Source organism: Engystomops pustulosus, chromosome 5 (genome assembly GCF_040894005.1).
Source record: "Engystomops pustulosus chromosome 5, aEngPut4.maternal, whole genome shotgun sequence".
Taxonomy (NCBI): Eukaryota; Metazoa; Chordata; class Amphibia; order Anura; family Leptodactylidae; genus Engystomops; species Engystomops pustulosus.
Window position 1 is genome coordinate 168282184 of NC_092415.1, and position 288358 is coordinate 168570541.

Here is a 288358-nt window from a genome sequence, read left to right on the forward strand (position 1 = left end):
TCAAGATTGTCTATACACATGTAAGAAAAGAAAGCAGATAAAACAATGTCTAAGGCTGCATTCAGGCGGTCGTTGACGGACGTTGTTGGATTTATGTCCCCCATACGTGCGGCACCGTTCCGTACCTGGGAGAAAGATAGGACATATCCATTGGACATTTGTGGATATTGTCATATTTACACTATGCAAACTCAGCAATTCTTTATTTTACAGCAAGGGTTAACTTGCATTAATCAATAGTGTTTTATTATATACATTATACTGTATCTTTATATACTAGTAGAAACGGTCAATGTAAATTGACATGGTACTCATTGTTCTGCAGAAGAAAAACAGACCTGTTTACCAGACAGCTTGACCTTTAGAATGACAGGTGCTGTCTGGAAAGTTGTTTACACTTTTGAATCTTGCTGCCATAGAATATTATGGGGACTCAAAGTCAAAGTCTATGGGAAACAATTTGTCATTGTTTTTGTGCTATACATTGTTTTTGTGGATACAGAGATACTCTACCATAGACCCTGGGCTCCTAGCCTGTGACCAGGGTACCAGCCTTCTGAGAAAGAGAGGGACAAATAGCCCAGGCCTTTCCTCTTCCCAACCCTTCTTCTCCCAGGGAGGAGATTGGAGAAGTTAGCCCTTTGATTTGCTTGTGTTGCTTTGCACCTGAATTTCTTCAGTAAAGACGGTAGCAGTTCACTGCAGACCCTAATTCTCTGGACTGGGCTGCACCACGACTTACCTTGCATTCGAGAGCAGCAACATACGGTGACACCCCGATAGTGCCTGGCGGATACAGAATAGCGTTGGGGCTACCCCTAACCTGGGCCCTGCATGAATTACATTAGTTTGGGATTTGCCAATCTTATCTAAGGGAGCATAAGATTCACTCCTCATTTGTGGCAGGTCGGTATTGAAGTATTTATGGTTTTATATTTATCTATGAGCTCAAAACAGCTTGATGACTACTTATATGGTAGGGGGTTCAGTATTATATCAAAGATCATAATGAATAACTAACATAACGATTATCCAACCCTGAGCTGCAGCCCTGAGAGACACACACAAGTAATCTTCAAAATCTAACTTGGAGAACAACACCGCTCCCATGAGTGGAGAGATACTAAAGATTAATGGTTGGCTTTGACTTTCTGGTTGTGTCTTTGAATTTCCTAATCCAACATATGTTTTGGAGGACATAGAGCAACAGGATTTTTCCTTTCTAATTAATTTCTGAAAGTTTTGCTTGGTTGGGCATACCATCCCCATCTGAGATCCCCATCTGACTGATACAGACTGCTAATTGGGAATGCAACATGGAAGAAAGCACAACTCACTTGTCAAATAACCAGAAAGTCTGTCACAATTCCTACAGTCCTGTCCCATCTGTCACAGAATACAAGTTCACAAACAGTGACTTTGATGATTCCCAACAGTCATAAGTTAAAACAAGCAAATGTGTAGGTAGAAATGTGAGTATCCTCAACCAGCGTAACACTGAAGTCAATGGGAAATGTGTCTGATCTATTACAGGGAAATATCTCAAATGACCATTTTGGTAGATATACTTTCATATGAAAGACAAAATGCACTAGGAGTACATAATAAAATAATATGGCCCTTAGAATGTCTCAAAATTAGTTAAATAAAAATTAAATAAATACTAAAAAATACAGTTTCATAGCCCTCTGGTGCACGGGTGCGTGAGATCTCTCCAATGTGCTGCTGCACAACCCCTGTCCTTAGCTGCAGCAGCCAGGGGCGTAACTACAGGGGTAGCAGCCGTAGCAGCTGCTATGGTGTCCACAGTGTCAGGGGGCCCAGGCATCTGGGGTATTGGATGGGAATATGCTGCATGTGTGTATTTGTGATGTATATATGCTCTAAATGTGTATGAATATGTATATGGTGTGTATATACAGTATGTATATTTTTTAAGGGGTAATTGGGGCCCCATTCCAAAGTCCGCTATGGGGCCCTGCCTCTCCTAGTTACGCGACTAGTAGCAGCTTCTGTTGTAATACTGCAGCAGTTACGTAGTGGGGAGGGACTGTGCAGGCACATAATGTAGTTTTTTTTAATAAAGTTTTTATTGAGTTTTTAAAAAAACAATACATCCATATGCGAATGAAATTATTCCATTGAATTTGTTATCCAATACATGTATATATAGTGTTTTGTTTCCAATAAACATTGCTTTATTTTCTTGAGGGTTTAAAGAGGAAATGCTTTCCCCAATTACACCAGGCCACATTCAGACAGCCGTGTGCTCCAGCCGGGAGGAGAAAACATGTCCGATATTTTGCATTGTGTCCCCCGTCTCAGTCACAGTGTGGTTAGACACTGGGGCACATTTACTAAGGGTCTATGTACCACGATTCTGTTGGGTTTTCCCGAATATTTCTGTTTAGCGACGAATTGCCCAGGGTTTTTGGCGCACACGATTGGATTGTGGCGCACCGGCGCCAGCTTGCACGCGACATAAATCAACCCTGATGGATTCGGACAAACCCGCGGAATTTAAAAAACGAAATGTGTCGCAAGATCAGCACTCACATGCACCAGGAAGAAGCAGGTGAACTCCGGCGGACCTCGCAGCAGCAGCGACACATGCAGGAAATTGGACGCACGACCTTAGTTAATCACGGCAGCTCTGAATCCTTGTCGGACAACGCACCGCGGGATCGCAACAGGACCAGGTAAGTAAATCTGCCCCACTGTGTGCTTACCGCACTATGATCCAGTACCACTATAGACCCCAATGGGGACTGTGAACGTGATCTGGCCCATTACAGTCGTGTCAATCAGCCCTTAGGGTGCTGTTTCCAGAAAGAGGTATCCAAAACCCAAGTTGTGTGTGATCCAATAGCTTTCTGTGTCCTGCTGTGATCTCAAAGAGTGTTTTATACACACATATATGACATTCAATGTTATTCCAGGTATCCCTATGGCCACATACACTCACCGGCCACTTTATTAGGTACACCTGTCCAACTGCTCGTTAACACTTAATTTCTAATCAGCCAATCACATGGCGGCAACTCAGTGCATTTAGGCATGTAGACATGGTCAAGACAATCTCCTGCAGTTCAAAACGAACATCAGTATGGGGAAGAAAGGGGATTTGAGTGCCTTTGAACGTGGCATGGTTGCTGGTGCCAGAAGGGCTGGTCTGAGTATTTCAGAAACTGCTGATCTACTGGGATTTTCACGCACAACCATCTCTAGGGTTTACAGAGAATGGTCCGAAAAAGAAAAAACATGAATTGAGCGGCAGTTCTGTGGGCGGAAATGCCTTGTTGATGCCAGAGGTCAGAGGAGAATGGGCAGATTGGTTCGAGCTGATAGAAAGGCAACAGTGACTCAAATCGCCACCCGTTACAACCAAGGTAGGCAGAAGAGCATCTTTGAATGCACAGTACGTCGAACTTTGAGGCAGATGTGTTACAGCAGCAGAAGACCACACTGGGTGCCACTCCTTTCAGCTAAGAACAGGAAACTGAGGCTACAATTTGCACAAGCTCATCGAAATTGGACAGTAGAAGATTGGAAAAACGTTGCCTGGTCTGATGAGTCTCGATTTCTGCTGCGACATTCGGATGGTAGGGTCAGAATTTGGCGTCAACAATATGAAAGCATGGATCCATCCTGCCTTGTATCAACGGTTCAGGCTGGTGGTGGTGGTGTCATGGTGTGGGGAATATTTTCTTGGCACTCTTTGGGCCCCTTGGTACCAATTGAGCATCGTTGCAACGCCACAGCCTACCTGAGTATTGTTGCTGACCATGTCCATCCCTTTATGACCACAATGTACCAAACATCTGATGGCTACTTTCAGCAGGATTATGCGCCATGTCATAAAGCTGGAATCATCTCAGACTAGTTTCTTGAACATGACAATGAGTTCACTGTACTCAAATGGCCTCCACAGTCACCAGATCTCAATCCAATAGAGCATCTTTGGGATGTGGTGGAACGGGAGATTCGCATCATGGATGTGCAGCCGACAAATCTGCGGCAACTGTGTGATGCCATCATGTCAATATGGACCAAAATCTCTGAGGAATGCTTCCAGCACCTTGTTGAATCTATGCCACGAAGAATTGAGGCAGTTCTGAAGGCAAAAGGGGGTCCAACCCGTTACTAGCATGGTGTACCTAATAAAGTGGCCGGTGAGTGTATATGGGTGTAGCTTGCTTTAAGGGCACCCAAGTTTGCAGAACAGTGGAAACCCCTTCCCCTTAGAGAGTGACCCTCATTTTTTAATCTTAACCCCTCAAAGATTTTATCAAAGGGTAAAGGGGAGAATTTTAATTTACAGATGTAGCAATTATTTATTTTCCAGATGTAGAAAATGTATAGAGGTCTTTTTATCATGCTTTACAAATTTTTCCAAATTAAAACTTGCGCTGGGAAATATCACATGTTTTTTACCATCTTCTCGGAGTCCTAACATTTTTATTTATTCTATGGATCTATGTGTTGGGATTTTTCGGCGGGGTGAGTTGTACTTTATATTGGTGCAATTTCAGAGTTGATATGACGTTTTTATCACTTTTTATTCCATTTTATTGTGTGGGCTTTTGGGACATTTTTATGAATTTTCTTATATATATATATTTTAAGTTTTTCTTTTAGTCTTTCTATTGCTAATGTACTGCAATACTTAAGTATAAATGGCCTAACACGCAGGATCTAGCAGTCATTCAGCAGTCATGGCTGTCCCCCTGTAAAGAGGGTACTCCATCTGTGGGGTGCTAGCAGAATTACACTTTCCTCTGTAGCTTTACTATTTTAGATGCCGCGGTCACTTTGACAACAGCATCTAAAGAGTAAATTGCTGGAATAGTATCAAAGTATGAGAGTTGGGTTAGGGAGCTGGGTATGAGAAAATTCACCCAGGACTGGAAAAGGAAAAACAGAGACACAGCATACAATAAAATAAAGGGGTTGGTCACTTTACCTGGGTGTAGCTTATTAGGTAATTTACCAATATACATCTATCAAAGGTTCTGCACTGAATTTATTTTTTTTTAAATATAAAATAATGCCCCATCAGCCAGACATTCCTGTCCATAAAATATCAGCAGATAGAGGATCATGTGATCTCTAAATGTCCATAACCAATCTCCCTTCCAGGACCTTATGATGGTATTCATGAGTACAAGCTTAAAGAGGACCTGCCACCCTTAAAAACGGCACTAGGAGCTGCTTACTAAAGTAAGCACTGCTTACTGCTACAACAGTCCCAGCAACGTTACACTACTAACGTTATTAGAAACCTTCGATAACACTAACAAACACTGCTGTGCTGTACACTACAAATGCCGGACCGCTCTCAAAGCTTCAATAAGCAGCTCCTAGTGCAGTGATGGGCAACCTTTTGAGCTTGTTGTGTCAAAATTCACCAGAAAACCGAGCATAACTCGGGTGGTGTGTCACCATGAGAAAAAAAACATAATTTTGTTTAAATAACAAACATGTATAATTATTTAACTTCTAGGGTACTTTAACACTAGGTTGTCTAATTGATCCTACCATGTACAGTACTGCCATACTACAGTATGGCAGTATATGGGGATTTTCCACATCATCTATTACTATGTGCAAATCGCACATTGTAATAGATTGGTTACAATCAGACACATGTGAAAATGCTTAGTAACCTGCAAACTTTGTCATGAAAGTTCACAGGTTATAGCGAGGGCGCAGGTGCCGCTGTCCACATCTCCTTCATGAGGAGCAAAATAATCGCAATGTCTGGCGGTTTGCAAGGCGTTGTGATTATTTCAGGGCTTGTACGTCACAAAACTGACACACAAGCCCAGATGTCTTCTATCATACAGTACACTGACATTACTCACTGTATGATGTCTTGTATGTATGATGAGAGTGGTTGTCCTCCCTCATGCCTGCTGTGGAGATGGTCAGTGTAGAGGCGACCTACTACAACAACTCCCCCCAGCACAACTATCAGGAGCTGCAGAGGAGTTTCGGGAGTTGATGGCCGGGTCACCTCTCCTGGTGCTAAGCCCCGGGATGATACCTGTGCTGACTGGAGGGGCCGGACCGGTGGAGGAAGAGGAGGAGGAAGTGCTGTGAGCTCAGTGCATGACAATCTCTCAGCCTCCCGGCTACTTCACCTGGCCGTGTAGGAGCCGAGGATGAAACTTAACTCTCCGGCGGCCGCGTGTCACTGAAAATGGCTAGGCGTGTCAGCACTGACACGCGTGTCATAGGTTAGCCATCACTGTCCTAGTGCCATTTTTAAGGGTGAAAGTCCTCTTTAAGGTCCTGGAAGGTAAATTGCTCATGGACAGTGAGAATTATACTAACCGCCGTCTCCTGCCATTTGATGGACAGGATTGGCAGCAGATGAGTTAAAAGGAATTGCTCAACTGGTGTGGAATATTTAATAGATGAATATTGGTAAATGAATATCCTGCCTCCCACATGTTGCAGAAAGATACACTTCTAGCACTACGGTGCAACACAAAATAAAGACTAACTTACACGCTACATGACACAAATGCTACTGTAACATTCCTGCATACATCCATTAAAACATGTCAAACAATAAGGCATTTCAGACATGTGATGTGGGCAGAAGGGAATAGGGATCTCTGGGGCACAGATTCTTTGGGGGAGATTTATCTTGCGCAGTGCAAGAATTTGTGACTACAATAGCGACTACCCAACCTTCACGCCAACCTTCAGGCCTTTAAAAAAAAAAAACAGCAAAGTTTCATTCACTTGTTTTTACGCAGAACTACACCAGGTCGGACCTAAGAGGCCTAAGCCTCTTGATGTATCCAGTGTGACAAGGGGGGGTGGCTCCAATTATATGCCGGTGCAGGAGCATGATAAATCTCCCTCTTTGAATTCGTGTTCAAGGGCATCCAACACACCCTTTGCAAATTGGCACCTCCAAAACAAGTGCAAAGAAGTTTCCTCCTTGTAAGGGCATCTCGGGCAGAACAGGTTTTTCACAAATGAGGAGTAGAGAGGTAAGTGGATAAGTAAGTGGTTTTTGGGATCTACTAGGCGAGATTCAAGCTGATTACCATTACAGTTGCAGGGGGTTTGCCAGCTTTCCTATAGTACAGAACATTGCTGAGAAAGGTAGGAGACAACCTCTGTAATAGTAGTAAAGTGGTCATAAAAATGTGCACGACCCAACTCAACAACATATAAGTTCTGCATTGTCATATAATGTATGATCTCTCTTTTTGTTACATAATGAATACATTAGTCATGAATATGTTAATTATAGTCGTACACATTCATATTCTGTAGATGGGGAATAGATTAAAACTAATAGAAGAGAAACATCTTAAAGTGCAAATAATAAGTCATTCGCAAACAAGCTTTTATGGGGGAATTATGGGAAATTTGGAGGAAGCATTTAGATAATTAATAAATTCTTTCCTGACAAGTAAGAAGTGAGCCTGCAGTCTATGCGGCCTGCCTCATTATATGTGCGTGCAGAGGCTTTTCATTATTTACTTGACACATCAATTTCTTTATGTTCTAAATAATTAACTTACCATCAGACTCTGCATTAGTTTAGTGCCATAAAAAGCTAAAATATTAAGGAATACTTTTAGAAAAGGTTCAAATTGGTATTATTCAAGCTTGTACTCCATGTAAATCCTTCCTATTTAGATCCTGCTAAACCAAAGCTTTCCCATATTATGATGCTGCCACATTCTCTCCCCATAAGCCACACTTCCCCCGCATAAGCCACACTGCCCCCGCATAAGCCACACTGTCCCCTCCAATAAGTTACATTGTTCCCCACAAGCCACACTGTCCACCTCCGTAGTCACACTGTCCCCCAATAAGCCACACTATCCACCCCCGTAGCCACATCGTCCCTCCATAAGCCACCTTGTCCCCCCATAAGCCACGCTGTCCCAACATTAAGCCACACTCTCCCCCCATAAGCCACAGTCCATCCCAATAGCCACATTGACCTGAGTGAAGTTGGCGTCAAACGTTTGTGACGCTATTATTTTTTTTTTTTAAAAGTGTTTATTTATTGGGTTTTTTTTTTTTTGGAACATTTATAAGAACAATAGCAGTCCAACATAAATACAGAAACACACTATCAGACATACATTGCGGCATCAATATTTTGACAAGAGTGGCGTGTCTTGGCCTTTTAAACATAATTAGACACAAGTATTGCTGCTAGATATGATACAATATAAATGTAATGCAACCGCGTCCCATGCTACCTACATACTCATACAACACACATACTACAACAACAACACCATACATTCACTTCCTCCCCCACCCCCCTCAACACAACAAGTGGGATTAAAAGTATTAGAAATAAGAGTCAATACCCTTACACAGCAGTAAGCGGGGTGTTACACCACCTTGCCCAAATCAGCTCAAATTTTTGTGGACAACCTCTGTGTTGATACACTGTACGGTAGTGGGGTACAAACTTATTTATTAGCAGGATCCACCGCTTCAAGGCGGGGGTGTCCTGATCTTTCCATGACATTACAACTACCTTACGTGCATAATAAAGGGCAAATCTACAGAAGATCTTATCATAATGTCCATAAACTAACTCATTAATTATACCCAGGAGGCAAACTTTGGGTGACAGGACTCGGGGCATGTCAAAGTTTGAATGCAGAAATTCCATAACTGCGGCCCAGAACGGCTGGACCCTGCTGCAGGACCACACACAGTGGAGAAAGGACCCCCTTGCAGCCTGACATCGGAAGCATGTGTCCTCCTCTATAACGCCTATACGATGTAGTTTTTCAGGGGTATAGTATATGCGATGAAGGAACTTTGTTTGGACCAGAGAGTCCCTAGCGCTTACAATGTTTTCAAAGAAGGATGATTCAACTTCTTTCCATTCCTCATCCAAAAGTTCTGGGATATCTTCCCTCCAGCGCAGAAGGTACCTTATCGAAGGGTCTTCTGCGCGTGGACTGAAGAAGAGTGTAAGATTGGGTGAGTGGTCTAGACAGCTCCGGGGCACTCAGTAGTTTTTCTAGGGAAGTAAACTCTACAGCCAGGTTAAGGGAGCCGAACTGTGCTTGGAATGCATGACGCAGCTGAAGGTAGTGAAAAGAAGCTATGGCCGGTAGGTTAAATTGCTCACTCAACTCGGTATAGGAGAGAAATTCAGAGGTTGTAGACAAGAGCTGACCAAGGAATTTGAGTCCTACACAGCCCCACATGGTCCAGCCAGGGAGGGAGACAAAGTGGACCAACCACGGGTTTCGCCAAAGAGGAGTTCTAGGGGACCGAGGAGCAGGGGTAGCAGTCTGAACCAACCACTGAGCCCGTTGCCAATTCACTGCAACTGCTCTCAACGGAGTAAGAACAGATGCAGATGACTTGCACCTGTATAATAAGCTAGTGAGGGCTTCGTACGATCCCAGGAGGGCCCCAGCCAGCGCAGTGGCCGCGTTTGATCTATCTATATCAATCCACCATCTAGCGTACACTAATTGAGAGGCTAAGTAGTAAAGGTACATGTCTGGGGCTGCCATACCCCCCCTCTCTTTCGGGGCCTGCAACAGTTCCAAACTAAAACGAGGGGAACCCCCCTGCCAGTAGTACGCACGCAACATGCTTTCAATGCGTCTAAATAACCTCCTTGGGAGCAGAACCGGGCATACATGAAAAAGATATAAGAATTTGGGGAGGTATATCATTTTAAAAAGATTGATACGACCCAGCAAGGAGAGCGGTAGAGAAGACCAACTACGCAGGCGGGATTCTGTATCTGCCATTAAAGGCTCAAGGTTAAGTTCTGGGTAGGCACGAATATTCCTAGAGACCCACACACCCAAGTACTTAAAACGAGAGACGACCTGCAGGGAAACTGGGAGAGACATGGATGAGACATTTATTTCTGATAGTGGGAACAACACAGACTTGCTCCAGTTGACCCTAAGACCCGAAAATGAGCCAAATCTATCAATTAGGGATAAAAGGGATAGTAGGGAGGGTCCTACTGACGCTATCATTTTTAAGATATTAATTAAAAGTTTCCATAGGTAATCAGAGGTCAACCAGCCTCCACATTACCCAAATCAAACCCAATCAATTCTGTTACATTTGTACTGCTCAAATTTTTGAATGTGATGCTTTGTTTTGAAGATATTAACTAATTCGTAAAGTTCAAAAGGTCAACCAGACCCCCCACATTAACCGAATCAAACAAAAGTCGCATCAAACGATTGTGCTACGTTTGTGCTGGTTTGTGCAGCAAAAATTTTCGTTTGTGCTGCTATCGTTTATAAGGTATGTTTAGATGTCTATGTAAGTTAAGGTGTTTAGGATGAACTGCTAAAAAAAACAAACCTAGTGACACTTCGCTGGTTTGATCACCAGTGGGAGCTAGCAAACACATTGGGGCTCATTTACTAAGGATCCGCACAAACGGCGGATATTCAGATTTAAAAGGGTATTGTCGCGCACCTGATCAGATTTTGGCACAAGCAGGCTTGTTTTCATGCAACACAAATTGGGGGCGTGCCGTCGGATGATCTGACGGATTCGGACTGAGTGCGGGATTTAACATTTAAATTGTGTCGCAATATCAAGCACTTACATGCACCAGGAAGAAGAAGGTGAAGTCTGGCGGACCTGAGCAGAGAAGCGACACATGCAGAATATCGGGCACACGATCGTAGTGAATCGCGACGGAATCCATGATTGTCGGGGAACGCACAGCGGGGATCACGACAGGAACGGGTAAGTAAATGTGCCCCATTGTACTTTGGAAGGAATGAACTCTGATGACCTCTGCAAAAAATGATCAATACATTAAAAACGATAGTAGCACAAACGAAAATTTCTGCTGCACAAACGTAGCACAAACGTTCAACACCAATTTTTTTAGATTTGAACAAGGTGGGGGGGGGGTCAGATCATAAGCCACACTGCCTCCCCCATAAGCCACACCTCCCCTCATAAGCCTCATTGTCCCCCCATAAGCCACACTGTCCACCCCCGTAGCCATACTGTCTACCCCGTAGCCACAATGGTGACAGTGGTACAATTGATCCGAGGGCCGAAATTTTTTTCGATATCCAAGCACACTTGCCCGGATAAACCGGGTACTGGCTCTGGGCCTGTCTACCCATATATTAGTTTTGGGCTTAATTGTAGTTTAAAGAGGACCTGTCATGTTTTCTGCTAGCACAATGGTAAAGTCACCTCTCCTCGTCCCCCGAGTATAAATTTTGTTTTTAACCAAATGCTTAAAAATCATACAGTTCAATTTGTTGTCTTAATGTCCCACATCCCCCTGACAGGTTCCCTTTAAAATTAAGGAAAGTTTAAGGGCTTTGAATGCTTTTGCAACCCAAATGTACCTGCAGTGGTCGATTTGTGAACAACTTGGTGGGCATGTGGCTAAATAATGGAACAAGCATATGCCTGATATAGTTGTTATATAAGAAAAATAATTTCTGTGGGATGTAGCAATGCAGACTGATTGCACAAGTTCTACTATAGACCATTGTGTTCCACGATAAAAATAGAAAACATACTTGTTCCAGATGACCTAAACGTCATGCTGAAAGGAGCAGAGTAGCTCATATTCATCATATTCAAGGATCTCAAGTCAGCAAAATGAAGAAAACTAGAGCTAGAATTGTGCCTTTGATGGTTGAAGCTCCCGGTACCCATAAAAAGGTTTCTTAGAGGACCTTTAAGAGATCTGAGGTCATCATAATGCTTGAGATGTGAAGAACATCTCACTTATGGCAATTACACACCTTCTTAGAGTATGAGTAGTATGAAGTATGAAGCTATGGCCCTATCTCCCATGTGGGGACACAGCGGACCCATATGCCACCTGCAGAGAGCAGAGACATGTAATGATAATATTAATAATGTGGCAATTATAAACCAAAGAAATATTTTCTTTAAAGGGTTATTTCCATATTTGGAATCTTTGGCAAACCCACAAGACATGTCCTTGATGTCTAATAAGTCCCAAGGGTAATTATTTTCTTTTCAAAAGAATTTATGTTATTTTACAAGTTTACGTTCAGTATTTTTATATTAAAAGATTCTGACAGAAATATAAAAAAGTAGAAAAGAAAAAAAAAGAGGATTTCACGTAAGAGAGAGACAAAAACTACAGAAACAATTCAATACAAATGAAATAGTCTTCTCAGACACCAGCTATTGTCTGCTGACATTTCCGTGGGATGACATTGATCCCTCCCAGCGGGAATGTGTTCTGATATTCTCGGTTCCGCCGTTATGCTTCTGTCTTCTCACCATTAAGACACAGGACCCCACTGAGGTCTTATTAAAACTGATCTTTTGTAACATGTGCTGTCTATGCAAAATGACACTTATCTGATGGAACTCTGTGGAGGGTGACAAAGGATCTGATGGAACATTGCAAAGGGTGACAGGGAATGCTGTACAGTCCTTACATGTCACAACACATGGAAGACTCATGAAAGAGGCAATGAATGATCACTCCAGGATCTTGCATTCATTTTTCTGAGTGAAGGCAAATGACTCCTTGCCTATATGAATAGCGTACAATGGGAGAAGAATGGTTTGATGGAAACAAGGCATCTACTCAACAACAGATGTTTGATTGGAGCATCTCTAAGAAGTCAATCTGATCACACAGATTTTTTTTTATTTTGGATTTTATTGTGGCAATAAAAAGACAAAATACAAACAAATGAAAAAAAGCTCTAATAAACAAAGGTAAAGTTTTTTTATTTTACTCTAGGCCAGTGGTTGGTGTGTAGCACCCTTTTTATTATAGGTGTGCTTGAAAACATTCGACTCTTAACCACTTTGTGACATTTTTGGATTCATCTGTTGTCACACTGTAAATGTTGTCAATGTAATTATACTTGTAATAGTTTTTACGATAAGTCCTAGAATTTATTGGCATTTTATGCTCAGGGGCATAACTACAGTGGTAGCAGCCATAGCAGCTACTATGTGGCCCATAGTGTCAGGGGGCCCAACGTCAGAACTGACACTCTAAAGAATGGAGGATGCACACCATTATATGAATATTATGCTACACATTGTACAGAATAATGTTTATTTAACAGTGCACATCTACCACAGTATAAAGCTACTAGGACAGATCTGTGTAACTGTATAAATGTATATATCAGTGAATAAATGTTCTGGCACTGATCATGGGTGTCCACCATGTAAATGTGTCCTACAAAGCTGCCATATTGGATTCAATCACCGCCCCCTGTGAAGTCATCAGGGGGTTGCAACCTGTTAATATGACAGCCGGGAGTCTATACATTCAGCCTGATCTCTAAGCCTCTGCAGTATATGGTAGAAGCAAATAGGTTCCCAAGGGTTAAAGTACCCTTAGAGGTCAAAAAAAAGAAAAAAAATAGAAAAACCTAAACGTTCAAATGACCCCCCTTTCCCTAGAACCGATATAAAAATAAATAAAAAAATGAAAACGGTTATTCCCAAAGTTGAATCCTGTAACGGAAAATGTCTGTATCGCTACTTTTCCACCATTTCGCAACTCATAAAAATTTTATAAAAAGTTATTAGCGCGACAAAATTCGTTTTCATTTTTCATCCTTTAAAACATATTAAAACCTATATAAATTTTGTATCCCTGTGATCGTACCAACCCAAGGAATAAAGTGGAGGTGTCAATTAGAACGAAAAGTGAAAGACATAAATACAGGGCCTACAAGAAAGTGGTGCAAATGTGTTATTTCGCCAATTTCCCCACATTCTAAATTTTTTCCCACTTGAGCTCTGTACGTAGAAAAATAAACAATTTATCGATTTTTGAATGTGGGGAGCAAATAATGGAAACACAAAAACAAAAAAGGCGTTAAGGGGTTCAAAAACCTGCAATTCCACTATTGTGTTTAAAGGCTATGAATTTGAAGACCCCGAAATATAGTTTCTTTGTGAAGCTTTGTAGTCTATCTCTTTCTGTAGACAGCAGGACCTTGCAGCTTCATTTACAGAATGCAGCATAACCTCCGCAACTCTGCAGGATGCACCGGTATGTACAGAGTCTGGACTGCTGCAATGTATAAAATCTTGAAAAGATTTTTTTTTTTAATTAAAGCCACCGAGGCTTACATAGCTAAAACAGGCCGGTCATGAAGTGGTTAAGGGACAAATGTTTTCAAACACACATATCATAAAGGTAGATTGACCACTAGCCTACAGTAAAATCAATAAGATAACAACCACAGGTCTGCCACTCAGCACCCACAAAAGGTCAGCTGAGAACCTTTAAGAAGTCATGACCAGTCAGACATTTGTCTTGTGATGGATTGTATATTATTACCTGGTAGCCCATTGAGATGTATACATAAACAGTGCTCAAATTACAGTACAGGCGGTCCCCTACTTAAGAAAACCTGACTTACAGATGACTCCTAGTTAAAGATGGACCCCTCTGACCAATGTGACCTCTGTTGAAGCTCTCTGGATGCTTTACTATAGTCCCAGGCTGCAATGGTCAGCTGTAAAGTGTCTGTAATGAAGCTTTATTGATCATCCTTGGTCCCATTAAAGCAAAAAAAATGTAATCCAATCCAATCATCACTGGGAAAAAATTTTTTTTGTCTGGAACTACAATTATAAAATTTATAGTTTCGACTTAAAAACAAATAAACTTAAGAACAAACCTATGGAACCTATCTTGTACGTTACCCGTACTTGTACTGCCTGTATTCTGATCAGTATTTTGGAACACTATTTTTTTTTTACCAAAACCAAGAGGACAATTAGGACATAAATACGTGAAATGTACAAATCTTTCAAAGGTTTAGTTATTTCAGGTATTCAGACCTACCATCGTCCAGAACCTACAGAATTACACTCACTTAACGTAGTCAATGACTTCCCAATGTACTGTTAAATATGAATGTTCTCTTACTAACCAATAGGGTCTTACCTTTTATTTTCTCTCAAGGTGTGTCTCTGTGCGCACGTTCAAGCTGTCCCTCCATCAATTAGTGAGAACTAGATACCTGTTTACCAAATCGTGGGGGTCCCATTCTTAGGATAATTTGAGGTCCCACCAGTAGGACCCACCCATCGCCCGTGGATAGGGGATAACTTATAAACTTGGTACAACCCCTTTAAAGAAAAGATTCAGTTATGAACATTAAACTAAGCACATATACACATATACATGCTGACTATGGTGCCTGGTTACATTAGGTTACATTGGGGCTTATTTACTAAGTGCCACATTTTCATCGGGTTTTCCGACTTTTCAGGGATAGGGTCGGGGATTGTGTCGCAAGCACGCTTCGGGGGGACGGGCCGTCGGACGATCCCATTGATTCGAACAAACCGCGGGATTTAACATTTAAATTGTGTCGCTAAACCAAGCATTTACATGCACCAGGAAGAAGAAGGTGAACTCTAGCGAAACTGAGCAGGGAAACGACACATGCAGGAAATCGGTCGCACGATCTTAGTGAATCGCGGCAGCTGTGCAGCATCGTTGGACAACGCGACGTGGGGATCGCGCAGGGACGGGTAAGTAAATGTGCCCCATTATGTTCATGAGGTATTATGTTTTGATATTATCATCACGTCTAAATATAATTGATTAACGTTGGTTGAACTTGATGACTTCAATGTGATCAAACAGCCTGTGCCCAGGTTCCTACAAACAATTTTTCCCTCTTATTTTGTAAAAAAAAAAACAAAAAAAAAAACAAATGTTAAGGGAGTAAATGACATTAAATGGTGTGAAACCTTTACTGCCTATCGGGAACACCTGACATTTTAATGGGCAACGATCCGGAAAAGTTGCCTGAAAATGCATCCCTTTGGGATAGTCACTTTGTGGTCACATTGTCACAAACATTTGTGCCTTAATATTTTCCAATTCCATGCACTAGTGCACAGCGCGGCGCAGGTCAGACAACGTTACACGGTCACCGTTCTCCGGTAGCCCTGGCCTCTTGTTATTGTGATAAAATCTTTCTGTACTGCCTATTGTGCTCACTTCGCTGGTTCAGAGTGAGTTAAATGCAATTCTTTTTTTGTATAAAAAAGTCACTTTTTGTGTAATTGCGAGAGCGGCGGAGAGTCATCACTGCCATCTTCCAGGCACAGAGTGTGAAATTAGTTGGTGATGTCAGCTCATTTGACGTGAATCAGGTGACCATGTCTCATTTCGGATTGTGCTAATTGGCAGTCTCAGATGAGATCCCATGGACTAGAGGAATGTTTAGACAGATTGCAATGATAACCTTTGAAGTACAACATTGGAACACGGTGACCTACACAGTGACATTGCTTTCTGTTCTATACAATTGTTCACTGCTGTAATACAATGTATTGTGGGGCATGATGACTGCTTTCATATGGGAAGTTCCAATAGAAGAATAGATGTTGATAAAATTCTTTTACTGAGCATGTGTTTGTGACAGGTTGAATTGAAGAAAATACATGAAAGAAGCTGCATTTTATTGGCTGATGACTGCTTCCCCAGTCCCTTTACTGCTACAGATGTAAGTGCCTACAGTAATTACTACACAAAGTGGAGCCCAGGAGTAAGGGCGCCTGGAAAGGGACTACTCCGAGGGGCATCTCTGGATTTCTCTGGAGAATTGATGACTCACTCTCTTGGGAACATCAGTGAATAGTGCCAGGACTTGTTTTTTGCATGATAAGCTGTATTTTTTTTATGACACCATTTTGGGATAGAAGTTCCAAGACATCGAACAAGGTTTGTGCACATGGGCAATACCAAAAGAGGTGAAAAGTTGTTTCTTCAGCTAGAGGGCCCTTTGGGAAGTACCTTGTGTGCACAGGCCACAGCAATGCACTAAAGGTGCAATCCACCCTGAATGGTAAACCATTCAAGTGCCTGTAGCCCAAAAGAACTGTTTTCAAACAGTCCCAGCAGAAAGTCTTTTACAGGTCCTACAATAGCTGTGTTAAGATTACAGATTTGGGCCCCCTTGGAGTAACCATATGGTAGCACAAATAATACCTAAAGGCCATGTAAAGCATCTTATATGCCTTGTGTATATATCTTGCAGCCAAAAATGATCTCTTTACGTTTCACAACTTTACATCAGATTACGCAGCGCTGCACAAAGCATTTCACATTGGTCCCTGTCCCCAAGGGGCTCACAATCTAAACAACCTAACAGTATGTTTTGGTGTGTGGGAGGAAACCGGAGGACCCAGTCTAAGGATCCCCCTACAGTTCTGTGTTAGTGGATAGTGTATTATTCACCAGCTCAGTGAGAAAAAAGGTGAAAAATCATGACAGAGGTGAAAGTATCACACAATCTCTTTCATGCGTTTCGAACTGTAGGTCTTTTTTAAACAAGTGCTCTATTTTTCCCCCAAACTCCAAATACACTGAGTAGTTAAAGTGGTTTTCCAGGAATCAGCATAATTCATATAAAAACGGGTCCTTAAAATAAAACCTAATATGTAAGTACAGTAGTTGTTTAATTTAAAATTTTGCACCCGTTAGCAGAAAATGTTACTGACAAAGACTGTAATGGAGAATTAAAATGCTTCTGGCCCTTTAATCAGGCACATGTCCATATCATATCCTGCACCTTGTCGGTTGGTTGCAGTGCATCCAGTACGGCCGGTGTTGTGCTGAGACGTCATCTCAGTGAGGTAATGTGTAGTGATGGCAGTTACACACATCATTACTATGGCAACAGAGGAGGACAGTCTATTACATCATCACTGGGAGTAGAGCATAAAAGGGAAGAGGAGGAGTTACTGAGAACTAAAAAGGATCATGGGACTTGTAGTTTCCAGTGGCGGCCATCTTGGTGATAACTCTGCCTACTTTAGAGAGGCCATTACATTTTTTGAATCATAAAATCAAACTATTTAAGCTCCATTTTGTGACTAATGACATTGGGTTTTGTTGTATTCATTTATTTATAGCATCATGGGTTTTCGTATCAGATGTTCATATTCCTGGAATACCCCTTTAACTGTTTTTCTATTTAATTGATAATGGGGGATAAGCAGCTCAATGAAGTAAAGAAACCTCTAAAAAAACATCTTTGTTCTGAAAATTAATGATGATCTAACCAAAATACACTCCAGCATTACAATGTGGCCATTCACATAACTAGGTGTTCCTTTAAGGGACTGTTGTGGTCCATCTCCAAAAAAAATGTGTAACTCCTAGGATGGTATATGGACCAAGGTCTTAAAGGCGTATTCTCATCTGTACATTGACATTTAATTGAATTCTTCTAGATGCTATTTTAAAAAATGTACCTGTATGAAGATAATTCCCATAAAAGTAGCCATGTTGTCCCTTACCTCTCCATGGAGAAGTGCAGGGCTGGCGCCATAACAGAACGAAATATATAACGTGTCGTATATTCCTCCGTGCACGGTTGCGGTGAAATGGGACAATGTGTGCTCAACACATCCTGACTAGGTGCCATGGGGGACATGGATCTTTATTTCTGCTAGTTTGTCTCATTTTTGCAACTTTTGTTGTTGTTTTTCAAGTACGCCTTTGTCTGCACCTTGTGCAGTGCCATATGTATCTTTATTTTCAAGATGTTCCGTGCGACTCTTGACTTATGTATCACTTTGTTTGCTTATTTTTGCTACTTTTTTGGCGCAAATCTGCACCTTGCCCAGGGTAGGTGCAAAGCAGGGTTTTTTTTTTAATGGATCCTTTATTAAAATGTAAATTGGAATTTTTTCCCATGCTTTAAATGTTTTAAGTTTTTCACATAAACCTGTTGGGCATTGAAAGTATAGGCTGTTTTTTGTTTTTTAAATTTGCTAATTTTTGCATTAACATTTTATTGAAATGTATTGGTAACACATGTAGTTTCAAATGCATCACACTAATTGAAAAGAGCAGATTTACAAAACGCATGCATTAATGCAATGTTAACACATATGTTAATCCTCTGTTCATACATGCATGTATTCACACTATATTAACATGGCTGTTAACAGCTTGTTAACAGATGCATTTTGTAAATGCCATTTTGACAGAAATGTAACTGGGCAAATCTCCTCTTCTCGGCTGTTGTGATACATTTGAAAATGCATGCGTTAACGCCACATGTGACCACAGCCTCATAAATAATAATAAATAATAATAATTCCGCTATTTATATAGCACACACAGATTACGCAGCGCTGCACAGAGCTTGTCATATCTGTCCCTGTCCTCAATAGGGCTCACAATCTGATCAACCTACGTGTATGTTTTGGAGTGTGGGAGGAAACCGTAGGACCCAGAGGAAACCCATGCAAAAAACATACAAACTCTTTGCAGATGTTGACCTGCGACTTGAACCCAGGTCCCCAGTGCTGCAAGGCTGTAATGCTAACGAGTAAGCCACCATGCTGCCCACAATGTCATCATCTCCCTGGGGTGAGACTAGAGCAGTGATGGCAAACCTTTTAGGCACCGAGTGCCCAAACTACAACCAAAACCCACCTATTTTTCGCAAAGTGCCAATGGGACAATTTAAGCAGTAACTTATTACTCTTTGCTCTGTCACAGGTTTAAATTGCAAAGGCACCTGAGGACACCAATACAGTAGAAAGGAGAAGAAGATTTGGATTGTCATTGTAGTTTCCTTCCAGGGTTCTGGGCTGCTTGGGACTGCAAGAGGCTTTAAGTCCTGTCTAGCAAACTCTGTGCTCGGGTGATTGTGCGGATGCCCATAGAGAGAGCTCTGAGTGCCACCTCTGGCACCAGTGCCATTGGTTCGCCACCACTGGACTAGAGTATTAAAAAGACGGGCCATGGTCTCAAATCTGAAATTTACAGTACTATCCTCTCCTGTATATAACCCCCTCACATGGCTTGTGTCCACTCCTGTGTATAACCCCCTCACATGGCTTGTATCCTCTCCTGTATATAACCCCCTCACATGGCTTGTATCCTCTCCTGTATATAACCCCTCACATGGCTTGTGTCCACTCCTGTATATAACCCCCTCACATGGCTTGTATCCTCTCCTGTATATAACCCCCTCACATGGCTTGTATCCTCTCCTGTATATAACCCCCTCACATGGCTTGTATCCTCTCCTGTATATAACCCCTCACATGGCTTGTATCCTCTCCTGTATATAACCCCCTCACATGGCTTGTATCCTCTCCTGTATATAACCCCCTCACATGGCTTGTATCCTCTCCTGTATATAACCCCTCACATGGCTTGTGTCCACTCCTGTATATAACCCCCTCACATGGCTTGTATCCTCTCCTGTATATAACCCCCTCACATGGCTTGTATCCTCTCCTGTATATAACCCCTCACATGGCTTGTGTCCACTCCTGTATATAACCCCCTCGCATGGCTTGTATCCTCTCCTGTATATAACCCCTCACATGGCTTGTGTCCACTCCTGTATATAACCCCCTCACATGGCTTGCATCCTCTCCTGTATATAACCCCTCACATGGCTTGTATCCTCTCCTGTATATAACCTCTCACATGGCATGTGTCCTCTCCTGTATATAACCCATCACATGGCTTGTGTCCTCTCCTGTATATAACCCATCACATGGCTTGTATCCTCTCCTGTATATAACCCCCTCACATGGCTTGTGTCCACTCCTGTATATAACCCCTCACATGGCTTGTGTCCACTCCTGTATATAACCCCCTCGCATGGCTTGTATCCTCTCCTGTATATAACCCCTCACATGGCTTGTGTCCACTCCTGTATATAACCCCCTCACATGGCTTGTATCCATTCCTGTATATAACCCCCTCACATGGCTTGTATCCATTCCTGTATATAACCCCCTCACATGGCTTGTGTCCACTCCTGTATATAACCCCCTCACATGGCTTGTGTCCTCTCCTGTATATAACCCCCTCACATGGCTTGTATCCTCTCCTGTATATAACCCCCTCACATGGCTTGTGTCCACTCCTGTATATAACCCCCTCACATGGCTTGTGTCCATTCCTGTATATAACCCCCTCACATGGCTTGTGTCCATTCCTGTATATAACCCCCTCACATGGCTTGTGTCCATTCCTGTATATAACCCCCTCACATGGCTTGTGTCCACTCCTGTATATAACCCCCTCACATGGCTTGTGTCCACTCCTGCATATAACCCCTCACATGGCTTGTATCCATTCCTGTATATAACCCCCTCACATGGCTTGTGTCAACTCCTGTATATAACCCCCTCACATGGCTTGTATCCTCTCCTGTATATAACCCCCTCACATGGCTTGTATCCATTCCTGTATATAACCCCCTCACATGGCTTGTGTCCACTCCTGTATATAACCCCCTCACATGGCTTGTGTCCTCTCCTGTATATAACCCCCTCACATGGCTTGTATCCTCTCCTGTATATAACCCCTCACATGGCTTGTGTCCACTCCTGTATATAACCCCCTCACATGGCTTGTATCCATTCCTGTATATAACCCCCTCACATGGCTTGTGTCCACTCCTGTATATAACCCCCTCACATGGCTTGTATCCTCTCCTGTATATAACCCCTCACATGGCTTGTGTCCACTCCTGTATATAACCCCTCACATGGCTTGTATCCATTCCTGTATATAACCCCCTCACATGGCTTGTGTCCACTCCTGTATATAACCCCCTCACATGGCTTGTGTCCTCTCCTGTATATAACCCCCTCACATGGCTTGTATCCTCTCCTGTATATAACCCCTCACATGGCTTGTGTCCACTCCTGTATATAACCCCCTCACATGGCTTGTATCCATTCCTGTATATAACCCCCTCACATGGCTTGTGTCCACTCCTGTATATAACCCCCTCACATGGCTTGTATCCTCTCCTGTATATAACCCCTCACATGGCTTGTGTCCACTCCTGTATATAACCCCTCACATGGCTTGTATCCATTCCTGTATATAACCCCCTCACATGGCTTGTGTCCACTCCTGTATATAACCCCCTCACATGGCTTGTATCCTCTCCTGTATATAACCCCCTCACATGGCTTGTGTCCACTCCTGTATATAACCCCCTCACATGGCTTGTGTCCTCTCCTGTATATAACCCCCTCACATGGCTTGTGTCCTGTCCTGTATATAACCCCTCACATGGCTTGTGTCCTCTCCTGTATATAACTCCCTCACATGGCTTGTATCCTCTCCTGTATATAACCCCCTCACATGGCTTGTGTCCACTCCTGTATATAACCCCCTCACATGGCTTGTATCCATTCCTGTATATAACCCCCTCACATGGCTTGTGTCCACTCCTGTATATAACCCCCTCACATGGCTTGTGTCCACTCCTGTATATAACCCCCTCACATGGCTTGTGTCCACTCCTGTATATAACCCCCTCACATGGCTTGTGTCCACTCCTGTAAATAACCCCCTCACATGGCTTGTGTCCACTCCTGTATATAACCCCCTCACATGGCTTGTATCCTCTCCTGTATATAACCCCCTCACATGGCTTGTATCCTCTCCTGTATATAACCCCCTCACATGGCTTGTGTCCACTCCTGTATATAACCCCCTCACATGGCTTGTATCCTCTCCTGTATATAACCCCCTCACATGGCTTGTATCCTCTCCTGTATATAACCCCTCACATGGCTTGTGTCCACTCCTGTATATAACCCCCTCACATGGCTTGTGTCCACTCCTGCATATAACCCCCTCACATGGCTTGTGTCCACTCCTGTATATAACCCCCTCACATGGCTTGTATCCTCTCCTGTATATAACCCCCTCACATGGCTTGTATCCTCTCCTGTATATAACCCCCTCACATGGCTTGTGTCCTCTCCTGTATATAACCCCCTCACATGGCTTGTATCCTCTCCTGTATATAACCCCCTCACATGGCTTGTATCCTCTCCTGTATATAACCCCCTCACATGGCTTGTGTCCACTCCTGTATATAACCCCCTCACATGGCTTGTGTCCACTCCTGTATATAACCCCCTCACATGGCTTGTGTCCACTCCTGTATATATCCCCTCACATGGCTTGTATCCTCTCCTGTATATAACCCCCTCACATGGCTTGTGTCCACTTCTGTATATATCCCCTCACATGGCTTGTGTCCACTCCTGTATATATCCCCTCACATGGCTTGTGTCCACTCCTGTATATAACCCCCTCACATGGCTTGTGTCCTCTCCTGTATATAACCCCCTCACATGGCTTGTATCCTCTCCTGTATATAACCCCTCACATGGCTTGTGTCCACTCCTGTATATAACCCCCTCACATGGCTTGTATCCATTCCTGTATATAACCCCCTCACATGGCTTGTGTCCACTCCTGTATATAACCCCCTCACATGGCTTGTATCCTCTCCTGTATATAACCCCTCACATGGCTTGTATCCTCTCCTGTATATAACCCCTCACATGGCTTGTGTCCACTCCTGTATATAACCCCCTCACATGGCTTGTATCCATTCCTGTATATAACCCCCTCACATGGCTTGTATCCATTCCTGTATATAACCCCCTCACATGGCTTGTGTCCACTCCTGTATATAACCCCCTCACATGGCTTGTGTCCTCTCCTGTATATAACCCCCTCACATGGCTTGTATCCTCTCCTGTATATAACCCCCTCACATGGCTTGTGTCCACTCCTGTATATAACCCCCTCACATGGCTTGTGTCCATTCCTGTATATAACCCCCTCACATGGCTTGTGTCCATTCCTGTATATAACCCCCTCACATGGCTTGTGTCCATTCCTGTATATAACCCCCTCACATGGCTTGTGTCCACTCCTGTATATAACCCCCTCACATGGCTTGTGTCCACTCCTGCATATAACCCCTCACATGGCTTGTATCCATTCCTGTATATAACCCCCTCACATGGCTTGTGTCAACTCCTGTATATAACCCCCTCACATGGCTTGTATCCTCTCCTGTATATAACCCCCTCACATGGCTTGTATCCATTCCTGTATATAACCCCCTCACATGGCTTGTGTCCACTCCTGTATATAACCCCCTCACATGGCTTGTGTCCTCTCCTGTATATAACCCCCTCACATGGCTTGTATCCTCTCCTGTATATAACCCCTCACATGGCTTGTGTCCACTCCTGTATATAACCCCCTCACATGGCTTGTATCCATTCCTGTATATAACCCCCTCACATGGCTTGTGTCCACTCCTGTATATAACCCCCTCACATGGCTTGTATCCTCTCCTGTATATAACCCCTCACATGGCTTGTGTCCACTCCTGTATATAACCCCTCACATGGCTTGTATCCATTCCTGTATATAACCCCCTCACATGGCTTGTGTCCACTCCTGTATATAACCCCCTCACATGGCTTGTGTCCTCTCCTGTATATAACCCCCTCACATGGCTTGTATCCTCTCCTGTATATAACCCCTCACATGGCTTGTGTCCACTCCTGTATATAACCCCCTCACATGGCTTGTATCCATTCCTGTATATAACCCCCTCACATGGCTTGTGTCCACTCCTGTATATAACCCCCTCACATGGCTTGTATCCTCTCCTGTATATAACCCCTCACATGGCTTGTGTCCACTCCTGTATATAACCCCTCACATGGCTTGTATCCATTCCTGTATATAACCCCCTCACATGGCTTGTGTCCACTCCTGTATATAACCCCCTCACATGGCTTGTATCCTCTCCTGTATATAACCCCCTCACATGGCTTGTGTCCACTCCTGTATATAACCCCCTCACATGGCTTGTGTCCTCTCCTGTATATAACCCCCTCACATGGCTTGTGTCCTGTCCTGTATATAACCCCTCACATGGCTTGTGTCCTCTCCTGTATATAACTCCCTCACATGGCTTGTATCCTCTCCTGTATATAACCCCCTCACATGGCTTGTGTCCACTCCTGTATATAACCCCCTCACATGGCTTGTATCCTCTCCTGTATATAACCCCCTCACATGGCTTGTGTCCACTCCTGTATATAACCCCCTCACATGGCTTGTGTCCACTCCTGTATATAACCCCCTCACATGGCTTGTGTCCACTCCTGTATATAACCCCCTCACATGGCTTGTGTCCACTCCTGTAAATAACCCCCTCACATGGCTTGTGTCCACTCCTGTATATAACCCCCTCACATGGCTTGTATCCTCTCCTGTATATAACCCCCTCACATGGCTTGTATCCTCTCCTGTATATAACCCCCTCACATGGCTTGTGTCCACTCCTGTATATAACCCCCTCACATGGCTTGTATCCTCTCCTGTATATAACCCCCTCACATGGCTTGTATCCTCTCCTGTATATAACCCCTCACATGGCTTGTGTCCACTCCTGTATATAACCCCCTCACATGGCTTGTGTCCACTCCTGCATATAACCCCCTCACATGGCTTGTGTCCACTCCTGTATATAACCCCCTCACATGGCTTGTATCCTCTCCTGTATATAACCCCCTCACATGGCTTGTATCCTCTCCTGTATATAACCCCCTCACATGGCTTGTGTCCTCTCCTGTATATAACCCCCTCACATGGCTTGTATCCTCTCCTGTATATAACCCCCTCACATGGCTTGTATCCTCTCCTGTATATAACCCCCTCACATGGCTTGTGTCCACTCCTGTATATAACCCCCTCACATGGCTTGTGTCCACTCCTGTATATAACCCCCTCACATGGCTTGTGTCCACTCCTGTATATATCCCCTCACATGGCTTGTATCCTCTCCTGTATATAACCCCCTCACATGGCTTGTGTCCACTTCTGTATATATCCCCTCACATGGCTTGTGTCCACTCCTGTATATATCCCCTCACATGGCTTGTGTCCACTCCTGTATATAACCCCCTCACATGGCTTGTGTCCTCTCCTGTATATAACCCCCTCACATGGCTTGTATCCTCTCCTGTATATAACCCCTCACATGGCTTGTGTCCACTCCTGTATATAACCCCCTCACATGGCTTGTATCCATTCCTGTATATAACCCCCTCACATGGCTTGTGTCCACTCCTGTATATAACCCCCTCACATGGCTTGTATCCTCTCCTGTATATAACCCCTCACATGGCTTGTGTCCACTCCTGTATATAACCCCTCACATGGCTTGTATCCATTCCTGTATATAACCCCCTCACATGGCTTGTGTCCACTCCTGTATATAACCCCCTCACATGGCTTGTGTCCTCTCCTGTATATAACCCCCTCACATGGCTTGTATCCTCTCCTGTATATAACCCCTCACATGGCTTGTGTCCACTCCTGTATATAACCCCCTCACATGGCTTGTATCCATTCCTGTATATAACCCCCTCACATGGCTTGTGTCCACTCCTGTATATAACCCCCTCACATGGCTTGTATCCTCTCCTGTATATAACCCCTCACATGGCTTGTATCCATTCCTGTATATAACCCCCTCACATGGCTTGTGTCCACTCCTGTATATAACCCCCTCACATGGCTTGTATCCTCTCCTGTATATAACCCCCTCACATGGCTTGTGTCCACTCCTGTATATAACCCCCTCACATGGCTTGTGTCCTCTCCTGTATATAACCCCCTCACATGGCTTGTGTCCTGTCCTGTATATAACCCCTCACATGGTTTGTGTCATCTCCTGTATATAACCCCCTCACATGGCTTGTATCCTCTCCTGTATATAACCCCCTCACATGGCTTGTGTCCACTCCTGTATATAACCCCCTCACATGGCTTGTATCCTCTCCTGTATATAACCCCCTCACATGGCTTGTGTCCACTCCTGTATATAACCCCCTCACATGGCTTGTGTCCACTCCTGTATATAACCCCCTCACATGGCTTGTGTCCACTCCTGTATATAACCCCCTCACATGGCTTGTGTCCACTCCTGTAAATAACCCCCTCACATGGCTTGTGTCCACTCCTGTATATAACCCCCTCACATGGCTTGTATCCTCTCCTGTATATAACCCCCTCACATGGCTTGTATCCTCTCCTGTATATAACCCCCTCACATGGCTTGTGTCCACTCCTGTATATAACCCCCTCACATGGCTTGTATCCTCTCCTGTATATAACCCCCTCACATGGCTTGTATCCTCTCCTGTATATAACCCCTCACATGGCTTGTGTCCACTCCTGTATATAACCCCCTCACATGGCTTGTGTCCACTCCTGCATATAACCCCCTCACATGGCTTGTGTCCACTCCTGTATATAACCCCCTCACATGGCTTGTATCCTCTCCTGTATATAACCCCCTCACATGGCTTGTATCCTCTCCTGTATATAACCCCCTCACATGGCTTGTGTCCTCTCCTGTATATAACCCCCTCACATGGCTTGTATCCTCTCCTGTATATAACCCCCTCACATGGCTTGTATCCTCTCCTGTATATAACCCCCTCACATGGCTTGTGTCCACTCCTGTATATAACCCCCTCACATGGCTTGTGTCCACTCCTGTATATAACCCCCTCACATGGCTTGTGTCCACTCCTGTATATATCCCCTCACATGGCTTGTATCCTCTCCTGTATATAACCCCCTCACATGGCTTGTGTCCACTCCTGTATATATCCCCTCACATGGCTTGTGTCCACTCCTGTATATATCCCCTCACATGGCTTGTGTCCACTCCTGTATATAACCCCCTCACATTGCTTTTGTCTTTGTGGATTTAACACATTTGCAACAAAAGTTGCACCTACCAGGATAGGTAAACATATCACAAAAAAAAGACATCATAATACTTAAGGCGCAAAAAAGAAAGACCTACCAAAAGTCTCAATTATACACCAAAGGAAAAAAACTAAGATGGTGACCGATATCTGTCCGCAAATAGTGTAGCCGGATATCGGCCCCCATAATGGATGAGCCCTTACTGCATGTCCCACAGTCGTCCTGTGGTAATGAAAACTGCATCCAGGTGGCCAGGCAGGACTCAATAGATCATGTCTGGCCACCGCTGCCAGGGTGTGGGGGTGGTCGTATCTGAGGCCATCTTGGCTACATTTATGGAGAATTATCTTCACACAGATAAAAACAAAAATTAATTAAATGTCATTGAAGAAATGTATATATGTATATATAGCAGGTGAATTAAATTAAATGTGGTGGATGGGAATACCCCTTTAAAATAATTCTGACACAGAGGAGGTCTTTTCTATGAAAAAGGGAACAGACTTGATCATCATCAGGAATTTGGGCTGTAACACATCCTTATTTGATATGATTCTGTAACCGAAATGTCTATAAGGAATATAATAAAATAAAGAAAGGAATTGTCATGTGAAATATATTAGGATAATTTTAATACCTTTTTATGGACAACTGAACTGAAGATAAATGGGACCAATATCCTTTAACCAGTACCTGATGAGAGTATACCTCACTGTAACTCACACTGACATCATACACTGATCACATTTATTTTCAGATCTATTATCTCTTGGCATGGGAACCAGAGAACACGGCTATGCACATACCATAGTGACATGTCCACAGTTTAGGTTACTCTATAAGAGAGGTTAGCCCAGTAACCTGATGCTGAAAGATAAAATAAGCTTCGAATTCCAGGAAGAGATGTGGTCAGATACTAGTGAAAATCCATATGGTAATTGGAACCGTGGATCATTGAAGTTTCAATAATGGGAAAACTGTCATAGTTAAATTTCAGTAGTAAAACCCAATGCCTACTTTTGACTGGAAATGTGACTTATTTTTGGAAATACTACATAGAATGATTGATACTAATAGACATTGCAGTGATAGACAATAACAAATGATAGCAAAACACTACTCTAAGGTTTATTTTAATAAAACATAGTAAATTGAGTTATCACAGACAGATTTGGTATTTCTGGGGCACCCTAATACTTACCACCACTGTGAATAGACTCATAAATAGTCGATTGTTCCCTGCGTGAGGATTTAGATCCAGACACAACCACCAAGGGTTCAAAAATTTTTTGTGTAATGACGAATCGTCCAGGATATTGAGTGACATCACTGCAATCCTGTACTTCACCTTGATAACAAATATGTAGCCATTTGTGCACCTAAGTCCTCATGACAGGTTCCCTGTGTTAGATCCCTGAGGACACCAATACCGATTTAGGGCTCTTTCACATTTGCACGTTTTTTCACGTCCATAGTTCAGTGATTTCCATGGATGCCTCACAATGCCATTGATTTCTATGGGTGTTTCCACACTGGCTTGTATTTTCACTGATCCGTTATTATCTGTAAAATCATGAAACATGTCCTAATTTTTTCACTGATGTGGATCACGGAAGGCAATAGAAATGTGTCCGCAAAACAACAGTTTTTTTTTATCACTGATGAGGCTGAAAAACCAGGTGTGATGTTTTCAAAGCAATGTTAAACGTTCGGATTTTTTTGCAGACAAAACGGATGCATCACAGAGACAAAAAGAAAGAAAAACTGAGACACAACGGAGACAAAATGCAACGGATGCGCAACTGAACATGAACTAGAATGTCAAAGAGGCCTTAAAGGGATATTCTCATTTTGCATGATTAAAAAATTATGCATTTTTACAATATACTTTCTCTATCAATTCCTCGCAGTTTTCTGGATCTCTGCTTGATATCATCCTATAGGAAGCTTCTATGTTACTTCCAGTGGACAGAGATCTGACCATGGTCACACAGGTGCACGGCTCATTATATCACAGAGAGTAATCAGAACTGTAGGTAATAACGAGCCGTGCACCTGTGTGACCTTGGTCAGATTTCTGTCCACTGGAAGTAACATAGTAGCTTTCTATAGAATGACAGCAAGCAGAGATCTAGAAAACGGTGAAGAATTTATAGAGAAAGTATATTGGAAAATTGTATAACTTTTCATTATACAAACAATAACATTTATTTGCTGAAATGGGAATACCGCTTTAAGCACATGAGAAGGGTCCAAAGTTTGCTTGAGCCAGTTGCATACCACCACTGGATGGCCGGTTTCCCACGTGCCGTTTTCGTCGTGTTTTTATATGCATCCAAAATGCAAGTGGGAGAGGGTTTGGCCAAAATGCATGCGTTTCATTGTTTGGCCAATCCCCCTCCCACTTGCGACGTAAACGGCACATGGGAAACCGGCCTAAGGGGAGCACCTGATCTTTGGGATCCCAAACAGTTGCATGGGATGGTTTATGGGAATATCCACCCCAGAGAGCCATACCATATTTATTTGTCCAAATGAGTTATGCAAATTAACTTGAAAAAATTATTTTCCAGTGAAATAGAAAAGCATTTTATGTACTAATATTACACAGAAATTTATGACAATACATATAGTTTTGAAATTGTACATTAGTAATATGAACATTAAGTAAATATGAAAGTACGGTAATATGAAATGAAGTATGATCAGAAAAATGATGGTCAAAATTGTATATATATATATATATATATATATATATATATATATATATATATATATATAATACATATAGTAAAGAGAGGAATCCAGTGGTGCTTTAGGAATCCTTTGTGTTTAATTATTCTCTTATTCTTTTACTCTTTTGTTGTGATTTATACAGATTTTGCCTGGTATAGTCATAGGACTGGTGGATTCCTCTGATATTATGTATCTTTAAATTACAGTCTCATTTTCAAAAGCGCAAAACAAAAATTGTTTGCCCATCAGATGGTAGACACGTAATTACCAGGCTTCCAGATAACAAGACTCCGTGGCTGTAATTGTGAGTGTTAGCGCTCAATGTACGTTTCAGCATATTGGGCATTATCTCCACCCTTTCATGCAACACAAAGATGTCCTCTGCCTTTTTTTTTTTTTTCATTATCCGTTAACTGAAAACAGTGGCGCTGATTACAAAGGGAGGCAGCTTGACTCCTGCAATAGGTCTTCCTCACTAATCCTCACTGTCATGAAAATTCTAACTGCTACAATGAATAAGAGGTTCAATCCATATTTGCCAGGCCTAATATGAAATCTGTCAGAGCCCAAATTAATGAGTTCCAAATTCCTTACATCACGATAACAGGTTAAGACTGGTCAATTAATTACATAAATCCTTCCCGATTCATTGTGCATTTTCAGCTGAGATTGTGTCTTACATCACTTCATGACACAAGGCCTTTTGGCTCCTGTTGTTGCATGGAAAGGCCCCATTTAAGCGGAGGCTGCCTGCCATTGCAAAATGTTAAATGTCAGATGTTAAATTTGCACTTTTCTGTAATTGCTTTTGTGGAAAAAAAAAATCAAATTAAAAGTCCTCAGCGATTTCCGTGTGCGCTCTGTATGACTCAGATAAAGAAGAGACTACAAACTTTGAATATATTGGAAAGTATAGTATGGTGTATACAAATTTGTACAATCTACAAGCAAAGTTCCAAGTCTAACAAATGGAACACTCAAAACAATTGTCTGCAGCTCGAAATACACTTTATAATAGACTCAAAGAAGCTTTGCAATCATAAAGTTTATTCTAGTAACTATTGAGGTAAACCCTGTGGGTTTATGGCCAAAGAAGTCCCTTAGTCACATGTAACAATCTACAAAAATACACTAGTGTTTCTTAAAAAAGACCTATTAGGTTCATTTGGGACCCTAAACAAACTACAGGACAGTATAGACCAGTGATGGCGAACCTTTTAGAGACAGAGTGCCCAAACTACAACCAAAACCCATTTATTTACCCTGTTGTGCCAATTTGCCATATTAAGCAGTAACTTATTGCTACCTGTTCTTCCACATCTTTCAATTGTATCGCCCCCATGAGGCAACCAATACAGTTGAAAGAAGGAGGGCAAATTCAGATTATCATTGTAGCTTCTCTCTGTACAGGAAGAATGGTGGGTCCAGCAGGAGAACCTCCAAAGACAATGCACTTCTTTTAACACCTTCTCACTTTTCAAGCAGTTCCAAACAGTCAATGAAGTCAAGCAGCATCTCATAAGTTGCCTAGGACTACAGGAAGATTTAATGGATTTGTTCCTGTTTGGTGAACTGTGTCCTAGGCTGATGGCCTGAGTGCCCCCAGAAAGGGCTCTGAGTGCCACCTCTGGCACCAGTGCCATAGGTTCGCCATCACTGGTATAGACCTTTATATTAGCTTTGCTTGGCCACAATAAAAAAAAAAAAAACCTGGATGTGATCCGATGAGATCCAGTGCCGGGACCTCCCAACTTCATTAAACACCCACCGTACCTACAGCTTATGCTGTCAGGGCATTAATGTTGGGGATGGTATTTTCTTTTGTTGGGTTTCTTTTTTGCTATGTTATGATATGTTGTTCACTTGGAATTTATGATATAGCAGATATCCTTAGGTCTATTGTACTCCAGGATTGTGGGATGATATAGGCCATGCTTGGCCGAATCAGTATGTATTTCCTCATAATGTACATTTGATCGCCTGAAATGGATAATTGTTGTATGTTTTTGTAAAAGTTTATAAAAAACAATAAAAATAAATTTGATTAAAAAAAAAAAAGAAATGGGATCTGGTACCTCACAGGTGACATGTCTTATCCTTCGGATCGGACATGCTGATGACTTCTCCCTGACATGACTTATTGCTGCAGTTTTTTTCACCAATTGCTCCCGGCAGCACATCTCCAAACTGTGCAACTAAAACTACCACAGTCACTTACAGTATGTCATCTAAATAGTAATGTCACAAATATCAACCCCAACAACATAACTGACCACTATGTGCCCCCCACATATATCAATCTTACACCCCTAATAACAAAACCATGTTCTTCCCCCTACATATATCAAAAATTACACTGCAACCCCTAAATAAATTTCAACATATACTATAGCCCCTGAAATCACGTCGGGGGCACAGCATGACTCACTGTTTAATTACTCTGCCTATATAATGTCCCCTCTAATTATTTTATACGGTGCCCTTGCCAATTAATAGTTTTATATTTAGCCCCTCCAATTAAGTATTTTACCTATATAATGCCCATTTTAATTAATTATTTTCTACATAATGTTTTATTCCTAGATATTGTCATCTTACTACATGACTTTGACCGCGTTCCATATACCGTAAATACTCATGTATAAGCCGAGTTATTTAGCACAAAAAATGTGCTGAAAAACCCCAATTCGGCTTATACATGAGTGTATAAAAAATAAACTTACTCTTCCTTGTTCTCTTCTTTAGTAACACAGCGGGCAGAGATGTGTCCATGCGCTCTGCCCGCATAGACACACATCTGCCCGCTGTTAAGAGCAAAGAGAAGAATAAGAGGAGCAGCACGGAGCATCAGAAGGTGAGTATGTAAGTTTGTTTTTTTTTTCCTACACAATGGGGAGGCAAGGCATTTCATTAATAGGGGGACTGCAGAGCACTTTATTAATAGAGGGACTGTAGAACATTTCATTAATGGGGGGCTGCAGGGCATTTTGTTACAGGGGGGGGTCCATTGGGCATTTAATTACTGGGGAGTCTGTAACCAATGCATTTCCCACCCTAGGCTTATACTCGAGTCAATAAGTTTTCCCAGTAATCTGTGGTAAAATTAGGGGGCTCGCCTTATACTCAAGTCGGCTTATACTCAAGTATCTATGGTAAATATTGATTGATTCTCTATCATCACATGTGATCCTCCAGCAGGATATTTCTCATACAATTCTTCCCCCTCCAGCCCCTTACCTATAGCAGCAGGTCTTCTGGTCTCTTCAGCGCCACAGAGGTCGGAACAGGCTGGGACAGGATGAGTGGCCCTGTGATGTCATCAAGCAGCCACGCATCGTAGCTCGACATACGCCTGGGAAGCCTCCTATGGGCGTGGCACTGTGACTGTCAATGTCATCTGCATCTTACAAACGCTGATGCCATTGATTGCTTTTGGTTCAGCTATGGTACATGAGTGACTGGTGGTGGTCACATCCTATACAATTACTAGATCTTGCAAGGGCCTGCTATGGGAACAGAGGACCCTGCCACATAGCTTGGTGATGGGGCACACTAGTCCAACCCTGGCATGGTGCCACCTGTCACTGCCTAGCCCATTTTTTTTACACAGGTAGGCACTACTGTCCGTGATATAGTATTATGCGTATGCCAGTGTTCAGATGGGAATACTCATTGAACAATGCTAGTTTAAGGACATGTCATAACAATGCTAGTTTAAGGACATGTCATCTCTCCCTTCAATAAAGGGCTTCTACATTAGGATGAAGGACTATATGCAAATTGGTGTTAATGGAGCCTGAAGCCCCTCAATACATATATATATATAACTTATTATGTCCTTTAACACATCATATACATATAAAAACAGATGCAGCAGTGATACCCCAGGAAAGAAATTCTTTGTTAGATGATTTCCAAATTTAAAAATATATAGAAGCTAGACAGATTTGTATAGTTTACACAAAAACTTAAAAGAAAACAATGAATAAAACATGGTGTCACTTTCCATTATGAGACTTTGTCACTGCTTGTATGACAGGCTCAGTGTGAAGATGATATGTTTTTCATATGACGGGTAATCCAATTAAACCCACTACTACAGGAGGTCTGACAATCTGCAGAACTGTCATCGAGCTGTCACCCGCCCCGAGCTGAGAGATTCACACATCCAGACAGGAAGCAGTGACACTGGCGGGACCCATCACACTCTCTCAGCTGCTAAGACTGCAAACAAAAGATCAGAAAGTTCTATGGAAAGTTACATCAAACAAAAATGTCCAGTGATATTATTCACCAACTATACATCCATTGCACATCTTAGGATAGACTTATTTCTTCCAGTAGGTCAGGGACTCTGTAGTACTAGTAATATTACTAATCAATATTTGGGCCTATGTAGATATATTATGGAACCGTTTGACTATTTGGTGATTCAACTGCTAAAACTTCAGCAAAATTGAACAGGCACCCCTTGTGGTTACCAAAATTAATGTGCAGTCTTGCCCTCAGTAGGGTTTAATCAACATTGCCATACATTGGTTAGGCTGCATTCAGACGGCCGTTGGGGGAATGCATATACGTCAGATATACGTCCCCCATAGGCCGGCAATGGGCGCACGGCACTGTATGGAGCGGTACAGTGCAGCATTGTAACGTTCCATACACCAGAGAAAGATGTCCTATCTTTCCCTGGAATACGGCGCAGTGTGCCATACATCGCTATGGAGTGGGGTGGCAAGAGCGTTGCTCACCGCCTCCTCCTCTCCCGGACACCAACGTTTGCCCGCCGCGCTACGGTACAATTCATCTGAATTTTTCCTTATACCGAGACTGCGTTCACACCAAACGTTGCTTTTGAATTGCGTTTTGTGGAGGAACTTTCTCCGATTGCATGACATTAATTTTGCATTTAAAACATGTTTACAACATGTGTAAACATGTTTTAAATGCATGTTTACAAAATGCAATACAATCAGGCCAAGCTCCTCTCATAGGGCTTCCAACGGCATTTGTAAACTGAGAGCATGCTCTTTTTCCCCTGCATGGTACGGTACTGTGGCCAGGCGCCAGACATCTATAGGGGCATATATTCGGCCGCAAAATTATCCCCACAACATTCATGTGAAAGGGGCCTTAAAGTGCGCTTTAACAAGTATTTGATTCTGGACTATATAAACATCATGACTAAAAAAATACCGTAATAATAGTAAAAATAATGTTAGAAAAAAATAAAAAACATTAAGTGTAGTCTCTCATGTGGAGGGTAAAGAAAAAGCAAAGCAAAAGATGCTCGAAATATATATATTTATATATACCAGGCAGTCCTCGGGTTACATACAAGATAGTTGTTCTCAAGTTGAATTTGTATGCAAGTCGAAACTGTATATTTGATAATTGAAGTTCTAGACAATTTATTTTTCTTTTGTCCCAGTGACAATTGAAATTTAAAAATCTTTGCTGTAATTGGACCAAGGATGATCAATAAAGCTTCATTACAGACACCTTACAGCTGATCATTGCAGTCTGGGACTATAGTAAAGCATCCAGAGAGCTTCACCAGAGGTAACGGTGGGCAAGGGGTCTGTCTGTAACTATGGGTTGTCTGTAAAACGGGTGTCCTTAAGTAGGGGACCGCCTGTATAGGGGCCAAAACGGACTTTAGGCCAAATTTTTCCATTACACACAGTCCCTGGGTTACATACAAGATTGAACTTACAGAACCCTTCTTAAATTGAATTTGTTTGCAAGTCGTAACTGTATATTTTATAATTGTAACCCCAGACAGAATTTATTTTGGTCTCTGTGACAATTGGATTTTAAAAAGGTTGGATTGTCATAAGAACCAGGATTAACAGTAAAGCTTAATTGCAAACACCTTGGATAACTCTTATAGCTGTTTATTGAAACCCAAGGCTAAAGTACAATAAATTAGCAACATCCGGAGGTCCGTTTGTAACTAGGGGTCGCCCAAGTCGGGGACTGTCTGTATCCTATTTAGAAATCCTGTGCTGGAACAACAGACTTGTCGGATTACCAGACGGAATATGTTAATATTGTACCTCACAGCCACACTAGGATTGTATGGGTATAGACATGATCTGTTTGCAGTGTTATAAGTAGGGGGAAGCTTTCGAAGTCTTAAATAATTTTGCGTTCAGGTAAGAATGATTGGTTATAAGAATGAGTGGATATAACAAGGACATATATATAATAATTCCCTTAGACACTACAGATCTGATGACAGATGTGTATGTGTGGGCTATGCCATGCAGTTTACATGCAGGATGCAGTGGTTTGTACCCAGGATGAATCCATAATGCCATAGTTTGCCCCAAGGCGGGTCAGGCAGAGGCTGCAGGGCACTGAACACATTGCGCGGCTTCATGCTAATGGCCTGGGCCCCATTCCTCACAATACAGTGATTTGCATTTATAGTGATTTGCTCATAGGCTCCAGCTGATCATGAACGTCTTATTCTGTGGAAGACAATGGTGACTCCCTCTCCTGCAGCTCATTCCTCCCTGTGTCACAGGCTGCTCAGGTTACTGGAGCGAAGACGCTGAAGATTTTGCTTCTCCTCCAGACCTGCGCAATGAGGAAGGATGGAGGAGACGCTGCAGCGCAGGCGTGAAGAGGAGCCTGCAGGATGATCCTATACAACCTCGGCAGCTGTTACTGCTCTGAGCCCAGGTAAGTGGATGACCCATACATTTTATGAAATTAATTTCATTATCTATATACAAATTATACAATTATAGTGTAAAACATAATGCATCACATGTGCAATAGACACAGGCACATTCAATTTACTAAAAATTATATATTACATCTGAGGCTATTTTCATACTTTGGTTCATTTTTCTGCTGCATTGTCTTTTCTATTGAAGTCAGACTGATGTTTCAGGACACTTCAAAATGTACACATAGGCCCCATTCCTATGCAAGTTTTATTAAACAGTAATGTTGTCAATTTTAAGAGAATTCAGTTTATATAAAGATTCAGCGTGAATAAGAATTTTTTTTAAATCACAGATTAAGAACAGACTAATTGGGAGTAAAAAAAGTTGTATACTGTAATGACTTCTTACTGAATGAATTCTGTACTGTTACTTTTATTTATGCAGGTATGGCATCTCTTCCTGTAATGTATTTAGTTATGGCTGTGTAGGTTATTGTAATTCTAGGTTTCTAAATAGAAATGTCATATGGAGGTAAACATTTTTAACTCTACATCAGTATGAAAATATATATATATCAATGTGATACATATACCCATGATGCAAAGAAAATCTGCCATTCTACATTAAATGCTTGGAGTGTTTTTTTTTCCATTTTGGGGCATAGTCCAACTGTTTGAGAACATAGAAAGAATATATTTCCATAAATATAAATATTTTACATATATACACATAAAATAAACAATTAAAATCCCAACAAAATGCCATTAAAAGGTGCAAAAAGTGTCGAGGTAACACTGGAGGGGAAAGAAAAACAAAACAAAAAAAAACTCACTTCTTCAGGTCCTGCCCAAAGCCACCTGTTGAAAGTTCCTCTGCTTCAGGTTCCCAAGCAAAGAAACTAAAAAAAAAAATTGTAAATAAAACCTCAACATATTTATGGAGCTGGATGATAGATTATATCTCCATGCTGATAAATGTAGGATATGTATAAAAAGGAGAAAAAAAAAAAATAGGTAGAGGGAAACCACAAAAATAATTAGTTCAAACATACACATAAAAAAAAATTAAAAAAAAAAGTACATCTTTTAAAAGGGTCGTAGAATAAATCTAAAGCCACATTACCAATGTTAATGCACACAAATTTTTATTTAGACAACACAGAAAGAAACATTTCCAGGTTACAAATGTAATAAACTGATATGTCAGAAAACAATAAATATAAGCTAGTATCAACTACTGACAAATACAGAACAGTACATGGGATATAGGTTTTCACATTCCAGTCAGTTACTGACAGATTTAAAAGTGCATATAATCTTCCCGAAATTGACATAAATTGCATAAAGTTTGTAGATACCACATGTGTCGAATGATCATGTGTAATTGGATCGAATATCTTTTAGCGTTTCCAAGGCCAAAAAGTAAAAATACAAAAACTTACAGGACAAGCAGAAGTTTCTATAAAAACTGTATTAAATGGTTGGTAAGCTACAAAACAGCACAATAAACATATCAGTAGTCAATGGTGTAAAAACAGAGCAAAAATGGCTTATAGTAAACAAAACAAATACAGAACATTCTAACAAACACGTTACATAGAGTCTGGTTATGATACCAGGACCCAACTCCAGCTTGATAACTTAAGGCAGCTCAAAAAGAATTTGACACTATTAATACTATTAAGAAAATCTAACAAAAATTGAATAAAATAAATGTGTTTAAATCCATGAAGTCATTTTCCAGCTCCATTATTGGCATCAGTAACATTTACTAGGATTGACTAGGTCAGCCTTCCAGAGGATGAACTTTGTACAGAATCTAGAAGTTTGGTTCCCCTTTGGGGCAACATGTTCTACCCATTAAGAAAAGATTTTGTTATTACTGGATGCTCTCCTTTAGAGTCATACTACAAGGCCTAGTTTACAGCATAAAACTCATCCAAGTCTCAGCTGGATGAATTGGCCCCTTACCCCAATCGGCTGACCTCGACAAGTCAGTTCAGGCCAGTATATACGGACATCACACGGACACACAAAGTCTCACGCTGTGAACTCGCCCATGAGAAATGGCCCTTCGAGATTTCGAATCGCACTTGGGTGTCCATAAAGCCAAGGACCAAATGTCTATTTTGGAGGTGAAGGAGCCAAAATAGTCTTCAATGAATCCTTAAGCTCTTCAGCAGGCTTGCAACCATTTAGAAAACCAATTTTGGTCCCCAAAGGTGCCGATGAACTGTTGGGAGAAATACTAAAATTAGAAATACAAATATGAAACAAAAGAAGAAGAAAAAAATATTATAGAAATAGAGGTCTCAGGCAGTTGTACTATAAAGGGGGAGGGGGGAAGGAAATTGGTTTTCACAACACACTCAAAGGCTGAGTAGCAGAGGAGAACTTTAATTATCTCCCTTCAAAAAGAGAGACAGGAAATTTGGACTTTTAATTAGCCATTTGGAGTGTGGTTGGATTTTTTTTTTTTAAACCAGATAATTTAAACGCGAATAATTCAAGTCTGACTAAATGAAATTCACATAATCAGAATGCAGATAATTGAATTTCTACTGCATCCATTAATTCAGTGTGGAGGTGTGCGAGGACTCTTATGAGAAGCTGTCACAGCTCAATAAAATCTCAGTCAATTAATTTTTTTCATTATCGGAGTCGAACAGCAACAACAGAATAAGAGGGTCTACCACACATGAAAGTACCTCTCAGGAAGTAAGTGACAACTTGTTTGTTCTTCCTCCTCCGCAGGAAATCGCCGAATCGAGGTGGCAAACTTATGAATGGCTTCGGAAACTGAGTATTTTGTCTGACCGGAGGCGCAGGCTTCAATTTCTTCCAGTGGGAGTTGAGTTTGTAGGAAAAGGTGAAGGCGACTGTCTGAGAGCAGCAGCGGGCACTGCACCACCCTGAAAAGCACAAAGCGGAAGTCATTACTGGTAAAGGTCACTTTCTGCAGGGTGGTAAAATAATTACACACAGGGGGAAGGAAATGAATGCCCAATATATGGCAAGTCCAAAAATTTATTGAAAGGTAAGCAAAACCCAGATGTACCATAATTGGCCCAACATCTGGCACCAATATGGAATGTCGACCGGTGTGGGCACATCACAAATAAAATATTTTTTTCCCCCTGCTTTGTGTTTCACTCTGGTCATCCTTTTTACAAGTACATGTTAGTCACTACTGATATGTTAACTGGCGAAATTAAAAATCATATTTTCGTAAATTGATGGTTAAAAGTTCTAATAAGGACAAAAGAAAAAAAAATAAAAAAATTGGTATAGGCAATAATTATCTGCCATAACTATCAGAGGGAAAAAAAACACACACACACCACACTTAAACCAACTTCCAGGAATTCCATTTTAGGGTGGATCATCAATATACAAATCACTGGGAACTGGCACATCCAATAATCAGCTCCATGAATCAGTCAAACTCTAAATACTCTGAACACTTTCACCTCATTGGCCTATGAAGTCACACCCATCGGTCAAATGGTCCGTTTGTAGTTCAGTCCCAGTCATAACACACTCTACCAAGAGCAGCACCATACTAATATATATATATATATATATATATATATATATATATATATATATATATATATATATATATATATATATATATATATATATATATATATATATATTATGGATTACTTAAACATAAAAAATCCCTTCTAACATGCATGCCCTTTATGTGCCCGATCACGGATTGCTGATATATGTATGGGAATCCTTAATCTAGAAGGTTGATGAGAAACATTTGTAACGGTGTCAATCGACAGTAAGTTTAATTTAACAGATTGTCTCATTCCACAGATAAGAGACCATCATTGTCACCAGAATTAAGCCATCTGTGTTTAAACTTTTTCCCAATAGATGAATGAGCTTTTGCATAGGAATAATATTTGAAGGAATGTTCTCATGGAGATCTTTCGGTCTACGTCCAAAGTCACTGGACCCATTTAAATGGCCAAAACCACCAGTATGGACATGTATGGCTGATCTTTGGAAGTACCAGCAGTTGGAACTTCACTGCACACAAGGGAATGATCCTCACCCATGGGGGACTTGTTTTGACCAATAGGTGGAGCAGCAGATCGATCATGCGCCCAGCCACTAGTCGAAATAGTAGGCAAGCATTGTAAATTGCAGAAAATTGCTAAGCAATTTCCAATACTCTCATTGAATGGAACGGTAAGACACATGCTCATCCTGCTGCTCCACCCATTAGTGAGAATGAGATCCCAGTCAGATTGCTGGTGGTCCCAGCAGTAGGACCCTCAGCTATCAGCTTGTTATTCCCTTTCCTACGAATAGGGGAAAATTTGCTAATTTACTACATCCACTTGACGCAAACCAAATCTAAAAGATTTCAAGAGGTACTGATCTTGAATAATGATCGAACCCGAATTTCCCAAATGCTGTTCGAGCAACTGAACAACCCCCAACCCATAATCTGTGCCAGTACCAACTGCGTGTAACTGTTTACATGCCACTGTCAAAGACACCAGCGGCATATTAATTACTGCGGCCTCACACGCTGGCACATGCCGGTAGCATAGGGTCACTGGGGGCCCCTGGTCAATCATTGGGTCTGTTCATCTCTACTTTGGAGCTTTGAGGACTTGGGAGCACAGAAAGCTCTTTGACATATAGAAGCCACCAGCAAAAAAACTTCAATTGTGATATGTGCAGAACTTGACCTGGTTAACAAGTTCCATGCATCTTGGATTCCATTCATCAGCATCACCTGCTGCTACATGGTGTCACTGCAAAGCTGGTCCACATCCTACATGTACAAATGACTATAAATGATCCTTCCAGTGTAATGGTTCTCTTAAGACATCAAGGGTCGTATTTATCATGTAAATTTATACAGGAGCAAATTATCGGAGCTGTAGTGGTTTCTGATGAATAATACTTCTGTCATCTTAACTACACCGTAATCTATATATCTACTTCAAATAAATAGTGTGCCACATCATAACAAACAGTCTCTTTAAAAACAAGTATGGGCAAAGCCGGGACTAAATCATTACAACAGCCATGTGCACCCATGAATCAGAGGCAGGACAGCAAGAATTTGGAGCCTGGAGAGTCGGTGGCAGGAACGCAAAAGAAGAATGAGAGAGAGATCATTTACCAGCCACCAAAGAACTTCTACCGCAATACCCAAGATGCACATATGAAACCATGATATATAATGACAACTGCATAAGGCAAGCTGCAAGTTGGAAATGCAGTTCATGATGGAGGCATAGCATAAGAAGAGACATATATACGATACCAAGGTGTCAGGTAATGTAAATTACTAAAATATCAATTATATCAGCAAGTCTGGGAGTCATACTCTTGTGTAGAGCGGAACACATGGTATTCAGTTTTCTCCTATATCAGACTTGAGTGCCAACTATCTGGGTCAAATATTGACCTAACATGGAGAAGGTTTAAAAACTGAGTCAGTCCTAGTTTTCCCCAATTTTTTGGAAAGGAGGTTATCCCTATAGAAAAAGGGATGGCTTTTGTAGTGCTGCTCTATTCAAACAGGACCACATTCTCAGGGGGGTCTTAACAGTTGGACCCTCACAGATCAGACTCTTTAACCTTACAGTGAAAGTTGTATAACTGGATAACTGTTAGGGGCCAATAATAGGTACTTAAAATTTCTTATTACACATGTATCCTCTTTCTACAGAAGGCTTATCTTCTTCATAATATTAGGGACTTCCAGCACCAGTTAACCCCCGAGTATGCAATGTTTATTTGTTCATGTAAAAAGGGGTATTCCTAACATTTTACATATGTGCTCAGAGAATCTGTCTGGAAAGAAACAAAATCAGCCCACTCGACTTTAGTTTCCATACTACCGGCCAACCATGGAGGCCACAGATTGTCCATTATTTTGTACATAAAAATATGGTACTCGTTGCCAGAAACTAATACTAGTTGCAAATAAAATAAAGTTTGGATGGGACTCTAAAGCTTTGAAGGAATTTTGTTTTGTGCAGGTGATAATAAAGTACATTACAACATTTACTATGCTCAGCTTCTCAAAGCCGTGTACGGGACTTCATATACTCGGTGCCTTTTGCACAGCTTCTTTCTCCTGCAGTGAGCAGAGATAAGGAACGCAGGATAAAAATTCAAACACTTTTCATACCTAGAGAATTTCCTAACTTGTCACTAAACCGTTAAAGGAATCGGATGGCGTCTAATGACTTGGCTCTCAGTTGTGGTGTGAATTTTCTTTGTCCTGTATCCACTTACTGCTAAAGTAAGGAAGAAAGGCAGAGTAAAAGAAGGACACATATATTTCAAACATCAGTGTGATCTACAGTACACCTTCTTAAAGCCACAACATTTCCACATACGATAAGGCCACTTCCAGAATGGTGAACTGATTATAATGTATTCTACCGTAAAGGGGCATCTGTTTGATCACAGAAAATAATTAACCCTTCCTACATCATAGGATCAGAGCAGTATACTCAGAAGCAGGAGTCATCTGGTAGTAACATCTCCTGAAGCACTAAAGGATCAGGCATGAAAAATACAACACCCCGACTTATCTACTGTACAAAGAACCAAGAGACAGACACACAATTACCTAGGAAAACGCATTACGGTATCAGACATAGTTGGTGCTAATCATCAGCTCCTCATGAACTATTAGATATTAATCTAATGTCTGTGGATGTTGTGTGTATACCGCATTCAATGTATAATTATAAAGAACCTACATCTCTTTTATACTAAGTACATGTAAGCAAACTACCATTGTGGCTACAGCCTTAAAGAATCAAAATCTAATATTCATTGTTATAGGGGAAACCTCATCTGCATAATGGCAATAAAATACCAGGAAAAGCTCCAGGATGGTGCGAGTAATTTCAATATTAGACCAATTATCTTGCCAGACTGCACTGACCAGAAATTATTACCCTTTCCAGAGCGGGAGCCACTGACAATTGCCAGGAAGATCTATGCACTTCTCATCTGCCAAATGCTGCCTACTATATAGTTATAGTAAAATCTACTAAAATGTAAAGATGACAATATTTGTACATCTGTGGACATGGTTGGGAAGGTAACTGATGTCAATCACTGGAAAGCAGATCTCCACTTTATCAGGTCTCATTAATGTGTCATTTGCTATCGGGAGGGAGCGTGAGGGGTTAATTTACCAGTGTAACAGAAGAGAAGAGTCTGAAATCAGAGGTGCAGAGATAGAAGATATGGCAGGGGCAACTAAACCCGGTACTAAATAAGCAGCAAATTTAGTTTGCTCCACTCAAAAAAAAAAAAAAAAAAAAAAAAAATATTTTTTTTTTTTTTGAAATCTCACCCAAAAGTTTGCATGTAAGAGCAGGAGTTAAATGCCCTGACTTTTAACAACAACAAGTTACATAGGATCAAAAACAATGACTTATCAAGGCGACTATACTGTGGTCTAATGACAGATGGCAAAATATAAAGCCATGTGCATGGCTCAGCAGATCAGTCGTGTAGAGGTTTATAGCGCAAAGGCAGGGGAGGTTCAGTTTTCACAAGGCTACCATCCCCTTTAAACATTCTACAATAGAAAGCATCTTTCCTCATCATGAATTTTGCTTCCCTACGGTAAAAGCAATGGCACTTAAAGGAACACTCCAGTAACATTGAATTATAACTTGTGCAGTGCCTGTATGGGAGAAGCAGGACACGATTGTATTCCTAGAGCCTTGCTAGAACCTAGAAATGATTCATGCTCTTCCTATGAGGCCCTGCACCATTATTCAATAAATTACCTTTGCCGTAGGGGTCAAAACCAATCCAACAGCGTTAACTGGACCCTCCAGTCAATGGCCTCTAATTAGGTCAGACATCCCCAATTCCATCTGCCATTCAGGAAGTTAGGAAAGATGGGTGAAAACTCCAGGTGTTGCTACAACGGGTGAACTATTTATTTATGATAACTTTCAAAGAAGCAGAATTTAGTTCATAGTTAAGAGATTTGCACACAAAAAAAAAGGGGGGGGGGGGGGGACTGGTGTGTGATCACTGAAGTGTATGAAGTGTAGAGGAACACAACCCATAAGTTGTCAATTACAAATACATACAACATTCTGCTCCGTTGCAAGTTACCTTGTCTAGAATCCACAGTAACCATCATGATGTCATCTTTGAGAAAGCTCCAAATGTGAGAGCAAAGTCAGACAGTAAATTCGAGGTGGAGGGTGAACAGACAGTGTCTGCTGCCCTCTACTGGGTAGAACTGGTACAGACCTGTGCTTAAACACACCCTGATCTATAGACCGACATTAGACTTATAGATCTCAGTAGCCAATTGTAGGTGTATCATCAGCCTATGCCCATGATTTATGCATTTTGGAAATATTATTCCTTTATGGTTTAGTTGTATAACAATGGTAGCACTGGGCTCCTCTAAAGCAAGTACAGGCGGTCCCCTACTTAAGGACACCCGACTTACAGACGACCCCTAGTTACACACAGACCTCTGGATGTTGGCAATTTACTATACTTTAGCCCCAGGCTACAATAAACAGCTATAACAGTTATCAGAGGTGTCTGTAATTAAAACTTTCTTGTTAATCCTGGTTCTTACGACAATCCAACATTTTTAAAATACAATTGTCACAGAGACCAAAAAAGTTATGGCTGGAGCTACAATTATAAAATATACAGTTCCAACTTACATACAAATTCAACTTAAGAACAAACCTACAGAACCCCGGGGACTGCCTGTACATTGTAAAATAAAAGCCTTTATTATATACAGAATGGATTATGATAAGTGGGTGGTGCCCAAAATAGACAAAATTATTGCTCAATTCAGTAGACACGCAGCAGATCTGTCCTGTCTGTGTCTCAGTCACACGACCATAGCCTTGTTATGACAGCAAGCAGAGATCTAAGCCTACATACAATCTGTGAGTATGATACATTAAACTCACTTGTGTGTAAGAGGTCTATAAATTATGAGGTATATAGAAAATTTGTACAACACTTCAAAACAAACATGCACTTGCTAAAAGTACTGGACAACCAAAGTTTGGCACCGATTTCCTTACGGCAATTATGCATCATAAGACCTCACCAATATAAATCGGTATGAAATACTGCCATGTGAACATGCCCTAATCTTCAATCTACTTGTAATCCGAGACACAATAGGGAAATAGAGAAACTATGCAAACAAAACAAATTTTCATTTGTTTGCATGTTGTGGTGGCTAAGAATTATATACAACAGTCCCCTGGTTACTCACAGGATAGTTTCTTTAAGTTTGTTCTCTAGTTGAATTTGTATGCAAGTCAGAACAGGTATATTTTGTAATTGTAATTTCAGTAACTTCAGACAAAGTTTTTTTTTGTCGTTGGTGGTGGTTTTCAAGCTTGCCATGCCAGGATCACTTAAAATTATAAAAAGCAGCCCAGAATGCTGGAACAAGATGTCCGGCTCTCCGGGCTGCTAATCATTCACTCCTGTGTAACGTCACCTCCCTCTCCAACATCGAAGAGGGAGGTATCTAGTATCACACAGGAGGCATTAATTCAGTCCTCTCTAGGGACATCACTTTCTTCTCCCAGCATGGGCGCCAGACAATACTTTTTCTAAGTCTTTTTCATGCAATCCCAGCATGTCAAGCTTGCAGAAGAGATGAAGATAAAAAGGACAATATGTGAGCATGTTCAGTGTAATTTTACTTCTAGTTAGCGGTAGACTTCCTGTAAGGAGGTTGTCAGAGATCAGGAGTTTTGTTATTTTCACACCCTTTCAGCAACTAAACATAAAATATATTAAACTTTGCAGGAGCTGCACTGAACCTAAGCACCAGAGAAGAGAGTCACCGCTTGGCCCTACGTCGACAATCCCTGTAGCAGACGCATGTTTGTTAATGAGCTGTCCTATGTCTATATACTAACAGAGGCTGGCTGTGACAATAGGAGCACCCGGAAACACTGCGTATAGCAACTTTGTTACTTATATTCCATTTTAGGTCCAATAATTAAAAACCCTATAAACCCAGACAATCACTAAGTGATTAGGGCAATGGCCAATGTATCCAAAATAGTCACTTCCTCTATAAAACGCTCCATGGCAAGTCAAAGACAGAAAAGCTATAGAATACCCCATACAATAATCCATTATGGACTATATCACCAGCAGTGTAAGAGGAGGAGAAGCCGTTACATGTAATGAGTCACAGTGCACAGGCTACACCAAGTATAGCAGGGTGGTATTTTATGCGACATACAATGAAACTTTCTATATAAAAACCACAAATTAGAAGTTAACATCTAACAAACGTAGGGATAAGTAACACATCGAGCCTCTCCTGCTGTAGGTGATCTTACAAGGTAATTTTTTTACAGTGTGAGCAGTGAGACTAGCGAGCAATTACAATTGCTCATCCATTACAACATCTCAACATATGGGAATAAAACGGTTAATCCAAGGATTTATTTGGACCGCCATATTATGGGTCAGGAAGGAATTTTTTCCCCGAGTTTTGGGCCAATTGGCATCAGCCTTGCAGGGTTTTGTTGTTCTTTTGGATCAATGTAAAAGGTTGGACTTTTTGGACCGATTTACTATGAGAGAAGCAGACTCACAATCAATACTTGTGGCTATGGGTGTAAAATAGAAAACAGAAAACAGTAGAAACCTTCTGGGATACTCAATACTACTGGGATCTGCCAGCTGGTATCAAGCCAAACCAAGAAGAGTCCTTGGCTTTATTTGCATGAACCTCAATGTTGCCACGTTAATGCACCACAGTTCTACATAATGTTAGTAGTCCCTGCCAATAAAAAGCGCCATATAGAAATAATGTTTTCTGTATGGTGCTATAGTTCTGCCCACATTTCTTGTATCCCAAGAGGCTTTGAACCCCAAACCCGGACACAGGTGTCCATGTTCCACCATGATCTAATTCACATCTCCGTACGTATCAGTTATTTGGAGGTACATTTCACAATGTCATAGTGGCTTAGGGTCTACTTACTGGACCAGGTTATCCAAAACACAACTTTTTTTTCCCATAGACAGACATGATCCTCTTAAATTACGTTTCAAAGGGTGCCGCCTCACGTACCATATAGTGCATTGGAGAGTTGTTACATTCTTCAGTTCAATTTATTTGCATGGTATGCTGGGTCGATTTTTATTGATACAATTTTAGGGTAAATAGTTTTCTTTTTGTAAAATTTTTTGACCCAAAACAAGATTTTTTAATAAGGCATGTTTATTTTTTCCATCCCTCTAGGGGACTTGAATAGCCAATGTCTTTATCACTGCAGTTTGTTGTTCCAATCAAAAAGGAAATCTACCATCAAAATCCAACATGATAAACCACTCATAGATCCAGGCACTGTTACTGTTCTTCTATATGTGTCCATGTTCTCCTTCCTTCTAAAATCAAAGTTTAAAATTATGTTTATGAGCCACGAGTCCTCTGGGGGCGTTACCAGAGCTCCTGTGTGATGTAGCTTCACAAGCTGTTACAATGTGCAGCAGCAAATCTCACTGCCCTGGGCACTTCATCCTCCCTCTAATCTCACACAGTAGGAGGGGTAAGTGCTTCTGCACAGTTTAACAGCTTGTGAAGCTACAGCACGGAGAGCCTTCATAAAGCTACTGGTTGTCACTAAAAGGTTTAGCTTTGAGATATGCATTAGGAGGGGTATCATTTGCTTACAACCTGTTAAATTTTATAAAATAAATAAACTGCTAAAATGAACATTTACCCCAAAACAGCCCCATTTATCGGCTGTGGAAAAAAATCTGTAAAATGCATAATGGCCATAAAATGTCACTGCAGCACTCATTCCAGTGAGTAAAGAGTTGCAGTACCAATTATGGCCACTATACAACGCACACAGTTGTGCCTATTCTGAAGCCTTTCATGGTTGTTGAGAGTTATCCCACAACGGCTTTGGCTTTTGACAACAAAGTATTAATATTTAGGTTCCGTAAAGCCTGTATAAATTGCCAAACATACAAAAGAGCAAATAATTCCAGAAATTCCAGGGAGAATTGGGTCACAGGACCCGCTCCACCCAGTGAGGTGGATGAAGCGTTTCCACCCGAAAATTTGGTCGGCTGCAGGGCAAGAATATGCTCTTTATCGTATTTTAAAGTATTTTATCATAAACCACAATACATTTCAGTATTTACAGAATGGGAAGGAAAAATTGGGAAAAATTGTGGCAGATCAAATATAACGTTTATTTATTATTAAAATGTCTTTACACAAGAATGATAAAATTTACAAACATATATATAACATCTAGGGACAGGAATGTATAGTGTTAGAGAATTAATTCTTCAAATTATTTCTTAATTCTCTAACACTATACATTCCTGTCCCTTTCTTTGAAAGTAAAAGCATGCACAAAAATAGAAGAAAGTAATAAAAGAATATCAAACAAGTTAATATTAAAAGGGGTCAATATATGCATGCAGGAAGGCAAGCTTCCTAATCTTGCCCTAGATGTTATATATATGTTTGTAATAATAATAAATAAACGTTATATTTTATCTGCCACAATTTTTCCCAATTTTCCCTTCCCATTCTGTAAATACTAAACTACTATTGGTGGTGCACATTGGGCAGAAAAGGACCACCTGTCTTTTGTATTAATCCACAATACATTTCAGCCTTATGTAGTCTACTATACTTATAAAATGTTCATTTCCATTGGGTGCGCCCAAGTCAGCGATTGACAACCATCTTTGAATGTAAAGTCATACAAGAAAAAACTTAAGACCACCTACTGGACTCCTAAGCCCAGAATAGGCAATAATGGAACCAAATAGATTACATGTTTTACTAAAGCGACATGGGTTGTTCTGTTATAAAGAAAGATAAGACAATGTACAAGGTGACAGATTCCTATGTAGCAGTCATATACATCAGTAATCTAACTATGTATTACTATGGTTAAAGAAGAACTGACAATAAAAGGTCATTGAGCTTCTACACGTCATTAGTGCTCCTTGTACTTTGCATCCTGAGGTTCGCAGCTCGAATAGAGGCAAAAGAGGAAGCACTTATCTACCCTCATTTTATATGGGTTGAAACAAGGACATGGGGTTATATAAAGGACGGAGTGCACGGCATGTTATTTGGGTGAGCTCCACCCACAATATAGGCAATCTGCGCTGTACAATTGTCCTCGAGGGGGAAGGGGGAAAAGCAAAATCTACAATGAATAGCCCAGATAACACAAGGCAGCCACTAGATGGCTCTGTAACACAGGACATGAAGTCTCCTTTCACACACTCACTTATTTAAGAATTCTTGTAAGCCTCGGACCCGCTGCTCCACCATCTGTGCATTGTTAATATTAAAGAATGGGATTTTGGGTGGCAGTTCTGGTAGGTCACTAGGATAGAAAAGAAAAAGGAACAAAAAAAGGAAAGATTAGGGACTGTGCATTTTTATTCAACATTAATGCAATACTGTACTATGAAACATATATATATAGGCTGCTATTGTGGAATTTAAGGGTGTCAAAAATGTAGGTTTCTCAGAAGCACAATGGAGTATACAATATGCTACATTCACATTTACGTGTGCCCGCCGTAACCTAGCATGGCGGGCACACGTCGGCTTCGGGGAGAGTAGGAGGAGGGTGTGAGCAGCGCTCACCCCCTTCCCTCTCCATAGTAAAATATGTCGCACTGCACCGTATTCCAGCAAAAGAAAGGATGCCGATAGGGTGCCGCACTGTACAGCTCCCGGTAGGTCGTTGTGAGTATATGCCGCCCATACGTTCGTGTGAAGTAAAAGTTTAGGTTTTATTGTATAATCCTGTGTAATATATAAAAAGGACCAAGAAGCAAAATAAACATCATTTTGGGCAGTTCATAAGATGCTCTGGGATGATCACTTCTGCCCTGGAGGGTGTCAGCAATCAGGGCCCCATTAAAGTTTCTGACTGAAACACTAAGGCAAAGCAGAAGTTTGCAAAACTTAGAGATCTACAATGAATTTTTCCATGTTTCGATAAAGGTCTCATGTACAGCACAGCAAAAGCACTGAACCGAGTCTTATAAAATGTAAGGGAAAAAAAAAAAAAACTCTTGTGGATCTACTAAACTCCATTTCCAAACATAATAACTAACAATAATTAGAGCTATATTTAGAGCTAATTTTTTTTAAATCATCACACACACAATAAGCACAAAGTATATACTACACACATCACACACTTACATGAGCACCGCATTACTCTGAAGTTTTTGCCGCAGCCAGACAAATTCACGGAACCTTCTTCGCACACGGGAGGTTTTCACAGTGAAACACATACTGTTTGTCTGAAGGGACAGGATTAATATTTTTAGGACAATTAGACGGTAAAAAAATTTACTAAAAACAAATCATATTTTAGAGTATACAGTACAATACATTGTTACATTAAAGCAAAATTAGAAAAGGTAGAAAATATTTAGAGTGAGCCTTTAAATCATCATATTACACTCCAGAACAAGAACTGTATGAAGTTCACACAGCTGTTCAAATACACACATACGAATACAACAGGACAGAAAACAAGTCATCTATGTAGATTAAAAAAAAAAAAAAAATGTGAAAAGTCCATATAAACTTACATGGAGACAGATTTCATAATCCAGGTAGGGGTGCCAGTCACGTTTCTGTATTTTAGGATCTCGCACCCAAACGCTGATGGTCTCCTGTAAGAGCATAGTGTCAGAGCACTGCACGAGGTAACCTTCAGGAGGAGCAGCTCAGAAATGCAGAGTTACAGAGGAACTTGTCTTATAGTATTACAAAGCAGAAGAGAAAAAAAAAAATCCTCACTGCTGAAGTCACCAGACTAAGGACTCGGAAATTCTGCCTGAGGCTTATGTACTCTTCACAAGAGGACACAAGAGTCTTTCCAGGATTTCATCACAATTAACCCCATTATAAAAGGAGCTGCCAACTCCATAAAGACTGCATAAAGCCAGAATATAAAATGTAGTACAAAATATATACAGGCTTCATATACTGACAATCTTAGTCTTGTTGTATACGATTGAGTTAACTCTGACAGGCTTGTCCCATGGAGGTGACCGATTCATTTGGTCAAAGTGAACCTAGAACTGCTGAACAAACGTGCCAGCTCCAGTCCAGCTGTCCTACGTTCGGTTTGATAAATATCAAATCAAAGCTGCGAGTTTGTAGGAACAAAATTTGTTTGTTGAACAAACTTCTATACTTGTCCAGCGCGATCCAAATATCACTCGGGAGCGGAGATAAAATAACTTCATTATTGGATCACAAATCCTTCCATAAAACAGCAACAACGGTCGTGTACAGTTAAGCAGCACCAGTTCGGTTTACGCATTATAACACGATGTGTCTTAATCACGGATTGCATCGAAACGCGCAAACCAAACTGGTGCTGCTAACTGTACACAACCGTTGCTGCCGTTTTATGGAAGGATTTGTGATCCAATAATGAAGTTATTTTATCTCCACTCCCGAGTGATATTTGGATCGCGCTGGACAAGTATTAAAGTTTGTGCATTTTTACCAGTGGGCTGCGGGTTGTCCGTGGACGCGATACCTTCATGGGACCAAGTACGTTGGAGACTGGTGAACTGAACTACATTTTTGTTTTTTCTGCATGTATAAAATTTGTTTGTTGGATCAGACACTCAACATACTAAGCGATTACGCCTGACTTGGAAAGCGATGTTATCTATTTACTTATGGTTGAATTCATATCCTATAGGATAAAGAATATTCACATATGACATAGCAATTCATATTTCCTGCTATGTGAGGATTTGTATCCAATAGGGGGAGGAAAAGAAAAAACAAAAAAAAAAAAAAAAACACTTTTTTGCATAGGTAGAATTATTGCATTTTAGGGTCACTGCATAAAAATAGACTGATGAAAACTAAATATGAAGTGAACCCTCACCGATTCTCTCGAACACTACTCCGATGGGGCATAGGTAAACCTCTAGTTCCTAATCCCTATAAATATGGCAACTGCTGCTCAGCCAATCATGAAAGCAATTGCCTTAGCAGGTGTTTCCTATGTCACAAGGTACATGAAAAACCTAGCAAGAATCGTTGCGGAAATTTGTTGCAGCTTCTAGTCATTCCTTTCATTTGTGGTTAGGGTTTGAAAAAAAAAAAAAAAAAAAAAATTTACAAGACCCATATGGTGGATGTGGGGGGAGGGGGTCATATACATTTTATACACAACTATCAGATATTGATATGGAAAGCAGAGTACTGCACTTCTAATGTAATATGTCATTGGACATCACCATTATATAGGATTCAAGCGACACTAAGCACATAACATTGATACCCAGCACTACACAAGGTAAACCATTAATAGTTTCCAGAATGTAATCTGTCACTTATGCTTCAAGTTTTTCTAAGAAAAGTAAATATGTGCTGATACAGAGAAGAGGCCATAAAGCCAAATTCCTAACATAGGAGTCACGTGCAAGTCACAAATGAGGTCTGTGTCAATGAAAGAGGATTCCTCACACACAGCACTTATACCTACCAATGACTCATCTCTACAAACTCAATTCTATGTAACAGGCAGCAGAGCACTGCACCCCCCCCCCCTATCAATCTCAGAGGGGCAGAAAGCAGCAGTCATATAGAAAACCACTTCTCCATTCATAAAGAGATCCCAATTCCTACGATCACTGGGAGGCCCCAACAGTTGACCCACTGGCAGTCATATACTTAGCCTCCGTCCACTTTATATGGAATACATACAAGTTCAAGGAAGAACCCCTCTAAGGGCAACTTTCTCCCATGATAGCCTTTGCCGACAGCCATACAACTCATATTACATAGTCAATGTTTTAAATCCATTCGTAAGTGGGTCCAGCCACAGATCTTAAATTAGCGAGGTTTTTCCTTATCCCAGACCAGTGGCCCTGCACCCATTTACAGCCATGTCCTTACGTTACAGTTGAATATATATTTTTTTCCTTTTGTCCTGGGTTTGGATATGTGGTATGTAAAGGAGGGAATGTAATTTTCGTAGGGTTTGGATGAATAAAAAAAAAAAAAAAAAAAAAACTGGGGTCTGGGGTGGGGAGGATTTCTATGCTGTATTAATTATGGCTTTTTCATGTAATGGATTTAAGAATGGATTTAAAAAAAAAAAAATTAAACTTCTGGAGTACATCAGCTCCACAGCTTATTACACCTCAAATTTTTCAAAAATTACGTTCAAATAACAGGACTAGTACTCGTACCATAGTTAAAGATAATTTTATTATCCAATGGTTTTAAGTTGTGACACCCATCAGCTATGGACAGGACCCCTCCGACTGTCTAACCACAACATCTAAGGGGAAAATCTCTTAAATGCTGCAATGAACAACATATATGGTACAATAAAGTATGTCTCTCCAATTAGAAGCCTTGCAGATTGAGGCAAAATCTAAATCATGATATTTGCACATGGTTTTGATTTATTTTTCTTTGCGTTATTTCTTTTTGCATAATATTCTACTGAATATATGTTTGTAATGTTTCCTTTTAATAGAATTGATTAACCATAAAATGGAAGCAGCACGAGTACAAATGGTGAAAATATAAATATATTTGAATATATTGTATTTATATATTATAAGTTATATTTTATTTCACCCTTGGCACTCATGGTGTTACTTTTTTGAGGCCAATTCATAAGGACTACATTTAACCTGGCTACTTGATGTACTGGTCCATAAAATGGAAGCAGGAAACAAAAAAATAGACTTTTGGTGGCAAGTAAAGTTGAATTGTGATTTTTTTTTTTTTTTTTTAAATGTCACTCAGCCCTATAATAAATATGCAATATAACTAATGGGATTGGCACAAGATTGTTGGACCATGCACACAGTGTATTTTGACTTTTTTTTTGTAAAGCTGCGTGGGTTTACGGTAGGCCATTTTATGCGGCTGAGATCCAGCCTACTTATACTTCATCTGGTGTTAAATTCCTGTGTTTTTCCCCTTACAAATGAGAGGGAATAAATAAATAGGCAGTGATCGCCCAAAGGACCTTTTCCGTTGTGAAGCCGAGTGGAATATTAGATGTAAATGCTACAGGTAATTTAGGCTTGAATGACCCGAATGATCCAATTGTTTTCCTATAAGACTCTTCCCTCCTTATGACATTGCTGTATAATCGGATATAAGTGCACCTTGAGCAATACGGTTTATAAACTTTTTAGTTAGCAGGAATAGGAACGATTCATTTTGTATGGATAACAAATTTAGCACCACTGTTTTTATTTGGGATTTAAGGTAACAGGATACCTATTCCATTGTTGTTGTTTGCTATGGCAATGCCAATGATTAAAGCCCTTATTTGACAATGCCCCGCCAAGCGGATGTGAAAGCCCTCGTAGCTAGAGACAAACCGTCATCCAGTAACACGTCTGCCAATGTACACTAAATAAAGCTTGTAATTATCATTCACGAGTCCCACGACAATCTCTGCTTCCAATGGTTCATCTTCATTCTGAGGTGGTTTCCAATAACAGGAGGAGCGAGAGAAGTATATTTTCTACTTATGTTATTTAAACCAGGTGTTGCGTTTTCTAACCAATGTTAAACCTACAGCGTTTATTTCTGACACGGACAAAAAAGAAAAAAAGAAAAACCACACGACGCAACGGTTGTGAAACAGACACGAAACCTACGCCAGTGTGAATCCACTTTTAGGCGAATGGAGTCCTCTTTGTTGTAACTGGCAGCTTTGGCAAATTTGTCATAAGAGAACATTGAATCCCCCAGCCCAATACATGAGAGGTGATTGTGTAAATGTCTGATGATTCATATAACAATCTTGCTTACATCACTGGACACTTAGCACATAAAACAAGAGCATATTACAACTTTACTGGAAACGCTCCTCTTGAATGGACTCTTACCCCTTTTCGCTCCTTGGGCAGCATACTTCAAGTCAAGTGCAGAAGAAGAAAAAAAAAAAAAAACAACCTAGAAGACAAGAAAAGTGCTGTTTAAGGTTACTGAGCATGACACTACAAACTCAACACAGAGAAAGAACTTTGTACCCACCAATGGATATGTAATAACCATGAAAAGGAGAATTATTCTCACCGTTAATTCGGTTTCCATTAGTCCACCATGACGGCCCCAACTGGAGGATGACCCTTGACCTCTGTAGGGACAGGAAGCAGAGAGGTTAAATACCCCACCCCGGCATCCGTACACCAGTGGCTTCTAAATAACTACACCGGCCTTGGATGCAACCCATTTATTGTATGTTATCGATGCACACAGAACAAATAGGCAATTTTAACTTTTTCCAAATTACAGGGTGGGAAATATATATGGGCCGTCATGGTGGACTAATGGAAACCGAATTAACGGTGAGAATAATTCTCCTTTTCCATAGCGTCCCCCATGACGGCCCCAACTGGAGATGTACCAGATAAATAATTAGGGTGGGACAACAGCTTGTAAGACCTTCCTTCCGAAGGACTGGTCTCTAGCACTTTGAACATCTAGCCTATAGTGTTTGGCAAAAGTTAGATGAGTAGACCAGGTAGCTGCTCTACATATGTCCTCTAACGAGGCGCCCCGTTTTTCCGCCCAGGAGGCTGCCACTCCTCGGGTCGAGTGGGCCCTAATAGTCCCTGAAATGTCCAGGTTGTTGGCATCATAAGCTTCTTTGATGACTGTTCTTATCCACCTGGCGATGGATGCCTTTGAAGCTTTTCTGCCCTTGCACTTTCCTCTAAATTGTAGGAGAATGTTGTTGTCTTTTCTCCAGGATTTGGTGACTTCCAGATAATGTAGCAGGTATCTTCTGACATCTAGCGTATGCCACTCCTGTTCTCTGGGATGTTTTGGATTCTGACAGAAGGAAGGCAGAATAATCTCTTGGTTACGATGAAAAGATGAAGCTACTTTGGGAGTAAAGGCTTTATCTAACATTAGTACAATCTTATCTTCACATATTTTAAGATAAGGTTCTTTAATAGACAAACTCTGGATCTCACCCAAACGCCTAGCTGTTATGGCTATGAGAAAGGTGAGTTTTAGCGTTAACTCTCTAAGCTTGACCGACTCCAGAGGTTCAAACGGTATTTTTGTGAGATAATCCAGTACTAATGAAAGATCCCAATTGGGGATATTCTGTTTTATTTGAGGTCTTAGTCTAGCCGTAGCTTTGACAAACCTTTGGATCCATCTATTTTCGGCTAATGGGGTGTCGAAAAAGGCACTGAGGGCTGAAATCTGGACTTTTAAGGAATTCGTCTTAAGGCCCTTGTCAAACCCTGCTTGCAGGAAGTCGAGCACCTGTGAGACATTAGGGGACATTTGGTTAGGAGGAGTCCTGCCACAAAAAGACACAAATCTTCCCCATATCCTGGCATAGATTTTGTGGGTAACTGGTTTGCGGCTCGCTTTGAGTGTGGAAATTACCTTGTTTGATAGTCCCCTGGATATCAGCAATTGCCTTTCAGGATCCAAGCCGAGAGCCGGAGAGCCTGTGGATCTGGATGGTACACTGGACCCTGGAACAGAAGGTTGTTTAGAGGTTCCAGCATGACAGGTCCTTCCAATGCCATCTTTCCTAGCCATGGAAACCAGTTCCTCTTTGGCCACCAGGGAACAATGAGTATAACCTTTGCTTGGTCCTCTCTGATCTTCTGAATCACTCTCGCTATGAGAGGTATAGGAGGAAATGCGTACATTAGAGGTCCGTTCCAGGACTGGCTGAAGGCATCCCTTTGGCAAACCGGAGTATTTGGATCCAGAGAGAAGAAATGAGGAACTTTTGTATTTTTGCTGGTGGCAAAAAGATCTGTCACTGGTTGTCCCCATTTTTGTATGAGACTTGAAAAGATGTTCTCGTTTAGACACCACTCGTTGTGGTCTATCGTCTGACGACTGAGATAGTCCGCTACTTGATTCAATTCTCCTTTTAGATGGGTGGCTGAAAGAGAGCGGATGTTGGTTTCTGCCCAGATGAATATCTCGTCTGAAAGACTGAGGAGATCGGGGTTCCTGGTACCCCCCTGATGACGGAGATAAGCCACCGTGGTGGTGTTGTCTGAATAAATTTTTACATGTTTTCCCCTCAGGCTTTGAGCACTTGCTCTTAAGGTCTCTAGAACAGCTCTCAGTTCTCGGAAGTTCGAGGAACGGGATCTGGTCGAGGACGGCCAAAGACCTTGAACGGGAAGGCCTGCTATGTCCGCTCCCCATCCTGACTGACTTGCGTCCGTCCGGATATTTATCACTGGCCAGGGATGCCATGATATCCCTCTTCCCAGGTTGGAAGCATCTATCCACCACTCCAGGGATTGCTTGACAGCTTCCGGAATCTGGACCTTTTGATTTAGATGTTGGGGATCTTTGTCCCAGGAGGCCAATATCCAACTTTGAAGGACTCTGGTGTGACTCTGGCTCCACTGTACACTCTGTATGGAAGATGTCATAAGGCCCAGTATCCTCATGGCTTCCCTTATCGTGCAATGACTTCTTTTTTGAAACAATATGACATGTTGCATTAGTCTCATTGCTTTCTCTGGCGGTAAGAAGGACATCTGCTGTATCGAATCTAATAACGTTCCTAGAAACACAACCTCTGTACTTGGGTTTAGTTTGGACTTTTCCAGGTTTATTATCCATCCTAACTGATGAAGGATCCTCATTGTGAAATCTCGGTGGTGTATAAGCTCTTGTTTCGAACTGGCCACCAGTAACAGATCGTCCAGGTAGGGGATGACTAGAATCCCTTTCCGCCTCAAGAAAGCTATCACCTCGATCATGATCTTTGTGAATGTCCTGGGGGCCGAAGAAATCCCAAAAGGCAGCGCCTTGTACTGGTAGTGGACCTCTTCTCCCCAAGGTGATCGTACTGCGAATCTGAGGAATTTTTGAGATTTTTGATGTATTGGCACATGGTAATATGCGTCCCTCAGATCTATCGTACACATAGACGCTCCTGGTTGGATCAGAACTGCTGCCGAGCTCACTGTTTCCATCTTGAACTTTCGATATCGTATGTACTTGTTCAGATTCTTCAGGTTGCATATCATCCTGAAAGAGCCATTTGGTTTTTTTATCAAGAAGAGGGGAGAGTAGTGTCCTTCTTTTAACTGTGTCTGAGGTACTGGGATGATGACATCCAATTGAATGAGCTTTTGTATCTCTGACCACAGCGAGTTTGAGAGGTTTCCTGAGGGCTGCTCTGTCAAAACAAATTTTCTGGGGGGAAGAGAGGTTAGTTCTAGATGATAACCTTCCCGAAGAATACTTAGTATCCAGGGATTTGATGTTATCTGAGTCCACTGGAAGTGGAACTTCAATAGTCTTCCCCCCACCCTGGCGTCATTGTTTTCTAAACGCTGGGGCCGAGTTGCTGGCACTGAGAAGGAAGCCCCTTCCTCTCCCTCCTTTAGGGTAGCTCCACCTGCCCTGTTTGCCTTTCCCTCTAAAGGGCTGTTTTCTGTCCTTAGAGTCTCGAAAGGGCTGCTTTCTTTGGTTACTTCTGGATTCCGGAAACCCTTTCTTTCTGTCTGCCGCTTTTTCCAACAGCGTGTCAAGTTCGGAACCGAATAGGTATTCCCCTTCAAATGGAATACCACATAATTTTGACTTCGATCTGAAATCGCCCGTCCACTGGCGAAGCCAAAGTGATCTTCTAACTGAATTTGATAGTGCCCCTTCCTTGGCACTTATTCTAACTCCTTCCGCTCCTGTTGAAAATGTACTCAATAGCATCTCCCTAGGAGTACCGTCTCTGACATGACCCTCCAGTTCGGTAATCCAATGAAAGAGAGTCCGTGCCATGGATGTTGTGGCAATATTTGATTTTAGGTTTAACATGGCACACTCCCATGTCTTCTTTAGAAGGCTGTCCGCCTTTCTATCCAGGGGATCTCTTAACTGGATTGCATCCTCAAACGGGAGGTCCGTCTTCTTGGTCATTTTTGTGACCTGGATGTCTACCTTAGGGGTAGTGTTCCAAATTTTGGCTTCTGTTTCATCAAAGGACAGACGACTTTTAAATTCTCTAGATATGGAGATTTTGTTCTCCGGTTCTCTCCATTCTTCTAGTATTAGTTCCTTAAGAGTGTCATTTATGGGAAACACTCGCCTCTTCTTAACTTTAAGAAGTCCGAATAATTCATCCTGAATAGATTTGGTCTCTTCTATTTCCTCAATTTTGAGGGTATCCCTCATAGCTTTTAGTAAGGGTTCCAGATCTTCGGATGCTAACAAATATCTCGACTCCATCTTACTGGCTGAATTTGAGGGACCGGGCTCCATATCCGTAGACTCCTTGGTCCCTTCTGAGTCTGATGTATAATCTGACATGGATTCTATAACTCTTTGTTTTTTATGTGGAGGCTCCTGAGGTATGAAAGCTGTTATGGATGATGCTATAGATGTTTTAACTTCTTCTCTGATAAAGCTACGCATTTCATCCACAAATGAGGTTCTCTCTTCTCTGAGTAGATTATCTACGCAGGTTTTACAGACCGGTTTTTTATAGTCCGTAGGGAGTTTCTCTAAGCACATATTACACTTTCTGGAAGTGGTTTTCTTTGTGCCGGACTGATCTTTAGCTCTCCCTTTATCCTTCTCCTTTTCCCTGGGCTCCTGCCAAGGAGAAGGAGAGGTAATTAGTCCATAACCGGCACCTCATGTGAAAATATAGGGATATGTGGGTGACCCACCACCCTATCCCCGGTTGACCCTACTTACAGGGTTCAAGGATATGAGGTCCAGACTTGAAGCCTCCATGCCATGTGTCTCCATATTCCCAATTGTGGGACCACTGATATCAGCAAGCCTAAACATTTATAGAAATGTGAGATAGACTGTGACATTTAATCAAGTGGAATATAACAAAGGAGTACCTGAGGTATCTTGAGGGTTACACAGCACAAGCCCCTAAGAAAGATATACACATGTCTATATAGACCTGAATTGTATATAACACATATGACACATATGAGGCAACCATACAGCATGTTAACCGACCTTGTTGGCTGGAAAATGCTCAAAATAGCGTCCGATTCTAGCGACTACTCTCGTCAGGACCAGAGTGCGACTATTAGACCTCAGATCAACGTGAATACCTGCTTTTTCAAGCTTACCGCTCCACGCTCCTGCTTCCGGGTCGCGCCATCGTGACGTCACATCCGGTCCCGTCATTTCCGGCGGAAGTCGTCACCAGAGTCGGACGGCGGCCGGCCCACGTGACCGCCGCGATGGACACGCTCCGGGTGTCCTTAGCTGCGCAGAGCCGCGGGCAGAGCCGGAGAAGAAGGCATCTCTGTCTTGTGGCAGAGGAAAGGACCGAAGTCCGATCGAGGCCGAGACTGCCTTAGGGTAAGGGACGATTCCCTGCGCCACACTGGTCCCCCCTCACCGTCCCAACTACTGGGGATGAGGAGAGACTTCTCTCTACTCCCTGCCCTGTGTAGGGACAGGAAGCCACTGGTGTACGGATGCCGGGGTGGGGTATTTAACCTCTCTGCTTCCTGTCCCTACAGAGGTCAAAGGTCATCCTCCAGTTGGGGCCGTCATGGGGGACGCTATGGAAAATATATATAATATATTTTAAACCAATCCAAAAATAGAAGCGACACATAGGAAGCTCAGGCACTTTTGGTGGTTTGTCCCTGTGGTAAAAAACTTTTGTAGGTGCATATTTTTGGATGGTATCAGTCTTTGGCCTCCTCCCCTATTCAGTCTATAGCAGAAGTGCCGAAATTGAAGGGGGGGGAGGGAGTGTCTAACAATAGTGCCATAAGGCAGGTGGGGGGGGGGCACCGAAACAAAAACACAAGCTTGGCATTGCTGACTGGGTCACATTTACTCTGCTCTTGTGGCTTTGCATGCAGAAAAATTTGTTGCTGGGTTCCTCCGATTGTGGCGATATAGGAAAGTCCTCAGACTAACTTCGCAAAAGATTTTTACCTTTGAGATTAGACTGGTGGTGAGATTACCCCTACAAGTTTACCCCATAACTTCCAAAAAAGAAGGAGGCTACAGGATTTCATCATCAATTACCCCACTCTGCTGCAGTTGGCCAAACAGGCCACTACACAGTGTACAGAGTAGATGTAAAATAAGATAAGATAAGATATGGAGGATGGTCCAACATTTGAGCCTCCCTGCTATTGACCTGCAAGTAAAGGGCCCCATTTAATTCCATCCGAAAGATCAGCAACTTGTTCAGTAATTGAGTGGAAGTTGTCCTAAATGGGCACACCCTTTAGCCAACCTAGGCTCCCAACCGGTTTCTTGGTGAGGAAGGAGAGACTCCTTAAAAATATATGATTATGAGTTCAGGGACAGTGGGGTAACTAGAAGCTGATGGGCCCCAGTGCAAAGTCTGTGCCGGGCCCCAGACTATAATGTATAGTTTATAGTAATAGTCTTCTCCTATGGGAAAGTGACACCATAAGGGCCCCCTAAACTGCAACCTCTGCACCCCCTCAAGTTACACCCCTGTCCAGGGATCACAGAAACTACGGTTGTGTGCTGCTGGCCTTCACCTTATCTAAGCTTCCTCTAAAAACCCAAAAGTGTTAACTGGCAAAAAAAAAAAAAAAAAGTCTTTCTTCACCCCTGATATTTGTCAATATACATCCCAACTAGTTCTAGTCTAGTTTTGAGTCTTTTGTCCTAATTTATATATATGAACCCCATTTCAAAGTGTACAGCACCATGGATTTAATGATTCTTTATAAATAATGGTCTTTCATGAGCCTTTTTGCTGCAGATATAAATCCATCTGCATAGGATATGCAGGGAAAGGGTTACATTCAGTTCCACTTTAAGCACGTCCTATGAAGAATTTTGCAGAATCTGCCCTGTCACTTCTAAGAACGGAACAGATTGTTGGGTTTCTAAAGTGAAAATCTCATTTTCAATGATTAAAGGACACCATTATAATATTCTTGTAGGGGATCTGCGGTAATTAAACACTAATATCCTTGTAATATTCTCTAACACAAAAATAGCTAAGGCCATAAGTATTAGTAGTCATATACAAAGAAGGTCAAAATCCTTTAAAAACAGAGCACTATGTTGTCTTTGTGAGTCATCTCTGACATTTATGGCATATCCATGGGGCTTGTATCCAACTTTAGATCTATGCTGTTCTTCTCCGTAGGGTTGTACAAGGTACATGTAGAACCTTCCATTCACTTTTTATTTTGTGGATAAACCAGTGTCCATGGCAAGACAATTCCTTTAGCTATTTCATGTAAGGTCAGCTTAACGGCCAGAAACCATAATTCCTAACTCGCCCAGAAAATGGTGGCCGATCTTGGCTACCGGGGTCATTAAACAGAAAAAGTAGATAAGTAGTGGCCAGATACTTCTCACAGCAGCATTTTACCTTACAGCCCTAGCAGGTCACTTCAGAAAAGGGGAAGAAAGGAACTTCCCAACTATAGTATAAGCTAGATGTTAGCAAACACTCTTCCTTCATTGATACAAGGCTTCCAGTTACAACATGTTATACATTCCCCTGAATCACCACAAACCGTACATGTGATGAAAGAAATGATCCTAACAATATACATGGGCATCACAATAGCACAACTTACAGTTTTTCAAATATGTGGATATGTACAGTGGCGGATCCCTACAGTACAGTATCGCTCCCTACAAGGGTAAAGAAGATGTCACATGTTTTTTGTGAAGAATCCTGAAAAAGATTCTAAACAAAAAGAGTTACAAAGTACTAGATGCACCAAAGAGACCCCACTGCTACCCCAAGCCACGACATGTGCTAAACATGTCAGCCATGCAGTTACCCCCTATAACAAGGGCATACCGTATTCTTAAACAAAATTATGAAGCAAAGGGACCACAATGCCAATATACACCAAGTGAATGGTGATTATAATACACAGGAGAAATGTAATCTTTACGGCCTGCAGAATACATACAGAAAAGGGAAAGGTTGCAAACCGAACGTTACCATCTGAAATGAGGATTCCGCAGGGACTTGAGCAGGACCCTTTTGCAGGGAGCCATGTAAACTTTAGAAGAGCACAGTGCACAAACGGAAGGCAACTAAGGAACATGTATGGAATGTACTTAGCAGTGCCTATTGGAATCTGTCACCACTGAAATTCAGCCTTCTGGCGACAGGTCCCCTTTAATTAAAATGGATTCCAAGAAGAAGAAGAAGAAAAAAAAGCTTAACCCGTTTTGGTTGCTTGGAGAAAAAAAATTAAATTTAAAAAAAATTATGGAGAAACCAAACCCAAATTCATACCCATAAGAGTACATCACTAAAAAAGAAAAACACCATCTACATTTAGTAAAGAGTAATTTAATTATTAATAATAAACAACTTTTTTGTATAATGAAAAGGCATACCATTTTCCAATATACTTCCTGTATCGACTTAATTTTCTAGATCTCTGCTTGCTGTCATTCTACAGGAACCGTCGTTGTTTATTTCCAGTGGACAGAAATATGCACCTGTGTGACCGTGGTCAGATTTCTGTCTACTGGAAAAGAACAATGAAGTTTCTTATAGAATGACAGCAAGCAGAGATCTAGAAAACTAAACCGATACAGAAAGAAAAAACAATAACATCAAGTTATTGAAATGGGAATGCCTCTTTAATTTATAGGAACCTCCCCAGCATAGCCATTAAAAACTATTTTGCTGAATTCTGCAAGGAAAACACAATTTGTAGGGGGGGGGATACTTAGACTTCGGGCCAAAAACTGGTCCTTCCATATAGCTCTTTACATTGCTTCTGTAGCATTATATAAACCACGTTACAGACAAAACCTTATGACTCCCTGGATAAACGTGGTACAAAGTGTGACAAATATCCAGTATACATGAATAAAATACATACCCCGACCTGAAAGATTTCCACAATCATTCACTCAGACAGAAAGCAGCTTCACTTTATGCGGTGCATATTAGACTATTAGGTCTCACTTCCTCATGTACATGAAAATACATCAACTGTTTCTTCAGATGCTGAAAACTCCAAGGTGGAACTAAGATAAGAGAATAACAGGTGAGGGAAATTCCAAACTCTTTTGCAAAATTTAAGTGACAATACTTGCTCAAGGGGAAACCTGAGATATACATCTTCAGCTGTCTGCTAAGATCTCTATATGCATGGCTGTCGGTTCTGCCAAGTAGTGAACAGTAGAAAGCTGCAACTAAACTTCTCCTGAAAGGCTAAGGTCTGTTTCTTACTTACCCGATGGATGTATTTAGAGATACAGACTGGGGGCCACTTACACATTACATGGTCAATGCAACCTGTAGGTTTCAGACAGATCTAAAATGAGTATGGTCACAAAAACATAGCTACTAGAATTTACAGCCATAATGTGCATAGCCACCAAAGAATTTACTGCTATAGGACTAATAAGAGGAAGGACACAACCCGTACTGATTTACATTTACAGCAAGTGGAAAGGAATATTACTAATCCCATCTGGGTGCTGTGAAAACTCTGCAAGGATCCCCATTCAATGGAGGATCACAAACTATATTAGCTTCTAAAAATATCTGTATGACCCAAGGAGGACTAATCCACATGACTGAAACCATGGAGCATTTATCTGCATCGCTAGTCCAGATCCCTTCTGCGCTGGGGTAAAATTGCGTGTTTGGCTGGAATTTGTGAACTTTAATGTTCTGAAATCTGAAACCTCCACACCGCACAAAGAAGTAACCTACAGAGATCAAAAAGCTGCACTAACTCCCATGTAATATATAGACCACAAAACACATGCACACAATACACCCATTCAGGAAGGACTGCGACAGAAGGGCATAGATTCCTGGGGACAAAACTTCAAAAGAATACAAGTTATTTCATTGTAAATTGTGTTTTCTGCCAAGTGTCCAATGATCACACACCGTGTAGTACGGTGGTCATTTGACTTTTGGAACAAGTTATTAAAGCAGCTGTTAAGTCTTAAGTTTATTTTCACCAATGTAAATTTAATAATCAATTTGCAGGACATGACAACACTAGGAAATCTTTAAATAGCTGTTCCCTAAAAAATGTCCCTGGATGGAAATGGTTTCCACATCTTGGCTGACAAATGCTGATTTTATACAGATGCACTCATGCCATTTTCCACCTCTATATTTATCACCCAATTGTGGTAAAGGGAAAATATTTTCATACATTCCATTGTGTGCATCAATGTCATCATTCCCCGTCCAAATATAACTAATAGTATGAGCCATTGGCCACTGTCACTGCAACTGATCGCCGCCCCCCGACTACGTTCGGGGGAGCATCAATGTCATCATTCCCCGTCCAAATATTGCAGAGATCCCTTGTGGGCCTGTACAATAACATGGATTCAAACCCCCCCCCCCCCCCCTCAATAGTTGGTCCCAACAATCAGATACTGATGCCATACCGTTCACACTACGCCAATACGGCCAATGTGGCCACGCACAGACACCGCAGTCTTTACATTGTAGATTCTGGAAATCCCCCCCCCCCCCAAATTGGTCAGTGAGGTTACAACTGCGGATCACAAATAAGGATCCCCCAAGGATTCAGACAACAGGGGACCATTCTCACTAACGGGTGAAGCATGAAGTTGAGATAATCTATAAAATGCGTTTCAATGTGTATGGCAAACAGGGTTTACAACGAGGCACCTCCCAGCCTCGGAAATCAACAGTCTATGCAACAAGTTAAACCAACTAACTAATAGTATGCAAAAATTTATTTCAACCCTTTGATAAAACATTGCAGTGCAATTGAACAAAAGATGGACTAGTCCAATACTCATCTTCGAAGCACAGGTAAGATAATATCAAGGATATTCATGACATTTCATTTATCTACAGATTATCAAAGCAACCTACCAACCTTATCTACCATCAACCAGATAAAAATCTGTAATGAAAATTACATTGCTCGTTAAGACCATATGGGTATAATGCTTCCATTTTGTCAATCCAAAATACCTTGCATTGTAGCAGCCCATGTTTCACCCAATTAGCATCTGTTCCAGACACTTGTTCTAGCACCATCCACCTAGGGGTAACATTTACACAGCTGTATGCCCGCCCCATACCGCGGTGCGCTGGAGAGGAGGAGGTGGTGACCCCTCCAAAAGAGAAAAGCGCCCCACGGCCACACACGAGGAAAGAGCATGCTCTATCTCTTGCCCATGTACGGCACAGAACGGTCCCACAGTACCGCCATTGCCGTCTATGAGGACGCATATGCGGCCGCACATATATCCCCACCGACGGCCGTATGAATGTACCCTTTAGATCGTACACCATGTCCTTTTTCTTTGAAGTGCCTTGCTACCCCTGCATGAAGTTGAGCATTTTGATGTCCAGCAATCCGAGTCCTGCCACATGGGAATGCCAGGAATTGCCAAGCACAACACTCTGTATATTCCGACATTCCTATACAGGCAGTCCCCGGGTTACGTACAAGATAGGGTCTGTAGGTTTGTTCTTAAGTTGAATTTGTATGTAAGTCGAAACTGTATATTTTATCATTGTAGATCCAGACAAAAATTTTTTTTGCCCCAGTGACAATTGGAGTTTAAAATTTTTTTGCTGTAACTGGACAAAGGATTATCAATAAAGCTTCATTACAGACACTTTACAGCTGATTATTGCAATCTGGGACTATAGTAAAGCTTCCAGAGACTTCACCAGAGGTCACAGTGGGCAGAGGGGTCCGTCTGTAACTATGGGTCGTCTGTAAGTCGGGTGTCCTTAAGTAGGGGACCGCCTGTACTGAATGGAGCAACAGGACTACAGATCGGTGAAGGTTCGACTGCTGGTGCCCCTAGTGATCAGCTTGTTTGCCCTTATACTGTGGATATGGGAAAACATGTAACTTGCAAAGACCCTTTAAAAGGAAAGCCATCGTCAGCAATCTACATGCTTTGTAGATCCTGACTGTAAAATCCATAAATCTAATTCATCCCTAATCACCTATTATTATTTTTTCTAAAACCTAACGTGCGTTTTAATACGTACTTGTTTAGTTACATGTGCAACATCCCCCACCGGGGCCTAGTCTTTTTTTGGAGCCTAGAGACAGCCTGGGCCCGGAATACCGGAGTGGCTGGCGGTTGCGGCCTAGGCACACTAGTGTCACGGTGCTTGGTATGGGGAACCGGAGGGCTGTCCTACAGCCTGGCAGGTCTCCAGCAGGTGGTGTTGGCAAGAAATTATGAGGGAGAGGCTGCTATAGCGGTTCTCCCTGGGGCAACCCTTTGGAGTCTGGAGTACGAGTCTCTGTATGGTGAATAGGGTGCCCGTGATGGTAACAGCCGTAGTAGCAGGGACCAGATGGAGGCAGACGTTGAACACAAATAACTTACAGTTCTTTATTGGAACCGACAGGAACAGTAGCAACGTGCCTTGACAAATGGTAGAATTCTGGGGCTGCAGTTGGAGAGGGAACCACCGGAATGGATCATCAGCCTGGATGCAATGGCAGGCTGGGAGATAGCTGTGTCCTAGTAGGATGCTTCAGCTTTTCCTAGGTTGCTTCAGATATCACCCTTAAAAGGTAGGATGACACCCCTTTCTCTCTCTCCACTCCGGCAGGGAGCTGAGCTCTCCTGCTCTGGTCTGGTGTGCTGACTGCACTGACTCTTCACTCTGACTGAGCTCTTCTTCTGCCCTCTAAAACTTTCCTGACCAGGGGTTTTATTACTCCTACTGGTCTGGTGGTGGTTCCTCCTCCAATCGCATCCCAGCTTACAGATACAATATCAGAACATGTGATTGGTTGCTGGAATTACATCACATAAAACAATTAACTCCTGCCTTACCAGGCAGACTCCACCGTTTCAGTGTCCCCCTGTGTTATGTAGTGACATGCTCTGGGGTTGATCAGACCCTACACAGGCTGCAAGCTACAAGGTGGGACGTTTTCGCAACAACCCCTCTGCCTTGCATCGGCAGGGGTGTTGCAGATGTCAATTGGCTGCAGAGGCAACTGGGGTGTGGTGTAGCCTCTAGGCTACGTGGCTAAGGCTACTTCACTTCTCAAGCAGCCCCCAACTTGCAAGTCCATGCCAACTGTGACTGCAATTTTACTCAGTTTTATTTCTGTTTTAGGTCCCATCACTGAGTGTGGGCGCGGACTCTCAGACAGCCGGCTGCCGCACTAGTAACCTTGCACCAGGAAGGTGTTCTCAAACAGACACAAGATTTGCAGACACCCGCCTGATGTCAACAGCCGTCTGCAAGCCATGAGGCACTCATGTGACATCAGCCCAAGCGCATAAGGCTCATTTACATATTTTTACAAAATTCTTTTCTTATGAATTCAGAAGTCCTGAAAGTAAAGGGGGGGAGCAACACTGTCAGCAACCCCTGGTGGTAAGGAACATGCATGTGAGGAGGGACTACCATCAGTAATCTGGTGGTAGGTGTCCTTTAAAGGATGAGGGATATGTCCACTTACTAGTTGTATCTGTTGATCTCCTATTGGCTTTATCGAGTGTTTTGGCAGATAAATATATATTCACATTAATCTGCCAGTACAGTATTAACCCAGGGTTTTTTCGCTCATTTCTCGCTCTCCACCTTCAAAAATCCATAACTTTTTCATTTTTCCATGTACAGAGCTGTGTGAGGACTTATTTTGTAAGTAACAAATTTTACATTCCCGTAATGTTATTTATTTTAACATGCCGGGAACTGGGAAAAAAAACCCTGCATGTGCGTCACGTTCTTGCGGGCTGATTTTACAACTTTCACTCCTCTCTACAAATAACACCCCTACTATCGCGGTGATACCAAATTTATACCGGTTTAATTGCGTTTTAATACATTTTCAAAAATTAAACGAATATGTACAAAAAAGATAGAGATGGAGATATATATATCTATAAATCTATATCTATCTGTCCATCTCATTTTTTGGGAAATGAGCCGAGGTTTTCATTGCTAACATTTTTCATTGCTACCATTTTGAGGTCTGTGCGACATTTTGATAATTTTTTATTCCATTTTTTGTGTGATATAAAAAGGTGTAAAAGTCGCATTTCGGACATTTGGGCGCCACTTCCCGTCTCAGAGGTCACCGCCAGTTATAACCGTTTTTATATTTTGATAGATCGGGCATTTTGGGACGCGGCGATACCTAATAAGTTTGTGATTTTTACCGTTTATTATGTTTTATATCAGTTCTAGGGAAAGGGGAATGATTAGAATTAATATTTTGTTCATTTTTTTTTAAACTTTTTTTCTTCACAATTTCTAGGACCATCTAGGGTACATTCACCCTAGATGGTCAGATTGTTCCTACCATATACTGCAATACTTCGGTATTGCAGTATATGGCGTTTTTGCATGTGATTCGTTACAATGAGCCATTGGCCACTGTCACTGCAACTGATCGCCGCCCCCCGACTACGTTCGGGGGAGCAACTATAGGAAGAAACATGGCGGCGCCCATGCAAAGTTGCCGGCGGCATCGGAAGGGTTAATAGCCACGATCGGTGCAAGCACGGACCGCGGGTGTTAGCGATGGGTCTTTGATGGGTCAGCCTGTGAGCCCTCTTCATACATTCCCTGCACCTCTTGCCATAGAGCTACGGCGCAAAGCGTTAAGGGGTTAAGACTGCATTCAGACGAACGTATGCATACGTCCGGCGTGATGGCGAGGAGTAGTGGTGATCCCTCCCCTCTCCAGAGATACACGGCGTACAGGCCGTAACAGTGTACGGAGTGGTACAGTGCCAGTGTGCCACAACGTCCGGCCATTGCAGTCTATTGGTGGCGGCTTGCACACCCACTCCCCCCATACGGTCGTCTGAATGTGGCCTAAAGTGGGAATCAATTTGAAACTCAGCCTTTTAAACGATAATCATTTCTGTAAAGTTTTCTAAACAAGTCAAACAACCAGAATAAACACACAGAACTCCACACTCCAGCAGACTGCAAGTGTTCTCATGATCATGCGGCACTTATGTAATCATCTCACAGAAGATGAGGAGTGTAAGTGATGCTGAAAGGTTCAAACCACTTTATTTAATAAAACTTAATCTAAACTTAACAACAACATTAAAACATGACGCAAATACAAAGTCACAGCAGCTAGTCCCAAACTCGTGAGCCAGCCTGTACATTTGCAAATACACAATTCCAGGCTCATAGACGCACAGCATGCCCTCCTGATACCTTTTAGGGAATGTTCACATGACTGTGTCCTGCAAAGTATTTTTAATTATTTTGTCCCGAAAGCGGGGTAAGGCCGTGAGTACACAAAACGTACGGCTACTAATGTACCCATAACAGTTACTGCAAAGCAATACTAGGGGTAGAAAACACATCAGATCAGAGACAGTTAACCTTGCCAAGCCCCCACTCTGCTGCCACTGTACCTCAATATAGGTACTGCTCAGCAATTCTAATATACAGGCAGTCCCCTACTTAAAGGAAACCTACCACTTCGGATAGGGCTTCTAAGCAGCACATACCGTGCACCAGATCAGGGTGAGCTGGTGCCGGCGCTTATCTTCGTTATGTTTTTAAACTGTTTTAAAGCGTTTTAACACTTTATTAATGTTTATATCCAAACTAGTTACCCCGCACCGTGGTCTGCGCTCGGCGCACCATGCGCGCTACCACTTCCTATTCAGGCGCACACACGGCCACGCGCATGGTGCACCAAGCGCGACCCACGATGTGGGGAAGCTAGTTCAGATATAAACATGAATAAAGTGTTAGAGCGCTTTAAAACAGTTTAAAAACATAAGGAAGATAAGCGCCGGGACCAGCTCACCCTGAGCTGATGCACGGCATGTGCTGCTTAGAAGCCCTATCCGAAGTGGTAGGTTTCCTTTAAAAAACACCTGACCCCTAGTTACACACGGACCATTCTGCCCCTGTGACCTCTGGTGAAGATCTCTGGAGGCTTTCCTATAGCCCCAGGCTGCAATGATCAGCTGTACAGAGTCTGTAATGAAGCTTTATTGATAATCCTTTGTCCCATTACAGCAAAAAATGTTGAAACTCCAATTGTCACTGGGGCCAAAAGAAAATTTGTCTGGATCTATAGTTATAAAATATAAATTCAACTTAACAACAAACCTATGAAAGCTATCTTTTATGCAACTGCCTGTATTGAAAAATTAATTTTTTACCTACAATTTATCACAACATTTAGATGTGACATATTTTGACACACCAAGCTCAAGAGGTTGGCCATCACTGACCTATCACAAACACTGATACTTTTCAATAACCACAGTAAACACCACTCTCCATAGAATTTATATCCATTTCAATGAATGACTACTTCTCAGATTGGGGGAATTGGATCTCGTTGGTTTTATCATTCAGAATCTCTTCTTGTTATTAGTTATTAGAAAGTAGATGTGAAACTCCATCAAATGTTTAAAACAAAAACTGAAATGGGATATTACACAACCTGTAAACATTACACATTGCCCAACAATTTCCACCAGGGATGACCTCATACATCATGGTCACAAAAGCATTGCTACCACTCCTTGTAAGGTCTATGCAAATGGAGTCTTTGGGGGACTTTGAATGTATGCCAGTTTTTTTGGCATACAAGTCCTGAAATAATCACAATTACTTGCAATATGCCAGTAATTGTGAGCATTTTCCCCATCAGGCCATCGCCACGCCTATGTGGCCAACAGCAGAGTGGACTGGCCCACGACGTTCCAGCCTGCACACTGGCTAAGGCTTGAGAATATTCACCACTAAATGTTTGCAGATTTTTATATAAACCCCTGCCACCCTCTTCTGTGAAATTGGGTAGAGCGAACTGTGCAGGCACAAGTGTGTAGGACTCACCGCGCACGTGCAAGGTCTGATGCACGGTGAGCAGACGTCAGAGAGAGGGTTAGGGGAAAAAAAAAAAAAAAAAAAAAAAGCCATGATTTTAGATTTTGTTAGCATACCATTTACTGAAAAAGAGGAATTAGAAAAACGTGTTGGCTTTCTTCTTAAACAGCACTACTACACAATCAACCCCAACCCCCTGTTCTACAGCTTTAGGCCCATTCACACAACTGTCATGGTGTCATATAGAAATACATTCCCATAGACTGCTATAGGTGCCCAATACGTGTACACTGGGAGAGCATGCTCTATTTTTCCCCCATGTATATGGCAATGCAGCGTTGGTACCCATGGAAAGGGGAGGGGGTGAGCAGCGCTCAACCCTCCTCCTGACCAGCATGCCATGCCCAGCCATGTCTGGCTACAGCTAGGCGAGTATATGCGTGTGATTGGAGCCTAAATGTATTTCAAATTTCGATTCTATTAACAAAATACAAGTTATCCTAGAAATTTCCTAACAGGCTCCATTAAAACCTCAGGCTCATCTGCATACAGTCCTTCATCCTGATGAAAAAGGCTCTGCTCCTCCTGCTCTATAACATGCTGCCTGTATATAGGACACTATATACAATCTGCTCAGCTTCTTTGGCTCTATTACCACGACTCTAGGACACCATGTACAGTCTTGTCAGCACCTCCTGCTCTATAACATTCCGCCTGCTGACACATGACACAAGAACAGAAGCAGTGGAAAAAGAAAATAAAAAAGGAATTTCCAGCTTGCTTCTTATCTGAGCAGCAACCAGATAACATTCTCAAATGACTATTCATAAAACGTGCTCAGTAGAGAGAAAGAAGACCAAAGGACAATCCAGGATAACACTTGACTGTGGGGAGGAAACAGAACTGCAGAGCATTGCACATTTACCTTGTAAACATCCTTTATCAACCAGTTAATAGAAGAACCTGCAATTATTACGCCTCTCTCCTTCTGTCAGTGTTTGCTCAGATATCTGGTGACTAAGGGGGGTGCCACCATAAGAGCAGCAGCAATGGCACGGGTTCTTGTATACAAGGGTATATGAGGCGTTATACGTGAAGCCTCTATACCTCCATCCACCCAACCATAATGTATCATTTACTACTGGTTTCTTCATATGAGGAATAGACACTTCATGGTTCACTCAAGAGTCCAGGGTGACAGCACCCGCTGCAGTCACTCTTTTTTTTTCCCCCAACACTATAACAGGGAAGTAGATTGAGTTACTGCATCAGGTCATTAGCAGAGCCCCATAAGGTCATCAGTAAAAAAATGAGAGGTTCCAAAGGTTTAGTAGGGTCTGGCTACGCGGCCCAGACATATTGCCGGATAGGCAGATGAACAGCCAATATGAAAAGTTGGCTACTTGCTACAAGCCTTGGACATGACTGGGGGGGGGGGGGGGTATCTGCCTTGCCAATCATAGTCATATTTATATTCCAGGATTGCATCTAAACCTGGAGAATGCTGGTGCAGTCTAACCAGAAGCCGCTACAGCAGTGACTCATAGCAAGGGGGGGGGGGGGGGATGTGCTGTGATCAGTGAAGAGATTGCACGACTATACACCTAGACCAGCAAACCTTATAGATACCGAGTGCCCAAACGACAAAGAGAACCCACTTATTTATTGCAAAGTGCCAACATGGCTATTTAAGGAGTTACTTATAGCTCCCTGCTCTGTCACAGCTATCCATTGTATCAGTGCCCTGATGACACCAATACAGTAGAAAGAATTCAGTGCATCATTGTAGCTTTCCTCCAGGGTATTCTGATCAATAAGAAACATTGGGCCTGGATCCATAGCTCTAATGGTCACCCAGCTGTGTCCACACCTTCTCTCTCCTCCAGTAGTCTCAGGTCCAGGATGTGTATTAAATAGAACAGAGCACGGTATATCCTGGGTTTACTTGGACTGCAGATGGAGGCCTTGAGCCCTGTCTAGCAAACTCTGGGCTAGGATGACAGCCTGGGTGCCCACAGAAATTGCTATAGGTTCACCACCACTGACCTAGACCATTCTAATCCTAGAACATACATGCATTTTTCACAGTCCGGCTTCTGGTAACATGTATAGCTACACAGATCTCCAGGACCGACAACTAACACTATCCGCAGTTACGTATTGCCCAAACTACTGACACATGCACACTAATCTACTGTGAAGCCTTCTGCCAGAAACTGATAATTGATCGCTGTAGCTTTACAGCACTGTCCCCCCAACCACCAGGCCTCACTTTACACAGTTACTTAGGACAGTCCCATAGAAGTCAATAAAGCACAGATAAAGTATGTACACCTGCAGTACGTGATAAGGCACCCCATTGGCATGATTAACATGGGTTCCTGTGATCCCCTATGCTCAAAAAAAAAAAAAAAAAAAAGGGCATAAGTGGTGTCAAACCTCCACAGATGACAGGTTCCCTCAAAATGTATCCCTGAAGAAGCCTCCCGGTCTGGCATCTTTCTTATATATGGCAATTTCATACTGCTCGAGTTGCATGTATTGGTAATATATTATAGACATAGAAATGTGTCACATTTTCTTTGATTTTGTAGCAACTTTTTTTGCACTCACTTGAGCTCTTCCCCCAGCTGTTGATCATTCACCATCTATAGAGCGATTGATACAATTTCTTATACATCCTTACGTTACATATATGCTGGGGTCGGTTTGGTACATTACCTTGGCCATTATATAGCCATTTGCCAGACCAATAGCAATGCGAGTTTCCTCTCCAGAGTTTACTCTTTTTTTATTATTGTTCTTAACTCTGTATGGCATATTTAAATAAAGTATGTTTTTCCATATACACCTTAATGTATTTATTGATATAATAAACCCTATAATACAATGTGATATGAATGCCTCTATATTGCAAGTTGACATACCATAGGCATAGTTCACATTACACTAATTGACATACACATATAGTGGGGTAAACTGTCTACTAGGTGACATGTCATGTACTACCTGCTTATAGTACACCTGTACATGGAAGTCCTGGACACTGCCCACTACATTGTCATAGACATATACCAGGTATATAGAAGTATAACCCACCCATATGTATACAGAGAGGAATCTATACTGGGTGTAACTATATGTGATCAGAGGCACAGCTGCTCTTATACACTGCAACAAGTTACCAGAAGAGCTTTGTTCTGCTGATACAATAAGATTAGGAAGGATGCAATTGTAACAAACTCTCAGCTGTAAGCATGGCTGCTAGATCAGAGGAAGCAGCCTTCTCTGCAGTGCTCCCCCTGCATTGTATGAGCGTCTCCCACTACTCACAGCGCAGCCGCCGCTCTCTCTGCTCTCACGCACCAGCTGGAGCTAGCACTCGCACGTGACGATTAAGCGCCGACCCGACGACCACGCCCACTTCTCAGCATCCGAACACTTCCGCAAATTGAACAGCAGCTCGTTGGGTTAAACCACTGATGACAAAATGAAAGGGAGGAGAGATCAGGACAAGCCCAGTCACGTGATCTCTGCTTTCCTGCTGTAACTACTGGGAATGTTTCTCTTTAATACTGGTGGCTGCGACTTTCTTGTGGTTTAACCCTTTAACACCTACAGTCTGTTAGAGGTTAGGGTGCAGTCTGCAGGTTACTTAGTGACTTGTATTTTTCACACGTGTAAATTGTGTATTTTGAAGCATTGAGATTTTATTTGAGCAGCATAAAATTCACATTTTTTTTTTTACTATGGACAGAGATTTTGCCTTTTTGTTATTTGTTAAGGGGAGTGACTTAAGAGTTAAAGGAATTAGGGTTCACTGGAAAACCCTTTAAGAAGATTAACATATAGGTTAGATCTCTAACTATCCATTATGCCTTACTGAGGGGTGACACAATGTTGAAGGGGTTGTACAGTTTGATTCTTAACCCTTATCCACAGGTTAAGGATAATAATCTAATTGGTGGTGGGTTGACTTCTGGGATCCTCACTGATCACAAGAACAGGCATCCTGTTCTCAACAAATATAGCTGATCAATGTAATCACCGAGTTCCAATGATTAATGATTATTGAAAGAAGTGAAATTATATACATCCCACTCCAGCAGTTAGTGAAAACAGGACCCCCATTCTCGTGATCTTTGGGGGTCCACCTACTGTATCCCATTGTTATCAGGATAGGGCATAACAATCAAATATGGTACAATCCCTTTGATATCCCTTCATTTTGCATGATATATTTGACAGTATTTTAATATTGCTATTGAACTTTATTTGTAAGAATGTAGGTGCAACGCCGACCAAGTCATGCCACTTTAGACAAACACCCCAAAAATCATTCAGCGGGTTGTCCCGCGTACGGCAATGCCCCATATGTGGCAATAATCGACAGGCTGAGAAGGGAAGGAGATAAATTTTGCTTTTGGAGCTCCATTTTCACGTTTGGATTTGGAGTGCCATGTCATGTTCGCAGAGCCCCTGATGTACCAGTACAATAGAAACCCCTGAGAAGTGACACCATTTTGGAAACTACACCCCACAAAGAATTTATCTGGGGTTGTGGTGAGCATTTTAACCTCCAACATGCTGGCCAAAATGTAATACAAAATAAATGGTGCTGAGTAAAATTTGCATTTTTTTTTCTCAAAAGTGACATTTTAGTGCCAAATGTATTTTTCCCAACTCATGACACTTCAGACAAACACCCAAAATTTCATTCTGCGGGTTGTCCCGAGTATGGCAATAGCACATAAGTGCCAATAATCTATAGGTTGGGCACACAGCAGGGCTCAGAAGGGAACAAGCAAAATTTAGCTTTTGGAGCTCTATTTTCACGGGTATGGTTTTGGAGTTTCATGTCGTGTTAGCAGAGCCCCTGGGTACCAGTACAATAGAAACCCCCAAGAAGTGACACTATTTTGTAAACTACACCCCTGAATCAATTTATCTAGGGTTATAGTGAGCAGAGTAAAAATTAAATTATTTCTCAAATATGCCATGTTATTGCCAATGTATTTTGCCCAACTCATGGCACTTGGGACAAACACATCAAAAATCATTATGCGGGTTATCCCGAGCATTGGAAATACTCCATATGTGTCAATAGTCTACAGGCTGGGTACACGGCAGGGCTCAGGAGCAAAATTTGGGTTTTAGAGCTATATTTTCACTAGATTGATGTTGGAATGGCCCTGATGTACCAGTACATTAGAAACCCCAAAGAAGTGACCCCATTTTGGAAAGGGCACCTCTCAAATAATGTATCTAGGGTTGTATGAGCATTTTAACCCCTGCAATGGTGGCCCAAATATAATACAAAGTGAATGGGCCAGTGTAAAATTTGCATTGTTTATTCAAATGTATTCAGCCCAACTCATGCCAATGGGGACAAACACCCCAAAAATCTTTCTGCTGGTTATCTCGGTTACAGCAATATCTACAGGTTGGGCACACAGCAGGACTAAAAAGGGAATAACTGGCATTTGGAGCACAGACATTTGGAGATGCCCTTAGGGATCAGTACAGTAGAAACCCCTGAGAACTGACCCTGTTTTGGAAAATACACCCCTCCATGAATTAATCTAGGGGAGTAGTTAGCATTTTAAAGAGGACCTGTCACCCCCGAAAAATAGCCCCACCAAATTAGTTCCCCCTAATCCTGTCCCCCGCCCCTTTATATTGCGCCGCTGGCGCTGTGAATAAACCCCTCTGCGGCCGCTGTCAGCGCGCCGCATCGCATAGAGCCGGCCGCGATTGCACAATACATGCGCTGCTGCCGGCGATTCTTACATATCCCTGACTGACAGGGGAGTGGAGGGGGTGGGTCGGCCGGCCCCCTCATGAATACGGCCAACTGCTAGGGGACCTGTACGACGATCCGACATCTTTTTTGAGGTCCGATCGTTTAAAACTCATTTTAATAAAAATTCAATAAATATAAAGGGACGGGGACAGGATGAGGGGGAACTAATTTGGTGGGGGTATTTTTCGGGGGTGACAGGTCCTCTTTAACCCCACAGGTGGATCCCAAATAATATACATAATGGATAGTGCATAGTACAAAATATCCATTATGTCATATTGTGCCCAGCTTCTGCCACGGGAGACAAACACCCCAAACATCATGATGCGTGTTCCCGGGGGTACAGCAATACTGGCCTGCACATCGATGTAGCACATAAGCATTATAAAGTGCCATCTACATGATTTTTACAACCAGCTTCTTGTACCACACCCTCGACTTCTGCATGGCGTTATATGGCTGAAGCACCTGGTCCGCCCTATGTACTTATTATAGTCCAATAAGCAGTCAAGTTTGGGGGGTTTCTGTACTGGTACCTCGTAAAGGGGAGGTGCCCTGTTGTGCCCATGTATTGTTGTTAATACATGGACGTCTCTCTTGTCCTTGTACTTAACACACAATATAGAGTCGCTGCGTAGTGACCTGCTCTTGTCCCTTCCGAGTTTTTGCCCAAGCAGCGACATACGGAGACCTCTCTGATTTCTGCGTAAAGTGGCGAATGCCACAGTATTTCTGCAAGCAGGGCCGGGATGAGGAATTTTGTTGCCTAAGGAAAATTGCGTCCCCAAACGGATCAGATCCTACCGGGAGAAATAAAATGCTCCCCCATTAAAAATAATAAAGAAATCTAAGTGGCCAACTGCTATGGAAACATCTACAATATGGCCACCTAGCCATAAATATAGCGTAAAATAGAATATGTCCCTTCAGTGAAAATACCATATTCCTGCAATGAATATACCAAACACTTAGATGTCACACATATAAATATTTACCATCAATGAATAAACAGCACATAATAATATCCTGCACTTATAAATATTGACCAAAATGAATTTACTACACACATCAATATACTGTATCCAAGCAATACATGTACTGCACATCTGGGCTGCACTAGGGCGCAGACATCACTTACTGTTAGGCTGCTGCTGTCTCCTATATCGGTGTTGGTCCAGTCTATCCCGCTCTTCCTTCTATAGTCTCCTCATTGCTGCCAATCCTTCTCCATCAGGTAAGGAACGTCATAGAGACTTCTCCATGCTCTGATTTTTCTCTGCAGAATTTGCCACTTGGGTAACTGTGGCCTCTGGAAAAGATCTCCACACTCACAGTCAATATAATGTCCCCTAGATAACAGCTAAGTGCCCCTTGCATATACAGATAATACACTGCGACCCATTCATATACTATAATATATACTACCTTATAATCTCCCCCTCATTAGCCCCCCCCCTTGGAGTATATAGCCAGCCTGCCTCCTTCTCCCCCATAGTATATAGCCACCCCCCTCACCCCGTCCTGGAATATATAGCCTGCCCCCCTGGGGTATAAAGCCATGCAAAAAAAAAAAAAAAAATAGAATAATACTCACCCACATGCGCTCCCTGGAACCGCGTGGTCCGTCCCGCCGCCACTCTAGGACCCAGACGGCTCCTGCGCCTGTGAGATGACATCGGCACCTGAGTCCTAGAGGGCCGGCTGAGCGTAGTAAACAACAATATGTGTGTCTAAGACACACATATCAGTGATCGCTACTGAGGGCCGGGACAGCGCCCATGGCATTGCAGCTTAGTAGTGTAGTACTGGTGTAAAAATTGTCCAGGTAGAGGTGGTAGCCCTGGTCCAGTAGTGGGTGCACTAAATCGCACCTGATCTTCACACTAATACCCAGGAAGGGGGGACATTTTGGGGGCACTCTAGGGGTGTGATTCAGAATGTCTGTGCTCCAGTAGTCCCTGATTGATGGCTTCTTTACTAGCACAATAAAAAGTACTATGCCCCAATACTTCCCCATCTCTTCTGCAGGGACAGGGGACTACCTGTAGGGTTGTGCATAAAAGAGGGGTTTTGGGCAATATGCTGTGCAGTGTAGAGATTGGTCTGGAGTACAATTAAATTTAATAGCTCCTCATAAAAAAAGGCCACAGCTCTGAGCCCGGCTGTGTCAAATTTAATTCTAGGTTGGCCTGTAGGAGTATAATTATCTGGGGCTACCCATGTACTTTTTCCGCATAAGCCATATGGCGACTTCTTGCGGGTTCTTCCAGGTCACTGGAAGATGAGGAGAGGTAAAAAGGGACATCATCCCCACTAGCTGTAGTTGGGTGCACATTATCTAATTTGACACCAGTGATCGTGGGGGACGAGACCGATCTGATTGGCCGGGTGACGTTATCGCAGTATTACCATATCATGTACATGTACTAGTACAGCGCTGAGTGCGAACTGCCGGAACCCACAGATAGTATTTATTATTAAAATGTACCGTCACTTACAAAAAGAACTGAGGGATATTTGAGGAATCTACCTATGATTCCACAGGTACAAAAGAGTTCAAAATCACTCAAACAATCACCTGTAATACTAGGGCAGTCATATACTATGCTACCTGCCCATGTGGCATGATCTACATAGGCCTCACCACACGCGAGTTAAAAATTCGCGTACGGGAACACATGAGAGACATTATTTCGGCGAAAAAAGATGACTATAATACGGAGGGCAGACCAATAGCCCAACATTTCAAAATCCATCACAATGCTGACCCTCGTGGTTTTTTTGTGCGGGGCATTGATAGAATCATGACCAACATCCGAGGAGGCCCTATACAAAAACGACTCGCGCAACAAGAAGCACGATGGATTTGGACACTGAATACACTTCAACCCAAAGGATTAAATGAAACATTAAGCTTTGTTCCTTTCTTATAGAATCATATCTGCTTCTGCTCTGTGCACCACACCCCACCGATCCTGACCCGAGTTATCCCTCAGGGTATTAGTGAGGTAACCGCGTTTACGGTTCCCCCTCATATTTTATTTGTTGTTGTATTTCTATGTTTTTAACTTATTTTTCAATTTGTCTTGCCACAGTTTTTCTCTGAGCTATTCGAGTTTCCGTGTTAGATGTATGGGCGCTGCAGGAATTCTCTACCTCAGTGTTTTACTCATTCGCTATATATTCTTCATGAACAACCATCCTATGTGTCTTGAGTGGATAACCTGCCCCTTAAGCATGTGTTTCAACAATTAGAAAAATCGATCATCTGTACAGCTGGGCCTTCTTCATTCATTACAAATTCTCATTTTGATTAAGAAATGCACTAACTATGTTGTATTGTTATCATATGTTTGTTTGTGTAGCACACTTCCCTTGGCACCTACCTCACTTCCTTCACTATCACGTCCATCACTCCTTCACTTTCCCTTCCCACCTACACCACAATAATCTCTTTGGTTTTTCCAAAAAAATTTTATAATATGTAAGCATTAATTCACATTATTCTTTGCATTTTTTGCATTCTAAATTGTTTTTTAATAATAACAAGCACTTTATACAGGTATTTTTAGCCTGAATTGACCACTATGTGTTAGGCCTAGAATACTGATTTATAATAATGTAAAAAGATAGATTTTATTCTATTTTTGATTTCTATTATCTGTATTATTCATGGCATTACTTTTATTATTTGTAGTGGTATAAATAATTTTTTTTACATTTGTTTTAAATTGCACTATAATGCTAACCATAATATTACTACATGTTTTACACCATCCATCATGCACTTTCTTCGCTGTTTAGACAGCCTTTTGACGAACATATGTATTTCCCTTATACAGGGGCTTGACGATGTCTTTCCCCCTGTATATATTCAATAAGCACATTTGTGGGTTCTTTAAAGAATTTCTCTTACTCTAGGTATTTCAAAATGAAATGTCTTTTAATGATCATGTACAATTTTTTACTTTCAATACGTTTTTTCTATGACAAAACTTACCTTTATTCATTTTCCAGCTGTCCCCCCGTGATGCGCATGCGCGGCACGTCAAGACTCGCGATTTTCTCACATCACAGCGTACCTAACACCGCGTCATTCACCGGGCGCATCAAGCATTATGCGCACGCGCGGCATGCTCCACATCACGCGATATTTCGATGTCACAGTGTGATCAACCACTTGGTCACGTGACAACCATCCAGCACGCTCATTGGTTTTAAAAAGATTTTTAATGTGGCTTGCTGCCCTGAAGACTCTACCCCCCAGACGAAGGCTGTTCACCAGCCGAAACGCGCGTCGGGGCGTTTGACTTCCAGGCAGCGATCAGGTTCGATATGGGTAAGCCGCTCTCACACTGTTGACAATTATACTGTTACCTTCTGCTTATATGCCACCTTTCTGTGTTTCCCATTCCCTACCATGTATGTATTCCTATGGCTATTATAGCATCATTATCCACTTACATTGTCTAAAATACCTGATCTGTTTGCCTGGATTTCAAACTGTTTTTGCCTTGTGTTCCCCCTGTCGTGGGGCCAAGTTTTTTAACCAGTAATTTGTCTTATTAACCCCTAGGCGCACCAGGACGTTATAGTACGTCCCCGGGGCTAGATGCTTAGCGCACGGGGACGTTCTATAACGTCCTGCTTCTGGCACCGGCTCACGAACGGAGCCGGTACCAGAAGCAGCGGCTGTCAGCTGTCTAATACAGCTGACAGCCTGCGCTAACACCCGCGATCGGAGCCGGCTCCGGTCGCGGGTGTTAACCCCTTACACGCCGCGGTCAAACATGACCGCGGCGTGTAAGGGTGTTTGCGCTGTGGATCGGATCCCCCGTGCCGCTTACCGGGGGATCCGATCCACTTCTGGGCAGCTCCGAGGACTGGCATGTGCCCCGGAGCTGCCCGGTCTCCATGGCAGCCAGACCCCTTCCGGGTCTAACTGTAAAGTGTCTGAGCATGCGCAAGCATGCTCAGACAGTTTACACTGCTCTACAATAAAATAGTATTGTAGAGCAGTGTATTGAACTTAAACCAGTGATCAGAGCATCACTGGTTCAAGTTCAAGTATGTATAAGTAAAAATATGCAAAAACACTTAACACTACACATTATAATAAATAAAAAATAAATACATAAAAATATAAGCCCCTAAAATGTCACTTTCCCATAAAAACACTTAATAAAGTATAAAAAACACAAAAACACAAAAAACCCCGCATATTTGGCATTGCCGCGTCCGTAGCAATCTGTATAATAAAACAGAATTGTTACTGGACCCGCACGGTACACGCCGTAGAAAAAAAACGCAAAAACGTTCTGAAAAAAGATAATTTTTAATTAATACCCTATAAAAAAAATGCTCTAAAAAGTAATTTAAAAAATGTTATGCACTCCAAAATAAGCCCACTAAAATAAGCCCCTAACCAGATTTGTCAGCCGAAAAATAAAAAAGTTATGCATATGAAAAGATGGTGATGCTAAAATGAACAAGATTTTCTCCAAATTGGTTTTTATTCAGTACAATTGAATAAAATACACAAAACCCCCACATATTTGGTATCCCTGCGTCCGTAACAATCTGTATAATAAAACAGAATCGTTATTAGATCCGCAAAGTGAACCCCGTAAAAAACAAAACAAAAAAAAGCTTCAGAAAAAAGATCATTTTCAATTAATACCCTATAAAAATGCTCTAAAAAGGAATTTAAAAAATGTTATGCACTCTAAAATAAGACCACTAAAAAGAACAATCCTTCTCGCAAAAAATAAGCCCTTAAACAGATTTGTGAGGCGAAAAATAAAAAAGTTATGCATATGAAAGACGGTGATGCTAAAATTAACAACATTTTTGCCAAATTACTTTTTATGCAGTAAAAATGGGAAAAAAATAAAAAATCTATATAAATGAGGTCTTTTTGTAATCGTGGCGACCCATAGAATAAAAATAATATACTATTTTTATGGTATGGTAAACAGCCAAAAAAAAAACCCCATAAAAATCTTCCTGAAAAGTGATGATTTTCATTTCCTCCACCAACAAAGAGTTAATAAAATCTCACCAATTAGCTATAGATTCCCCCAAATTACGTACCAGAAAAGTGCATCTCATGTGGCAAAAGAAATAAGCCCCTATAGGTCCACAATAAAAAAAAGAAAAAAATTATAGCCTGTACAATGTGACATAGCAAATCTGATCTGGATGGCGCCTCCTTCCCTTCTATGCCCGGCCGTGCGCCCATACAGCAGGTTACCACCACATATGGGGTATCCGTGTACTCGGGAGAGATTGGGTAACAAACTTTGTGGAGCCTTTATTCATTTAATCCATTGTAAATGTTTAATTTTCCACCCAAAATGGGTGTATTGTGAAAAAATATTACAATTTGGAGACTGCACCTCCATTTTGTTTTAACCCCTATAAAACACGTAAAGGGTTAACAAACTTCTTAAAAGTGGTTTTTCATACGTTGAGGTGTGTAGTTTCCACAATGGGGTAATTTACGAGTCTCACTATTATTTAGGCCTCTCAGTGTCAATTAGAAGTTGAGCAGGTCCATCTAAATACAGGTTTTGGTGATTTTACAAAAAATGTGAAAAATAATACCTAAATTCTGAGCCTCAGAACATTCTAGTAAAATATGTGGAATCTTAAAAAACCATGCCAGCATAAAGCAGACACTTGGGAAATGTAAGTTATGAATTTATTTGGGAGCTATGACTATCTGCATCAAAAGTAGAGAATTTAGAACGTTGAAAATAAAGAATTTTTCCAAATTTTTGCCAAATTTTGTTTTTTTTCATAACTAAACACAAAAGATTTCATCCAAATTTTTAAACTAATTTGAAGTACAATGTGTCACGAGAAAACAATCTCAAAATCCCCTGGATATCTCATAGCGTTCCAAAACTATAACCACTTATAGTGACACAGGTCAGATTTGAAGAATGGGGCCGCGTCCTTAAGGCCAAAAGAGGCTGCGTCCCGTAGGGGTTAATAAACTTTATTGAATACACACTAATTTTTGTATTATTTCATGCTTTCGTTTGGATTACACTCTTCCTAGATGTTAGGAGGTACAATAGGTTGTCATCACTATCTACTAAGTAGATTCCTGACGGTAGATTTAGGCCGGTGAAACAGGTGGCGTTTCTACATTGAATTTTTAACACATATCAAAACACATCAGTTTTGCTTCTTGGATTTAGAAATAAGATTCTTGATTAAGTGTGTTTACATGGCGTTTTCTCCATTGCGTTTTTAATGGTCTGCGTTTGTCTGCTCAGTGCCCTTGCCTACTGGAGATCCCAAATGTCAGTAAACTAATTGTGATTTGTCCAGTGCATATGCTGTAAGCTTCCTAAATATCTCTCCTCATATCCACATAGCCTGGTATGAAGACTGGCTACAGGATGGCTTACGGTTAGAGATGAGCGAGCACTAAAATGCTCGGGTGCTCGTTATTCGAGACGAACTTTTCCAGATGCTCGAGTGCTCGTCTCGAATAACGAGCCCCATTGAAGTCAATGGTTCGGGAATAAAATGTGTTATTTAATTGAAAAAGAACGTCTTCTGATAAGTTAGCAGATGTATGCAAACATCTGCAATCTATTCTTCACTGCTCCGCGCGTATATTATCTCCCGACAAGTTATCAGATGTGAAGAACAGTGAAGAATAGAATAAAAACAGTGAACACAGGATCATTTAAGTGAAAAACACAGTGAAGAATAGATTGCAGATGTTCGGCACATCTGCTTACTTGTAGGGAGATACGCTGTCCCGGGATCCGCTCCTCTTCTTCCACTGAAGTCTGCCCGATGTCTCCCTGCTGCGCGCGATGTCTCCCTGCTGCGCGCGATGTCTCCCTGCTGCGCCCGATGTCTCCCTGCTGCGCCCGATGTCTCCCTGCTGCGCCCGATGTGTCTCTGCTGCGCCAGATGTGTCTCTGCTGCGCCCGATGTGTCTCTGCTGCGCCCGATGTGTCTCTGCTGCGCCCGATGTCTCCCTGCTGCGCCCGATGTCTCCCTGCTGCGCCCGATGTCTCCCTGCTGCGCCCGATGTCTCCCTGCTGCCGTTCCGCGTGTATCTTCCGACAAGTAAGCAGATGTGCCGAACATCTGTAATCTATTCTTCACTGTGTTCTTCACTTAAATGATCCTGTGTTCACTGTTTTTATTCTATTCTTCATTGTTCTTCACTGTGTTTGTTTAATTAAATGCTCGATCTCGAGCAGGGGAAATACTCGTCCGAGCAACGAGCCGTTTCGAGTACCTTAATACTCGAACGAGCATCAAGCTCGGACGAGTATACTCGCTCATCTCTACTTACGGTATATGCACCACCTAGTGGTTTCTTCTATGAACTGCTACAGAGGAATTGGATTTGAACATTTTAACCCTGTTTTCAGCTCAATGACCAGACTTGATTTTTAGAATTTGACACGTCTCATGATGGTTATAACTATAACATATGCTTTAACGTATCCAGGTGATTTTGAGATTGTTTTCTCGAGACAAATTGTACTTTATGATAATGGTACAATTTAAGTGATAAGTTTTGCGTTTCATTCTGGAATAAAAATGAAAATTTGGCAAAATTTCGGAAAACAAATCTTCATTTTCAAAGTTTCAATGTTCTGTATTCCAGACAGGAAGTAAAACTAGCCAAAAAACGAACATTTCCGGAATGTCTACTTTATGTTAGAATGATATTTTATCCGTCCTCTCCTCAATTTTTAAATTTTTTTATGAAAATGCCAAAACTCACATTTTGAGGGACAACTCAGCTTTCAAGTGATTTGGAAAAGCCTAAATAAAAAATTACCCCACTATATAAACTACACCCTTCAACGTATGTAAAACAACTTGTAAGTCTATTAACCCTTTAATGGATGGATGGGATGTGAGGAGAGCCCTTTTTTGGGCTAATCCTCACGTCCCAGGTGTCTTTTAGAAAACTTTATTTCAGTTATATGCTAATTTTTTTATGCGGCTACTGGGGCGTGGAGTAGCCGGACATGAGGCTACTAGTCGCGGCTACTCCAGATTACATGGTAGGCGGAGTAACGTAGCTACTGGGGCGTGGAGTAGCCGCGACTAGTAGCCTCATGTCCGGCTACTCCACGCCCCAGTAGCTACATAAAAAAATTAGCATATACATGCAATAAAGTTTTCTAAAAGACACCCGGGACGTGGGGATTAGCCCAAAAAAGGGCTCTCCTCACGTCCCATCCATCCACCTACCACCCCTTCTACCTTTATAGGTAGAATCGGGGTGGTAGGTTCCCTTTAAAACAAAATGGCCCTGAGATTTAGAAACTTTTGACTTTTTTTGGAGAATACATTGTAGGCCAAAAATGACAATTTCATAATGACTAAAATGATGAAACGCTCTGCTACGTTTTATGCCCAATTTCTCCCGAGTTTATCGACACCCCAAATGTGGTGGTGACTTGTGTATGGGTGCACGGCCAGGCATAGGATCAAAGCAGCGCCATTCCCAGCAGATTTGCAGTGTCACAATGTACATAAAATGTTCAGGTTTTTTTGGCAATGCAAACATATGAGGGATTATTATTTGTGAGGTGAGATACAATGTATAGATAATTAATTTTGGGGGTCTAAAGCTTATTCATGAGATTTTATTAACTATTTCAAGGGGGATACAAACAAAAATATCTGAGTTTTTCCGATCCCGGGTGTAAGTGCCAGGTCTGGGCTGTGATGTCACAGCTATAGACCGCCACTTTTGGTACCCGATGTTCCGAAATCATCTTTCGCGCCATGACCAATGTAAATTCCCGATAGGGCTGTCATTAGGGGGTTAAAATATACTAAACTAAGGGGAGAGGATTTATCCTTGCATCTCTTCCTACATTCAAATTCTGACCAAATGTTAAGTTTGTCAGATATTAGTGGGGGCATTGGAAATGACTGGTTCTACTAGTATAAGGCAGCAAATCCCAGGTGCCATGATAACTAGGTTTCATTTCTATACATATGAAGATTCAGAAAAGCGCTGACCAGACTGGTCAAGCAAAGTAGCAGACAGATGTGATGCTATTAATGTCTGCAAATACTGTCCCAGCTATTGCAGTAATCTACAATGTTGCAAGCTAAAGGAACATCCAAGTCTCACCAGCTTAGTATTATAGTAAATAAGGCAAGAAAAAGACAAGTCTATCAAGTCCAACCTTTGAAAATTAAATGTTTTTTCCCCATAACCCAGTGGTGGCGAACCTATGGCACTGGTGCCAGATGCGGCACTCAGAGCCCTCTCTGTGGGCACCCGGGCCATCACCCCAGAATGAAGTTCACCAGACAGAACTCAAAGAATCTGCCTGCAGAACCTTCCTACAATGATAGATGGATTTGCCCTCCTCCTTTCAACTGGGTTGGTGTCCTTGGGAGGCTGAAGGATTGAAAGTTGTCAATGAACAAGGAGAAATGCATTATTGCTTAAAGTACTGCACTGGCACTTTGCAATAAATAAGTGGCTTTTGGTTGAAGTTTGGGCACTCAGGCTCTAAAAGGTTCACCATCACTGCCATACCCTGTGATATTTTTTTCTCTCCAGAAAGGCATCCAGGCCTCTTGAACATGTACATAGAGTTCGCCATAACAACCTCCTGCGGCAGAGAGTTCAATAGTCTCACTGCTCTTACAGTAAAGAACCTTTGTCTATGGTAGAATCGCCTCTCCTCTAGGCGTAGAGGATGCCCCCTTGTCCTGGTCACAGGCCTAGGTATAAAAAGATCTTTGGAGAGATCCTTGTACTGCCTGTTCAGGTATTTGTACATAGTAAGAAATATTCCTGCAGTGTGACAGCCTGTGAAGCTGCAGCACAAAAAAGCCCTTTATGCACATTAGCATGGTTTAAAAAGTAGATTAGGAAAGAGGTCAATGAAAATGTAGAATTAGACTCACCGGTAATTCAGTTTCCATCTAGTCCTCCATGACGGCCCACTTGGAGGATGCCCCTTGACCTCTGTAGGGACAGGAAGCAGAGAGGTTAAAAGCCTCCCACCCGCATCCTCCCGCCAGTGTCTACCAAATAACTACACCGGTGGAAGGTACAACAACATTTTATTTTGTATGTTAAATATTCACATACAATACAGAATAAGCTAGGGAGGGAATATATAGGCCGTCATGGAGGACTAGATGGAAACTGAATTACCGGTGAGTCTAATTCTACATTTCCAATACGTCCCCCATGACGGCCCACTTGGAGATCTACCAGATAAGTAGGAATTTCTAGGGTGGGATGACAGCTTGTAGAACCTTCCTGCCAAAGGAAAGATCCTGAGAACAAGGTAAATCCAGTCGATAGTGTTTTATGAAGGTGGATGATGAGGCCCAGGTAGCGGCCTTGCAAATCTGTTCTAGTGATGCACCTCTTTTTTCAGCCCAGGAAGTGGACATAGCCCTGGTGGAATGGGCCTTTAGATTCGTTGGAATCTCCTTCCCTTGTAGCTAACTTTAGCCATCTTGCTATTGATGTTTTTCGAGGCTTTCTTCCCTTTGTTTTTTCAAAATTTTTTCCAGATTTTGTGATAAATTGCGAACGTAACCTTCTTCCTACTTGCCTTAAGAGTGGCTACTACAGCCCTGGAAAGACCCCGTGATGTCAGGAATTCGGACTCAGGATCCAAGCTGTTAGCTGAAGCCGTCCTGGGTCGGGATGAAGAATCGGTCCCTGATGTAGAAGGTCTCTCCGTGAAGGCAGTATCACTGGTTGCTGCTGGGCCAGGGATGTCAACAGGGGGTACCAGTTCTTTTTTGGACAATTTGGACAGATCAGTATCACCTTTGCCTGGTCCGTAAGGATTTTTCTGAGGACCCTTGCCACTAAGGGAATAGGGGGAAAGGCATAGGAAAGAGGTTCGACCCATTAATGGCTGAAAGCATCCAATCGATCCTTCGGTTCTCCTGCTTCCAGAGAGTAGTATCGATGGCATACCGTATTCTTCTTTGTGGCGAAGAGATCGATCTGAGGAACTCCCCACAGACTCGTCAAATGGATGAAGACTTCTGGATTGATGCTCCATTCGTTGGGAGATATTTCTTCCCTGCTGAGGTAGTCTGCCTCCTTGTTTAGAATTCCTCTCAGGTGAGTTGCAGAGAGGGAAAGCACGTTCTCCTCTGCCCAGGAGAAGATGGTGTGTGTTAAGGTGGAAAGAGTTGTCGATCTTGTCCCCCCTTGTCTTCTTAAGTAAGACACCGCCGTGGTGTTGTCTGATAATATGTGTACATGGTGGTTCTTTAGAAGAGGTGTATTTAGCCTTAGGGCTTCCCAGACAGCCCGTAGCTCTCGATAATTGGATGGCTTCCTGGATTGGGAAGGTGTCCATGGACCTTGGGCGTAGTGGGAAGGGAAGACCGCTCCCCAGCCCACACTGCTTGCATCGGTCGTAATTGTGAGACGCGGAAGGCAGTGCCAGTGGACCCCGTTCTCCAGATTCTTTCTCTGTAACCACCACTGTAAATTTCTTTTTACTGAGGATGGAATGATGACCTTCTTGTCCAAACCTGAGGGCCTTCGATCCCAACTGCTCAGAATCCAACTCTGTAGGGTACGAGAATGATTTTGACTCCAGGCCACTGATGGGAGACAGGCTGTAAGGAGCCCTAAAATCTTCATGGCTCCTCGGATTGAGACAGAAATCTTCCTTCTGAAGGAGTGAACATGATGTCTCAGATCTTCCGCTTTTCCCGATTCCATGTGAAAACGTCTGTAGGTGATGAATTTGTTCAAGGCTTTTAAGTTTATTATCATCCGGTTTGATCCGTTTGGTTTTTTGACCAGGAAGAGGGGGGAATAGAAGCCCGTCTTTTCTTGATCTTGAGGAACCCGGGAGATCACTCCTGAGAGAATGAGAGATGAAACTTCCTGTCAGATGAGATAATGGGTAGAGGAAGAGGTAGAAGATAAGGGAGGCATAAATCTTGACGGTGGGGGGGTACTGAATTCTATCCTGTATCCTGTATTGATGATATTCAGGACCCAAGGGTTTGAAGTAATACGAGACCATTGATTGACAAACCCTAGAAGACGCCCCCCCCACTCTGGCGTCACTGTCTCTTCCCTCCGGAGTTGTCAGGGGAATTTGAGAATAGAAACCCCCGACCTCTGCCGCCTTTAGGGTAGCTCCAGCGACCTTGTTTACCTTTGCCCCGAAGGAATCCTTGGTGTTCCTGAAGGGACGAAACGAAGGTTTCTTGGAAGGTGCTTTGTTCTCCGGAAACCCCTTCTTCTTGTCAGAGGCTCTTTCTAATATGGCGTCCAACTCTGGACCGAAGACGAAATCTCCAGCAAACGGGATACTGCATAACTGTTTTTGAACGAATATCACCGCCCCATTGTTTTAGCCACAAGGCTCTCCTTGTAGCATTTGTTAGAGCCCCTTCTTTGGCCGCAAAACAGACGCCTTCGGCTGAAGCATCGGCTAGAAAGGCTGTGGCAGATTTAAGAAGTGGAATACTTTCCAACAGAGAAGCCCTAGGGGTGCCTTCTCTGATGTGGGAATCTAGTTGGTTTAGCCAGAAGAAGAGGGTTCTGGCAACTGAGGTGGCCGATAAATTTGACTTTAGGCTGGTCATAGATGTTTCCCAGGCCCTTTTAAGAAGGGCATCTGCCTTTCGGTCCATAGGATCCTTGAGTTGTGCAGAGTCTTCAAACAGTAGGTCTGTTTTTTTGACAACCATTGTCACCTGCACATCCATTTTAGGAACAGAGTCCCAAACTTTGGAGACTTCTGGATCAAAGACTAGACGTCGCCTAAACCCCTTGGAAGTTATCTTCTTTTCTGGGTCCTTCCATTCTTCTGTAATTAACCCTAAGAGGGTATCGTTAACTGGGAAGACGCATTGTTTTTTGGCTCTCAGTCCTCCAAACAATTCGTCCTCTCTAGATGTGCAGGGAACTTCAATATTTAGAGTTTCGCGTATGGCCTTCAGTAGGTTCTCTAACTCATCCAACTGAAAAAGGTGACGTGGATCAGTCTTTTGACCTACATCCTGGGAATCGAGTTCTTCTGTGTCGACCATGGAACAGGAAGGGACTTCTGAATCATAATTTCCTTCCTCAGAGGAGGAGATGTCCGCTAATCTTGGTTTTTTTGGAGGGGGTTCCTTCTGTGTTGCCGAAGCCACTGAAGCTACCACTTTCTCCTCAATAAAGGATTTTAACTCGTCCATGAACGATGTTTTCTCTTCTCGCATGAACTCTTCTATACAGGTTCTGCAAATGGGCTTTTGGTACGCCTCGGGCATAGTGTGAAAACACATGTTGCATTTCTTAGCAGTGCTTCTGCTCTTTGCAGGTTTGCTAGCTTTTTCAGACCTTTCTGGTCTGTCCTCTTTACCTTTCCCCTTAGTCCCTTGATCCTTGTCCTAAGGGAGAAAGGTAAGGAATAACTAACTTGGGGTTCTAATGTGATTTACTACTAGAACATGCCATACAGCACCACTTACGTAACCAGGAGGGTGGAGTAGGCCCAAGTCTGCCTCAGCCATGTCAGGAATGTCTGGGACGGCAAGGCCACCGAACGGTATATGCCCCAATACGAGACACCACTCCTCATGATAGTGCCGAATTATATACCTTATTGGGGAGCCCATCCCCCTAGCCGGTGGCTCTTCCGCGCCCGTTCTGGCGTTCCGAGATGCGCCTGACCTCACTTCCGGTCGCGGCCGGAAGTCGTCATCGGCCGCAAGGAACTCCTGGGAACGGAGCTTTCCGCGCGTCCTCGCGTAGGCCCCGTTCGGCTGCTGGAGAGGACCGCTCTCCGGATCAAGGGACCAGGGAGGGAAGGACCCGGCCGCGGACCCGATCCGGAGGGGAACTACAGCCTGCAATAGGCCGGCGTAACCCCGGTAAGTTTTCTTTAAAAAAACAAGCGTCCCCCACCCCCCCCCCTTGGAGGAGAGGAGCCTCTCTGACCTATCCCCTGTAGGGACAGGAAGACACTGGCGGGAGGATGCGGGTGGGATGCTTTTAACCTCTCTGCTTCCTGTCCCTACAGAGGTCAAGGGGCATCCTCCAAGTGGGCCATCATGGGGGACGTATTGGAAATTACCAGTTACTGTGCCTGTATTTATGATTTTGCATCCCTGGTTTATCATGGATTTTGATGGTAGATTTGGAACCCATTTAAAGAATCTGGGAGTAAAAATTGCCTACAGTAATGATTTGTCATGCAAGGAATAGCAGGCTATTAAAATACATCACGTAAATACTAATTCAGCACCTTCCCCTGGCATAAGCCATCCTTGTGGCCCAAGATGTTTAAAACACTTACTAGCATGACCTTCGCTAATCAAATTTGTAAATTAAGCAATCGGCAAATTTATATTGCAGCAGCAAGTCTAATACTGCTCTCTGTCATCAAGAATGCTTTAGCGACATCAGGCAACACCTATGACTAGATATACAACTACTCTAATGTCATTATATTTGTAGGTTCCCTTTGACTTGTAAAGTGCAGCAGATTTTGATAGCACTAAAAAAAGATGATCCCATTTTAAACATGTGCCTGGTTTGTTTCCCCATACTGAGGTCTGCACAGAACACAAACTGATGGGGGTTTTCTAGAATTTTAATCCATGGAAAAGCTATTTTCAGTGGTTTAAAAGTCAGTGGGTGGCCTTTGCTGTGTGACATTTTGTACACATTTTAGAGAGCATTTTGATCATTTAGACTTTGGGTGGGGGAGGAAAGCTCTAACCAACCTGCCCGCCCCTTCCCTTCTGATTTGTAGTAATCAGACTTCAGTATACATAGGAATGGTCACAGCTAAAGAAAATTAAATGAGCTGCAGTGTAATTTATTCACACCCCCAGGCCAAATGGAGCCACCTACAGAGTGTCCTGCCCATGCACAATCTTAATGTTCCTGTGCTACCTGCTGGGGATGCACAAGTTTTGCAGAGGCTTTTTCTGTGACAGTTCCCTGACAGGGGATGCATTCATAACAGTTTTAAAAGTTGGGCACAGTGAGAATTACCCTGTATCTTCCATTGTACTATAAATGGGCCTGCTGTGCAAAGTGTTAAAATAACAAGTGATCCCATAGTATATCATAGCAAAACATAAAAAGCAAGGTAAAAAACATTGGGTGGGGGTAAGAATTACCAAAAAAAAAAAAAGCATCATCCACTAGTCACAATATCCCTCCTGCAGAGGCACGGTGGACTGAATATATGAAGAGGCTTTGGCCTTAATATACGAGGCACACCTGTCTAGTATAGAATTGCTGTATAACCGGCACAAAGAACCTTGCAATGAGTACAGCAAATGCACCAGGCAGATTCTGTATAAGGAACATTAAAAATTGTGACTCCCATATCTTGTAAAACTAGTGTACGGTCTACGAGACATACCAGCAGTGACCACATACCATTATATACAGTGACAAGATCAGAATTTAGAAAACCCAGTAAACAATGGACCATGATGATACATTTCCATGAGGACAAAATATGACAAGGATGGGCACCAAGTGCCCACAAATTAATGTTGAACATGATTTAGACATAGGACTTACAGCTACAGTAAGCAGAATGTGGTGAAGACTCAGATGTGTTAAATTTGTAGCAGTGCTCTTTAGTGTAAAGATGCAGGAGGGGGACAGGGCACATGGGGTGATGAACTTGTAAATTTTTATAATTAAAAAAAAAGTGTAAATAGAGCCAGACTTGAGAATATAAAACTATTTATTGAACACTGCTCACCAGTATTTACATTGAAGTAAACAATATACAGTCAGGTAACATTCCACTTACTACAAAGATCTCCAGAGCACTTCCACTGAAGCGAGATCTGGAGCTAATAACCTATGATAAAGATTGGGCTAAAGCATTAACATGCACATCAACTGAAGGCTACAAAACACTTGCAAGTCTGTATTATAGATGCTCGGACTTCAGTAGATTGAAAACTCATAAAAAAAGGCCTGGACAGGGCAAATACAGTTATGTATCAAAGGCCAGGAACATTTTGTTGGACCACATTTTGCCAATTAACTGGTGCATTTTATTCAGAGAAACCTAAATAAGTAACCTTATGGTTCAGGTGGCCAAAAATAAAAAAAGTCTACCCATCAATAGCAAATGAGTTTACTGTGCTTCATCTTCTGGACACGAGTGCCATGTTAATCTCTCTTCATAAAACGCAATTACAACTTGCGGACATTTCACATTTGCCTCTTTTGCTGGCACCAGGTCGGCTTCATCTGAATCCTTCCTGTAAGGAGAAAAAAAAAGTTTAACATAACCAAAAATGTAAATATTGTTTACATTGCAAATTCAAACAGGTGGACCAACCGATTTATGAGATTTTAATCTTAAAACATGGAACCAGTAGCACGTCTAGGTCCCATACAACTGAAGACGGAGGCCTGAATTGATACAACACCTGCAAACTTGCCTCATCCTAGGTAAATTATCAAATATATATCATACCAGAGATGTAGTAATTTAATGGAGTAAAGTGTCAAAGTTCCTTTAAAATGTGAGGACCCAAAGATCATAATAAGATTGGAAATGTATTGACAGTGCAGAGACCTTTGACACCTGTCTCAGAGGGACACTTCAAGAAAAGGACACAAGATGTTCTCATGAGTGAAACCAACAAGGAAAAAAAAAAAATTGTCAAGTCATGAGAAACTAGATTCTTATGATGGAACTCTGTTCTATGTTTTTTTTCCTGACAGCAGTTGTGGAATTTCAAAGTTAGTATTTAGGCTTCCTTTGATCAATAAGGATCATAGCATAGTATGGACCTTTGGTGTTATTAAAGGAAACCTACCACTTGTAGTGGCAGGTTTCCGATGGCAATATCAGGCACCAGCTCAGGGTGAGCTGGTGCCGGAGCTTATTTTAGTTAGTGTTTTAAACCGCGGTATTGCGGTTTAAAACACTTTTTAAACGTTGTAGCCGGCGCAGGCAGGTACGCGCTCGGCGCTTACCGTGCACGCGGCTCTCATTCACTTCCTATGTAGCCGCGTGCACGGTAAGCGCCGAGCGCGTACCTGCCTGCGCCGGCTACAACGTTTAAAAAGTGTTTTAAACCGCGATACTGCGGTTTAAAACACTAACTAAAATAAGCTCCGGCACCAGCTCACCCTGAGCTGGTGCTCGGTCTTGCCATGGGAAACCTGCCACTACAAGTGGTAGGTTTCCTTTAAACTCTAATCTAGTAGAATAGACAAGACTTTCATTTCCCCATGATAAAATAGAACTGCAATACTACTCACCATTTCATAAGGAACATCAGCTCCCCACTGCTGTCTGTAGCTCCAATTATTCTCTCTGGTTCTAATGCTCTAGAAAAACCTCTTGGCTTGTCAGCCTAAGAAGAAGAAAAAAAAAAAAAACATTGTACACAACTCTAAATGCAAGTGCTGATACTTTCCTCAGACATGAATGTTTGAAGCAGTTTTACTTAAAGGAAAGCTGCCTTCAAAGTCAAGCGTGATAATCATAGGACACAAACATAGTTCCAGGTACTGTGTCTTTGGTAATTTTATATTGTCATCTACAAAGGAAGTGAAGGAGAGCCGCATGCACAGTCACGCGCTTGGTGCGCCGAAGCCGCTTTGGCTATAAAGATTAAAAAGTGTTTTAAACCACGATGCAGCGGTTTAAGACACTAACAAAAATAAGCTCCGGCACACCTGAGCTGGTGCTTGGTATTTCCATCTTACATCTATCATATCATATCATGTGGTAGGTTTCCTTTAAGTGCAACTTAAAAATATATGCAAATGAGTCAGGTCTCCAGGGCAAGGGGTGCATCTACGATTACCATTGTCATGCAGCCAGGATCTAAGATTACGAGTCCCTGGTTCATCATGCTGGAAAATCCAAGCCAAGTTTCTACGGGATACTAAACATGGAGGCTTATAGTTTAAATTTTGTAGCCTTACCGATTCACGTTTCTTCTTTGCCTTGCTGTCTTCAGATTCACTGTCAGAAATAGATTTGCGCTTGGCACCATCAGGTTTCTCTTTGCCAGCCTTCTGAGAGTTGAGAAAAGCTTCAATTAATTCTGGACAATCCAAGTTCTCTTCTGGTTCCCAAGTGTTGTCGGCACTGTAAAAACAAGTTACATGTAAATTTAGGGTGCTAATGCTGAAGTACAGATCCAGATTGAGTCTCCTGAAGTCAAACTATGACCATATCAGCTCTGTGATACCCATAGAAAGTCTAGAACTCTTAATCATAAGTGTTCAGGCACACAAACGTGAAATGGGGCTGTGTGGTAGCCATTGTTCCAGTGGCTAGTATACTGCCCCACCCCCTCAACACCCCATTTACTTCCACAGACTTCTGCCAACTGGAGTAGATTCCAGAGCTTATGCAGAAAAGCTACTAGTGGCGTCACAATCCAGAATGTTAAAACTTGTCTTTCTAACAAGAATTCCAAGTGACAGAAGCCTAGTTATAGCACCCCCCCCCCCCCCCCAACTCAAACATTGCTGCATTCAAGTTTGACAAGAATGCATGCACAATTGATACATTTCAGTTCCTGCTGCAAATGTACATTTAGTGGCAACAAGTTACATTTATTGGGAGACTACCAGTAAGGTCAACTCAAAAAAGTGCTCAAGAACAGCAATTCAAGGTGCAAGCCTTTTTAGCTGCCAATTCCAGGCCTCACATTTGTTAAAATCCATCATCCCCAGGGTGCCTAGTCCCAAAAAAGGGACAGCTATTCACAAGCCAGCAAGGGCTTCACAAATAGCTATTGTTTTAAACCAGAGAGCCCTTCGTGAAAACTAGACAATGGGTTAAAATTAAACTGATGCAAAAATGTGCACTGAATTTTTTTTTTTTTTTTTTTTTTTTAAAGGGACCTCAGTCTTCCAATTGTGCACACAAAATGCAAGTCACAAGTATAGAAGACTGTACACCAATAAGACAGTGGTGTATAACAAATAAGTCCTAACTACCTTCACCAGCATAAAGATACTACAGTAAATGGAGACAATATGTTTGGCAAGTGAGGGGGAATTTAAAAAAAAAAAAAAAAAAAAAAGAAAACACTTACTCTGTAAACCCTTTCCACTTTAGGTAATATTCAACCTTCCCATTCACAACACGCCTGTCCAGAACCTTTTCTACCACAAACTCTTCGGGTTCTGCCTCTTCTACTTTCTTGCCCTTTCCATTCTGCTTCTTCCCCATTTTCTGTAAAATCGAAAAAAAAGTAGGGATACTTAAAAATGCCACAGAGTTAGAAAATTCATGCATAATATTGTACAGAAAACATTACACATTTCTCATGCATTTAGGAACAGTCTGATTAAACCAAATATTTGTGGCAAAAATCAAATGCCCATCATGCAGTGCTCCAACTATACAGAGCTGAATATACAGGGCCAAGTCACATCTGCATCTAGGCTGTAACTGTTCCACCAGAATAAAAGTCATGAAGCATCCACTACACAAAGCAAACCTGGCTGATATCCTCAGATCTGTTATGCTTTATCTTGTAGGACAATTTACTGAAAGATACAGAACTGCGTGTCTCCATTTGTGACTGTGGTTCATACAGCAGCCTTTGATGCACTTGTGAACAAAGCCTTAATCAAATAAAAGGGAGTAATCTTCCCAGTCTGCTCAATAACACCCCACAAAATGATTAAACAGAAGCCATGATTCAGGCTGAGCTCGCGCCACAAACTCTTAGCATGTACATAAGACCAGTGCTGCTAATCTGATCAACAAAGTAACAATCTAGGCTGTTAAATTGCAGAATGTGTGTACACCATTATCGGGGCATCAACATCACATGGGTGGAGGTCAGTCACTAGGCGTTATAGTGAGGCCATGCCCACCCATAGTCTAATGAAATTTTAATGGAACAAGTTGAACTGATACTTTGCTTTCTGCTACTTTCCATTTTATAGATACCAATTTTTTAATCCAACTTCCTGCTTAAATAACACAAGGTCTAACAGAAGAGGTAAAAACAAATACCAATACAGCAAGTCTATTAAAAATCAATAGGAAAGTGATTGTTATTTATCAGTTTTAAACTCACTCGTGGGCAATAGACCTTAAATGGAAATCTGAACACAAGTGGGAATGCAGCCCCCTAACATTCAATTGTGAATGGGGGAAGATCTTCCCTACCACCCACTCCCAAAAGGATCGATGCAAATAGCTGACTGCCTCCACTGATGTGATATTAACTGCCCAGCAATAAACCAATATCTGATCCCCAAAACATCAAACATTTTATAGCAATTATGTAAAATAACTTGTAATCTTCATTATGAGCAACAGAATAAAGCCAAATATGAATGGAGCCTTATACAGACTGCTGTAGACAAGCATGGATGTGGGTACAGCATCGGCCGACATGATTGATTCCCTGCTCTTCTGGCATCAGCTACATATACAGCGATCTATGTGCGCACTATAGGAGGATATAACGGCCATAACGTTACAGCGCATCCGGGACACCTCGCCCCTCCCTCTCCCCGGTGAGTGCAGCGCGCGGTACATACGCTGCTCCAATCGCGATCACTCTCTAGGCCCTGGTGCAGTTGCGGCCCCTCCCAGCTCCGGAGCATGCGCAGTGGCCGGTCCCAGCGGCGGGAGCGCGCGCCGGCGAGAACACGGCCGCCGATAGGAGCGGGAACAGGGACAGCCCCGTGCAGGCGGGCGGGAGGAGAGAGCACCGCCCCCGGGATACATGACTTATACAGAGCTGTAAGACAATACAAATCAGAGTAATGGACTGTTACTACCTGCTGCTCCAGACTGGCCTGCATCTAATATCTATATGTGGTCACCTTAGCGCCGTCCTGTGTGCGAAATACATAGAGCTTTTTTAGTACATGCACGATACACAGAAACAGGGAGAGGACGAGCCCCCTCCGGCGGCCACGCCAGCTCACTACACCGCCCAGCATGGCGCGCCTACAGCTGGATGGAGAGGTCATCAGTAGTCCTGCCCGGGCTCCATTCACACAGCGCAGAATCACATCCATTCATCCACAGAGGCGGAGAGAACAATCAGCGCAACCCCTGCAACATGTGAATCCACCCCATAGCCATGTTCACATGATGCGATTCCATGCAGATAATCACATTTAGCCAATTTACTCAGCACATAAGCTATTACGTACTAATTATGGGCATCAGAGCCCCATTTCCCAACTACAGCGTCGCAGAGTCGTCAGCCACAATAGAGCCCCTACAATCTGACTGAGAACAAGAGGGTGCACAGTAATGCAGACCGCATAGTGCAAGGATCAGCTGTGCAGTGCTACCGCATTCCATCATGTGAACACTGCCCGAGACAAGGAACCAAATCCTAGGACCCCCACATCCTGTGTCCTGATGCTGCCTACTCTACAGGGAGACACTAAGCAGCCCGGGACTAATAACAGAGGAGCCTCCTGATCCCACAGCTACTAGCAGTAGTGGTCCTCCTATACTCCGTGCAGACTATCCTTACTGTACAGCGCCATCACCACAGTGTGGCCGGTCATGAGAAGGCAGCCTGAGCCCTGCACATGGAGGCACACAAAGCGCTGCACATGGAGGGCCCAGGACTCCCCGTCCGCATATCCCATGCACACACACAGGGGTCACACAGCCGCCTCCGCCATCTTGCCTACCACCGCATTCTCGCACATTCGGTGCACACCGGGTCCGCACATCCCTGCACACCTCACCCTCTCCCCGCAGCCCGAGGACGCACCACCATCCCTCAGCCGGCTCCACCCTGCTAAAGCAGCGCCATAGAGGCCCGCGGCCGTTACCTGCCTCTGCTGCCGGTTCTTCCACTTCCCGCCCGGTGCTACTGCTGCTCCTCACTCACTTCTCACCGACAACAGCCTTCTAGTGGCGCGCACGACGTCACCGCGCACACGAGAGGGCGGGGCCTGGCGATGACGTGATAGAACAATGGGTTCTCTGCACTTCTGGCGGGTTTTTTACTGGCGCGAAGGTTAACCTCTTCACTGCCTGTGACTCGTCGTTCTCTCGTGCAGACAATGCAGTCAGGTGCGCAGCCGCTCGCTATAGGGTTAACATATAGACCTGGCTCCTACAGCATGCGGGACGCACGTCTCGGTGCAGCAGACAAAGTTCGCTTTGTCCTGGCAGGCTGTAAAGGCTGGGACTATACACCCGGGTTTTCTCATGCGGTTTTATAAAACCAACACCAAAAATGTGATGTGTGCATTTCACTAGTTCAGAACTGAGTGCGGAATCCTAATTCCTTAAAAAAAAAAACCTACGGCCGGTGATACACGTGACGTTTTTGTCACGTTTCTGCTGCGATTTCGACCACATTGGAAAGGCAGGCGTTTTTACGTATGCGTTTTTAAGATGTCGACTTGCGTTTGCCTTTTTTTTAAAAATGCGCTGCTTGATGTGCAGTTATTGCAGGCAGCTGTGCTGCACGTGCATGTAATCACCTGCTTTCAAAACACAGACCACAAATACTGGTGTTTTCAAAAACGCAACCACTTTGAAAACGCACCTCAAAAAATGTTGGGGAGAAAAGTGTGAGGGCGCGCTCACACACTCCGCTAGCGTCGCGTTCATAACGTGACACTAGTGCACAGGAGGCGGGGCTTGGGCCAATTGCATATGCGTTTCCAGAGAAACGCATGCGATCGGGTTATCAGCCCGAGTCCTGCCCCCTGTGCGCTAGCGTCACATTTTTTTTCAAATTTTTGTGTTGGTTGGTGACACTCACTGAGAAGTTAGGTCCTATCCTATCTTAACTTTTGTGCGTGGGAAAACCCCTTTAATGGACTTGCAATGGTGTCCGTTAGTATCTGTTTCTATATCTTCCTTTAGACCTTCCATTATGTGAGTGGAAAGTAGAAATAACAAAAATGCAGGACAATAATAAAAGATAGAAATTAGCTGACACTTACAGAAACAAGGCATCATTTTTTTAAAAAACTGAACCGTAAAATGTATCCATTAAACAAAAATACATACTTTGCTATTAATGTATTTGTCCAGACATCTGTTTAAGGCTACAGTCATACGTACCGCTAGCACTGCATTTACAAGCACAAAGCGGAGTGCTAGCAGTGACCGTACCCCAACCTCTTAACGCTCCATCACGTAGCTGTTAAAGCAAATAAACCACTTAAAAAACAAAAAACCAGATAAAGATATTCACTCCTGCTCCTCTTCAACTTGATTCCCGCGCTGTCCTTCACTAAGCTTGACACGCCAAGATCACCCAGAAAATAAACTTATAAATAGCAGCGCAGGGACGAGATCTCCCAGAATGCGAGAGGGAGGTGTGGAGACGTGCATAACTGGCAGTCCGGAGCGCCGGCCATCTTATCCCCAAACTGCTAATTATAAGTTTCTTTTCTGGGTAATCCCAGTGTGTCAAGCTTAGGGAAAGGCAACGCCGGGCTTAAGATGAAGAGCGAGAAAGAGTATCTGTCAGGGTTCTGAGTCTGTGGACCCTCTAGACCACCGCGGGAGATGGTACTAGCCGACACCTGGGATGGGAGTCTAAGTGGCACCTTGTATTCACCAGAGCCTGCCGCAAAGCGGGATGGTCTTGCTGCGGCGGGGTACAACGTTCCACAGATGCGATTAACCCGCGGTGATGGCCCGAGGTAGCAGTACAGGGGACAGTCCGAACACGGGGTGACGGCGGGAGAACAACGCAGGAAGAAACACTAGGACTTGCGTCAGAAACACAGGAGGAGGAACTGGAACACAGGGTATGCTGGAGACACAGGTTAGCTTTCTCTTCACAGGAATTGCTTGAAGATATGGCGGGGAATGATGGGAGCTGCCGGATTAAATGCACACCAGCGCCAATCACCTATGCACTGGCCCTTGAAATCCCAGAGTACTGCCGCGCGTGCGTCCTAGTAGGAACATGGAGAGGTAAGTCTGGGGGAGTGGGGCCGGTGCCTCGGAGAGGGGCATGGGTGCACCTGCAATCCGCGACATGCATCATGGAGGTGCCCATGACTGTACCCCCCTTCGGCCTCCCCTCTTCTTTTTGGTCCCAAAAAACCTCTGTAGGAGAGTCTGATCGAAAATGTTCTCTTCGGGCTTCCAGGATCTCTCGGCCCGAGCCCCTTCCTGTCTACAAGAAATAACCGTTTACCCCTCACAATCTTCATGTCCAGAACCTCCTTAACCTCATAGACATCCGGGGAATCAGCCTCAGAAGCAGGAGGAGGGGATTGCTAGGAGAAGTGGTTCAAGATGACTGGCTTCAAGATAGAGACATGGAAGGAGTTTGGGATGTGCAGTGCTGGAGGAAGGCAGAGTTTGTAGGCCACTTGATTGATGCGCTTGATTACCTCAAAGGGACCAAGGAACCGGGGACCAAGGTTGTAGCTCGGTACCTTAAGCCGGACATATCTGGAGGATATGTCACCAGGAGAGAATACAGAAGGAGCATGACGTTTCTTATCAGCCTGGGTCTTGGTGGCTCGTAGAAGGGACTGGCAGGTCCGGTCCCAAATGGACTTAAGGTCTTGCACCAGATCCTCTACCACAGGGGCATCAGAGGAAGTAGACAGCAGAAGAGGAGGGCGAAGAATACGTCCGTAGACTACAAAGAACAGAGCTGAGCCAGTAGTTCAGGGAATTGTAGGAGAACTCAGCCCAAGGTAGTAGGTCATTCCAGTTGTCTTGACGGGCTGAGACGAAGTGGCAAAGGTGACAGCCCAAAGTCTGGTTCACTTACCACTTGACCATTCGACTGAGGGTGGTAGGCAGAAGAAAAGTCAAGGTTGACTTGCAGCTGGTTACACAAGGAATGCCAGAATTTGGACACAAATTAGACTCCTCGATCGGACACGATGTGTAGCGGAAGACCATGCAGCCGGGAGGTATGTTTGAAAAACAAACTGGCAAGCCATGGAGAACAAAATGGGACATTTTGGAAAACCGGTCCGTCACCACCCAGATGACAGTACTGCCCAAGGAGACAGACAGATCGGTGACAAAGTCCATTGCCGCACGAGACCATGGGCGACTGGGTATCGGCAACGGAAGTAACAGTTCAGCCGATTTGAGACAAGAGGCTTTGTTGAGGGCACAGGAGGAGCAGGATCCCACAAACTCCTGAACATCTTTGACCAGGTCTGGCCACTAATAGTTGCGGGAGATGAGGGCCACAGAGCATTGCACCCCTGGGTGCCCAGCCACACAAGAAGAATGTCCCCAAGACAGAATCCTCTTCCAGAGGGCTGGTCTAACATATGTCTTGCCATGAGGTAGCTGCCGAAAATCCACCGGAGTTGCAAGAATAAGCTGGTCAGGAGAAATTATGTGCCGAGGAGCCGGTTACTCTAAAACATACGAAACACAGGACAGTGCTTCAGCCTTGACATTCTTGTCAACTGGACAAAAATGAATCAGCAGGTCAAAGTGAGAGAAAAACAATGACTTGCCTGGGATTCAGGCGATGGGCTGTTTGGAGGTTCAGTAAGTTCTTGTGGTGAGGGTACACACTTACTTGAGCACCCTCCTCTTCAGCAGCACAAGACCAGGCACATGGATTGGCACCCTTCTTGGTTAGTGCCACGATCAGAGACACCAGAGTGGAGAAATGCGGAATAAACTGCCGGTAATAGTTTGCGAAACCTAGGAACCTCTGTATGGCTTGTAGGCCTTCTGGCCGTGGCCACTGAAGAACTGCAGATAGTTTTGCGGGATCCATCTGGAGACCTCTGTCGTAAATTATGTAACCGAGGAATGGAAGGCTATGCTGGCAAAACTGACATTTTTCCAGATTGGCATAGAGATGATTGGCACAAAGTCGACCAAGAACTTGACGTACGTGTGTCTGGTGGGACTCAAGGTCTGGAGAGTACTCCAAGATGTCATCTAGGTAGACCACAACACACTTATAGAGAAGGTCCCGAAAAATGTCATTAACAAACTCCTGAAAAACAGCACAGGGCATTACACAGTCTAAAGGGTATTACTAAATATTCAAAGTTCCCATCACGGGTATTACATGCCACCTTCCCCGCTTCACTTTTGCGGATCCGGATAAGATTGTAAGCACCACGGAGATCAAGCTTGGAGAACACCCTAAGAGTTCTGTAATCAACGGCAGGGGGTAGCGTTTTTTAACCGTGATCTTGTTCAGCCCCTGATAGTCTATGCAGGGACATAAGGAGCTGTCCTTCTTGGTGACACAGAAGAAACCTGCGCCAGCAAGAGAGGAGGACTTACGTATGAAACTCCTTTGCAGGTTCTCCTTGATGTACTCAGACATGGCAGCCGTCTCGGGAATAGAAAGAGGATAAACACGACTTCTGGGAAGAGTGGCACCCGGAAGGAGATCCACAGGGCAATTATAGGGATGATGCGGTGGCAAAGTCTCAGCTTGTTTCTTAGAAAAAACATCCGCAAAGTCCAGGTAACAAGCTGGCAGACTCTCCAGAGACTTGAAAGACACAGAAGAGTTTAGAACCGGCAGTTGTGCCATCATGCATCGAGATTGGCATTCAGGGCCACAACGCAGGATCTCACCAGTCTTCTCACCAAGAGCTGATGTGGAGTGAGGCAGGACATAGTAGGCCAGTTTCTTTCTTGGTGTAGGACTCCAACTTGAAGACGGATAGATTTTGTGCGGTATTCGGACCGGATCTGTTTGGAAAGAAGCTGTCCCGTTACTGAGAAAATAACTATGGTTGACTTGAGGGGAACCACCAGAATGTGATGCTGGGAGACCAGAGCGGCATCCGCAAAGTTCCCCGTGGAATGCCGAAACTTGCACAGGAGCGCTGGTACCGACACTGAGAAGTACTGGAACAGTCAGCCATGAATTCACACCTAAGGACGCTTCTCCCAGAAGCCCTAGATGCTGGCGTTACCTGGACGTTGGGGACGGACTGGACAAGTCCCCATGAGGTGCTTGGAACTGGCACAGTACAGACAGAGGTTTTCTTGAAAACTCCTGGAATGTTCCCCAGGCGTGAGTCCGGCTCTGTCAACCTGCATAGGTTCTACTGCAGACTGTGCGACCGGAGGCTGGGGCGGCTTTTGAAAAATCGGAGCCAACCAAGACAGACGTGGAAGACGGACTAGAGGTTGCTCGTTACGCAACTCTTCAGCTCGTTCCAAGAACCGCACATCTATCCGAGTGGCCAGGGAGACGAGACCACTCAGATTAGCTGGCAGATCACGAGCAGCTAATGCATCTTCGACCCGTGAGGACAGTCCTTTTTTAAAAGTCGCAGATAAGGCCGTGTCGTTCCAGGAGAGTTCAGGAGCCGATGTGCGGAACTTGACATCGTATTCACCTACAGATGAGTCTCCTTGGCGTAGGTTCAGTAGCGCTGTTTCTGCTGAGGAGGCTCATGCAGGTTCCTTAAAGAGGGACAGGAACTCAGCCAGAAAAGTAGCATGGGTAGCCGTAACTGGATCGTTTCTGTCCCACAGAGTAGCCCAGGCCAGGGCCTTCCCAGAGAGGATACTGAGGATGAATGCCACCTTGGATCGCTCGGTGACAAACTGAGATGGCATTAACTCTATATGCTGCGAACCCTGTGTAATAGTACTTATGCACAGTTTGGGATCGCCATCGTGTTTATCAGGCAAATAAAGTCTTAGCCTAGGCTCTGGTGCCGGTGGACAAGCCAGGATGACAGGAGAAGTCGCGGGGCAGACGCTGGAAATGCCGCAGGAGTAGTCACAGGCGCCTGATGCTGAGGTGGAGAGTCAAGCACCTGTTGAAGGGCGGTAGCAACTTGCCCTAGAAGATGTGCCGCGATCCACGTAGATCATGCGCCCGATATCCCGCTCTGGTCCGCCGGAGTTCACCTACTTCTTCCCGGTGCATGTAAGTTCTTGGCTTGCGACACAAATTTGAATGTTAAATCCTGCGCTTAGGCCGAATGCGTCGGATCGTCCAACGGCCCGCCCCCAATTTCTGTTGCATGAAAGCCCTTGTAATTGCGGCGCACATCAGAAATCGTTGGATATTCTGATGATACTGTGGTCCGCGGACCCTTAGTAAATGAACCCCATTGTGATAGATGGTGAACAAAATCCCCATATACAGGCGGTCCCCGGGTTACATACAAGATAGAGTCTGTAGGTTTGTTCTTAAGTTGAATTTGTATGTAAGTCGGAACTGTATATTACAATCCCACCCAGAACTTTTTTGGTCTCTGTGACAATTGGATTTTAAAAATGTTGGGTTGTCATAAGAATCAATATTAACAATAAAACTTCATTACAGACACCTGTGATAACTGTTACAGCTGATTATTGTAGCCTTGGACTAAAGTACAATAAATTACCAATATGCAGTGGTCCGTTTGTAACTAGGGGTCGTATGTAAGTCGAGTGTTCTTAAGTAGGGGACCGCCTGTACTGCCATACTGCCTTGATAAAACCTTGATAACTAACATTTCCGGAATGTCTGCTTTATGCTGGAATAATATTTTATGTGTCCTCTTATTTTTCTAGGATGCTATGAGGCTTAGAACTTTAGCTGCAATTATTTTTTGATTTTCGTGAAAATCAACAAAATTCACATTTTGAGAGACTCAGCTTTGAAGTGACTTTAAAGGCTTAAATAATAGTAAAACCCCATAAATTACAGCACTATAGAAACTACACCCCTCAATGTATGAAAACAACTTCTTTTAAGTCTATTACCCCTTTAAGTGTTTCACATGGGCTAAAACAAAATAGAAGTGCAACGTAATTTTTTGGAAAATACATTCATTTAGGCCAAAAATGACACTCTCCTAATGCATTAAATAATGAAATGCTCTGCAAAGTTTGATGCCCAATTTCTCCCGAGTACCGATACCCCATATGTGGTGGTGACTGCTGTATGGGCACACAGCCGAGTATGGAATGAAAGCAGCACCATTCACAGCAGATTTGTATTGTCACATTGTGCAGGCTAAAAAAATTTTTTTTTTGGTAATGCAAACATATGTTGGCTTATTGTTTGCGGGGTGAGATAAAATGTATAGATAATTAATTTTGGGGGGTCTATAGCTTATTAAAGTATTTCATGGGGGACACAAACAAAATCATAAAATTTTATTCAGGATTTTTAGCACTATTTTTTACAGCTCGCCATAACATAAAAATAATACTTTATCTGTATTCTCTGGTTCACTACGATTACAATGATACCTCATTTATATAGTTTTTCTTATCTTTGCTCAGTTTTACTGAGAAAAAACAATATTTGGAGAAAATCACATTGGGGCTCATTTTCAAGTGCCCGTGGAGCGCATTTTCATTGGGTTTCCATTTTGCGCCGGCTTGCACACGACTCAAATCAGGGTGGCCGTTGCACCACGAGTGGGATTTAACATTTAGAATTGTGTCGCAAGGCACGCACTTACAATCACCGGGAAGAAGAAGGTGAACTCCGGCGGACCTCGGTGAACTCGCCAGACTTAACCTTTGTCGGACTGTCCAAATCGGGGATGGCGACAGGACCAGGTAAGTAAATATGCCCCATTGTTTTTACTTTTTAGGGGCATAACTTTTGTATTTTTCTGTTGACAGATCTGGTTGAGGGCTTATTTTCTGGAAAAGCGTTGTTCTTTTCAGTCGTATATTAGGGCACGTAACTTTTATTTATTACCTTTTAGAACAATTTTTGTGAGCTTGTTTGGTGTAAACTTTTTTCGTATTTTTTTTTTACCTCAATCACCGACCGTGTTCAATATTGATTTAGATTTATTGTACAGATTGGTATGGATGCGGTGATACCAAATATGTAAATTTTTGTTTTTTTGTGATATATATATACAATTATTTGGATTTTATATGTAACTGGGGTGATTAGGGGGCATTTATTTATTTAATTATCATTAGAAAATGATTTTTACAGTTATTTTGTTATTTTTTGAATTCTTCCACTTTTGGGCTTGAATAAGCGTTCATCTAATCGCTTGTACAAGCCCTTACACTGCAATACACTTGTACTACAGTTTATAATTGAAATAACTGAGGATGCTGACGCATGCTCAATTATTTACAGCTGGGTCCTGCCAGGTGATGGAACTCGGTGTAAAGAGGAGCCCACAGCCTTGGGGCACATGCCATTTTATAAAAAATGCCCAGAGTCTGGTAAACGCTTTCCACTTGGCCATTAGACTGCAGATCGTAGGCAGAGGAAAAGTCCTATTTCACTTGAAGCCGGTTGCATAGGGATCGCCAGAATTTAGAAACAAACTGACACGATATGCTGGGGAAGTCCATGAAGCCGGAAGACGTGAAGGAAGAACAGACTGGCAAGGCGTGGAGCAGATAGCAGACCTGACAGAGGAACAAAATGGGACATTTTGGAAAACCGGTCAGTTACCACCCAGACAACGGTATTACCAGAGGAAGGCGGAAGGTCTGTGATAAAAGTCCGCAGGCAGCTGGATATTGGCAACGGCAGAAGAAGACCAGCAGGTTTGAGACGGAATGGCTTATTTCGGGCACAAGAAGCGCTGGAACCGGCAAAATCCTGTACATCCTTGAACAGATCAGGTCACCAATAGAAACGGGAAATGAGTGCGACAGAGTGCTGCACCCAAGGGTGCCCAGTCACATATGATCAATGTCCCCTAGTCGGTATCCTCTTCTGAAGAGTAGGGCGGACGTAAGTCTTGCCAGGAGGTAGCTGCCAAGGAGAAAATCTTAGAGAAGAACCCACAAGTGAGAGTTCGGCCCTTGGGCCCTTTCTGGGTGAGCTCTGCTCCAGCTCCTACTGAGGAGGCATCAACTTCCAGCTGGAATGGCTTCTCCGTATCAGGCCGTGTGAGAACTGGTGGCGAGGCAAAGGTAGACTTCAGTTTCGAGAAGACTTCTTCAGCTGTGGGGGGCCAGAGTTTAGGATTGGCGTTCTTTTGCATATAGTCCTACTGGGCGGGGCCAGTGGAGAACCGCAGACAACTTAGTAGGATACATCTGTAGGCCCTTGTCAGAGATTATATAGCCGAGAAAGGGAAGACTCTTCTGGTGGAACTGCCACTTTGCAAGTTTGGTATAAAGGCGATGGGTCCTTAATCGACTTGCCGTACATGGGAGCGGTGGAAGTAAAGGTCCGTAGAGAACACCAGAATATCGCCGAGATAGACCACGACACAGGTATATAGCAAATCTCTGAAAATGTCGTTGACAAACTCCTGTAAAACAGCTGGTGCGTTACAGAGTCCCAACGGCATGACCAGGTACTCAAAGTGCCCATCTCAAATATTGAAGGCGGTCTTCCACTCGTCACCTTCACGGATACGGATGAGGTTATGCACCACATGTAAGTCCAGTTTGGTTCCACGTAAAGAGTCAAAAAGTTCTGTGATCAACGGATAGTGGTTCTCCACAATGATCTTGTTAAGACCACGATAGTCTATGCATGGACAGAGTGACCCATACTTTTTGGCCACATATAAGAACCCTGAACCGTATGGAGAAGAGAGCTTGCGTATAAAGCCCCTCTACAGATTCTCTTTCCCATAGACCGACATTGCTGCGGTTTCGGGCAGAGATAGCAGGCACACCCGGCCCCATGGAGGAGATGTGCCCGGGTTAGCACGTAAAAGGAAAGTCTCTACTTGTGCAAGAACCCCACTTGGAGTCATAGGGGCTCAGTGTAGTACCGGCTCAGGTCTTGGAGAATCTGCCCACTGACTGACGAGATGACCACTGGCTTCTCAACACGGACCACAGGAAGACGGTACTGAGAGACCAGGGCAGCATCCACATCATTTCCTGCAGAACCAGAATCCAGAAAGGCAGCGGCTTGAAACTGATTACCCATCCTGGAGCTGAGTAAGACAGGTATGTTCAGACCACCTAGGGACGCTTCTCCCATAAACCCTAGGTGCGTGCGTTTCCCGGACGCTGAGGACAAAGTGGACAGGTCTGAAGGAAGTGTTCCGGGCTGGCACAAAGGAGGCAGAGGTTCTCCTGACATCGCCTGGAACTCTCCTGGGGAGACGGCAAAACTCTCTCCACCTGCATCGCTTCCTCTGCAACTGACACGGCAGGTGGCTGAAGTGGCCTTTGGAACGCAGGAGCCAGGTGGAGCATACGTCGGGCCATGAGTTGTACTTGTTCAAGACATTGCTCCTCAGAGTGCTCCATAAACCGGATGTCAATCTGAGTGGCCAGAGAGATGAGACGACTCAGAGTAGATGGCAGGTCACGTGCAGACAGTGCGTCTTTAAAAAGTCCCTTTTTAAAGGTTGCGACCAGGGTTGCTTCGTTACCAGGTTAGCTCAGAGGCCAGCGTACGGAACCGAACCGCGTAATCACTGACAGATGAGTCCCCTTGACGCAGGTTCAGCATTGCGGTCTCGGCAGAAGCCACCTGTGCAGGTTCCTCAAAGACGGACCGGAGAAAGATTCCTGCAGAGGAGGCTGATGATGAAAGCCTCCTTTCAGCCTAGGTTCAGCAGAGGGTAGAGCAACCGGAGAAGCGGGAGGAGCCATCAATTGCTGCAACATGGTGGTGACTTGTCAAAGCTGTTTAACTTGCGTGGCAATCGGCTGGGACTTTTGGACCACGATGGTGGTAAGATCATCCAGGTCAGGTGGCGGAATCCATGGCCAGATCTCACTGTCAGGCACCAGGGGAAGTAGACCCACTGGACCACTGCAGAGGATGATGTAAGCTGACACCTGGCAGCAGAGTCAAAGTGACACCCGGTTTTCACCTGAGCCTGCCGCAAAGCGGGTTCGACCTGATGCGGCGTGGTACCACCAGGTCACTCCACAAGCATGACTTTGTCCGCGGTGGCAGCCAATGCGTAGTACAGAATTATAGGCAAGATTCTGATTCTGTACCTCGGCCCTGGCTGTCACCGCGGATAAGTTGCGTCTGTGGAACGACCTGGTGGTACCATGACGCAGCAAGACCAACCCGCTTTACGGCAGGCTCTAGTGAAAACCAGGTGCCACTTAGATTCTGGTCCCAGTGGTTGGCTTCTGTCATCGTCCGCAATATATAGACCTGTGGTCACATAATCAGGTACACAACATTGGAATACATGCAGAAAAATATCAGCTTGATCTTGTGTACCTGCTGTGATTGTTGTACAGGTACATGGTTTCTAAAGTTGGCTGGCAATCGAATAAGCAAAGCAGCAGCCACCAAAAGAGACTACTTGCATAAAAAGAACCAAGAGGAGGCTTGAGAGCCCCTAAGAGTCAGCAACAGCCCTGGAATTCCAACCAATTCTTCATAAAGATGCAAGACTAAAAGAAATATTCACCCCTCTCATTTCCTTCCTTAAACCACCACACCTGAAACAACATGTTGTCCAGGGCGCCCTAAGGGAACCCATCAGAAAATGGCACCTTACCCTGTACTGCATTCACAGCATTATGTAAGCTCAAGGGGACATTTTATTATGTTTACCTTATTATGTGTGAATAGTGTCCCACCACAGTCCTTTATGTGGGGGAAGCAGACCAGAGACTTTATTAGTGGATGAACTCGCACTGATCCGATATTAAAAAAAGGAGTAGCCACACATTATCCAGAGAGGACCGCAATATGGAAGATTTGCAGATTACTGTTCTAATTTGACATTTCAAGGCACAGAGGGAAAGGAAAGAATGGGAGTATAAATGAATGCAGGGATGAAACACCTTGCACAGTGATCTTAATATCCATGCCAGCTTCATGACCCCCTATCTCAGACCTGAATACCACAAGCAGATAAGAGCCAGAGCTGTCATGCCTCACGGGTTTTAGGAAAATATGCAAAGTTTTCCAGGATAGGATAAGGAAAACCGCGCCTCTTTTAGTTACCATGTAAAACAGCTCCCTTGACATCAAGCATGACCTACAAGAGGCCTTACAATATGATGTGGGATTAAAACCAATCCAGAAGGAACAGACTGCTGTAGACAGCAATGTTTCGACTTAATTGGATCTCCTCCCTTCAGCTTAGGGAACTGGTTTGGCTGAATGAGAGGCTTGTGACAAGGGTAGGGAAGTAAGAGTTCTCCTTACGGAGACTGCCACATGTAGGCACCCGAAATCTTATAGCCATGGATGCTCCACTAGGGGGATTCTTGGAAAATATACAAAGTTTTCCAGGATGGGATAAGGAAAACTGCGCCTCTTTTACCCACCTTGTTAGGCAGCTCCCTTGACATCAAGCATTACCTACAAGAGGCCTTATGACATGATGCAGGATTAAAACCAAACCAATATATCTATTCCAGAAGGAACAGGCTTCCAACTGTATTAAGCACTGTTTCAACTTGATTAGGTCTCCTCAGTACAGCAGTACAGTACATGGTGCCAATTAAGCCCACCATGCCACACGCCTACACAGTGGCCTTAATTGGCAGTCTCCGTAAGTTCTGGGCGAAGGCTCATTACGAGTCGAAATGTGCGTTATCCTGGAGTCATCCCGGACACCGGAGTTTATCTACAGTTTACATTTTGGTAAAGTTTTTATTCTTATGTTAGTGATGGGTGCTCCAAAGTTTTTGACACGTGACACACACGAGGTACATGAACAAATCGGGCAGCATAATGTTTTCTTAGATGGCCCCACCAAGGGATTAAATGTGTTCCTTTCCTGTAATTGCCCCACAAATCTCCACATTGTGTCCTGGTACGACTCCTTTGTCTGCGTATCACTACCTCTGTATCTTGTTTTCCATGCAAATATTGATTATGCTCTTTTAACTTAATATCATCAACAAAAATTGTCAAGAATTTTTACTATAGAAAGTATTTTCAGTCTGGCCTTTCTTTCCCTTGTTAAGGGGTACATTTGGTGACATATTTATCATTTTTGGCCATTTGACCAGGTGTAGATAATATGCAGGGGTGACATGTTGTCTTAGAGCTGTCCTAGCCCCCCCCCCCTCCCACACCCACACATTTCTGTTTCTATGTGTTCACAAGCAGCATTTGCATTGTGTTTGCAAACGCCTGGTGGCAGGGCTTGGCACATTCACACCTGTGTTTCCAGCTAAAAACATGCTATCTGCAACAAAGACCCACTCTGCACAGATGAGAATGGGCCTAGCCCCCATGTTAGCAATTGCAATGCAAATGCCACTTGTGAATGCACCCTTAGAGTTCTGTCTGATGTAGATTGTACCGCACTTAAGTAGAAAATTAGTCATAGACTTACCGTAATAGATTTGTTCAGGGGCTGTTGAAAGCTTACAGAACGGGGGGCGTGGCTTGGCCGCTGACTGGAATGGCCGCATGAGAGAGGAGCTCCGTCTCCACAGCTATAAAACCAGCGGATTACCCCACGATTCCAGCGGGAAATTACCCACCAAAATGCCCACAATAACGGCACAACAAGGTGGGAGGAAGAGGAACGGCGCCGGACCCAACACTAAGCCGATTAAAACTTTCTTTACCTGCGACTCCACAGGGCAGCAAGATGGCCGTGGTTCCCCATCCCCACGTGTGCACAGCGGGAACACAGCGAAGGAGCAAAACAGCAAGCCGCTCAAGCTCCCGACCGCGGACGGACCCCGGAGACAAGGTCCAGGGAACGCAGGGGAGGCTTCCCCATTTCAGGTACCAGAGAACTGGGGCATATCACTGCCTCTAAGATCTGGCAGCATGGCGCCCTCTCCACCCCTCTTGCAAGAGGAGTACAGTATGCCGCCATTGGCGCTGCAGTTACAAGAGAACTCGTGCTCTCAAATAAGCCTTAACCCCTCTGAATCCTCACCATCCGCAAGTCCAGCTAAACAAAGACAGACGATGGTAGATAACGATTCTCATTCTGAATGCATACCTGTAAATCAACCTGTAACACCAGATGCCTTTGCTAAGTTTCAGACAGCAGAAAAAACGGTTTCAGAGATCAAACTTAAAGAAATGCTAGAAGCTTTCCGTTCTTCATTACATAGAGATTTTTCATGCCTGATTAACCCTATCCAGAAAGCAGTGACAGAAATAGGGGAGAGAGTGTCACACAATGAAGCAAAGATGGAAAAAGTCACAATAGCCCACAACAGCTTGGTTGATTCTCATAACATTCTTGAGGAGAAAATGAATGCTATCCAAGCCAAATTGATTGACACTGAAGACCGGGATAGGAGAAATAATATTAAACTAAGAGGTATCCCTGAAGCAATCCCCGGGCATATGTTGAGAGCGTATGTACAAAAGCTTACCAAGACACTCCTGCCAGAGCTGTCAGATTATGAACTCTGCATTGATAGGGCTCATAGAGTCCCAAAGCCTGCTAACCTCCCGGACGCTATACCAAGAGATGTACTGGCGAGATATTCATTTTTCCATGTTAAAGACCAACTATTATCTCAATCACGCCGGCTGCAGAGTCTGCCATCGCCATATGAGGACATCAGACTTTTTATAGACTTATCCACGGCAACATTACAGACTAGGAAAGCTTTACAACCGATTACCTCCACATTAAGGAAAAATTAGATTCCCTATAGGTGGGGTTTTCCTACGAAGATCCTAATCCGTAGAGACAACACAATCCACGTCGTCAAATCGGTAGATGAAGGCCGGGTCCTCCTTGAAGCTTGGAAGATACAACTGGAACACCCAACTGTATATCCTGGGAAAACCCCCCCTCAACGTCTGGATCGAGAATGGCAGATGGTGGGAGATCCATAAGGACTTTCTTAAATGGGTAAAGTAGTTACACACCGTTTTTTAAGTGGAGACGAGACTGTCCTACACTTCCTCTCCATGAGTACCCATGGAACACTTTTCCCCACTTGAAAAAACACCTTTGGTGAATTACACAAATGGTGTACAACTTAATTTGTTATACGGCACAACTGAAGTGCCTATAGTTATGTATGTGTTATTATGTTTAATAAGTGTTTTGGTTATGTTGGCTAAATGCAAATGCTCTGATGTATTTTCAAACAGTAATACAAGAATGCTAGGTAGATGGTCCCTTGAAAGAGATAACATGATCGTAATAAGAACAATCATTTATCCCCGAAACAAACATGGGTATTAAAATTGTCTCCATCAATGCTAAGGGATTAAATAGTCCCTTCAAAAGGTCTCTGCTTTGGAAAGAAGCTTCCCTTCAAAAAGCAGACATCCTCTGTGTACAGGAGACTCATTTTTCAAGCAGAAATACACCCAAAATATCTCACCATCAATTTACAAAAATGCTGTACTCTTCTTTCTCCACTAAGAAGAGGGGGGTCCTGATGGCGTTTAGGTCATCACTAGCAGTCACCATAGATAAGCAAATTGTTGATCCAGAAAGCCGGTATATTATTCTAGTTTGTACCATTAATAATCTCCAATATACCATAGTGAACGTCTATGCACCAAATAAAAAACAAGGTTAATTCACAAAGAAACTCCTTAAATTGGTAGCCAAGGAAAAAAGAGGTTCTTTAATTATGGCTGGCGACTTCAATGCCGTCTCTGACCCCTCTCTCGACACTACTGCCTCAAGGGCAACCTCAACATATAGGTCGTTTACTATTAAACAACTACTGTGGTCTTATGGCATATATGATATATGGAGACTCCAACACAGTTGTGAAAGAGACTATACCTTTCTATCACATAGACATAGTAGTTACTCGCGTATTGATTATATTCTTATAGATAGATCTTTACTGGACAGAACGGAAGACACTTGCATAGGGGATATTAGGTGGTCAGATCACGCACCCATCTCACTTACAATCTCTGACAATTTATCCTCACACAGTGACTACGTTTGGAGAGCTAATACATCAATTATTAATCACTCCAAATACTCACCGAGAATAATAAGAGCTCTAAATGAATACTTCCAATTTAATACAAAAGAGGGTCTAAGCCCCTTTTCGGTTTGGATAGCGCATAAAGCTTATATAGGAGGAGAACTGAGGAAACTACAGATAATAGCTAGCAAAGAGAGAGAAAGAGAAATAACGGCAGTACACAAAAACATACACGCTCTAGAACAACACAATAAAAATAATCCGTCTCAAATGTTAACAGAACGACTTACCCAAGAGAGGGAAAAACTAAGGAACATTTCACTACAGAAACATGCTCATAAGCATAGACTATTACAGACAAAATTTTATTCGCAAGGTCAGAAGGCAGGGGCTCTACTAGCTCGTGGCCTCAAACAAAAAACTGAAAAAAGCAAAATCCCATTTATTATACACCCCACCACTGGAGAAAAAATATTATCCCCTAGGGGCATCATTGAGGCCTTTAAAGCCTACTATGAGGACCTATATAACATAAAAAAAGATAACTCTATAATACAACCTACTCAAGAAATGATAGACACTTTTTTAAATAAGATCAACCTCCCCAAGGTGAGCCCAGACCAATTGAACAAACTTAATCGTCCAATCACAATAGAGGAAATCGCATCCACCATTAAAACCATTCCCTCTGGCAAAGCCCCTGGACCAGACGGCCTGCCTGCAGAATACTTTAAAAGATTCACAGACATTATATTGCCCCATATGAAATCCACCTTTGATAAAGCCTTCTCTTCTGGAACATTCCCCAAAGATATGCTTACTGCACATATAGTCACTATTCCCAAACCAGGGAAACCACCCACCACCCCTGCTAATTTCAGGCCTATATCACTCCTCAATTGTGATATCAAGATTTATGCGAAAATTTTAGCGAGAAGGCTACAAACCATTGTCCCGGACCTTGTCAAGAATGATCAGGTGGGGTTCACCCTGGGACGTCAAGCACCTGACAATACACGCAGACTTATCACCTTATTACAATATTGCGAACGTCACAATTTAGCCACAACTTTTGTGGCAATAGATGCAGAGAAAGCGTTCGATCGTGTCAATTGGAATTATGCTTTCTCTGCACTTAAAAGGTATGGATTAGAGGGGGCCATACACACAGCAATTAGGTCATTATACTCACACCCTACAGCGCAAGTATATACTAATGGACTACTATCTAAAGAATTTAATCTAACAAATGGTACACGACAAGGTTGTCCCTTATCCCCAATTTTTTTCATTCTCTCAATAGAACCCTTGGCAGAAATGATAAGAGCAGAATCCAACTGTTCAGGTATCAAAGTAGGTTCTACAGAACACAAAATAGCACTTTTTGCTGATGACATCATACTGACCTCCACAAACCCTACCCAATCCCTCCCTTTTATATTCAAGATTATCCAAGAATTTGGGGAAATATCCTATTATAAAGTCAACACAGCCAAGTCTCAAGTTCTCCCGATAGCAATACCCCCAAAACAACTGACATTTCTCAAAAAACGTTTCCCTCTGGACTGGCAAACCTCCTCCATAGCATATTTAGGAATCCAATTAACATCACCCACACATAGAATATATGAAACTAATTTCATTCCTTTGCTGAAGAGTATAGACAAAGAACTTACAAATTTCTCTAAAAGCATATTATCCTGGTTCGGCCGAATTGCCGCATATAAAATGTGTATCTTACCGAAATTTTTATATCTTTTCAGAACAATACCAATTCGTATCCCCAAAACCTTTTTCTCTGCTGCCAATGCCCAACTTAGAAAATTCATATGGCAGAATAAGCACCCTAGAGTGGCATTGCACACACTCACTAAAACATAAGACATAATGGTGGTTTAGGTATTCCCAACTTGCAAGACTACCATTTATCAGCAGTGGCTGACCAAATGATGTATTGGTGGCGAAATTCCACTGACAAGGCCTGGGTGGGCTTAGAGACTGCCCTAAATAAAAATGTAAAACTAAAATACAGAATGATAGCAACATTGTGGGAACTTCCCCCACCTCCAACTTTTTACTCAACAATTAACATTTCAGACTGGGCATTAAAACAATTAGTGAGTACACTTAAAAAAGTTATTTTACCATATTCTCAAATACCAATATCATTCCTAGAATACCAAATCCCAGAAACAAACCTTACAACTTGGAAAGGTGAATCGGGGAGAAACACTTTACAAGACCTATTAGTGTTATCAGAGTTGCAGCCCTTTTCTGCATTAAAAGAAAAATTAGCACTACCAAATAAAGAAATCTTCGCATATATGAAAATTAGGAGCTTCTTCTCCTACATTCATGGTAGACAACCCAGAATAACCCAGCCCTTATTAAAACTATGGGATGATCACACCAAGATCAAAAAAGGTATCACTTGCATATACAACTTGTTAAACTCTGATAATCTGCAACCTAAAGCCACACACATTAGGACATGGGAAGGTGAACTGGGGAAATTCTATGATATTGCAAAATGGTATAAAACTTTTTCCTTCATTCATTCCACCTTCAGATGTACCAGCCACCAAGAAGCAATAATCAAGACGATATATAGGTGGTACTTTTCTCCTGCTAGATTAGCTACTATATATCCTAGTTCCTCCCCAGTATGTTGGAGAGGTTGCGGGAATAAGGCTACCACATTACACATACTCTGGAGCTGCCCAAATATCAAACCACTCTGGAAGTCCACATTTAGTCTGATAAATTCTATGCTTCAAAGGAATCTACAGAATACCCCACAATTAGCACTACTGTTATTAGACTATGATAAGATTAAACCTTCTCACCGCACGGTTATAGCCCATCTGTTAATGGCCACGAAACTAGTGATAACCAGGCATTGGAAAGAGACGAATACACCAAATTTTAACGAGATTATAAACATCATGAATTCTACATGCATTCACGAAAAAATTTTATCTCTACAAACCAATACACATAATAAATACCTATCTAACTGGAATGTATGGCTGAACAACTCTCTGTGCTCAATAAGAGACCAATAACCCCTTCTGCTTTAGACTGAATAGAAAACATAATTGTTCACACTGAGCCACATACCATAAGTTCAAAGTTATTGGGTGGCACAGTTGCACCCTAGTTATACTTACCTGTTTTGCAGCAAAAAAGGACATATACAAATACTAATGTCCTTGGGAAGGAGGACAACTGAAGTCATAATTCTAATACAGATACAGGCTACAGTTAGTTGCATCCTGGTTATGTATGCTCTTTGATTTTATGTAAAACAATGTACAATCTTTGATATGCATAAACTGGAACTACATGACTATAATCTGTGATATACAATTGTCCCACGTACTGCATTTGTTCCTATATTGTATGTTTTAATTAATAATAATAAAAATTATTTATAAAAAAAAAAAAAAGAAGAAAGCTTACAGAACATTGGGGCAGATTTACTTACCTGGTCCATTCGCGATCCAGCGGCGCGTTCTCTGCGCTGGATTCGGGTCAGGCCGGGATTTATTAAGGTAGTTCCTCCGACGTCCACCAGGTGGCGCTGCTGCGCTGAAGTTCCCTGGAACGCACTGGAATACACCGAGCCGGGCTGAGTGAAGGTAAGTGCAAGCTCCGCGACACATTTTTTGTTTTAAATGCGGCAGTTTTTCCGAATCCGTCGGGTTTTCGTTCGGCCATGCCCACCGATTTCCGTCGCGTGCATGCCAGCGCCGATGCGCCACAATCCCGGGGCAATTCAGGGGAAATCGGCGCAAATCGGAAATATTCGGGTAACATGTCAGGAAAACGCGAATTGGGCCCTTAGTAAATGACCCCCATTGTATTGACTGATTACAATTGTATCTAGTTCTTAGATTACTATAGAGCTGTTAACCCATTTACTGCCACTGCCCTTTTCCAGTTTTGGGTTTCCATTTAGCAGAAAAAAATATATAGTTGCACCATATAGCAGGTTATTATTATTATTGTTGTTATTATTTATTTATAGAGCATAATTAACCCTTTCAGGGTTTCTGTTTTTTACTCCCCTCATTCCAAAAGCTATAACTTTTTTATTTTTCCATTAACAGAGATGTTTATGGGATGTTTATGGGTTTGTTATCTGCAGGACCATTTGTACTTTTTAGTAGCGCTATATAATATTCCATGCAATGTACTTAAAAGGTGCTCACTCCTGCTCTCTCCTGTGCGCGGCTGTATGGTCGCCTGGGTTGCAGCCCGGGGAAGCGTACGATCATCTGAACGTACCCTTACATCCAGTGGCAGGTGGTACTGGACAGACGGGCATGCCCTTTCTCTGTAGAAAACAGTGGACGAATGCTCACGGTCAGAGATCACATGACCCATGTCATGTCCATCTGCAGCCATTCTATGGACAGGAATCTCTGGCTGATAAAGTAAAAGACAGAAGGCTTCACTTTCCATATCAAGAAAGCGGAGCAGAACTTTTAATAGATGTGTATTGGTAAATTACCTAATATCCTGCCCCCCTAATTCCAAAAACATGATTAATGACCACAATGTAATGTGGCCAACCCCTCTAAAAAGGGAATATACTGGCAGATGACACCGGTCGCAAGTATTTTCATTTTAAGTCCAGCAGGCGAGATACTTTCATTCCGGTGGCTGAGATCATCACCCCCACGTGACACCCCTTCATTGCTGTGATGCTGTCATAGCAAAGCAAACATCTCCAAGGCAGAACAATCTTATTTAGTTAGCCCTGTTGTATTTCTATCCATTGCGTGAGCAATAATACCTCCTAGGGTTTAAATATCCTAGGGGTCTTAAAAACATTTGTAAACATAAATACATAAAAAACATAAAGGTTCAAATCACCCCCTTTTCCTGGAACAGAAAAATAAAACATCTAGCAAAATGTAAACATTCTTATCCAATGCTATGAAATGTGTTTTTTCCCTTTTCGCAACAAAGCAAAACTTGAATTAAAAAGTATCAATGAAAATGGTAGCACGTCTCACAAAAATGACACCTTACACAGATCCAGTTTCATCCGAAGTATGACAAAAATTTATGATAATAATTCCTTTATTTATGTAGCGCACACATAATATCCAATGCTGCACAGAGCTTGCAAATTGGTCCCTGTCCCAAATGGGGCTCACAATCTAATCATCCTACCAGTATGTTTTGAAGTGTGAGAGGAAACCCATGCAAACATGTAGAGAACATACAAACAGTAAGGCAGTAATGCTAACCACTAAGCCATCCTGGATGTCAGAATATGGTGATAGAGAAAAGATATTTATATGAAAGATTAGAATTCTTTAACCCCTTCACGGTGCAGGGGGTGTGTGAAGAGGGCTCACGGATATATTGCAGCAAACCCCCACCGCTTATACCTGCAGTCGGTGCTTGCATTGATTGCACATAGTACCTCTTCTGATGCCGTCGGCAAAGCTGCTTGCGGCATTTAAAAGTCGGCACCGCAAGTTATTAGCGTCAGAAGATGGCAAAACATTTTTTTTCTTTTTTGTACTCATTCGTTTAATTTTTGAAAATGTATTAAAGCACAATAAAACAACCTATATAAATTTGGTATCACTGTGATTGTAACGAACCAAAGAATAAAACAGAGGTGTTTTATGGAGCGCACAGTGAAAGTCCACAAGAATGCGACGCAAACAAGTCTTTACATTTTTTTTTCCACATTTGGAATTTTTTCCAGCCTCCCAGTACATGGCATGGAATAATAAATAATGCCACGGAGAAGTAAAATTTGTTACACACAAAATAAGCCCTCACAGAGCTCTGTACACGGAAAAGTGAAAAAGTTATTGATTTTTGAAGGTGGAGAGCAAGAAATGAGTGAAAAAAAACCCTGCGTCCTTAAGGGGTTAAAATGCGTAAAACATAATAAAACCAATATATTTGGCATATGATCGTACTGATCCAAAGAATAAAGTTAAAAAAAAAACACAGACAATATGAAAATGGTGCATATGTGTTTTTTGTCAACTTCCTTGAATTTGAAATTTGTTTCAGCTTCCCAGTACATTTCATGGAATATTAAATTTTGCCACTAGGATGTGCAAATTGTTCAACAGAAAACAAGCCTTCTCTGTAAACTGAGAAATGAAAAAAAAAATCAGTTTTTTTGGGAGGAGAGAAGCAAAACATTGAGACATTGGGACACATTTACTTACCTGTTCAAGTCGCGATCCCTGAGGTACATTCCATGACGATCCTGCACTGTGCCGCGTACATCCTGTGCCCGATTTCCTGCATGCTCAGGTCCGCTGGAGTCCTCCTTCTTCTTCCCGGTGAATGTAAGTGCTTGGCTTGTGACACAAATTTCAATGTTAAATCCCGGTCCTAGTCCGAATCCGTTGGATCATCCGTGAGCAGTCCCCCGATTTCTGTCGCATGAAAGCCGGAGCCGATGCGTCAAAATCCAATTGCGTGCGCCAAAAAATCCTTCTAAATGCAGCGCACATCGTAAATAGTGGACCCTTAGTAAATCAGCCAAAACGGCACATGTGCCACCACCCTAAGTATCTGTTTTTCCTTTAAATAGGTAATCTAGGTTCACACTTGTCTGTGGTGTTTTGGATGAATATTCCATCAAAATGTCTAACAGAAAATTAACATGAGTATCACACACCCACTTCACCAGATTTCAGACCCTGCAGGCCCAAGCAAATGGTAATGACGTTTTGTTTTTAAATGGTGTAAATGGTTTTAATCAGGTGTAAAAGCAGAGTTTTATTCAGACAAGGATTTCCATATACATGGTAGATTCAATGCAATAAAACTAGATTTCTGTCTGTTCTACGGGGAACCTTTCATCTTCATCTCTTAGGTGAGCGACACATCAGAATGACTCTCACACATTGGTGAGCTGCCATGGTAACAAACATCAGGATTTTATTACATGCTGATATATAATTGATTGGGAAAGGAAAGAGAGAAGAAATGTATCTCCTCTGTCATATCAGTCTACAAGGAACCCACATTAGCAAAACCAGAGCTTGTGCTTATTATGTTATATCTGCTCAATGTACATAAACATGCAGTATGTCCTTCAACAATTCAAATTTATTAGATACTCCCTTGTCATTATATATAGTCATAGTTCCTTCTAGGAAAACAGATGCAGATGTAACTCCAATTATGACCTATAGTCAAGCCTGGTGTTGTTCCTGTTACTGAAACAAAAATAACTTTTTAAATCCCAGACAATTTTGAGGCACCACGCATCCAAATCATCACACATAGGGATCCTTTATTGGTGTAAACACAATGGCCATATTCGGCCCGCAGCCTTGTCTTATCCGGCCCCTCTCGCTGCACCTATGCTGCCCTAGTCAGGAGAGCAGAGAAGTGCCTAAGGGGCTCCAATACACACCTTTCGCTGTTCCCCTGGCAGCTCCTTCTCTTCTCCTTTGAGTGGTGTCTGTACACAGCTCATAATCCATCAGATGTGATGATGTCATCACATCGTTTCTGCCGCTCTCAGAGCCGTGTACATCCACTGCACAGAGAAGAAGGAGGAAAGGTGAGTATATAGAGGTAGGATGGATGGTGTTTGAACGGAGGGGGTAAAGTACCCTAAGGAGTCAGAATCATTAAAATAAAATAAGAAGAAAATAAATATATATAAGATATAAGAAAAATAAGGAGAAAAGGCACGCTGACCCTATAAATCTACGGCCTAAGTGGGCGTATGCGCCCTAGAAGGATCGTCGGAGCCAGTGTGGAATAGCGGAGAGCTGAGAGCTCAGGCGGGGCTCCGGGGGCACAGACAGGAGCACGGGTGCGCCTGCAACCCTGGTCGTGAGTCGAAGGAGCACCCGTGACTGACCCCCCTTCGGCCTTTCCCTCTTCTTGGAATTTCTGCAGAAGGCCACGGTCCAAGATGTTATCCTCTGGCTCCCAGGATCTCTCCTCCGAACCCCTTCCAATCAACAAGGAAGAATCGTTTCCCTCTAACTATCTTCATAGCCAGGACCTCCTTTGCCTAGAAGACATTGGTGGAATCAGGAGCAGGAGGAGGCACTTGCCGAGAGAAGCAGTTCAGGATGACTGGCTTTAAGAGAGAGACGTGGAAGGATTTTAGGATGTGCATGGATAAAGGAAGGCATAGCTTATACGCCACAGGATTGATGCGCATCAGTACTTCAAATGGACACAGGAATCGAGGACCAAGTTTATAGCTAGGAATCTTCAAACGGAAGTACCTAGAAGACAGCCATACTTTGTCACCTGGGGAGAAGACTGGAGGAGACCTGTGCTTCTTGTCCGCCTGGGTCTTTGTGTGGGCGGATGCTCGAAGTAAAGACTGACGTGTTTGCTCCCAGATGGATCTGAGATCTCAGACCAATTCCTCCATGGCAAGAAAATCAGAGCTCTCAGCAAGAGGTAGAGGAGGACAAGGATGTGGTCCTTACACAATAAAAAATGAATTGGAGCCGGCAGATTCAGAGTCCAGAAAGTTGTAAGAAAATTCCGCCCATGGCAGCAGGGTGGACCAGTTGTCCTATCAGGCGGAGACAAAATCGCGGAGATAGCAGCCTAGGGTCTGATTAACCCTCTCAACTTGCCCATTGGACTGCGGATGGGGCATCCGTGTAGCGTTTAGTCTGAAAGACGAGCCTGGCTGCTGCATTAAGAATCGATTGGAGAGGAGAGAGTTTGGTGAGTGGAAGACCAATTAGTAGGGAGTTACAGTAGTCTAGACGAGAGTGAATCAGAGCAACATTTTACAGGTTTCAAATGTGAGAAACGGTCGGATTCTGGAGATGTTTCTGAGATGCATCCGGCAAGAGTGAGCAAAAGATTGAATGTGTGGCTCAAAGGAGAGGTCAGAGTCCAGCACAACCCCAAGACAGCGGGCCTGCTGCCTTGGGGTTATGGTGACCCCACAGACAGATATGGAGAGATTAGGAAAGGCTCTGTTAGTGGATGGTGGAAAGACAAGAAGTTCGGTCTTAGAAAGATTAAGTTTCAGGAAGAGAGAAGACATGATGTTAGAGACAGCAGAGAGACAGTCACTAGTGTTCTGGATTAAGGCAGGGGTGATGTTACGTGCTGAGGTATACAGCTGGGTGTCATCAGCATAGAGATGATGCTGGAAACCAAATCTGCTGATGGTGTGTCCAATGGGGGCAGTATAGAGGGAGAAGAGATGAAGACCTAGGACTGAACCCTGAGGAACCCTGACAGAGAGAGGAATAGAAGAAGAGAGAGATCCAGAAAAGGAGACACTGAATGTTCAGTCAGAGAGATAGGAGGAAAACCAAGAGAGTGCAGTGTCCTTCAGGCCAATGAAGCGAAGCATCCTGAGGAGGAGCCGGTGGTCCACAGTATCGAATGCTGCCAAGAGATCCAGAAGAATGAGGAGAGAATAATCCCCTTTGGATTTAGAAGTTAGGAGATCATTGGAGACTTTAGTAAGAGCAGTTTCAGTAGAATGCAGAGAGCGGAAACCAGATTGTCGGGGGTCAAGGAGGGAGATAGCTGAGAGAAAAAGGGAAAGTCGAGAATAGACCAGGCGTTCCAGGAGTTTGGAGATGAAAGGGAGGTTAGAAACTGGTCTGTAGTTAACAGCACTGGACGGGTCCAGGGAAGGCTACTTTAGTAATGGGGTAACAACAGCATGCTTGAAACTACTGCCTGTGAAATAACATTATTTCAACCTGAAGAATCCAACAGGACCGCTCCTTCGATCCACAATTTTTCTATTAACCAGGGAGTGTAACTTTTAATTTTTGGTCATGGAAGGTGCTACCTGCTTTCATGTTGTTTCCAAGTACAAATATCTATTAACAATGGGAAACAATCTGCCAGGCAATTCACCTCTGCAGATGGGGCCGGTCCTTCCCATCTGCCAGTACAATACTTCTTTTGATGTGAGATTGTGTATGGTGTTTGTCTTGAGATGGAGGCGAAGAGCCTTGTACATGCTTAGAAAGTGATATCTTGATGTTGAATTATGGAGGGGTAATTATTACACGTGTGCAAACAATGTTAGTATGCCAAGTGCCCCCAACTATTGAACTGAGAGAAGAAGGTTAGAAAGTGATGTGTTTGCGTCTACAACAGATCCTTGGTTCATTTTTGCAATATCAGTGTTTTTGAACTGTGTATCCTCAAAATATGTAGTTCATATTTCATCTCTTTTTGTGGATCTGATACAAGAAGGCTGGTAAATTCTGTCAGTTGTCTTTTAACCCAATTTTACCATGTTAAAGGGAGCGTGGAGAGCCGTTTAGTGGCGTGGAGCCGGCTCACATCGTTCATGCGAATGAGCCAGCTCTTCATTCCGGCTCGTTTGCGAACGACCCATCACTAGTATGCAATCTTACTTCAGTAGGTGATTGTAAGAGGAATCTGTGCAATGTGTTTTAAAACACAATGCAAACGCTACGTGACCACGGCCTAAATGTTAGAAATATAAACGCAACTCAGGTGTGAACAGAACTTTACTAGGCATTAGATGGATTTGCTTCTTTTCCACCATAATGGATAAAGGTTAAAACGTTTTATATGTGGTTACTGCTGGTTCCCACATATCACTCCAAATAAGTTCAAAAACATTGTATATGTATATATTTATTTTATTAATTTCACATTATCCATCATTAAACAATGGACGACGAAGAACAGAACTCCTTGTCTTCCTCCATCCCCCCCATCTACTGGCATCGACCGGTCTGTCTGTAAGTTCTTTGGGCGTAACCTCATTCTCAAAGCTCCCAGCGGCGGTAGCGGTCCCAGGCCTCTATTCGTCATCCGCCGTCTTACGCAAACTACGCAGCGTAGGCTATTCCTGTATTGTTATTGTTAACCTGCCTACGCCAGAAGCTGAGCACATAAGCCACGCCCACCTCGCGCGTCTCTCTTACAGGCCGCCGCGCGCTATTGGCTGTGCCCACGCAACTCTGGTGACGTTGGTAGGAGTGGCTAACCGCTGGCTGAGGAAGGTTCTAGAAGGAGCCTTCGCTGGGCGCCATTAGAGCTGAGTCCTCGCTCGTAAGAGGCGGTAGTGTCGTGTCCTTGTATAGTTCATATTTATTTCGTATTTATAACCGGCCTGGTGTGTGTCCGCGCAGTCATGGAGGTAAGTTCTCTCCGGGGGTCATTGTGCTGCGTCACTAGCCCTGTGTCGGTCACCTCGGGGGCAGTGTGTGAGGTACCCGGATGAGCGGGGGATGGGTGTTGTGGAGGCCGGTGATACTGTGCACCTGAGGCGCCACAGCTGAGGTGAAGATGTACAACCGCCATCTTGTCGCCTCCTCAGCGGAGAGTCGTGATGGCGGCCGCGCTTCCTGCCCATTAGGTTATATGTCTAGCGCTCTCATGTCACCGGGTTGTCTCCGCACTAGCACGTTATCTGCTATGTAGTCCTATATGTGTAGTGTCCATTCACATCACTAGGGACCATGGAGCCCTGTTCCTGGCTGTTACATCAGGCCCATAGAGGTGACTGGAGCAGAGGCCATGGATGCATCAACAAGGGAACCTCCCCATAGTCTCCTGAGCGACTGAACCCTCATGGGTCTTACAGAAATGTCCTCTTTAATACAAAAATAATTAAGAAACCTTTTAACATTGAAGTCTCACGTTTCCGCTTTCTTTCCAGAGGGAAAAGGAACAATTCCGCAAACTATTTATTGGAGGGCTCAGCTTTGAAACAACGGAAGACAGTCTCCGAAAATACTACGAGCAATGGGGGAAGCTGACGGACTGTGTGGTAAGTGGTGTATAGCCTCATCTGTATGAAGGGGGGGGGGGTGTGTAATGTATTATCGCATCTATACGGTTGTGGTGGGGGAGGTTGTGTATCGCCTCATCTGTATGACGCGGGGGGGGGATAATTTGTGTGTATCCTCCTCTGTATGATGGGGTTTATGAAAGCTCTTGATAATGGTCAGTGTTTCCTTGTAATTGCATCCATTTTTTATCTGATCTTTGACCAAATCTATATCTGTATTTGATCTATCAGAGATAAGGTTTGGTCTATATAGTATTCCCTGTATGACCTATGCTCAGGATCCCCACTTACTAAGGGCATGATCCCTGTTTTTATAGGCATATTGTTTGAATGGAAGCGTGTAATACCACGTTACACCTGCAGGGGGTAGTTGTGACTGGAGATTCTCCACCACTTTATGACCAGCTGTCAGTGCTCCTCCCCCCTTCTAGTTGTATTGATGGTGAAAGGGAGGATTGAGTATTGAACTGAGCCAATATTGTGTCTTTTAAAGCAATATATATTTCTCGGTTTATTTAAAAGAGCACTTATGAACTGATTGTGTGTTTTAAATGGTTATAAATAGTAAAAAAAAATATTCTATATTTTTATATAGCATCATCATATTCTGCAGTGCTTTACAGATCATGGGGAGCATATTTAAACTAAATAAATTACCGCAATAAGGTGGTCAGATGGAACTATAGGAATGAGGGCAAAGCTTTCAGTCATGCAGTGGTCTGGGTTGCTTTAATACTGTTACTAACAGCGCTGCTGTTATAAATGCCTAGTGTAGTAGGTGGGTGTCAGATGATTGGGATCCCATCACTACGATCAGGTTCTTTATTGGTTTCTAGTTATTGACTATAGCAGTGTCGCACATGTATTTTCATCCTTCAGACTCCTCACTGCCATGTAATTTGTGGAACACAATACCTTATATTCTTAACGTTTTAGCTTGGTTTCTAGGGTTAATCTGTTTCTTTACATGTTCCTTAGGTCATGAGGGACCCTTCAAGCAAAAGATCCAGGGGTTTTGGGTTTGTGACCTTCTCATCCATGAATGAAGTTGATGCAGCAATGTCTGCCCGGCCACATTCGATTGATGGAAGAGTTGTGGAGCCAAAGCGCGCTGTTGCCAGAGAGGTAAGTATACAGCCACACATTCTCTTAATGTCTGTCCTGCGTGGTGTGGTATGTGTGCTCACTGAAGTTTTGTTTCTTTAGGAATCTGCAAAACCTGGTGCCCATGTGACGGTTAAGAAACTTTTTGTTGGTGGCATTAAGGAAGACACTGAGGAACATCATCTAAGGGAATATTTTCAGGACTACGGAAAGATTGAGACCATTGAAATTATTACAGACAAACAATCTGGAAAGAAGAGGGGCTTTGGCTTTGTCACATTCGATGACCACGATCCCGTAGATAAAATTGTCTGTAAGTTGCTTGTTGTGCCCATTTAGTTTTTTAGGTTTGCTCGACTATTTCCTCATGATGGGGGTAAAAGTTGCAGATCATGGCCACATTCACACGGCACGCCCGTACGCCGTGCATTTCTATGGAGCGGGGAGAGGTCACCCCTCCTCCGTTCCATGGCGCCAGAGCTATGCCTGCCTGGGTACGTTGCTCTGTGTTTTGTGTAAATTCAGCCTAAGGGTGATCTCCCCTCATGGGAGGAATGATGGCTCTGAATTTAACCCCCTCTTGCTTACATCCTGTGGGTAGGGGGATTACTTATTTTTCTTTTAATTGTGGTACAATATGTCCAAACCATATTTATCTTTTTTGTAGTGCAAAAGTATCACACCATAAATGGCCACAATGCTGAAGTAAGGAAGGCTCTTTCAAGACAAGAAATGCATGAAGTACAGAGCACAAGAAGTAGCAGAGGAGGTATGTTTCCTAGCCATGTATATGCAGATGTTTTCTGCAGTTTTTACCTTCCGTCGAACACTTTCTAAATCTATATTTGATATTGTAGGGAACTTTGGGTTTGGTGACTCACGTGGTGGTGGAAACTTTGGTCCAGGACCTGGCAGCAACTTCAGAGGGGGTTCTGGTATGTCACAATATATCTCTGGCTGTAGAAATCTTTACATATAGGACAGATCTATTAGTGTTTTTGATCTGGATCTCCAAGCTCTTCATCAATTGAAGAACATGGTGGACGTCAGTAAACACTTGCAAAAGCTGCATGTCCTTATGTTCTTCAGCAAATGATATAAAACTGGCACTAATCCTACTAGAGGTCATTGGGAAGCTTTGTAGCTTGTTGCCTGTTAAACAGTTAACATTATTACCGTATGTGTACACCATTGAGCTGCTTTCAAGGTCATGACACAATACGTGGTCTTCTAGATGAGCGCTGAGCATTTGGGTTCACCTTTGACTGCATATTTAGTTTGCATTGAATAGGTAGGTCTAACATTTTGTATTTTTATGTAACCTTTACAAACTTTTTTTTTTTTTTTTGGCCAATAGATGGGTATGGTGGTGGCCGAGGTGGATATGGAGATGGATACAATGGATACGGTGGTGGTCAAGGAGGTATGTTTTTGAAGTGTTCTTTAGCAACTTTGCAAACTGGGCTGTATGAAAAGGGCTTATCCTAACCATTTAGGCCAGCAAAACATAGTTCAGTGAAAAGTAGCAGAACAATTCTTTTCCCGTTTGAAGTGAGCTTTGCAGCTGGTGAATTCCAGGGGCTCTTAGTCTATTCTCATGTTCCCTTGAAAAGTGCATAGTATCATGGGCACCTGATCATGGTGCGGTGAGCAGAGTCACCACATCACTGGTGCGGATCGTTCAGCTCCCCTCCTCCCCGCTATGTGCATGGAGCCTTAATGTTACACTTTTTTTTATACAAACTTTGCATTGTAAAGTCTTCTTTGGAAAGGAAGGAAGCTATCAAGTGGTCAGTTGTACAAATATGATGGCTGCTGTGAACAGTGGTTTAGAGTTTCTGCTGCAAATTATTCAAAGCCTCTAAAGCACTTCCTACTGTTGGCAGTATCACGTTTTACAAATCTAACATTTGTCCTCCAGGTGGAAACTTTGGTGGAGGACCTGGTTATGGTGGTGGACGAGGTGGATATGGTGGTGGTGGTGGCGGCGGCCCAGGCTATGGAAACCAAGGTGGTGGATACGGCGGAGGATATGACAACTATGGTGGAGGTAGTGTGGCATTTCTACCTCATTTTTAGTTATAATTGCAAAGTTTCTGTGTACTTAAAACCTACTTTTCATCTCAGGCAACTATGGTGGCGGTGGAAACTACAACGAGTTTGGAAACTACAACCAGCAGTCTTCGAATTACGGCCCAATGAAGAGCGGCGGCAACTTTGGTGGAAGCAGGAACATGGGAGGACCATATGGTGGTGGTGGTAAGTGTTACTCATTTAATTTGTTTTATATCTATTTAGGCTTGTGGGGTGCGAGAACCGGTTTAGCTGTATTTGGCCGTATTCCTCACATTTTATAGGCTTTACAGGAGTAGTATGATGTAAGGGCTCACAGTGGCTTAGTGGTTAGAATTACAGCCTTGCAGCGCCGGGGACCTGGGTTAAAGTTCCAGGGTCAACATCTGCAGAGTTTGTATGTTGTCTCTGGTAAGTAAGTTGATTGAGCCCCATGGGGACAGGGACTGATTTAGCAAACTCTGTGTGCACTATATAAATATTAATATAAATTGTATTCCTGTCCATAAATATTTGGATTTCATTGTGTTCAATACTTTTTTCAGGAAACTATGGTCCAGGAGGCGGCAGCGGAGGCAGCACTGGTGGATATGGAGGAAGAAACAGATATTAATTTCCAGACACTCTTCTGGGTGAGTGAGATTTCTACCTGGCTGCTGTAGCTGTACATTTTTATTAATTTTTTTTTCTCTTTATTTTAATCACATTCAGTTAGCTACAGGCTAAGCTTATCAGGATAGTATTGTCTTTATACTGGCTAGATGGATCATATCGTAACCTATTCTTTTTACTCTTTACTTCTGTTATAACAGGCTTCACTGTATAAATAGGAGAGGATGAGAGCCCAGAGGTAACGCAGCTGCAGGTTATCGAGATTACAAAGTTTTAAGGAGTCATTATCTCAGTCATGCATAGAACATGCAGTGATATGACAGAAGACACCAGAGCAGATGCAGAGAGCCATTTTTGTGAATGGATTGGAATATATTTAAGTACATTACCTTACAATGGAGGAAGGACTGTAAAATATGCCTTTTTTGAGACAGTTTACTAGGTTTTTAATTGTTTGTTTGTAGTGGTCTTTATAAAGAGTGCAGCAGCATTCCTTTTTGATAATGTTCAATTTAAGTTTCAGTTAACGTGAACCTTTTTTTAAAAAAGATTTCTGAATAGTTAAAAACTAGCCAGGATCATGGTGTAATATGAGACTTTTATTTTATTTTTTCCTTTTTAAATTTTTCAGTGTGTGTATAGTTAAGCTGTTGTACACTTTCATTTAATAAAATAATTCGAAAGGAAAAATTGTCTCTAGATGTATGCCTCTGTCATGCGACGAGGAAAGGAATAGTCATGAGTATTATTGTGTTACCGTTCTGTTAAGTGTCTGTCTACAAGTCGTAAGGAGAACAAGTATTTAGATAACAAAGGGGATCTCTGCAAAGAGAAGCTCCTGTTTAGATCTTTTAGATGCAGCTGCTGCTTCCATGGCAAGTGAAAGGAGAGCTTTCCAGCGAGGTACTCCTCCCACAGACACAGGTCTAGTACCAGAGAAGCCTTGAGCCACCTCTAAGTTCAGTCTTTTAACACTGAGCTAAAGTTCTGGAAAAAGTTTGTGCTACTAGATTTAAGGATGTCTACGAAAGCTGAGGGGGTAGAGCAAAGTAGTGCTAAGCTTCAGTTGTACTTCCGTAGGTAAGATCTTATTTTCTTTCATTTACAACAGATGATTGAGTGTTCAGTTTAGTTACTGTTGTAGCTTTTTAACAATCCTTTTATAATGCTTCTCTACTAATGTGCCCTCTGCAAGATTCTCAGTACGGTTTTTCTCTTGCTGGAATTTTTAGCCGTGTCTTGAAAATGGACAAGCAGTCTGACACAGACTGAGCTACGTTTCAACCAATGAAATGGTGTCAATGTGGATCTGGCTCCAGATTTCTGGAATTCTTAACACGTTGCAGGTAAATATGCATTTTGTGTCACGCCTCTTTAAACTTGTTAGTCCTTTACTTTTACAGCACATTTGGCTCCATGGTAGCTTTTGCGGCTGTGGTACTTTGCTTTGGGTAGTACAAATGTTATAAAGTTTTAGATTTTAGAAGGTTCTTGTGTTCCATCAGTTTGTCTGTTGTCATGTAACCAACAATTTGACTGATTGTCCAGAGATTGCTCTCCTATGTTTAGTATGACGGTGTCCCCTTTGCAGCAGAACTCCTCTTCTCCTTTTTCTGTGTATGTACCACTATGTATATACGGGGGGGCGGGCATGAAGGGTTCCACATCCAATGCTACAAAAGCTATAGGACCTGCAATGATGTCACCCTGGTCACATGACATAACTGTATACAGAGATAGCAAGGGGAGGAGCTGCTGGATTCAGCTCAGAGGCTGTATTCTGGAGGAGGCTGTACCGCTACTCTGTAGGGAAAACTATAAAGTTGAAAATATCTCAGGTGAACAATTTTTAGCTAAAAGTAAGATGTCAGTAACCAGGGCTCTATGGGAACCGGTCACTACCTGTATCTGAAAAATGTGGTGCTGGGTTCCCTTTAATCTTGCTCCAGTAAAGGGGTGGCCGTTAAGTAGAAGTCCACACAGTTGAGCAAAATGGACACTTTGTATTATCCGTAATAATGAGGGCAACATCTCCAGTGTAAGGTGCAGCTTCACACTGCTCTCCCCTGCCTTCTGCTTATCAGCTTTTTTTTTTTTTTTTATAGGAACCATGGGAAACATTTCTACTAGGACATAATGATGTTTTATATTCTTTGACAGGTAACATTGAAGAACTGAAAGCTGAACTCAAATGGACTTGCTGGAGGGTTTTTTTTTTTTTGTTTTAAAATAATGTGAACTTTTTAAGAATTTTTTTAAAATTTTGTATTCTATAGATGACTTTTTAAATAAAATTTTTTTAAATCATATTGTCTGATCTTATTGCGTGACTTCTACCATCCTGCAGTGATTGGGAGGTTCTTAAATTAGTACATCAGGAATTAGAGCGAGGAATGACACCGCTCCAAAAGGGTCCATCTCGCTGTTGGTTCCTTCTGCTTCTAAAGGAAAACCTAAATCCAGCAAATACTAATGTATAAACTGGACTTAACCTGGATCCCATTGTGTGCTGCAGCCACTCAGATGAGCCTGTCTCTAGGTTATTTAATTCCTACCCTACTGGCTGCATTAGGACTCTGTGCTGCATGACAGACTATTGTCCAGTGATGGTGAACCTTTTAGCGAGAGTGCCCAAACTGCAAAGCAAAACCTACCCCTACTTATCGCAAAGTGCCAATAAGGTACCAAAACCTCGGATTTAAAGGAAACCTACCACTTGAAGTGGCAGATTTCAGATGGAAATACCGGGCACCAGCTCAGGGTGAGCTGGTGCCGGAGCTTATTTTTGTTAGTGTTTTAAACCGCTGTATTGCGGTTTAAAACACTTTTTAAACTTTATAGCCGGCGCAGGGAGGTACACGTTCGGCGCTTACCATGCGCGTGGCTACATAGGAAGTGAAGGAGAGCCGTGCGCATGGTAAGCGCCGAGCGCGTACCTGCCTGTGCCGGCTATAAAGTTTAAAAAGTGTTTTAAACCGCAATACAGCGGTTTAAAACACTAACAAAAATAAGCTCCGGCACCAGCTCACCCTGAGCTGGTGCTCGGTATTTCCATCTGAAACCTGCCACTTCAAGTGGTAGGTTTCCTTTAATATAGAAACAAAATATCATACATTCAAATGTTTTATCCTAAAATAAAAACGCAACAGAACTTAAAAGGTTGTATGTGACATTCTGCTAGTAGTGTACTGGGAGCATGAATGAGGACGGTAATCTGTTGCATCATTGACCAACTTTGATAAATGTTTGAAGCTTTGCTCTGGGGCTCCCTGGAACAGGACTGCTACAACTACAATAATACGTGTATGCACAAGAATATAATGTGATTGAAGCCCAATAATGCCAAAATAGATGACTAGAAAATCTGCTGCAGTGCTATGATAGTGATTTAAAAAAAAAAAAATACATAACTAGGAAAGTACTGGGGTAACAGTCCTGTTTAAGTTCACACAACTTTTGGGATATCAGACATAAACTATTACACAGGACTGCTGCAGGCTGCCTGCTTTCTTTCCTTAAACAGGGCTACTTTTTCTTTCATGTCCAGCAGACAATCCCGTGTTACATGTCATACTGTACACATGGCTGCTTTTCATTGAGTAAGAGGCAGCAGTCCCATGTAAGGGACGAAGGGTGTATCTGCCTCCGCCTAGTGAAACCTATGGTGCAATAAGATGCAGCATCTGTTACTCGAATGGCTTTTACACCATGCAACGCTGTATACCCAGGACTGCTGCAGCCTATTACTCCACCGATTACCATGGACTGCTGCTAAAATTTGTCAGTTATACTCTTTACTGGACTGCCTGAGGGAGCGTGAGGCAACAGTCCTATGTATGTAATTTACATAGGACTTCTGTTTTTCCCTTCATATAAAGGAGACAGTCCTGTGTAAGCAATGGTGCAGTACTATATACAGGAGTGTCTGCTATGGATTGGGCTCCAGCCGGTATACAGTGAGGATAAGGGTTGTTGGGTGACACAGGAGGCTAAATGGAATAAGCAGAACTGAAAGTTCACCCACCAGTTCAGCTTCTCACAGCCCGGACCTCTGTACTGCATTATCTCATCTTCTTTCTTATGACATGGAAAGAAAGCAGGGGATGTGTGAGTATCCAGCATCGGTGACTTTCAGTGGTTGGGGCATCACCACCCCTGCTATAGGCTATTGTATGAGTGATCAAAATTATAAGCCGGGTCAGGAGAAAGCATAGCACAGTAGTTGCAGAACCTTTTTCAGCCTACTCGTCCCAGATTTAGCAGCTGAAGTGCTTGACGCTCTACCCCCCCCCCACATTTGTTGTGCTTACAAATCTTGGATATTGATGTGTATAAAGACTAGTTTTTCTGAAAATGTTAGAACACTGAGGCAGAACAGCAGATTCTTTTACTTTTTAGATAAAAATCTGTTTACAAACTTGGTGCAGACTGCAAGAAATACATAACTTTCCACCACGTTCCCATGACGGCCCCCACCTGGAGGTTGCTCCTTATATCCTGTAGGGACAGGAAGTCACAAAAGTTTAAAAGGCTCCTCCCTAGCACCCCACACCAGTGTCTTCCTGTCCCTAGGGGATACAAGTCGCAAGAGTTTCCTATCTGAGGAACACAAATGGTAAGGTTCTTAGGAACCAGTCCGCTCCCACACTTTCCTAAGTGCTGGGAAAAGACCTAAAGACACCCCCGTCCCCTGTACTCTCCCCTGCTAGAACCTATCCAACGGTCCCGCGCGGCTAATGCTGGGTTCAGCAAGGGGAAAGAAGAATAGAGTACAGGGGCAGAAAAGTTACCTGCCGGGCCGGCGGCCAAAAGTTGGTTCTCCGCTCCGGGGAAGAGGAAAATTGGAAGCGGCATACCTCGGGGAAAATCTGTCGCACGCTCCGGCATCGAGTCATTGTGGCGCGAAATTCTGGCGCATCACGAGGAACTTCCGGTCCGGACATCCAATCAGGTAACACTTCCGGGTCTCTCCGGAGGGGGTGGGGGAGGAGCCCAGACATAAAACCGCCAAGCCTCAGGCATATGGCGTTGGTCTCCACATGGCAGATGAAGCGATTAACGTGTTCCAGGTCCTGGTACCTGTAAGTACAAGCCCTGGGCTACCTCTGTCACATTTCAGCTTTTCTATGTATTAATGGCTGTTATTATGTGTACCTTCTCAGGGCAAGGATCAGAAAGAGCCCAGAGAAAAGGAGCCAAGAGAGAGGGAAAAACCAGTTAAAAAGCCTTCCAAACGTTGTGGGCTGTGTAATGCAAAAATGGCAGAGGATTATAAAAAGAGTTTATGTCCAGACTGCTTAAATAAAATCCTCAAAGAGGAAAGATCTTCTTTAATAGATGAATTAAGATCAGTGATTAAAGAGGAAGTATCCTCATCTATTGCGGCCCACTTACCTGAACCCCCTAAGAAAAAAACTAAATATATCCAAACATCCTCTTCTGAAGAGGATTCGGATTTTCCCTCAGGATCCCTTAGTGAGAAAGTGGAGGATGACTTTGAAGAGACTCAACCTAGAGATCTAAATCAGGCAAAATATCTATTTTCCTCAGAGGAACTGGATAATCTATTGAAAGCATTAAAAAATACTCTAGATATCGAGGACGTGGTTGAACCATCCTCGGTTCAGTCTGAACTCTTCGGAGGACTAAAATATAAAAAGAAACGGGTCTTTCCAGTGGTAGACACATTAAAAGATCTAGTTCTAGAGGAGTGGAAAGCCCCAGAGAAAAGAATATCAGTTTCTAAAGAATTTCGCAATAGACTACTGTTTGAAGATAATGCTTTATGGGACTCTATACCTAAAATAGATGTTCAGGTCACCAAAGTGGTTAAAAAAACTGACCTTCCCTTTGAGGATATTGCACAGCTTAAAGACCCTTTAGATAGGAAGGCTGATGCCCTTTTGAAAAAAGCGTGGGAAGCATCCTCCTTAAACATAAAAACAAACATTGCGTCCACTTCTGTAGCTAGAACCCTCTTTTTGTGGCTCTCAGAATTAGAAAACCACCTTATAAATAAAACCCCTAGAGAATCCATCATAGAGTCCATGCCCCTCTTAAAATCCGTTACCGCATTCCTTGCCGATGCATCTGCTGAAGCCTTAAGATTCTCGGCTAAAGAAGCGGCCCTGACTAACTCAGTCCGTAGGTCATTATGGGTAAAACAGTGGGGCGGTGATGTTAAATCAAAGACCATGTTATGTGGAATTCCATTTCAGGGAGAATTCGTATTTGGCAGCGAACTGGATTCTATCCTGGAAAAAGCTGCGGACAGAAAAAAGGGGTTTCCAGTTAACAAACCTTCCCCTAAAAGACCCTCTTTTTCCTTTCGCCCCTCTAGGGAAAATAAAACCCAATATAGAGGAAAGGGAAAGACTGGCAGGTGGAGCTACGCAAAAGGCGGAGCAGGTCGCGGGTACCTCTTTAACCCTGACCAAAAACAAAAAAGACAATGACTTACAGGTGGGGGGGAGGCTTTCTTATTTTGTAACAAAATGGGAGGAAATTTCTCCGAGTCCTTGGATTCGGCAGATTATAAAATCAGGTTACAGGATAGAATTTCTCCATTCCCCCCCTCAAAACTTCCAGATTTCTCCCAAATTTACCAAGACTCAAAATCTTCAGTTATGGGCCAACATTCAGCAGCTGTGTCACATGAATGTGATTGTCCCAGTACAGAAGTCAGAAGAAGGGAAAGGATTCTACTCCCCTCTATTTTTAGTAAAAAAACCGAACGGCACGTACCGTTTAATTATAAATCTAAAAAAATTGAACAAATTTATAGTAACCAAACATTTCAAGATGGAGTCAATAAGATCTACAGTACCTCTCATAGGTCAAAATTATTTTCTATGTACAGTGGATCTCAAAGACGCGTACTATCACGTCCCAATTTTCCAAAACCATCAGAAATATCTGAGGTTTGCGGTTCAATCCCCTCAGGGGAAAATCCTTCATTTCCAGTTCAGGGCACTACCGTTTGGAATTTCATCAGCTCCACGCATATTCACCAAGATAATGGTAGAAGCGGTAGCCTACCTGTGAAGGAAAAATATTGTAATAGTACCCTACTTAGACGACCTGCTCTTAGTGGCCAGAACAGAAGTAGAATTAAAAAGTCACCTACAGACATCTCTACTTCTCCTTCAGGATTTAGGCTGGGTAATAAACCAGGAGAAATCCAATTTCTCTCCAGAAAAAACAAAGATATTTCTAGGGGTAGTACTGGACTCAATGAAACAGAGTTCCTTCTTGCCACAAGAGAAGTGCAAAAAATTAAAACAATCTGTAAGTCTCTTTCAGGAGAAAATCTTTTGCAGCATCCGAGCAGCTCTAAGTCTACTGGGACTCCTGACCTCCTGTATCCAGTGCGTGGCCTGGGCACAAAGTCATACGAGAATCATGCAGGCCTGGACGATCCGGATCTGGGACAAAAATCCACTACATCTAGATCACAAGGTAAAAATCCCTTATCTAGTAAAACACTCGTTAAATTGGTGGAAAAATCCCCAAAATTTAAGGAAGGGGGTCTGGTGGAATCCCTCCCCGGTTCTCACAATACAGACAGACGCAAGCCTGCAAGGTTGGGGGGCAGTTCTCCCAGACCTACATCTTCAAGGACAGTGGGACAATCAATCCCGATCCATGTCCTCAAACTTCAGAGAGCTGAAAGCGGTCTTAGAAACGCTAAAAGCTGCACACAAATCCATAGAAGGTCAACATATCAAAATCTTCTCCGACAATACGACTACGGTCGCTTACCTACGCAGACAAGGGGGAACGAAATCAAAGAGCCTGACGAATCTATGTTGCCAAATTTTCAAATGGGCAGAATCTCACCTCCTCTCCCTCTCAGCAATCCACTTAAAAGGGATAGAGAATACAGAAGCAGATTTTTTGAGCAGAGTCGCACTGGACTCAAACGAATGGTCTCTACATCCAGAAACCTTTTTGGAGATTTGCCACCTGTGGGGAACTCCAACTCTGGATCTGTTTGCCACCTTCCAAAACAAAAAGACGACCCTATTTTTCTCTCTGGATCCCAGGGGCTCTCCATCAGGCCTAGATGCTCTCAGCCAGTCATGGGGAACAGGTCTAGTCTATGCCTTTCCCCCTATATCTTTGATTCCAAAAGTGCTGCAGAAACTGAGATCCGAAAAGATTTTTCTAATACTCATTGCTCCATTTTGGCCGAAAAGAAGCTGGTTCCCGGCTGTTCAAAGAATGTCAATAGACAATCCATATCATCTTCCCTACCGTCAGGACCTTCTCACACAGGGGCCATTATATCATCAAAACCTAAAACAATTAAATCTGACAGCCTGGATCCTGAGAGGTCGTTCTTAACAGCCAGAGGACTCTCTAGTGAAGTTATCAGCACCACAAAAGCAAGCAGGAAACCAGTAACAAATGCCATCTATCAAAAGATCTGGAAGAAATTCTGCTCCTGGTGCGGAGACCGTCCTCCCTCTCTGGGAACCCCAAACCTAGCTCAAGTGTTAGACTTCCTACAGTCAGGGTTTTCCTTGGGTCTTAGGCCAAGCACACTCAAGGTCCAGATTTCTGCACTTAGTGTTTTTCTTGATTTTCCCCTGGCCAACCATCAGTGGGTCAAAAGATTTATCAAGGGGTGTTCCCGTATTAGACCTTACATTAAAAACCAAACTCCCCCTTGGGATCTTTCCTTGGTGTTAGACCATCTTACAGGGCCTTCCTTTGAACCTCTAGAGGCAAAAAACATAAAAAGCCTTACACTAAAAACAGCCTTTCTTATAGCCATCACTACAGCTCGTAGATTAGGAGAAATTCAGGCCCTTTCATGTAAAGATCCCTTCTTAAGAGTCCTAGAGGATAGAATAGTCCTTAAACTAGATCCCTTGTTTCTCCCAAAAGTGGTATCTAACTTCCATCGCAAACAAGAAATTATTCTTCCCTCTTTCTATCCTAACCCTAAAACAGACGGTGAAAAGAAATGGCAGACCTTAGATGTTAGGACAGCGGTGGCGAACCTATGGCACGCGTGCCAGAGAGGGCACGCAGAGCCCTCACTGCTGGCACGCGCCCCATCCTCCCAACCACTGCCAGGTACGGACAACCACTGTCCACACCTGGTTGTCATGGCTGTTAGCAGTATCGGAGCTATGCTCCGATACTGCTAACGGCCATGACAGAGCAGGGCGCTGACACTTCCTGCTCTGTCACTCCGATCACTGCAGCGCACAGGACAGTAAGCGTCCCAGCGCTGGCAGCATAATGATGTCATTACGCTGCCAGCGCTGTGCACCTTACTCCGTGTGCGCTGCAGTGATCAGCCAGAGGAACGCGGAGTCTGAGGTGAGTTTTTTTTTTTTTGTTCAGCGCATCCACGGGGCATAGATCAGCAGGAGGCTGATTTCCTGCCCGCTCCCGCCCCTGCCCTAAGCAACCGGCCCGAAACGCCGCTATCACAAGCCCCCCCCGCGCCCTCTCCCGAGCCCGCTATCGCACCCCCTCTCCCAACCCCCCCCCGCCCAAACTCCGCCCACTACTGCAATTTGCCTGCCCGAACTCCGGCCGTTCTCACTACCCCCCCCCCCCCTCAACTCTGGTCACTGCCCCCCATCACCCCCTCCCCTGGAACGAATACCTCATAACCCCACTGCCCCGAACTCCAGATGCTGCATTACCCCCCCCCCCAGCCCTAACTCTGGCCGCCCACCCTCTACCCATCTACCCTACTGACACCCCCCCCCCTCCCCCGGAACAACAGACACCTGAACTTCTGCCCGCCAGCATGGCCGCCACCTTGGACAACCAAAGAGTAAGTAACATATGTATTTCTATGTATGTATTCATGTATGTGCATATTATATTATATATTTATATGTGCATTTATATATACCTCTGTGAGGGATTATTTTTTGCGTAACATATTTTACTTCTCATTTATTATTCCATGTCGTGCACTGGGAAGCTGTAGATTTTAATACTTTCGCTGTGCGCTCCAAATCATTTGTCTCCTTTATTCTTTGGTTCGATGCAATCACAGTGATACCAGACTTGTAGGTTTTATTGTGTTTTAATACTTTTTCAATAATTAAAACAGTGTACGAAAAAGAAAATAGTTTCGCCATCTTGTGACGCTAATAACTTTAGTGCACGGAGCTGGGGAGGTGTGAGTTTTTTTGCTTAATGAGCCGTTGTTTTCATTGCTACCATTTTGAGGACTGCGGGACCTTTTGATAACTTTTTATTACTCTTTTATGTGATGTAAAATGGTGTAAAAGTGGCGTTTCAGTGTGTATAGGACTGCTGGAATCCGAGCTCAGGCAGTCCTGTGTAAATTGATTCTAAACTTTACCGTCAGTTTTCTGGTTAAATTGCCGTACTGGCACTTTGCGATAAGTAATTAGGTTTTGGGTTGCAGTTTGGACACTCGGTCTCTAAAAGGTTCGCCATCACTGTGTTAGGAGGACTGTGCTTCTGTATCTAGAAGCTACACAAAGTTGGAGGAAAGATTCTAACCTATTAATAAATTTTGGGGGTAAAAACAAAGGCTGTAAAGCCTCTAAAGCAACACTAGCCAGGTGGATTAAATCTACCATCATACTTTGTTATAAATCAGCTAACACTTCCCTACCAGAATGTATTAAAGCTCATTCTACTAGAGCCATAGCAACTTCATGGGCAGAAAAAAGAGGCGCATCCTTAGACCAGATCTGCCGCGCAGCCACGTGGTCAAGCTCCTCTACATTCGCAAAGCACTACCGCCTGGACATTGCCTCTCAGAGCGATCTGTTGTTTGGCAGAAAGATTCTCCAGGCAGTGGTCCCTCCCAAATAATGGGTAATCTGGTAAGTCTCCAGGTGGGGGCCGTCATGGGAACGTGGTGGAAAAGATGGAATTAGTCTTACCGGTAATTCGGTTTCCACTAGTGACCATGACGGCCCCCCATTATTTCCCTCCCTTCCTTCCTTCTTGGTAACGGGTCCAAAGGTGTATGCACTTACATCCTTCCAAGTGGTACTTTGGTAGACACTGGTGTGGGGTGCTAGGGAGGAGCCTTTTAAACTTTTGTGACTTCCTGTCCCTACAGGATATAAGGAGCAACCTCCAGGTGGGGGCCGTCATGGTCACTAGTGGAAACCGAATTACCGGTAAGACTAATTCCATCTTTTTTCTATAATATTTCATTTAATCTAGATGTGGTGTCCTCATGACAGAAGGGTGTGCAGATACCTTTGTAGTAATGTTCTGAAAATGTGTCAGGTTGTGAATGTAATGCTAAATTTCTATTTACATTTTAGGGCACATTCACATGGCCGTCTGCGGGGACGTACATGCGGCCGCAAATTTGCGGCCGCATGTACGTCCCCATAGACGGCAATAGCGGCGAGGCGCAGATGCGGTGCCACACATGTGTGGCACAGATCCGGCCCGCACACCGCAAAAAGATAGAGCATGCTCTATCTTTTGGCGTGTGTGCGGCCGTGCGCCGCTATTCTCTATGGAGGGAGGAGGGGCTGCCTCCTCCTCCTCTCCAGCACACGGCGGTATGCCCGCACGGCGGGCATACCGCTGTGTGAATGTACCCTTACTCGGAGCTGAAGTTGCTTATTTTGTTTTGATGATTTGGCACAGACTATAGCTAGAAAATAGCCCAGAGGAAAGGGTAGTTCTTAACTGCACCCGAACAGAGACTACTGTAAGTATGTGTCTGTGTATTATGACTACAAGTGAGCACTGAGGGTTATCAGCACAGCTTATCTGCACAGATCTGATACTGCAGATGACAAGGTGGTGGAGGGGAGCAGCATGAGGCCAAGAGAGACAAAGTTCTGCAGTATCACAGACTGTGATGGAGGAACTGATGGGGAACAGGGGAGATCTTGTACCTAACTATTCTGTGCAGGAGACATCTGTATCCACAGTCAAACACATCAAGCTCTGCTTCATACAGAGAGAGAGAGCTTTGTCATATGACCTCCTCCTCTGTGAACAGCAGCCCCTCATCTCCCATGAAACTCAGATAAACAAACTACAGGACTCCAGGTCTTATCACCAGAGGGAAAGGAAGCAACTACTGCAGCACTGTCTGAGGGGTATAGCAAAGAAACTGTTGCATAGAGATAACCTCCTAAGAGCTATTGATTTGTGGGGGAAAAAAAACTTAAGTTACTCTTTAAGGGGTAAAAGGGTAAAAGAAACAATGTGACTTGTATGTGCTGCTCACTCCTCTGCCCCCACCTTTGTGCTCCTGTACAGCTCCTCCCTCCCCCACTGATGTCATCTCACTGGGCTGTGAGCTATAGTAATGGGAAGTCTGTCTCTTAGTAATACTGTAATATGCAGTATATAGTAGTATCAGAAAACCTTGGCTTAAAGTATCCTAGGGGGTCTAAAAAAATCTAAATCACCCCCTTTCCAAGAACTGATATAAAAATAAACAGTAAAAATCGAACATCTTAGGTATCACTGCATCCCAAAATGCCCAAATTTCCCATAAGGGAAAATAGCGCCCAAATGTCTGATACACCACTTTTCCGAAATAAAAAGTGATCAAAAGGCCGTACAGTCCTCCAAATGGTAACAATGAAGACGTCATCTCACAAGGAATGGCATGTCACCCAGCTCCGTACACCGAAGTATAAAAAAAACTTCTTGGAGCCGGAAGGTGGCGAAATGAAGATTTTTTTTTTTTTTTGTAAAGAAGGTTTTAATGAATTAAAATGACCCTATTGAAATCACATGTGATGTTTCTTTTATTTTTACCGTGTGCGGGTGGGGAAAGGGGTAGTCTTATACGGAGAGTGTATCCCAAACCCTAAATTTTTACTGGAAAAGTTGGGGAGCGGCATCTTCACACCCCTCTACAACCACTTTGCGTGGAGATGGCGCAAAATGGGAATTAATTGCAATTATTTCATTGTTTGTACAAACTCTGATAAATCTCCCCCCCAGTGTTGAACGCCCTCTTCTCACAGCACTCACTTGCAGAACCTGCAGCCGTCTCCTCCCTCTCCTTACACAGGCCGCTTTTCTCTAGCAAGGTGCACGACGCAGATTCATATCTGCGCCAATATCATGTGCCAATAAAAGGAAATAATTTTTTTTTTTATTTTACAAAAACACAGACTCAATACCCAAAATTTCCAAAGAAGCAGTTTATTGGTTACTTTTTTTTTAAAATTTTCAACATACCCTTAAAGTAGTACACCGAGAGTTTACAGTAGCAGTCAAGTAACCATGTCCCCGCACACAGCACTATGGGCTTTCACTGGCTGTAGATGGCATCACACATGGGAATATCATTCCTTATCGGTGACCCCAGCTATCCCGGGTCACAGAGCGTTCGGGGGTCAGATACAGTAGTGCAGAGTCGGCTTATAATTTGGATGCAGGTCTGTTTGTCCCCCAATTCTAGTGCAGTAATGTAGAATACTTATCTAGGTGGCACAGTTATGTCCGTCAACCAGCAGTAGGCTCCATGCAGGAATGCATCAGTCTAGGCCCACAGAAATGCACACACAAAAAAAAAAGGATCTCACCAGATCATCAGAAGATCCAATCACCATTAGGCTGTTCCCAGTGGTGGTTTGTATGAATTTACATAGGGCTTAATTTTCATTGGGCACCAGTAACATAGACCCTTAGGCTACGTTCATACCTTGTTTTTGCCAGGAAGATTCCCAACCTGTTCTTACAACGTATGGCACAGACATATCCCACTGTACGCTTATACTAAGGAATATTTCCTGCTCCCTCCTCCCCCGATTGATGTGATGAGTGGGAGTGTACATTGGCGGAACAGCCGGTGACTGATTGCAGCCGATGTTTGGGGTGTTCCAGACCTTCCTTCTGCTGAGTGATGTATTTGTTCAGCGGATGCTGGGGAGGGGATGTGCAGTCTTGCTGCATCCCCTATCCCCCCCCCATATACTTGAGTGGCCACCACTGAGTAACACATAGCTTGCTCATCCTTCCATCCTCCTTTTGCCGAGTCATATACTGACAAAAAACTATCCCTCCGCCTGCCAGTATAAGTCTATGTATGTGCTGAGCATGTACATCGGGAGCTTTCCGGGCATATACGCTCAGCATATACATAAAACACAATGTGAATCTAGCCTATGGTATCACAACAAAGGGAGGTCTATTTTCATGGTGGGCTAAAGGAAATAGAAACTACCCTAAGATTCATTAAGGAATAAAGAAGATTGAATTCAGTGTACGTCCATGTGCAGACCACGTAATCTCTGTGTGGTTTTTTTTTATATACGACTGGAAAAAATGCATCGTAGACACCAAGACTAGTGCCACACAACATCAGTTTTATGAACGTGAATGGTTGTCACTACAGGCTATATATTTTACCAGAGAGGCCAAGCGTGTTCGTAGGATTACATTAGCCAAGTTTGCCTTTTGCATACACACCTCTGTTGGTATTATTTTCCTGCCAATACCCTAAAGGCCATGTGAAAAGAATCTAAGGGCTGGCAAAAATTGCAGGGAAAAATATAGCGTTGTCTCACCTAATATCAAAAAGGTGCTTATTGAAGGTGTAGGTTACTAACAAGAAACGTTACCAGGGTAGGTACAAGGCCCTAATACAGTCAGCCATATTGTACTCACCCCCTTCAAGTTTCTCCATTTCTGTCAGGAGTTGTGGGTCACATGACCCCCGGCAGTAGGACTTGGGACTTCCTGTTATGTCACGTATGCTGTTGGCTTCTGGGGGATGGAGGAGGCCCTGTACTATATACTGTTTGCACGCCCAGATCATGATAACCACTAGGGCAGTGATGGCAAACCTTTTAAACACCGAGTGCCCAAACTACAACCAAAATCTGCATATTTTTTCGCAAAGTGCCAATGCAACAATTTCAGCAGTAACTTATTACTCCCTGCTCTTTCACAGGTTTAAATTGTATAGGCACCTGAGGACACCAATACAGTGGAAAGAAGGAGAAGAAGTTTGGATTATCATTGTAGCTTCCTTCTAGGTTCCTGGGCTGCCTGGGACTGCAAGAGGCCTTTAGTCCGGTCTGGCGAACCCTGCCCTGAGGTGATGGCAAGGGTGCCCATATAGAGGGCTCTGAGTGCCACCTCTGGCACCCGTGCCATAGGTTCGCCATCACTGCACTAGGGTCTTGTACTTACCCTGGTAAAGTTTCTTAATATTACAAGGTAAGACAACACTTTATTTCTCCCTGCCATATTTGCCATAAATACCAAAACCCTAATAGGGAACCCATATTTCATTCATCCCTCAATTTTCTGGCAGGAGTTGTGGGTCACATAGGACTCGAACTTCCTGTTAGGTCACATATCCTGTTGGCTTCCGGGGGATGGAGGAGGCCGTGTACTAATTACTGTATGCACGCCTCCTCCGTAGTTTCATGCAAACGAGGATGTCATCGGCATGCCCCTCCAACCACTCATATGGGAGTGGTTATCATGGAGGGGGCGTTGCATACAGTTATTAGTACACGGCCTCCTCCATTTCCCGGAAGCACATGCAAACAGAACATCTATTGTCTGTGCCCAATATTCCATTCCCTTATAACCACTTACAGGTCATTTTTATGCTTAGGTAGAATAATTTTTTAAGGTTACAAATTTGTTCTAGGATAAAATTTAGAGGCACTGGCCCACATTTATCAAAAACACTGTGGAGTGTGCAGGGGGCACCAGATTCATGAATCTGGCGCCCCCTGCTCTGCTCCAACAGAGTGCACAAACCTTTTACTGCATTACTGCAGCAGCACAAATGTTTCGTGGACACTTCATACATACATGTGTAAGCAGATTGCACTGAACTGGTGCAGGGGCTTTAATAAATGTGAGCCATCATCGGAGCAATTTAACAAATCTGCATGGCACCTCTTACGCTATAGTTTTTGGTATTATCACTTTTAATAATTAGAATTTTTTTGTTAATTCTACCACATATATAACACACATGTTACTAAAGGCAGGGAAGTTACTAGAGAGACCAAGAAGCGTATGGAGACTGATAACAGGCAATGCTCCATGCGGATAAAAAGTATGAAAATGATTGAGATCCAGTGACCAATCCACTTCCTGTAAAGGAACTTATAGATTTTGCCCTTCTAGGTAGTGATACACTGTTATATCTGCTCTGTATTCTAGGTCGGCCCATATATTACATTTTAGTGATCTGTGTGAGGTCATGTATATATATACATGACCTCACAACCCTTCAATGTACTGTATATGGGCATACAAGGGAAGCTAGCTCAGCAAAGGATTATAGAGAATATATCTGTGTATATTATAAGAGAATATGCTATAAATGTAACACCTATACATCCCCATTGTTCCTTAGAGGAGTAAGTTCTAACTGCAGTATATAAATCATACTGACACTTGTGTTTCTCCAGATACAAGACAAATAGTACCTTGTAATACTAATAAGTGGTAAAATCTGGTGACCTGTGGTTGTATCATCTGCAGCAAATGTAACATATATATATATATATATATAATATATATAACATATATATGTCCTGTGCGAGTCTTGCTCCGGGCTGCTAATTATGCACAACCTTGTCACCTCCCTATCCCAGGCTGAAGACCAGGGTGATGCCATGCGAGAGGCATTAAGTCACACCTCTTGCGTGATATCTCTTCCCTCTCCCAGCATGGAAATGCAGGGACGTGCCTAATTAGCTCCATGCTGCTAATTATAAGTTTGTTTTCTAGGTGATCCCGGAGTGCGCTGGGATCAAGGTGAAGAGAAGCAGGGGTGAGTATTTGTAGCCTTTTTTGTTAGTGGTGGATTTCCTTTAAGCACCATTTGTGCCAGAGGTCCCATCAACAGTCTTCCTATGCCCTACACTGACGATGGCAACACTAGAAGGAAAGGGAAGGATCGTTTACATCCCTTGAAGATTATAACCAGCCATACATTAATATGCCAAGTACATTTTCAACACTCCTGACACTCTTTTCATCCTCTTGCTAGCTAAACAGAAAGAGAAAATATCTTCTCTTCCCTCCTTATGTGCTCTAGAATCTAAAATCTCTGCTGAATTCCATCTTGCTAGACAGATAGACAGAGAAAAGTTCACTGAGGTGTCAGATGACAGCGGGTCACAGTAGCTACGGGTATCATCTACCAGCACAGAGAACAATGCAGACTAGAAATACAGGTTGCAGAGATGAGAGCTTCTAAAAATGAAGATCACATAATGACCGGAAAAAGTGTAATTCCATATGTACTCACTGGACAGTGTCAGAGGATGAAGGACAACCCGCTGTGAGAAACAAATATCTCAATATATTTTTAGGAGGAATAAGAGAGGGAACAGTATAACAAAGAGTGTACACGACCACGTGCAGAGCCTGTAAACTGGCCACCATAGAAGTCTAGTACACCCGGTCAGGGTGCACAAATCACGTCTCATCACACTATGACCAAGCAGGTCCCATTTTTGACCTGATTTGGGGCACGCCACTCGGCTTCCTATAGAGAGGGAAGGGGTGAGCGCCACTTCTCCAGATTCCAGCCCGGGTGCAGCAGATGGCCGTCTGCATGAGTCCGTAATAAAAGATGTTCCAGAATTGTTATATTATGGGGAATACAATTATTTACCAAGACAGAAAGAAGATTAGAGTGTGGTCAAGGCTCCCCCTAGCGATAAAATTTTTAGCCAATCCTCTGCAATTAGATCCCCTTATATGTTGATATCCCCTGTACAGATCAATTACTGTCAGAAACGTGGACTGATCATAAAGGCATTTGTGTAAAATGTCCTAGTTGTGAGCTTTAACATGTAGCACCATGGCCCTAAACAAAAAAGAACAAAAAAATAACTTTAAATAATCTGAATGTTTTATGAGTAGCAGTTATTTGGTCGCTATATCCACAGACATTTATACTGAAATAAAAGGGAACTTTAAAGAGGACCTGACAGGACAATAAAATACTATAGCTGCTCATACTAAAGTAAGAAGCACCCCAACCCTCCCCCAGTTATCGCAGTGTTAAATCTCTAAGCTTTATGGGAACACACTGATAAGCTAGGAAACAATCCACTATGTAGCTTACAGCGCTGCCGCATATTCATGAGGGGGCGGTCAGAAGAGGCGGTGACTGCGGCATGAAGCCTGGCAGTCACCACCGGCATGTTGTATGGGAGTGGCACGAATACTCATGAATACTCCGCACCGCTGTAATCTAGGTCCGACGATTGTAGTGGACTGTTTCCTAGCTTATCGGTATGTTCTGATAAAGTTTCAGATTTAACAATGTGATAAATGTGGAGGGCTAGGGAGCGGCTTACTTGCTTACTTTAGTATGAGCAGCTAAAGTGTTTTTTGACCTGACAGGTCCTCTTTAAGCTTTGCAAACAGAAATGTGACAAGTTTATACTATAACACTCGGTAATAGATAATACAGAAGAGGAAACACCCAACAATGGCTAATTATCATAATCTTACAAGTCAGCCATGATGGTGTCTTTTTTGGTGTATCAATAGTTATACCCAGTGGTGGACACCAACTTTGGTCCACTTAGGTCACAGGTTTACAGGCCAGTACTCTGAACTCATAGTGATATATGATGCATGGAGTCTGTGCTTGCCAGACTGTGATCCCGCTTATAGCAGGGACTCAAATAAATTCGCACTTGGTCTGTGAAATCTAGCCCGTGGACAGTCTGTTATTCACCAGTCAAGAAGTTATGTGCTGCCGGAGAGTCAAACAATTATAATGTTAACTGCATTCCTGCCCTTGACCACCCAGGATGTGACTCTAAACCCCTCTACTACTCCAGATACCAAAGGATCTTCACCCCCTTCACCACCCTCTTTGTTGAGACCATCCGCTTTGCTTTGTTGAGAAAATCTTTTTAGATACTTGAAGATTCAGTTTGCAGAAACCCTGGAAGAGAAGAGGGTCCTACTTGTGGCTTTGTCCACTAATTGATATACAATATCATAATATTTTGTGAGCCCTGCTATATTACTATTCAGGCCTTGACTGCAAGATGGTTTCAGACATGCAAGTAAATGTAGAAATTTATTAAAGGGATTGTCCATATTCAGCAAATAATTGATATTGTTTGAGAAATTAAAACTGATTCAGTTTTCCAATATTCTTTCTGTATCAATACCAGGTTTTTGTAGATCTCCGCAACAGGAAGCTTCATTGTTTACTTCCTGTGGATAGAAGCCGGTCTCTGGTCATGTGATGTCACACAGGTGCGCGGTTCGTTATAACACACAGCTCTGATTACTGTAACGAGCCGTGCACCTGTGTGACATCACATGACTAGGGACAGATTTCTGTCCACAGGAAGTAAACAATGAAGCTTCCCGTTGAATAACAACAACCAGAGATCTAGAAAAAAAAACCCCAAGGAATATTTACAGAAAGTATATAAGGAATCTGTATAACTTTTCAGTATAAAAACAATATCCATTAGTTTCTGAAAGTGGGCGACCCCTTTGGATGGCCTCATCAATAACTCCTACATTTCTCAAACAACTCCTCCTCGAGAAGCCTTTAGAGCAGTGGTTCTCAACCTTTCTAGTGCTGTGACCCCGCAATACAGTTCCTCATGCTGTGGTGACCCCAAACCATGCAACTCGCAGTAAAAACATAGTAAAATTGCGGCTCCGATGGCTTTAGGCGACCCCCGCTGGGGTCCCGACCCACAGGTTGAGAACCACTGCTTTAGAGATAGTTATACGGTGGGTGTGAGAACAGAAGTTCAATCCTAAACCCCTGTATGGTACCGGTGTCAGTTCGATCACTTTAGTATAAGGTTATTATCATAGTGTGACATACAGTCTGCATGGATACAGTGGGCATTGAATTTCTATATTATTACTCAGTATTGGTTAAAATTACTGCTTCATATTTCAATAGTGTAATTGTCAGCTACATAAATTTAGATATATTTGAAGCTTTAGGTATATTTGACATGTTGCAGTTATATTTATGTAAATATTAAACTAGTCTACAAAAGAATTCCCTGCACAGCAAGATAGGAGGAAGGCCTGTAACACACAAATCACTAGAAATGAGCGAAACCAGCGTTCCCTTTCGAGTTCAGCCGCACGGCCTGCTTGTATTGCCAAATTGTTGGCCAAACAGCCAAACCGGCAAAATATCACCCATAGCAACTAGTAATGATTATGATTGGATAGTTGGTGCCAATCATAGCCATCGCTAGTTGTTATGTTATCACCTATTCCCATCTAGTTGGGTCCAATCATCTATTTATCACCTATCCCGGTCACGTGTAATAAGGTAATTTTGCGTACCTGTCCCTTTAAAGGGGGCATCCATTTATCAGTAATCTCCTCCAACCATTCACTCTTTATGTAAAGCCAAGATGTGCTATCTTATGGCTTACAAAATTATTCAGATTAAGAAAAAAAGTAAGACAACCTCAGGGAAAAAATAGTTGTGGGGGAGGGGGGAAAGTCTAACAAAGTGGATTTCTGGAATTACCTGTGTATATCCCTGTAGTATAAATGCAAAATAACAGTATCGTAAATTAACATTTCTTTAGCAAATATTCTCATGGTACAAAAAAATACTCTGTCAGCCAACATGTACACTGGAGAAATCACATATCAAATAACAGAAAAGAAGCAACTCCAGCCTGCTAGAAATGATAGTCTTCAACACGTAACGAAAAACACGATCAGCCACCAGGACCTCTTGAAACAGAGTTGAACAAAAGTGTAAAAAATCATACAAATCATAATTTATAGCTCCATAGACACACCATATGTATAAATAAAAAAAACATAAAGAACACAATAAAAAGGTTAAGCCAGAACTTGACATGAACAATGTGCTCCAGTGCGACAGACTAAATCTAAGGTCACTTTGTATTTTATCAACTTTTTCTGGTGGCAAGCTCTTTTTTGTCGATATGCCAAATGTCCATATTATATATATCTTTAAAAAAAAATCCAATTTTACCAGAAAATTGGCCCCATTTTAACTTAAGAATGATTGGTTCTTTCAATAGCGGTCTTATTGTTAATTTAAATCTATACGCATAAAGAAAAGAAAGCTGCAAATAACGGGTTATACTGTACGACCATGCAGATATTCATTTGTGGCATACCAGGAGGTCTGTACAAGTTTAGTGCCGGTCGAGGAGGGCAAGAGCAGCTTCTTCGAGACCAGAGAAGACGTTCAAGCTGGCAGCTGAACAAAGTATCTCCAAAGTCTAGTTAATCTCTCCCAATTTACAGCATTTTAGTTCATGCCACCGATGATTTTTAGATGGTTTGTTCATTTTTGTTTCTTTTCCTTTTGTGTATCCTTTTTTTGCTCCGATTTGAATAGTCTCCTTGGGACAACCATGATGCTGCCGTCGCTATTACAGTGCAAGGCGTACTGGCTTGGATTGACAGGTCTGCCCTGCTCATCTCGTAGTCGGCTGAATACGTCTCGGTAGAGGTCGTTTAGTTTTTGCTTCATGTGGTTCACCGACTTACTACAATGAGCTTGTTCTTTCAGTAGTTTTTCCTTCTGAACTTTCAGCTGATTCACGTCGTCCTCCAAGTTCAGAATGACATCCAGTTTACGCTTGCGACAGTTCTGAGCAGCCACCTTATTCTTACCCCGGCGTCGTATATCTCGTATAACAGACACCTGGCTCTCGGTCAGATAATGCTTAGACAACATACTGTTAAACATTTCTACAGGCATACTCACAATTTCATCCACCGAGAATGGGATTCTCAAGGATTTTGCTCTACGTTCATCTCGACTGAGGTTTTTGTCCATTGTGTTGACGCACGAGCTTCTTACCTTGCTGGATTTCACTGACCAGCTATAGTGATGTTCTGGGCTGGGCTCCGAATGATTAGGCAGTTGATTATATGTATGGTTATGATGAACGTTGTGTAATGACATCTCAGTGTAATAGTTGGCGTCATCCATTTGACAAAATTTGTTGATTTCAGAACCACTTCCTCCTACTGCTCCCTCTAAACCATCATATGAGGTTGATTCAGAATCACTGCTATAGCCAGCTGCGCCTTCTTCCTCCCCAAATGTTATAGAAGAAGAATCAGATATGCTTGCAGACGTTGGACTACGGCTTGAATTTAAGGATAGTCCAGAATCTGAGTCTGGTTCTTCAAATAACTGAGAAACTTCCAGAGGATCAAACCCTTCTTCCAGTGCTAGAGACATTAGATTAATCTCATCAAATACATTCTCATCAAGACCCGAAAGAAGATCTTGATTAGTTGAGTTTCTGGAATTATTGTCAGTATTTGGAAAGAGATTGGACAAATTTGTGGCACTTAACGGATCTCCAGAAATTGCACTTGAATTCAACTGCAGTAGGTTCTCCTGTCTATGGTCTTCACTGGACCTGGCAGCAGGACTTGATGCAAACATGGCTTCCTGTAGACTCATATCTTGGCCTACTGCCTCATTGACACTCTCATTGAATGGTACTGAAGTGCTGATGGCATTGTTGGTGTTAGAAATGGATTGAATGTCCTCCAATGTAATCTAAAGAAGTAAAGATAAATCGTAAAGAAATGTTCAATAGACTGGGGGAAGATTTACTAAAAGTGTTCAAAAACTACAACGTCAGACTTATAGTGTGCCAGATTATTATTACCGTCCAAGACCACTTCGTGGGTCACAAACAAGGGAATGTGATCCCTTGTTAGTGGCCGTTCTGTCATTGGCAGAAAGGATGACAAAAAAAGACAACACAAGCCACAAAAATGAGCAGGAATAGGACCTGCTGTATCATTTATAACGACTAACACAAACAATGCGTTTGCATAACTTTTGGTGCAACTTACGCCATGCCCATTTTATGCTGTTCTTTAGGGCTAAAACACACGTCCTTGGTTGGTCTGTGGATCCCGGAACGTGCACTGGCCGGAATGAACAAACCCAACTCAGTGCCAAAGACGGAACTCCAAGTAGTACATAATACAAGGAGTCCTTTCTGCCCTGCAGAACATTATACAAGGAGTCCTTTCTCCCCTGCAGAACATGATACAAGGAGCCCTTTCTGCCCTGCAGAACATTATACAAGGAGTCCTTTCTACCCTGCAGAACATGATACAAGGAGTCCTTTCTACCCTGCAGAACATGATACAAGGAGTCCTTTCTACCCTGCAGAACATGATACAAGGAGCCCTTTCTACCCTGCAGAACATGATACAAGGAGCCCTTTCAACCCTGCAGAACATGATACAAGGAGTCCTTTCTACCCTGCAGAACATTATACAAGGAGTCCTTTCTGCCCTGCAGAACATGATACAAGGAGTCCTTTCTACCCTGCAGAACATGATACAAGGAGCCCTTTCTGCCCTGCAGAACATGATACAAGGAGTCCTTTCTACCCTGCAGAACATGATACAAGGAGTCCTTTCTACCCTGCAGAACATGATACAAGGAGTCCTTTCTACCCTGCAGAACATTATACAAAGAGTCCTTTCTGCACTGCAGAACATAATACAAGGAGTCCTTTCTACCCTGCAGAACATGATACAAGGAGCCCTTTCTGCCCTGCAGAACATGATACAAGGAGTCCTTTCTACCCTGCAGAACATGATACAAGGAGCCCTTTCCTTCCTGCAGAACATGATACAAGGAGTCCTTTCTACCCTGCAGAACATGATACAAGGAGCCCTTTCTGCCCTGAAGAACATGATACAAGGAGCCCTTTCTACCCTGCAGAACATGATACAAGGAGTCCTTTCTGCCCTGCAGAACATGATACAAGGAGCACTTTCTACCCTGCAGAACATGATACAAGGAGTCCTTTCTGCCCTGCAGAACATGATACAAGGAGCCCTTTCTCCCCTGCAGAACATGATACAAGGAGTCCTTTCTGCCCTGCAGAACATGATACAAGGAGTCCTTTCTACACTGCAGAACATGATACAAGGAGTCCTTTCTACCCTGCAGAACATGATACAAGGAGTCCTTTCTACCCTGCAGAACATTATACAAGGAGTCCTTTCTGCCCTGCAGAACATAATACAAGGAGTCCTTTCTACCCTGCAGAACATGATACAAGGAGCCCTTTCTGCCCTGCAGAACATGATACAAGGAGTCCTTTCTACCCTGCAGAACATGATACAAGGAGCCCTTTCCTTCCTGCAGAACATGATACAAGGAGTCCTTTCTACCCTGCAGAACATGATACAAGGAGCCCTTTCCTTCCTGCAGAACATGATACAAGGAGTCCTTTCTACCCTGCAGAACATGATACAAGGAGCCCTTTCTGCCCTGAAGAACATGATACAAGGAGCCCTTTCTACCCTGCAGAACATGATACAAGGAGTCCTTTCTGCCCTGCAGAACATGATACAAGGAGCCCTTTCTGCCCTGCAGAACATGATACAAGGAGCCCTTTCTCCCCTGCAGAACATGATACAAGGAGTCCTTTCTCCCCTGCAGAACATGATACAAGGAGTCCTTTCTACCCTGCAGAACATGATACAAGGAGTCCTTTCTACCCTGCAGAACATTATACAAGGAGTCCTTTCTACCTTGCAGAACATGATACAAGGAGTCCTTTCTACCCTGCAGAACATGATACAAGGAGTCCTTTCTACCCTGCAGAACATGATACAAGGAGCCCTTTCTGCCCTGCAGAACATGATACAAGGAGTCCTTTCTGCCCTGCAGAACATGATACAAGGAGTCCTTTCTGCCCTGCAGAACATTATACAAGGAGTCCTTTCTCCCCTGCAGAACATGATACAAGGAGCCCTTTCTGCCCTGCAGAACATTATACAAGGAGTCCTTTCTACCCTGCAGAACATGATACAAGGAGTCCTTTCTACCCTGCAGAACATGATACAAGGAGTCCTTTCTACCCTGCAGAACATGATACAAGGAGCCCTTTCTACCCTGCAGAACATGATACAAGGAGCCCTTTCAACCCTGCAGAACATGATACAAGGAGTCCTTTCTACCCTGCAGAACATTATACAAGGAGTCCTTTCTGCCCTGCAGAACATGATACAAGGAGTCCTTTCTACCCTGCAGAACATGATACAAGGAGCCCTTTCTGCCCTGCAGAACATGATACAAGGAGTCCTTTCTACCCTGCAGAACATGATACAAGGAGTCCTTTCTACCCTGCAGAACATGATACAAGGAGTCCTTTCTACCCTGCAGAACATGATACAAGGAGCCCTTTCTGCCCTGCAGAACATGATACAAGGAGTCCTTTCTACCCTGCAGAACATGATACAAGGAGTCCTTTCTACCCTGCAGAACATGATACAAGGAGCCCTTTCTGCCCTGCAGAACATGATACAAGGAGTCCTTTCTACCCTGCAGAACATGATACAAGGAGCCCTTTCCTTCCTGCAGAACATGATACAAGGAGTCCTTTCTACCCTGCAGAACATGATACAAGGAGCCCTTTCTGCCCTGAAGAACATGATACAAGGAGCCCTTTCTACCCTGCAGAACATGATACAAGGAGTCCTTTCTGCCCTGCAGAACATGATACAAGGAGCACTTTCTACCCTGCAGAACATGATACAAGGAGTCCTTTCTGCCCTGCAGAACATGATACAAGGAGCCCTTTCTCCCCTGCAGAACATGATACAAGGAGTCCTTTCTGCCCTGCAGAACATGATACAAGGAGTCCTTTCTACCCTGCAGAACATGATACAAGGAGTCCTTTCTACCCTGCAGAACATGATACAAGGAGTCCTTTCTACCCTGCAGAACATTATACAAGGAGTCCTTTCTGCCCTGCAGAACATAATACAAGGAGTCCTTTCTGCCCTGCAGAACATGATACAAGGAGTCCTTTCTACCCTGCAGAACATGATACAAGGAGCCCTTTCCTTCCTGCAGAACATGATACAAGGAGTCCTTTCTACCCTGCAGAACATGATACAAGGAGCCCTTTCCTTCCTGCAGAACATGATACAAGGAGTCCTTTCTACCCTGCAGAACATGATACAAGGAGCCCTTTCTGCCCTGAAGAACATGATACAAGGAGCCCTTTCTACCCTGCAGAACATGATACAAGGAGTCCTTTCTGCCCTGCAGAACATGATACAAGGAGCCCTTTCTGCCCTGCAGAACATGATACAAGGAGCCCTTTCTCCCCTGCAGAACATGATACAAGGAGTCCTTTCTCCCCTGCAGAACATGATACAAGGAGTCCTTTCTACCCTGCAGAACATGATACAAGGAGTCCTTTCTACCCTGCAGAACATTATACAAGGAGTCCTTTCTACCTTGCAGAACATGATACAAGGAGTCCTTTCTACCCTGCAGAACATGATACAAGGAGTCCTTTCTACCCTGCAGAACATGATACAAGGAGCCCTTTCTGCCCTGCAGAACATGATACAAGGAGTCCTTTCTACCCTGCAGAACATTATACAAGGAGTCCTTTCTGCCCTGCAGAACATGATACAAGGAGCCCTTTCTGCCCTGCAGAACATGATACAAGGAGCCCTTTCTCCCCTGCAGAACATGATACAAGGAGTCCTTTCTACCCTGCAGAACATGATACAAGGAGTCCTTTCTACCCTGCAGAACATGATACAAGGAGCCCTTTCTGCCCTGCAGAACATTATACAAGGAGTCCTTTCTACCCTGCAGAACATGATACAAGGAGCCCTTTCTCCCCTGCAGAACATTATACAAGGAGTCCTTTCTACCCTGCAGAACATTATACAAGGAGTCCTTTCTACCCTGCAGAACATGATACAAGGAGCCCTTTCTGCCCTGCAGAACATGATACAAGGAGCCCTTTCTACCCTGCAGAACATGATACAAGGAGTCCTTTCTCCCCTGCAGAACATGATACAAGGAGTCCTTTCTACCCTGCAAAACATTATACAAGGAGTCCTTTCTCCCCTGCAGAACATGATACAAGGAGCCCTTTCTCCCCTGCAGAACATGATACAAGGAGTCCTTTCTCCCCTGCAGAACATGATACAAGGAGTCCTTTCTACCCTGCAGAATATGATACAAGGAGTCCTTTCTACCCTGCAGAACATTATACAAGGAGTCCTTTCTACCCTGCAGAACATGATACAAGGAGCCCTTTCTGCCCTGCAGAACATGATACAAGGAGCCCTTTCTGCCCTGCAGAACATGATACAAGGAGCCCTTTCTGCCCTGCAGAACATTATACAAGGAGTCCTTTCTACCCTACAGAACATGATACAAGGAGACCTTTCTACCCTGCAGAACATGATACAAGGAGTCCTTTCTACCCTGCAGAACATGATACAAGGAGTCCTTTCTACCCTGCAGAACATTATACAAGGAGTCCTTTCTCCCCTGCAGAACATGATACAAGGAGCCCTTTCTGCCCTGCACAACATTATACAAGGAGTCCTTTCTACCCTGCACAACATTATACAAGGAGTCCTTTCTACCCTGCAGAACATGATACAAGGAGTCCTTTCTGCCCTGCAGAACATGATACAAGGAGCCCTTTCTGCCCTGCAGAACATTATACAAGGAGTCCTTTCTACCCTGCAGAACATGATACAAGGAGCCCTTTCTGCCCTGCAGAACATGATACAAGGAGCCCTTTCTGCCCTGCAGAACATGATACAAGGAGTCCTTTCTACCCTGCAGAACATGATACAAGGAGTCCTTTCTACCCTGCAGAACATGATACAAGGAGTCCTTTCTACCCTGCAGAACATGATACAAGGAGTCCTTTCCTTCCTGCAGAACATGATACAAGGAGCCCTTTCTGCCCTGCAGAACATGATACAAGGAGCCCTTTCTACCCTGCAGAACATGATACAAGGAGTCCTTTCTACCCTGCAGAACATGATACAAGGAGCCCTTTCCTTCCTGCAGAACATGATACAAGGAGCCCTTTCTACCCTGCAGAACATTATACAAGGAGTCCTTTCTGCCCTGCAGAACATGATACAAGGAGCCCTTTCTCCCCTGCAGAACATGATACAAGGAGTCCTTTCTGCCCTGCAGAACATGATACAAGGAGTCCTTTCTACCCTGCAGAACATGATACAAGTAGCCCTTTCTGCCCTGAAGAACATGATACAAGGAGCCCTTTCTACCCTGCAGAACATGATACAAGGAGTCCTTTCTGCCCTGCAGAACATGATACAAGGAGCACTTTCTACCCTGCAGAACATGATACAAGGAGCACTTTCTACCCTGCAGAACATGATACAAGGAGCCCTTTCTGCCCTGCAGAACATGATACAAGGAGCCCTTTCCTTCCTGCAGAACATGATACAAGGAGCCCTTTCCTTCCTGCAGAACATGATACAAGGAGTCCTTTCTACCCTGCAGAACATGATACAAGTAGCCCTTTCTGCCCTGAAGAACATGATACAAGGAGCCCTTTCTACCCTGCAGAACATGATACAAGGAGTCCTTTCTCCCCTGCAGAACATGATACAAGGAGTCCTTTCTACCCTGCAGAACATGATACAAGGAGTCCTTTCTACCCTGCAGAACATTATACAAGGAGTCCTTTCTACCTTGCAGAACATGATACAAGGAGTCCTTTCTACCCTGCAGAACATGATACAAGGAGTCCTTTCTACCCTGCAGAACATGATACAAGGAGCCCTTTCTGCCCTGCAGAACATGATACAAGGAGTCCTTTCTACCCTGCAGAACATTATACAAGGAGTCCTTTCTCCCCTGCAGAACATGATACAAGGAGTCCTTTCTACCCTGCAGAACATGATACAAGGAGTCCTTTCTACCCTGCAGAACATGATACAAGGAGTCCTTTCTACCCTGCAGAACATGATACAAGGAGCCCTTTCTGCCCTGCAGAACATTATACAAGGAGTCCTTTCTACCCTGCAGAACATGATACAAGGAGCCCTTTCTCCCCTGCAGAACATTATACAAGGAGTCCTTTCTACCCTGCAGAACATTATACAAGGAGTCCTTTCTACCCTGCAGAACATGATACAAGGAGCCCTTTCTCCCCTGCAGAACATGATACAAGGAGTCCTTTCTACCCTGCAAAACATTATACAAGGAGTCCTTTCTCCCCTGCAGAACATGATACAAGGAGCCCTTTCTCCCCTGCAGAACATGATACAAGGAGTCCTTTCTACCCTGCAGAACATTATACAAAGAGTCCTTTCTGCACTGCAGAACATAATACAAGGAGTCCTTTCTGCCCTGCAGAACATGATACAAGGAGTCCTTTCTCCCCTGCAGAACATGATACAAGGAGTCCTTTCTACCCTGCAGAACATGATACAAGGAGTCCTTTCTACCCTGCAGAACATTATACAAGGAGTCCTTTCTACCCTGCAGAACATGATACAAGGAGCCCTTTCTGCCCTGCAGAACATGATACAAGGAGCCCTTTCTGCCCTGCAGAACATGATACAAGGAGCCCTTTCTGCCCTGCAGAACATGATACAAGGAGCCCTTTCTGCCCTGCAGAACATTATACAAGGAGTCCTTTCTACCCTACAGAACATGATACAAGGAGACCTTTCTACCCTGCAGAACATGATACAAGGAGTCCTTTCTACCCTGCAGAACATTATACAAGGAGTCCTTTCTCCCCTGCAGAACATGATACAAGGAGCCCTTTCTGCCCTGCACAACATTATACAAGGAGTCCTTTCTACCCTGCAGAACATGATACAAGGAGTCCTTTCTACCCTGCAGAACATGATACAAGGAGTCCTTTCTACCCTGCAGAACATGATACAAGGAGCCCTTTCTGCCCTGCAGAACATGATACAAGGAGTCCTTTCTCCCCTGCAGAACATGATACAAGGAGCCCTTTCTGCCCTGCAGAACATTATACAAGGAGTCCTTTCTACCCTGCAGAACATGATACAAGGAGCCCTTTCTGCCCTGCAGAACATGATACAAGGAGCCCTTTCTGCCCTGCAGAACATGATACAAGGAGCCCTTTCTGCCCTGCAGAACATGATACAAGGAGCCCTTTCTGCCCTGCAGAACATTATACAAGGAGTCCTTTCTCCCCTGCAGAACATGATACAAGGAGCCCTTTCTCCCCTGCAGAACATTATACAAGGAGCCCTTTCTACCCTGCAGAACATGATACAAGGAGCCCTTTCTCCCCTGCAGAACATTATACAAGGAGTCCTTTCTGCCCTGCAGAACATGATACAAGGAGCCCTTTCTGCCCTGCAGAACATTATACAAGGAGCCCTTTCTGCCCTGCAGAACATTATACAAGGAGCCCTTTCTGCCCTGCAGAACATTATACAAGGAGTCCTTTCTACCCTGCAGAACATGATACAAGGAGTCCTTTCTACCCTACAGAACATGATACAAGGAGACCTTTCTACCCTGCAGAACATGATACAAGGAGTCATTTCTACCCTGCAGAACATGATACAAGGAGTCCTTTCCTTCCTGCAGAACATGATACAAGGAGTCCTTTCTACCCTGCAGAACATGATACAAGGAGTCCTTTCTACCCTGCAGAACATGATACAAGGAGTCCTTTCTACCCTGCAGAACATGATACAAGGAGTCCTTTCTACCCTGCAGAACATGATACAAGGAGTCCTTTCTACCCTGCAGAACATGATACAAGGAGCCCTTTCTGCCCTGCAGAACATGATACAAGGAGTCATTTCTACCCTGCAGAACATGATACAAGGAGTCCTTTCCTTCCTGCAGAACATGATACAAGGAGTCCTTTCTACCCTGCAGAACATGATACAAGGAGTCCTTTCTACCCTGCAGAACATGATACAAGGAGTCCTTTCTACCCTGCAGAACATGATACAAGGAGTCCTTTCTACCCTGCAGAACATGATACAAGGGGTCCTTTCTACTCTGCAGAACATGATACAAGGAGTCCTTTCTACCCTGCAGAACATGATACAAGGAGTCCTTTCTACCCTGCAGAACATTATACAAGGGGTCCTTTCTACCCTGCAGAACATGATACAAGGAGTCCTTTCTACCCTGCAGAACATGATACAAGGAGCCCTTTCTGCCCTGCAGAACATGATACAAGGAGCCCTTTCTGCCCTGCAGAACATTATACAAGGAGTCCTTTCTACCCTGCAGAACATGATACAAGGAGCCCTTTCTCCCCTGCAGAACATTATACAAGGAGTCCTTTCTACCCTGCAGAACATGATACAAGGAGCCCTTTCTCCCCTGCAGAACATTATACAAGGAGTCCTTTCTGCCCTGCAGAACATGATACAAGGAGCCCTTTCTGCCCTGCAGAACATTATACAAGGAGCCCTTTCTGCCCTGCAGAACATTATACAAGGAGTCCTTTCTACCCTACAGAACATGATACAAGGAGACCTTTCTACCCTGCAGAACATGATACAAGGAGCCCTTTCTACCCTGCAGAACATGATACAAAGAGCCCTTTCTACCCTGCAGAACATGATACAAGGAGCCCTTTCTCCCCTGCAGAACATGATACAAGGAGTCATTTCTACCCTGCAGAACATGATACAAGGAGTCCTTTCTACCCTGCAGAACATTATACAAGGAGTCCTTTCTCCCCTGCAGAACATGATACAAGGAGTCCTTTCTACCCTGCAGAACATTATACAAGGAGTCCTTTCTCCCCTGCAGAACATGATACAAGGAGTCCTTTCTACCCTGCAGAACATGAAACAAGGAGTCCTTTCTACCCTGCAGAACATTATACAAGGAGTCCTTTCTCCCCTGCAGAACATGATACAAGGAGCCCTTTCTGCCCTGCAGAACATGATACAAGGAGCCCTTTCTGCCCTGCAGAACATTATACAAGGAGTCCTTTCTACCCTGCAGAACATGATACAAGGAGCCCTTTCTGCCCTGCAGAACATGATACAAGGAGCCCTTTCTGCCCTGCAGAACATTATACAAGGAGTCCTTTCTACCCTGCAGAACATGATACAAGGAGTCCTTTCTACCCTGCAGAACATGATACAAGGAGCCCTTTCTCCCCTGCAGAACATGATACAAGGAGTCATTTCTACCCTGCAGAACATGATACAAGGAGTCCTTTCCTTCCTGCAGAACATGATACAAGGAGTCCTTTCTACCCTGCAGAACATGATACAAGGAGTCCTTTCTACCCTGCAGAACATGATACAAGAAGTCCTTTCTGCCCTGCAGAACATGATACAAGGAGTCCTTTCTACCCTGCAGAACATGATACAAGGAGTCCTTTCTACCCTGCAGAACATGATACAAGGAGTCCTTTCTACCCTGCAGAACATGATACAAGGAGTCCTTTCTACCCTGCAGAACATGATACAAGGAGTCCTTTCCTTCCTGCCGACCCCTCCTTTACGATGCCCATTCGCCCTAATGGGACATTTAAGCAGGTCTTTTGGTAAATGTTTAAAACAGGGGTGCTATAACGAAATCTATAATAACGTAATACATAAACTTACATTTAAATCTGGCAGAGAAAGGAAATCTTGCCACAATTCTCCTACGGAGTTTCCAGGCCTGGTGGAAGGTTCTGCACTTTGCAAAGAATTATCACTTGTGTCCTGTAAGAAAACAAATGCAAACGAGATCATGAAGACAATGCAGGTACAAAGTTTCATAAAGTTTTCTTATATGGTAATTATTGTAAAACATGCTATTACTGCTATTAAATATAAGAATCTGATCTTTCGGAAAACATCAGGCTTGTGGTTCACTGAGGTAGATAACCGGAGATACAGGCAGTTAAAGAAATAGGTGGAAACTGTATCTCTAGTTCCAAGTTATAAAAAGTTATAAAAAGACAGAGGTATCTGAAATGACCCTCTAAATTTGACTCATCTCGGATCATTTCAGATTCTTATCTTTAATAGTAGTAGGACTTTTTATTGTCCTATAGAACTGAGGATAGGGCCATCTGAATTGACACTCCCCCTGCAGCCTCTACCCTTGACTCAATTCAGAAAAATATGCCTTTTTCTGCTTATTATCACATGACTTTGGAGATTTTTTAAAATAAGTAAATGGGTGAGATTTCATGTAAAACAGGGAGTTGTAGAGAGGACATAAATTACCAGCCCCTCAGCTCGGGGCAAAATCTGGTGACTGGTTCTCTTTAAAGGAAATCTACCACCAGGATGAAGGATTGTAAACCAAGCACACTGACATACTGGTGTATGCCCCCTTTGGCAAAAGCTGCTCTTCTTGTAGCTTCATATGCCTTTGTTTTTAAGAAAAAGAGGTTTTAAAAAATTATGCAGATGAGCCTTCGGGGCTCCAAGCTCCATTGACATCTATAGAGACTGGAGTCCCTGAGGCTCATTTGAATAATTTCTGAAACCTTTTTATTGTAAAAACAAGGTCCTAAGAAGCTAAAAGAAAAGTAGAACCTGCCAGAGGGGGCACTCACCAGTATGTCAGTGTGCTTGGTTTACAATTCTTTATCCTGGTGGTAAATTTCCTTTAAAGCAGAGGAGCCAGCATCTGAAGCGGAGATTTTGTTCTAGTTAGTGATTTATCTTATCCCAATGCTGCTCAGTACTACTGTACTACCCCAAGATGCTACTTCTAATGAATATCCTGCAGCGAAACAGTGGAGCACGATCCACATTTGTGTCTAGGTGTAGTGTATGGGAGACTTCAATCCAGTTCCAAATCACTTTGCGTTATCAAGTGCCCCAGTTTAAAGCTTTGCCTAAGGACCCAAGACCGGATACAGCATTGTCTTTAGGCACCATCAATAGTTCCGTATTGAAGACAATTGGGGCTTTTCTTGAAAAACTCTTGAAAATTAAAAAAAAAAAAAAAAATCAATGAGGTGTCTCAATAGAGGCTTATGGAAGAGTTACTATCTACTGAGGAGCAGTCCTTAAATGTTTGTGCGCCAATGCCCCGCAGCGCGGCATGAGTCTGCTCCTATGTAATAGCAGTCATGGCTGCCAGATATTTTGGCATTATTATGCTTCTCAAACCGTATAGTATATGCTTGCTTATTACCCTAGAAATACAGGATTTATTGAATATGAGATTGTATTGTTCATATGAAGTGTATGTGTATATATACCCACCTGTATACAGAACACATCCCTATATGTAAATCATCGTTATATCCAATTATAAATGCATTACATAGATACTCGTAACAGCGGCCGCACATCTACCGTCTGCCTAATAATTCACTTATCGCAAAGTCCATTAGCAGCCACTAAAGTCATTTACCTCAAGTGCATTTTCAGTTTGTGCCAGCAGCTGAATAAATTCTTCAAAGAATAGGGTGGGCTCCGTTGTGTTCTGGTCAATCTGCAAAATTGGAAAGAAAATTACTATTATAAAGCCTGTTTTCCTCCCAAGCTGCTGCAGCCTTTCCAGCAAATTACTGAAATCATAAACTAAGCCATTCCCCATTGTGGTTATCAGCTGCAATTGTACAGTGTTGTCCCATCTGGACACAATGGTGGCTCCACGGGGGTTAGCTGGTCATGGGGGGCCGGCTGCTGGTCACTTGTTATCATCAGGGAAATCTGCTGACAACTACACATTTTACCTGAAGAATTTCGTATATATACACAGTCCACTCAAAGGAGTGGAGATCCATGTAGTATATAGAACTATAGAACACTGAAGGAAATATTTGCTGGAGCGCAGCTTGTAGGGATGTCCTCCATTGCTGCATTAAGACCGTGATGGGCCCTGGGCTGTATGAAAATCATGGACCCCCCCTAGAAGTCAAATTTTTTAAAATGGTTTGACAAATACAACTTAACGCAGAACTAAATTTCTCGGAAAAGGACGGGACCTTCTGTAGTTTAAAGCACTTTGGTGGACCTTCAATGGTCTGGTAGGGATCTTCAGTTTTGGGAGGTCTCACTCTTTATTATCTCTTTAGGGGAGAATCAAACTTGGAAGGTTGTTTGGCCGTCCATGGGTCCTCTAGAAGCATTTGGCCCAGGGCTACCACCCAAACCAACCATATTAGAATTCACAACCATCTTTGACCTTAGTTGCAGTGTTGATAAGGTTGAAGGCTGAATCAAAAAAAGTTGCCAAAAAAACTACAGCTCTTTAAAATGACTTCACTGGTTCCACTTAAACTTGCATTAATTTCTGAAGTGATTTACAGTCATTTTTTCTTCTACAACTTGACAAAGTGCCATTTGGCCCCTAGTCACAAGCTTTCCCAACCACAGCTACTAGGGCCTACAGATGCATTGCTGCTCTTTTCATACAGAGATGTGTTCAAGAAGACAGTAGGCCCTGAAACACACATCACCACCACTACCAGTCACACACCAACGCTCACTCCCTTTCATAACTCTTGACACAACTCATGAAACAGACTAGCAGGTCCATGGACTCCTAGGAAGCTACTACAGTACTACATACACTGCTCTTACCTCTGCTCTTATGTTGTTGCTGTCACTTGCGCCTGTATTGCTATGGTCAACTTCTTCACTGTCTTGAGCTACCTCCTCATCCACTTTGGCCTTCCCGTTGTCACTGTGAAGGTAGTTGTAATTGTAGGATTCATCACTATATCCCAGTTTATCTTCTTGTTGCTGAAATATTAAAGAAAACATTTATTAATAAAATCTGTCCTATCAGTGCTATGTAGATCTCAACCTCATCTACTAATACCCAAAGGCAATCACAGATGTAAGAGACAACACAAAAGAAAACTCAGAACTGTTATATAGTGGAAAATGCAATAATTTAAGATGAGATATCAAGAGAGGTGACAGATCCTCTTTTAGCATAATTTTAAAAGTTGATTTTAGAAGGAAGTAGGCAATGGATAGCACATACAAGAAGAAGATTACCAGTCATTGTGCCTGGATCTATAAGTCTCACTGGTTTATCCATGATTGTCTGCGATTGTAGATTCACTTTGAAATCTTGTATGTGCCACTCTTTCAAATGTATTTCTGTCAGTAAACTACTGTATTCACATTCATACATTGTTCTCTTATATTACCTTTAAAGAGGACCTGTCACCCTTAAAAACGGCACTAGGAGCTGCTTACTAAAGTAAGCAGCTCCTAGTGCTAAAACGGACCTCTGATAACGCTAACAAACACTTCTGCGCTGTACAATAGTAACTAGTATTCATGAGGAGGCGGTCCGAGGCGCTGCCCCACTTACTCCATAGGCCAGCGGTGACTGCAGCGCGTCAAATCTGGTGACAGATCCTCTTTAAGAGTCTTTTAATATGAAAGGTAGAGCCATCACTCGTGAGTAAGATTTTATTCTAGAATAAAGTAGAATAGAATAAAATCTTGTTGCCAAACGTGTATTCTCAGGTTTCTAAAATTGATTAATAAAGTAAAGAATTATTTCTACTCACAAGTGCTCAATCTACCTCTAACAGTTCTCTCTGTTACCTGTACCATTACTCAAGACCGGTGCACCATGGGAAATCAGGAAGACTGATACTCAATGCGGGAGGATTGTATCGGGCTTGTGACGATGAGCTGACTATATTTTCTTCTTTGGATTTGAATCTCACTACTTGAGTCATGTGACTACATTAGAGATGTGTAGTGTAAAACCAAAAAAATGCTAGTAAACTGCTTGTATTGGCTGTGTCTTTTTCTACTACTCTATGTATTTATTTTATACTTATAATAATTATATTTGCCTAATTTCATATATTGTGTGGAACCATAAGCAAAATGTAACAGGGAGGGTGGTCAGTCTGAGTAGCCAAATAATAACAGATGGGTCACATCCCCCAGCAGCTTATGGGCTTTAACACTTGTTCTTTTATCCCCCAGGTTTAAGTACTCTACTCTACAGACCCATCTCTTCTGTTGCCAAATGCTACCTATCAATTACCTAAACTGCAAAGCCATAGAAATGCTGTCATTTTTGTGACTGGATTTTATATAACATTTTTGTCTATATCTCAAATTTTTTAAAGAGTAACCAACTCCATCCATAGGCCTACAAAAGAGAAGAGCAGGTCATCATAATATGTTACGGTACCATCCAATTTTACTGTATCCACCTACGCATGAGCACAATGGGGGACATTTATCATACGCCGGAGCTTGTGGCCTCCGCTGCATATTTGCTTCTTGATGTATCGGCAGGCTGCCGCGCAGCGGTTATTCAAGCCAGGCAGGGCCCGTTGGCAGCGAGTTCGCCGGCGCAGGGACAGTAATGCTCCACGTCGGCCCACTCCCTGCCGGTCGTGCCCCCCCCCCCCCCCCCCTTCACGCCCCACTTGCGTGAAGGTGGCGGACTGTGGCAAATAATAATGCTAGCAAAAAGGCCCTGATAAATATTCCCCAATATGTTTTACAGAGACATGAAAAACACTACTTTTCCAGTTATTGTAAGTCTGCATTCTTCCACCACTCATTATAGGGTTGCAGGTATTAAACAAATTATTTCACACAGACAAAAACTTTAATGTAGGGGTCAAATGTGTCCCACACGTTGTCTTACAAATAAATGGACTGTGTTTTAAAACGTAACAAATGAACACAGTATAACAGTAAAGCTGATCAAAAAGTGTCTCCTTCTGCAAACCCCAGAGATGATCTGAACTAGATATTAAGTTTGCAACCAAAAAGTGTTCTGTGTATGCAGGACAGATTCATCCCACTAAAATGTGAATATTTCTCGTCAGTAGCAAAGAATCCTGGACAAAAGACTACTGGGACACCTAAACTTCCGGTATGTTTAGGGCACCTACCTTATTCTGGGTCTCATCTGTTGCCCCAGTGTTGTGGAGATAAAGAATTATGACAGAATTATGACTCAAACACGCACGTACACCCAGAGCAGCCAAATTCATCTACAGCAAATAAAGAGCTCGTCAAACTCATAAAGGAACGCTAAGACATAGATTGAGAATACCACAAGCTAAACTAAAAACAGAGATCGGAACATTGGGAGATCATAAGTCTCTCTGCTTTGGTATTACAGGTAACTTAATCCTTTAAGAGGAGGGGTAGAAATTTGCAAAACACAAGTTCCCCTCCACCCCCCATTATCAGCACACAGCAGATGTTATGTTGCCTTCTAAGCCTATTGTTCTTAAGAGTTCTGCAGCAGCTGCTCCTCAGTCAGTGAGACAGCTGTCCCCCTACCAGAAAGCCCTGCTTAACCTCTTATTAGGGGAGGGGAACTTTTATAGAAAAGATTCTACAAAGAAAAGTTTGTGTCCCATAAAAAAGAGAAAGGAAAGACACTCGCCCCATCCAAAGATCAGGTCAGGTTACCTACACAAGCAAAGTAGGTGTAGGAGATGTCTATAGGGACAGTGACTGATCAGCCTTACTGCAGGTGAAAGGTAAAATGGGAGTCAAACAACCATACAGACCAAACACAATAACAACCTGGCTCCTGATATTATCCCAAACACATACCGACCATCCCGAGGTTTTCAGTAGGTCATGAAATCAGACAGGACGGCAGAACTAGGACTACTCCACCGTGAGCACAATATTACATGACCCGTCAACACCACAAGTGGAGTCCAGGTACGAAGTCCTTCAAGAATATATAATTAATCATAATAATTTATTTATATAGCGCACAAGGATTGCACAGCGCTGCACAAAGCATGTCAAATTGGTCCCTGTCCCCATGGGGCTCACAATCTGAACAACCTAACAGTATGTTTTGGAGTGTGGGAGGAAACTGGAGTACCCGGGGGAAGCCCATGCAAACATGGAGAGAACATACAAACTCTTTGCAGATGTTGACCTGGGTGGGAATGGAACCCAGGATCCCAGCGCTGCGAGGCAGAAGTGATACTCACTCAGCCACAATGCCGTCCTAATTTATATACATATACACCATATGAATGCGTATATATGATCTATACTAGGTGGAAGGGGGAATCAAACTGTCTGACCCCCCTCCCCCCCACTATAATCTGATGTGAACTATTCTCTATATACATCATCTAGAGAAAAAACTTTAAATTATTGAGGTGTGTAAGGACCCAGGTACATTGTGTACCCAAGTCTATATATTTCTGTAATACAGGCAGCAAAAACCTGTTCTGAAATATGTACAAATCTCAGAAGGGAGGGACGTAAAAACAAAGCAGACCTCAGATGACAATAGGCAGCGACTAGAGGGGTAATTACTAGGCTGAGCAGTCACAATAGATACAAACATGTCTGCATTTAGTAACTCCTTACCTTAAATCACACCATTGTACAGGGAGCAGATACATATCATTATATGAAGTGTCCTCCGAGTGCCAGAGATCACCACTGGGACAACATAGGCCATGGCGGAGTCACATGGCGGAGTCACATTGAGCACTGTATATGGGAAATCCAAAAGAACCGAAGTAGTAAAAACGTTTCTGTCTCCTCTCCTAATCCCATGTCTTTGTAGTTTTGGCTCTTTGTCAAATGCAGATTGGTTCTTGAGACTTATTAGTCGCAAATTAAAAAAAAAAGGTCCAATTTCTTACGCAACTCATTCCAGTGCTTTTCCTACGCATGGTCGGGACTGGTGTGTTAGGTGCAAATTAACGTTAAATAAGGTGAAAACATTTGAAAGCAGGAGAAATACAAAGACAAATTAGGCACAAACCAGGTTCAGTGCTACATGGCAAACTCCTGGAAAAAGGTGGAAAAATGCCCAAATGCGCCCAAAAAGTCACTACAATACGTCCAAAAAGCACACATCAGACCAAGATAAATTTGCCCCAATGTTTTTAAATCATAGTTTATAGTGAATTATTTTATATGTGAGACAAATAAAATGTTTTAAAAAAAAGAAAATCTCCAGAACCTATCCTGTAAGTACTGCCTGTATTTCCTTACAGTCGTGGCAGACATGACCAGTCCACTCCCTCAAAATGTAATTTCCTGGGTATGAAGCGTCCAACATCCCTGTGCCAGACACTTTCCACAGATGTCGTCTCTGATGACCTACTTGCCAGGCTAAATACAAGTCAATGATCTCATTATGCCTGTATATTAACTTCTCAACACAAATCAATACTTATCATTGAGATCTGCATCCAGGGAAATAATAAAATGGTTCAAGCAGAAATGGGTCACTCCAAATGAGCATATCCATCAAATAACACAGACTAAGCTGGTAATGGCTGACACAACACCGCCTGCTCTCTTACACGACGCCATGTACAAAAACACTGCCGCCATTGGTACGTTGGGAAACAGAACATGTAAGACAGAAGCAAAACCGTACAGACTATAGATGGCCTCCAGGACTTAACCTTCCTCAGTAAAGTGCCTTATAATATAGCACTAAAAACATTAGTTTTTCAATATTCATCGAGAAACCGGATCAAGAAATAGTAAAAAATACACCATATAAGTCTCTTTATACGATGGGGGTTTGAATTTAGAAAAACATGTGATGCTCGTTTCCGGGCGCGTGAGTTTCAGTGAAAGCGCATATACGATGGGCTTAAGACCCTCCCTGTTGCAGTTGAACTGTGATTCCAAAAATTTTAGAACATATGGAAGTAACAATGGTGATGGACCGGCGCTACAGCTTTCCAATAGACGTAGAAAGCCCCGTAGATATTAAATGGCTTTAATATTGCAATACAATGCAACGCGTTTCAGCTCCGGACTGGCACACGCCAATTGACTGAAGCCTGCACGCTAAGGAAGCCGGGCTCTCTCCAAGTGTTTGGCCACTGCCACAATCTTCACTCCACCTGGGCACACTGTATGCAATGGCCCTGATGGATCCTCACATATGAGGAAGAAACGCGTTGGGACTTTCTGGGACCTTTTATGCTGTAAAGACCTCTTGATAAGGGCATAAGACTTATACAATTTTGGGGTGTAGGGAAAGTATCTACTGTGGGACTGTCCTTGTCAGGACAGGAGTATTTAATTTTGAGGTATTAGGGCCAGATGTAATAGGGACTTTTAAACTTACCTCATCTGGAGCCTCTCATCCTGGACCCGCATGGCACCACTCATCTGGGTGAGATCTTTCCATCTACTCTAACCCCTAATATTACTGCATGACAATATTGCATATTTTTTTGCCCTATCGATTGTCATTACTAGAAATCAGTGGGTTATTGTTTTTATGAATCTAATCTTCCCTATAAGGGATTTTTTAATATTAACTATTAAAAGTTATGTTTTATTATGTTATCCATCTAGCTTCGTATATAGCTCCGGAGTGGAGCTTTCATCCGGCATGCCTGATGACGAAGGGATTTCCTGGACCCATTCGAGACGAGGTGTAAGGTCGGACGGGCTGCCACTGCTTACTTACAAGGTTTGCACTCATCTGGAACCAGGTGAGGGTTTTATCGCACAGATATACCTTGTCTTTGTCTAGCAATATTACACTAGGGTTGTGCCCTTGTTTGTGCTTGCTCCTTTGTGGTGTGGCACACGGATCCCTGTCTGTCACCTCCTTCCAAAAATTTTAGAGCAAGTGAGGAGAAGTGGACATCCTTGGCTACCACCACCCCTCCCAGTATGTGAAACCACCCTAAATGTCGATGGTAGGTGCTTGTAACTTTAAAAAATCTCTAGATTGGATATAAATATCTTCTCAAACAGTAAAAAAATGTATCCTATTAAATTGTAATTATCCTGAAAGATTCTGCTTATGGCCCAGGTGGGGGATGGGATAAAGCCTTGGACTGCCACCATCCCTGGAGGTGAAGCTCTCCTGGCTTCTATTCAGTTTCTTTCGATCTTAATGTAGGAGATCAGCTTAAATGGCCTCAGAATAAAACCACTGACAGGAGAAGTGAATAATATTGATTTTCTCATTTTAATGGGATTCTTCAAGAGTTACGAAACATTCGGCAGCCAGAACATATTGTGTGGGTGGTTTTCCTCTCAAGTAGTAGTTAGCAACTATAAGTAGTAGTACCAGTTAGGACAAGCAGCAATCCAGGGTCACAGGCACCCAAAACGTATTGATACCTGTTTAGCAGATCAGTGGCTGTGGACCACATAATCACTGACGTGGTCCTGATGACCTACAAAGGACATTAACTAGACCGTGGAATAAAACATGGTGGCCTGATACATCACATTGTGTAGGTCTGGGTAATGTTCTACAGAGAAACCCCTTATATTTATGTGGGTGCTATGGTGACAAGTATCTCCTTTTCTAAAATTGTACAGATCATGTACAAGACTTTTCGGTTTCAGCAAGGTCACATTGGAAAAGTTGTTTCGAAATGTTTCAAGGAACATGGGTTCACGGTATTGGTAAGAAAATATGCAAATACATACTATAAGGTCAGCCCTCTATACATCAAACATAACATACAAGAACCCTGGTTTGGGTCTAGTTAGTAGGGATCAAGCCATGCTTCATGTATAAGGAGCTGCCTCTCAAGGTAGCATTGAGGCAAAATTTTCTGTATCCCAAACTGGAAAACATAATGACATATTTCCTCCCTAGAGTCCTAAATTGGAGCATGCATGGCATTTAACACTCTGTATGCCTGAAAAGGTGGCCTTCAAAGACAAATTGTCCACAAGCAGCTTAGTTTCTTTCCTGACTAGGGTTGTGGCACACAAATTATGTAGGTGGCTTAAACCTTAGTACTGATCATTGTATCTGGAATATCAAGAAAAACAGGAGAAACAAGCCTGATTCCATATTAAGGAAAGTTCCAAAGACATGCAGAAGATCGATAGAATACAAACTGCAGAATCCAGTTGTGTTACACCGCGTGAAGGAAATGAATGCTCCTCTTTACCAGAAACACTTATTTCTATCGGCAAATAAGATGAGAACAGTCTGAAATACATGAATCTGTACTGTAGAGGAGTACGATGGGATCACAGCTACACAAATACAACATCAATGGAAGATGCGGTGATATTCTGACATGGAGACTGGCTCTCCTCTTAAAGAGATTCTGCAGCAGTGGCTCACAGAACATTGGCCCAGCTTCAGCAGAACTTCAAGAAACATATATATATATATATATATATATATATATATATATAGAGAGAGAGAGAGAGATATTTATCATGAATGTCTGAGTTAGTGATGTGTCGTTAGTGAACTAGACAGTTCTCAATGCCGATGGATCACTTAGCCCTGCCCCTAACCGTCTCACCATGCCCCCTTTAACCTGATACAATAGGGTTAAAAGTGGAGTGGTGTGATTGACTGGCCTGCAGCTCCCTATTATGCATGTAATAGGGAGCCGTTCAGGAGCCAGAAGAACCAGCTCCCATCTGAATTTCAGAATTGTTCTAGTTGCCCCTTGCAACCAATCAGAGCTCATCTTTCATTTTCCAACAGCTCTTTATAAAATTATAGCTGAGCTGTGATTGGTTTTCATGGGCAACTTGAACAATTTTACCTTAGATAAATCCACAGATCTCAGCAATGGCAGAACCTCTCTGAGAAAAGAAATTTGTCAGTCAGTCACATATTTCTTTCGGTCTCTGCGGTTCTACCATATGACGTATTGGCTGCACACTGACTGTGATCACATTAGTCCCTGGGGGCACAATCTAATTTCCTATCTCCCACACTCTGGCCAATTTCAAAGAAATCCCATTAACCTAGAAGAGAAAACCAGAATACACATGTAAATCCACACAAGCACGGAGACAATGCTCACACGTTCCATCTGGATTGTGTTTCAAAATGCAATGGTGTTTTGCATTGCTTACATGGGCTGTGCCCCTCCCTGTTCTGCCTGGGTTTGCCAAAAATTGTATGTAAAAAGAACTGGGTTTTCAAGGCCAACTGGAAAAACCCTTGTTGTCAGAGGAGGTGTAAAATTCAGACATGCTCACCCACTACCTGAACTCTGTTCTAGAGGCACGGCCACTGTCGTGGTGAATCACTGGCCGAGTGGTCACAAATCCTGAAGACACCAACATAGATCATTAAATGCAGGGGATATATATGCTGGCAGCCTGCATCTTCCCTAAACAGTTTTCTTCTTTCGTTAACAACCAGACTAGAAGAACTTTCGCCTCAACACTATGTGGCCGCACAAGGATCGGACCCCACCATTCAGCAAATTCCTCAATTGTTTTGTGGGAAAACCCCTTTAAGGTTACATTCACACAATGTATGCCCGCCGTACCGTAGTACGGTGGGCATACATTGGCGCTGGGGAGAGGAGCAGGGGTTGAGCGCAGCTCACCCCCGCCCCTCTCCATAGGAATACACAGCACACGGCTGTGTATTCCGTAGAAAGATAGGACATGTCCTATCTTTCTACGGGCTACGGAGCGGTACGGTGCCGCACATGTGCGACACTGTACCGCTCCCATACTGGACCATGAGGGACATATATACGTGCCCCATACCTTCATGTGAATGAAGCCTTAGGCTACATTCACACGAACGTATGGGGGACGTATATACGGCCGACGTATATACGGCCGATATACGTCCCCCATACACTTCTATAGGCGCACGGCACCCTACGGGAACGGTACGGTGCAGCACACGTGCGGCACCGTACCGTTCCGTACCCGGGAAAAAGATAGGACCTGTCCTATCTTTTCCCGTAATACGGGGCCGTGTGCCATAGGTCGCTATGGAGAGGGGCGGGGGTGAGCTGCGCTCACCTCCTCCTCCTCTCCCCGTACACTGCCGTTGCCCGCTACGGTACGGTACGGGCGGGCAACGGCAGTGTGAATATAGCCTAAGGCTACATTCACACGGACGTATGAAAACGGCCGTATCCGTACCGTACCGTTTTTTTACGGATTACATACGGCCACATTCATTTTAATGGACAATACGTCTGACCATTTATATTGCCGTTGTTAAATCCGTTCCGTACTGTACCGTATACTAGCCGTATAAAAATATAGAGCATGTCCTATTTTCTCCCGTATTTCAGTTCCGTATGCCCTAGAAGTCTATGGGGAGGTATAAAATACGGGTTACATACGGGTTACATATGTGCTGCATACGGATGAAAAACGTCACGTATATACGGCCCGTAAATACGGGACTGGAGAAATCATACGGTCGTGTGAATGTAGCCTTAGGTTGTTTAATAAAAATCCCTGCTTCTACTGTGGAAGAGGATACTATAAGGTTCTCTGAGGACACAACATACTTTACACAAAGAAGAAAAACAACCGTTTTTGGAAAGAGAAAAAAAATGTGAAATTTTTCTATGTAGACTGTGGGAGAATTTTTCTGTCCTGAGGCAAAACATGACTGTTTGTTTCCTTCCAGGATATCTGCCATTGTAGTGTAACGTCTTTAGCACCAAAATAGGAACAAAAAAAAAGGAAAAAAAATGCTAAACTGTACGAACAAAAAAGCAAGAGTTAAATATAACACAATAGGACATGGTTGAAAATAAGGTGTCATCGTACTGGAATCAGAAATGGTACGAGATTTATCAGATGTACACCGAAAGCAAAATATTGTAGCTCAGCGTTGTGTAGCTAACTCATCAATTAATGCTCAGGCTTCGTTCACACGTTCTGTCTGGATTGCATTTTAAAATGCAATCCAGACGGGAAAGGAAGGAGCTCAGCCCGATCACATGTGATCTATGCATCTAACACGGACACACCAGAACGCCACATGTGAATGCACCCTCAAAGTTGTTGTAACAAATTTAATTCTTATCTCCTATCCTGTAACAGTCTAACTGGCAGCGGTTCCATAGTCCTGAAAAGTGCTGCTCCATTGCAGAGAAAAACTCCAGAGCACAGCTCTTAGCTATCTCTAAAACTGTCACAGTGAGAAAGAGAGTACTGGAAACAACTGAGCGCTGTGCTCAGTACTTTGAAACTAAATCCAGTGTGAACACAGCCTTAGTTTTGATTAGAGCAACAGGGTGCATGCTCAAGCTTATATCCTATCAATTATTGAGAACAGGACCCCCTTGTCTAGAGTGGACGGGGTCCCAGTAGTTGGATAAACCCCGCCTATCACATTTTTATATCCGATCCATAATCAAACTTGGTACAACCTGTTTATGCTCAGCATTGCCAGTCCCCACCAGTCTTGTTTATATGTCTGACATCATATAAATCAGGAGTCTGCCGTAACTACTGGCCTCCGTGGTCGTGTGCGTGCACTGTATGTGACCACTGAGGCCAGTGAATAGATGCAGAGGATCATGATATACAAGACCCCTCTGTTGTGTGGTTTTAAAGAGAACCTACCACCACGAATCTACCTATAAAGGTAGATCGGGTGGTAGGTGGATGTAAGGGACGTGAGGATAGCTCTTTTTAGAGCTAATCCTCACGTCCCCGCTAACTTTAGGTACACTTTATTCCCCTAATATGTAGATTTCGTTATGCGGCTACTGGGGCGTGGAGTAGCCGGCACGAGGCTACACAGCGCGGCTACTCCACGCCCCAGTAGCCACATTACTCCTCCTACCCGGTTGCGTGCGGCGCGCAGCTCCTCGTAGCTGCGCGCCCTCGTCCGTCATGATGGCGTTCTGCGCATGCGCAGAACGCCGGCCGACGGCTGAGCAGTCCCAGCTCCGGGCGCGTTCACACGTTGCGTTTTGGTTGCGTTTTCATTGCGTTTGGAACGCATATACAACAGCTGATGTGAGGTAATTTGCCTAATTACATTACCGTTTACGTTTGTAAACACAATGTTAACGCATGCGTTAACAAAACGCATGCGTTAACGCGTTGTTAACGCATGCGTTAACATCGCGTTTACGATGCGTTTTGTTAACGCATGCGTTAACAGTGATGAAATTAGGCAAATCACCTCTCCTCAGCTGTTGTATATGCGTTTCAAACGCAATGAAAACGCAGGTCAAAACGCAACGTGTGAACGCGCCCTCCGAGGCCGGAGCTACTGCGCATGCGCAGTAGCCGGCTTGTCGGACGAGGGCGCGCAGCTACGAGGAGCTGCGCGCCGCAAGCAACCGGGTAGGAGGAGTAATGTGGCTACTGGGGCGTGGAGTAGCCGCGCTGTGTAGCCTCGTGCCGGCTACTCCACGCCCCAGTAGCCGCATAACGAAATCTACATATTAGGGGAATAAAGTGTACCTGAAGTTAGCGGGGACGTGAGGATTAGCTCTAAAAAGAGCTATCCTCACGTCCCTTACATCCACCTACCACCCGATCTACCTTTATAGGTAGATTCGTGGTGGTAGGTTCCCTTTAAATGCACCTTATGTTGGACCAGTATGACATTTTGTAGTAACATCAGTGTGGCCCACCCGTTCTTTAATGTCTCCTCCATGAAACAATATTTCTGTATAATATAGATATGATCCTGCAACAAATAACCCAGGAATAAAATAATTTAATTGCCCTGAAAACTGCACACAATCAATAAACCTACTGGAAAAGACTAATTGCTTTATAGAAAAGAGCTATAAATAACACTCACAGCTATGTAAAGGAATATCTGGAGCTGACCAGAACCTCTACTGTCACCCAGGTATAAATCAGCATCACGGTAGTAAATAATATACGCTGCACCATTAGTAGCTGTGACTGGTCTCCTGTCCCCTCGTACCCCTCTCCTCTACTTAGAACTCCTACTATATGTACTGCCCAAGGTTCTAACTAGACCGAATTCTGAGAGATTTAAAAGTGAAACGGAGAAACAGATACTTTTCTATGACAAGGGATAAAAGGGATTGTCTGAGACCCTAATAAAAAATACATTTGTGGTCAGTGGGGGAGGGGCTGCTTAAAAAAATTAACTTGCACTTACCTCCGCGGTCTGTGCCGAGGTTTGTTTACAGAGGCACAGAAGCCGTCCGCCCACCCGATACCATTCCCAGCGCTGTATCAGGCACACAGATATGGAAACAAGTAAAGCCACGGGCCGGAGAGATGGCTGCGCGGGACACCGGGAGGGACTGCTGAGGTAAGTGCAAGTTTCTTTAAGCAGCCCCCCCACCGGCCACATATGTATTTTTATTAGAGTCTCAGACTCAACCCCTTTAAATGACATTGAATATAAGTTTAAGGGTGAGAACATATTACTGAGAGATCTGTTCCTCCTCCTTTTTTTTTTTTTACTCATTTCCTGGTTTGGACATCAGAAACTGCATCTCAAAAACTGAATGTGTGAATGCACCCTAAAGGTGATGCCACACATGGCGTTTTGAACCTGTTTTGAATCAGTTTTTGGCCCGTTTTTAAGCAAAACGCATGCTTTTCGCTTTAAAACGGCCCAAAAATGGATTCAAAACTGGTTCAAAACGCCATGTTTGGCATCACCCTAAGATGTTCCTGAGGAACAAACTTCTTTTTATTATAACTCTATACGCTGTGATTGTGGTAATATAGAGTTTTTAAAAATATGCTAATTAATCTATTAATTTATGCACTCCCCCTGTCCCGATACAAAGAGCAGGTGATGGAAAGCACTTGGCCCTGAACAGGGGAAGTGAATAAATCAAAAGACGTTCAGGTGAAGTAGCCGGAGGGCCCCTGACTAATCAGCATAATTTTTATAACTCCGTTTCCGCAATCGCAGTGTATAGAGTTATAATAAAAGAAGTTCTCAAGACCATCAGGAGAGTCTTAGTAGGACACATCTACCATCAGTAAAACTGATGGCCTTTAAATTATTTCTTATATTTCCTTGTGATACTCTTTTATGAAAAGCTTACTGGGAGTGTAGTAACCATTTCTAGGGAGTCACCAGGGTTTGCCCCATAAAACTACCCCCCCCCCCTCAGATAGGCCATGAAAGGTCCTCTTATTTGAAATCTCAACCATTTTACCTATAAAAATATCTTCTCCAAAGTCATATGAAACTTAGTGGCAAAGAGTCATATTTGGGTCAAGGGAGAGTGCCAGGTATCCAGGAATGGAGAAACAATGTTGAAAGAAACCGCAGGAAACTTTGCAAATAGTGTTACTATAAAGCTATCCTATTACTTTGCATATTCAGCAGTTATGCAAATTTATGTTCAGGATAAACAGGAGATTCAGGGCCTAAACCACTGCAGCCGGTAGTCTCTCTCATTACACACGGCTCTTTCAGGCTGCATTCACACACTGCTGTTAAATAAGGGGTCTACTACCTCCCAAGTCAGCCATAATAAAATATGTGTACAGCACTTTATAAGCGTCCAAGACCTCACCCCATGAACCACCTAATCCGTGATCAGAAAAGTAGAAGTGACCGGTACCGACAGGAGTCGGACTGTACATTACCTTCAGGGCGCTGTCCCACGTTGCGTTTGCAAACGCAGACAAAGCCACGCCCACCGGGGGTGCGCCGCGTCCCGATCGCATCGGCTTTTCTATGGTAACGCCTGCGATCGGGAACGAGCCGCCGATGTTTTGCGTTAATTTCATTTAATTTTCAGAAGCTCCACCCTGAACACGTATGGATTAATATAAAAATATATGCATTTGTCTTGCTTTTTTATGTCCAAACTCTCTATGCGTTTGAGGGTGGATTCCCATGTGGCGTTTTTTAAACGCATCCAAAACAAGGCAGAAGGAAGGCGGTTTGCGGTTTTTCTTGGGAAATACATACGCGTTTTGACCAAACCCCCTTCCATTTGCGTTTTGGATGTGTTTAAAAACGCTACAAAAACACCATGTGGAGGAGGTGTTCCACCCAAAGCTACTGTAACGCATTTGATATTGCGTTCCAAATGCAGTGCGTAAATGTGGCCTTAGGGATTTATACGTGTATTGTATAAATGTAAGTATTCATAGCGTGTCACGCTTTCACTTTCACCATTTCATTCTTTTATTTGGAGCAGATAACATGCTGATTACAGTCACATCACAACTTTCACTATCACACACTAAAAGCAAAACCAAATCACCTTCCATGGAAGTTCCCTAAGATAACATGTAAGCAATTTACAGTAAATCCTTCCCTGGACATCATGCCCTGGAATTTTAAAGATAAAGGAAAGTTGTAGAATTATACCGAGAGACGCACCAAACTCACAGAACTGTTCTGTTCTTCCGTTATTCTTCCTAGAAGTTTCGGAATACATTAGTTGCTCTTAGAGTGATGCCACACAAGGCGTTTTGAACCTGTTTTTGGTCTGTTTTAAGCAGTCCGTTAAAAAACGCATGCGGTTTTGGAAAACGCATCCGTTTTTGACAGGTTTTACCATTTATCTTAATTAAAACTGGTCAAAAACGAATGCGTTCTACAAAAACGCATGCGTTTTTGGACGGACTATTTAAAAACGGACCAAAACGGGTTCAAAACGCCATCACCCTTATTGGTGGGCAGGTCATGTCCTCATCCACGCAGGCGACTGGATGGGTTATGCGTTTACTGGTAGGTGGGTCATATATATATATATATATATATATATATATATATATATATATATATATATATATATATATATATTCTCATGAACATTACAGGACTCACTAGTCCAGGGATTGCTACCTACATTTTTTAAACCAGTGGTTTATAGGAGGCTACTGATATATTATACTCTCCTTACTATGGCTGTCAACGCGTCTCAACCGAAGTTCTTAAGAACAAATCGAGCAGCATCTTCTGTGTTGTTGTAAGTATGGGTCATCGGACCTGCATTCAGGTTGGGGTTTGGCTACAAATCGGCATGGGCTGCATCCAATGGCACCGCATGCATCTTAACTTATTTAAAGGGCATCTACCACCAGGATGAAGGACTCCAGGCTCCATATGTGGTAATAGAGCCCATCAGGCTCATTTGCATACAGTCTTTCATCCTGGGGGTAGATGGTGGGAAATGGCACATAAGATCTGCGCAGAATTCAAAATCCATGTGTGAAAATAAAATTTATGATCGCAACTTATCTTCTGTAGGATTTAAAGGGGTTTTCCTGCAAGAACAGATAAATGCTAAGACAGGCTCAAAATTTCCTTGAGAAAAAGTACTCATGTAAAACAGTCCACAAGGCTCCAATAAGAAAGCTTACAGGGACCTGTACAAGAAATCTCTATTTATGGTCTGATCTTGTAACACGGGAAATGTCCATAAGGTCGTTTCCACACACATTCTATGTGGGGATGTCCCTATACATCGCTATTGCAACCCAGCAGCATGCTCTATCTTTCTATGTGTTTGCGACAATGCTGTGCCGTTTCTTATAGAGAGGGGAGACCCTACTTCTCTCCAGCGTGCTGCCGTGAGCCCACCCAGCGTTGGCCGGGCGAGCATATGTGCTGTTTGGCCCGTTTTTAAGCAGTCTGTTAAAAAACGCATCCGTTTTGAACCAGTTTTACTTAAGATAACCGAGAAAACCGGACAAAAACGGATGCGTTTTCAAGAAACGCATGCAGTTTTTAAAAACCCATGCGTTTAACGGACTGCTTAAAAGCGGGCCAAAACCGGGTTCAAAACGCCATGTGTGACCACACCCTCAGGCATACCCCTCTCCATTGCAATGCATTAGGTGGGACATGTCCTATCTTTTCCCCGTGTGCAGCACTGTATCGCTCCGTGCGGCCATTGCCTTCTGTGGGGGTTGTATATATACGGCCGCAAGCTTTGGATGAAATGCCCCACAGACTCTTATTGTATATACATAATCATTGTACATACATACTCACCTTACAATACTCTGCGTAACTCCTCTTCCTCCTCCCGCTCACGTAGAACAGAGTGGACAGAGACGCATCCGTGTACTCTGCCCGCAGGGCACACCAGGACGTTAGTAGCAGTCGTCGCTGCCAATGTCATAGTGAGCACCGTGGGCAGAGCGCATGGATGCATCTCTGTCTGCTCTGTTCTACGTGAGCGGGAGAAGGAAGAGGAGTTGGTCGGAGCATTGTAAGGTGAGTATGTAAGTTTATTTTTTTATACACTCGTGTATAACCCTAGTGGGGGTTCTTCAGCATATTTTTTTTGTTTGAAAACTCAGCTTATACCCAAGTATATACGGTATATGAACTATCTCCCTGAGGGCGGTGACACGCGTCATTTTTGTCACGTTTCTGTTGTGATTTAGAACGCATTGAAAACATGCATTTTTACGCTTGCATTTTACAAATGTTTGCTTGCGTTTTTAAAAACGCCATGCTTGATGTGCAGTAATTGCATGTTGCCGTGTCTCTTGGAATTTGTAAAAATGCAGTTATCTTCTCCCTGCTGTTTGCGGTGTGCATTTAGAAACGCATGTGATTACATGCACAAATGCGTTTTCAAAAACGCAATGAAAACGCACACCTCAAAAAACGCAGTAAAAAAATGCAGGGGAGAAAATGCCAAGTTAAGACACTTTAACCAAAAACCCATTGAAAAAGCCAAGATGGAAATATGATGCGTTTTTCAAGGATGCAAAAACGCAATGAAAAAAACTTGACAAAAACACCACATGTCACCGGCCTTAAGCTAAATTATTTCTAAAATAACATCAACAACTATGCAAGTCCTTACTTCTAGGCCACATTCACACAGTCAGTATTTCTTCAGTATAAGGGTGGGGACACACGTGGCGTTTTGAACCCGTTTTTAGGCCGTTTTAAGCAGTCCGTTTTTGAAAATGCATGTTTTTTTTTTACCGTTTTTTGTCCATTTCCAATTATCTTAATTAAGATAATTGGGAAAAACGGTCAAAAATTGATGCGTTTTCAAAAACCTGTATAACTGGTATATACACACACAAATAATACTGGTTGCCTGTATCAAGGTTTCATATCCATAATACAGCACCCCATGTGGACTCCTGTATAGTAACATGTCCTACTGCCCTATGCGATCTCCATACACAGCCACATCTACGTGTTCCCTTTCCAGTCTCATATAGGTCATTCACAGCGCATGTCACACAGAGAGGTGTGTTTTATGTGTCTACAGCATCTCCATAGAAAGTAGATTCAATGTACTCCCCCCCAAGAACATTTACTAAAAAAAGCCTTCTGTGAAGTTTGGGGAGCACTTTAGGGTGTTGCCACACATGGCGTTTTTGGTCAGTTTTTCCAAATTATCTTAATAGATAAACAAGTTGTAAGCAGCCAAACGCATGGTAAACGGCCAAAAATGGACTGAAAACGTATGTTTAAAAACGGACCAAAAACACAATGTGGGGCATCACCCTTATACATTTGCACCCATTTAGGTAAAAAAAAATTCTCTGAAATAAGTTTTCATGGTCCTCAACAACCCTGGAGCAGCTTTCAGGACGCCTCTTTAATGTGCACCTGTCTCATTAAACCTGATGACACCTGAGCTTGTAGTCCTCAGATCACCCTCCAGTACACCTCGACAGACCCAGAGAGCTTCCCTTTCTTCTCCCTTAAGACATGAAACTGATCTGCTTGTTGTGAAACAGAAAGCTAAAGGCACAAATCTTAATTGCTTTGCCAAAGATCTCTTCAGGTTATCCGAAAGTTGCACAAGTGATGCAACACCTTGAAAAACTGAACCTTCTGCTTCACATACAAAGATCGACACCCAAAGTGGCAGGATGTGCCAACAACAAGCCACCCCTGCTGCTACACTCTCCCCATCCACAGTCCTGCGTACAAACAAACAGCCTTATTATGTTATTGGATCAACTGCTTGGAAAACAAAGGGAATATGTCAGAGGAGTCAGGAGAGGGGGTTGTGTTCCTTCCATAAATTAGAATAAGGAGAGAAGAAGACAATCTGGGCAGGGCGTGGTACTCAATGCAACAGAAACACACATGATGCCTCCATATTTGTTCTGGGAATAAATAAACAGACCCGATACAATGTATCCACTATCATAATGTTACAATATATCCTGGATTATCTTCCTCCTTACTGTAAAAGTTTTAAAAAAAACCCACATCTAGACACAACCCCTACATTAGGGAATGTGATAAATGACCTTGTCCACACTGTGACCCATCTCTCACTATCACAAATAACATCATACTGTGCAGAAGACATGCGACACATCTCCTGGTGGCTCAGTCCTTGCAGGATCACATGCCCATATTTGCCCATGAATTAAATGAATGATGCCAACCCTTAGTTACCTCTTTGGTATAGTCTCCAGGGGTGGAGGTGGCACCTGTGCCAATGTGTGAGGGGGTGGCATGGCTTGGCTGTAGGCTGCTGCTCCTTGCAGGTGGCTGGCTTGGGCCTTCACTGTTGCTTGGGGTATCTGTGCTGGCACTGCCCTCCTCATTGGAGCCTGCACTGAGCAGGGCACTGCCAGTCTCAGCAGCATCTGCAGAGACTGTGTGCACCAGCCAGGCACTGACCTCAGTCCTGGGGACCCTGGTGTCCCCCAGTGCCCTCACCTCCTCCAGCAGCCTTCTGGCAGTGAAGAACGAGTCCAGGTCTGGGCTCTTGGGGTGTAGGCTGGACCCCTCCCAAGTGTCCCTCAAACTGTGGAAGGGGATCTGAGAATAGGCAGAGCTGCTCCCCAGGATGATCTCCCTGATGGGCGGTAGGTAGGAGTCCAGGTCCACCCTCACCCCGGCCAGGCTCAGCAGGATGGCGAACTGCAGCAGACCTTCTGTCATGTACTTCTTCAGATCCTTCATTGTATCCCTGCCGGGCACTTCAGTCTGCTGCCAGGGGAGGAGGGCACCGGGTGCGGGCAGCGGGCATCACAGGGGGGAGCAGCCGGAATCCCCCCAAAACTGGGAGCAAGACAAAGAGCACGCCGGCTGCTCCACTGCCAGACACAAAGGCATCAATGCTGAGAGCCGGGGACAATGCCGGGCATAGCCGCACTTCCCACGGGCGGGCGGGAGGTGGAGCTGAGGAAGAGGAGGAAGGTGAGAAGACACTCATGTCACGTGTCTCACTGTACAGAGCATGTCACCCTCTGCCCCCTGCAGGTGTATAGCTGCCTAGAGGTCACTGACTGCCCCCATATACCAGAGGATACCTTTCACTGTGGCAGGGCCTCCTCCCTCCCAAATATCTGATGATCCCCATCTTACTCCCTATGTGCAGCTGCCCCGTCTCCCCCCTCACCACAGCCCCTCAGGCATAGGAATAGTTAGTTGTTAGGTGGGTAAAGGCTTTAATAAAGGTGTTTTATTCATCATTTCCAGTGCAATGAAATCACAGAATCTAAAGAAAGGAAGTAGGAGAACACTGGAAACCCTATAAGACTATCTGCAGATTTTCACCCACATTTATTAAGGAATCTACTACTTCCACGTGTATTTACGAAGTCTCTGCGCTTGTACTGTGTGGCGGCTGCATTATGGATGCTACAATACAATACTGTGCCCAGAAACTGGCCCTTTGTGCACATACGGAAGTCTGACAGAAATGTGGCGCACACCCCATAGAATCTGGTGCACGCAGTTCAAGCACATCGACCGCATGCAGCGTGCGCCACATTTATGAAGACCGTGCTCCCGTCTTCATGAAGGTGCCGCACGCTGCACATTAGTGAGGCAAACTACAGTTTGTGTCACTATTAATAAATGTGGGTCTTTTCGTGTGTTTTTTATGCTGATCACATGCAGATGTTTATTTAGTCTGTCTGTACATGTTCCATGCGGATGTGTAATACAGTAACATTACAATGAATGTGATTTGGAAAAAGTCACGTAGACGATGCATTTTTGTTGCTCAGCGCAGAAAATAAAAAAATGATCATCTTACTTTTCTTTTGCGTCCTCAGATTTTTGCAAAAGAACAGCGGTTTTCATGTGAATTCCCTCAGCCTAAAGGGTTGGGTAAAAAAGAGGCAAAAACACATGCAGAAAATCAGCATAAAAAGCACAAATAACTCACCACTAATAAGACGAAACAGCATGAAAAACGCACATAAAAACTATGCGTATTGAATGCGGACTTTGACACGGATTTTCCGCATGACAATCCGCAATGCGCGCAGTGTTGTTTTTTGTGTGTTTATATGTGGATTTTCTGCATGCGCTATTTTCCTCTTTTTTTTCCAGAGGGAATTTTGCACAAATGCAATCTGCACATGTTGTGTATTGTCATGCGGAAAATCCGTGTGAAAATCTGCACCAAATCCGCATCAAATCTACACATTTTTGCTGGAAATGATGTTAGATCCAGTGGAGAAAAAAGGGGGGAAAACACATGCAGAATAATGCACATCAAAAACACACCAGCAATAAAACAAATCCCCATCATAAATACGCCTAAAAAATTTGTGTATTTGATGCAGATTTGGCGGATTTTCCTCATGACAATCCACAACATGTGCAGCCTAAGGCTACATTCACACTAACGTATGGGGGACGCATATACGGCCGACATATATACGTCGATATACGTCCCCCATAGGCAGCAATGGGCGCACGGCACCCTACGGGAGCGGTACGGTGCCGCACACGTGCCGCACCGTACCGTACCCGGGAAAAAGATAGGACCTGTCCTATCTTTTCCCGTAATACGGCGCCGTGCGCCATAGGTTGCTATGGAGAGGGGCGGGGGTGAGCTGCGCTCACCTCCTCCTCCTCTCCCCGTACACTGCCGTTGCCCGCTACGGTACAGTACAGGCGGGCAACAGCAGTGTGAATATAGCCTAAGGGTGCATGGACATGTTGGAGAATCTGCTTAAAAACGCAATACAAATTAAAGGTAAATAAAGCATGAAAATGCATGTAAATCTGCATAAAAATGTACTACTAATAACACAAAACCGCATTAAAGGACATATCCGCTATGTCTGCAGATACCCTAAAACGTATATTTTCTATGACTCCCATCATACACTGAGAAAACTTACTACTACTATTATTCCCAGCAGCATCTTCCTTCACTGCTCCCATCACACACAGAGGGACCTGCCCTCATTTCTCCTTTCATCAAGACCTGTGTTCACCAGCACTGGGCATACCTGGGCAAGTGCCGGACCCAGAGCTGCTGGGAGGGCCCACATAATGATGTACATAAGAAATCCATAGGGGGTGAGGGGGACTTTATATAAAATAACCATGAGGGGCTATTTGGAATGAAAAGTGGAGTCTGTTTTAGTTTCTGAATTTTTAATGCCCCCACGTGAGTTCACTTCAAAGAGGCCCACTGAGGCTCTGTCGCCTGGTGGCCTAATGAAACCTGGATACGACCCTGCCACGTACAACAGGACCTGCACTCCATATGCAGTGTCCGGGTTAGGGGGGGCCCCATGTGTTGCCACTCTCCGGAATGGATGGTAAGGTGTGGTGCACCCCAGTGGGAAATAAGTCCAGAGAGTCAGGGCCTACAGTCAACAGTTACCTTCTATACTAAAGAAATTCAGGCACAAAGTAATACAAGCAAATCAAAGGGCTGACTTCTCCAATCTCCTCCCTGGCAGAAGAAGAAGGGCTAATGCTGAGGGAGGACCTGGGACTGGATCTGTTCTCCTTATATACCTTCCACCAGGGGAGGAGTGGTTATATTTCAGCACTAACACAATGACAAAGACTTACATTGAGTCCCCAAAATATTCTATGACAGCAAGTTTGTAAAGTGTAAACAACTTTCCAGACATCATTTGTCATTCTAAAGGTCACGCTGTCTGCTTTTCTGGTAAACAAGTCTGTTTTTCTTCTGCAAAAAAAATCTTTACTTTACTTGTTTCTCTTTAGTTAGAGAGACACAGTCAGAAATGTCTCTCAATGTTCATTAACCCCTTCCTCTAGTCTATACAAATATAATACTAAACAGAATGTATATAACAAAACTCTATAGATTAATGCAAGTTAACCCTTGATTTAAAATAAAGTGCTCTGTGCACTGCATGATACTAGCCTGTGTTTCTGGACTGAGGGTGCTGGGTGGCTCCTGTTAGAACCAGATGAAGACAGGATAGTGGGAACCCTGAGCTGAGGACTGAGGTGAGTATCACTTTCTTTTTTCTTTACTGATCACATTTTGTCTGGGGGGATGAGGAGTTCTGTATATAATCAATCCGGGGGAGGGGTTTTGAGGGGAGCTGTGTATAATATAACCTATGGTGGCTGTTTATAATATAACCTACAGTATGAGGGGGCTGTATATAATATGACCATGTGGGGTCTGATTGCTATGATAAACTAGGGAATATTTTAGGGGACAGGAGACTGTTCTAATTTCTGTATTTTTAATGCCGCCACAGGTTCACTGCAAAGGGGCCTGCTGAGGCTCAGGGGCCTACTGAAGCCTGAAACCCTGCAAAAGCCCTGTTCTTTGGCTATTTTACAACACCCACTGCTATCCCCACAGTTTTTACTTCTGGACACTCCTCATAAATCATTGAAATTAGGATGTATGACAGTTTCCATCTGAAGTTACCCCTATTTTGTTTATCAAGGTTTCTTTCAATAAATAAGATTTCTATATATGCAAAACCTTTATATAAGAGAAACACCATTGTAGCCATACAGTACATATCATATTAATATACAATAAAAGTAGTCATTACATCACAGCGGCATCTATAACTGGTCTCATATTCATTGTGGTCTCTTTATGGATATTTTCAGTAATAGTTATTTGTTGCAGCTTCATAAAACCTATTGCTGAGGGATGTAAATGTTGGTTACATAGTCCCCAGCCGTGGATGTATCCCAACTAATCACACATTGACTGCGACAGTAATTTCCACAATATGGATACATTTACCACCGAGGATTCAATTACAAATGGCTTACAATCTCATACAATACACTTTATGTGTTTGGGGTGTATTTGTTGGAGTAATCCATTTTATAAGATCTCCTGCCGTTGTCTATAAAGAGACGTCCCTACTGGTCGGAGGAAATAAAACCACATTTAATGTCAGGTCTGGTTACTTTTAAAGAGTTCCTTTGTGTCCCTTATTCTGGGGTAGACATAGTATTATCTCCACAGGTGTGCTAGTTCAAGGAGCTCTGCTACCTCAAAAAAATGATCAAACAATCAGAGTTTTATTATGTTATTATGTTTTAAGACATATAAATATATACAGTACCAGATATATTTTTGTTACTAATTAACTTAAAGCCAAAATATAGTTCTTAAAGAAAGAAAGAAAGCAATGGAAATCCCATCTGAATTTTACTGACATGAATGTTACATAGCGCAGCATTACAGTATACAGTACGGGCCTACACTACAAACACCCAGGGGCGTAACTACTGGGGTAGCAGCCATAGCAGCAGCTAGGGGGCCATAGCGTCAGGGGGCCTGACCATCGACCTGCCACATTAAAGAATGGAGTGTGTCCACCATTATATACATATTAGGGCTAATTCAAGCGGCTGTTTGGGGACCTGGGATCTGGTTGCATAATTTGTCTAGACTTCTATGTCTTCTGGCCGCGATGCGGTGAGCACACGGTGGTCATAAACATCTTATTATATAGCAGTGATGGCGAACCTTTCAGCGGCCGAGTGCCCAAACTGCAACCCATAACCCCGCTTATTTATTGGGAGGTGCCAACCAAAAATTAAAGCAACAACTTATTGCTCCCTGTTCTTCAACAATGTTCGATTGTATTGGCCTCCTGAAGACAAGATGGAAAATTTGCATAATTTTAGCTTCTTTCCAGTCTCCCTCTGTACTCAGAGAATCGTGGGGCCAGCAGAATGTCTTCCAAAGATAATTCGTACCCGTCTACTCATTCCCCCTCTTCCTACATACCCAAGTAAGTATCACTTAAATATATGACTGAAAGCAGCATCTTTTAAGTTGCTTGGAACTGCAGGAAGATTCTTTGAGTCCGGTCTGGTGTACTTGGGTGATGCCTCGGGTGCCCACAGAAAGGGCCCTGAGTGCCACCTCTGGCACCCGTGCCATAGGTTCGCCACCACTGTTATATAGTATATACACATATAGGGAGAAATTTATCATTAGGCGGCTCCGTGGGACAGTTCTATGTCAGTCTTTGGTGCTCTCATCAGATTCATTAAAGTGGCTTTGGCCCTTTAATAAATGTTCTTTTTAAATTTAAAAATTTTCTTTTAAAAATGGCGCAAAATGCACCAAAAGTCACAGGACAAACACCAGCAGGGGGCTGGAATGACGTTGTGACTTTTTGTGACGTTTTAAAAAAGTGCATGAATCTGGCATCAAGTCATGAATCCGGCTTTGTATGGCGTTGCACTGGGGGTAGTTCTTTGTTTACGCCAGTATAGTGAAGTGGCGGGAATAGTCCTTTTGAACAGTGAAAAGTCGCAAAACCCATATATATGCGACTTTTATACTCCAAAAAAACCCAGCAAAACCAATGATAAATATCCTCATTGCGTTTGTGTCAGGCTCCAGGGGTAGTGGATCCACTGGACCACCGCATGAGATCACGTAAGATGACACCTGGGACTGAAATTTAAGTGGCACTCGGTTTTCACCAAAGCCTGTTGCAAAGCAGGTTGGACTTGCTGCGGCGTGCTACCACCAGGTCGTTCCACAGGTGGGACTTTGTCCGCGTTGACAGCCAAGGTGAGGTACACACACATCAAGCAAAATCGTAGTCGGGGACAGGCTGGAGGTCAGGACGGGCAGCACAGGATCAGAGTCGGGGACGCAGCAACAGGTCAGGTCTGGTGGAACACGATCAAAGTCAAACACGGAACCAGGGTCACAACGGGAAATCGATAAACAAGCACAAAGCAGAGAGCACGAAACTCCGTCAGGGTGTGCAGGGAGAGGCTGGAGTAAATAGGATCCTGATTAAGGCCAGCGCCCTGGCCCTTTAAAATCTTCTGAAGCTGGCACGTGTGTGCCCTAGGAGACTGGGACGCGCGGCTGCGGGAGCATAAGCAGGATCGAGGAAGGGTGAGTAGATGTTGCGAGATAGCCAGAGGTCGCACTAACATTTTTCCAGAAGGGTAAAAATACTCCTCTCACCATTTTTGAGGAGTATTTTTACCCGAGGAGGAGTATGAAAATTTCGGTAATACACATAGCACACTCACACAACACACACACTCACAACTCACAGCACACACTCCCCACTCACAGCACACACTCACAGCACTGCACACACTCACGGCACACAACACAACAATGCACAATTTCGTTTTTAAATTCCACGGTTTGTCTGAATCCGTCGGGTTGTCCAACGGCACGCCCCCGATTTTTGTCGCATGCAAGCCGGCGCCGATGCGCCACAATCCGAACGTGTGCGCCAAAAACCAGTGGTAATTCGGTGCAAAATGGAAATGTTTGGGAAACCAGACGGAATCGTGGTCCGTGGACCCTTAGTAAATGTGCCCCATTATTTCTCACACAGACCAGGGAAACAGAATGTTTTTACTTAAAGTCCTGAGAAGAAGAAGAGGACGATGGATCCTCGGTGAGGCCAAAACATAAGTTAAGCAGATGCTGAAGCAAAAATATAGGACAAGAGTCAAGGACAGAACTGTCTCTCAGCAGATTAATCAAAATTATGTTTAAATCATGAGATGAATAGACATTTAACAATATGTCTTCTGAGTGGACAACATGACCCATGGCTAAGACAAGATGACGTCTGGTTGGACAAAATAGCATCAAGTTCCCACCACAAATTACGGTTGTCTCTGTTGTTAGTTTCCAAATGTAGTGTATTGAAAATGCAACCCATTCTCTGCCAACCAGTTACAATGGTGCAAGGAATACATAACAATCTTAACATAAGAACATGTTACCTCATGAAACATATAAAATACCACTTGCGCACAGATGCCATCCCAGCCCCAGCCCCAGGAATTGTGCTCTGGTACAGTACACATGCACACAACCGTCTGTGGTCAATTATGTATCGGTCCTAGAATGGATATTGCGTTGTCTGATGCTGCAAATATGGACTGGAATAGGACCTGTCCTATAGTTTGCGCCACGATAACATGACACATATGGTGCAGTGAGGCAAGATGCACTGTGACTGTACATAAAAGCAGACCATGGGGCCACTGCGTGACGTTGCAAAGCATGGCACAGCCCCAGAAAGTTGTGTTTATGTAGCCTAAGACTTTGCAGAGTTCTTGATTGCGGTCAAGCTCTTCTGACTCCTCAGTGCCGCTGTGCCTGGTAAACCTGCCCATTCACACATCCCTTCAACACTGCCCCTTGCTCATGGCACTACAATCGAGTTTGAAATTTCTGTGCATGTGCAGTGTCATTGTGGGGCCATTAAGCTCATCTCTCCAGAGCTGCATCGCTCATACGCTAGTACTGTGCGCGGCATCGGGTGTGAGTGAGAGGTAGCCGGCTGTGCTCAATTATAGTAATGTGAGCAGGGGACGGGGTCGAGGGGGTGTTTGCGGAGGGGCAGGTTTACAAGGCACAGCAGCAGTGAGGGGGCGGGTTAGATCAAAAAAGTATTTTTTTGGGCCAAAGATCCAAGGTACAGAAGACAGAAAGGAACCATGGAAACACAATTACAGTAATCTGTAAGTTCCTGTTTGGGGTTCATAGTGTGGTTCTGTGCTGATAGGTTTTCTTTAAGCACTCAAGCTCTGTAGTTATCTGTTTAAAGGGGTTATCCGGGTTTTAAAAAGTAGTGAGGGCCAGGCTGGGGAGGGCTATTTAAAAATAATAAACATCCACTTACCTCCTCCTACGCCGCCAATGTCCCGCGCCGCGGTCCCTTCGATCCGTGCCCCTGTTTGTTTACAGGGGCACAGAAGCTGCGCACAGGGAGCTTCCGGTCCGCGATGTGGCCTGCCCCTCCCATCCGTCCCTATCTCTCAGCGTTGTAAGCGCTGGGAGATGGTGTCGGATGGGATTTTTAAAACCTGGATAACCCCTTTAACTAAATGTTTTGTTCATCAAAAGGAAGCCATTTTCAAGACAAATCATTTTTATATTTTTTCTGTGTTTCTCTATTTATCTGGTTCTTTTTTCATGTCATTTTGTTGTCCTCCCCAGACCAATATCTGTTCCCCTCCCCCTCTTGTGCAGACTGCTCATTATTGCATATAATGATTTAGAGTGCTCACTAAATGGCATTTTATTGGAGCTTTCACCATGGACTCGCTAAAGCTATGAGGTCACCAGATCAAAATGCACCAACAATATCAGCCATAGGCACTGCGACGTGATAAATAATGTATACAAGAAGAAGGGGAAAAAAGACACATAAATCCAAAAGGTATCTATTTAAGCTAAAGCCATGCAGTAACATTTTTAACAAGTTAACATGGCTCTAAGAGTCACTATGAGATGACACCCCACAATCCATATGACTTTACTGTATCTTCTCTACAAATGAGTCAATTATTTTGACATAGAAGAAAAGACATAAGTGTTAAATTGTCAGGGTTCAGGGTCTGTGGAGAGATGGTACTAGCCGACACCTGGGACCGGAGTCTAAGTGCCACCTGGTCTTCACCTGATGCCACCGCAAAGCGGGATCGTCTTGCTGCGGCGCGGTGCCACCAGATCATTCTACAGGTGTGACTAGCCCGCGGTGACAGCCAAGGTAGTAATGCAGGACACAGTCCAAGCCTGGGACGACAGCGGCTGGAACAGAGGAGCAGGAACACAGAATAGGAATGGGAGTTCGGGATGCGCATTGGTGGAGGAAGGCGGAGCTTGTAGGCCACTTGATGGATGCACTTGATTACCTCAAAGGGACCAGGGAACCGGGGACCAAGTTTGTAGCTTTGTAGCTTCAGTTGGATGTTTCTAGAGGATAACCACACCTTGGCAACTGTAGAGAAGACAGGAGGAGCTCAACGTTTCTTATCAGCCTGTGTCTTGGTGCGGTCTGTGGCTCGGAGGAGAGACTGGCGGGTCTGGCCCCAAATTGATTTGAGGTCCTGCACCAGATCCTCTACCACTGGGACATCAGAGGGAGTAGACAGCGAAAGAGGAGGATGAGGGATTCGTCCGTAGACCACAAAGAACGGAGCCGAGCCGGTAGACACAGAGTCCAGGGAATTGTAGGAGAACTCAGCCCATGACTGGCTGAGACAAAGTGGCGGTGGTAACAGCCCAAATTCTGGTTCACCCTTTCTACTTGGCCATTCGACCGAGGGTGGTAGGCAGAAGAAAAGTCAAGGTTGACTTGCAGCTGGTTACACAAGAAACTCCAGAACTTGGACATATGTTTGAGGAATACACTGCCAAGCCATGGAGAAGACGGAAGACCTGGAAGGGGAACAAAATGGGACATCTTGGAAAACCGGTCCATCACCGCCAGTATTGCCCGAGGAGACAGGCAGATCAGTGATAAAGTCCATTGCCACATGAGACCACGGGTGACTGGGTATTGGCTACAGAAGTAACAGTCCAGGCGGTTTGAGGCGAGAGGCTTTGTTGCAGGCACAAGAGGAGCAGGATCCCACAAACTCCAGATGAGGGCCACGGAAAGTTGCACCCCTGGGTGCCCAGCCATAAGTGAAGAATGTCCCCAAGACAGAATCCTCTTCTGGAGGGCTGGTACGTAACATACGTCTTGCTGGGAGGTAGCTTCTGAAGATCCACCAGACCTGCAACAACAAGCTGGCTCTTCTACAACAACATCCGAAGCATGGGACAGTGCATCAGCCTTGACATTTTTGTCTGCAGGACGGAAATGAATCAGCAGGTTGAAGCGAGAGAGAAACAATGAACAACGGGGGATTTAGGTGCTGGGCTGTCTGGAGGTACAGTAAGTTCTTGTGATCTGTGTACACACAAACGGGATGGAGAGCTCCTTTCAGTAGATAACGGCATTCTGCCAGAGCAAGTTTGATGGCTAACAGTCACCAATTGAATAATTTCTCTCTGCGTGAGAAATCGTCTTTGAAAAGAAGGCGCACGTGAGAGTTTGCCCCTTAGGCCCTCTCTGGGTGAGCACAGTCCAAACCCAGGGTGACAGCGGGAGAACAGCGCTGGAAGAAACACTGGAAATCACGGCTGGAACACAGGAGCAGGCACACGGAACAGGAACGCAGGAACAGACTGGAACACGGGAACAGGAACACAGGAGCAGGATCACGGGAACACAGGAGCGGTAACACAGGAGCAGGTACTGGAACGCAGGAACACAGGAACCGAACATGGGAACACTCAGCAGCACAGGAACACTGGAATGCAGGAAGGCTTTTACTTCACAGGGAATGGTTTGAAGATCCGGCGGGGAATGGTAGGAGCCGACAGATTATATAGCAGACCCAGAAGTGACCAGCGCCAATCACCTGTACACTGGCCCTGTAAATCTCAGAGTGTAGATGCGCGCCAGGAGGGGAGCGGGAGCGTGGAGAGGTAAGTTTGGAGCTGGGGCAGCGCTATGTAGAGGGCCACGGGTGTGCCCGCGATCTGTAACATGGATCGCGGGGGCACCCGTGACATAAATCAAGTTAAAATTGCAAATATCTCAATTTTTCTAAAGAGACAACCAGTTGTAAAGATTTTCATCCCAAGAGACAGAGATCATGCACCAAGCATTACATTATCCATAGGATATGGTTATCCATTTCAACATATTCAACTCTTTAGGCAAACATATCATACATCTTCTGTCCATCGAAAAAGATAAGGGTTTAGATAGGTGGGAATACAGCATTATAAAATATTAAGCACTTATTGGGAACCTGCAGATATACAAATAATGTTTAAGAAGATTGTTTTTCAAGTGGAAGAAAATATTTTAGAGATGCTCCGGAATGTGTTAAAAAGGTAAAAGCAATGTGCAACATCCCCCATAGCCTTTTCATTGGGCCTGGAGGCAGCCAAGGCCCAGAATACCGGAGTGGCTGGTGGTTGCGGCCTAGGCACGCTGACCTATAGCCTGGCAGGTCTCCAGCAGGTGGTGTGTGCAAGAAATATGGAGGGAGAGGCTCATGTATTGGTTCTCCCCGGGGCAACCCCTTAATGTTTGTAATATAGGTCCCTGGGTGATGGATGGGGAGCCCGTGGTGGTACAGCCTTATCCAGGGATCAGATGGAGGCAATGTTGTACAAAATAACTCACAGTTCTTTATTAGAACAATTTCAGGCAACAGGCCAGAACGATCTCAGAACAGATTCCGGATTACAGGAGATTCATTAATAAATATTAATCGATCCTGAATACCACTGACACCATTCCAAAAAATGTATTGATCTCTTTAAAATAACCAAAGATATTAATTTTTGTAACCCACAACTATCTAAAAACCTGTGACAGAAGCCCTGTGTATGCCACCACCATTATAGGAATATCTGGTATATAACGCTTTGCGTTACTATGATATTTTCACTACCGACTTCCAGTAATAATGTTACAGAAAACAAAGTTTACATACTGTTTTGCATAGTAGTCATGTACCGTCTTCATAAAGCAGATGTGAGATGCCGCCTACAGATACATTGAACAAAATTCTAAATTACATTAATTATCCACAGTCTAGACAGACTTTTAGACAGCAACAGTGCCATCTCCAGGCCAGTACTAGGTAAAATCCAAAAGGGGTGCGTATATACTGTAATATTCAAAAATCAGTATCATACGTACTGTGGCATGATCAATTACTTATCCTTTTCCTGATGTAATCTCTTTCTCCATAAATATCACTAAATTAAAGATTGACAAAACCTTATTATTTCCTAATGGAAAATATTGGATCAAATTTCTTTTTGACTGAGACAGAAAAACTTTGAAATTGTGACACTGTCTTGGAAATTTGCAATTTAATACTTTCATTGTATTTCAATTAGGACCTAAATATATTCCCATCTTTAATATTTATAGCAAAATAATGGCCAATAATGGATTATAATATAGGTGGTTTGGGCAGTCGTCTGGAGCCAAAGCCTTCTAGGGGGCTTGTGGTCACCTAAACCAACTTCCAAATTTTATATGGAGAAGAACTTTCACCCATGAAATCCTTGCACATTTGTTCCTGCTCTCAATACAAATGTACACAAGCGCCATTACAGGACCTCCACCAATGGTCCTGGCTCTGCATAATGAAAGCAGACAGAAGGGACACATCCTCCAATCCCAAAGAAGCCTGATTTTAGTACCATATGTAGGAAGTGAATCCCAGACTTGTAGGAGCTATAATATTCATACAGCCCAGGGCCCATGGAAGTCTTTATTGGCCCCTGGGACTGGCCCATCAGTTCCAGAGGATCCTCCAAACCACCCAAGCTTTGACCTAATACTGAACACCATAGATTCAGCAGATGACAACCAGGGAACCATTTCCAACCATTTCCTCAGGGAAGAGGATGATGTTTTGTGATAGTGTCCAACCCCTTTAACTGTTTCTCTAGAAATGATAAATGTATATAGCCTACCAATTAACTCCATTTTCTACTAAAAAATTACAGCTCTATGATAAGATTTTCGGTAACATAGAATGGATCAACAGATTAGGGGTTACAACACCTATGGACCCAGTAGGATTTTCAACATTTAAATGTTGAAAATGGTGGTATCCCTTTAATAGCTTCAGCCAAAAATCAAGGTGGACCATTTATACACCTAAATAAAATGGTGTGTTAACTTTTTTTCCCAATGGGAAGAGGGTCATGTAACACATCAAACTTATTTAGAATTTGTTTTCAATGTCAAGAGGGGCAAGTTACACATTTCACTTATTAATAATTTCACAAGGAAAACAATGGTGTTCTTTGTTTTAATGTCACTTTATTCTTTCACGAGTTATTTACAAGTTTATGACCACTTGTGTTCAAAGTGCTGCCCATTGTGTTGAATCGTCAATGCACCCCTCTTCTCCCAGTCTTGACACACTGATAGCAACACCCAGGGGCGTTGCTAGGGTTGTAAAAGATCCGGGGCACGGGCCCCAATACATATGTTGCGCTCTTTTAGTAATGCCCCCTCCTGTATATAACCCCTCACATAACAACTTTACTGACAGTGTATACAGCTACAGAAACACCAGAGAAATCCCTACTTTTTCCCTCCAGTGACTGCAGGTGACGTCTCCTCCATCTTCTCAATTAGGCATCACCACATCTTATGTTCCTCATTGTCCCTACATCTTGGTTCCCTGGCAGTGTTATCCTGCTGCTGCCCCTAACAATCCCCCCAAATACTGTAAGGCTGCGCTCACACTTTGTCTTGCATTTAAACAAAACCAGGTGCGTGTTACCCATCACGCCCCAACAGTAAGTAATGTGCCCACACAGCCCCCCAGTAATGTCCCCACAGAGCCCCCCAGTAATGTGCCCACACAGCCCCCCAGTAATGTCCCCACAGAGCCCCCCAGTAATGTGCCCACACAGCCCCCCAGTAATGTCCCCACACAGCCCCCCAGTAATGTCCCCACACAGCCCCCCACTAAGTAATGTCCCCACACAGCCCCCCACTAAGTAATGTCCCCACACAGCCCCCCAGTAATGTCCCCACACAGCCCCCCAGTAATGTCCCCACACAGCCCCCCAGTAAGAAAAGTGCCCCACACAGCCCCCAGTAAGTAATGTGCCCCACACAGCCCCCCAGTAAGAAAAGTGCCCCACACAGCCCCCAGTAAGTAATGTGCCCCACACAGCCCCCCAGTAAGAAAAGTGCCCCACACAGCCCCCAGTAAGTAATGTGCCCCACACAGCCCCCCGGTAAGAAAAGTGCCCCACACAGCCCCCAGTAAGTAATGTGCCCCACACAGCCCCCCAGTAAGAAAAGTGCCTCACACACAGCCCCCACCAGTAAGTAATGTGCCCCACACAGCCCCCCAGTAAGTAATGTACCCCACACACAGCCCTCCACTAAGTAATGTGCCTCACACAGCCCCCCAGTAAGTAATGTGCCCCACACAGCCCCCCAGTAAGAAAAGTGCCCCACACAGCCCCCCAGTAAGTACTGTCCTCACACACAGCCCCCACCAGTAAGTAATGTGCCCCACACAGCCCCCCAGTAAGTAATGTGCCTCACACAGCCCCCCACTAAGAAATGTGCCTCACACACAGCCCCCCAGTAAGTAATGTGCCTCACACACAGCCCTCCACTAAGTAATGTGCCTCACACACAGCCCTCCACTAAGTAATGTGCCTCACACACAGCCCTCCACTAAGTATTGTGATCACACAGCCCCCCCACTAAGTAATGTGCCCACACAGCCCCCCACTAAGTAATGTGCCTCACACAGCCCCCCACTAAGTAATGTGCCTCACACAGCCCCCCAGAAAGTATTGTGCTTCACACTGCCCTCCACTAAGTAATGTGCCTCACACAGCCCCCCAGAAAGTAATGTGCCTCACACTGACCTCCACTAAGTAATGTGCCTCACACAGCCCCCCACTAAGTAATGTGCCTCACACAGCCCCCCACTAAGTAATGTGCCTCACACAGCCCCCAGTAAGTAATGTGCCCCACACAGCCCCCAGTAAGAAAAGTGCCTCACACACAGCCCCCACCAGTAAGTAATGTGCCCCACACAGCCCCCCAGTAAGTAATGTACCCCACACACAGCTGTCCACTAAGTAATGTGCCTCACACAGCCCCCCAGTAAGTAATGTGCCCCACACAGCCCCCAGTAAGAAAAGTGCCTCACACACAGCCCCCACCAGTAAGTAATGTGCCCCACACAGCCCCCCAGTAAGTAATGTACCCCACACACAGCCCTCCACTAAGTAATGTGCCTCACACAGCCCCCCAGTAAATAATGTGCCCCCCACAGCCCCCCAGTAAGAAAAGTGCCCCACACAGCCCCCCCGTAAGTAATGTCCTCACACACAGCCCCCCAGTAAGTAATGTCCTCACACACAGCCCCCCAGTAAGTAATGTGCCTCACACAGCCCCCCACTAAGAAATGTGCCTCACACACAGTCCCCCAGTAAGTAATGTGCCTCACACACAGCCCTCCACTAAGTAATGTGCCTCACACACAGCCCTCCACTAAGTAATGTGCCCACACAGCCCCCCACTAAGTAATGTGCCTCACACACAGCCCTCCACTAAGTAATGTGCCTCACACAGCCCCCCACTAAGTAATGTGCCTCACACACAGCCCCCCAGTAAGTAATGTGCCTCACACACAGCCCCCAGTAAGTAATGTGCCTCACACAGCCCCCCACTAAGTAATGTGCTCACACTGCCCCCCACTAAGTAATGTGCCCACACAGCCCCCCCACTAAGTAATGTGCCTCACACACAGCCCTCCACTAAGTAATGTGCCCACACAGCCCCCCACTAAGTAATGTGCCTCACACAGCCCCCACTAAGTAATGTGCCCCACACAGCCCTCCACTAAGTAATGTGCCTCACACAGCCGCCACTAAGTAATGTGCCTCACACAGCCCCCACTAAGTAATGTGCCCCACACAGCCCTCCACTAAGTAATGTGCCTCACACAGCCCCCCACTAAGTAATGTGCCTCACACACAGCCCCCCAGTAAGTAATGTGCCTCACACTGCCCTCCACTAAGTAATGTGCCCACACAGCCCCCCCCCAGTAAGTAATGTGCCTCACACTGCCCTCCACTAAGTAATGTGCCTCACACTGCCCTCCACTAAGTAATGTGCCCACACAGCCCCCCCCACTAAGTAATGTGCCTCACACAGCCCCCCACTAAGTAATGTGCCTCACACAGCCCCCACTAAGTAATGTGCCCCACACAGCCCTCCACTAAGTAATGTGCCTCACACAGCCCCCACTAAGTAATGTGCCTCACACAGCCCCCACTAAGTAATGTGCCCCACACAGCCCTCCACTAAGTAATGTGCCTCACACACAGCCCTCCACTAAGTAATGTGCCTCACACAGCCCTCCACTAAGTAATGTGCCTCACACACAGCCCCCCAGTAAGTAATGTGCCTCACACTGCCCTCCACTAAGTAATGTGCCTCACACACAGCCCCCCAGTAAGTAATGTGCCTCACACTGCCCTCCACTAAGTAATGTGCCTCACACAGTCCCCCAGTAAGTAATGTGCCTCACACAGCCCCCCACTAAGTAATGTGCCTCACACAGCCCCCACTAAGTAATGTGCCCCACACAGCCCTCCACTAAGTAATGTGCCTCACACAGCCCCCACTAAGTAATGTGCCTCACACAGCCCCCACTAAGTAATGTGCCCCACACAGCCCTCCACTAAGTAATGTGCCTCACACACAGCCCTCCACTAAGTAATGTGCCTCACACAGCCCTCCACTAAGTAATGTGCCTCACACACAGCCCCCCAGTAAGTAATGTGCCTCACACTGCCCTCCACTAAGTAATGTGCCTCACACACAGCCCCCCAGTAAGTAATGTGCCTCACACTGCCCTCCACTAAGTAATGTGCCTCACACACAGCCCCCCAGTAAGTAATGTGCCTCACACAGTCCCCCCAGTAAGTAATGTGCCTCACACAACCCCCCAGTAAGTAATGTGCCTCACACAGCCCCCCACTAAGTAATGTGCTCACACAGCCCCCCACTAAGTAATGTGCATTAAAAAAGTTGGATCCAAAATGCCCACTATGGTCAATTCCCATCTTGAAAAGTTTCCACCCAACCAAAATACTTATGTGCCACAAACCGGAAGTTGTTATCACCAACTATTTCCATTTTATTCAGTTGTAGCCAAATAAATAGCCCACCCTGTATAATAAACCAATGAAGTTATCATATATACTCGAGTATAAGCCTAGTGTTTCAGCACAAAAAAATGTGCTGAAAACCCAAACTCGGCTTATTCTTGAGTAAAAAAAATATTTCAAAACTCACCTTTCCGGCTTCCCCTGCTGCTGGCTATATACTGGGTCAGGGGGCTGGCTATATAATGGGGGATATGGGCTGGCAGGCTATATACTGGGGGGCAGGTGCTGGCTATATACTATGGGACAGGGTCTGGCAGGCTATATAATGGGGAGGCTGTGACCAATGCATTTCCCACCCTTGGCTTATACTCAAGTCAATAGTTTTCCCAGGTTTTTGTGGTAAAATTAGGGGCCTCAGCTTATACTTGGGTCGGTTTATACTGGAGTATATACGGTAACTTTGTCATCCATGTGAAACTGGTATTGCCCCCTAAACCTAATCGCTTCCGTTCTTGCCCGGTCTTGCTTCAGTATCTCAGTCAGGTTCAAATCAGGACTTTCACATTCTAAAAACTTGCTTTGATTTCTTTTCAACCATTAATTATCATTTTAGGTTTCAGGCTATAAAACTTTGATAAATCACAGATTCCAAACTTATCAGATAAAATCTCTATTTTATCAAACGTAACCAAGGGAATTACGTTTATTGGATGTGAACTCTGACAGAACTGTGAAGCAAGCCAACAGAAGCTTTTCGGGGAGGGAAACCGAGTCCTTCTGACGGTGCAGAACATATTGAGGTCATAGCGGGGCTTCACAAGCCCCTGCGGCGGAGGGTGCACAGTCCCACTCTGCACTTCTACTTCAGAAAGGGAAACTGGGTCAGGTGTTTCCCTAAGCTGCATGAGTGATTTATGGGTTAACTCTCACAAGACTGGTTTTTATTTCCAATTTTTGCTGGGATTTGTGAGAAAGCACCATGGAGAGGTGTGTGGGGGGAAGGGGTGCAGGGCTTTTTGTAATTTGTCAAGTCATGTCAAGTGAAGATTAATTATTTGGGGCTTTTTGGTGTGTCCAAGGCATAAAAGTAAAGAATATTGATGTGGCTGCTTACTCGTAGCTATGGCAATAAGGCTATACATTATTATCCTAACTGTAATTGTAAGTAGGATGAAGCTTGCAAACCATCTTAGATATATTTTTGTGGTTAAAGTTTATGGGGTCTTCATGACTCTCCCCAAGACCAATTTTCAACGAGACGCGGATAGGCAGTTTGAAGTTTCAATTTCTCATTCCCCTTAATGAGCTGGCCCTTTTTTGTTTTTTCATTTCCATTTTTCACTCACAACCTTCAAAAATCTATAACTTTTTTATTTTTACGCATAAAGAGCTGTGTGACAGCTTGTTTTCTGCGTAACACTTCATGGTGATGGTAATTATTAGTCCATGCCATGTACTGGGAAGCAGGAAAAAAATTCAAATGCAGTGAAAATGGTGAAAAACGCATTTGCACTGTTTTCTTGTGGGCTTGGATTTTACAGCTTTCACTGTCAAATGACATGTCTACTTTATTCTTTTGATTGGTACAAACATGGGGATACCAAATTTGTATAGGTTTTATAATGTTTTCATACACTTACAAAAATTTAAACCTCCTGTACAAATTTTTTTAAATTAATTTTGCCGTCTTCTGGCGCTAATAACTTTTTCATACATGTACGGAGCTGTGGGTGGTGTCATTTTGTGCGACTTTTAATGATGTTTTCAATGCTACCATTTTGAGGACTATATGACCTTTTGATCACTTTTTATAGTATTTTTTATATTTTTCCAAATGGCAAAAAAATGCTATTTTTTTACTTTGGGTGCTATTTTCCATTACGGGGTTAAAAGCAGTGAAAAAAAAGTTATTATATTTTGATAGATTGGGCATTTTTGGAGGCGTTTAGAAGACCCAAGGCTGTCATGGCGACTGATCGCTGCTCCCAGATGATGTCACGGCGGAGCTATCTTTTTGTAGCCGCCGGCAGCATTGGCTGCGGCGATCAACGGGATAACACCAGTAATAATACCAGTAAGTCTTTGCTGCAATATGCAGCAAAGACTTACCACCTATGGAGAGGGCTCAGCCCGTGAGCCTTCTCTATGTACCCGCACCCCTAATAGTACGGCACACTTCGGGAAGGGGTTAATGAACTTTACAGAATCGGTTGTCTGGTATGTGTACACTGGAAGTAATACGGTTTCTGGCTATATAACTTTGAGCATAAAGTGTTCTCTCATCTCTGTGGTGTGTAGATCTAGTTTGCAGTCCTCTCCATTCTGCTGTAACTCTGCATTCCCTTCTATCCTCTGCATAGAAATTCTGTCATCTGACATTTTATAACAATAATCCAGTTGCATAGTTAAAAAAAACCATCATCAAAGTCAAACATGGTCAACCAGGGGTAACTACTCATAGATCAAGGCACTGTGGTAATCTAAAATCTAAAAGTCTAAAATCAACTTTTAAAATTGTGCTAATGAGCCAAAAGTGATGGGGGGGGGGGGGTTGTTACCAGAGCCCTTCTGTGCTGTGGCTTCACAGGCTGTTACACTGTGCTGCTGGGAATATTTTACAATCCTAATCTCAGGAGTTAGGGTTCCTTTTTTGATGTATTTATTTTAATCCAAGACGGGCTTAGTTTGGAAGATTCCCAAAACACAGTAATATAGCAATGTTTTATATTACAAAGCCAACGCGGACCAAGTGCTTCTAAAAAGTATGAACATACCCTCAGACTTAAAAGATGATGATTATTATTATTATTATTATAGCTAAACAGACACCTTTTACATGGAAGTTCCACAAAGATTCCATCGTAAAAACAGATTTAGGATGATAAGACTCGTCATGCAGTATCTGGGAACAGACTGATGGCACAGGCAGAGACAGAGGGCCCTGAGATTAGTCCCCTTCCCAACTGTACCTTCCTATTGCCCGCATTATAACCCTAGGCAGTAGGTAGACAACAGGAAGACAATCCCACCATGCACCAAAGTGCAAAATAGGAAAACAAAGAGAAACAGAACAAGCAGATAAGAATAGTCGCCAGAGCCAGGTCACAACAAAGAGAGAAAACACAGAACAAAATCACAGTAGAATAGTCTGCCAAAGATCAGGATACCAGGAAAACAATGATAAGAGTCAATCATTTATTGTGCCAACTAAAAAGAAACCTCTATAGTCAGAACTGTAAGGAGGGTGAGCCCCGGTCCTGACAGTGATTGGGCAATAACTCTGGGTAACACAGAGAACATAGAAGCAATGTGAATAGTGCTTAGATTATGTCAGTCACGGCAGGTTAACTATTGAAGAACCAAAGCTATGTACCAGGAAAGAGACGGGTGTGGTGATCAATAAACAGCTTAGCAATCTTTATAAGTACCGCGCGCTGACCGACTGCACCACTGGAGCTCTAACAGCTTAGCAATCTTAACACATTCATTTTCATGAGCAAAGAGGAATAATATAATAAGAAGTGTCTGACCCAAGTGCAATCTTTGTAACAGCCCCCACCCCCAACATAATAGAATAATGTTTTCTTTTTGAGGCATATCGGCGTTTCAGACCTCTCAAGTATAGGGCTGTGCAACACACTTCTCATATGTAAATGTTTTTCAATCATGTGGTGTACTGGCGTATGATGAAATTCGCGCCCCTGTGGTGCAGCCGGATACATGTAGAAGCTCCACCCTTTGGTTCGCTGGCCGGGCTGCGCAGTGTAGATTTGTACACAGGTCCTACACTGGTGGTGTAAAGGTGGAATTAATTACAATTACTGTTAGTTCACCAGTAATTGTGATTATTTCTAGGCTCCTGCACCAAAAAACTGGCATACGAGCCCTGAGAAATCTCCACCACAATGCGTATACCATTATGATGGCACATTTTACAATTTGACTTCTATCCTCACTTCGGTGTAATATTTCTTCAGGGCCACAGAGAAAGCAATGGAAGACAAAAGATTTAATGGTTACACTCATGGCATAGTAGGGGGTCCTCTGGCTGGTTGTGGCTTTCTCTAGCAAAAGAGCCTTTAGCTGAATACAAGGTGGTTCCTACTTCAAAGCAGAAGAGTCCAGAACCTTTATTGTATCTTCACAATTACAATAGGTCAGATCCGATTACTTCTTATGGAATCTGTACTGAAACATTTGTCCTCTTTCCATCAACAGTATTGTATATGACTTTAGTAGCCTCTGCTTCATATTTGTATGGAAGTGAAATAGTCCTGCAGAATTTCTTTTATTGCCGAACCTGACATCCGCACTTCACGTGCACATTGACTTGTGCACCACTGAGAGGAGCTACACAGCTGTACATGGCGAATAATACACTCTCAAGGATCTGTCTCCTAAGTGCTAGAGAAGTACGAACCTATAAATGTGGATGTATATTGACTTCTGAAATTCAGTACATTATGATATACGGACGGTCCCCTACTTAAGGACACCCGACTGACAGACAACCCCTAGTTAAAGACGGACCTTTCTGCCCACTGTGACCCCTGGTGAAGCTCTCTGGATGTTACTATAGTCTCAGGCTGCAATGATCAGCTGTAAGGTGTCTGTAATGAAGCTTTATTGATAATCCTTGGTCTTATTACAGCAAAAAATTTTAAAAACAACAATTGTCATTGGGGCAAAAAAAAATTTGCCTGGATCTACAATTATGAAATATTCAGTTTCGACTTACATACAAATTCAACAAGAAGAAACCTATGAAACCTATCTTGTATGTAAACTGAGGACTGCCTGTATCAATTTATGTTACCTTTAGTGGTCAGGCTACTTCCTAGTACATGTGCTCTCATGGTACTTAACATGCAGGATATTTTTTCAAGCCCCGCTCTAGAATTCGGGTATTCAAAAATTTACAAAATTATGACTTTTGTCCGGTTGACCTGTCTGACTGAGGGAAATCAGAATTATTAGAAATTGTCACTCCAGTAAAGGAATATAAAGTCTAAAATTTAAAAAAAATCAGTTTTAGTCCTAAAAATGCAACATATTTACCAAAGAGCCTTTTTTAGTCGGCAGCCGGGGAAGCAACCTAGTGCCTAATATGGCCATCACTGTAAACATCTACACATCAACCTGAGAAGAGCTTTGGTTGGGTGCCACAGGAATCGGTAACAAGAGAATCCTAAGAATTATTTTTTCACCTTCTTCTTGCCCCCTCAGGGTTTTTTTTATGAACTCGGAAAAGCCCTTTAATAAGACTATAGGATTCTAGTACAAACAAATGATAAGAGACCTTTTATGATGTAGTGATGACTACTCTTCTGAAACATTGTTCCTTCATCTGAAACCGCCATTTCCCCTCATAAATACACATAAAGATAATTACTTATGTGACATTTCCATCAATCTTCTCAATACGTAAATGATTTGTTTCCAAGAACAGGCAGCAGTGTTATATTTGGGCAGGCAATAAATCCTACATGTGAGGTATAAATGCATCTTAATTACGCTCACCTCTGTAAATTAACATTTCCAAACAATAAAAAATGCAAATGCACTGAGTTAGTATTTATATGTCAACAAGATTTAGAGCAAGGGCAGATGTTTCATGGTAAATTGAACCCAGTATATACACATTTCATTGCATGCTTCCACTTAGCGGAACACTATTGAACATGGAGAGATTGGGACTCATGTCACAACCTCTGTGGATTAAGTTTTCTGGTATTTTAGACAGTAAAAATAGTGTACACCATAGCCCTCTGCTTGTCTTTAGAAATACTGGAATACAAAAATGTCATTATATGTTAATTTGTTGCTATTTGTATGGAAATATTGTTGTGTTAGCTCCCAGGTCTACCCTGGGTCCCTTTAATAAGGTACACAGCCAGTAGTTTAAGCCTTCTCCATACAGAGCGGGTGTCTGCTGTATTATACAGCAGACACCCACCACTCAGGCCCGTATTCAATGCTAGCACCAATCAGGGGTTAGGTATTCATCTGCCTTATTACTGTAGCTTTCGGCAGCAATCTGTTGCTATGACAGCCAGGAGCCACTATTCTGCATTGATTGTCAGGGGGTCCTGAAAATAGGTCACAAAAAACCACTGTAGTTACACTGATAAGTGGATCCCTTTAAATTAAGGTTTGGTTGAGTTTTGCCAAACCCAAATTTTAAATATCTGTTCAGGTTCGGGTTTCACTACCAAACCCAGATCCAAACCGCCACCAGGAGCATTTTTGGCAGAGCTGGCACCGATTGATGGTGTTAACTTTTTAAATACGGCTAGAAAGTCACCAGACGTATCTAAATCAATGGAGCCCTGAAATGGAATGAAAAAAATGTTCCATTGGCCCTGGGCTGTATGAGAAGTTCCCCTTATATCCCTGAAATTTATTAAATTGTGAGCTACAAGTGGGGGCATGTATCTATGCCCTTTTGGCTTAGAAAAAGGCACAAAGCAATAAATCATTTCTCCATTTAAGTCGGGGACCAGGTCTACTAACTATTACACCAGTTTTCAAACAAGCTCTACAATTGATTCCAGTGCCTTCATGCGCCTAATTAAGGATGAGGCCTGCACCTTGACGTATAATAGGCACCCCCTGCACTCCCACTGGCTTAAGAGTTATTAAGACCAGTGTACAAATCATCATAGTATCATAGTATATAAGGCAGGAAAAAGACGCAAGTCCATCAAGTCCAACCTTTAAGAATTAAATAAATGTTTTATCCCCATAACCCATGATATTTTTTCTCTCCAGAAAGTCATCCAGGCCTTTCTTGAACATGTACATAGTGTCCGCCATAACAACCTCCTGCGGCAGAGAGTTCCATAGTCTCACTGCTCTTACAGTAAAGAACCTTTGTCTATGGTGATGGTAGAATCGCCTCTCCTCTAGGCGTAGAGGATGCCCCCTTGTCCTGGTCACAGGCCTAGGTATAAAAAGATCTTTGGAGAGATCCTTCTACTGTCCGTTCAGGTATTTGTACATTGTAATGAGGTCTCCCCTCAGTTTTTTCTAAACTGAATAATCCAAAATTTTGTAATCTGTCATTGTATTCTAGTCCCCCCATTCCACTAATAATCCTGGTTGCCCTCCTCTGCACCCGTTCCAGCTCTACTATATCCCTTTTATACACTGGTGCCCAAAACTGTACACAATATTCCATGTGTGGTCTGACCAGGGATTTGTATAAGGGCAAAACTATGTCTTTATCATGAGAATCTATTCCTCTCTTGATACATCCCATAATTTTATTTGCTTTAGCAGCAGCCGCCTGGCTCTGGTCACTAAAATTAAGTTTACCATCCACCAATACCCCCAAGTCCTTTTCAGCTCCAGTTTTACCAAGTAATTGACCGTTTAGAACATAATTATACTTTTTGTTTCCATGGCCCAAGTCCATAACTTTACATTTATCTACATTAAACCTCATCAACCATTTCTTTGGCCACTCCTCAAGCTTCCACAAATCCCTCTGTAATGCTAAACTATCGACCTCAGTATTTATTACTTTACACAGCTTAGTATCATCTGCAAATATTGAAACTTGACTGTGTAAACCCACTACAAGGTCATTAATAAAAATATTAAAAAGAAGTGGCCCCAATACTGACCCCTGTGGCACTCCACTGGCAACGTCAACCCAATCTGAGAATGTGCCATTAATGACGACCCTCATACCAGTCTTGATGTATTTCTCCGGTGTAAGTATTTAGTCAGACACCAATCATTGTTGTTTCTGGTATCCTTTGACAGCTCTTTGGTCTTCGCCAGTGAGTGGAGGACAAAGGAGCCATCACTACAGGTAATCAGGGGAGGACAGAGGAGCCATTACTACAGGTAAAGAGTGGAGGACAGAGGAGCCATTACTACAGGTAATGAGTGGAGGACAGAGGAGCCTTTATTACAGGTAACGAGAGGAGTACAGAGGAGCCTCTTAAAGAAGAAGTTACAGGTCCTTGAGAGCCAGAAATTTTGCTTGTAGGTGACCAAATACTTATTTTTCTCTATAATAAATCCTTTAAAAATCAGACAATGTGATTTTCTGGATTTGTTTTCACATTTTGTTTCGCATAGTTGAGGTTCTACTTATGATGTCAATTACAGGCCTCTCTCAACTTTTTGAGTGGGAGAACCCAGACAAGCGCTAGGCCGCACTCCGCCAGGCACTCAGGTACCAAAGGTAATCCAGCTGCCAAGTACAAAAAAGGCTAGGCCCCAGTGGGAGAAGTTACACACACACATGGCATGTCCCACCATCCAATAAAATTGGATGTTTTTGGGTTCTAGATTTGGGCAAAGTCCTCTGCACGTTTATACTAACAATGATGACAAAGTTATTGTCAAGAAATAATTTGCAAATGCATTTGTTTCAGCAGCTGCTGAGGAGTAGATGAATGTCTTTACCCACCTTGTCATACTCCCACGTAGTTATTCCCAAACTTTATAAATCAAATGAATCTAAATAAATTGCAGTACATCTACCATACGGTTTCTTATTTACTTGTCTATGTAAATATATAAACCAGTTCAATGCTTGAGTTGAAAGAAGAAATTTGATGAAGCAAGAAAATCAGCAGAAAATGTGCTATTGCTTTGGCTATTACTTAGTACACGAGAGCCCCCTGTCACTTACTGGGGCTTATTTTCTAAGGGTCGCGGATCGCACATTCCCCGGACTGTTCGCCGGTTTCGGGATTTGCGCATCTTTGACAGGTATTTAACAGGGGTTTGCACTGGGATTGTGCCACCGCCAATCGGATTCCATGCAACAGAAATCGGGAGGCGGGCCGTCGGGCGATCTGGCTGATTCGGACTGAGCGCGAGATTTAACTTTCTAATTGTGTCGCAATACAATGCACTTACATGCACCAGGAAGAAGATGGTGAACTCTGTCGGACCTGAGCGGGGAAGCGACACATGCAGGATATCGGGCGCATGATCTTAGTGAATTGCGGCAGAGTGCATTATCGTCAGACAATGCACTTTTAGGGAATTCATTGGACCGAGTAAGTAAATGTGCGCCACTATGTTGTAAAAATATGATGAACTAAAATGACTCATCAGTGTTACATCCATCTCTGATATGAAGCTTCTATCTGTCAATGTGACATGTGTCTTGTTATTACATAATGGGGCACATTCACTTACCTGGTCACCAAATTCACCGAAAGTGTATTGTCCGACTATAATGCACTGTGCCGCGATTCACTAAGATTGTGCGCCCGTTATCCTGTATGTGTCGCTTCCCCACTCAGATCCGACAAAGATTACCATCTTTTTTGTAATTGCTTGGGCTTGCGACACAATTTGAAAGTTAAATCCAGCGCTCAGTCCGAATCAGTCAGACCGTCCAATGGCAGGCCACCTAAATTGTGTCGCATGGAAGCCAGTACAGCTGCGCCAAAACAAGGGTCGCATGACCCTTAGTAAATGAGTCTCAATGGGGGTCATTTACTAAGGGCCCGAATCGCGTTTTACCGGCGGGTTATGCAAATTTTTGCGTTTTGGGCCGATTTTCCCTGTATTGCCCTGGATTTTGGTGATGTATAGATAAATAGATAGACACAAACCTAGATATATAAATGCTTTGATAGATATATCTACACAGATATATAGATGGGAAATAGACAGATTATAGGAGATAGATAACTAGACAGATATATGATAGAGATATATATAAAGAAGATACATGATCAGCATCTTCACCTGGGCATTCAACCAAGGGGTATCAAGAGAGCGATACATCCTCTGCCCACAAAAGTCCACATGCAGGGGACCCTTTTAGAACAGGGGGCCCTGGGAAAATGCCCAGTTTGCCACCCCCCTAACTATGGCCCTGCACCCATTGAAGCTGTTATTCAGATGCCGTAGTCTGTTGCCACCACGCAAGCTAAAACATTAGAGTACATGGGTGTCACCACATGAGCACTAATTGCTGTCCCTTCCCCTGTGGGGTGTGAAATAATAGTAAAAAATAAATCAAAAAAGTTGAATCACTGCCACTTTCCTAGAACAAATATATAAACAAATAAAATGATATATGTTAGGTATCTGCATAGCCCTAAATGTCAGATTTACAAAATATAAAAAGGATAAATATAAAAAACAGCATAACAAGAAAAAAAACATACAAATGACCAAATTGACCCTTTTTAGCCTAGTTTTTTTAAATAAAAAGTCAAAAGGTTACACAGTTTTCAAATTGTATCAATGAAAACATAATTTTATCGCTCAAAAAAGACCTCTTTTACTTTGTACAACAATGTATGGAAAGGTTATGGTGAGATAATTTCTTTAAGAGGATCTGTCACATCTAAAAACTGCACTTAAGTAAACAGCTCCTAGTGCTACAGCATATGCCGCAGCGTTACACTGTTAGCGTTATCGGAAACCTCTGATAACGCTAACAAACACTGCAGTGATGTTCAATTGTAAATGTCAGACCGTCGGGCATATTCATGAGGGGGCAGTCCGAGGCGCTGCCTCTCTCCCGGAACGCCCTCCTACTACATAGACCAGGAGACTCCCCTAATCTCGCTCACTCGTGAATACGCCCGACCGCTTATTCAGCGCTGCAGTGTTTGATAGCGTTATCGGGGGTTTCTGATAACGCTAGCATTGTAAAACTGCCAATTTTAATAAAATTATTGGACAAAGTGATGTTATAGTGGTGATGTGTTTATTCAGAAGGGTTTAGTATGAGATCTACAGGTTTTACTGGTTTGTTCTTGAGTTGAATCTGTATGTAAGTCAGAACAGGTATATTTTGTATATCCTTACAAATTCCCTTTGACTATAGGATTTTCCTAAAAAATTTCTATTTCTTGCTTCACAAAAGAAAACTAGTAAAATGACCATCGCAAACTTTAGAGAAAAACTTAAATATTTTTAGACAAAATTTTTTTTTCTGCCATCATACCTGTCTCCTGCCCTGTCTTTGAAAGATCTAGAGATAGCCTTGTGCTTGGCAAGTTCAAATGCCCCCATAATTTAGAATAGAGCGCCAAGTACCATGCTGAACCTACCGCTCTATCAATTAGTGAGATGTTTTTGGCCTTGGAACCCCCATCAAAAAGCTTGTTATGCCCAATCCAGTAAACTGGGGATAACAATCAAAATTGGTACAACCCCTTTGACCCTTTCATAACCAGGTCTGCGTTTTAGTTTCGCACTCCCCTCCTTCCACTAGACATATAGGGGGTCATTTACTAAGGGCCCGATTCGCGTTTTCCCGACGTGTTACCCGAATATTTCCGATTTGCGCCGATTTCCCCTGTATTGCCCCGGGATTTTGGTGCACGCGATCGGATTGTGGCGCATCGGCGCCGGCATGCACACGACAGAAATCGGGGGGCATGGCCGAGCGAAAACCCGACGGATTCGGAAAAACCGCCGCATTTAAAAAAAGAAATGTGTCGCTTGGGACGCGCTTATCTTCACTTGGTCCAGCTCGATGAATTCCAGTGCGTTCAGATGCTTTTTAGCGCAGCAACGCCATCTGGTGGACGGCGGAGGAACTACCGTGATGAATCCCGGCCGGACCCGAATCCAGCGCAGAGAACGCGCCGCTGGATCGGGAACGGACCGGGTAAGTAAATCTGCCCCATAGTTTCGATTATTTTTCCTTTGAAAAAGCCGTATAAGGGATTGTGATCTACAGGACAAATTGTACTTCCTATTGCCACCATTTAATATTCTGTGTAATGTGTTGGGAAGCTGGAAAAAAATTCCAAATTATATGAAATTGGAAAAAACATAGTTGCATTCCTTGGAGGCTTGGTTTTTATTGCTTCCCCTATATGGTCCAGTTGACACATCCCCATTATTCTTTTGTTCAGTCCTATCATGGAGATACCAAATTTATATAGTTTTTTTTATGTCTTAATACCTTAAAGAGGACCTGTCACCTCTATAAACTGCACTAGGAGCTGCTTACTAAAGCACTTATATAGACATATACTACTAAAGTAAGCAGCTCCTAGTGCTACAGCATATGCCGCAATTATGACATTATAATACCTCATTATCACATCACAATTACCCAATGTGACAACCAAACCCCTGTTATGACCTCATTTTGCCCCATTATGACATGACAATGCCCCATTACGACTACACTGTCCTCCCCTTTGCCCTCTTAATGCCATATTATAACATTACAGTGTTTGTAACCTCAGTGTTCCATTATGACAAACATAATACCCCAATATGACATTACAATTCAACTTTATGAAATAACAAATACCCCTTTGTGATAGCGCAAATCCTCAAATTGCTATTGGTAAACCGAAAATGCTTAATTATGACATCACAAACATCACAAACATCACAGACATCACAAACATCAAAATGCCCTCAATGCACAACGTTGTATTATAAATTAAGTTGTCACTTTGTGACTTGATAGTGTTGTGTTATGCATCCATTAGAAAATTAAATTACAGGGTCAGTCATTCTGCTAAATACAAAAAATGATATATCCCTTTAACTATGAATAACACAAAGATGATTAACAATGCCAAATAGCGCTTGGCAGGTTTAGATATAAAAGACAAACACCTAGGGAGTCGAGGGCATATTAAAACAAAGATCAGCATTGTCTGGGCTATGATATGTTCTGTTGCCCTTTATGGTTTGCGAAAGCTGAAAAATGGAAAAGTAAAAAAAGGAAGTAAGAAAGTCTTTCTGTTTTGCTTTTCACACTATTAATAGTGGAAGGAAAAGAAACAAATTGATCCTTTACTAAATCACCCACAAATTATCACTAAACTGATTTTAGGAATTTTGTGTAAATATTGAGAGGAATACAGTACAAAAGAGGCATTTATCATGACTGGACGTGTGTACCAGTTGGGACCACCACAAGCTTGCACATGATGTTCTCTGATATGAGAGGGGAACCGTCCACGCATCCAGGATAAATTGCAGTATAACCTATGCCAGAAACCTTCTCCCCACCAACTTGGCTTGAAGGTGCATGCAGGTGAAAAAATTGTGCTAAATTCCACCGCCGGATGATCACATGGGATCAAAAGATGAGAACCCCGGACCCCTACTGCATATGACAGCCAGACCCCCCCCCACAAACAGCTGAGATCACAATAATTGCAAACCCTGCGGTTGAACCCTTTAGACACCAAGTACTGTATATGCTTGAGTATAAGTTGACATCAGTATAAGATGAGGCCCCTAGTAATTAAATGCCTTATGCAGCCCCCCAAATAATGAAGGGCCCTTTAGCCCCCCTAATTATGAAATGCCCTGCAGCCACCCCTCTCATGATGAAATGACCTACAGTCCCCCCAAATGATGAAATACCAAGCAGCCCCCTTTCTGATGAGAGTCCCTGCAGAAAGCCCCCCACAATATTAAATGCCCTTCAGCCAGCCCCCCATTGATGAAATACCCTGCAGTCAGACCCCCCCCCCATTGATGAGATACCCTGCAGACAGCTCCACCCACCTAGGAAATGTCCTGCAGCTAGTCCCCCTATCTATGAAATGCCCTGCTGCCAGCTCCCCCCACCTATGAAATGCTCTGCAGCCAGTCCCCTATCTATGAAATGCACTGCAGCCAGCCCCCCTTATTGATATGATGCCCTGCAGCCCATGGGTTTAAAAAAAGATAAACCTTCATACTCACCTTCCGGTGGTACCCGACGCTACTCGCTGCTTCATAGTGTGCGCCGGCGGGCAGAGTGCATGGACGCGCCTCTGGCCGCTTAGTTGTAGATGAAGAGCTGAATAGAAGAGGAACCGTGTGGAAGAGCATTGGGCAGCACCGGAAGGTGAGTATGGAGGTTTATTTATTTTTTTATATACTCGTGTATAAGCCGAGATGGTGTTTTTCAGCACATATTACTAAAGTACAATAAATTACCAACATCCAGAGGTCCGTTTGTAACTAGGGGTCGTCTGTAAGTCGGATGTTCTTAAGTAGGGGACCACCTGTAATTGATATTGTTTGCTTATTGAAAAATTATACAATTTTCCATTATACTTTCTGTATCAATTCATGGTTTTCTATATCTCTGCCTGCTGTTCTTCTATAGTAGTCCGTTAGTATCAGGGCTTATTTCCACGAATGTAATGGGAACTGATATGCTGCCTCACCATTTGCGGTCCCAATTGACGACTATAGGACATATTTCGCCGTGTTACGCACCGGCCCTGCACTGCTCTACGTTCGTGTGCATGTACCCTCACAGAGAGTAATTAGAGCCCTATGACCAGGGATAGTTTTCTATTCACTGCAAGTAAACAACACTGGAAACTTTCTTTAGAAGGACAGAAAACAGAGATCTAGAAAACCAGGAGAAATGGATTGTATAACTTTTCATTTAAAAAAATATCAATTATTTGCTGAAAGTGGACAACCCCTTTAAGGTGTTATCCAGGACCATAAAAATTCCCCAAATGCTCACAATTAATCTTCCTAATAAACATAACTTACCTTGATTCAAACTTTGACCTCTGAATATTTGGTTGCCGATCCTCAGCTATTATTTGCAACCAGAACTTCTTCGTCAATTATGCTGTTTCTTCTTGAAAACAAGCTTTTTTTCTGGGTTTGGAATATTGTTTATCCTATAGGATTTAAAATGAGTACATGGGTAAATAAGATGCACGCAAAATAAAGTGCAAAAGATAAAACCTAAATAATCCCCCTTCATGTTCCTAACATATGTTGTGTGAATTAATTGAATCAATGCAGTAAATATATTCAGATGTGCTTGACATATTCTTGGCGTCTCTACAGTGCATTTTGGGATCATGATTTGCTACAGGTTGACTTGCAAAGATTTTTACGAACCAATTAATTTGGAAGACGGTAAAAAAATCTAAATTAGGGCTGAGGAAGGGAGGATAAATTAGTTAAGACAAAAATTAGTTAGTGTCAAAAATGAGTTATTGTTTGAATCAAGTTTTTAGTTGAAACAAAAATGTTTTAAATATTTTTTAACAGATTTTTTTAAAATTTTTGATGCCCTTACCTATAATTTAGAAGATCCTGAAACCTTTAGGTTTTGGACAAAAGTCAACAAGTCCAAAATATGCTAAAACATTTATCCTGTATGCAAAAATGTTTGATGAAAAGTTTATGCACCTTTTTAAGCTATAAAAATATAAAACACTATGGGAAAAAAATCACCATGACTGGGTAGATCTCGCGGCAGGCATGATGTTTCCTGCGCTGGATATACTGTGCACCTGCTCCAGGTCTTGCCTTTCGCAAAATTGGGCCAAACTATGGCGGGGTATAGTAAATCCACTTCCTGCCCCCGTGGCATGTGGGTGGGGAAATAGAAACAATTCATTGCTGTGTGTCAGGAATTGAAACTTTTTCATGGCTTTTATGCCAGAAGATGTGTGTAGAAAAAGAGCAATGAAAAACAAATACTAAAATTTAGTTTAGCAGAAAGAATAGTGGAACTCGGGTCCGGGACCTCACTGATGGAACAATGATTTTTGTAGGAAAGCAGTTTACAGCAGAATATAATGCAGTGGTCCATGCCCTCAAATTAGTGAAAGTGTGATGCAACAAGGTGCTACCCCAAGATGTTTAAATAAATTAAAGGGGTTGTCCTGGATCATAATTTTAGCCATTTATGAGCCACGAGTGGTGTTACTTACCTAACTTCTTTGTTGGGGCCCATAATTTTATTTTAGCATTCAGCTGTATAGGTTTTATGGGATTAATTATTTAGTGGTACATATATGGTAGCTGTGTTTAACTGGATCACAGGTCTTTTACTCACTGCTTTATTAAAAATGGTGACAAATGAAAGAAGATACATTTTAATACGGCAGGCCTCATCCAATGAGAAGGGCCCAGTCATCATCAATTTCTTGCAGGGGCATTTCCAGGGATACACAGCCCCACTCTTCATCCTTAGTTTCAATTTTCGCTATTTAGTGTGGAATATTTGGTTTGTGGAGCATTGATAGCATATGTTCGATACCTGTGCCATAGATGTAAAACACTGTGAAAAATATTTTTCTCATTTTCAATGTATGCTGCAGCTAAAGATTCTGTTATTACAGAAGATAGTTAACTTATTGCACATTATCTTCCTCTGGATCAATATCATTGGATTGTAAGTTGGATTTCACAGACCAGCTGTAATATCTGTGTCGGCATCATACTCGGTCAACAAGGTGCGGCTGAGATTGCGCCTATAAACATTGTTCTGTCTTTACTAGTGTTAATGTCGGTCTGTTTCTTCCTAGTAGGTTTGATTATGTACCACACCCAGCATTGTCCATTCTGGTTCACTAATAGTTAGTTCTGTGATGGACAGAATCTTTTTCCTATCAGCACCTGAACCACAATTCACACATCACATCAAAGGTCCTGGGCATCAATCCTGAGTGCTTGTCATAGTTCACACTTGACCAAGCTTGTGTTTATTCAGTCTACTTATACCAGGTATGTTCTGAGCCCTTGGCTTGTCTTTCTGTTTTTCCCTATTGTCTATCAATTTGGTATTTTGTCATCCTCTAGGTTTCTGACTTTTCCTATTTGTTTGCTTGTCTTGTCCTCATGTTTTATTATCACATAGAGTTACCCAATGACTTTCGCCCAGTTACTGGCCGCTGCTTAAGGGTGAGGACACACGTGGCGTTTTGACCGCGTTTTTGGGCCTTTCTCAAGTAGTCTGTCAAAAAATGCATGCGTTAAAAAAAGCATACGCTTTTGAAAAACGCATGTGTTTTTTGAAAACGCTTCCGTTTTTGACAGGTTTGACCAATTATCTTAGCATGCGTTTTTTTACGGACTGCTTAAAAACGCGTTCAGAGTTAGTTGATAGGGAAGGTCTGGTGGGTTCAGTTTAGGGCTCACAGGCTGTATTCGTCTCTCTATCCCGATTCTGCTTTGTTACACCTGTATCTCTTAGAGACAACCTTCCATTAACCCACCAAAAACAAATAATTAAAACTATGATTTAAAACATTGCCCTTAAGCCTTAAAGGGGTTGTCTACTTTCAGCAAATAATTGATATGGAGTGTGTAAGGAAAAGTTATACAATTTTCCAATATAGTATCTATATCAGTTCCTCATTGGGGGTCATTTACTAAGGGCCCGATTCGCGTTTTCCCGACGTGTTACCCGAATATTTCCGATTTGCGCCGCTTGTACATGAATTGCCCCGGGTTTTTGGCGCACGCGATCGGATTGTGGCGCATCGGGGCCGGCATGCGCGCGACAGAAATCGGGGGGGCGTGGCCGAACGAAAACCCGACGTATTCGGAAAAACCGCCGCATTTAAAAACCGAAAATGTGTCGCTTGGGGAGCGCTCACCTTCACCTTCTATGGGATGGTGCATTCCGGGGCGTTAAGATTATTTTCGGCGCTGCAGCGCCACCTGGTGGACGGCGGAGGAACTACCATCTTAAATCCCAGCCGGACCCGAATCCTGTGCAGAGAACGCGCCGCTGGATCGCGAATGGGCCGGGTAAGTAAATGTGCCCCATTGGTTTTCAGGATCTTTTCTTGCTGTCATTTTATAGGAAGCTTTTAGTTTACTTCCAGTGGATAGAAATCTGTCCATGGTCGCACTGCTCTTTATAATACACAGCTCGGATTACTCTCTGTGATACTAATGAGCTGTACAACTGTTTGACATCATATGACCACGGACAGATTTCTATCCAGCAAAAGTAAACATAGAAGCTTTCTATAGTTGGACAGCAAGCAGAGATCTAGAAAACTGTGAGGACTTGATACAGAAAGTATATTGGAAAATTGTATAACTTTTCCTTACAAAAACCATATCAATTTTTTGCCGAAAGTGGACAACCCCTTTAATGGTTCCTTTCCATTGCTCCAATGTTAAAACATAAGTTTGTAAACTCACCTGAGGTGAGTCCAATATATCAATGGGGTCCTGCAATTAACCTTTACTAGCATTGCATTGCTTCCTTGTTCCTGATTGACAAGTCTCACTGCTAGAACATGCTGCTCAATGGAACTGGTACTTGGGGACTGTCTGCCAATACTCTACTACAGACATATACAGCTCTGTTTACTTATCATTAGGGGTAAAAAAATACTACACAGTGTTTTACAAAGTGCTGGAACTTTGATAGAGAGTCCTGTTACATCGTTGAGCACTTAATGTCATGTGACCAGGATGATATCATCTAAGGTCCTTTCCTTTAAAAGTAATATAACCATCTGCCCCATGTCTGTATCTGATCACATGAAATCACAGCATGCCTTCATCACAGCATGCCTCCAGGCATGTATTTGTGAAAAATATGGTGGCAGGTTGCATTTAGCTATGTAACTATTACTTGTACAATAATAGAGAAAGCCTTTTTTTACAACAATTTTTACAACAATCAACATGGTGTTAGTAAATCTACACCTACCTCTGACATTATGAATTCATCTTACAGTTCTCAACCTGTGCTAGCAGTACTTTATACAAGGTTGGATGTAAAATCTCAAAGAGGACAGCATCTTGTGATTTTGGCAACAGTAGAGGGGACTTTTGCAATGCAGTGGGTGGTCTAAAACAATTTAGGGGATTTCAGAGAAACCTTACTTCATATGTTGTTGCCTTCAGTCTTCTGAATAAAGTACCGATAAACCAATGTCATGATTTACATGTACAGCTTAAGTGACTAGTATCACTTATATCACTGATTTACTAAACCAGAAAGTTAAAAATATTATTAGAAATATTTTAATCTTTATTTACATAATATAATAATTACACAATAATGACTTCTCCATCTCTATGCCCACTTCCTGTGGAGATGAAGTAAAGGGGGAAATAAACACAATTCCTGGTAGTTTGCAAGGAATTGTGATTATTTTAAGGCTTGTGCTCCAGAAAACTGGCGTACAATAAGTTTATGGATAAAGTTCTTAATATACAATAAGTTTATGGATAAAGTTCTTAATATACCCCTGACAAACAAAGGCTAAACACGTGTCGGGTGGTGTCCACCTTTGGGCTGTATATACCTGTGTCCTCTGTTATTCCTCCTGGTAGTGTGCAATACTTGTTTGTAAGAAAATACCCTGTCTATTTCTGAGGACTAGACCTGCTATACCTCTCTATACAGGCTTACTGCTATTTATTTGCTATGTATATTTAGCTATTTTGACCATTGATGGACCTTTTCTGTGTTGTCTTTTTAAATGGATTTGTTTTAATTGTTGTAATAAAGTGACATTTTATATTTTGTACATTTGTTTTTTGTTTCCTCTTCTTTGTGGTGCTATTTGATTTTGGAAACAATCTGTTAGATCGGGTGTGAATACTATGGGGTTTATTTACTAAGGGCCCGCTGGCCGCACAAACGTTGGATATTTCGGCGTTTTCCGATTTGCGCCGCATTTAGAAGGGGATTGTGCCACATGTGATCGGATTTTGGCGCAATCATGCCGGCTTTCATGCAACAGAAACCGGGGTGCATGCCGTTGGACGATCCGACTTTAAAATTGTGCTGGAAGACAAGACTTACATGCACCAGGAAGAAGATGGTGAACTCCGGCGGACCTGAGTGGGGAGCGACACATGCAGGATATTGAGCGCACGATCTACATGAATTGCAGCACAATGCATGATTGTCGGACATTGTGGATCAGGGATTGCGACATGGACGGGCAAGTACGGTAGATGTGCCCCATTGTGTCCATGCCCTCTATTACTTGTATCGGTGTTTAAAGTTCTTGGTATGTTGATACTTAATTTGGTACATATTTACAATTATTGTATGATTGGGGCATGCTACAAGAGTGGTATTGATCAAAGTTATGGAACAGGACACCATCACACCTAAAACTCCTGTCTGTTCCCTCTACAATTGTTACTCTAAAGAACAAAATTACAGAATTTTCTATAGCAACAATGCCAAGAATCTTTATGGAATATTTTAAACTTGAAAACATGAAATAGGATAAGCGGTCAACCTGTAAATCTGGAAATGTTTTGTAGGTATTTCGTTTTCAGCTGAACTATAGGATTAATTGAAAATGAAGAATGGCAGAGGGAGCTATAGAAATTGTAGGGTTTTGTTCAGGTGTTCTGGAGAATTACCTGCAGATAGGTTTACAATCTTGACTAAACTTGGCATTCAGTTCTAGGAAGCTTTAGTTACTTACACTTTGTATGCGCACAGTGTTTGTCCAAAGGGCACAGCTAAATGCCTGTCACTGGAAAGTAAAGGTAACTCCCTTTTAGTAAAATCCATTAAGCTCCTCTTATGTTCACTAAAATTGTCAACAGGTAATATCATATCATCACTCCAGAGAGTTTTCTTTAATCTCACCAACTTCATTAAAGTTTCTAGGCTAGAATTATAGATATTAGTCAAAAATCTATGACTATTACTATGTCTTAAAGTAGTAGTAGGATTATTATGTGTATTTGTTGTGTTATATGAAGCTATTCTTATGCTAATTGTATTTACGTGACCTTATACAGGGGACATCCCATTTTGGCTCAATAATGGCGCTTCCCGCATTATAATCAGAACTGAAGTGTTGAGTAGGAAGGACTAACACCTCGTAGAGAAGTAAAGACAGGTATGTACAATAGTGCCATATGGCAGACACTGAGGTTTAACCTTCCTTTAAAATATGATACACCCAGACTAAGACTTGCCACTATGATCCATACAACAATGCTGGGTCATAGCTATAATCACTATATCAATGGTGGCGAACCTACAGCTTGGGTGCCAGAAGTGGCACTCAGAGCCCTTTCTGTGGGCACCCAGGCCTTTACCCCAGCACAGAGTTTGCCAGACAGGACTCAAGGCTTCCTCCTGTGGTACAAGACAGCCCTGGAAGTGCCATGCTCTGTGCTATTTTAATGCAACATCCTTGGCTGCCCGGACTACAAGAGGAGTAAGAATGTTGCCGTGTGAAAATGGACTTAGAGTCCAGCATTAGTTAGTAACTCTTATCACAATCAATCTGTGCCTCTGCCAGATTCCCCTAATATTGCAGCCGCTTTCAGCTCCTCATATTGTGGCCCCTCATTTCCCCTTCATATTTGTGGCCTCTTATCTCCCCCTCATATTTGTGGTCTCTCACATCCACCTCAAATTGTGGGCCCTCATCTCTCCCTCATATTGTGACCCCCCCCCCTCATTTCCTCTTCATAATGTGGTCCTTTACCCTCCTTCAACTTGTGGACTTTTATCTCCCCCTCATATTATGCTACCATCACCCCCCTTATATTGTAGCCCCCTCCTCCTCCTGGGCTTTCATTAGATCCTCTTTATATTAAGCCCCCACTCCCTCAACCTGTGGGCCCTCCTCATCTTGTGGACAACCTCTCATCTCCCACTCATCCTGTGGTCACCCATCATATCCTCTTCATATTGTGGCCCACTCTACTCCTCGTTATTTCAACTTATTTGAAAAATAATAAACCATACATACTCACCTGTCCCTGCCCTCTCCTCTCAGTGCAGTGCAGTAATGGTGGCAGACGTGATGACATCATCACATTGCGCCTGCAAGCCTCTTCACACAGATGCAGCAGGGGAACTGTGATGTGATCGCTCTCTGCACCATCGTCTTATTCAACTCTATTTATGTCTGGAGGATGCAAATAGAATTGAAGTCCCGGCAGATTGGACGTCAGGGAGTAATAGAATTGTATGTATACAATATACTGCAATATACAAGTATATAAGTATATTGGAGAAGCGATCAAGTCCAATCAAGGCCCTGTTTAAAAAAATACATCAAAATATACAAATTCATAAACTGCATAAAAGCAGTAGTGGATGATAATAATATTGCTGGTTTTGGCAGTAGTCCGGGGCCTTTGTCCACCCAAACCACCCACCAAATATTATACTGAGAAGGACCGTCACCTATGAAATCCTTTTACATCTGTTCTTGCTCTCAGTACACAAAAGCCATTTCAGGACCTTTGTAGGTCATCCAAAGGTCCTGAACCCACAGATTGAAAGCAGGCAGAAAGGATGTATCCCCCATTCTTCATGATGCTTGATTCTAGTACCAGATGTAAGAAGTGAATACTGGACTTGTAGGGGTGATAGTTTTCATACAGACTAGTACCAGATGTAAGAAGTGAATTCTAGACTTGTAGGGGCAATAGTATTCATACAGACTAGTATCAGATGTAAGAAGTGAATTCTAGACTTGTAGGGGCAATAGTATTCATACAGACTAAGGCCTGTGGCATTCTTAATCCGCTGCTGCATAAAAGTGGTATTTCTGCAATCGTACTGACCCACCGAATAAAGGTTAATTGTAATTTTTACACTGTAAAAATTAAACCTGTACTTTTTTATTTTTAATTTCCACAACATTCTGATTTTTTTCCAGCTTCCCATTACATTGCAGAGCACATTAGGCACAAAAGTGTCAATGCCTCCAGCAGTAACTAAGAGCCAGACTCCTGCGGGGATTACGTGGGCAAAACTTCTGATCCTGTGCCATAAAGGTGACATGACTTGTGTGTGAAGGTGCAGAAACTATGTTGACCACTGAATGTATGGTTGTGTAAAAGTCTATGAAGGGGCAAGGTGTATTTACAGGGTTTTTTTTTCTACAACATTTGATCGCAGCCTTATAAGCTCTCAAATTTCTTTGTAACAAAATATTGGAAATCAAGACTTCTGTGACATTAAAACTCGAAGGTGCAGCAAACCTTATTCTGTTGCTTATGTTCACATAGTTTCTGAGTTAAGTGTAAGGAATGGAAACATCAACATACAGGATATATAAAGCAAACAAAACCTGTATGCCAGCAAATAGTGTGTAGCCATGCAGGCGACAACATCTGTTAGGTTAGGTTATATTCCCGGTGGGCTGCTTAGGACAGGTGTCACTGGAGTTCTTCTATAGCAAGGTTACAACTTCTGACCTACATTGAGTTTTTAACATGAACTTAAATTTGCAGAACGTAGTCCTAGGGAAAACCGAAGGGGTCACATGATATCACAAATCCTTTTCCAGTTTTCTGTTTTGGCAGGTTTCATTTCCTTTGATTGATTTTTTTCCACATAGAACTACAGAATGTCATGGAATGGAATGTCATTAGCTGGCGAGGAGCAGCGCGTCTGATAAACAGGCGGGGAACGCACTTTTTACTTTATAAAAGCGGCCATGACATAGGATAGATAATAGGGTACTCAGAATGTCAGGCAGACTAGCAAGTATGGCACATATATTAGAAGTTTACTGTATGTAACAGCCCAAAGCAGAATTTATCATGTGAGACAATAGAGTTTAAATAATAAACATGCAAATACGATTTCTAGGAAGGGATAAGGAAAACATTAACTCTTGTATGGCAGCCCCCTTCGCATCAAACATGCCATTAGAAAGCCTAATGACACAATGCTGGATGATAGCCAAACCAGTTTTAGAATTCCATAAGGAACAGATTTCTTATCCCAGCCTAGAAAAAAATATTTGCGTATTTCCCAGAATCCCCCAGTGGAGTGTCAATAGCTATAAGTCTACAAATGCCTGCAGAGGTGTCCTTAAATAGCAAAGTCTTCCTAGGGTATCTTCCTCTATTAGGGATATAGCAGCATTTGCAGACATCTAAAAAGAACCAAATTCCCAGCGACACATGTGGCGAGATTGCTGCGATCATGTCCTAGTTAATGGGATGTATACAATTCAGAGCTATATGTGTGAAGTCAGTGGTGAGAATGTTTAGCCATTTATTTAACACAGTTTAAAAAATATATTTAGGATGCAGTATTTTTAATTTTTTTTTAAAGTGGCAAACTGAATCGGAAGAGAAGAGGATAAAAAAAGAAGACACCTGCTTCTTGGAGGATTGTGAGGTGTTCTGCTCACCTGATTGGTTTGTGACTAGTCACATCCACGAGATAGCTTGTAGTTATTTGTGCTCTTTGGATGCTGATGTGTTGAACAGGTATTGAAAGTGTCAGACAAGAGGCTTATTAAGGTATAACCATACATTTTAAAAGTGTGTCCCAAGTATAGTAGTCATAAAAAAGGTAGCAAAAGCCTTTGGGCTCATAGGCATAACTAAAACACATTAGATTTCTGTTTTAAGATCCATACTGGACCTTATATAAGGCCAGTAAGATCTGTCTGATGAAGGATCCAAAATAGATTTGAAAAGCACAGTATGCTAATATTTCCAGTATAGCTTAAGGAGAAGGCATAGAGATGCTTACTGGCCAACTATAGGCCAAAATTACAATCTCACGAAATGTTTTCTGCTCACATAAACATATTTCTGTATATTTAAAGTGTTAGAATCCTCTGAATGGACCCTAGCTGCTGAGTACAGAGCTTGCGAGCCACACCCTGGGCTGCCTTGCTGGGAGCTGATCGACAGTTACCTTGCAGTATCTGATGTCTGGAAAGTTGGGTGCTTTAATATGCAGCTCAGTCTTGGTCTCAGCTGTGGGTTGAGTATTGCAGAGTCAGCTGCTGGAGCAGCAAACAGGGGCTCAGCTCACTCAGGGTTGGTTATACTCTTTGCTGTGACTGTGTCTTTTCTCGTGTATTTTTTCTGTTTTGCTGGACCTGAAACCCTGAACTTGTACTTGAGCCTGTATTCAGCCTGAGCCAGTACCCTGAGCACCAATCTGAACTGTTATCTGTATCTGATCCAGAAACTGGAACCCCGAGTCCTGCCTGATCCAGGACCTCAAACCTAACCTGTACCTTAATCCTGTTTCAGAGCCTGTACTCTGTTCCTGAGCTTGTACCGCTATCCTGTACCTGTTCCGTGATAATTATCTGCTCTTCTTTAAGCTTCCTATGCTCTTGTTTTTAAGAAAAAAAAAGGCTTTAAGAATTATGCAAATGAGCCGGAGGGATTCCAGGTTCCATTAACACCTATGAAGCCCAGAGCCCCTCAGACTCATTTGCATAATGTTAAAAGCCTTTAAAAAACAAGGAATAAGAAGCTAAAAGAAGAGTAGATCATGCCAAAGGGGGCACACACCATTATGTCAATGTGCTTGGTGTACAATCTTCATCCTGGTGGTTGATGTCCTTTAAGAAGTAACATGTATTCTTGAAGTAAAGTGGAAGGCTTCATCCCCAGGTACTTGCTCTGAGAAAATGACAGAAACTTGGGATGTCCCTCACCGAGTCAACCTCTCCATGGCCAAGCTGGAAGACTCACCCTGCTTAGGATGCTATGGATAAAAAGGCAGAAGACCTCTTCAACCTTATTAACTTTATTAGCCCCCATGTAAGTAGCAAGATTTATGGCATGTGGCTTAACTGCTCATAACACTGCTGTAAAGAAAGAATAAACTGGGCTCATGGACTAAGTCCTTCATCAATGTTTGCTGCATTATGCAGGAAACTCTAACTGCTAGCACCCATGATCAGTGCTTGCAATGATTGAGGGTGTACACTGGATAAATGATGCAGGCAAAATTTGCTCTGATCTTTGCGATCCATTGCTATGACAGTTTCTTTAAGACTCCCAAGCCCTGGAAAAATTACATGGAGCAAATTTACCATGTACCACTACTGTATTGCAGTATATTGTAAATATACTTAAAGTTACACATATATCGCTGATTGCTACCGAAGGCCGGGACAGCGCCCCAGGATGGAAGGTGAGGGTGGCGCCCTAGGCGATTGCCTAACCTCACCTACCCCTCATCTTGACCCTGGTTGCCATGGCGACTCTTCTCTGCTGGCTTTCTGTGTAACAAAGTGGGCAGTTCATGTGCTCTGCCTGTGCACACTCTATGACATCATCAGCGGTGACACCGCTGCGTCAGGGTGTGTGCATGGGCAGAGCACATGGACGACCTCTGCCCGCCATGTTACACATGAAGACTAGAGAGAAGAGGAGCACTGAGGTAAGTACCTTGTTAATTTTTTTTTTATATATCGAGGGGCTTCATTACTTTTTATTTCATTTCATTACTAGGGGAGGCACATGGATATTTCATTACTAGGGGAGCTGCATGGACATTTCATTACTAGGGGAGGCTGCATGGACATTTCATTACTAGGGGAGGCTGCATAGACATTTCATTACTAGGGGAGGCTGCATGGACATTTCATTACTAGGGGAGGCTGCATGGACTTTTCATTACTGGGGGAGACTGCATGGGGCATTTGATTACGGGGGAGGCTGCATTTGGGGCATTTCATTACTGGGGGAGGCTGCATGGGACATTTCATTATTGTGGGAGCCTTGATGCATTTCCTAGGCTTTTATAGGATAGGACAATAAGTTTTTTCGAGTATCTTGTGGTAAAATTAGGTGTTTCGGTTTGTACTTGAACATATGAGATACATAATTTTCAAGTTTCTTAAAAATCTCAGGACTCTTTCCTATTCAGGAAATTAATTTTCTTTTCTTTTGATTTCTTTTGATGTAGTTAGTGCTCATACATCAAAATCATTTATATGAGTCTGGCTTCCTTCAGAGGCTACACGGCCCCTGATCAGCTAGCACATCAGCAGGGATTCTATGTGGACAGATTGAATATTATTATATTATATATTATTATATACATTTTCAATTCTTATTTGAAGGCAAATCCCATTTATAGCAATATAATAGACAGATGGATAGAAGAGTCCTGTATATCTTGTCATGTTACAGTTATGCTGATTTGGTGATCAATGACATTTGATTGGTTCATGTTCCAGTACAAATAATTTTGTCAAAGATACAAAGAAGAGAAAATAGAGAAATATATCATTAGTAAAGGATTTAAAAATCAAAATAAGCTCAATTAATCACATATCCTGTAACAATGAGAAAGCCACAGAATGTGTAATATGCATGTGCCGCTTACTTATTGCAAAGATACTGAAAATCTTCCTCTTGTCAGGGACGTTTGATGGGATGCAAAGGGTGCAGTCAGGCCCAGGAGTCTTAGGGATTGTCACCCCCACATACAAAATGATCAGACTATATAAACTATTCTTTGTAGCCATTTTCCATAGCTCCCAGCCGCATCATATTACACCCATATTCTGGGCCATAAAGCCAGATTGCCGTGCATGTGTCACAGGATGAAATATGAGATTCTCAGCTCCTGTACCTGAGTGGTTGGGGATTGTAGAGAGGTAAGTACCACCTGCCAACCATCCTGGATCCAGCAGGACAGTTACAGGGGGGCTCATAACACAATGGGAGTTGCGGATAGAGGCATAATATGACGGGGAGCTGCTGGAGGAAAAAATATAAATTTTTTGCTGAGGGAGTCATGTTTTTTTTTGTTCATATTGTAATAAGTTTTTTGCACATATTGTTGTATTTTTCCATTTTTTCCGACTTTTTCATGCAATGCACAGCAGTTTGTTGTATGGCAGTGAAAATGTCTTGTGTCTAATTTGTCATTGTATTTCTCAGGCTTCCAGATGTTTGCGCATGATTTAACTATGAGTTGCACTTAAAATGGCACAAATAATTGAGTGAAAACACTACAGTTCCTACCATGCTTAGGAAAGACAATGGTAGGAGTTGCACAAATATTTGCACCTTCTTTCAAATGTGAACCTAAAAGTCTAACAAAACCTCCTGTTATTAAAAAACGCTGAAACTGCAAAGGTAAATGAGGTGCAAAAACAGCCTAAGGAAGATTAAAAAAAAGATAAATGACCCCCATAATATAAGGTGCTTATATAAAATCATGATCGCCCATTATATAAGAAGACGCTTGTGTGATAATAATATGAGGGGCAGCTCCTGAGTCATGATATTCACAAGAACTGCTGAAAGGGGCACAACATCAGGGAGGCCATTATAAGAGGGTCCCACAATGTAAGAGGGAAATGGTAGAGGCTCTGCCCCCCAGAGCCCTTCTGCCTTATTAGCATAATTGAAAACGTTGATTTTAGAAGGAAAGAGGTCATGGGTAACAAATATGAGAAGACTATCACAGTCATATGGCCTGGTTCTATGAGTAAGTGTCCCTGGTTTATCATGATGGATTTAGATGCTAGATTTTCCTTTAAAAAATACAATAGTGGGAAAAAAACACAGCCTGCATCTATTTTTCCCGCTATTAAAAACATATATTATTATGCTCTCCTTAAACATAAAGTGTAACAGAAAGCTTAAAAGTGTGAACTGGGCCTTAGGGAAATTTCACATTCTAGAAAATGATTTATTTTTACTATGGACTCCAGGGTATCTCAAAAAAGAAGTAATATTTACCCCCCTCTGGTCCAGTGCCCTGCTGCCTGTTGGAGTATAAATGCTTATTAGTGACAATGTAACAGCCATTGACTGTAGAAGTTGGCAAAATGGAAGACACTGGAACAGTAAGTCACCTCTTTATAGTCAATAGGTTCTTTTAGGTTACATTGTTGTCAGTTTTAACATATCTATGTTATTTTGTTGTTCTGTTCCTATAAGGGATGTATTACATAAGGGTTGAAGGTTTTTTGTATGCGGGCCATGGGGGGAGTAATACGAACATAGGCGCTATCCTCACCTCTCTCTGGTTCAGCACGACACTTCCCGACACTGCTGGCCTCTGTCAGGATACACAGATTGAGTGATGATGCAGCCCTAACAACACTTTAGCGGGTGTGTGGCTGCCAGCGTGATTATGCAGGATTTAGTGCATATGGCTGCATGTACATTATAATTGTATTATATATTGTTCATCAGGATCTGCGTGGTTCTTGTTAGGGCTCAATCACAGATCTGTCTTTCAATATGCTATCCGTGATTTCTACATATGTCATACTGATCCTACGTCGTCTACGCAGCCGTTCACATGTCCTGTTTTTTTCAGTCCACAGGAGAGAAAATCGTTGTGGCCCGCAGGAGTCAATGGGCCTGGAAATAATAACAGATGACATTTATGTGCAGTCAGTTTTTTTACTCTGAAGAACTCGGTGTTTTACCATCTTTATTCACAGACATGAAAAAAACAGATGGATGTGGATACAATACTAACACAATAACAGAGATATCGTATTGTGTCTGCGCCACTTTTATATCTAAGTTTGCATGAAAAAAATTATCTTTGGAGTTTCCACATGTATTTATTATGTGTCAGACACTTTAGAAAACTGTGCACCGAAAGGACCTGGTAGTGGGTATTCATAGTTTGCGTCACATTTATGTCTAGAATCGAAAACAGTTGTATTGCACGTTGTAGATTGAAAGTAAACCAAGAAAAAAAAGTGCAATTGTGTCACATCCTGAAAACATACCAGATTAACAGCGAGCAACTCTATTAAATAACGTGGCGTAAGTGCACTAAGGCAGATTTTACCACTTTTCATATTTCTGGGCCTCTGAGCTCTAACTTGCTGGTTACATCCAGGGGCAGATTTACCGATGCAATTACTTGGGCTGATTCCTCCAGATCACTGGAGAAACTATGGCCGCGTTCACAACACATGTACTTCTCCAGCGATCACCTATGGAAGTAAGATTGCATTTGCATTTGGTAAACGCAATGCAAACGCAATCTTTACTGTAATAGGTGATCGCAGGAGGAGTCTGTGCATTATGTTTGGAAATGCAAACGCTGAATGTGAATGCAGCCTAAGGAGAAGTGGGATCTGAACTACATCCTCTCCACATGTTCAAAACTTTACTGAGAAAGTCAATATATAAAGTAAATAGAAGAGTGGAAAACGTGTGAGTGACTTATAAAACATAACTTTTATTATACTCATGTAAAAAAGAAATGGATTATTGAGTCCCATTTTATTTTTGAAAGTGTATTTTTCTTTATTCTCTCTGATCACCACTGTAGGTTTGTGCAATGCCACATTGGGACTAGTAATGAGGGACGTCCCTGTTATGGACATTATGGGGAGACCCAACTGAAGCATTCTGGAGAGATCATAATACAAAATAGGGCAATCAGTAAACATAAAAGTGACTTCTGTCACCCAAAAATAGCAACCTCTCCAAAGTACAGAAAAATCTGATCAATCCACCAGGAAGGCCAATTGTGTCAGGACTTGGGTGCCTGGCACAGAGATACAGCCAATGGTTGGACATTGAGCTTCCCCGATATCTGTATAATCTTCCCTTGTACACATGTGACACAATGCAGATTCTGAAAGAGTTTGCTGATGTCACTCTGGGAGAGGATCAATGGCAGGTTACAGTAGATGTGGAGAGAATCTATACCAGCATCGCTCATGGTGGTGGCTGCAAGGCAGTTGAGTATTCAGTATACAGAGATACGATGATAAAAGCCATTATTTATTTTGAAAGCCTTAGATTTTGTCCTTAACCCCTTATCACCGACACTAGTTTTCAGCTCAATGACCAGACTCGATTTTTCAAATCTGACATGTCTCACGATAATTGGTTATAACTTCGGAACGCTTTAACATATCCTGGTGATTTTGAGAATGTTTTCTCGTGACACATTGTACTTCATGTTAGTTATAAAATTTAAGTGATAAGTTTTGCGTTTCGTTCTGAAAAAAAGTGAAAATTTGGCAAAAGTTTGTAAAAATTCTTCATTTTCCAAGTTTGAAATGTTCTGGTTTCCAGACAGGAAGTAAAACTACCCAAAAAGTTTGATAATTAACATTTACAGAATATCTGCTTTATGTTGGGATGATATTTTATGCTTCCGGTCATTTTTCTAGGATGTTATGAGGTGCAGAACTTTAGGTGCGATTTTTCTTATTTTCATGAAAATTGCCAAAACTCACATTTTGAGGGACAACTCAGCTTTCAAGTGACTTTGAGAGGCCTAAATAATAGTAAAACCCCATAAATTACCCCACTATAGAAAGTTCACCCCTCAACATATGTAAAACAACTTCTATTAAGTCCATTAACCCTTTAAGTGTTTCACATTGGTTAAAAAATATGGACCTGCAATTTAGAAACTATGGAATTTTTTTGGAAAATACATTCATTTAGGCCAAAACTGACATTTTCAGAATAAATTAAATGATGAAACGCACTGCAACGCTTGATGCCCAATTCCTCCCGAGTGTACTGATACCCCATATGTGGTGGTGACTGCTGTACGGGCGCACGGCCGAGTATAGAATGAATGGAGGCGCCGTCCACAGCAGATTTGTATTGTCACATTGTACTACCTATACATTTTTATTTTTTTTGGTAATGCGATCATATGAGGGCTTATTTTTTATGGGATGAGATACAATGTATAAATAATTTATTTTGGGAGTTATTCATGAGATTTTATTAACTAATTCAAGGGGGACACAAACAAAATCATCAATTTTTATTTTGGATTTTTAGCATTTTTTTCCCCCCCGCTCACCGTAACGTAAAAATAATATTTTATCTTTATTCTCTGGTTCACTACGATTGCGGTGATACCTCATTTATATAGTTTTTCTTATTTTTGCTCAATTTTCCTGAGCAAAACCAATATTGGAGAAAATCGCATTGTTTTTACTATTGACAACTTTTCAGGGCCATAACTTCTGTATTTTTCTGTTGTCAGATCTGGTTGAGGGCTTATTTTTTGCGAAAACAGTTGTTCTTTTCAGTTGTATCATATTAGGTAACGTAACTTTTTTTGATCACTTTTTAGAACATTTTTTGTGATGGTGTTTGATGAAAAATTGTATATTATGTGAAGTTTTTCGAGTTTTTTTTTTACGTAGTTCACCGAGCGGGTGCAATATTGATTTAGATTTATTGTACAAATTAATACGGACGCGGTGATACCAAATATGTACGTGTTTTTGTGTTTTATTTACTTTATTTGCATTTTATGTGTTACTGGGGAGATTTTGGGACTTTTATTTTATTTATTTATTTAATTATATTATAAAAAGATTTAATTTTTTTTTTTTACTTTTTTACATTTTCTACTTCTTGGCTTGAATAAGCGATCATCTGATCGCTTATTCAAGCCTTTACACTGCAATACACTTGTATTGCAGTGTATAGTGAAAGTAACTGAGCATGCCGTAGAAAGGCGTCGCATCAGAAGAAGTACCCTTAATGACCGCCGTAAAAACCCGATAGGGCGGTCATTAAGGGGTTAAACATAACTATTTTGTATTTGATGGCCACTTCTTCCTTCAAACACAGGGAACAACGATGGGGGCAGCCTTGGGTAGTGGGAGGAAGAGCGGGTTTTTAGTGATAATAATTCCATCATTACCTGGAAAAGGTGCATTGATGATGTCATCCTCATTTGGAGGGGAAAAAAGTATACATTAGAAGAATTCATGTCATGCCTTAATAACAATAATTTGTTGTTAACTATGACATGCAGTAAATCATCTGTGTCTTTCCTTTTATATTTAACTCATATTTTCATATATTTAACTCATCAAAGAAGAAAGTGGCAAAGCAGCAACAGATCTTTATCATAAAGAAAAGGCTACATGCAGAAAGTGCTCACCTTCACAGAAGAATAAACGCTATCCCTAAGGGAGAATTCCCCAGGTTGAGACGAGACTGCTCCTCTTTAGGGTTCATTCACACACGGTATGACCACTGTGCGGGCATACTGCCGTGTGCTGGTGATGAGGAGGATGTGACCCCTCCTCCCTCCATAGGAAACAGCGACGCGACCGCCGGGCCGCCATTGCCGTCTATGGGGACGTATATGTGGCCGCAAATTTGCGGCTGCATGTACGTCCCAATTAACACCCGTGTGAATGAGCCCTAGAGCAATTTAAAACTGGATCCAAACTTTTTTCCTTCCATTTATTTGACTTGCCAAACTGTATGATTAAGGCTATATTCACACTGCCGTTGCCCGCCCGTACCGTACCGTAGCGGGCAACGGCAGTGTACGGGGAGAGGAGGAGGAGGTGAGCGCAGCTCACCCCCGCCCCTCTCCATAGCCACCTATGGCGCACGGCGCCGTATTACGGGAAAAGATAGGACAGGTCCTATCTTTTTCCCGGGTACGGAACGGTACGGTGCCGCACGTGTGCGGCACCGTACCGCTCCCGTAGGGTGCCGTGCGCCCATAGAAGTGTATGGGGGACGTATATCGGCCGTATATACGTCGGCCGTATATATGTCGGCCGTATATACGTCCCCCATACGTTAGTGTGAATGTAGCCTAACAGATACTATGGTGAGATTAAAACATTTATTATGTGACTTTATTATGTGTGCTTATATCTATATTAATACACACATTACTCCAACCACACATTTCCATAACATAACTTTATAGCTAACACAGTGCAGGTTTTTTAAAATACTAGGATGAGATTGCCATGGTTACAAGGGTAGGGAGGCCCTATTTCCATGCAGACATTATTCAGCTTCTTATTGGCTATTATATCTGTCAATCTGGAAAGACAGAATAAGGAACGGCCAAAACCTGCTGCCACAGCCCCCAGAAAAACCCAAGTCCCCTCGGTAAAACACGTGTTGGGGCACTTGTCTTGTCCCGCTGTAGTCTAGGGACAGTTGTGATTTACTATCAGGGATGGTGTGTGCTGATATATCCGTCTCCACTGAATCTATGTAGCAGCAGTGAGTCCCTTTGCTGTCATCTATGTTGAGCTGTCACAGCCTCCTGTATTAACTCTCTGTATTAGAGCTGTAACATATATGTAGCAGCAGTGTGTGGAGGCAGAGGGGGAGCAGGTCCCTCCTCTGCTGTCTGTGTAAACAGGATCCTGCTCTCTACACTTGCACAGCCGCCTAGATTAACTCCTTGATGGCTGCAATGCAATGTGTAGGAGCTGGAAGGCTTGGAATGCAGTAAGAAACATTGTTGCATTCAATGGTATAGAATTCTCCTGGGAGTCTAAATATTTTGCAACCGAAGTGTCAACAAATAATTTATATTCCCATTCACTTCCAAGGAGTAATTTTCTCCCTCTATACAAACTTATTGGGAGTTTCAATAGTAATGAGGAAAAATGGTATACTATTTAATGGGGACATCCCTCATTACTAGTCCCAGTCTGGCATCACACAAACCTACAGTGGTGATCAGTGAGAGTCAAGAAAAATACACATTTCAAGAAAAAATAGAGACTGAATAATCTATTCCTTTTTACATGAGTATAATAAAAGTTATGTTTTAAAAGACTCACTCACTCTTCCCCTTACTTTATATCCCTCTCCAGTATATACTGTATATCCGGTTGGGGGCTTTAAAGTGATGAGGTGTGCAAAGTCCGTGAAAGGTTAACCCCTCATGCTGCGGCTTCCTCTGACAGAGCTGGAGGAATCTACATCTGCCGGGAGACAGCAGGGACAGCAGAGGGTTAAAGGGGCGTGCCCTCCGTGTGACACAGCTTGAATAATTCCCATGCTATACATGGGAGACACTTTCTATGGGAGCCCTCCCCCTTTTTTTTAGGTGGCAGTGGTATAGGCTCACTTCTCTCTATGAGCGGCGTTTGACCCGGTGCAGGGAGGAGGGGGGGGACGAGAAATCCTGCTGACTTCACAGCTGCCGCTCTTTGGCGCGGAACAGCGCAAGCAACCGTGACCTTCAACCCCGGCTGCCGGCAGCCAATAAGAGCGCGGGTCGTTTCCAAACCCAAAATTTCCACGTCGGCAAAAGTCAAGATGGAAGGGAAGAGGGACGCAGGGGAGAGTGAGCTCTGCGGTGCTGGAGAGCAGATGGCTGCCCGGGAGGTGCCTGTCCTCCTTCGCTCACACAGAGACCTGTTGCATCCTGCAACAGCTGTTCAGGTAATGGCAGCCGGCTCTGCCCCAGGTGCACCAGCATCAACTTTCCCTGTGTCTCCTCTTGTATTTTGCAGGCGAGGAATGCAGCAGTGCGGCTCCCATTTTGAATGCAAGACAGGAATCTTTTTCTGCTCCCCCCTTTTTATGCGGTATAGATGCGACCGGTACCAGCTGGAACCAGGGGGATGGGGAGCACCATTTCAAAAAAAGAGGGGTGAGAAGAACGCTCGTATAGACTGGGCTGCCTTCCTCCTGCACAGGTGGCAGCACACCCAGGGGCAATGTTGTGCTTTACATCCACCTTTCTCCCTGCAGCTTATCTTTCCCACTTGTGGCATTTGCCAAGGAAGTCTCAATCGCAGACCTTTAAATTACAGAAGTTGACTTTAGCCGTCTTTTTCTCTGTGGCTTCTTAAATCAAAGTTCTGTGACACTTGGACTCTGAATATGATAGAAGTCAGTGCACTACAGAACTTTGTTTTAGGAGCCTGCAATCAGCCTGCAGGAGCTAAGGGGTTAACGCTGCGAGCCGGAGCTGTTCAGGTGGACACGTCACTGCTCGACAAGGAATCCACTTGTAAAGACTATGGGGAGGACCCACACATCAACGTGAAGCCCACCCTTATCGTTGGCATGTCAAAAATCCCCAGGGCTGTTCCTATGCACATTTCGCAGGGTGGCATGTTCTTGGCACGACTGCTGATGTGTTACACATGGTGCCATATGGTACAGCCGATCTGCAGAGCACCCAAATGACTTCCACATCACGTCTGCTCTGCACGACCTGTCAAGAGAAGTCTAGTTCAAGGAGAAGAATTGCTTTCCAAGTAGGTTTGCTGCCCCCCTGCTTTGGGACATTTACCAGTGAACTTGCACCCATTACTCCCAGGAAAGGGCATGCTCTGTACTTTCAACTGGAGAAAATGAATACCTTGTGGCTAATATTTAGCCATCCCAGCTACCTGGTCAATGAAGGGAAAACCTGCAATTGTAACCTGCCATATATTTCACTAATAAAGTAATTATGGGAGTTGTAGCAAGTTTTATCACATCATCTGACTCATTTCTTTGTATGGTACTTCTTTTAAGCTTACTTACTAGTTACTGTGCTTGCTTTCTAACCTTGCGCCCTTTCCATATGGGAATATGGGAGAGCTCGAGAGATGATCAACTTAAGTTCTGTGCTTTGTATACATGTGGCATAGTTCACAGGGGTAATTGGCATGTCTTGTCTATATGGCAGTGAAACCATTGCTGCTCTTAAAAGGAAACCTAATCTGATGGCAGATTCCTTCTGTCTTACTCTGCCCTAATCTGTAATTTAATAATCCTGAAACCTAACTTGTTAACTTAATTGTAGTAATATGTAAAGTAATTGCAGAGGCTACTGGGGCGTGGAGTAGCCTTAGCTCCCAGTGCCCGGCCAGGATAGTACAGTAGCCTCTGCAATTAATTTACATATTACTAAAATTAAGTTTTTAACAAGTTCGGTTAGGTTCCAGGGTTATTAAATGACAGATTAGGGCATAGGCAGGCAGAAGGAATCTACCTGGGGAATAAGACCTACTTCTGATGGTAGATTTCTCTTAGTAGTTTTCCTTTAAGGTTATTGATCAGCTGTAAATTGACTCTAGACCTTACATGACTGATGGTAAGTTGTACTGTAATATGTTGCTGCTAGTCGTACTGTACTATATGGCTTCCAATAATACTGATGTATACTACTTCTATTCATTCTGTTATACATGACTCCTCGTAATACACGACTGCTTATGGTCGTGATTTCCTGCTGAGTCAGTCCTAGAACTGGAATGACTTTAAAACATATGGCAGTGACTGTCATGTATGTACAGTACTGAACTCTCTCCGAGCCAGCGTCCACAGTACAATTATTAACCTCCTCTGGCGCCAGGAACACTTGTGGTGTAATGTGGGTGAAGCCCCCCTCCCCCTTTGTGAATAATTATTTTGGGTCTGCATACAATATGTGCCCTTTTCTTCAGCATGAGAAATAAATGCCTGAAGAATAAAGAAACCCTTTTCTCAGGAATGTAACTTAAACAGATGTGAATGTATCCTTCCTGCATATGGCTTGTTATCTGAACGCAGAGGCGTAAGAACAGCAATAGCGGCTGCTACAGGGCCCAGGCGCGGGGGGGTCTGTGAAGGACGGGCAAAGTATCATTTGTTAGCTTAAGTATGTTCCTGCTGCCAGGAGGCCAGAACCCTAATTTAAAGGGGTTTTCCCAAAAACATAAGGTAGGCCCTATCCACAGATCACGAAAACGAGGGGTCCAATGGGGTCCCACATACCTCCGTCAGGCCCCTCGTCGCTCCGTCAGAGTAATGGAGCAGACGGCCACGCATGACCGTTCTGCTCCATTAATCTCTATGGAGCTGACGGAAATTGCCGAACGCCAAGCTGGTGCACCGCGCTCACTGAGACCCCAACCGATCAGCAAGTTGATCCATGTGGATAGTGCCTAACTTATGTTCCTGGGAAAACCCCTTTAAGGAGCAGCCCCCTGGCCTTGGAAGGACAGCCGAATTAACAAATTAACACATCCTGTCTCACTATATTGTTGTATATCTTTGTCTACGCTGTATAACCTTGATATGTGTGTATATGTGCTGTATACCCGTGTATGTTGTATATGGTATATGTGTTTATATACATATATACTGTATATCTGTGTGTATGTTATATATTGCGGATGTGGGTGTATATGTGTTGTATATGTGTGTCTATGTTGTATGTACTAGATGTGTGTATATATGCTGTATATCTGTGTATATGCAGGATGAGTGTGTATATGTGCTGTAAATCTGTGTGTGTGTTGTATATACTGGATGCACATGAATATATGTTGAAGTGTGTATATGCTGTAAATCTGAGTGTATGTTGTATGTACAGCATGTGTGTATATATGCTGTATACAGCGTTGACATTGTAAGTGTCAAGACTCGGGGCACAACCGGATGTCTCTCCGGTACTTTCTGGGCCCTGAGTCCAGACACTTACAATCAGGGGTGCATAGGGCTAGTAAGGCCAGTGATCGGGCGCTGGTAGATGCTGTTTCCGCAAGCACCATGTCACAGGGTACTACTGGCATGGTTGTGCACAATGATTTGTCATTGTGCGAGCCACTGGCAAATGAGTAAGTGTTTACCTTACTCTGCTGGGAAGTGCATAGTAGGGTGCACACCACGTTGGAAGGTGGGGCCGCCGAGCAGGACAGTCAGCAGCCATTGATGAGGAGGTAAGCGCAAGGGGCCCTGGAATGGATGCTGTGGCGGAGCACTGTTACCATGGCACCATTACGATGAAAGAGAAATCCTCCAATTAAATGTCACCTTTAAGTCACCAGATGCCTGTAATTCTGCAGAATCTGTCCTGTTACCTTCATACTTGGAGCTACAGCCGCACTACACAGCCACAAATGGAGCTACAGCTGCACTACACAGCCACAAATGGAGCTTTTGTCACACTACACAAATCATTCATGGAGCTACAGCCACAGTATACAAGTCATTCATGGAGCTACAGCCGCTCTACACAGGCACACATGGAGCTACAACTGCACTACACAGCCACACATGGAACTACAGCCACAGTGCACAGCCATACTTGGAGCTACAGTGGCAGTACACAGTCATACATGGAGCTACAGCGGCAGTACACAGCCATACATGGAGCTACAGTCGCTGTACACAGCCATACATGAAGCTATAACGGCAGTACACAGCCATACATGCAGCTACAGTGGCAGTACACAGCCGTACATGCAGCTACAGTCACAGTACACAGCCATACATGGAGCTACAGTCACAGTACACAGCCATACATGGAGCTACAGTCGCTGTACACAGCCATACATGGAGCTACAGCCGCAGTACACAGCCATACATGGAGCTACAGGAGCAGTACACAGCCATACATGCAGCTACAGTGGCAGTACACAGCTGTACATGGAGCTACAGTCACAGTACACAGCCATACATGGAGCTACAGCCGCAGTACACAGCCATACATGGAGCTACGGGAGCAGTACACAGCCATACATGCAACTATAGTGGCAGTACACAGCCATACATGGTGCTACACTGGCAGTACACAGCCGTACATGGAGCTACAGTCACAGTACACTGCCGTACATGGAGCTACAGTCACAGTACACAGCCATACATGGAGCTACAGCCGCAGTACACAGCCAGACATGGAGCTACAATCACAGTACACAGCCATACATGGAGCTACAGTCACAGTACACAGCTATACATGGAGCTATAGCTGCAGTACACAGTCATACATGGATCTACAGCCACAGTACACAGCCAAACATGGAGTTACAGCCGTAGTACACAGTCATACATTGAGCTACATCTGCAGTACACAACCATACATGGAGCTACAGCCGCAGTACACAGCCATACATGGAGCTACAGCCGCAGTACACAACCATACATGGAGCTACAGCCGCAGTACACAGCCATACATGGAGCTACAGCCGCAGTACACAGCCATACATGGAGCTACAGGAGCAGTACACAGCCATACATGCAGCTACAGTGGCAGTACACAGCTGTACATGGAGCTACAGTCACAGTACACAGCCATACATGGAGCTACAGCCGCAGTACACAGCCATACATGCAACTATAGTGGCAGTACACAGCCGTACATGGACTACAGTCATAGTACACAGCCATACATGGAGCTACAGTGGCAGTACACAGCCATACATGGAGCTACAGTCACAGTACACAGCTATACATGGAGCTATAGCTGCAGTACACAGTCATACATGGATCTACAGCCACAGTACACAGCCAAACATGGAGTTACAGCCGTAGTACACAGTCATACATTGAGCTACATCTGCAGTACACAACCATACATGGAGCTACAGTACACAGAATGGAGCTCCATTCAAACATCAGAGCTGAGGTTGTGACTTAATAGTTATGTAGCACTCCATAAAGTCTCATTAAAGGACATTACCACCAGGATGAAGGATTGTATGCAAATGAGCCTGAGAGGCACCAGGCTTCATAGGTGTTAACGGAGCCTGGAGCCCTACAGGCTCATTTGCATACAGTCTTTCAACCTGGTGGTAGATGTCCTTTAAGTGAAGCCAAATAGGATGTGTTCCCAGCAATGACTGGACACTATGGTAGTGTATTTTGAGCATAGGTCTCTAACAGAAGAAATGGTAACACCCAGTTGTCACCTTATGCATATTTATACAGAGAAATAACAGATGCTCAATACGGAATTTGGAGAAAAATGTGACTTATAATTGTTATTTCATGGAGAAAGAGAGTATTTACTGAAACAGACATATCATGAGTGATGTCAAATCTGTATTCTTGTTCTGTGAATACATCTGATTAGAGCTGCATCCCCCTGTATAGTCTACAACATGGGTGTCAAACAAGAGGCCCGCGGGCCAAATCCGGCCTATGGCCTTGTGTTATCTGGCCCCGCTCCCTGCCCCTATGCTGCACTTGTCAGGAGCGCAGTACAGTGGAAGGTGTGACACAGTCAGGGGTTTGTTGCTGGATGGGAGGTATTATCCTCTCAGCTTGTGTTGCTCAGAGTAATGCAGCAAGCTGAAATCAAGCACCGGACCAAACTTCAAGCACCGGTCCAAACCGGGTTTTCAGGGTGTTCCAGCTAACAAAGCTGAGCTGGAAGTGTGCACAAGAGTGTGGAGTGAGCTCTAGTCTCGGAGGGAGAAGCTTGTTCCAAGAGCAAACACGTGTCCTGTCTAGGAGGACAGGTTGGCTGTTTTGGACTTTAAATGGACTAAGTGCTATGCAGCAGCTTCTGCAAGGTGTGAACTTACACCAACAATTTGGACTATTTGTGAAGACCCTGCTACTGGGTGAGAAGGCCAAGCCTGGTCTGTATGTTTATGTTTTAAACAAGCATGAAGACAATGCTGGATTTTTGTTCCATTTGTTTTGTGGTGTGAATAAACACTGAACTGAACTGAGAACTGTCTCTTTCCCTCTGTCTGCGACCGCTACCTAGCTTATACCTGAGCAATACCCCACAATTGGTGGCTTGGAGCGGGCAAAACGCAGTGAGGGTGGTGCAAAACCGGAGTTTTTTTTCTGGGCACCATTGCATGTCGTGGATTAAACCTGCAAAGTTTCAGCTAGCATCACCGGACAAGATGGAGGAGCTGATTAAACAACTTGTGCAAGCTAATGTTCAACAGCAGATGGCACACTCTGAGGCTATGCAGGCCCAGCAACAGACTAACGACTTACTGCTACAACAAATAAAGGCGCTGCGTGAGACTCCAACAGTGGTGACCCAGCTACAGCCTGCGGCCAGAGAGAGAGTCCGAACTGCGCTGAGAAAGCTGACAGCGGAGGATGACGTAGAGGCCTTCCTGGCGGTGTTCGAGAGAACGGCAGAGCGTGAGGGGCTGCAGCCTGACCAGTGGGCTGAAGTGGTGGCCCCGTTCCTGACTGGCGATGCGTTAAAGGCATATTTTGACCTCACTCAGGAGGATGCCCTGGACTACAAGAAGTTGAAAGGTGAGATCCTGGCACGCATGGGAGTCAATGTTTATGTGCGGGCCCAACGTGTATATCAGTGGGGGTTTGTGGAATCCCGAGCTGCCAGGTCTCAAGCTTATGACCTACTGCACCTGGTAAAAAGGTGGCTTCAGCCTGAGACTTTAACCCCAGCCCAAATAGTGGAGAGGGTGGTGGTAGACCGTTTTGTGCGCACTCTGCCGGTTGCCATTCAGCGCTGGGTAGGTCAAGGTGACCCAGGTAATTTAGACCAGCTGGTTGGTCTGGTCGAACGTTATATAGCCACCCAGGACTTTGTGCGGGACTGTACCCCTACGCGTAAGCCACCCCGTCCCTCACCCCCACTTGCAGTGACTGAGGAAAAGCCCCGACCTTCTGCTGGGAGTAGCTCCCCAACGATGTCCAAACAACGTTCCACAAAGATTCGTGAGATCCCCACACTCCGCTGTTGGCGCTGTCATGTCCTGGGACATATGGCTGCAAATTGCCCCTTGGCCTCCGAACCTATGGACTGTGGGTACGCTCGCCGTACTTCCTTCTATGCACGGCCTGTATGTACCGCTGACGTCCTGGATGCAGATAGGGCACCTCCCATGTGCCCAGTGTCCGTTGATGGGTGCAGGGCTAATGCATTACTTGACTCAGGGAGCCTAGTGACCATAGTACGGGATACCCTGGCACTACCCTCTCAGTTCACTAGTCGCAAGGTTCGAGTATTGTGTATTCATGGAGACTTAAAAGATTATCCAACCGCACTGGTGGTCATAAAAACACCTGCTGGGAGGAAAGTCCACGAGGTGGCAGTAGCATCAAATCTGCCCTATGACCTAATTATAGGAAGAGACTTTCCATTATTCTCTGCACTATGGCCATCGTTACTGCATGTCAGTCCCCAGGGGTCAGGGAGAGCAATAGCTGAAGGTCATGTTCCAGACCTAGAACCAGAACCTTGGGAACCCGAGGCGGAAGGGCCAGCGGTAGGGGTGACCGCCACTTCGGTGGATGATGGGGAGACACTACCAATGAATGTAATGGTTGGGGAAGTAGAGGACTTGCCGCCAGGCCCTGAATTGTCAGACTTAAACGTCTCTGGTGACAATTTTGGTACGGCGCAACTCCGGGACCAGACTCTGTCCCGAGCCTGGGGGAATGTGTTAATGGTTGAAGGTGAGCCACAACAACCAGGAGCTGAGGCAGTTTTTCCTCGTTTTGCGGTTCACCATAATTTACTGTATCGGGTCACCCAACTACGGGGTGAGAATGTTGAACAATTAATAGTGCCTCAGGCATATCGTAGGATGGTACTGGATCTTGCTCACCAACATGTTTTAGGTGGACACCTTGGGCCGCAGAAAACCCAGGACCGTATACTACAGCGATTTTACTGGCCCAGTGTGTTCAAAGAGGTGGAAGAGTTTTGTAAGTCCTGTCCGACCTGTCAAATAACTAGCCCCCAGCAGCACTTCCGCAGTCCCCTAGTACCCCTCCCAATTATCGAGGTACCTTTTGAGAGAATTGCCATGGACCTTGTGGGTCCAGTACCTAAATCTGCTAGGGGTCACCAACATATTTTAGTTGTCCTTGACTACGCAACCCGGTATCCAGAAGCAGTGCCACTGCGTCATACCTCTGCCAAACTTATAGCTAAGGAGTTAATGGAGATGTTTTCAAGGGTTGGGATACCTAAGGAGATTCTGACAGACCAGGGGACTCCCTTCATGTCGAAGGTCATGAAGGAACTCTGCAAGTTGCTGGGGATTAAACAGTTAAGGACTTCAGTTTACCACCCCCAAACAGACGGCCTGGTGGAGAGATTTAATCAAACTTTGAAAAATATGCTGAAAAGAGCAGTGTCCAAGGATGGAAGGGACTGGGATCTGCTTCTGCCCTATCTTATGTTCGCAGTGCGAGAGGTGCCCCAGGCCTCTACTGGGTTCTCGCCCTTTGAATTACTATATGGCAGACATCCCCGAGGTTTGCTGGACGTGGCCAAAGAGGCATGGGAGCAACAGCCCACTCCGCATAAGAGTGTCATTGAATATGTCACTAAGATGCAGGAGCGGATGGAGACAGTGTTGCCCCTTGTCAGGGAACATATGGAGGCGGCTCAGCGAGCCCAGAGTCAGGTCTACAATAGAGTAGCTAAGGTGCGGAGCTTTAACCCAGGAGACAGAGTCTTGGTTTTAGTACCAACGGTAGACAGTAAGTTCCTCGCAAGGTGGCAAGGCCCTTACGAAATTCTGGAAAAGGTAAGCAATGTAAATTACAAGGTACATCAGCCAGGGCGACGGAAGCCAGAGCAGGTCTACCATGTCAATTTGCTAAAGCCTTGGAGAGATAGGGAGACCTGCGTTGGGAGCACCCCGCAGCCGGTATGTTTAGGGGAAGGGAAACCAGTACCTCCAACTGTTCCCGGGGAAGCGGCTGCCACAGTGCGCATTGCTGACAGCCTTTCCCCTAAACAGGCTCAAGAGGCCAAGGAGTTCATTAGTCGGAACACGGACGTGTTCTCTGACCTCCCTGGACGTACTTCCGTAATCCAACATGACATTGTCACGGAGCCCCAGGCAAAAGTCCGGCTAAAGCCGTACCGGGTGCCCGAAGCTCGGCGACAAGCCATCACGGAGGAAGTACAGTTGATGCTGCGGCTGGACGTAATTGAAGAGTCAAGAAGTGAGTGGGCAAGCCCAATAGTTTTGATACCCAAACCAGATGGGACGCTACGTTTCTGTAACGATTTTCGTAAACTGAACGAAGTGTCCAAATTTGATGCTTATCCCATGCCCCGGGTGGACGAGCTAATTGAGCGCTTAGGACAGACCAGGTATTTTTCTACCTTGGACCTCACTAAAGGGTACTGGCAAGTGCCCTTGACGGAGGCTGCCAAGGAGAAAACTGCCTTTATCACACCTGAGGGACTATTTCAGTATAAAGTGTTACCCTTTGGCCTGCATGGCGCCCCGGCCACGTTCCAGCGTTTAATGGACATTGTGCTTCGTCCACATCGGCGTTACGCGTCAGCGTACCTCGATGATATTGTCATTTTCAGTGCTGACTGGGAGAGTCATCTGGCAAAAGTGCAGGCTGTAGTAGACTCCCTCCGTAGGGCCGGGCTAACTGCTAACCCAAAGAAATGTGCCATAGGGCTAGAGGAGGCACGGTACTTAGGCTATATCATTGGGCGTGGAGTCATCAAACCCCAGATGAATAAGGTAGAGGCAATACGGAGTTGGCCACGACCTGTCACCACCAGGCAAATAAAGTCATTCCTGGGGATGGTGGGGTATTATATGAGATTTATTCCCCATTTTGCTACTGTAGCGGCTCCATTGACAGGGCTCCTGAAGGGACGTAAGACAGTGATGGTTCGCTGGAATGACCAAGCGGAGAAGGCTTTTTCCGCTTTGAAGTCGGCCTTGTGCGGGTCACCAGTCCTGGTGACACCCGACTTCAAGAGGGAGTTTGTAGTACAGACCGATGCCTCTGAAGTGGGCCTCGGTGCTGTACTATCTCAGGAAATTAATGGGGAAGAGCATCCTGTTGTGTTCCTGAGTCGCAAGCTCACCCCAGCCGAAACCAGGTACAGTATAGTGGAGAGGGAGTGCCTAGCCATCAAGTGGGCACTCGAGTCTCTCCGCTATTATCTGTTGGGGAGGAAGTTCCGACTGGTGACTGACCATTCACCTCTCAAGTGGATGAGCCAGGCCAAGGAGAGGAATGCTCGGGTCACCAGATGGTTCTTGTCTCTACAGAACTTCAAATTCACAGTGGAACACAGAGCAGGCCGGCTACAGGGGAATGCAGATGCCCTGTCCCGGGTGCACTGTCTGGCGAGTGTTCATCCCCTCAAGGTTGAACAAAGGGAGGGGGTATGTGACACAGTCAGGGGTTTGTTGCTGGATGGGAGGTATTATCCTCTCAGCTTGTGTTGCTCAGAGTAATGCAGCAAGCTGAAATCAAGCACCGGACCAAACTTCAAGCACCGGTCCAAACCGGGTTTTCAGGGTGTTCCAGCTAACAAAGCTGAGCTGGAAGTGTGCACAAGAGTGTGGAGTGAGCTCTAGTCTCGGAGGGAGAAGCTTGTTCCAAGAGCAAACACGTGTCCTGTCTAGGAGGACAGGTTGGCTGTTTTGGACTTTAAATGGACTAAGTGCTATGCAGCAGCTTCTGCAAGGTGTGAACTTACACCAACAATTTGGACTATTTGTGAAGACCCTGCTACTGGGTGAGAAGGCCAAGCCTGGTCTGTATGTTTATGTTTTAAACAAGCATGAAGACAATGCTGGATTTTTGTTCCATTTGTTTTGTGGTGTGAATAAACACTGAACTGAACTGAGAACTGTCTCTTTCCCTCTGTCTGCGACCGCTACCTAGCTTATACCTGAGCAATACCCCACAAAGGGTAACTCGATACTCACTTTTTCCCGCTCCCCGAAGCTGTAGATGTCTTCTTTGTCCTTGCTTCTGTGTGTGTCCGTTGTACGCACTGGCTCCGAAGCTGCACACGTGATTACGGCACATCGAATGTGCCACTTTCAGATGAGTTTGGGGGAGCGGGAAAATGTGAGTTTTTCCCACAGCGGGGCACTGTGGCTGCTGGGGGGGGGGGGGGGGCACTGGTAAAGGGCAGTCTGGCTGCTGGGGTAGGGGCACTGATAAGGGGTACTGTGGCTGCTGTAGTGGGGGCAAAGATGAGGGACACTGTGGCTGCTGGGGGAGGGGGGCACTGTGGCTGCTGGGGGAGTGAGGCACTGTGGCTGTTCTGGGCAGGGGCAAAGATGAGGGGCACTGATAAGGAGCACTGTGGCTGCTGGGGGAGGAGGCAAATATGAGGGGCACTGTGGCTGCTGGGGGAGAGGGGCAAAAATGAGGGGCAATGTAGATGCTGGGGGAGGGGAGAAAGATGAGTCGCACTGTTAAGGGGCACTATAGCTGCTGGGGGAAGGGGGGGCAAAGAATAGGGGCACTGATAAGGGGCACTGCGGCTGTGGGGGGAGGGGAGGAAAAAATGAGGGGCACTGATAAGGGGCACTGTAGCTGCTGGGGGAGGAGGGGCAAAGATGAGGGGCACTGTGGCTTCTGAGTGATGGGGGGCACTGATGAGGGGCACTGTGGCTGCTGCTTAGAGGTGACGGGGCACTGTGGCTGCTGCTGGGGGATGCCGCGTGCTGGGGGATGACAGGGCACTGTGGCTGCTTCTGGAGCGGTGTGGGCCACCATGTCTGCTGCTGTGGGTGATGTGGGGTGCAGGGGGGGGGGGGGTGACGGAGCAATGTGGCTGTTACTGGGGGGAATGGGGCACCGTGGCTGCTTGGTGGGGCCTTCTGGCTGCTGTGGGGGTACTCGGGCTATTGGTTTCTATGGGGACACATACTGGCCATGCCAATGTCTGAGGCCGCATTCACACGTGGCTATTGCATTGTGGTTGCTCTTCATAACGAAAATACTCTTCAACTATTGAAATGAGATTATGTTTGCATTGCATTTATAAATTACATCACATTTATGTAACAATAAGTCCAGCTTTGTGGCTGCCCTCATAGGGTTGATTGTAATAGTAATTCTGTATAAATTACAATTATACAGTAATAAGATTACATTCGGCCCCTTTAAGGCAACCGAAAGGCTGATATGGTCCCCGGTGAAAATGAGTTTGACACCCCTGGTCTACAGGGTGATAATATGCTGCAGAGCCACCTTGTATCGGACTGCTAAATAGTTACTGTTAGCCACACTTAGCACTTAGGTCTTTCCTTCATCAAAAGGTTGGTGGATACACTAACCGTATCTTCCGTGCCTGCAGTACAGTAATGTCACTTGTGTTGTTATGACTGTTGTGTTGTCGTTGGCAATGTATATTGTATTTTTGTATGGTTCTGGTACTGTACCCTCCGTGCTGCAAATTATAAGTTTGTTTTCTAGGTGATCCCCTCGTGTCAAGCTTAGCCACAGACAGCGCCGAGATAAATGTGAAGAGGAGCGGAGGTGAGTATTACTAGCCTTTTTTTGTTATTCATTGGTTGATTTAAACCATATGTACACCCCTAACTGGTACCAAGGCTGGCACCTCTCAGGCTAACTGCATGTACAGCATCGTTGTAGATATTACCCCAGTGGTCATTCCACAAGCAACAGCATTACAACTTTTGTGTTCTCTGGGGGCTAGTACACAGCAGACTGCATCAATGCTGCAGTAGCCATGGGTTGGCTTATCCTCTAAGGCAGTGATGGCAATCCTTTTCGATGCCGAGTGCCCAAACTACATCCAAAACCCACATATTTTTCGCAAAGTGCCGATGCGACAATTTAAACAACTCCCTGCTCTGTCACATGTTTAGATTGTATAGGCACCCGAGGACACCAATACAGTAGACAGAAGGAGAAAAAGCTTTGGTTATCATTGTAGCTTCCTTCTAGGGTCCTGGGCTGTCTGGAACTGCAAGAGGCCTTGAGTCCCGTCTGGTGAAGTCTGCGGTGGGGTGATGGCGCGGGTGCCCATCGAGAGGGCTCTGAGTGCCACCTCTGGCACTCGTGCCATAGGTTTGCCACCACTGCTCTAAGGCATTCTTCCCTTATTTTGTAACCTCCAGAAATCCATATCTGGTGAAGGTCTATGAGACAGAACTGTTATAAATGTGAATAGCGATCTGATAGGTATGCAAAATAAAAAAATACGCTTTTCCACATAATTGGAGTGCCGAGTTATTGTTGAACAGACACCCATCACAGACTTTGAAAAACTCCAAAGCAAAATCACCTACATCTGAAAAGAATCACACATTGCACAAGCAACATCCATTTCCCTTACTTCCCATATATCAGCCTGTTTACTCTCACACTGCGAGCCAATGACACAAGAATTTTCTCCACGGCTCTTTCTTCTTGCCCTTATACCTCCTGAACTATCACTACCAGCTTTACTAACATTTAACCTCTTTTGTTTTGGTAACTTACCCTTCTCAAACACACCATTATAAGCTATGTTAAAAAGAAATGCAAAAAGAAACCTTCCTTTGACCCATCTTGTACGGCTCTTCTTGACCACTTACACTCTGGTTTCCACGCTGTGCACTCTAATGAGACTTTTCTACAAAAATCTCTAGTAGTATCCTCACAGCTAAATCTAAAGGACACTGCTCTTTTTGTTCTTATCCCATAAATAGGGAACGGGAGTGATAAAAAAATTTTTGTTTACTATTATTTCAGGTCCCCTTGGATATGCAACATCTCCCACCGGGGCCCAGAATACCAGAGTGGCTGGCGGTTGTGGCCTAGGCACGCTGTGTCACGGTGCTTGGTATGGGGACCGGAGGGCTGACCTACAGCCTGGCAGGTCTCCAGCAGGTGGTGTGTGCAAGAAATTAAATGAGGGAGAGGCTGATGTATGTACTGGTTCTCCCTGGGGCAACCCCTGAGTGTCTGTAAGATAAGTCCCTGGGTAATGGATGGGGTAGCCCTTGATGGTACAGCCGTATTCAGAGACCAGACGGAGGCAACGTTGTGCAAAAATAATTTACGGTTCTTTATTGGAACAACTGCAGGCAACCGGCCGAACTATTTCAAAACAGATGTCGGATTATTGGAGAAGTCCGGATTACTGGAGTGGTCATGGAGAGTGATCCTCAGGAGTAGATTCACTCGCCTGGTTGTAGGTGCAGGCTGGGGGGTAGCTGTGTCCAATGCAGGAAGCTGCAGCTTTGTCCTGGGTGTTGTATGTGTCTGTGGTACACTGACACTGTCTCTGGTCACTCCGTGAGTGTTCTGGAAGATGAGCTGAGGCCTAGGAGGCCTGTAGTAAGAGCTTGTGCTCTAGAGTGATGCTCCTCAGTCAGGAGCTAGGTTCCAAGAGATGCTCCTCAGTCAGGAGCTGAGCCTAAAGAGACCTTGTCACTTCCTGTCCAGGGGTTTTGTTACTCCCTGGTCAGGTGGGGCTCACTCTACAATCACACTCCAGCTTACAGATTGGAACATTATTGGATAACAAGAATTACATAGTTTTCACCCATGTCTGTCCAGGCACAATCTACCACTGCTAATTGACTCTAATAGATCCTAAAAGTGAGCTGATCAGACAGATGGAGGGCCTCATTCGCAAGCACTCCCTTGCTTACACGCTGTCAGGGGTGTTGCAGATACGGTAATACCACTGTATTGTAGTAAATTGTGAATGTTCTGCTGATCTTTAGCTCTGACAGACTGATACAGCTGTTTAGGGACCGTGGTCAGGGTTGACCATGGCACTTATAAAGTTAACTGCCACAATCATTAAAATACAGCTGACACTTGACTCGTATGGAGAGAGTTCAGCCTATCAGCTCTCTCTATAGAGTCCTTACTACACCACAATCTACTATTCTGTTGTGGTGCACATAAAGGTTAAGTATTAGAACTAAAATAAAAATAAATTCAAGAAGCCTTTCAAGTCAAATTAGTTAAATACATCTAACTTGTGAAACGCAGCATGCTTTGGCCTCTAAGATGTGATGATTTTCTCATGTGTGTTTTCTCCTCACCTCCACAACGGCATTGACAGGAGGCATTCCCTGTCTCCAGGTACAGGAAACAACATGGAATCTTTCAAAAGGAGGACCCTCTCCCCTAACCTCATTCTTTTCCTGTCCCTGGAGATCTATGGAGTCTCCACTGGCCACTGCCGGGATGCACGCAGCCTACCAGATGGATTCTGGCTGGCACCTGTTGGGGAAAGGATGACATGCTGGAGGGCGGTTGCAGGGAACGGGACACGTGAGCCTTTGGCTTCCTCCTGTATCCTTTTGACAGGAACAGGTCTGGGCCGATCAGAGGTCCATGCACCTCCAATAGAGTTCGCAAATGAGCTGAGAGGGGTCTGGGGTGTGGCCTCTCTCCTCCTCTCTCCTACAGTTTCGGCATCTTCCGGCCAGTGTGTGTGGTGGCTCTCTCTAAGTGTTATCTGGAGGGCTGTGCTGCCGGTATGTCCACAACAGATGACCAGGAGGGGCCACCCAAAGAGCTGCTGATACTCCACATGCCCCTACCAAGGTTGGCCCCTCCTCCTATTGCCCAGATTAGCCTACTTGATTTATTTCACTGGTCCTAAGGGACTTTTTTTTTTTTTTGGGGGGGGGGGGGGTTTCTGCTTATGTTTTATAATATGTTTTTATTGTGCAAGTAGGAACGGGATGAGCACTGCCAAAGCTCTGCAAAATGACCTCCAGCAGCCACAAATGTGCATGTGTTTACACTAATGGTTATAAACCAACTCCATGAAGATGGTATTAGGGTCCAAATGTCCAGAGATGAGGGGTTGAGCTCAACATGCAGACCACTTGGTATTTGTCACCGAGAGGACGATGCTACCTCGTCACCTGACTTGAGGTGCGACTGTACAGAGATTCATTTAAGCTACTCAAACTTGGACTCGTCTTTCACTCAGGGCACAAATTGAGCATAAATCACACCTCATACAGTTCACACATTCCAATTATGAGTATTTGCTGCCGCCACTTATTGAATTTACACTGGGACCAATAAGTATCCCCCTCTACATCCACTCTTGCCTCTCAAGCAGTCACCTTGTCACACCACTAAACTTGCACACTCGGCACTCTAGCAAGCACACAGCTAATCACACTTTACAAGGTTAAGAGTTTGCAGAACCTACAGGGACCAAAACTAAAGTGAAAGCTTTAATTACAAAAATAAGTTGTTCAGTGCTTCTAGAAGATGTTAAAACAAAAGAATTACAAATAAAATGACACACAACGCGGCAAAACAGTTATAAAATAAAAAGGGGTTCTCCCTTTATAACAGAAACAAGCTCTTATACCTCTTATGTCATCCCCTCATCCTCATAGACTGTAAGCTCTTATGTCATCCCCTCAACCTCATAGACTGTAAGCTCTTGTGTCACCCCCTCATCTTCATAGACTGTAAGCTCTTGTGTCTCCCCTCATCTTCATAGACTGTAAGCTCTTGTGTCCCCCCTCATCCTCATAGACTGTAAGCTCTTGTGTCCCCCCTCATCCTCATAGACTGTAAGCTCTTGTGTCCCCGCTCATCCTCATAGACTGTAAGCTCTTGTGTCCCCCCTCATCCTCATAGACTGTAAGCTCTTGTGTCACCCCCTCATCCTCATAGACTGTAAGCTCTTGTGCCCCCCCTCATCCTCATAGACTGTAAACTCTTGTGTCACCCTCGTCCTCATACACTGTAAGCTCTTGTGCCCCCCCTCATCCTCATAGACTATAAGGTCTTTGGTCACCCCCTCATCCTCACAGACTGTAAGCTCTTGTGTCACCCCCTCATCCTCATAGACTGTAAGCCCTTGTGTCACCCCCTCATCCTCATAGACTGTAAGCTCTTGTGTCACCCCTCATACTCATAGACTGTAAGCTCTGGTGTTACTCCTCATCCTCATAGACTGTAAGCTCTTGTGTCACCCCCTCATCTTCATAGACTGTAAGCTCTTGTGTCACCCCCTCATCCTCATAGACTGTAAGCTCTTGTGTCACCCCCTCATCCTCATGGACTGTAAGCTCTTGTGTCACCCCTTCATCCTCATAGACTGTAAGCTCTTGTGTCACCCCTCGTCCTCATATACTGTAAGCTCTTGTGTCACCCCCCCCTCATCCTCATAGACTGTAAGCTCTTGTGTCACTCCCCTCATCCTCATAGACTGTAAGCTCTTGTGTCACCGCCTCATCCTCATAGACTGTAAGCTCTTGTGTCACCCCCTCATCCTCATAGACTGTAAGCTCTTGTGCCCCCCCTCATCCTCATAGACTGTAAGGTCTTTGGTCACCCCCTCATCCTCACAGACTGTAAGCTCTTGTGTCACCCATCATACTCATAGACTGTAAGCTCTGGTGTTACCCCTCATCCTCATAGACTGTAAGCTCTTGTGTCACCCCCTCATCTTCATAGACTGTAAGCTCTTGTGTCACCCTCTCATCCTCATAGACTGTAAGGTCTTTGGTCACCCCCTCATCCTCACAGACTGTAAGCTCTTGTGTCACCCATCATACTCATAGACTGTAAGCTCTGGTGTTACCCCTCATCCTCATAGACTGTAAGCTCTTGTGTCACCCCCTCATCTTTATAGACTGTAAGCTCTTGTGTCACCCTCTCATCCTCATAGACTGTAAGCTCTTGTGTCGCCCCTCATCCTCATAGACTCTAAGCTCTTGTGTCACCCCCTCATCCTCATATACTGTAAGGTCTTGTGTCACCCCTCGTCCTCATACACTGTAAGCTCTTGTGTCACCCCCTCATCCTCATAGACTGTAAGCTCTTGTGCCCCCCTCTCATCCTCATAGACTGTAAGGTCTTTGGTCACCCCCTCATCCTCGTAGACTGTAAGCTCTTGTGTCACCCGTCATCCTCATAGACTGTAAGCTCTTGTGTCACCCCTCATACTCATTGACTGTAAGCTCTGGTGTTACCCCTCATCCTCATAGACTGTAAGCTCTTGTGTCACCCCCTCATCCTCATAGACTGTAAGCTCTTGTGTCACCCCCTCATCCTCATATACTGTAAGCTCTTGTGTCACCCCCCCCTCATCATCATAGACTGTAAGCTCTTGTTTCACCCCCTCATCCTCATAGACTGTAAGCTCATGTGTCACCCCCTCATCCTCATAGACCAGTGATGGCAAACCTTTTAGAGGCCGAGTGCCCAAACTACAACAAAGATCCGCTTATTTATCGCAAAGTGCCAACACAGAAATTTAATTTGTTATTTATACTCCCTTCTCTGTCACAGTTTTCATTGATACCAGCACTCTGAGGCACCAATAAAGTAGAAAATAGTCCCAGGTAGCACTGTCACTTTAAAATAGCTCTGTGCACAGCAAGTCCTGGGCTGTCTGGGACTGCAGGAAGATACCTGGAGTCATCTCTGGTGATGGCCTGAGTGCCCACAGAAAGGGCTCTGAGTGCCACCTCTGGCACCAGTGCCATAGGTTCGCCATCACTGTCATAGACTGTAAGCTCATGTGTCATGTCACCCCCTCATCCTTATAGACTGCAAGCCCTTGTGTCACCCCCTCATCCTCATAGACTGTAAACTCTTGTGTCACCCTCGTCCTCATACACTGTAAGCTCTTGTGCCCCCCCTCATCCTCATAGACTGTAAGGTCTTTGGTCACCCCCTCATCCTCATAGACTGTAAGCCCTTGTGTCACCCCCTCATCCTCATAGACTGTAAGCTCTTGTGTCACCCCCTCATCCTCATAGACTGTAAGCTCTTGTGTCACCCCTCGTCCTCATACACTGTAAGCTCCTGTGTCACCCCCTCATCCTCATAGACTGTAAGCTCTTGTGTCACCCCTCATACTCATAGACTGTAAGCTCTGGTGTTACCCCTCATCCTCATAGACTGTAAGCTCTTGTGTCACCCCCTCATCTTCATAGACTGTAAGCTCTTGTGTCACCCCCTCATCCTCATAGACTGTAAGCTCTTGTGTCACCCCCTCATCCTCATAGACTGTAAGCTCTTGTGTCACCCCCTCATCCTCATAGACTGTAAGCTCTTGTGTCACCCCTCGTCCTCATACACTGTAAGCTCTTGTGTCACCCCCTCATCCTCATAGAATGTAAGCTCTTGTGTCACCCCTCATCCTCATAGACTGTAAGCTCTTGTGTCAACCCCTTATCCTCACAGACTGTAAGCTCTTGTGTCACCCCCTCATCCTCATAGACTGTAAGCTCTTGTGTCAGCCCCTCATCCTCATATACTGTAAGCTATTGTGTCACCCCCTCATCCTCATAGACTGTAAGCTCGTGTGTCACCCCCCCTCATCCTCATAGACTGTAAGCTCATGTGTCACCCCCTCATCCTCATAGACTGTAAGCTCATGTGTCACCCCCTCATCCTCATAGACTGCAAGCCCTTGTGTCACCACCTCATCCTTACAGTCTATGAGGATGAGGGGGTGACACAAGAGCTTACAGTCTATGAGGATGAGAGGGTGACACAAGAGCTTATAGTCTATGAGGATGAGGGGGGTGACATAAGAGCTTACAGTCTATGAGGATGAGGGGGTGACACAAGAGCTTACAATCTATGAGGATGAGTGTCACACAAGAGCTCACAGTCTATGAGGATGAGGGGGTGACACAAGAGCTTACAGTCTATGAGGATGAGGGGTTGACACAAGACCTTACAGTCTATGAGGATGAGGGTGACACAAGAGCTTACAGTCTATGGGGATGAGGGGGTGACACATGAGCTTACAGACTATGAGGATGAGGGGGTGACACAAGAGCTTACAGTCTCATTTATCAAACTTAAAGGAAAAGAGGGATGTCCACTATGGTTTTCAAAAGTATGTAAATTGAAATTTTTATTAAGTCACGACAATATATTAAAAACATTTAAAAAGCACAACTGAGTGCTAAACAGACCCCACTATCCCAGTGGTGGATGAATCCACTAGAGGTACATCAAGAAATACAAATAGCATAGTAGCATGAAATACTTAGACTATATCAGAGGTAATCAAACGTAAGGAAATGAAAGTGCTTAGAAGTGAAATAAATGTATCACCCCTCAGCCTCATAGACTGTAAGCTCTTGTGTCACCCCCTCATCCCCATAGACTGTAAGCTCTTGTGTCACCCTCATCCTCATAGATTGTAAGGTCTTGTGTCAACCCCTCATCCTCATAGACTGTAAGCTCTTGTGTCCTCCCTCATCCTCATAGACTATAAGCTCTTGTGTCACCCCCTCATCCTCATAGACTGTGAGCTCTTGTGTGACCCTCATCCTCATAGACTGTAAGCTCTTGTGTCACCCCCTCATCCTCATAGACTGTAAGCTCTTGTGTCACCCCCTCATCCTCATAGACTGTAAGCTCTTGTGTCACCCCCTCATCTTCATAGACTGTAAGCTCTTGTGTCACCCCCTCATCCTCATAGACTGTAAGCTCTTGTGTCACCCCCTCATCCTCATAGACTGTAAGCTCTTGTGTCACCCCCTTATCCTCATAGACTGTAAGCTCTTGTGTCACCCCCTTATCCTCATAGACTGTAAGCTCTTGTGTCCCCCCCTCATCCTCATGGACTGTAAGCTCTTGTGTCACCCCCTCATCCTCATAGACTGTAAGCTCATGTGTCACCCCCTCATCCTCATAGACTGTAAGCTCATGTGTCACCCCCTCATCCTCATAGACTGCAAGCCCTTGTGTCACCCCCTCATGCTTACAGTCTATGAGGATGAGGGGGTGACACAAGAGCTTACAGTCTATGAGGATGAGGGTCACACAAGAGCTCACAGTCTATGAGGATGAGGGGGTGACACAAGAGCTTACAGTCTATGAGGATGAGGGGTTGACACAAGACCTTACAGTCTATGAGGATGAGGGTGACACAAGAGCTTACAGTCTATGGGGATGAGGGGGTGACACATGAGCTTACAGACTATGAGGATGAGGGGGTGACACAAGAGCTTACAGTCTCATTTATCAAACTTAAAGGAAAAGAGGGATGTCCACTATGGTTTTCAAAAGTATGTAAATTGAAATTTTTATTAAGTCACAACAATATATTAAAAACATTTAAAAAGCACAACTGAGTGCTAAACAGACCCCACTATCCCAGTGGTGGATGAATCCACTAGAGGTACATCAAGAAATACAAATAGCATAGTAGCATGAAATACTTAGACTATATCAGAGGTAATCAAACGTAAGGAAATGAAAGTGCTTAGAAGTGAAATAAATGTATCACCCCTCAGCCTCATAGACTGTAAGCTCTTGTGTCACCCCCTCATCCCCATAGACTGTAAGCTCTTGTGTCACCCTCATCCTCATAGATTGTAAGGTCTTGTGTCAACCCCTCATCCTCATAGACTGTAAGCTCTTGTGTCCTCCCTCATCCTCATAGACTATAAGCTCTTGTGTCACCCCCTCATCCTCATAGACTGTGAGCTCTTGTGTGACCCTCATCCTCATAGACTGTAAGCTCTTGTGTCACCCCCTCATCCTCATAGACTGTAAGCTCTTGTGTCACCCCCTCATCCTCATAGACTGTAAGCTCTTGTGTCCCCCTCATCCTTTTAGACTGTAAGCTCTTGTGTCTCCCCCTCATCCTCATAGACTGTAAGCTCTTGTGTCACCCCCTCATCCTCATAGACTGTAAGCTCTTGTGTCACCCCCTCATCCTCATAGACTGTAAGCTCTTGTGTCACCCCCTCATCCTCATAGACTGTAAGCTCTTGTGTCACCCCCTCATCCTCATAGACTGTAAGCTCTTGTGTCACCCCCTCATCCTCATAGACTGTAAGCTCTTGTGTCACCCCCTCATCCTCATAGACTGTAAGCTCTTGTGTCACCCCCTCATCCTCATAGACTGTAAGCTCTTGCACTCCTATTGTTTCATATGACTCTGTAATGTGTTAATTTATTTGTATATGTTCTCCAGAATCTGTAAAGCGCTAAATAATTTGATGGCGCTATATAAATAAAGATTATTATTATATGTTTATTAGAAGTTTAATACTTTACTTTAGCTACAAAATGGAATTTATTTTTATTCAAATGAAGCCATTTTATAAAAAAAAAGTTTAGTTACGTCTTAACAAATGATGTCACCTTTTTCACAAGCCTGTATAGAAAACTGTGTAAGTAATCATTTTTGGGGTTCTCGATCCTTCTTTGCAGTTACAGTCAGAGTCTGGTGATTGCATGGACACGGGTCCATTGACCTTACAGTCACCTTGACATAAAAGTTTTGCAAATTGAGTGACCTCCTTCCCGCTCATGTGCATTTATGTCAAAGGGCTTAAAATCTTTGTTCTGCACAGCTTTAATGCAGACCTATCATATCCATGGTAACATTATATACAAATACTCTGATCCTGCAGTTATTCTGGGTTCCATATGTCCCCTTATTCTTGCCAACCTAATAAATGTAAGTTAAGAAGGGACAGATTTGGGAAAATATTGCAAAGATACAGCATCACTTTATGATTTTTATTATTCGGAGAATGAAGACATCACAGTATTGACTTACTACTGTGGTTCCCGTCACAGCTTTTTTTTCCTGTACCATGGAGTTCCTGAACACCTGCTGGTGCATACGACTGCAGTATGAGAACTGATTTAGCACTGATTTGGGGCCCCGCACATAATAAAGTTATAGCATATCCAAGATAAAACCATGGAATAATCAAGAAAAGTCCATCTGTTAACCATTGTAAGGAAACAAGAATCTCTTCTGCTCTTCAAAGTGCAAGGGATATGTTTTAAATAGCATCTACTTAATGAGGTGCATATGCCCTAAAAACTCCATATGTACCATATACAGTCATGTAAAAAGAAGTAAAAACTCTTCCACATTATGTGGTTTAATTTTGCCAATTGCATTTGCCAATGATCGTACAGATTTTGCACCCATAATTTCAGCTGTGCTGCCTTTGGATCTCCTGATACTTAAGTATAAATATAATAATAATAATAATAATTCCTTTATTTATATAGCGCACACAGATTACGCAGCGCTGCACAGAGTTTGCCAAGTCGGTCCTTGTCCCCAATGGGGCTCACAATCTAATCAACCTACCAGTATGTTTTGGAGTGTGGGAGAAAAGTGGAGGATCTGGAGAAAAACCCACACAATACGGAGAGAACATACAAACTCTTTGCAGATGTTGACCCTGGGACTTGTGTGTGTGTATATATATATATATATATATATATATATATATATATATACAGGCAGTCCCCGGGTTACATACAAGATAGGGTCCGGAGGTTTGTTCTTAAGTTGAACTTGTATGTAAGTCGAAACTGTATATTTTATAATTGAAGTTCTAGACAATTTTTTTTCTTTTGCCCCAGTGACAATTGGAGTTTCAAAATTTTTGCTGTAATTGGACCAAGAATTATCAATAAAGCTTCATTACAGACACCTTATAGCTGATCATTGCATTCTGGGACTATAGTAAAGCATTCAGAGAGTTTCATCAGAGGTCACAGTGTGCAGAGGGGTCCGTCTGTAACTATGGGTTGTCTGTAAGTCGTGTGTCCTTAAGTAGGGGACCGCCTGTATATATATATACACTCACCGGCCACTTTATTAGGTACACCTGTCCAACTGCTCGTTAACACTTAATTTCTAATCAGCCAATCACATGGCGGCAACTCAGTGCATTTAGGCATGTAGACATGGTCAAGGCAATCTCCTGCAGTTCAAACCGAGCATCAGTATGGGGAAGAAAGGTGATTTGAGTGCCTTTGAACGTGGCATGGTTGTTGGTGCCAGAAGGGCTGCTCTGAGTATTTCAGAAACTGCTGATCTACTGGGATTTTCACGCACAACCATCTCTAGGGTTTACAGAGAATGGTCCGAAAAAGAAAAAACATCCAGTGAGCGGCAGTTCTGTGGGCGGAAACGCCTTGTTGATGCCAGAGGTCAGAGGAGAATGGGCAGACTGGTTCAAGCTGATAGAAAGGCAACAGTGACTCAAATTGCCACCCGTTACAACCAAGGTAGGCAGAAGAGCATCTCTGAACGCACAGTACGTCGAACTTTGAGGCAGATGGGCTACAGCAGCAGAAGACCACACCGGGTGCCACTCCTTTCAGCTAAGAAGAGGAAACTGAGGCTACAATTTGCACAAGCTCATCGAAATTGTACAGTAGAAGATTGGAAAAACGTTGCCTGGTCTGATGAGTCTTGATTTCTGCTGCGACATTCGGATGGTAGGGTCAGAATTTGGCGTCAACAACATGAAAGCATGGATCCATCCTGCCTTGTATCAACGGTTCAGGCTGGTGGTGGTGGTGTCATGGTGTGGGGAATATTTTCTTGGCACTCTTTGGGCCCCTTGGTACCAATTGAGCATCGTTGCAACGCCACAGCCTACCTGAGTATTGTTGCTGACCATGTCCATCCCTTTATGAGCACAATGTACCCTGTAACATCTGATGGCTACTTTCAGCAGGATAATGCGCCATGTCATAAAGCTGGAATCATCTCAGACTGGTTTCTTGAACATGACAATGAGTTCACTGTACTCAAATGGCCTCCACAGTCAACAGATCTCAATCCAATAGAGCATCTTTGGGATGTGGTGGAACGGGAGATTCTGCATGGGACCCCGCTTCCCCTTAAAAAAATATATACATATGTAGGCTGCATTCACATAAACTATAGCCGGGCAGGCACACGTCTGGCGTGCTGGAGAGGAGGAGAGGTGATTGCGGCTCACCCCTTCCCTCTCCATGGAGAATAGAGCCACATGGTCGTTCTTATGGCCATAGATAGCGCAGTCTCTATCTCTTTTGCAGCCATGGCTCGAAACTGTGAGTACTCGTTGTGCTCCTTTAAAGGTAATGCCAATAGAAGACTATAGCCAGAGAGCTGAAATGGTTAAAACGTACTGATCAGGAGAAAATGAGCCATATTATGGCTGGAATAGATCTGCCTTAATGACAAAGCGATAAAGCTTTTGCTAAGGGACATAAAGTAAAACTTTACTAACAGCCCCTCTCTCACACACACAATTAACCTTTTAACAACTTTACCATATTTTGTTTTTGTGTTTCCATTTTTCACTCCCAACCTTCAAAAAGTTTGTAGTTCCATGTACATGAGTTGTATGAGCACTTGCTTTCTGTGTAACAAATTGTATTATATATATTATAATATATCCCACGCCTTTTACCTGGAAGCTGGTAAAATTTCCAAATGCAGTGAAATTAGCAAAAAGAAATGCATTTGCACCATTTTCTTGTGGGCTCTGTATTTATGGCTTTCACTATGCATTCCAAATGACAATTACCCTTTATTCTTTTTGCCTATACAAAAAAGGGGTACCTAATTTAGATAAGTTTGATTATGTATTAATATAATCTTTTTAAATTATCCATCTTCTGTAAGTAGCAGGAGATCAACTACAAAATTCTATTGAGATGGTACTGGGTACCCACCTTGTTACGGTCCATGTATCCGAATTGTTCAGGTGTCTGCTGGAGATGGCACCAGGATCATGGCACTATGACGCATGTATGTTGGGGCTGTCAGTTGCTACAACCCTTTTGGTCACAAGGGAATGGACTGAATGCAAAACTGAAAGGGCACCATCTGGAGAATGGCCCTGCAGCCCTTCGTCTTTCTCTCCTTCCCACCTTGATGGCCAAAGCCAAGAGGTCCTTAATGGGATTCATGCTGATTGCCGCCTGCTCCCTTATTCATAGACTATGGAAAACCACCCAAGTTCCTTAGATATCAGACTGGTTTGGTGAAATTACTCAGCAGTGGCGTAACAAGAGTCCTCTGGGCCCGGAGCAAAATTCCTTATGGGGCCCCCTCTTATAATCAATATAACTAATAATACCTCTGTCTTTTAACAAGGGACTCCCAAACAACCCAAAGAGAGATTGTTATGTAAACAGTCCAATATATAAACCCGAGTTCTCCCTTTTTGTTGCCCAGTGCTCCCCCTTCTTTTTTGCCAATTGCCCCTTTTTTACAATACACCCCTTTTTTTCCAAGTGCCTCCCATATATAATGACAAGTTTCTGACAAATGCCCCCCTTCTTTACCAAGTGCCCCCACCCTTTTTGAAAAATTTGACAAAAAAAAATTTGTAGTCGCCTTTGCCATGATGCCCCGTGTGAGAAGCGGTTATTTTGGCACCTTAAGCAGGTTAATCAAAATGCTCTCAACTCCTCTACGACTAAGGGTGCATTAACCCAAACGTATGTCCGCCACGTCCGGTGCCCTGGATAGGAGGAGGGTTGACCCCTCCCCTCTCAACAGAGATACATCGCGCACGGCGCCGTAATATGGCGAAAGACATGTCTGCTCCATACCGATCTGTGCGCCCATCGCTGGCCTATGGGGGATGTATATACGTCCACCAACCGTCGTGTGAATGCAGCCTAACGATGGTGAGAACATAGTGTATTCAACAGGTTTTCATAGCCTAATTACAACACATACATGTATGCCATACACATAAACAAATATATGTAATACAGCCATATACGAATATGTACATCACACATATAAATCACACACATATGCATAACACAGACATACGCACACACATACATATACACTCACCGGCCACTTTATTACGTATACCATACTAGAAACGGGTTGGACCCCCTTTTGCCTTCAGAACTGCCTCAATTCTTCGTGGCATAGATTCAACAAGGTGCTGGAAGCATTCCTCAGAGATTTTGTTCCATATTGACATGATGGCATCACACAGTTGCCGCAGATTTGTCGGCTGCACATCCATGATGCGAATCTCCCGTTCCACCACATCCCAAAGATGCTCTATTGGATTGAGATCTGGTGACTGTGGAGGCCATTTGAGTACAGTGAACTCATTGTCATGTTCAAGAAACCATTCTGAGATGATTCCAGCTTTATGACATGGCGCATTATCCTGCTGAAAGTAGCCATCAGATGTTGGGTACATTGTGGTCATAAAGGGATGGACATGGTCAGCAACAATACTCAGGTAGGCTGTGGCGTTGCTTTGATGCTCAATTGGTACCAAGGGGCCCAAAGAGTGCCAAGAAAATATTCCCCACACCCTGACACCACCACCAGCCTGAACCGTTGATACAAGGCAGGATGGATCCATGCTTTCATGTTGACGCCAAATTCTGACCCTACCAACCGAATGTCGCAGCAGAAATCGAGACTCATCAGACCAGGCAACGTTTTCCAATCTTCTACTGTCTAATTTCGATGAGCTTGTGCAAATTGTAGCCCCAGTTTCCTGTTCCTGTTCTTCTGCTGCTGTAGCCCATCTGCCTCAAAGTTCGACGTACTGTGCGTTCAGAGATGCTCTTCTGCCTACCTTGGTTGTAACGGGTGGCGATTTGAGTCACTGTTGCCTTTCTATCAGCTCGAACCAGTCTGCCCATTCTCCTCTGACCTCTGGCATCAACAAGGCATTTCCGCCCACAGAACTGCCGCTCACTGGATGTTTTTTCTTTTTCGGACCATTCTCTGTAAACCCTAGAGATGGTTGTGCGTGAAAATCCCAGTAGATCAGCAGTTTCTGAAATACTCAGAGCAGCCCTTCTGGCACCAACAACCATGCCACGTTCAAAGGCACTCAAATCACCTTTCTTCCCCATACTGATGCTCGGTTTGAACTGCAGGAGATTGTCTTGACCATGTCTACATGCCTAAATGCACTGAGTTGCCGCCATGTGATTGGCTGATTAGAAATTAAGTGTTAACGAGCAGTTGGACAGGTGTACCTAATAAAGTGGACGGTGAGTGTATATAGTATGTATGGCACATATATATACACACATTAATGCATAACAGATATATATGTATATATACATACACACACATCTGCATAACAAAGACATATTGGGGCACATTTACTTACCCGGTCCAGTCGCGATCCGGCGGCGGGTTCTCCGACGCTGATTCGGGTTCTGCCGGGATTCACTAAGGTCCGTGCGCCGATATTCACCATGTTTCGCTGCTGCGCCGAGGTCCGCCGAAGTTCACCTGCTTTTTTCTGGTGTATGTGAGTGCTTGATCTTGCGACACAAATGGCTTTTTAAATTCAGCGGTTTTTCCGAATCCTTCGGGTTGTCTGGTGGCCACGCCCCAGATTTCTGTCGCGCGAAAGTCGATCGTGTGCGCCACAATCCCGTGAAATACCGCGCAAAGCGGAAATATTTGGGAAAAACCCGACGGATTCGCGGCTGCGGACCCTTAGTAAATGTGCCCCATTATTTATCTGTGTTATGCATATACAGGCAGTCCCCTACTTAAGGACACCCGACTTACAGACAACCCATAGTTACAGACAGACCCCTCTGACCTCTGGTGAAGCTTTCTGAATGCTTTACTATAGTCCCAGATTGCAATAATCAGCTGCAAGGTGTCTGTAATAAAGCTTTATTGTTAATCCTTGGTCCCATTACAGCAAAAAATGTTTAAGCTCCAATTGTCACTGGGGCCAAATTTTTTTTTGTCTGGATCTACAATGAAAAAATATACAGTTTCGACTTACATACAAATTCAACTTAAGAACAAACCTCCGGACCCTATCTTGTACGTAACCCGGGGACTGCCTGTATCTGTAAGTATATATTTGTGCTTGTCACGGGTGCCCCCGCGATCCATGTTGTGGATCGCGGGTACACCCGTGCTCCGCTGTCCCCAGACCCGCACTAATGTAACTGTTAACACCGGGACCTGTCCCCGGACCCGCACTCACCTCTCCCTTCTCCTGGTCCGGCTCTTTTCCCGGTCTTCCTTGTCTAGGCTCCTGCTCCCATCCAGGACTAGGCCCGTGTGCGTGTTTTTTGTGATCTAAAGGGCCAGCGCCCCTCTAATTGGCGCTGGCTAATCCAGCGCGCCCTTATAGTCCGGCACCTCCCTTCACTCACAGCCGGATCTTCAAGTCATTCCACTGAAGTGAAAGCCTCTTGTGTTCCTCCTGTGCGTTTCCAGACGCCTCCGTGCTTCCTGTGGGTTTCCAGACGTCTCTGTGTTTCCCGTGTTCCTGTGGCATTCCCATGTTCCTGTGGCATTCCCATGTTCCTGTGGCGTTCCCATGTTCCTTTGGCGTTCCCGTGGCGGTCCTGTGTTCCAGTGGCGGTCCTATGGCGGTCCTTTATTCCTGTGGTGGCCCTGTATTCCTATTGCGGTCCTGTATCGTGGTGGTCATTCTGAGGTCCTGCCATCCCGAGGTCCTGCCTTCCCGAGACTTTGACCCATTTGACACACTAAAGGACAAATTTATCAGGAATCTCACAGTCAAGAGACATTTCTTGACGGAAAAACAAGAAGATCTGTCCATACAAATAAATGGCATAGGTGTAAATGAAAGAAGTGGTAATAATAATATTTTTTACAGGATTTGACTTTTCTGAACAAATGTCACTTATTACATTGGCAGAGCTGGATGACCGTGCGACAAAAATATAAAATCGGGATGTACAAAAATTAAAAACACCAAATCTGCACTTTTATCCAGTTCAGTCAAGAACAATGTCTATGGACAAATATTATTGAATGGGAATTAAAAAACCTGCATGATTTTTGTAATCCTAACAGCCATTTTTGTAAAAATAACCTTACAAAAAATCACTTAGCCAACTAGAGACTAGTATTATAAAAATAGCTGATAAAGGTGGTTTTGTGGTGGTTGTGGATCCAGAATTGTATCTGACACAAATCGAAACTCTATTAGGAGATTGTGAATCAAAATTATTGTTACAGATCCTTGATGATGGTGTCTCTTTGGGGGGGTTTTCCCAAAAAGAAAGGGAATATTTAGAAGTGTTACACCCCAGTATACCCATACTACAAGCGCTTCCTAAGGTTCACAAAAATGTGAACCCACCTCCAATGCGCCCCATCATCTTGGGCATTGCATCAACAAATGAAAAAGCTTGTGAATGGTTGGATTTGAACAATACATACTATTTACAAACTTGCAGTGTTTCTATGGGTGCTAAATAATTTCCATCCCTTGCAAACCTGGTTATTTGGAGGAAAAATACCTGTATATGGACCATAGTCCGTTTTGGGTTCGCTGCATTGGTACGGAAGATACATCGACAATCTCCTGATTAATTGGGATGGCGATGTGTCTGGCGTACCAATGTTTACACACAATATGAATGATAAGAATATAATTTTTGCACACAGAGTAGATGATAAGAATATAATTTTACTGGATTTACAGTTAAACATTGATGAAAATGGTAACATTCAAACCAAAACACACAGAAAAAAGACCTCTGGTAACACCTCTGGTATATTACATGCAACTTATCATATATCGGATGTACCATCCGTAAATTTAAGGAAAGATTGACAGAACATTTGTGGGACACTGCAAACAATAGAAAAGATAATTATCGAAAAAAGGAATGTTTCTGGAGCTGTTAAACATTTTGTAGAAGCTCACAACTGTAATGTTTCTAGTTTTAAGACTTATGCTATAGAACAAAGAGGAAGTGATAGAAAAAAATTATTACACAATATGGAAGCATTTTGGATTTTTTATTTAAATACGAGAATACCCAATGGTCTTAAAGGGACCTCATTTTCACTAAAGACAGATTATAAAAGCCCATGACACCTGCAGTGCAAATATGCCTCTCTGCCTTTTCTAAGCATTAGCATTACGATATAATTGTGTGTTATAACTTACTCTTGCATCCTGACAAAATCCTTGGATAGTCACAGGAGTTGGGCTTTGGTTTGGATACATTCAAAAAACAACATGTGACTTGTCTGAGCTGCAGGCTGCCTCCATCTTTGTGCTCCTGTACAGCTCCTCCCTCCCCCACTGATGGCAGGCTGACCAGGTTGTGACCTCTGAGAAGGAGCAGGAGGTGGAGCTGTACAGGAGCACAAAGGTGGGGGCTAAGATCTGAGGAGGGAGTAACATAGACAAGGCACATGTTGTTTTTTGAAATGCATCTAAACCAAAGTCCAACCCCTGTGACTACCCCAGGATTTTGTCAGGATGCAAGGTAAGTTATAACACACAATTACGTTGTAAATTCTTAGAAAAGGCAGAAAGGTATGTTTGCACTGCAGCTGTAATGGGCTTCTGTAAGTGAATATGAGGTCCCTGGTGACAGGCTCCCTTTAACTATAAACATAAATTTTTGTTCCACTACTGAAAACTTCCCATTAAATAATGCATGCAGTTTTGCATTAGCATTTTGAAAACATCCATCCAATTTATTATGGTAATTTGAGACACTAATATATCTGCAGATTTAGAATCTCTGTCTGTCCATCTAAAATACATCAGTTAGTTATACTCACGAATGTCGGGTTTTTTAAGTGGACAGAGTTCCTGGCACCCGCATCTGTTTGCTGAAATTACCCGTGCATGCGTGTTGTACAGTGGGTCTTTACAAGGTGGCTGTTTTTTCTGAAGAATGGCCGCTATGGGATTGCTCAGTTGCAAAGAATATAGATAAAGTGATAAAGGGTTGAGCTGCAGCGACACCTAGACTAGACATATTAGGAAATAATTATACCTACAGGCAGGAAAGTGTGTTGGATCCCCGAACACTACCTAAGCGTGTGAGATAAAAGTATGTGTACAGGCAGTCCCCGGGTTACATACAAGATAGGGACTGTAGGTTTGTTCTTAAATTGAGTTTGTATGTAAGTCGGAACCGTATACTTTATTATTGTAACCCCAGTCAAAATGTATTTGGTCTCTGTGACAATTGGATTTTAAAAATGTTGGATTGTAATAAGAACCAGGATTTACAATAAATCTTAATTACAGACACCATTAATAACTGTTAAAGCTGTTTATTGTAGCCTAGGACTAAAGTACAGCAAATTACCAAAATCCAGAGGTCCGTTTGTAACTAGGGGTCGTATGTAAGTCAGGTGTTCTTAAGTAGGGGACCGCCTGTATATAGGTTTGAGTGTGGGACAAGAGCGATGATGGTCATATGACTATAACATCTAGTTGTGGGACAAGGAAATAGAAGTGTGTACCCACTAGATGTGAGATAATAATTACAACCCGGCATCAGGACAAATGATGTAAGGACAAAACATCTCATTGTTGAACACACAGGGGCAAATTTACTTACCCGGCCCATTCGCGATCCAGCGGCGCGTTCTCTGCTCTGGATTCGGGTCCGGCCGGGATTTAAGAAGGTAGTTCCTCCGCCGTCCACCAGGTGGCGCTGCTGCGCTGAAAGTCATCTCATCGCGCCGGAATCCACCACCTCGGACCAGGTGAAGGTAAGCACTCCCCAAGCGACACTTTTTCGGTTTTTAAATGCGGCGGTTTTTCCGAATACGTCGGGTTTTCGTTCGGCCACGCCCCCCGATTTCCGTCGCGCGCATGCCGGCGCCGATGCGCCACAATCCGATCGCGTGCGCCACAATCCCGGGGCAATTCAGGTACAATCGGCGCAAATCGGAAATATTCGGGTAACACGTCGGGAAAACGCGAATCGGGCCCTTAGTAAATGACCCCCACAGTGTATTCCAGAGACCTGTAGCAAATACTAACTCATTACATACATACCACCACCACCATTGTTTTCATTGTCACTATTCACACGCAAAAGTGTATCAGTCCAAAATAGATCTGAATTAAGACCTTTTTTACTAAATTGAAATAAATAATGGTTATATTTTATGGCCAAAGGGCTTTTTCTGGCTGCATGAGTGCAACTTTTTGAAAAATAACATACACTGACCTGGCACCTATGTGTTACGTGTGACCCCGCCATTCTTCTCCTATATCTACCAGGAACCAAATGGGTGAGATCAAACTTTTTTCTAAAACATTGATTGTAATGTTCTAGATTGTTCCCCCATGTTGGTTTACGTCTGATCTGGTCAGGGCCATGGCATAATGGATGACTAGCTCTGTGATCTAAGATTTATGTGAATTCTTGCAGCTCTCTTTTTACCGTAACTTTCTTAGGAGTTTTATTATTAATACCAATTTCACCTTTGTACTACATTATGGCGGTTCTTCATATAGGGCCCTTATGGACGGGGGTGGGCGGCTCGAAACTGAATTGCTGGAATAAAATGCAAGAAAATATTAATATTGAAATGAAGAGTGTGTTATCTTTTTGATAGTAGTTCCCTTCCAGTCAATTCCAGACTTTTATAACACATGGAGACATATTACACACCTGACCCAATACTTTCTACTGACTCTTCCAGTGTTGCCCATTGTTCTCTGGTCTCTCTGCTATTATTACATTTTTATACTAGACCTCTTCAAGACCTGGTCTGAAAGTTTCAAATCTCGGCATGCCTGGATTTTAGGGTCTGCTTTGTGCACCTCTGATTGGGATAGTTTGGTATATGAATGATTTAGATAGTTGGTTTCTCCTAACAATATCTCACACTGCAAGGCCTTTTCTCACTGACTATTGCCAGTAATGCAATAGATTTCCCCCTGCAGGCAGAGCTAGTATCAACATATACTACGAGGCTGGAGCCTCTGAATATTTGCATCCCAGCAGGGGCAATAAACTTAATAAATACCCCCTTAAATCTGTATGACATCATACAACAGGATGAGTAAAAGATGATCTAACAATATTCTATCTGTGCAGAACATGAATAGTTGGGAAGGTTTACAAAAGAATTTCAATAGAGGAACAGCACAACCCAGTGGCTGGAATAGAATCTCACATTCTTTGTTAACCAGCAGTCACTGAGGAATTTTCTGGAACATTGGGCCTGCTCATCGTGTATGGGGAGGGGATTACTGCTTAGCCATACTATTGGCTACATAGTTCAAATACAAAAAATCAGTATTGTAAGATTTATATACTGTAATATTTATTATTCATGTTTTCATGTTCAACCCTTTTATTGTATTCCCTGTTCTTACTCAATTCGGAATTTCCAAATAGTAACAATAATCCAATTATATCAGTAATAGTTTAAGTTTGATAAAGGGCAAGTTTTGTGCAAAAAAAATAGTCAAGGGGATTCAAAATGTGTGTATATATATATATATAAGTGCATGTTTTTTCGACATATTTTTGAAGGGGTTTATGGAAGTCTCTGGTCAGCGAGATGAATTGCTATGGAGCATACAGCACTCGACCATCTTTGATTTGTGAAAAAAGAAAAGCCTCTATAGATGACAGATAACAGATGTCCATAAAAATAGGAGTGAAAATAAGCCCTAGAGCAGTGATGGCGAACCTTTTGGAGACAGAGTGCCCAAGCTGCAACCAAAACTCACTCATATGTCGCAAAGTGCCAACATGATAATTAAAGCAGTAACTGATTGATCCAAGCTGTATCACAGGTTTTAATCGTATTGGCGTCCTGAGTTCACCAATACAATAGAAAGATAGAGAAATTTGGATTGTAGCTTCCCACCAGGGTCCCTGATGAGAAAGGTTCAGGGGACCCAGAGCAGGAGGTCCAATAACAATCCATCTATATCCACACCTTCTTGCTTCTCCTTTAGTCCTAGCAGCCAAATAGAGCTGAGCATGGCGCGTCCTGGGCTGTATTGGATCACAGGAGACAGCCTTTAGTCCTTGCTGACAAACTCTGTGTTGGGGTGAAGGCCTGGGTGCCCACAGAAAGGGCTCCGAGTGCCACCTCTGGCACCCGTGCCATAGGTTCGCCACCACTGCCCTAGAGGAACAGCACAAAGCAGATTTTCGGATAAGTGCATACACAATTTGCTTTCGAATTACAATGGTTTACTTGAAGGTTTTAAAAATCTGTCACTGGTTTGTGAAGCTGAAGATACGAAAGTTAAAAACAAGTAAAGAAAACCAGCAATATAAGCAATTCCCTTTTGTACATTAACCACTTCCCGTCAATGACCTTTTTAGTTTTTTGTGCTTCCATGTCACTTTAAAAATCCATAACTTTTTAATTTTTCCTCTATATGTGGCTTTATAAGGGCTTGTGTAATAAATTGTTCCTATTGTAATTCTTCCTATTGGCAGTATTTAATATTTAATGCTGTGTACTGGGAAGCGGAAAAAAAAATCCAAATGCAGTGAACTTGACAAAAAAAAACGCTTTTGCACCATTTTCTTGTGGACTCAGTTTTTTTTTGTTTTTTATGTGTGCTCCAAATGACACAATGGGGCCGAATTCCGCTGGGATTTTGGCGCACGCGATCGGGGGCGTGGCCGTCACACGACCCGACGGATTTGGAAAAAATGCGGAATTTAAAACACAAAATGTGTCGCAAGATCAAGCACTTACATGCACCGGGAAGAAGCAGGTGAACTCCGGTGGACCTTGGCGCGGCAGTGACACCTAGTGGATATCGGGCGCACGGACCTTAGTGAATCCCGGCAGAACCCCAATCCACGTCGGACAACACGACGCGGGATCTCGACAGGACCGGGTAAGTAAATGAGCCCCAAAGTCTTTACTCTTTGGTGAGGTACAAGTATGGAGATACCAAATTTAACTTTGTAATGTTTTATTTACTAATTATTTATTTAACCCTAGGGGGTCTGATTTAATTACATTTACTACCATACTACAATATAGCAGTATATGGTGGATTTGCTGATGATCTGTTACAATGTGACACTGGCTCTTCAGAAATGACAATGGATTATCACTCCCCGATGACATGATGGGGAGCAGCAATCACAACCAAGATGGCGGCCCCTATGCACCGCCGACAACTTTGCTGACAGCATGTAACGGGTTAACAGCCGTGATTGGTGCTCTTACCAATTACAAGTGTTAGCAGTTGGGTGATTGCTGCAATATATAGCAAACACCTGGTCTCCATACACTCCTTACCAGATGCTGACATACAATTAAGTTGGTATATATTGTCGTATGGTAGTAAATGTAATTAAATCAGACATTAAATAAATAATGTACAACTACTAGAACCATGCTTCAATTGTTCCATTTTAAAGACTAGAATCTAGTTCTCTGTACTGTGTGACCAGAAATATGAGTAGTTAAAGACATAGTTGAGAATGCTAGTTCTCTGTATTTTCAGTTCTATAGCACACAGATCCACCTTCGTACTGCAGTTTGAAAGCTGTTATTCTCATCTATAAATTGACACCAGAAGCAATTTTTGGGCGCTATGAGATGATCCTTAATTCTTTGTTATGTAAATGATTTTTAACAAAAAAAAAAAGAATTTTTAAAAATAAAGATTCATACCCTACTTGAAGATGCTATAAGTTTAGTGTTAAAAATGCTGATGACAAGTTCCTGTTAAGCTGTACTGGTCCAAGTAACTACTTTATCACCTACTGGACAGTATTGTAACTGCATATGTAATGTTCAGTTAATTATACGAATAATTAAAATGATTAATTAAACAGAAATAGGGGGCCCTCTTCATTTGCATTGAGCTTTATTATCTCAGTAATGATGTGAAATGCGTTAAGCACAGTAATGTATCTCCGGTTGTACACTTTAAGCAGTGCTCTACTAGTACAACTGCTAATTATCAAAGTAACGCAGCACATTTAGGCAGATGGGCTGCAGACAATGGGGATGTACTCATATGCACCTTACCCCAGCATTGTCTCCGGAGAGCCGCTGCTATACTGTTTCTATGGCAACTCACTATTGCTAATCACCTCCACTATCTCTTTTAATTTTCCTTGCGTCTTTTTGCTGTTATAATTGGCAGTCGGAGAGCTGCACTTTTCAGATGAGATTCAGCTGGTAAATTGTGGTTGTCCCTTGGATGCTCTGCAGTTTTTTTTTTTGCTGCTTATCTGTAGCTTTTATAAGATAATGCCTGAGTGTAGGCCGTATAGTGAGACTTATGCAGCCGTGTCTGCTCTCTAGCGAGGGGCTAACCTGATCATTAGAGGAACTGATCCAAGATTCAATACAATGAAGCTTCAGTGTGGTTCAGGTCGGAATCTATTCGATCCAAACCAACGTTGCTCCAATTGTCCTGGAAAATTGTACATAATCCTCTAGTCCTCTAAAACACAGATTTTTCATAAAAAGCTTTTACTTTTATTTTGTTAATTTTTTTTTCAATTTTACCTCACTTCATCCAATTATCTATCTACAGAGGTTAATTGGGTGGAAAAATGACTGCCTTGCCTAGCTAGGACAAATTTGTCACCTGACCATTGTCATTCAGGTTAAAAAGTCTACTAGTGCACAGGTAGCACCCATGATGTGATTGCCCTTGGGTATGTATATCTAAATGTATTTATAATGTTGAGTATTATATGAGCAATGGGTTTCAGTATCTGTAGTTATTGTGTATGTTGTTATTACCCTAATCCTTAAAGGGAACCTGTCACCAGGAGACCCGTTTCTAGCACTCCCCCAGTCCCCACAGAGCATAGTACATACACTGCCAGAGTGTTTTTGTATTAAAAATTGGTTTTACAGAAAAAAAGATATATTATATTGTATCTTTCATTAGCATCTGCTGTGTGACTAGGCAGTTTCCTTTTGGGAGGGGCTGGAAAGGAGCAGTTCCCCCCATCCTTGGGAAACTGCTTCTCCATGTGACCTTTTCAAATATATGAAAACAACCATCACTGGGCTTAGCGACGCCCCCTGCTCCTCTACAGCCAATCCTGAGTGTGGGGAGTTATTCATATATTTGAAAAGGTCACATGTTTCCCAAGGGTGGGGGGGGGGGGCTGCTCCTTTCCAGCCCCTCCCAATAGGCAACTGCCTAGTCACACAGCAGATGCTAATGAAAGGTACAATATAACATATCTTTTTTTCTGTAAAACCAATTTTTTGTACAAAAACACTTTGGCAGTGTATGTACTATGCTCTGTGGGGGCTAGGGGAGTGCTAAAAATGGGTCTCCTGGTGACAGGTTCCCTTTAACTGTTTCCAACAAGTGACATAGATAAAGACAATATACAAATTTTTGTCTTTTCTCTTATTTTTTTCTAGATTTTATGTTGATTCCCATTACCTAGAACATTTACCGTATGGAGGACCTCTCTCCGCGTGGAAGTTCTTTTTTTCACATTTTGACATCTTATTCTACATGTCTGGCGACAATCGTTTTATTACCACATAATCTATGGACACTATACCATTATGTCCCTGTTTGAAAGAAATTTTTGTGTCCTCACTTCTTAGTGATAGTCAGAAGGGTGGCGTTAGTGCTCTGGTGAATGCTGTGATCATTATATATGCTCCATCACTTACCGGGTGAGCACTGCCACTATTGGGGACGTGATTTTATTCACCTAAAGTCCCCCTTTCTCTTAAATGCTATATGCACTCTTATCATGGACACCCATCGCTAACTTTATTGGATCTTGGTGACTTCGGGTGGCCTATTTGTGTATTCTGATTGGCCTTCTCAACACCATGCTGAAAGGAGCGCGGTGATGGAGGCAAGCAGCCAGAATGTTTACACTATGGCACCCCATATTCGTGTTAACTCTTGTTCCATAGACATACATATGGTTCTACGCATAAATATAACTCAAACGTTGCCACAGACTTATTTCTTGGGCGCGCTTGTGGCTATCACTGAGTGTGTGCCACTTCTGGCGCATGCACGGTTGGTTTGTTCAGATGCCGATATTCACTTGCATGTGAATCCCATACTTCCGCCCCGGGCGATCCCTCCTGAGGTATACTGGGTAATTTTAACCCTTTTTCTGCACATGTTTACACTACATGACATTGCACTTGTAACACTATGCACTTTGTATTTAGGGCTCATTCACATGGCCGTCTGCGGGGACGTACATGCGGCCACAAATTTGGGACCGCATGTACATCCCCATAGACGGCAATAGTGGTACGGCGCAGATACGGTGCCGCACATGTGTGGCACCGATCCGGGCCGCACACTGCAAAAAAATAGAGAATGTTCCATCTTTTGGCGTGTGTGCGGCCGTGCGCCGCTATTCTCTATGGAGGGAGGAGGGGCCACCTCCTCCTCCTCTACAGCACACGGCGGGCATACCACGTGTGAATGTACCCTTTTATGTATAAAATTTATAGGTGTTTATATTTATACTTCTAATGTGTACGCACTTTATTGAATATGGATTTTTATGTGATTGAATGATATATACTGTTTATACCAGTTGCACTAGCACTTTAATGACACCCCCCTTTTGAAGCATTGTATACTGTGTTTCCCTTAAATACCCTGTTTGGGTCACTTGTTAATTGCTTGAGAAAGGTGTCCAACACCGAAATACTGCAATAAAGATCACCAACTTTTGAAACAGAATTTTGGAGTGCTGCCCGCTTTTTTCAATATTTAAATGTATATATATATATATATATATATATATAGAACAGCAAAAAAATGGCAGCGCTCCGAGATTTGTGGAAATCAGAAAAACGTACTCATTTATTCACACATGTGTCAAGGCTACGTTTCGGCTCCTTGAATCTGGAGCCTTTCACAAGCAAAGGTGCATGCAACACAGTGAAAAATGTATACAAAATACACAGGAAGTGACATCATCTTACAGGTCATGTGATCACAGCAATACCAAGTTTAAATCACATATTTGAATACAAAAAGGACTTTACAATTACATATAAACATTAAGTTAGAGACCTAGTGCAGTCATGTGCATAATAAAAGGAAGATCTAGCGCCTACCTAAGGATCAGTAGCTGGCAGGATGTGGAATAGTGGCGTGCCCCCATGGAGCACCGCCTCTGACACAATCATGTGACTCATATAAACAGAGCTGGCAGTCACGTGAGCACGTCAGCCCGTGCGCGTGCGCACTCGGCAGCTGAGGTCCGTGATGCCATCTTGTGAAAGGGAGAACCATGCAGTGTATAATAAATACGAGATTATTGTCTCAAAAACGGGTGCCGGTTCTCAATGGGTCCACAGAGTGCCACTATGTGATTTAAACTTGGTATTGCTGTGATCACATGACCTGTAAGATGATGTCACTTCCTGTGTATTTTGTATAAATTTTTCACTGTGTTACATGCACCTTTGCTTGAGAAAGGCTCCAGATGCAAGGAGCCGAAACGTAGCCTTGACACATGTGTGAATAAATGAGTACGTTTTTCTGATTTCCACAAATCTCGGAGTGCTGCCATTTTTTTGCTGTTCTATGCTTTGATGGACCTTGGTTCAGGTCCTGGGAATTGCACCCGAGTTCATAACTTTTCCCTCTTTGTATGTTTATATATATATATATATATATATATATATATATATATTTTTTTTTTTATTTTTATTTTTTTAAATTATTTTTATAACCCTGTAACAGTAACCGATAAAGCTGTCCCTACGTGGTATGACCATTATTCATCGACCACTAGCTGAACTAAAGAAAACTTTAGTTCATCTTGACACTGCAAGGAATTATTACCTAAACAGTCCCCAGTTTCCATGGCAACCTGATGCACACTGATATCATTGCTGAAAAGATCGGTTACTGTTGTCAAGGGAATTGGATAATGAATGATGTCATAGAGGCAGAGCAAGGGCGACATCATATGTAACCTATTTGTCTGCTATTTTAAAGGTTATTGTAAGACATTGTTTTTCTTTCAACGATAATTTTTTTTATTAATGAACATTTTTAAAACATACAATCAAGAGTGATTGTTACCATGGATTCATCAGTCTTTCAGTGACTAAAGCCCAGTAAGGTAATAATACAATGATACGCCAATGGTTGTGGGGCAAAAAGTCACCCCTGGAACATGATAATTAGAATGTCTACTCTACTTATGTCTTATCAATGTGGAATATAAATTAAGCTGCATGACCCAGTCAGTCTATAAAATGTGACATTAGGTCAAAGTATAGGCGCAGCACAGGAGAAGACATAGCTACATGCGTTATTAACTAAATGTAAAGAATAGATAAGAGATGAGGAGAGGATTAAAGAAAATTGGGGATCTTATTAAGGTTGGTGCATGGTGCATTAATCTATATGTTTCCCCGTATCTGGACGAAATCCTGCACATAATAGAGGATAGCAAGCTGATCGGTGAGGGTCCAACTGCTGGGACTGCCAGCGATCACAGGAATGTGACCCCCAGTAATCTGGAAAATGGGTGTCCCATTCTTACTAATTGGTTAAGTGTTAGGTGGAGCATGGGTACTGCAGCTCAATTCAGTACTAGTGAAGTCTCATAAATTGCTATTTCTCTCATTGATAGTGAATGGGAGTACTAGAGATACCAGAACATTTTTCTCAGCTATTCCAGAGACTACCATATGCTTGACCTGCTGCTCCATCATTTAGAACAGGACCCACAGTCCCTGGATTACTAGGGGGTCCCATTCTCGTGATCAGTGTAGGCAGTTGGACCCTCACCGATCAGCTTGTTATTCCCTATCCTATGGATAACGTAAATAAAAGCTACCATCAATATCAAGCATTGTAATGCAGGGACACTTACTGATAGATCCATGGATTGATGGTAGATTTTATTTAAAGAGAACCTGTCACCACATTTTCACATATACAGCTAGTGACAGGTTCCCAGGTTAACTAACTGACTCCCTTCTTTTAGCTAAAAAGAAGTGAAGTGAATTCCAGACTTGTAGGGGCTATAATATTCATACAGTCCATAGCAGTCATAATCTGCCCCTGGTCTGATCATCTACACGGACAGCGTTGCACAATCCTATGGGGCACATTCGCTTACTCGGTCCCTCAGAGTTCCCGAAAGTGCATTGTCCATCCGGAATGCACTGTGCCGCAATTCACTTAGATCCTACACCCGATTTCCTGCATCTGTCGCTTTCCCGCTCAGGTCCGCCTGATTTCACCATCTTCTTTCTGGTACATGTAAGTGCCTGGCTTGCGACACAATTTTGAAGTTAAATCCTGCGGTTTGTCCAAATCCGGCGGATCGTGCGACGGCCTGCTCCCGGATTTCTGTCATATGAAAGCTGGCAGGATTGCGCCAAAAACCGATCGTGTGTGCCAAAACCCCTTTTAAATCCCTGTCCCAGCGGCGCAAAATGGAAATCGGTGGGATGTCCGACGAAAGTGCAGTGCGCGGGGCCCTTAGTAAATGAGTCCCTATGACTGTCATTTTTAGTATTCAGACCCACAATGGAGGCCTGATTTACGCTTGTTATATAATTGTAAAAATGAACATCATTTTCATTAAAAAGAATGTGTGAATATGACATGGGCCAACCTTAGACTTGCCATGGGCCCTCGTATTACTGTTCACACCCTTGCTGGACCCCCGCCATAGCTGTTATAATTCCTTGCATCCTATTATAAAATGCTCCATTTATACATCTGCAGTTTTAGCATTCTACAAAGATACAAGTCGCAAACATATTTCAGGGGGAGCAATGAGAAGGACGGAAGGTCACGCTCCAATGCTGAAAATGTGAGAAAGAGCTACTCACTGCGATAGTGGTAGATTTATTGACTGGCCTCTCAGCAGAGGTGGAATAACACAGCGATCCAGCTGGGCTTGGAATATATGGAAAGCTGTGAGCGGAATTAAATGCGATATTTAAGGAAAGGTTTGAGGTTACACCAGATGATAATGCGCCGGCCTATGTAGGTCAATTGGTTTTGAAGTATTAATCCTTCTATTTCCATTATGATATAAAAACCGAACATAAACAGTTCATACAAAGGATAAATATGATATATTTCATAAATTCATCTTATTTTTTGCTAAGTAAATTGAAGGAAACATGAGCATGTTGATCTTCAGTTTCAGTAAATTAACTGCTTAAGTTCCTCAGTTCCTGCCTTCTTCCATGCTGTGAACAGTGTCTGTTACCGAGTTAAAGGCATTTCCATACATAATGGATTTTTTAAATGACATGTTTTTCTAGTAGGAATGGCTCTATCTCTGTGGGATCTACCACCTTTGGCTAAAACTGAACATTTCCTATGCAATAATTGTTTGATTTCCTTGTAGCAACACTAAATGTCAATGTTGCACGTGCAAAGCCCCCAATGTGGCGCAGTTGGTTTATACTAAAGCTCAGACTATCTTATAATAGTTAAAGGGGTTGGCCTCTTATAACAAACTTTAACAGGGTAAGTATAAGACCATATTATACTTGGCCTATTTAAGTTTGCCATCTGCAGCCGGTCACATGACCCCCAAGCAGCAGGACTCTGGACTTCCAGAAGACGGAGGGGTCCGTGCAGTCATTATGGTCTCCATCAGAACCACTCCCATATAAGTTTTGGGAGGCGCATGCCAAGGATATCTGCATTAGGAATACTTCAATGCAAGGCTTTTTGTATGCATACACTTGACACGGTACTTTATACAATATTTAGGGGCTTAGTCCTCCTTGACTAGAAATATCACATTTAGCAGTGCAGTGCTGTAAAAATTGAAGTAAGGACCAGTAAGTGACATTTCACTGGATTTATGGGGTTGTGAAAGTTTCACTGTTAACCTCCATCCTTGTTTGATAACAGTCTTATCAGTGGAGGTGTGACTGTTGGAACCACCTGGTTCTAAAGATTCCCCCCTCCACCTCCCCTCCGTGATCAAGAGAAATGGGGTCTCACTGCTCAGTTATCTCTGACACTATTATAGACAGTGAATAGGAGTGCACTGTGCAATTTTCAGCGCAGCGGAAGTATTGAATGTTCAGTGGGGGTCCGTTCTCATGATTGGATAGGGTCCCAGAAGTTAAACACACACAATCAGATTCTACAAACTTGTTACAACCACTTTAAAGAGAACCTGTCACCAGGTTTTACCCCACTAGACTACTAGCACCCTCAGGTAGGGTATAGAATGCCCTTTCTAGAATTTATGAAAAATTTTATGTAAAATTTCAAGTTTACCTATAAAAAAATTTCCCCAAAGTCAGGTAAATATAACTCTTCTCACCTCTTAGTAAGGTTAAATGTGTCAGGTTTAGTGGTTGCAGGGGTAGTGTCACTTCAGGAGCTTGTATCTTTCGTTCTATAGTATTTAGAAACATAATGTAACTGCCTGTATGTCTAAATCTGTAGCTCACAGAACTCTAAGCCTGAGATGAGATTATTATCTTCAATATGACCCAAAGGGGCTTGTTTACTAAGGGTCCCACGGCCGCATTTTTGTCGGTTTTCCCGACTTTTTGGGGATCGCACCAAGGATTGTGTCGCACGCAATCGGGGGGGGGGGGGGCAGGCCATTGGCTGATCCGACGGATTCGGACTAAGCACGGGATTTAACTTCAAAATTGTGTCGCAAGCCAAGCACTTACTAGCACCGGGAAGAAGAAGGTGAACTCCAGCGGACCTGATCGGGGAAGCGACACATGCAGTTCATCCTTGACGGACAGTCAGGATCGGGGATTGCGCAGAGAACGGGTAAGTAAATGTGCCCCATGTATGTTTCTAGGTACTATAGAACCAAAGATAGGGGGTTCTGACACTGCCCATGCAATCACTAAACTTGACTATTCTCATGTATCATACCTGCCTTACTTTGGGGGAGATTTTTTTATTGTTAAACTGAAGAGATTTCATATAAAAGAAGAAATTCTACAAATGACATTTCATATCATACACGGGGTCATTTAGTGTCATAATAAGTTCCCTTTAAGCTTCCTTTTGGGTTTATTTTGTGTATTTATTATTTTTATTTACTATGTGTACAACTGTAATTGTATTTTTTTTTTGGTGGGGGTGAGGGGTAAAAATTAAAGATAAATATGCTTTAGCCGTGTATAAAAATAATTTACAAAACACATCATTTCCTCATCAGTGAAGTTACCAAGAAAAGGCTGCTTTGCACTATTGTAAAATTAAGCAGTGGATCATCCCCTCTCATTGCTCCATCACTTCCAGCATGGCCATTCTTCCCCCAGTGACTCATTGGGGCACATTTACTAAGGCCTTCCTTATGAGCACCATGCATCACTCCCTCCCCGCTATACCCCGTTCGTGATGTTCGTGATGTTCGCTACCGTCTGTTGTTCCGGTTTCCAGAATATATTCTGTTTTGCACCGAATTGCCCCGGGATTGTGGCGCACACGATCGGATTTTTGCTTGCACGCAATAGAAATGGGGGGGGCGGGCCGTCGGAATTTTGAAAAAGGATTTGTGTCGCAAGATCAAGCACCCACATGCACCAGGAGGAAGCAGGTGAACTGCGGCGGACCTTGCCGCAGCAGCGACACATGCAAGAACTCGGATGCACAATGTTAGTGAATCGCGCCGGACCTGAATCCTCATCAGACAACGCACCACAGGAAATCTGCCCCATAGTGTAGCACCCTCCACTTTGTGTAAAATGTCGGGTCTTACAGCAATGACAATGTACTGTGTATATACATTTAACTGTCATATGTTCAATAAAGAAAGGGGCCGGCCTACCAAGGTGAGAGAGCAGCAAAGGATTATGGGAAGAAGAAGGGAGGAGTCAGAGTTAGCAGTCTGAAGCAGCATGTCTTAGAGGAGACAGGGAGGAGAGCCTGAGGCTCATAGGAGCTAAGCTTAGCTACGCAGAAACAGAATCAGAGTGCACCAGCACAGCAAGCAGTGGTTGTGCCTGTAATAAGCAAAGTGCAGTGCAGCTGAGGAGCACATTAATAAGCATATAGAGAAACTTATTGAGGAGATTGGTGAGAAAAGCTTCCTCGAGTTCAAGTTCAAATCTAAGAGTGTGAGTTGTTTCTTTGGGCACCACCATTACCACAAGGCAAGTGACTTACACCTCCTCCTCCATTCATCCCCTGGGAGCCAGCCCTAGTCAGCAAGAGTTTATAACAACACGCTGACCCAAAACACTTATCTCCAAGTGCCCAAGTCAGTGTATATTATCCCGACTAGCGTCACTGACATTTTCCTACAAGTCCTTTCCTTTCCCCCTTTCAGGGAACATAGTGGCGGCCACTGGTTCCCCCGTCAGTACCCTCGGCCTAAGGGGAAAAGGCACAACAATAGCATACATAACATGTTTTTGCTTTCTAAAAATTTTTAGATGAAAAAACTTCCTTGTGGTATCATGATGTGTCTGCTTAGAGAGTCCCTGCCCACACCCTAAAATTTTACACTGACCATCACCAAGTTATATAAGTAAAACAGCAATAAAACTGAGTAAAATTGTAGACTAAGGGGGTTAAAAATTCTCTTTATTCTGTAAACTAGGGGATTGATATTTGGAAATTGTCTTTCATTGGCAAACCCCTTTAAGGGCTTTTCTGGCCCCCAAAACCTTTAACGACATAATACAGTGCATTAATAGTTCAGAGGTGGCAGAGCGAACTCTGCCGATCAGAACAGATCAGTTCATCTAGAAACAGAGCAAATAGCAGGTAGCTCCATCTGTGTTTAGTGGCCATCTCAGCTCACTGCAGGCAAAGCTATAATTGGCACAGTAGCGTGTCACAAGATACAGATGGCTACTGCTCCTCATACCTTTTCATCTGTCTCGTAGCCGCCTCGATTCAATCAAGTATATTGGGATGAAAACTGTTCTGGTGGTCAATTTTCAAAAAGTCGCAGCATTACCAAATACAGTCACATGAGTAGAAAGGCAATCACCCACTATGTTATATATCTTGGATTAAAACTCTATATTCATCTTCACTAAAATGTGAAAGGGTACAGGAAAACTCAAAACAAACGAGGTTGATAAACAGATAAAGAGATTTTATACAAAATGTGCATAAAGTGGTGAGTGTCTTTCTACTCTTGTGACTCATTGGCACAGTGGGGCTCATTTACTTACATGGTCCCCGGAGTTCAGCGAAAGTGCATTGTCAGACGATCATGCACTGTGCCGCGATTCTCTAAGATCGTGCGCCCGATATCCTGCATGTGTCGCTTCCCTGCTCAGGTCCGACAGAGTTCACCATCTTTTTAGGGGTGCATGAAAGTGCTTGGGTTTGTGACACAATTTGAATGTTAAATCCTGCACTGAGCGCGAATCAGTCGGATCGGAGGCATGAAAGCCAGCGCAGTTGTGCCACAATCCGATCGCATGCACCCAAATCCTGGTGCAGACACCTGCTAAATACCTGTCCAAGCCGTGCAATTCCCATAAAGGGCGCACAGTCCGACGAAAGTGAGCAGTGCAAACCTTAGTAAATGAGCCCCAGTGTCTGCTTGCAGCACTGTCCATAGTAAGAAAAACAGGGGTCACTGGATGTTGCACCCCATAGATTTGTCGGCTGTGAAAATTTGTCGGCTGCAGCGAGTGCGCAGACGTGGGGACAGTAACGCCCAGCGTTGAACAAGTCTTGGCCAGCTGTGCCCCCCGATCTCCCTTCACGTCCCACTGGCGTAAAAGTGTGGGATTGGGGTAATTAATAGCAAGTTCTAGCAATAAGCTAACATTTGCAATTATTTCAGGGCATCTATGCTACTGCTGCTGCCCTGATAAATATCCCACTATATGTTTGTTACAAATTCACATCCAATCGTTTAAGTATTATAAATATAACTCTTATTACTAATAAATATTGCTAATTCATTTGGTAATGGAAAAAAAGGTTCTGTTAATTTTATTTTGGTCAATAATATCCTAACAGTCTAGTAAGTTTCTGTCTTGTGAGTGTGTCTGATGTGTGAGCATTTGTGGTCAAGCAGTGCCATCTACTGTCAGTTTTTGATATTGCACCGAACATTCACATTTCTTCACCGTACTATCAATTCCCTATGCATCAATTCTGTTGTAAAAAGGACCAGGGAAACATTACTGCATGATGCAATAGTAAAAGATATAAAATATGTTCATAATATTTTCATTTAACAGCAACTTCTAATCATAACAATCATTGATACTGGTCTACTTAATAACAATAATGATAATAATAAGTCTTTATTTATATAGCACCATAATATTCCCAGGCACTTTACAAATCATGGGGTACATACATATACAAGCAAAATATGATTTTACACTCCAGTAACATGATCAGAGAGAAATACCAGGAATGAGGGTCCTGATCGCAAGTCACAATCTATGAGATTTAATTATTGAATGTAATTATTTTATTTCTTATAATTAAATATATAAAATTATTTTCTGTTTTAAGATTTTATGCTATGGCAACATAGTGTCCCAGAACCTCATTGTGTCTCCGGTAACGGAAAGAAATTCTTACTTGGTAGTGACAGCGCCATCTTCAGGCCACGAACAGAAAGTGTATCTGATTGCTATTAAAGGGCTACCACCAGGATTGAAGGGTTGTATGCAAATGAGCCAGAGGGGCTCCAGGATCCATAGCTGTTAAAGGAGCCTGGAGCCCCTCAGGCTCATTTGCATACAGTCTTTCATTCTGGTGGTAGGTGCCCTTTAAATTATAAATTATATATAATATAAAATGTTATTATATAGTCCGATAAATAAACAATTACACTGTTTCTCTGCTCCTTAATAACTGAATCTGTTATGAGGCATTGCTATGTGGATGGAGTCTTTGTGGGGCACATGGGATCTACGGACTCTACAGTATTAGTCACACTGTTGTAGTGTTTTTTTTTTAGTACCTTCATTGTTTCTTTTGTTTTTTTGCACATTATGCTCCAGATATTTATTTTTTTCAAGCTTCTCCCTAAGGAATTCTCTGTAGGGAAAATACCCTAAAAATTTCTAAAATTATTATTATGGCTTAACAGTGCCCCATTGTGACATCACAATGAACTATTATAAGGTTGTATTGCCTTATTAAGACATCACAGTACACAATTGTAAAGCCCATTATGACATCACAGTGCCCCTTAATGACTTTGTGACATCACAATGTGCCATCGTAGTGTTCCATTTTGCCTTCACATTGCCCTATTGTGGCACCACAATGATGGTTTATGACATCACAATGCCCCATTGTGACATCACAAGACACCTTTATGAAATCAAATTGTCCCCCACTGCAATATGATGTCATAATTTGATGCTATGATTTAAAAAAGGCACCACAAAAAACACTTGTGAAACATTTTCATTGATACCCATTGCAGTGCCATATGCATCATAAGATGGATATCTACCATTGTCCCAATTACTGGTTGAGATTTACTTTTAGCTTCAATTTTTTTCACACCTAGACAATATAATGAAATTTTTGAGACGGATATGAACAAAGCTTTATACCTTCAATTTACTGTATATGAGGCAAGTATTGTTCCCTTACACCTGATATACGTCCATGTATATTGATCCTGGTCCATCAGTAAGAGGTGCTGCTGTCTCTTTATTATCCACTATTCATAGTTTAGTTCACCTAAACCTGAAATATATCCGTGTTCTGGCCAACTGGAGCAATGTTCTCCCCCGGAGCCTGGAGATTAGAGCAATACTTCTAGGAACCAAATAGTCTCCATTATTATCTAGTACAAAGTGTAGTGTCAGGGAGAGAATTATCAATATCCACAATGGTGCCCAGGTGACCGTGCAAAGCAGAGAAACCCAATTACTTCCCTGCAGGAGCTAAAAACAATAAATTCTACTTACTGTACCAAGTCCAACAACTAATAATTTCCCTGTGAATCCCTGGAAGATGGAAGATTATTCACAGGTGTAATGATTCTTTTACTGTACAGATTAAGACTCCATTCACATGATTGGCCAAGCCAGGTGGAGAAGGAGGGGGCGAGCGCTCACAAGTCAGGGCAGCAATATCTTTTGTGTCGCAGCCATATGACTCATTGGCGCTCATTTACTAAGGGTCATGCGCTGCACTTTGGTTGGACTGTGTACATTCTTCATGGCTAAAACAGCTTGCAGAGGTATTTAAGAAGTGTCTGCGCTGGGATTGTGGTGCACGCTAACCTTTTGTGGCACAGCTGCGCTGGCCTCCATGCGACGCAAATTAGGGGGCATGCCATCGGACAGTCTAACTGATTTGGACCAAGTCTAACTTTATGAAGCGCTTGGTTCGAGCGCGAAACGCGTTGTTCTAACTCTTTTACTTATTACCTATTATTTATGTATTTATTTAATTTTATTATAAAATAAAGGCAATCTATCTTTGGCAAAGTATCCAGCACCTAACTAATCGCTCACTATCTACT

At 43.2% G+C, this 288358-nt stretch overlaps 5 protein-coding genes and 2 long non-coding RNA genes across 19 annotated transcripts; 3 read left to right on the forward strand and 4 right to left on the reverse strand.

Moving 5' to 3' along the window:
- Positions 1 to 38144: 38144 nt before the first annotated feature.
- SNX10 (sorting nexin 10) lies at positions 38145 to 76375 on the reverse strand. Of its 2 annotated transcripts, none has more exons than XM_072153739.1 (6): positions 76175 to 76375; positions 51651 to 51734; positions 51256 to 51356; positions 50324 to 50422; positions 39725 to 39928; positions 38145 to 39249 (listed from the first exon to the last, which is right to left on the reverse strand). In XM_072153739.1, exons 3-6 carry the CDS (start codon positions 51345 to 51347, stop codon positions 39141 to 39143), a joined length of 504 nt encoding a protein of 167 aa, XP_072009840.1. In that variant the 5' UTR covers positions 51348 to 51356; positions 51651 to 51734; positions 76175 to 76375; the 3' UTR covers positions 38145 to 39140. The 2 variants fall into 2 exon arrangements, with proteins under 2 accessions (XP_072009840.1, XP_072009839.1); XM_072153738.1 differs by lacking the exon at positions 76175 to 76375 and adding an exon at positions 55953 to 56019.
- LOC140133490 (uncharacterized) lies at positions 59389 to 61548 on the reverse strand. Its single transcript, XM_072153737.1, has 2 exons — positions 60769 to 61548; positions 59389 to 60663 (listed from the first exon to the last, which is right to left on the reverse strand). The coding sequence occupies exons 1-2, from the start codon at positions 60862 to 60864 to the stop codon at positions 59389 to 59391; spliced, it is 1371 nt and encodes a 456-aa protein (XP_072009838.1). The 5' UTR covers positions 60865 to 61548.
- An 18966-nt stretch (positions 76376 to 95341) lies between the features above and the next one.
- CBX3 (chromobox 3) lies at positions 95342 to 101580 on the reverse strand. Of its 7 annotated transcripts, none has more exons than XM_072153745.1 (6): positions 101429 to 101576; positions 100405 to 100461; positions 98697 to 98836; positions 97573 to 97738; positions 96901 to 96995; positions 95342 to 95888 (listed from the first exon to the last, which is right to left on the reverse strand). In XM_072153745.1, the coding sequence occupies exons 2-6, from the start codon at positions 100426 to 100428 to the stop codon at positions 95762 to 95764; spliced, it is 552 nt and encodes a 183-aa protein (XP_072009846.1). In that variant the 5' UTR covers positions 100429 to 100461; positions 101429 to 101576; the 3' UTR covers positions 95342 to 95761. The 7 variants fall into 7 exon arrangements, with proteins under 7 accessions (XP_072009846.1, XP_072009844.1, XP_072009848.1 ...); XM_072153743.1 differs by having other exon boundaries at positions 101425 to 101576; XM_072153747.1 differs by lacking the exon at positions 100405 to 100461 and having other exon boundaries at positions 101429 to 101580.
- Positions 101581 to 128244: 26664 nt separating this feature from the next.
- On the forward strand, positions 128245 to 135131 carry HNRNPA2B1 (heterogeneous nuclear ribonucleoprotein A2/B1). Of its 3 annotated transcripts, XR_011855906.1 has the most exons (12): positions 128245 to 128414; positions 128937 to 129047; positions 130047 to 130193; positions 130275 to 130485; positions 130840 to 130941; positions 131030 to 131107; positions 131530 to 131595; positions 132094 to 132222; positions 132300 to 132431; positions 132791 to 132877; positions 134090 to 134203; positions 135018 to 135131. XR_011855906.1 is itself a non-coding variant. In XM_072153748.1 (11 exons), exons 1-10 carry the CDS (start codon positions 128409 to 128411, stop codon positions 132856 to 132858), a joined length of 1050 nt encoding a protein of 349 aa, XP_072009849.1. In that variant the 5' UTR covers positions 128246 to 128408; the 3' UTR covers positions 132859 to 132877; positions 133058 to 133547. The 3 variants fall into 3 exon arrangements, 2 of the variants coding, with proteins under 2 accessions (XP_072009850.1, XP_072009849.1); XM_072153748.1 differs by lacking the exons at positions 134090 to 134203; positions 135018 to 135131 and adding an exon at positions 133058 to 133547 and having other exon boundaries at positions 128246 to 128414; XM_072153749.1 differs by lacking the exons at positions 131030 to 131107; positions 134090 to 134203; positions 135018 to 135131 and adding an exon at positions 133058 to 133547.
- A 10853-nt stretch (positions 135132 to 145984) lies between these two features.
- On the reverse strand, positions 145985 to 187324 carry NFE2L3 (NFE2 like bZIP transcription factor 3). The gene is made up of 5 exons (XM_072153750.1): positions 186586 to 187324; positions 168138 to 168299; positions 166963 to 167043; positions 165207 to 165308; positions 145985 to 155355 (listed from the first exon to the last, which is right to left on the reverse strand). Exons 1-5 carry the CDS (start codon positions 187096 to 187098, stop codon positions 154120 to 154122), a joined length of 2094 nt encoding a protein of 697 aa, XP_072009851.1. The 5' UTR covers positions 187099 to 187324; the 3' UTR covers positions 145985 to 154119.
- On the forward strand, positions 180394 to 233196 carry LOC140133495 (uncharacterized). Of its 4 annotated transcripts, none has more exons than XR_011855908.1 (4): positions 180394 to 180525; positions 224336 to 224436; positions 226219 to 226336; positions 232614 to 233196. It is a non-coding gene; the product is annotated as an uncharacterized lncRNA (long non-coding RNA). The 4 variants fall into 4 exon arrangements; XR_011855909.1 differs by lacking the exon at positions 232614 to 233196 and adding an exon at positions 227628 to 227685; XR_011855907.1 differs by lacking the exon at positions 232614 to 233196 and having other exon boundaries at positions 226219 to 226444.
- Positions 233197 to 238191: 4995 nt separating this feature from the next.
- Positions 238192 to 239502, forward strand: LOC140134235 (uncharacterized). The gene is made up of 2 exons (XR_011856143.1): positions 238192 to 238459; positions 238531 to 239502. It is a non-coding gene; the product is annotated as an uncharacterized lncRNA (long non-coding RNA).
- The last annotated feature ends 48856 nt before the right edge of the window (positions 239503 to 288358 follow it).

Coding starts and splice junctions, on each gene's coding strand:
- SNX10 (XM_072153738.1), bottom strand. CDS start 55,976: ATGCTGCCCAAGGAGCGAAAAGGG. Junction 51,735..55,952: donor TGCCCAAGGAGCGAAAAGGG/GTAAGAGTCCAT, acceptor ATGCTCTTACAG/GAGACCATCAGCGTTTGGGT. Junction 39,250..39,724: donor TGTCACTTACTTCCTGAGAG/GTACTTTCATGT, acceptor TTCTCCCAACAG/TTCATCGGCACCTTTGGGGA.
- CBX3 (XM_072153740.1), bottom strand. CDS start 100,040: ATGCCAGAAGAGCAGGGAATCAATCATGTCGGCCGATGCTGTACCCAC. Junction 96,996..97,572: donor CAAAGAAGAAACGTGAATCG/GTAAGGCTACAA, acceptor TCTTCTTCTTAG/GCTGACAAGCCAAGAGGTTT. Junction 95,889..96,900: donor CTGATGTTCCTTATGAAATG/GTGAGTAGTATT, acceptor TTCTCCTTACAG/GAAGGATTCAGATGAAGCCG.
- HNRNPA2B1 (XM_072153748.1), top strand. Junction 130,942..131,029: donor CACAAGAAGTAGCAGAGGAG/GTATGTTTCCTA, acceptor TTGATATTGTAG/GGAACTTTGGGTTTGGTGAC. Junction 131,596..132,093: donor ATACGGTGGTGGTCAAGGAG/GTATGTTTTTGA, acceptor TTTGTCCTCCAG/GTGGAAACTTTGGTGGAGGA.
- LOC140133490 (XM_072153737.1), bottom strand. CDS start 60,864: ATGTTTAGGCTTGCTGATATCAGTGGTCCCACAATTGGGAATATGGAG. Junction 60,664..60,768: donor ACCTCATATCCTTGAACCCT/GTAAGTAGGGTC, acceptor TCTCCTTGGCAG/GAGCCCAGGGAAAAGGAGAA.
- NFE2L3 (XM_072153750.1), bottom strand. CDS start 187,098: ATGAAGGATCTGAAGAAGTACATGACAGAAGGTCTGCTGCAGTTCGCC. Junction 167,044..168,137: donor GCAACAACATAAGAGCAGAG/GTAAGAGCAGTG, acceptor CCAATTTTGCAG/ATTGACCAGAACACAACGGA. Junction 155,356..165,206: donor TTTCTCTGCCAGATTTAAAT/GTAAGTTTATGT, acceptor TTACTTCTTTAG/ATTACATTGGAGGACATTCA.